The following is a 243,793-nucleotide window of genomic DNA, read 5'->3' as shown; positions in this document are numbered from 1 at the left end:
TGCTCTTTTTGGCTGGGATGCTTTCCTTCTCACATTACCCATTTAATTAATATAAATCATTCAAATCTCATCTTCCTCACACTGTCTAACCATTCAATTAAAATTTTGTGCCCCAGTCTTATTTTCTATCAAAACACCCTATTTTTTTCCTGCAGAGCTTATAATTATATACTATAATGAAATTTGCAATTATATGTTGTGTGATTGGTTAATAAGCTGTCTTAGTACACTAAAAACTCCCATTCATTTATATTTGTTAAGCATTCTCAGGAGGTATCATGAAAGTTTGGATTGTATCCATTTTTTTTACCATTGCTTAATGATATGTAGTCAAAGATGCTCAACTTGTTGAGTGAATAAATAAGTGGATAAATGATGAACAAACTAGATGTATAAAATTAGAGGTCAGGAAACACTCACTTTCCCCCTAGTTATTCGGTTACAATTCTATGAAGGCTATCAGCATGGGCCATTTGAGGTTTAATCAAATTAATATTCCTTTGATGCTCTCTTCTGAGATCCTAGAGCTTGATAGATATCCTCTCATTAAGTCTGACACACCCCTGTCATTTTTGTAGCATTGACTTGCCCAGTTTTTAGAAAAACTGGCTATGGGAAGATTAATTAACTTAATTAAGGATACAAAGATGTTATCAAAGACCCAGGAATAGAATTTACCTCTACTTCTCTACCAGCTTTATGTGTCACATACTTGTAGTAGTTAAAGAACATATACTGGGAATAAATGCATGTTAGCAGGTTTGTAAAACTGGGAACTTTCTCAAACGCATTATTGTAAATATTCCTACTTGGCACAGAGCACATTTGATGAGATTCACCTTTAGGCCAAGAACTCTTTTCTTCATAATCATTAATCTTTCTCAATTTCCTTATGAGAAAATGATGCTCACAAAGGTTAAATAACTCAGCCACTGTTGTGGAATGAATTCATGTCAAAGCTCATTCTGGAGTTTCTAGTTGACTTGTATAAATGCGCATCCTCATTTGAACAACATTTTTGTATACTTAGTATTAAAAACTCCTAATTCGGCTGATTACTAAGATTTAAACATATCAAAGAAAGATTAACAGGAACTAGGACACTTTGTATTCTTCTAGAGAAATATTTTTGTAATGTTTTATTTAACTTTTTATATCATTTATAATATGCTTACTACTCAAAATGGTTTTAAAGCCTGAAGTCTTTTCAATTGGATTTAATCAGAGATTTCCTCTTACTAGTCTGAGAATGTAGGTATTCCTCCAAATAAAAAAAAATTATATCAGGCCTGAAATAATGCAAATAAAAGTTGGATCATATTTCTGCTGGTTGATTCAAAGTGAGGTATGATATTCTGAAGTGTAACACATCAGATATGTAAAAGAATGTTTTTCATATTTAATCTTGAAATTACAATATTTTGGACATGTTCCTTGTATCTACTGAGAAAACGTTAATTTTTACAACTCTTAAATGAATCAAGTGTTTAATACCTCTATCCCTACCCCCTCCATACTAAGTCTAAGTCAGGTGATCTGGCAAGGCGTCTAATCCTATTGGTATTGTGGTATGACCCGTCTCCTGGACTTTGAAGCCATTTCTTTTCTTCAGAGGTGATAAGGTAAAGTGTCTTATCTTAGGTCTGGAAGGGCCAAGGAGCCCGTATCAAGGTAGTGGAGTTTATTTTCCTAGACATAGCACAAGGTTTCAAGCTTGAAGAAAAAGATTAATCTGCTAAAACAAAGGACTTTGTTAACTTGGGCCTGGACATGGCAATCCCGTTTCCAGTCATCCTTTGTATAAACTTTAATAGTGAAAAGTTAGTTGGCCTTTATTTTGATGTGGCTCCTCTTTTCTTAGCTGCTCCGATTCAAGATTTGGAAAAGAAGGAACAGTGGTGAGCTGAGTAATTCCTTGGATTCTGTGAAGTGTTCTTGAGAATTATTTGCAAGTCTTAAAACTTTTAGAACTTTAATACATTTTTGGTATGAGCTTTTACTTCTGTCTCTGATTTACTAACTATATTGTGTTCGTGTTGGGTATAATTGTTGCTGCAGATGTATCATTTCATAAGTGTTTAGAGTTTTATTTATTTGAAAACTTGCAATTTTTATTTTATACTTATATACATATTTATGTGTTAATGCACTTTATAAGCTTATTTTATACTTCTGTACTTCTATATTTTATATGTTAAGTGTACTCAGTATTAATCCAAATATATTTGAAATGTCTTTAATCATGAATTTACCTTGTGTATGTTTTCAGTAAGCATTTTGTTCTTTTTAAAACATATTTATGTGAGATTTCTTGATTTGAACCTTGTCTCTGTAGTCATAAGTATAGTGGATATTTACAATTCTGTTCCAGTTAATTTATTCACTGTTGATCACCAGATCTTTTAGCCAAAATTGAAAAGTGTGATTCTTTTTCTTTTGAGAAATTGTTGGATGGGAAAGGAATCCTCGGGTGTGGGTCAACTATTTTAGGATATAAAAGATGACATTGGTGGCTCTGTTTTGTAAAGTGCATTAACAGGTAATCATATTTCATCCTGGAGGAGCTACAAGAGAGGAATATTGATTTGTTCCATTTATACTTGGATCCTTTGGGTCTTGAGTTTCCTAGTTTTCAGTTCTATTTGTTTTTCTTTATGTTCAGTTTTGAGAATAGAAAGTATGTTTGTGTCTGTTTCTCAAAAGAAAGCTGAAAAGCTATTCTAGAGTGAACTTTTGATGGGGCAAGACTGCATTCCAGTCTTGTTTTTAATTCTCTGGCTTTAGTGAATGTTTGGCACATAAATGTTAAAGAAAGGAATTTGAGAATTAATAATCACTTATGGCCTATGAGAGGAAGTTGTTGCTACTATTTCCAACTTGTTGATATTAAACAGAGACAATAAAGAGGCTAACTCAGGATCATACAATAAGACAGAATGCACATATTGCATTTTTAGTTCTGCACTATAGCCAATAAGCAGTGGGGAATTGTCTACTGATTTTAATCAGGAGACTTTTAGTTATGAAATAAGAGGTGCTAGTATAGCATATTAACTGTGTGGTTCACATGCCTTAGAAGGGTACATAGACTATAGACAAATTGAGAAATTAATGTTAAATATTCAACAGCTTCAAATTTTTCAGCAGATAAAATATTGAATCATTTTTATGCTGGTTAAGTGAGTCACAATCTATGTACTTATTATTTAATTCCTATAAAATTTTTATTTATTTGAGGAAAGAGAGAGAGAGAAAGAGAGAGACTGACTTCCCAAATGCCCACAATGGCCAGGGCTTGGCCAGTCTGATATAGGGAGCCAAGAATTCAATCCAGGTCTCCCATGTGGGTGGCAGGAACCCAATTAGTGCAGCCATCAACCTCTGTCTCCCAGGGTCTGCCTTGGCAGGAAGCTGAAATCAGAGGTTAGAGCCAGGTATTGAACCCAGGTATTTTGATACAGGTTGCGGATATCTTAACAGTTCTGTTCATATTTTTATTAATTATTTCTTGTAGCTATCCTTTGTCAACCCCATTTTATAGACAAAACTTCACTCAACAAAAGTGTGTTTGACATTGTTGACTACAGGTCAAGCTGAAGTGCTTTGGATACATATTCTAGATGTCGTCTTTTATGATCCCACATTCCTTCTTTTTATTCCTCTCGTATGTATACCTCTTAGATCATGCCCTACATATTTTCTTTGCTGAACTTTGTGTGGCAGGATGAGGAAAAGAAGATAAAAAAAAGTAGTCAGAGTTGGGGAGTCCTAAGACATGTTGGATTCCAGCCAGCTCCCACAGTGGAAGGGCGGTTAGACTCCTCCCTACCAGCAGTCAGGCTGTTTGACCCTGTCTTCGGGAGCCATCTCAGCTTGTCACCAGCCCTGCCCCACATCATTGTGCTTGTAGAGAAGCTGAGCCAAAGATTCTATTTAGAAACTTCAAGGACTAAAAGTAATAAATTATAAAAAAAGCTGATACTAATGGACATATTTGCTGGTTTTTTATCCGTTATTATAGGATAGTTTTCATATAAATGCAAACATTATTTTAAAAAGCACTTCCTCTTGAAAAGTCTGATTTCCATTGAAATTGATTCTGGCCGCCAAGCAGAGTTAGCTACACCAGTACTTTGTAAGTATAGAGAATTCAGGGCTTAATTTGGGGTTGTTAAACGTTTATGCCCACATTTGAGTTCTGTTGTCTCATTTCACTGCAATATTTTAATTTGCTTTTAAATATTAACAAGATAAGTATTGAGGAATTAAGTATCTCATTTTTCTTCCTGTGTAAAATTAAATAATATATGGTCTACTGTATAGCAATTCTTTTTGTTTACAGAATGATAATTAAGGAGCTCTGTTTTGCATGTGAATAAAAACTACAGGTCCTGAAAGACCCTCAATAGGAGGCATCAGTAACTTTCATTGAGTTTTAAGTCCTCCAACCTCATCAATGAATAAGCTTATAAGAAGAAAATTATGACCTAATAAACGACCTTTTACTTAAAGTACTTTTTGTCTTTTATTTAAAGGATCACCAATCAAACAATTTTTCTAAAAAACGTGCAATTCTATGTGTGGATTTAGAGAAGAACTAGACATAATGTTGAGAGAATGCTTGGTTTCAGTTGGGAGTGGCAGAATTTTATAACTGGGCCTTTGCGTTCCTGCTTTGCAACACTCGTCCCTGAAAGCCCTGCTTCTATCTTTCCAATAGTATTGAATAATCCTCCTGGACAAAATTCTTCTGAAAATGGAAGGCCACGGAAGAAATCAGATATAATATGACAAATGTACTATAAAAGAGAGTGGAGTAGGAATGTGCGTAGATGATCTGTTAATAAAAAAGAAAAAAGTACGTCATTCCAGTGTAAACCGCTTGCCTTACTTCATGATGTCGGTAACTTGAAGACACATTGCACAACATGCTTCTCTGGAATCATCAAATATGTTTAATTTACAGAGGATCCAATATTGTCCTGGCATATGACCTGGAGTATCATGGATAACCCCTCCTCATGGCCAGGCTAGGATCGCTCTTTAGATTCTTGCAAAATCAGTTGTATTTACTCTCAAGAAAAGAAAACAAGTCCCTCAGAGCAGCTCGTTCTGTTCATCTTGTCAGAAGCCAGCTTGATCTCATTGTGCAAAAAAGGCTACTGACGAATTTTTAAAACTTTTTCCTAGAAATATTTTACTATTAGAATGAAACATTGTCTAATAATTTAGTCATCCTATTTTGTGACAATTATGTTGTAGGTATGTTTACAGCAATTTTAAGAAAATGGTTTGACTTTTCTTTGATTTTTGTTAGTTTCTTTGCTAATTGTGCCATCATTTACAAAATTATTTCTATTTAAAATGTAGTAATTGTTCATAACTTATGTTTCTATACTGATCTCTACTATAAGCTTTAGATGTAGTTTTAAATAATTCAAAAATAATGAGATGACCTTGGCTTATTTAAATGTCTGTTATTAATAACATAATATAAAGGAATTAGAAAACTGATTTTGAAGATTTCGTGCAGCTATATAAAACTGTCTGTCTTTATGATTTTTATATCTTTTGTCTGATAGGAATATAGGCAATAATTTAAAAGATTCAATTTCCTATAGCATCTTTCAGCAGAAAATAATCCCATTTCTTGACCTATAACACCTGATATGAAGAAACTACTTGATAAACACTTTCTGAATTGATTATTCTTTTTGTAATTCTAGATTTCATTCCTGAACAATCATGAAAATTTAAAGGCATTAAATTATTCAGATTCCACAATGCTGGAATATGTAACTTCAAGCAATAGGATATAGCATAGATGTATTTTGCTATTTTAGACAAGTCTAGCCAAATCAGTTAGTTATGTAGAAGTGTGGCTACGAGGTCACTTAGTTCTACTTGATGGATTACTTCAAAAAATGGTGGATTTTTTTTCCTATATTACCTCCCTTAAGTTTTTTTTATTTTAAACATAACAGTAAATTACAGAATTTATAACTTTATTCTCTGATTTTTACTTTTGCACATATATATATGAATATAATGAATATATACGTATTTCCAGGCAATGTCATAAATACTTCTGAACATCGGAACCTCTACACCCTACATTCTTCTTGTCTTAACCAGCCCACATTTCCCAAGTCATTCCATGTGGTTATCCCTGTTTTCTCAGGATATAATTAACATACTGGACATCAGATGGACTTTGGTTAAAATTTTCGTTCTCATTTTGGCTTTGCAATTTATTACCTATGTGATCTTGGACAAGACACCTAATTCTATGGAAATCACCACCATTTTTTATGAAATAGGTATATACGCATTAGCTACCTTCAGGTTTTCTTTAAATATTAGGAGATAAGGCATTCCAGGGCCTAGCTGAGCATATCAACAAATGGCAAGTATTTCAATTTTCAGGCAGGGTATTAATTATTATTGGGGCCATTAAAATGGATTTTTAAATATCTATTTGCATTTACTGGTATTCTGTCAAGCAGAGTATATATATATATTTCTCTATTCAGATATAGATAATATGCTAATATATTGTTATTACAAATTTTAATGCTTTAGCTTCTGTTGTAGAATTGATCTGATTTATTACTCAAGAATTTAATTTTTTTTTAACTTTCAGGAAGATTGGAAGACTTGGATTAGGAATCCTGCATAACAGGATTTTAAGTGTAATTGTCATCTCATTATCAAAATTCACTTATGGAATTTTAATTTATTTAATAATTAGCTTTCTTATAAACTTTGAGTTCCTTTTTCTCAAATTTCACTCTAACTTCTGCCTTCTCTCTTTAGGTTTATAATTACATCTTACTATGAGTAGTTTTGGGACTCCTGCTATTCTTTATCATTGTTACATGTTTTTTGCCTCCTTTCCATTTAATCCATCCTTCATGACCTTTATCTGCAGCATTTCTTCTTCTTTTTGGAACAGCTTATACTTGCTTAACTTTGATTGTTTTATTGTGTTTGTATTTCACTATTTTCAGTTTTCCAAGGTCACTGTGAATTCTGAATCAACTTTCTTAGGCATTATTCACTCTCCCCATCTTGCAAATACACCACAAGCTTGACTACACTGACATTCATTTTGTCTTCTGATATTCGCAATAATTCACTTATGAATAATATCTTGTAAACATGTACTTACGTATTATCAGTCTGGAATATACACTCAATGCTCTTGAGTTAAGGTAGATTGCATCTAACATTTCTATTTGGTCCAGTAGTCAGGTCTTTTTTAAAGAAGTTACTATTGCAAGATTTACGTTTTATAAGCACATGTTGCTTATAAGGAAAGGTCTGTTCTTTTTAAGGCATTTTCAAACTGAGTCTTATAAATGATACCTTTTTAATTATCTTCGGATATAAATCACATGCACCTTGGATTTTAATGTGTGAAATCAATTTTACAAGATCTCTTTTACAGCTTCATTTTTATCTTCTTTTGCATCACTCTAACTTTTATGCTATCCAATGTTAGATTGATAAGCATATTCATCATAATTGGTTCTTCACTTCCTATCCCTCAAAATACCAATTGGATCTAAAGAACATGTCTAATGAATATGCTCTACTTGTCCAAAGAGAGTAGTTATTTTAAAACTCCAATATCTAACAACCTAATATCTGTCTGATATCTTATCAATCTTTGACACATTGGTAAGATGTTCAAGCAATTTATGAACTTCCTCATGACCAAACTTTGAGGGATCCGTCTACCAGTTTGTTCTAGTCTGTGATATGAGGAGAAAAACCATGTACCTTTATGTGGTTACAATCCATACCACATTCCTGCAAAGAGTAATCTTCTTTCTGAATCTTTATTTGTTAAAGTGTTCTTTGTTATATGAATTAGGCTAATAGAAATCATAGAAGTGAATCTAAACAGTTATATCTCTATATTCTTTTTTCATAAGCCTTCACTCAAACACAAAATTTTAGAATTTCAGGGAGCTGTTGTCTCTCCTAAGCTGAATTTATTTGCTCTCCAGTCATACTTTGCTTCTTGCTTTAAATCCATCTCTTCAAAATAGACATTTATGGAATTATTGACAGTCTTCTTTTCCACTTCCTTAGGGTCTTTATTTTCTCTTATATTCACCTGACATTTTATTTGTTCCTGCTTAACTAAACATTACTGATGAGTCAGGAATTCAGTACACAGAAATCCATTCATTCAGTCAGTCATTTTTTTTCAGAAGCATCTCTTACTTGCTTGCGGTATTAAACATTTATTGACAGACGCATCACTTGTTTAGAGTGGTTTCTGATTCATTACCTGGCAAGACACATTTCATGGGTGGTTGGCAGTTTCTGTACTTTTGAAGAACAAATTACTAACACTATTATTTTCCCTTCATTCTAGAATCTGAGTCTTTAATCTGTAGGATGAGCTGCTCTCAATTTTTCCAATTAGTAGCAGGCCTTCCCTCTCTTATGTCAATACACTGTCCAAATGAAAAGGATTCTTGCAATTGGTATATATAGGAATACAGGCTGTTAATCATTGTTGGTTTATGTTTCCTTTAAAGATGACTTTTATCATTAATATGAATGATTTGGTGGACATAAAAAGATGTTAACAGCAGTTGAAAAATAATAATAGTACTAATAAAAAGTACATAGACATATTCAATCTAACCAATAATTAAAAAATTCAATGAAAGTAAAATATGAGTTTTTTTCCCCAAAGCAAATAAATGGTAATACCTAATGGTGATGAGGATGTATTGAAAGGAACAGTATTGTATGAGAGAACTTAAACATTTTGTGGAAAAGTGGAATTAAAAATTGTTTATTCTATTATAAAAATTTATAAATCCATGAATAATTTTTTCATACAATACCTTTTCCATGGAATTTTGAAGACATGCAGTATTGAAGTTTGTTTATAGATAGACACACTGTCTTTGGAAAGAAATGTGTCAGTGTTGATAAAAAATGGTAACATTGATATACAATAGCAGCAATAGAGGCAATGAAAATGCAAGGTTTTGCAGTCATTTCAAGTAAGGCTTTAAAAGAGCTTTTAACAACATTTAAATACTTTCAGTACAATATTACAAAGCAAGAAGATAATTTACATTGGTCACAGTTTTCAAAACTGTGACCTTTGGAAAAACATAGATACTAAAAGAAAATACTCTAAAATATAACTGAGGTTATGGGTTATGTTTGTGGGGTAGGCTATTGTCTATTTTTTATTTTTCAAATTTCTATAAAAATCAAATGAAAATAAAGTAATTTTATATTACCATTTTTCAATACCAGAAACAACAAATCTGTAAATGTAAGTGCTCTGGTGATTTAGAAGACTGAATGTTTCCACTTCTTTCAAGAAATTATACATAATTACAATAATTAGGAATGTTTTTCTCTATATCTAGATACAGTTATGGAGAAAGAGTGAGAGGAATAAAAGAGGGGAAGAGAGATCCTATACATAGATATACACTTCAAGTCATTTTTAATTTATGGAATAAATAAAAAACTTTCTTAGCATTAAATAAAAGGACACTAGAATTTTTTTACTCCATCAAATTTGAGAAGTGTTTAGTTTTAAATTTTCTACATAAAACTCTACAGAGGAAAACCACCCAGATCTGTAAACGATGATAGCTAAGGTAAATGTATCAATAGAAAAGTGAGATGAACCTGTGTAAAATAGTTTGCTTTTTCTGAATGAATCACTTATAAATGTTAAGGATTTCTAATGACGTGGCTCACAAAGAATACATCCTCAAACACACAGGTTCCCACTACCCTCTGAGTATGCATGCCTGTATGCTTGTCATCCAGCCTAGTTGCTTGCAGGCAGCTTATATGAGGAGAGGATTCTATGCATGTGGTCAGCTAAATAACCGTTTCACAATGAAAACCACTTTATTTTAAGTGCATTGATGAAATATATTTGATAGAAGTATAATGCTTCTGCTAATTTTTTTTTACCTTTGACTTCAATATTCCCTATAAGTCACCTCTCAGAGCTTCACCCCTTTGACTTATTTTACTATAAACTGCCTTACTCAAGGAATAACTCAGTGTAGTTGCAGATTTCAGTGTATCTTGAACACTCACATAAGAAACTATTAACTCTTATTATAGACCTTTCCATCTCCAAGATTATTATGGAATTACAATGAATGAATGTTCCACGTCTCAATTCAGAATATTTAATCAAATTTTTCAAGCCCCCTACCCAATTCCCCTTCATTCTGGTGACTAGAAGCATGGACCATAACTTGCATCCAGGACTTTTACTGATTAAAATGAAAGCCATTACAACTCTCAGGCCTACACATCTCTTTATTTTCTAGAATTGCCGAATTCTATCCTAGAGTTTTTGATATCCATTTGGAAAACCATATTTAGTCTATCATGCTTTTTGGCAACTGTTATAAATGGTGATGTTTTCTTTACAGCTAAACTTTGGACTTCTCAGTACCTCAATTGTTATATTTAATTAAAAAACAAGGAATAAAGAAAGAAATACAGGGGCCAGTATTGTGCCATAGTTCCTTAAGCTGCTGCCTGCAGCACCAGCATCCCATGTGGGTGCTGGTTCAAGTCCTGGCTGCTCCACTTCTTATCCAGCTCCTAATAATGTGCCTAGGGAAGCAGCAGAAGATGGCTCAGTTTGTTGGACCCCTTTACCTGTGCTGGAAACCTGGAGGACGCTCTTGGTTCCTGTCTTTGGTCTGGTCCAGGCTTGACCATTGCAGCCATTTGAAGAGTGTGCCAGCAGGTGGAGGATCTCTCTGTCTCTCTATTTCTCCCTCAGTCTCGAAGAAAGAGAAGGAGAAGAAAATAAACTGCAGTGTTCACTGCATAGATAATTTTTGGGTAATGGGACTACAGTGGATTTTCCATGATGAGTATATGTCATTTTTTAGACAGACAAGTTTCCTTCCCACACCAATGCACACAAATAAAAAACTAAGAGATGAGAGCAAGGCCTAAGCTAGAATTGGCTTAAGCCAATGGGCATTGGTTCCAAGTCCTCAGTTCTCTAAATTTAGAGTTACTCTTTTTTTTTCAGTTTCATCTACCTCCACTTTAGTTTCTAAGCTCTTTCTTTAATAAAGATTGCACATGTGTTTCTTATTCAAAACAGTTCCATGACTACCAATAACACTATTTATGGATTAAAGCCAACAATTTTAATGCACATAGCATCTTCCATGATGTTGTGCCTGCCTGCTCATTTCCCCATCCTGCACCCAGTATCTGGGTCTTATCAGACTCAATTTTTAAAACATATACCATATGACTGAATGTCTTTATGCTGTTGTTCATGCCATTCCTTCTGTTGTTTGCCCCCCTACTATGTTTACTTGATATGCTTGTTTCCATCTATATAATCTCATAATTTAAAATTTACTGGATGTGCACAGAACTTGATATTTTCTTACATCTTTTTTCCCTTCTTATTTTCCCATTACACATGGGCATATTTTCATGACATTAATAATTTTATCAGTTACTTATGTACACTAATCTAAGGTGACTTTGTTCAATTTTTTATTTCCAGGAACCATGAAGTTGCCTGACCTCATTAAGTAAGACAAAAGGTTTAGCTTAAACATTGTTACCAACCCCATTCCTGGCTCCATGTCAGTGAAATTTACAATCTCTATGCCATTCTTTATCAGCTTTTCTGTTAAAGGAAGCCCTAAAAATGTATCGTTATTATCTTTATTTCTTGGACTTTTTTGGAAAAAAATCAAAGGACAATGCTAGAGTTCTTTTTGTTCTTCCATGAGCCAACAAGACTGCTTGATTACATAATTAACCATATGATTTGAAGGTAAAGGGAATCAATTGGACTCAGGTTGAAAAATGAATGCTCAAGGTTTCAAACTTTCAATATTGTATTTCAGTAACCAAAATAGTATCTTTAAAAATTTATAAATTAATATAAAAAGAATGGATTTCATGTATTTTGAAGATACGATTGTAAGGAACATAAGGATACTTCCATCTCTCCCTCCCTCCCTCTCTTCTCCTTCCTTTCTTTGTTTCAAGTTTTGCAGTGACATACTTTCAATTTATTTTATAAGCAAAGGTTTAATTTACCACTAAATATAGTGTTCCACAAGTTAAAAACAGAAAGACCACTGTTCCACAGAAATATAGTCAAGGGCTACAAACAATCATCAAATCATATAATGTCAATCTTACTCTTATACATTCAGATTTTTCTGGGAAGGTGTATTAGCTACCACAAATTAAAGAAAGCATATGATATTTGTCTTTTTGGATCTGGCATATTTCACTAAACATAATGGTCTCCAGTTGATCCATTTTATTGTACAAGACTTGATTTCATTCTTTTTAATGGCTGAGTAGTATTCCATTATACATTTATACCACATTTTCGCTATGCAATCATCAGTTGATGGACATCTGGGTTGATTCCATATTCTAGCTATTGTGAATTGAGCTGCTGTAAACATGGGGGTACGGATCTTTAAGTAGCAATAGTACATACATTAAAACCAATGTTTTCCAATAGTCCTTATGTTGAATCCAACGTTTGCAAGGGTTATTTAGTAGGTTTCTTTGTTCCAATTGTGTTTTGATATTACTGTTTTCTCAGAGATTTTGAACACAGAACAATGCAAAAGTAACAATATACTACCTTGCTGGATGAACTAAAAAATGCAGATATGTTTTTGAAGAAAAAGCTATTTGTATGTCATTTTTACTGTATTTGGCTTCCATTATCTTTTTCCAACCAGAAAATAGCAAGGTTGCAGGTTTCCTTAGGGATCCAGTTTTTCTCAAGACAAAATAAGCATCACATGTAACATAAGTAAAGCCTCTGATCTTTAGCATTATTAGAAAGTTGTTACTAGTTAAGAGTGATATTCCTAAAGTTTTCCATTGTGTCTGGGCTGTGCTATTCAGCTGCATAAGCAATTCCTTGATGCTGACTGATTTTTGACAGCATTAGCATTATTTCAGCAAGAGAAAGTAGTACTTGATGTGTTGCAATTTGTATTACATGTCCATAGAACATATCAGGACATCACCTTGGGAGGAGGGGTTAAGAGAAGGAGGAGCTGTGGCTGAAGACATTTAATGGCAGAATGAATGGAAATCAGAGATCACTGTGTGGTCTGGTCTAAACACTGACTGCACTGCATCCCTACCTTGTTCTCACATTAATTCAAACAATCTCATACAATATATGTACTTCATTTAATTTTAGTCACAAATCATCTTCAAAATGACGAGGATTTTGACAGCTTGCAAAGTCGTGAAGACACTGAAGAGTAGTTTTGGCTTTTCCAATGCGGCTTCACAGCAGCAATGGAGATTTTCAAGACCTGGCATCAGGCTCCTTTCTGTCAAGGTAATACATTTATTCATTGTTTCTGATAAAGTCGTGTGGGGTACAGGTTAGCAGTGAAGCAAAGATGTCTTTTGCAGAGCTAAATATGTAGTTCTGAATGCCAATTTATTAATCCTTGCTTTACTATAGAAACTACTAATTTCATAAATGCTCATTCTTACCCCCTCTAAGAAAAATTACAGTAAATTTTGTCCATCATAAAGAATGTTCACAATTCCAGGAAACATGTATAATATAAGTATGCTGCTTAGAAAGCAAACTTTGCAGAAAGCTATAAGAGCTCTATAAGTGCCTAGACACTATTGCTCATAGTTTGGGCTCAATAAATGGAGTTGCTTTTTTGTGCGAGAGCCATTTTACAATATAAGGTGTTTAACCCATATTCTCTAATGGCTCTCTGAAATACTGTTTAAAAATTTAGAAGGAAAATGACAACATAATTTTTATGTATTTGTAGGTCATCATGTAGACACTACCTTTTAACTTTTCCTTGCCAGCCCTTTTTCTAGAAGTCCACATTTGTTATTTTCACATTGCAGATTAAGGCATTGAGACAAATTGCAGTGGATAATTCTATGCTTCCAAGTGTATCTATAACCGAGGGCACAAGTCCAGGAAAGGAACATTAATGGCCTTCGCCCCCTCCCCACTGGATTATGAAACTGCCGTAGGAACCTCTGCCCCTTCTTATAACTATATGAAGACATTTATTATCAGAAAAGTCCGAAATTACTCCATGGGAATTTGGCCAAAAAAATTCTCTCAAGTGAACATAAAGTTTAAGCAGTCATAGTAGCTTTAAATACAGTATTTCTTTAATGGCAAGAGCAAAACAGCAAATAGGAAAAAGTATCTGTTGATGTAAAAATAGGTTCTCGGCCCGTGCCGTGGCTCACTAGGCTAATCCTCCGCCTTGCGGCGCCGGCACACTGGGTTCTAGTCCCGGTCGGGGCACCGGATTCTGTCCCAGTTGCCCCCCTTCCAGGCCAGCTCTCTGCTGTGGCCAGGGAGTGCAGTGGAGGATGGCCCAAGTGCTTGGGCCCTGCACCCCATGGGAGACCAGGAGAAGTACCTGGCTCCTGCCATCGGATCAGCGTGGTGTGCCGGCTGCAGCGCGCTGGCCGCGGCGGCCATTGGAGGGTGAACCAACGGCAAAATGAAGACCTTTCTCTCTGTCTCTCTCTCTCACTGTCCACTCTGCCTGTCAAAAAAAAAAAAAAATAGGTTCTCAAGGTTTTGGGTGTTTATCTTATACTTGGGATGTTTACTGGGTTGGCTAAAACATCTTTCAGATGCATCCGTAGGTTCTATTACATAGGTGGCTTAAATCAGGGTTCAGGGAGTAGTTTCCTGACACCTGCAGGGTGAAGCCATGCCATAAATCTTCTGGCCTTTGGGACAGGAGTGGGAAAGGAATAGACGTAAAATGGAAGGGAAAGAGAGGGAGAAGGTGAGGGAGAGGGAAAGTAAATGAGAGAAACTAGTTAAAGATTTCAGGAGAAAGGAGAATACATATGGTAGCCTCAGTGGCAAATTAACATTTTCAGCCTTCCACAGTAGTATAAGTTACCATTTTAAATGAATAAAACCAGGGGAAAAACATTTGTTTTGCAATCAGTTAAATTGCAAGAGAGCTGAAAAGAATAATATTCTAATCTATTATCAAAGATAGAGTAACTAGATATAAACTGAGAGAGACAATATTTGGATTCAGTTTAGTATTATTAATGTCCCAGGCATACTCTTTTATGTAATCTTATTTCATCTCAGAGACAATAAATAGCAATGAAAAATAGTATCACCTGTGATTATACATAGTCTCCAAAATGTCAGGTTTCAGTCACTTGGAATATCCTTTGCTTCTCATAGAAGTAGGTGAGTAAAGATAGATGTGTTTCCCCCAAACACTAAAAATGGACACTGAATGACTACTTAAAAGGGTTTAGAAGTGACTGAGATTAGATGCCAATTTCTCAGGATCACAGTAAGTGCTCCATAAAAAAACAACCACAACCAGAACAAAAAGTTCTAATTATGTGCATGGACTACTGTGAAAACAGTTCTAGCTCATGGTGGCAGATCTGTTTCAAAGGTCTGCCACAGTGCACAGCTAAGAATGACAAAGCTCTATGAGGAATAAGCCATCATTTCACAGTCTAAAAGCCATTACTCACACTCAATCATTACTGGCCAGAGTTTTGGAGGAATGCCCAGGCATGAAAAATAGAAGTTTTTGAACTTCACAATCATGAATTAAAATTCCATACAGTAATCCAAGACAATTTGTGCAATTATTCACTCATTTTAAAAATATTCTTCTACCTACTTTTCTTCTGGTCTTCACTTGGAAAGCTCAACTCTCTTAGAAAGATTTACCTCAATTTTTTTAAGTGGACCTCATTTTTTAAAGAGAGTTAAAATCTTTCTGGTAGCATTGCATAACGGTAAGTGAAGGGAAGTGAAAAAAGTCATGAAAGGTTAGGAACATTGCAGGTAGTTGTAGATAGTGAATGGATTGTGAAAGACAGGCTGCAACACATCTGTTAGCATTGCCCTGTAAACTGGGTTGCTTTTTTAATGGCTTTGGAGGTCACTTTTCCTCTCCCTTAGGTGATAACAGAGAGGGCAGAGGGTGGGTCAGATGACAGAGGTGACACACTGTATTTTTATGTGTTCTTTCCTTGTCTGTTTGTTTGTGGCCAATTTTAAGAGTGTGCCTGGCTAATAGATGCCATTATATTTCACTTATGGGAAAAAGGAAAGAATTTCCAAGTGCTCTGTTTTTCAAAAGTAGTTGTTATCAATGATATAAATGATCAATAACCATAAAATATGAATGTTTTAGAGACTATAATCTTCTTCTACTAATATTGAATTGTTCAGTGCTCATTGTTATACTCATCCAGTTGCAACAATACAGTAAAAAAATACTCTGGATGGGGAAGAAAAAGACTGTGTTTTAACCCCATTATGCGTTTATTACAATTTTGACCTTGTTCACACTACACATTCTCTGAACTAAAGTTTTTCATGTGTAGTGTTGAAAAGTTCTTGATTTCCTAAACTATTTGTTTGATTGTAACAATGTTTTGTTTTCAATGTTGAAAAACTTATAAAGCACTTTAAAGCAAAAATTTGCCAAAAAAGTTCTATTCTATATATGCTACTAGAAGGGCTTAGTAGAAGATTAGATCAGAGTGTCCTAATGTCCTACAAATTATTATGACAAAATACTTGACAAGAATTTTCAAATATTTAGAATGACAAACTCTTTAACCTTTGTTCTATATTAAACCTATTTCTAAGAAGATATTTCTTATAATGAATCATACTCAAAGATGATGAGGCAAATAATTTTTTTTTCAACTATGGTGAATTCAATTTTAAAAGGCAGGATGTATGTTATAATATCATAGTTCTTCCATTCATTCATCTATTCCTCTTTTATTTAACATATACCAAACTTCTATAATGGGAGCATATAGGAAGAATAATAACAAGAAATAAGTCAATAGTAAATGGATTGTCTCTGACTTCAGGAAACTCAGATTTAAAAATTCTGAGTTCACACCTCTTGGAAAGTCACCAGAACAAAATAGTTTCATTTTTACTTGCAAATGAATTTGGAAATCAAAGGTATTAAACTGAAAAGGTTAAGTTCCCTCTGAATACAAAATGGTTCAATAAGTACTGCTTCTAACATTAATCCATTCATTAAAAAAAAAAGGTGACCTGTGTTACAATTAAGCCAGGAACCTAACAGTCCAAGTGTCCTCTCTGATACTTCAGATATAATTTAGTCTCAGGAGTCATTATCCCCTTTGAAAGGCTTTCATTTTACAAGATTTTGTATTCTGTTCCCAACATGGAAGTATCTATTTAGCTCAGTCTTGAGGAGCTATTGTCATTTGATTAGAAATTGGCAACTACAAAAACTCCTACGATTAGAATAATTTAGTTATATTGTAGTAGCTTTAAAAACACTCACAAAAAGTAGAATTCATTATTATATTGAAACGTTTTTATACATATTTCAAGTAGGTGGGTAGGTAGTCTATTTTATTAGACTTTAACTGCATATAGATACATTTAAGACTGGATTTCATCGTGGAAATCCACATTTTTGAAATGATAACTTACGTTCCAGTGCCAAATCAGTTGCTGCACAATTGGTTTGGATGATGGACCACTTCACATAATTTTGGTGTATATTATTTCTTTAATTGCAAAGTAGCCTCTCTTTTGAATATTTTTTGTTTGTTTCACATTTTTTCTATCTTCTTCATTCTATAATATAGACTCAGTCGTTTGTCATCAACAGTGCCTTGATATTTTGAGCTTCTTGACATAAAACTTAAAAAAAAACCCTATTGGTCTTACTGCCTAGACTAGCTATGGCAGCATGAGTGAGGCACCTTATAAGTAAAATTAAAGAAGACTTCCTTCAATGTTATGCCTAAGGCACCTCACTTGCCCCACCCTATTCCCAGTCCTAGCTCAGAAGCTAAGAATTATATGCCTAAAACACTAGCACTAGTCTTGACTTATGCTTTCCTTACCTTTTCCCTCAAATCCCAACTTGCCTAATACCATCAGACTTATTGAGTATCTGCATGTGAAATTAGGTCCTATGGTTATGGAAATGGAGACCATTCCTCAATTCTTCATATTTCCAACCTGTTCCAGTGGCTGAGGGATATAGTGGAGAGTTTTTGATGTCTCTGATGCAATGATCATGCTAGAGCTCACTTCAGTGAGCTTTAGAGGAGTTTGTGACACAAGATTGACTTGCCTTGATATGACAAGTATTTCCCAGGGTCTTTGCAATGATTGAGGCATGAAGAAAGCTGCATGGCCCAGGGTCAGACTCTGTATTGGACTTCTCAGCCATAAAGATCTATAGGTGTACTTGATTTTTTCATGTGGTCTAAACAATTTTAAATCATAAAAATATTTTCAAGGCTGTCATGTTTTCAACGTAGTAAATGTCACATATTGTTCCCTTAAACTTCATAGGGAAAATATTGGCTAATGTAAAGTTCCCCAAATGAATCAAGAAGATTGTTGCATCATTATAGAATTTTATTGAATAACTGTCTTTTATGATCTAGAACTAAATTAAGACCATAATAATTTACTACCATAAGGTAGAAGTTAGAGCTTAGAGCATTATAGATCCCTCCTGTATTCAGAATAATTTTCCATATAGCAAATGCTCAGTAAGTATCCATTAATAAACCTATACTTTATGAGCATATTTTATAATTAAAGTTTTATAAATACTGTTTTATCATGAGAAATATAACTAGAATGAAACTTAGTGAATTTTTTTGTAAATGTCCAGACCACAGAAAAATTCAAATAAATTAAATTTGTTTTTACCTCTAACATTGGCTTATGTTTAGCTAAAACCAGATGGCTTAGGGTTTTGTAAAGTTTTTAACTTAGGATGTTGTAAGGCTTATTGATTAGTGCTGTTACAGTACTTTCAAATCCTGAAGTGTTAGGCATTGTAAATGCAGAGAAGTCCTATTAAATATTTTAAAGATATAAATTGTTCAATATTTCACTTACCAAAAAAGAACATTTCATGATTCCATCATTTTACTATGTTATCTACACAATAGTTATCTGAAATAAATTCTAGCTTTATGCTTCCTATATTTCGAAGCTTAGTTCAGTTATCTATCTTTCTTTTTAAGATTTATTTATTTAAAAGTCAGATTTACAGTAACAGAAGGAGACAAAGATCTTCCATCCATCCTCTGGCTCATTCCCAGATGGCCAAAACAGCCAGGGCTGGGCCAGGCTGAAGCCAGGAGCCAGGAGGTTCTTCCAGGTCTCCCACATGGGTGCAGGGCCCAAAGAACTTGGGCCGTCTTCTGCTGCTTTTCTCAGGCCATCAGCAGGAAGCTGGATCTGAAGTGGAGCAGCTGGGACACAAACTGGTGCCCACGTGGGATGTTGGCATTGCAGAGGACAGCTTTACCTGCTAGGCCACAGCACCAGCTCCCAGATTTAATTAATAGAATGAGTACTGAGATGAACTAATAGCTAAGAATCATTAGGTAAGCCAGAAATCAAAAATATGTTATATAGCTTTCAGCTTTGGTGAAAATGGAAATAAAGACAAGAGGCCTTTACTTTTGCTGATATGCAAATAATTTACATAGCTAAATAACTCGAGAGCAATGCAGTCATAGTTCCAGAGTAAATCATTATAATTTCCACTTCTAGCTAAAAGGGATTATAATTTCTGTGATGCTTTATATTGAATGTTGAACTGTTTGCTAATTAACTTAAAGCTTTTCATCCAGAACATTTTATTGGTTTGCTCTCACGTCCAGAAGAAATAGTACTATGCTTCCCATTTCACAGATGTGTACGTGCAGTAATTAACATAAAGACACATGGACGTCTGTTTTAGTGCGTAAAGTGAAATATACACCAGCAAATCTGGTTAGAATCTTAATTAGGCCCTCAATACAAGCTAGATCTTTTTAATTTGACATTTTGTTACTGAATTTATATATTTGAAGCCATAGTTATTTAACCTGGCTTCAGAGAGTTCTAAATTATTTCTTCTGCTGTAGTTTTATTGCTTACTAAAGAGCCCATTATATATTGAACTTTATCTCAGTGCAACATTAAATTCAATTTTTCATTTCCATTTTCTTTTTTTGGCTATTTTTGAGAACAGTTGTTTAAATCAAAGTATCACTAAGTATTCCTACTTTAAATGACCAATAACAGTTCCATAATAGAATTTTTAGGTCAATGCTATTTAAAATTGACACATTTCTTCAACCAAAATATTATCATGATGTGTTCGGAACAATACATGCTATTTTCAGTTTTTTATTTGTCTCTTTCTCATATTGTTGTGAATTTCAAATACATAAAAGTCTAATGCAATTTTAGACTGCAAGAAACTTCCCATTTTGACTTCTTTCCAGTGTCTTAAGGAAAAGATCCAATGAAAAATTGGGTGAAAGTAAAGGATCTATTTTTTTAAGTTCATTCAGAATGGTGCTGATATGTGGAGTAATGGTTGAATAACAAGCATGTGTTTTTTAGTAACATAATACTGAGTTCAAAGAAAACCCTAGTCATAAACAAAGGGTTGTTTCAAAAACTCTTATGAGTTAAATTATAAATTATGTTTTAACTTTGCTTTGTAAGACTAAGTTCTTTAATTCAATTTGGCATAGCATCAGGGACATATTTTCAATACTTTTTGAAAGAGAATTTAGCTGTGTGACTCCCACTAATAGTTGTTGCATTATTCTTATCCTAAAAAATTCTTTGAAATATCTACCCATTTATATTTGATCTCAGACTGAGAGTTTTGGTGCATAACTTTAATGTGTAAAATTCTGGTCATTTATTTGTGTTTCATAAAGCTAATCAATCATCTTAGAGGAAATGCAAATCTAGTGTAGATTTACAATTAATTTTAATTTTGAGGAAAAATTAAAAGTCATAAGGAGATGAGGTGTTTGAGAGAAATGTCATAATTGCCTGAAGTACCACATTTTGTAAAACATAAAATAATTTATGATATATTAAAACACCAATGTCTACAGCATACAAACTAATAAACAAAGAGAATTTATTGGGATTTCTACTTGTATGAAAGCCTCTGACACAAAAATGTATTTCCATCAAAAATTATTTATAATTTGTGAAAGAACCCAAGGTTTTATAAATATTAGAAAATGCAACATTAAAGGTAGTATAGAATACCAATTTTATTATTTTATTTTTTAAATATGTATTTATTTATTTGAAAGGCAAAGTTACAGAGAGACAGATCAAAGAATAGAGAGAGAAAGAAAGAGAGAGATTGAGAGAGAGAGAGAGATCTTCTATCCACTGGTTCATTCCCCAAATGGTTGCAATAGCTAGGGCTGGGCCAGGCAGTAGCCAGGAGGCAGGAACTCCATCTGGGTCTCCCACATGGTGACAAGGACCCAAGTACTTGGTCAATACTCATCTTCTTTCCCTGGTGCATTAGTACACAGTTGGATTAGAAGCTCAGCATCTGGGACTTGAACTGGGAGTCATATGGGATGTCTGTTGCAAGCCGTAACATTGGTCCCTAGAATATCAATGCTAGAAGTGATACAAGAGGGCAGTGTTGTGGCATAATGGGTAAAGCCACCACCTATGATGCCAATATCCCATATGGGCACTGATTTGAATCCTGGCTGCTCTACTTCTGATCCAGCTCCCTATTAATGTGACTGAGAAAGCAGCAGAAAATGGCCCAAGTGCTTGAGTTCCTGCCACCCTTACGGGAGACCCAGAAGAAGCTCCGGGCTCCTGGCTTCGGCCCAGGAGCTTCGGCCCTGGCTTCGGCAGTCATCTGAGAAGAGAACTCTCTTTCTGTGTAACTCTGAGTTTCAAATAAATAAATACATTTTAAATAAATAAATAAATAAAAGTGATACAGGAATGAGAGGGTCCCATAGATATTTATGTAACTCAGTTTACTTGGTAGAAAAGAGTATTAAATAAAATTATAAAGCAAGGTATTAAAAATGAAGTAATTGCATATACATAGGAAATTCAGTTTTAGTTCATTTAAATATTTTGTGTTAAAAAATACAATCCTATGGGTGTTTTTCCTATAAATTTGCAGATGAAAGTAACATCTGGTATTATTAGGGCATGGAGCCTTTTAATTTCAATCTTCAACTTTTAAATTTATATAAAGTGTTGGAGACATTCAGTCTTATGGTTAAGACACCTGCATTCCAGACTGTAGTGCTTGTATGTGATTCTCTACTCTGGCTCTCGAGTCCAGCTTTCTGCCACTGTGAACCTGGGAGGCAATGGTGATGCCTCAAGAGATTGTATTCCTGGCAGTCACGTGGGAGACCTGGATTGAGTTTCTGGCTCCTGTGTTCCACTCCAGCCCAGCCCAGCCCAAACCACTGCAGGCATATGGAGCATTCCCCAGCAGATGGGAGCTCTGTCTGTCTGTCTGTCTGTCTCATTTGCTTTGCCTCTCAAATAAATTATTTAAAAAATTAAAAAATATATAAGGAAACAAGAAAGCATAATTTTTGTTTCTTTATTTTATAACTTGATTAACTACCAGGCTAAAAGAAGTCAAACTGTGAGTGTACACTAGCTTTAATGCACTTTCCTTGATTTCCATGTTGACAACAATCCTTGGACTACTTTTTTTTTGTAGCTTGTTTGTATGTTTTGCAAATATAATTACACAGATGGACGAAGACAGATATGGTGCTAAAGAGTTGGAGATAATATTAATAATTACAAATATAATTTAAACACTGGTTTAAAGTCGAATTGTGAGATTTTTAGAAAGTATAGAAATCTGTGTGTGTATGTGTGAGTGAATTTTATGGTAGACAGTTTCATGCTGAACTTGTGTTTAGTGGCCCAAATACACTGAATGTTCACATGTGGGCTCCCTTCTTGAACACTGGACAATTTGAGAATAACATTAACTTTGACTGATTATTCAGTTGAAGCACCTATCATGAATTGAGTTCTCTAGAAATAGATGCTGAGATGTTGTGAAAGGAGCCTGCTGTTCATTAGGGATCACATTTTGTAAAGAGAAGCTCCGGGAAGTGGGTCTGGGTACAGACATAAATTGTGATGCAGGTTAACAAAGTCTTGATGTATTAGTTTGTTTTTCCATCACTATGTGAAATACCTAAGGTAGATTAAGTTTATAAATAAAATAAGTTTATCTATCTCACAGTTCATATGGGTCAAGGGCATGGTACTAGCATTGGCCCTGCTCTGCTGAGAGCCTTCTTTGCTGTGTCATATCATGGAAGATTGCATCATGGCTGGAGCATGTGAAAGGGAGAGACAACATTGCAAAACAGAAAGCCAGAGTGAAATTGGGGCCTCACAATTCCTTCTGAGGACAAAATTCCAATTGACCTAAGAACCTCCCAGAGGACTCCACCTCTTATAGGTCCCAGCTCCTAATTTCTCACAAGCAAGACTAAGATCTCAACACAAGAAACTGGGGGGACAAACTCAAATGTATCAGGCTGTCTGTTAGGATGCTCCTGTCCCCAAGATGCCCTGCACTGGGCCTGGGTCTTCTTGTCGCTGCCTGGCACCTCTTTGCTGCTGAGATAAGACCTTGAAGAAACTGACAGCAAAAATTGATCAGCTGAATCACTCCTCCCAATAGAGCAGTAAATCCTTCCCAGAGGGTGGCTGAAATGGGCTGAAATGTGGATCTTCTTGTCAACTACAGTGTCTATAGTCTATAGTTCTAACAGTCTTGACTTGACTTGAAAACTCAGGGCCTTGAATTGGTGTTAATAGTTTTGCTGTTTCCCTCAGATTGTAAGACAGGGTGCATAATTTAACTTTTTTATTTTTAAAAAGATTTATTTATTTACTTGAAAGAATTATAGAGAAAGAAGGAGAGGCAGAGAGAGAGAGGGAGAGAGGTTTTCTATCCCATGGTTTACTCCACAGTTGGCTGCAACAACCAGAGCTGTGCTGATCTAGCCAGGAGCCAGGAGCTTCTTCCCGGTCTCCCACATGGGTGCAGGGGCCCAAGGACTTGGGCCATCTTCTACTGTTTTCCCAGGCCATAGCAGAGAGCTGGATTGGAAGTGGAGTAGCCAAGACCTGAACCGGTGCCCATATGGGATGCCAGCACTGCAGGCAGCAGCTTTAATTCTGACAATTTATAGATAGGTAATTCTTGGTTAACCTGAGCCTCTTGTGCTTGTCCATAAAGTTTTATTTATTTTCACTTTATTTTAAAGGGACAGAGAGAGAGAGAAAAAAAAAAATCTTCCCTCTGCTGGTTCACTTCTCAAATGCTTGCATTAGCAAGGGTTCAGCTAGGCTGAGACCAGGTCTAGAACTCAACCTGGGTCTCCCGTGTGGGTGGCAGGGACCCAGATATATGGACCATTACCTGCTGCTTTCCAGGGTATATAGAGCAGGAAGCTGGACTGGAATTGGAGTAGCTGAGTTGTGAACACAGGCACTTACGGTGAGTGTCTCAAATGGTGTATTAACTGCTGTACCAAATGACTATCCCTAAATTAAAGTCCTTATAAACAAATTTAAGTAGAGTTTGTGATAGAATTGCTTTCTAGATTCACTTAAAAATTGCAAAGTAGATATAGAAGCTTAGAAAAAGAAAAACAAAGGAGTAATAAATCATAAACTTCAGTTAAGAAATAGCTGTTCTTTCAATTAGTAGTGGAAAGATCTTTGCTTTGCTAAGGCACAGCTAGCTCAAATGCAAAACAGAGATCTTGATATTACCTATCTCATTGTCTTTTGTGAGGTTTAGATGAGAAAACCTGTTAACAGCTTTAGAGGCAGTGCCAAGCACATTCCTGTTAACTATTATGAGACAGGGATAACAGGGAGATAAGGAGGGGAGGAGGGTGGGATTCTATAGTGACAATGAGTTGCCAAATCCTATTTAATCCTGTTTTTCTGACATAGCTTCACAACTCTATATGAAATAGAATGTTTCCCCAAAAGAGGAGAAATTAATTATTCAAAAAGAAATACTCTATTTATGCAACTGATATACACTATAATGGACCTTGATAATAGCAGATTCTCATTAAAGTAATGTCAAAGAGTGGAAATAGAATAATGACAGTTTAGTTAGCTCCTACAAGAATTTCTTTAAGAAATTTTAATGTTTTACTTTTTTCAAATGTAAATATTATTCCAGATATTTTCTTTAAAAAGGTGCCTTAACATATGAATACCAGATAGATAAATGTTGAATATACATTATATTTTGTTACTATTTTCAAAATTAGTTATTTTTTAGTGCCATGGATATATTAGCCTTACACATAAATCTGAACAACAGAAATAAAAATACAACAGCCTCAGTTTTTGGTGGGGGGGAGCAAAAATAAACTATTATTTATAAAATTTTTGGAAATTTGGTGTAGAATATCACATTATATGTATAGGACCACTCCAGCTACTTAAAACAAATTTAATGTTGATGTAGGTAAAATTTGGAAAGAATTTTAGATGAAAAATAAAGGAAGAAAAGAGAGCACTCAGTTATATATACTGAGTGCTTCATCTTCCTCAATGATAGATTACCTTTCTAATAACATAGATAATTATTAATATGAATTATTAAAAAATCATGAGGAAATCTAAAGAATGAAATTTAGATATAATTCTGGTCTCTTTGGTAGGTGTTGCCAATATAACACCTGGCTGATATAGAAAGCCTTTGGGTATCTATTGGGTGCTAGTTCCTCCTCAATCTCAACTCATTTTCTACTTTCTTCTCTTACGTTTCAATATTAATCACACCTGTGTAGAATAACTATCCTTACTTTAAAGAGAAGGTAAAAATTTGTAGAAATAACAAGAAATTGGTGGATATCAAATAATAATTTTGAAACACTGTGGTGTCAGCATTGTGATGTGCTAACATCACACAGTGGCCTGAATGTCTATGCATTCACCAATTATGTAGTGACCACAATACTGTCTGAACAACAGTGGGCTATTTCCGTGGGGATACATTGATGAATTAGGCATTACAATTTCTGTGACAAAAGTCACAATCTAGTAGAGTATAAAAATACTTTAAGCAATTAAAACACAAACAGTCTACACCTATGCAATGGTAACATGAAAGAAACTAATTTTAACTTGAGGGATCTTCGAGGTCCTATCATGGGCACTAGGAAGGATGATTAGGGGGTAAACAGGAAACAAGAAAGATGTTTAGCACAATGGACTGGGGGAGCCTAGGTATTACGTATAGGCAATGGGTCAGATGAAGGGGCTGGTATACTGATTGAGGAATTCTTTTGTTGTTGTTGTTGTTGTTAAAGATTTTATTTATTTATTTATTTGAAAGTCAGAGTTACAAAGAGGCAGAAGCAGATGCAGAGGGAGAAAGAGAGAGGTCTCCCAAACGGCCGCAGCAGCCAGAGCTGGCCCAGGCAGAAGCCAGGAGCCAGTATCTCCATTCAGGTCTCCCACTTGGGTGCAGAGGCCCAGCAGTTGCACCATCCTCTGCTGGCTTCCCAGGTGCATCAGCAGGGAACTGGATCTGAAGTGGAGCAGCCTGGACTCAAACTGACACCCATAGGGGATGCCAGTGCTGCAGGTGGATTCTTAACCTGCCGTGTCCCAGCACCAGCCCCTAACTGAGGAATTGGAGAATAATGTTCAAGAAAGAAGCTTGGGGGCCTGAGTTTTGACTTAGCAGGTAAAGCCACTGCCTGCAATGGCGGCATCAGATAAAGGTGCTGGTTTGTGTCCCCATTGCTCCACTTCTGATTCATTTCCCTGCTAATGCATCTAGGAAAAGCAGAAGAAGATGGCCCAAGTGTTTGGGTCCCTGCCATCAATGTGGAAGACCTGGAAAAGGCTCCTGGCTTCCGCCTGCCCCAGCCCTGGAGTTTGCTGCCACCTGGGGAGTGAGGCAGCTGATGGAAGATTTCTCCCTCTCTCTGTCTCTCCCTCTCTCTCTGTAACCTAAATGTCAGATAAAAACAAATCTTTTAAAGGATGGAAAGGAGGGAGGGAGAAGGGGGGAGGGGGAGGGAGAGAGAGAGAGAGAGAGAGAAGAAGAAGGAGGAGGAGGAAGGAAGGAAGGAGAAAGAAAGAAAGAAAAAGGAAGGAAGGAAAGAAGGAAGGAAGGAGAAGGAAGGAAGCAAGGAGAAGGAAGGAAGGAAGGAGAAAGAAGGAAGGAAGGATGGAAGGAAGGAAGGAAGGAAGGAAGGAAGGAAGGAAGGAAGGAAGGAAGGAACCTTAACTTCACAGGCTGGAATGAGTAGAAATAGGGAAATATTTGAGGGAAGCATAATTTGGAGGCAAAGTAAATGGAGATAGGAGATTTTCTCTTGGGTGGTGGCAAAATTTCCTACCATGTGGAGTTCATTCTAAAAGCAAGTAGTTGAGTATCAGTTGTCATAGTCATTAGTATAAATTATTAAATACTTTGTGATGAAGTAGAACTGTTTTTATTTAGAATATTATTCAAATAACTTAATTATAAGACCTAACTACACTGAGTTGAAAGTTGCTACTTCCAAGAGATGTTAGGAAAATATGCCAAGTGCAGAGACTAAAACTCCTTGGAATCTTAGGTTGTTGAGTTTAAAATATTTGTAAGACTAACCACTACTGGAAAATATTGAATTATGTTTGTGTGTGTGCATTGTGTGTATAAAGAACAATTTAACAAAAAAAGAGAAAAATGAATTAAAAATTTGCAATGTGGCTAAAAGTAAAAATTATATCAAACATGGAAAAATAAATGTTCAATATTTCTAATATCAAAAGAAATTATGGGGAAATTGAGTATGGAGTAGAAGAAAATATGCTTACATACCTCTCAAATTTTCCTCTTTTACTAAATTCATTGTTTAAGTGTTTTGTTATACAACTGGTCAAGTATTTGCTGAAAGTAATTTCACAAGATTTGAGCACAGCTTATCCAATTGCCTACTCTGTGCCAGGCACTGAAGTAGGCTAGAGACACATTAGTGAACAACTGGAGCCTACACTCTGCTCACATTAAGTTCACTGCCTGATGAGATAAACTGTGTAAGGCATGAGACGCTAGATGGTATGTTGGAAGGTAATGAATTCTGAGAAGAAAGAGGGATAGCGTGTTTGAGTTACATCATAATTCTAAGTAAAGGAGACCATGTACAGCCACACCAAGAAAATAACATTCAAACAAAGACTTGAAGAAATCTTTAAATTTTCAACCTTAAACTCAAAATTTGTCCAGAGTTGCTTTATCAACGTTTTCATTTTCATTACTTAAAGCATGAGTGGAAAGTAAATGGTAAATTATTTTTTTTTTAAAAAGATTTATTTATTTGAAAGGCAGAGTGATAGAGAGAAGAAATGGTGGGGGTTGGGGAGAAAATCTTTCATCTGCTCTCCCAAAGGAAAGGATGCTCTTTCATTTATCCTTGTATTCCCAAGTGGTTCAGTTATGCATCAGTGACATTCTTCTCAAGATTTCCTTTATTTCACAATTCACTCACATATCTTGTTCTTTTACTACATGGGAGTGCAGGGGAGGTTCTTTCATTTATCTCCAGAGCCTCTCAAGGTTCTTAGAACCTGGTGGGTTCTCAGCGGTCTTTGCGAGTTGAATGTCTAAATGGCCTTTTGGCGTGTACATGTTTATAAAACACATAGGGACCATGTCATGGTAAGCTCCTTTATTTTGTAGAATGAATTTTTGATGATTTTTTTCTGACATTCTGCAAGTGTATGTATTTCTCTTCATTAAGATTTCCTTTGAATTTTCATCTTTCAAACTACCAAAGTGCTCTGGCATTTGTAGGCAGCTAAATTATAATTTAATGTTATAATCTAATTCCTGTATTATGGACCACTCTCCACTAGGACTGAGACTACTAAAACATCTTGCAATGGTAACAAGGTGATTTCTTTTGGACTCATTGGAATGACATAGCATTTGGGGAACTGTTAGCTAGAAGCAGAGATTCCAAATAATATCTCTTTGTTCAGAGCACCCCTTTTCAATCATTTCATGGATAAGGCAATTGGCCCTCATCATTTTAAATTCACTGGAGGGCAATGTAGTTAAGAGGAATATAAAGGGTACTATAGTCAATAAACAGACGCCTTGTAGTGATATAATATGTTGTGAGAAAGCAGATTGGAAGACCTACAAAAACTGCCAAAAGGAACAAAAATATGATTAAAGGAGCAAAAAGGTTGAATACAATCTCAGGAACTAGTTCAGACAACAGTAAATGTCTCCTCAAATATATCTTTACAAGACAGAAAACAATGTGGAAAACCATTTCTGTGGAGACAGGATGAAAAATATTAAATAGGATTGTAGGAACAGGTTAACAAGAGTTGGATTTGTTAATGTTAATTTTTACCTTTCTTTAAAATGATTAGATAGTGTCTAACAGAGATAAGAGGATTTGAGGTAGATGCTTACGCTAGAGAATAGAAGAAAGCAAAATGAAAACATAAACACAGATATTTTAGGAGGCATGACTCAGAGTAGGACAGATAAACTGATAAGTGAAAACAACTGAAATTTGTAGTTCACACTTAAGTTTTGTGAACTAAGTAATTTTTTAATCAAAGTTGCATATTTTCTTTTTTTACTAAAACATATCCTTCCTTCCTTCCATTTTTTTGTAAAGGCATCCCAGTTACAGATAATGTCCTCAAGAACAGTAACATTACCCATAGGGAAAAAAAAATTATACAGGTTTCCATGACTTAAACCAAAGTGCATCGCCTAGTGAAACATGTCACAGTTGCCTGTGGAGTTGTCCCAAAGAACCTGCCCCTGTGGGGACCCAACACAAGAGTCATTGCAATAGCATATAATAATCCTCAGAAATACATTGAACACTATCATTCTTATTTCCTGAAGTTACCAATTTCTGTCTTGAATTATAATTAGACAAAATAATCAGCAAATTAAAACAAAATATAGAATAAGAATAACATGTAATTAAAAGTGACATTCAAAGCTGATTTTCTGGATACACAAGCAGAATTCAGACTTGCATGTTAATCTGATCTTTGTCAAAGAAGTCATGTCATCATTCTTTGTAATTAACTGATTATTGAGGTCACCTTAGTACTGAGTAATTCTGAAATCTTTTTTAGTTTATTGGCTGTGAAGACAACTACAACTATTAAATGTCATGCTTGAGACCGCAAGCATTGGTTCCAAGGCTATAGTTAAAACTCTACTGCAAAGATATTTTGAGAAGCCAATAAAAGAACAAAATTCTTTAGTTAAACCTGTCGCTGGACATACATACACACTCATTCTCTCACACGCAAACGTATATTAAATACACAGTATGACATTTTGTTTAATCATTCTCAGAAACATAAATTTGAAATCCATGTGTTTTACCTCTGATAAACTAATTACTAAGATTATCTGTAGAAATGAAGATCTCAAACATATCCTATCAATTTTAATAGAGAACACCAATATTGTTTTCTATGTAAATATAAACTAATGTATATGCATTCTCACACACAAGCAAGATTTAAAAAAGTAATATATTGGTTTAAAGATAATCAAAATGGGATTTTTACCTTGAAGAATAAACATTCTAATGTCAACAGACTTGAGTACTTTGGATCTAAGAGGCATCTTATTTTTCAGAGATTATTTTAGAAGGTTTTTATTTTAAATATTTTATTTTACTTTATTTTAAAGGTTTTTCCCTTTTTAACGATGGAAAAGCTGAGTGCAAATTATAAGGCTAGAGGAATATAGAGGCAAAAGTCCAGAAGTCATGTGTTGAGCTCCTGTTGCTTGTGGAAGCTGGGACCTCTAAGTGTATGTGTGAGGCGTGGTGGGAGGGTGGGAGCAGAGGTGGACAAGATATGAACTGATTACATAACTCCTAAAACTCTAGTGGAGAGAGTAGAAAATTTGTACATTTCTGTCTTTAATGACTGCACTTAAACCTTTCAGAAAGAATTACACATAAGCTCAACTCACAGCCAAATTTGTTTCATCATCCGCTACCTGACCCCAGAAAATTTCCGATATCTAATCCTTCAACCTCCAGTATATACCTTTTATTTTATTTATTTATTTATTTTTTTGACAGGCAGAGTGGACAGTAAGAGAGAGACAAGGAGAAAGGTCTTCCTTTTGCCGTTGGTTCACCCTCCAATGGACGCTGCGGCCGGCGTGCAGCACTGATCCTGCAGGAGCCAGGTGCTTCTCCTGGTCTCCCATGGGGTGCAGGGCTCAAACACTTGGGCCATCCTCCACTGCACTCCTGGGCTACAGCAGAGAGCTGGCCTGGAAGAGGGGCAACCGGGACAGAATCTGGCGCCGCGACCGGGACTACAACCCGGTGTGCCGGCGCTGCAGGCAGAGGATTAGCCTATTGGCTGTGGCACCGGCCTCACTATATACCTTTTTTTTTTTTTTTTTTTTTTTTTTTTTTTTTTGACAGGCAGAGTGGACAGTGAGAGAGAGAGAGACAGAGAGAAAGGTCTTCCTTTTGCCGTTAGTTTACCCTCCAATGGCCGCTGTGGCCGGCGCACCACGCTGATCCGATGGCAGGAGCCAGGAGCCAGGTGATTTTCCTGGTCTCTCATGGGGTGCAGGGCCCAAGCACCTGGGCCATCCTCCACTGCACTCCCTGGCCACAGCAGAGGGCTGGCCTGGAAGAGGGGCAACCGGGACAGAATCCAGCGCCCCGACTGGGACTAGAACCCGGTGTGCCGGCGCCGCTAGGTGGAGGATTAGCCTAGTGAGCCGCGGCGCCGGCCTCACTATATACCTTTTCAAAGATACTTTTCTTAAAAGTTTGTTTTTAAAACCATGTTCCAATTAATTTTTCCTAGTTTGAGAGAGATTTTGCCTCTCAAGTTGTAGTTTAACATGCTTAATTTCCTCTGAGTTTTATGGAAATTGGAAATTAAATTTAAATTGTTTCAACAACAGAATTTGGAGTCCTTATGAATGGATGATGTCTGCCTCCTGGATAAGTTTCTCTAATTGTCTTTCATCTTAACCAGGGATTTTACAGAAGCTAGTTCAAAGGTTTATACAATAGAATAACCAAATTCAGAATGCCAACAGTCTAAAGAGGGATCCAGACATGAATATAATTAGCTGCAATAAAAAGCAAAATATTATATACTTTTTTTGAGCAACCCACAGTGCTTGTTTTTTTTTTTATCAGTATTAATAGAGTGATAAAGTTTCAGCTTCTTCACAGCCACAAAGCTTCATAGAGACTGCAGCCCTAAGGATAACTCCATCAAACACGGGAGCCCTGTGGAACTCAATTTGATAGATAATCGTGAAGATTCCTACTAGCTCTAAACCTGACAGTGATGTTGAGCTATGTGATACAATTCACAATGTTTTTGCGAACTCATAAACTTCCCTTAAAGCTATACTTAAGCAAAGCTAGGGGAACATTAAGGGAGATAAGATAGACACATAGCATTTCTGCTAAATTGAAGTATTTCTGGCTTGTCAACAACAAGTAGTCTTAGAATAGGCAATGTATCAGCATGCTTCAGTCCCCTTTTCAAGGAAAATAAACGAAATACCTTCCAGTGACAAGAGCCATGTATTTGGAGAAATGGGACAAGTAACAGAAGGGCAACTCCAAATCTGGGAAGTATGCTTGCATTAACTATTCTGTGTATTTACTTAATGTGTTTGTGTATTTTGTCTTTAGAGTGTGTGTGTGTGTGTGCACACGCACACTCGTACTTTGTATTTTGTATACTGCTAAGATTCCTGCAACTGTTCTTTAGGCACAGACAGCACACATTGTCTTGGAAGATGGAACAAAGATGAAAGGTTACTCCTTCGGCCATCCATCCTCTGTTGCTGGTGAAGTGGTTTTTAACACTGGCCTGGGAGGGTAAGTATGCTTCCATTGCAATACTTTATTCCTCCTCTGTGTAGAGGAATATTGGATGATTTTACTCATGGTGGGAAGTTGAAATTATTGCATCAAAATAAGACTAAGCATTGTCCTGAAGTTGCACCATATCTTAGGCATGGCCTACTGCACCCTTTGCTGAAAAGGCATATTGGCACAGACTTCTTTCTACTTTAAATGAAAGAGAATGTGGACACTCTGGTAGTCATCTGGAAAAAGGAACCAAATTAACTATATAAACTTATGCTGTATGTACACAACATGATTTGTGAAGACACTGATTATATGAAATTATGCAGTGGTTTCTTCAAGGGGTGGTATGGATCTGATTAAGGTGAAAATTGGAACAAAAAGGATAGTTAACATAATTTAGTGATATTGTGCTAGTAAAGAATCAACTATGTAATCTAATATGAAATACCATTGAGAGATAAGAAAGTCCATGGGACTTATACTTTTACACTCCAATATGAATGGTGAAATAACAGATATGTTTGTTTCCCTAAAAATCAATGAGAGAGCAGTTCATAGATTGAATACTTTCAATAATTATCATTTGTTACCCAACTTAATATTTAAGATCTGGTAATAAAGAAAGAAGAGTTGCCATAGAAATCATTTGACTGGTCTTATCTACTCAAGAAATGTTTGGTCACTTGAGTACTAGGAGGCTGAAATTCTTGTCTCAGTTCTGATGATAACTGATTATATAATATTCAGAACACTACCTCATCTTTCTGATTCCTAGTTTCCCCATATAAAAAGTGAGGAGCCTAGATTAGATAGTAATTTATAGACAGGGATTTTAAAAAATGTGACTCTTAAAAATGACAAAATTATTTCAAAAGGTTTCCTTTAGAGAGCCAATTGACTAAACTTCAATGAAAAATTTAAATAATCTTTAGGTAAATTTAAGTTAGTGTCATAAATACAAGTGGACATTGGGTTAAATAATGCTGAAAAAGTTGATTGACCAAACTGCCATTATATTATTAACGTACATTTTCCTCTAAACTTTTGCCTCTCTGTGTGAAATGAAGAATATTAGATGGGTTTTAAAATAGTTACACTGGTGAGAACATTAAATTACAGTGTATGAAACCTGTTTGCAAAGTTTTGCCTCACCAGGCAATTATTTAAGCTTTTCGACAGCACTAATTACTGGCTGTGTTAATATACCTGCCAACAAACAACTGTTTAATATAGATCAGAATGATGGAGGGCACTAGAGTTTTCTTCTCTGTGATGGATTACGGGTAATAAATCTTGTCACATCACAAAAGTCAAACAGGACCTGATGGATTAATTTGCTTCCAACACTGCAGTTCTCTAGGACAAGCTGTATTTATTCATTTACTGCCGAGTATTGTAAGCATATGTTTAAAAGGAACGGCCAGTTCTTTTATGGAAAGAAAAAAGAGGGAGGTAAAATCAAATTAATTAAAGATTTTTTGAAGTAGAAAAAGGCATTCACTTATAAGATTAGTCCTCAGACCCTATTTTCCCATCGAGAAACGCAGCTTTCATTCATTGCATGGCTCACTCAGTAAGGTGGTTGATAATTAAGGGATTTATTTTGTTTTCATCTTCAAGAAATGCATATATGAGTATATTGTGTGTAAGCCTTGGTTAAAAATTTATTAGTTCCTGACAGGTGAGAGGCATTTGAGAAATTAGCTGATGGAGGCTGTAGATGCATACCACACCACTTGAGTCACTCAGGGATGCAGAACTGAAAGGTTCAGTATTCTGTTAACAAAGTTAGTTCCAGTAGGAGTTAGTCTGGATGGAGCTGAAGAAGTTATGTTGATTACTGCATAAGCTGAACTTCATTAGTTTCGAGGTTATCAATTCTGTCCCCTCATGCCTAAATTCACTTTCAGGAGTAATCCACAAAAATATTTGGATTAACTCGTCTTCAGAGAGTGAACATGTAAGAGGGAAGGAAGAACCCAACTGCAATTGTACTCCAGTGTGTGGAATAAATGTAGATAGTCCCTGGTTTTATGGGATACTGTTATTTCTTACTACGAATAAGAAATATCTACACATTACTAGTACTGAATATGCAATATGTATTATTTTTCCCTACCCACACTATAAAATATAGCCTTCTTGCATTCCTCCTTAAAGCCATATTAGTACTTTAAAGTGGTGATTTGAAATTTTAAAATTTAGAAATCAGAAGTGCTTCAGATCATGTTGTTTTTTTCCTAAGCTCATGTCACTCATCTTTAGTAGTAAGCTGGAATCAAGAGCTGGAGTCAGGCACTCTGATCTGGCATGCAGGGGTCCTTACAGCTACGCCAAAACATCCACTCCCAGACCTAATTTTTTGGGACTGATTTTTTTTTCTCAGCTGTTAATTCCTAAGCTTATATACTTTTTTCTAAAATTAAAATATTTTAAAATGGCTTTATTGAGCTTTTCTTTCATATACAATTACTTATTTTAAATGTTCAATGAATTTTAATAAACATGCACATCCATGCAACTGTCATTGACATAATCAAGATGCCATTCAGTATCCTAAAAATACTTTCAAAATTTGGCAGATAATACCTTGCTGACATTGGTAGCTTTCAATAGTAAACATCAGTTTGGACTTACTGGTAGCATAGAGAATCATCAAGATATCTGTAAACTTGAAATATAGCAGTCATGTTTTGGAAATTAAGATGATACAAGGAATTTTTAAAAGGAATTAAAAATTTTAAGGACTTGAAAACATGAAAATTATATGAAAATATTAATACTTAAGAGGCAGTGTTTCTTTCCATATAGTATGAGATAAATTTCCATATCTGTTTTAAGATTTCTCTAGGTTTGCTAAAATTTAGAGATTTTAAACTCTTATCTTTAATTTTTAAGTATTCAATTGTTCAGAGCATTATGCAGATTGTAGTTTTGTAGTTACTTACTTTTTTTGTTGATAATGTTTTTATGTGTTTACCCAGGTACCCAGAAGCTCTTACTGACCCTGCCTACAAGGGACAAATTCTCACCATGGCCAGCCCTATTATTGGGAATGGTGGAGCCCCGGATACTGCTGCATTGGATGAACTAGGACTTAGCAAATATCTGGAGTCTGACGGAATCAAGGTAGTATAAGTGATAACTATTTAAACTGTCTCAATCAATTTGAGGGGGGTAGCTGACTTACTGTTAAGAATCAAGGATGGGAAGTGTTTATCCCTTAATACTGTAGTACAAATGAAATTCATGTACCCAACCTGATTTCTAGGCATATGAGAATAATCTTTAACTTCATAGTATTTCAACTTCATTTCTTGGGGATTTTAGATTTAATGTCTTGATTGAATCAGCACCAAGTCTAAATGACAACTCTGCTTTTAGAATTGGGAAGGAGTTAATTTTTGAAAGAAGTCTGATAATTTACTCTGTAACTCCATATCAGTTACTTGCCTTTCTATTTTATCTTCTTTAGAATATGAATAAAAGATAGTTTATATGCCAATCTAATAGTTAACACATTAAACTTTCCTAGTCAAGGAAACTTGGATAATATCTTAGTAATAGTGACCATATAAAATACAGATATTTGCACCCTAAATTTACCGGCTTTTTTTTTTTTACTATTCTGAATAACTTGGACTGATCATTTATCTTTCACTATTTTAAAAATTCTTCATGTACATTAAAAATTAATTGAATTTAAGCTATTTTTAAATGTTATAGAGAAAATATACATTGTGCAAAAAAATTAGACCTCGTTTAGTCTCTGGATTCAGTAAACTTGATTATCCTGCTTTCCCACAATGTAGTTAAGATAACACTCATATTTTAAAAGAAAATTGTTGATACTCTCTTTTCCTTTATATCTTCAAAATGTTCAGTCTCAAATCAATGTACATAAGATAGCATTTTAAATATTTTATTTCAGAGTAGCTTTAAATTTATAAAATAATAATTATGAAATAGTAATATAAACAGTTTCATGTATCCCTCACCCTGGTTCCCCTATTGTTAGTATCTCATATGAATATATTTGTCACAATTAATGAACAATAGCTAGCTTCCTCTATCTTATCTATTATCTATTTATCTATCATGTTTATCTATATATATTTGGATATAATAAAGCTTTTGTAGAAATGCAAACTGATCCCTTCAGATGAATCACAAAGGTTGTGTAACATTTTGTGCTCGGAAATTTGAAATAACTACCTGTTTTCTAGGTTGCAGGTTTGCTGGTGCTGAATTACAGCAATGACTACAATCACTGGCTGGCCACCAAGAGTCTGGGGCAGTGGCTACAGGAAGAAAAGGTGAGAATTACGAGATATCTCCAGCAACATCTTGGGATGGTTGGTGGGGGAGTCAGTGAAAGTTGAGAGGGTGTATGTGGATTCAAAGGACCAAAATGTCTGGAGTCACCCTCTTTTAAATGCTGAGGACCATGTGTCCTTAAGTTGTCCACTAGGTGGCACTCATATATGCTCCGTAGCATTTTTCTTTTGGGAAATGGGGTAGAGAAAATTTTAGATGTTTGCTTCCTTTTGAATAGCCTAAGTCTTACCCACCCTTCATTGGGTCCTCGTAGCTAGGATCTATTTATGTGACTTGTTTCATGGGTTCTAGAACCAGCTCTGCCCTAAACTATCTACTGTGCCAACTTTATGCAGGTCACAGTCAAATACAGTAGTTTCATTCTCTTTAATTCTTATGAGTATGAAGCTTACCATGAACTCTTTTACAGTTTCAATATTATTATTTATATTAAAACACAACTATATATTATATATAGTTATATATTTGATTATATAAATCTCTTTTGAAATATATAGTAAAAAAGTTATATAAAGGTTATCTTATCCTTTCTATATTTTGAACATTAATTCCTTATCAAATAAGAGGATTTTCTTGTTTGAATATTAGAAGTGCTTAATATTAACAGACCTGCTATATTTGGCTTTATGTCCGGTGTTGCTGTGGCTGCTTTTTGATCAACTGTTGCTTGCCCTGAATATAATTCTAAAAAATCTCTGCCTCTCCAATGAGTATCTCCCTGTTGGGACTAACAGATGTTGCCTCTTTCTGACGAATCAGAAGTCTTGATCTTGGTTTCCTACGTCCCATTATTTATAAGTCTTAAAATAGAGAAGAGGCATCTGTATTATGTCCTCAGGCATACCTATTTTTCTTGACCATTTTCTGAATTTGTCTTTGTCATCCGCACAGCTAATTTTTGTAATGGTCATTCCAGAGACCTCTTCTGTTTCCTCCACTCCCTTCCTCCTCCTCATTCTTAATGATTCTTTTGTGTTATTTAAGACCTTTGGTTTTATAGTTTCTCCACGTCAGAAGTAATAGTTTTAGTACAAGCATCATCCAAGCCTTTGCTAGTTTGTTTTTAAAATGTGTTTTTAATCTTCCTTCCTGATCACAAACAGGTAGAGTAGAAAAAGGTCTAAGATAATAACTAGTCACCTCTATGAGTATTTTCAATGAGGAAACAGCTTGCCTAAACATTTCTCAAAAAACTGGTGAAAATAAAGAAATTAGAACTTATTTTCCTGATTGTTAGCTCACTGCTCTTTGATTATACTATGCCTGTCTCTATCCAACAAAGTCTAAGAAACTAAAACAAATGTGGTGTTGCCTGACCTGATGGGCAAGTCTAGTACAGCATGACTACTAAATAGGGTCTTTTAGAAAGTGTGTTGAGGGCCTACCACATGCCAGTGATACTTGGTTCAAAACATACAAAAACCATAGGCATGCAAATTACGGTATTATTGGTTATGAACTCCCATCAACTCTATTATTTTAGGGTATTTTATATATATTTTTACTTACAAAATGTAAGCAAACTATACACATGTATTTCAAAAGATAAATATACATGTGCTCCTTTATATATATTTTTATATATGTAATGCTATATATTATATAAATATATTACATATTTAGCATCCTGGGTTAAAGTCACCAAAACTGTGGCAGAAGATTGATGATTGAAATTTCTCATTTTTTATTCTGAGGAAGGGCCTGTGTATTAAGAGTCCCATGCCCAACTGGAGCAGCAATTTACTGTGTTCTGACAACACAGTCACCCTGGGTCAGAGGAAAGAAGAAGTGGGGAAATTATTTACTGCTCAAGAAGATAGATGAGGCTAAGTTTGTAACTTGAAAACAATATGCTGTATCTAATTTCCTCCAATTTCACTGTCACTATGATTTTTTCTTATAGGTTCCTGCAATTTATGGAGTGGATACAAGAATGCTGACTAAAATAATTCGAGATAAGGTATGAACATCATCTTTTGCCAAATCTGTGTTTCCTCAATTTTTTTCTCACTACCTGATGCAGCCATTAATATGTAAAAGAATGAACCTGGCCAGCTTCTGCTATTGGGATCTCTGTCATTTTCCTTTATTATTTCCGATGTGATTTTCAAGACTGATACTTAAATGGTTGTAATTGGGTGGATTCAAGATTAATTCACCTGGCAGGAGTTAATTGCATGCCCACTATATGTCCAGTATGCCAACAAATTGAGGCATTCATAATTCCACCTCAGTGACAGAACTTCAGTGAAACAGGTGGAGAAAGTAACTAAGGCATACCAATTTTGCTTAAATTGTTCAGCTACATACTAAGAATGCAAACCAGAAAGTGTGGTGCATTTGGTGGTTTGGTTAGACTTCCTAGGGGGGCTGTTTGTGAAGGTAGTGAGTTATATACCATTAGTGTGCCAAAAGAGCCTCGTAAGGATTACCTCAATCATGTCGAATTTCTTGAGGATGTATCAATGGCTAAGTCAATAAAAGGAAAGGGTACTTAGCTTTCATATCTGGTTGCTGCAGCATCTGATCCTTCCTCTGAGAACCTCGTCACCATCTCCTTCTTGTTGTGAAAGGCTGACTTTTTTTTTCTAGATGATACCATAATATCCAAAATCAGGAGAAAAAAACCCTTTTCATCACCATTATTAAGTAAATTTTCCAAGTTCATCTAATGATTTCTTATTGGATATTATTACATAAAAAGCTAAAATTTGAAAATACCTATGTGAAATAAAGTTTTCAGGAAAACCTGTTGTAGAGTCTTTGTTAAGTCAGCCCTCTGTATCTGTGAGTTCTGCAGTATGAGCTTCAACCAGTCATGGATTGAAAATATTCAGAAAGGGGCTGGTGCTGTAGTGTAACAGGTAAATCTACCACCTTTGACACCAGCATCCCGTATAGGTGGTGGTTATTGTCCTAGCTGCTCCACTTCTGATCCAGCTCCCTGCTAATGGTCTGAGAAAAGCAGCAGGAGATAATGCAGGTGCTTGTCCCTGCCACCCATGTGGGAGACCCGGATGAAGCTCCTGGCTCCTGCTTCAGCCTAGCCCAGCTCTGGCTGTTGCAGACATCTGGGGAGTGATCCAGCAGTTGGAAGATCTCTCTCTCTCTCTCTCTCTCTCTTTTTCTCTCTCTCTTTCTGTTTCCCCCTTTCTCTCTGCAACTCTGACTTTCAAATAAATAAATAAAAACAACCCTTCCTATAAAAAAGTCAGAAAAAGAAATTGCTTCTGTACCAAGCATGTGTGGACTTTTTCCCTTTTCATTATTCTCTGAATGGTATAGTATAGCAATTATTTACAAAGCATCTGTATTGCATTAAGTATCATAAGTAATACAGAGATGATTTTAAGTATGCAGGAGGTTATGTGTATTTGTTTTTCAAATATTATGCCATTTTGTACAGGGAACTTAGTATCTGCAAGTTTTGGCATTGTGAGTGGTCCTGGAATGAGCGCCCCATGGATACTGAGCATCTTCTATATATTAATTCAGGGCGTCTGTAAACAAAAAGCAAAGTGTTTTGAAAATAAAAATAAGACAATGCAACCATGACCAGTGAGAGTTTTCATATTCATTCTATACCACCTCTGATTTTATTATTTCCATCATGATTTTCCTGAGAGTAGATGTTAGTGAGATTACACATGACAAGTAGATTGTTGTATTTTCTTAGCCTAATGGTGTGTGGGAGCGGTAAACAGTGAGGAGACTACCAAAATGAGAAGGAAAATTGGGAAATTCAGTTAAGGTTGTAGAATTGGCAGGTTCGATAGAAGGTTATTAGGTTAATGATTTGGGAAAAGTCTTTACAAGACTGTACTGGTTTTTTCATGTGATTTGTTAAATGAGAATGAGCTCTTATTTTGTCACAGACAGGTTTTCAAAATTCCACTGAATAGATTAACAAAGCAAATTAGTAATATTCCCTATTTCTATTTGTGTATGAGTGATGCTGTTCCATATTTAAAGTACATATTGGGAGTGGGTGTTTAGCCTAGCAGGTAAGATGCCCACATCCTGTGTTGGAATACCTGGTTTCAATTTTTGGCTCCCACTCTTGACTCTAGTTTCCTGCCAAAGCAGACTGTAGGAGGCAGTGATGATGTTTCAGATAATTGGGTTCTTGCCATCCCTAGGGGAGACCTGGATTGCATTCCTGACTCCCAGTTTCATCCTTGGCCCAGTCCTGACTATTGCAGGCTTTTGGGTCAGTAAATCAGTGAGTGGATGGGAGTTCTCTGTTTCTCTGCCTTCCAAATGAACACATACATACACACACATACAAATATTTATATATTATCTTGTTTCTGCTAATCTTGAATTGAAAAGTAAGATTGTACTTCATTCAGTATGCTCTAAGAAAAAGGAAAATTGGGGGCTGGTGTTGTGGCTCACTTGGTTAATCCTCTGCCTGCAGCGCCGGCCTCCCATTTGGGCACTGGGTTCTAGTCTCAGTTGCTCCTCTTCCAGTACAGCTCTCTGCTGTGGCCCAGGAAGGCAGTGGAGGATGGCCCAAGTGCTTGGGCCCCTGCACCTGCATGGGAAACCAGGAGGAAGCACCTGGCTCCTGGCTTCGGATCAGCGCAGCGTTGGCCGTAGTGGCCATTTGGGGAGTGAACCAACGGAAGGAAGACCTTTCTCTCTGTCTCTCTGTCTGAATCTATAACTCTACCTATCAAATAAAAAAAATTAGGGACCCATAAATGTAGTTGAAAGATTATGTGACTTGTATTCTTAAAGTTAAGACCACCCTGAAATCTAGCAAGCCAATTTAGAATTGAAAAAGATTTTATTTTTTGCTTAATATTCCCAGACTTTGTGATAGCACTCTGGTTTAATTTTTAATTTCGATTTACTTATATGAAAGCCAGAGTGTATGTGGGGGGAGAGAGAGAGAGAGAGAGAGAGAGAGAGAGAAACAAGAGAGATCTCCTACCCACTGGTATACTTCCTAAATGTTAGTAATGACTGGAGCTAGGTCAAACTGAAGCTGGGAGCTGGCAACTGGGAAATCCATCCATGTTTCCCACATTGAGTAAAAAGAACCCAACTACTTGAGTCATCACCTACTGTGCCCCCACAGTGGGAATTACCAGGAAGTTGGAATCAGAGGCAGAGGACTCAGACTAGGGCATTCTGATACAGGATGAGACATCCAAGCAATGTCTTAACCACCATGCCAAATGCCTTCCCAGCAGCCTGGTTTTGGTACTTGAACTGAAATAAATATCTTGTCTGCATGATGCACTGGTCCTTTCTACCCACACTCACTCCCAAGTGACTTTTCCCCCAAAGAATACATTTGAAAGGGAAATAAAACTTCTGTTTTCTTTAATAAAATAATTACTTCAGGAAAGGTTCATGGATCAATTATTTTGGCTTTTTCCCCTTAATAATATCTTGATAACTAAATATAGCATGCCATCTTTTCAAGTAGTTCAAAGTAGACTTACTAACAAATATGTAAATCTCGAGATACATCTCATAAAAAGAAGAAAACATTGTGAAAACTTCACAGAGAGTGGAACCTCATTTTAAGTTCAGACCTTTAGAGACTCCTGGACATTAATATGTCTAAGACAGTGAATATTTTCTTTCAACTTTAAGAGATTTAAGACTTATTTTGCATGTCCCCTTTTTTTTGTGAGTTAATTTTACCTTCAAAGCATGTAATGGATTTTCATTTTAGTTTTCTGCAGTAGTTAGATTTCTTAATTTCTTCTCAATAGATTGTTTTGTCTTCCTCTGCCATGAAGTGTCTTTGGATCATACACACAGAGCAGCATAAATACACAGAATATTCCTCCAATCTGTACCAGGCTGCAACCTGGAGACCTGAATTCTGATGCCCTCTTTTGTGGCCTACACCAGGCAATGGGTTTACCACTTAAAGAACGCATTGTATTTCCCAGAGTGTTTCCCAAAATATTTGTGCAAATTATCTCATCTTTCCAGTTTGATAAGGTGAAGATCTTCTGCTGATGTTATGAGTGGCTATTAAGACATCTAAGCCTGGAAACAGCTGTTTAAAGTCCCTGTGCATTTATCCTGTCAGCACCTTCATCATTGCTCCCTTTTGATTGTCTAATTTTTTAATTTTTCACAGGGCACCATGCTTGGGAAGATTGAATTTGAAGGCCAATCTGTGGATTTTATGGATCCAAATAAGGAGAATCTGATTGCTCAGGTTTCAACCAAGGTGAGAGTGTTTCCTTCATATTTTGTAGCTTTACGTTATTCCCTTTAGACTTACCTTTCTTATAATATCAAAATCTTCATTTAGGCAAAGGTCATCTTTCAGAAGTACCAGAGTTAAGGCAAAAGGCAGTCCCATAATAATGAAACTATATACTACAATATCCGTGCATTTAACATTAGGCACGTTTACTTAAACGGTACTACACAAATCTTTGTGCCCTGATTTGAGGCTGCTTACTAATATTCCAGTGAGTCTCTTTCTAATTTCTCATCTTAAGGCTTTACTAGAAACAAATAAAGGGAGCACTGAACAGCCAATGGGAAGGGTAACAATTACCAGGAGTCAGAGGTATTACTTGCCAGAGAGCTGAGAGAGAGCTTTATAAGAATTAGAGCAATCCATGTGGGGTCAATTTGTATAAGGAAGATATTTCATCACGCCTAGAGATTTTAGTATTATAGCTTAATTCAGGAGTTAATGTCCATGATGTGCTACCCCAAAGTGAAATATGTTTACTGTACATTTACAAGAAGGTATAGAATATATTTTAGAAAGACATTCATTGGTCTTGATACAAAATCTATTAATGTAGGAGTGGGTGGGTCTGTTGAGCTACAGTCTTTGTCCTTGGGGAGCATGGAGCCTGCTGGGACAAGGAGCAGGTAAATCATCGTGTATAAAATCAGGAGACACATTCGGTCCTTGGAGTGTGGCCAGGGTGTCGTGGGAGCTCTAAGGGGAAGCACTGACGTGGAATAGATGTGTCAGAGAAGGCTCTGCAGGAGAGATAGGCCTGTTTTGAGACACACAGAGCAGGTAGTAGTACTTAGGTTGGTGGAGAACTAGGAATCCTGTGTTTCAGGCAGAAGGGATGGCATGTGTTGAGAGGCGTTGAGGTGTGAGACAGTAAGTATATTTGAAGAACTATGCATAGTGTGATATGGTTGAACCAAAGGCTTCACACGCAATGATTTGCACTTTGGCCACTGTTGAGTAGAAATAGAGTGTGGCTAGGTCAAGAGGCCTTCAACAATACTGGAAATTATGGGGAACTCATTTAGTGTCATTTTGGAACAACGTATAATTGGACATGAGAGGAAATCACCAGAGTGGACTGTGACTGATAAGGACAAAACTTAAGAGAGCCTGAACTGAGCAGCACCAGGGAAAAGCGAAGTGAGGAGGCTTGGAGAAATGGGACAAGGAGGAGCTGGACACAGCCAGGTGAAAGACTACCCTGCTTCTTTGGGGGGATTTCAACTGATTTGGGTTAGCACAGTGATTATTTCACTAGGAATCTAAGAAATCTGTAGGATATTGTTATGAAGTCCTTTTTTTTTTTTTTTTTTTTTAGAAAATATTGATATACTTTGAAATTTAAAGAGTGAATTTTTACCTTGTTTTTACTACATAAAATATTTTTCTTTTCCTAGTACTATGTATTTGATAACCATTGCACTTTAAATATGGAGAATTCAGTCAATGCAAACGCCATTTAGAGCCATTGCTATTGGCTGGCTCCCCCTTGGGATTTTGCATATAGGAGCTATGGCAACAAACTCCTCTTTCATCACCAGTGTGGCAGTGAAGTCTCTCAGAGGAGCTCTCTATTGTGCAAATAGAAAGTGACTGTTGGTTTCTACAAAGGTGATTGAGATTCTTAGGAAGGAAGCATCAGAAAGGATTTGATTTCATTCCTACAGACAACAAGCATATACAATTTCTTTACTAAGAGAGTCCGTGGTTGTAGCTGTTGATTTTCTGTTACTTTAACTAACATATAGGAGATGAACTTCTTGGGAAGAATAGTTTCTTTTAGCTTGCAGTTTAGAGATTCCCAGCTCAAGATCAAGCAGCCTCATTAGTCGGGCAATGGCAAGTGGCAGCTGAGGAGCAGCCAGTGGGTGAGTAGGGAAGCAGAGAGAGAGAAGCTATGCTGAGCTCAGCTTAAATCAACTCAGGAGCACTTCCTTCTGAGGGAAGCCCCCAGTGACCTAAAATCTCCCACCTGGCGCACAGCTCAGACACCATGACTACATCAGTCTTCCTCCCTTACTCCATCAACCCATTAACATAAGACTTCAGAATTTAAACATCTGTATGAGTTTGGGGAGCCAAATTCTGTTCAAGCCATAACAGGTATTAAACTCCTATCAAAGTGGCAGCTCTGGTCTGACTCCAAGGAAAATAATAGTAACCAATCTATTCAGTTAATTCTCAAAGAAACTTCATTTCACAGCTGAGGAAACTGAGGCTTTGCCAGTTAATCTATTTATAAATTGAATGGAACTTGCTCAAAGTTTGGTCAATTTGAACTTAATTTGGAACCTGTGTAGCTAGCCCCAGGCTATTTTGCATTCTAGTCTGCTGGTGGTTTGACAGAAAAGCTTCCAGAAGCTTCTAGGACTCTACATTGAAAAAACCTTTTAGATTGGTTCACTCTTCCTCTTCTATTTGTAAACCAGAGATTTGAAAATTTCTAAGTGGGAGCAGTAAAATATATAATGAGATAGTGGGTGAATGAACTAGAAAACTGACTCTGGTTATTTTGAGTATTCTATCCCTAAAGGGACAAACCCTCTCATTGAGATGCAAGATAGTTCCAATCAGAGTAAGTATGAAGAACATTTCCAAAGGAAGAGTTCTAGCCATGTGAGCTTTTAATAAAGGCATTCTAAAAAAAGGACAAGTTGTTACAAGAATAAAAAAATAGTCTGCTCAGTAGCCTGTAAGAGTCAGAGAAAACACAAGTAGACGCTATGTGACATTCCAGCTTAGACATATGGAAATGGAGATAAGGGCTTCTGGGTGCCTGAGAATTAGTATTGAATTGTAATGTCAATGCTGGGCAGAAAGATGCATTAAGCATACTCTGAAGCATAAGAAAATATGTTACTAATAAAAGTCCTAAATTATTTACATATTTATATATTTGGAATTTGATCATGCTATGTACAACACTCAACTCTGATTTTCAGTTCTAAAATTTGTCTGTTCAAGTGGTGTAACTCCCTTGTTATTACACAGTTCCCTGGGAGATGATTTAGTATGAGAGGCAGCGTGGTAGAGGAGTCTCTTCCCTTTTTGAGTGACAGCATTTTAGAGTCGAGAACTATCTTGGTGATCTGTCCAGCATTTCCCAAATGTGAGGAACACTGGCCTGAAGAAACTTACCTTGAAAATTCTGAGGTCAAACAAGGTTGAGAAACGCTTCACAGCATATTCCTCTATTTTGGAAAGTCAAAATGCAAATTCATATATTCATGTGTCCATGATGTCTTACTTAATTTTCATCATTCTGTGTGGAGAGTATACACAATAAATCCTCCATACCTGTGGATTTCATATCTGTGAATTGAATCAAACATGGATAAAAATGTTTAAAAAATTGCATTTTGATAGACATTTATAGACTTTTATTCCCTAAACAACACAGCATGAAACTATATATCATTTACTTTGTATTAGGTATTTTAAGTAATCTTGAGATGACGACTTAAATTATACAAGAGTGTGCATAGGTCATACACAAATATTATACTATTTCATATAAGGGACTTGAGCGTCCACAGCTTTTGATATCTGTGGGGGTCCTGGAGCTAATCCCTTCTGGTTATGGTGGGACAGTTGTGATCTCTATAGATACCAGAAAAAATGTGCATACCTCTATTTTTATATATACCAAACCAAGAAGAAGTGAAGCATGCTGATACATTGCTGGCTTTGTTTCTGAATGCCGGTGCAATTATACAATTTCATTATGACTATAATAAAATGTGTCTTTGTGTCAAAATATTACATATTTTTGTGAGTTTTGTTTGGTTACATGCCTTAGGAATGTTGATAATTCATTGTCTTGTAATTGCAATTTGATGCAGCTTTGACTAGATGGTAATATAGCTTTATTTTATAGCATACACCTAAGGTTGAGAATATATATGCATTTACTAAATACCTGTAGCATAAAACATGGATAAATTCAACAATAATTCCTCCAGATTATAGGAGGACTTGGGTATTTTTTCTCCAGAGTAGTTGATAGCAGGAAAAATATAATGAAATCTTTTTTTATATTTTATCTCAAGTATAGTCTAAGGATTATGATTTCACATTCTGTTTAGTAGTGGAGTTGCGAAGAGGAAGCATTTCAATTAAAGTAAAATGCTTTTCGGTATCTAAATTGCACCTTGTATCAAAAACCTTTTGCAAACGATGAAGTCATCCTAAGTTCAGAATGTGCCTGCTGACTCCTGAGCAGGAACCGGGTGGGTGCCCAGCCCTCTAGGCTTTCTCTGTCTCCATTTCTGTTCTTTCCCCTTTTATGACTTTGGAGAACTGCTTCTTGGGTAAATGTCTGTGAAAATGGATCTGCCTCCAAGCTGTGCTTAAGACATAGATAATGATTATGATATGCTCTGGGATCCTTTTATGAAATCTACCATTTAAATGCAAACGATTGCACAGTAACCTAAAGGGACCAGTGGTCTACACTGTCTTAGCAATTCCTGTGACTCTCACACTGATTTTATCCATTAGGTTACATTGCATACCTAAGGTACAGTAATTCAGCTCTGCCCCAGCTGATCTTTTTTGAAAGTTGAGGATCAAGTGATATTTAAAGCATGGTATATCTATTACCACATCTGTCTAGTGCTGAATCAGGCAATAATATTTGAAAATTCCATTGTTACTGGTTGTTAATGAGGTAAAACATGGAAATGATGATTGTTAACTGTGGAAGCAATCAGTTTTTTAGAGATTATTGTTATTACTGTAATCAACAGTTTATATAAAGCAGCAATGTACTTTTTCTCTCATAAAAAAAATAGTCTGTGGCACTTGCTGTGCCTCTTTTACAAACTGATTGTTAATTGCCAGTCACTCCGTAATAGCTAACAGTCAATCTGTTACCAATCTATGTGCACAGCCTCCTCAGATGTATTTATAATACTGGCCTGTTGTTTACAGCTAGGGTTTTCTTCTCACTCTCTATTTTTTAAAAATGGCAGGACGTCAAGGTGTATGGCAAAGGAAATCCCACGAAAGTGGTAGCTGTAGACTGTGGGATAAAAAACAACGTCATCCGCCTACTAGTAAAGGTAAGTAATTTGTTCCTTCTCGAGGGTGAAGGTTCATAATATCGATTGCTAGTGTCCAGCCTGTTCCCTTTGTTTCAGAGAAATCTTGCCTACTCTTTCAGAGTGTCAGGAACCCATCTCTCTCTCTCTCGCCTTTGATCTACAAAATAACACATTTATCCTTGTTCACATTACAGATATAGACTGCTATGTTTTTACAAAAATTCTTGAAAGGCTATTGAAACAGAAGAAAATAATGGTACTGTTCTTACCACTTATTGACTGATATTCTGAGATGGTGCCACATTCATTTCAGTGCAGTTTATTTATTTTGTTTTATAAATACTTTAATTTGTTTACTTATTTATTTGAAAGTCAGAGTTACAGAGAGACAGAGAGAGAGAGAGGAAGCTACAGAGAAAGAGACCTCTTCCATCTGTTGGTTCACTCACCAGAGGGCCACAAGGCCAGTGCTGGGCCAGCCTGAAGCCAGGAGGCAGGAGCTTCATCATGGTCACCAAGGCACTTGGCAAGGACCTGAGCATTTGGACCATCTTCTGTTGCTTTCCCCAGGCCATTAGCAGGGAGCTGGATTAGAAGTGGAACAGCTGGGACAGATCTGGTGTCTGTAGGGAACGCTGACATCACAAGTGGCAGCTGTACCCATACACCACAGCATTGGCCCCAATTCTGTGGGATTTAGATGTGACAAACAAGCTGGAGTCATTCTGACAGCTTCTCCACTGGCCTCCAGTTATGATGCACCACAAGCTTGCAGGGATCCTGCTCTGAAAGAGTACAAACTGTCAGTGCTTTTTATCAACTCTTAGACAACCAGTCAAAATTAAACCTGACAAATTCTCAAGAAGAATTTAAACATTGTAACAATGCTGGTATTGTGGGGCTGGCGCAGCCTGTGATGCCAGCATCCCAGATGGGCACAGGTTCAAGTCTCAGTTGCTCCACTTCTGATTTAGCTCCCTGCTAATGGCCTGAGAAAGCAGCAGAAGATAGCCCATGTGCTTGGGCCTCTGCGCCGGCATGGGAGACCTGGAAGAACTTCTGGGCTCCTGGCTTCAGTCTGACACAGCCCCAGCCATTGTGGCCATTTGGGGACCAAACCAGAAGATGGAGATTCTCTCTCTTTCTCTCTCACTCTCTCTCTCTCTGTCCCTCTCTGGAACTCTCTGCCTTTCAAAGAAATAAAAATAAATCTTTAAAAATATATATCTTGTAAGGATTGCTCCTTATTCTTTTTCTCTTCCTTCCTGTCTCCGTCTGTCTCTCCAAATCACTTTCTTTCCCCTTCCGCACAGACATTTATGAAACACCAGATTCGAGTGGTATAAGAAAAGTCTCCATTTCAACTTCTCTTCGAGAATATCAGCAATATCCAAATCATGATTTCAAGCTATTGTCAATGTTATTAACAATATTTTGTACAGCCTGTTCTGTAGCAGGTGCTATGAAAGGCCTATCCAAACTCCACTCTCATTTTATCATTGTATTTCAGGTTTCCCATTTCCATTTGTAAGGATGTACATGTCTTTGCCTAATGGCTTTTGTTTCATTTGATTATTGCTTGCCAGTATACAAGAAATGCCGTACAATTAATAATCCTGGAGTAAACCCAGTCAATGACCAGATACTCAATGTATAGCTCCATTGCCTCTCATTGGGCTGTCTCAGAGACTAAGTATTCTACTGGCTCTCAGAGTTCTCCAGTGAGCTTAAGCTCCAGCAGTCCATAGTGGTAACTGCTTGATAACATACACTTTATTGAATGTCTTACAATGTCACTTGCTCTCCATTCTATTGACTTTTCTTGTAATGCCTTCCAAATAAGCTTCTTTCTCTCAAATCCTTGTCTCAGGAATTGTTTCCAGGGAAACCTTCACAGATTCTAAGAACCTTTTATATGGAAAAGTCAATTTTTTTCCTCAGAATACAAATATAATAGATAATATGGGAAAACAAGGTTGATTGCAATTGGTTCACTCTGGGCCAAGTGTTGTGGTAAAGCAAGTTAAGCTGCCACTTGCAACGCTGACGTACCATATTGGAGTGCCATGGTTTCCAGTACTCTGCTTTCTATCCAGCTCGCTGTTTATGTACCTGGAAGAGCAGTCTAAGACAGACCAAGTACTTGGGCTTTTGCCACCTCTGTGAGAAATTCTAATGGAATTCCTGGCTCCTGGCTTCTGTGCTTTGCCCAGCATTGCTGTTGGGGCCATTTGGGGAGTGAACTCATGGATGGAAGAGCTCTCTCTCTCTCCATCTCTTCCTTGCTGTCTGTGACTACCTTTCAAATAGATAAATAAATATGTCTGAAAAGAAATTAGGTGAAACTTGAGAAGGTGAGAGGTGGACCAACTTAAATTTTGCAGATGTATGTTTATCTCTTTTTCCCCAGCTCTGACTCAGAGCAAGTGGACTACACTCCTGCAAGTCTAGTCCTGAAGCCTTTGGACACTAAAACCTCTACTGAAGTGCAGGATATTCCATTATCTGCTTTTTCAGGGTCCCACATTCAATGGTACTTTCTCCCCTCCACTTTGTGTTGATGATTGGCTCTGTTTACAGGACATAAAATACAATCAGCCACAAACAGAATTGTTTTCCTTAATATTCATTATTGGAATTATTGTTGGTTTTTGCTTTTTCCTTTCTTTTAAAGAGTGGTTAGTCCAGAGAAAGTCCAGAAAAGTTCACTTTGACAGAGCAAAATGATACTAAATTCCTTATGCTGTGTTTCTGTTACAGCGAGGAGCTGAAGTGCATTTAGTTCCCTGGAATCATGATTTTACCAAGATGGAGTATGATGGGCTTTTGATTGCTGGAGGACCTGGAAACCCAGCTCTTGCACAGCCACTGATTCAGAATGTCAAAAAGGTATGTTGAACCTGGGGGGAGAGTGGGCCTATGTATGAAGTAGAGAGAGAATGTCTGCTGCGTGCTCTGAAGGGCTGCGATACACTTCATTTACCTGGGTATTTGGGGTATTTGTAATTATGAACTCTGAAGTGATGTCACTCGGCACAGCAGTTAGGACCCCTGTATCCCATGTGTAAGCCTAGCTATTCTCCAGGGAAACCAATGAGGAGTGAATACTGGAGGGAACAGAACTTTTTTTTCAGGGTATGCAACTTTGTGATTGTGTCCTCCAGCGAAAAATGCTGGAATCCATTCTCCAAATGTGTCATTCCTCACAGCTGTAAAATGACTGCATACTCCTCACCATGACCCTGGGACCTAGATGAACTTCACGAGTCTAGAAAATATTAAGTTAGAGTTAGTTTAGTCTTAACATCAAACCCATCTCATTGAATTCTATTAGTACAAATTTCTCAATCAAGCCCTTATTTATATCTAATTTTTAATTGTTATTATTATTTTTATCTTGTTAATTATGATAAAACAATGACTCATGTTTTATTCCTTCAGCAACAGCCTATTTTGGGGGAATTGTACTACCAGGCTAATAAGAATTCTCCCTGATTTAGGTTTTGGAGAGTGATCGCAAAGAGCCATTATTTGGAATCAGTACTGGCAATTTAATAACAGGATTGGCTGCTGGTGCCAAATCCTATAAAATGCCCATGGCCAACAGGTAAGGCTGTTATGCTTTTGTTTATCATCAAATCAACTCTGAAATATTAGTGACTAAACACAAAAGGCAGAAAGAGCTTACATGCCATTTCTTCAGAATAAATAGATAACCATACTATTACACGGTTCACAGTTATATAACTACCTGATACCACTTTACTGCATGTCTGAAAGGCAGCCTTCTCTAACGATAACTTAGCTATAGTTTAAACTTATCTTCCTTCGCTTGGCATAAATTGAGGTTATAATACTCAATCAAATGGTATTCCAAGGGAAATTGTTCTGATTTTAAGCTTGATTTCAGTGCATTGATAATGCTTTAAGAAGCTAGTGTGACTTAAGAAGCGAGAAATCTTCAGATCCCCTTGGTTTCACTTCTTTGCCTCAAATGATGTTAATTTATTCAACATTGTGTGCTCCTCCACAGCCCACCCTCCTCAGGAAGTATAATTCAGAATCATTCAGTCTGAGCAGCCACATCTTCATCACCTCCCAAGAACTCTCCTCTGGCTTTAGAATTACTGTAGCTTCCTTAAAATAAGTCACTTATGTTTGTCTGTTTCTGCTAAGCTAGTGAACTTCTTTCTGTTATTGGTGCAAGCCCCTTTCTAAAACCGATTTTTAGAGTTTAACAAGCCTGATATTTAACACACAACAAAGCTTCCTGAATTGATTTTTGTTGCTAAAATTATCAGGATTAACAATCTGTGACATTCTCAAAGGGTAATTTTCACTAGGCAGTTGTAACTTTTGAATTTTAATAGACTTTTCTTGTTCCTTACTTTACAGCTAATGCACTTACATTCTTCTCTTCACTTTTCCTTTTCCTGTTCTTTATCTCTTTTTCTTTCCAGAGGGCAGAATCAGCCAGTTTTGAATATCACAAACAGACAGGCTTTCATTACTGCTCAGAATCATGGCTATGCTCTGGACAACACCCTTCCTGCTGGCTGGAAGCCACTCTTTGTGAATGTCAATGATCAAACAAATGAGGTAAGTGCTCTCAATAAACCTGTTCGGTTGGTGATGAGACATGAAGGATTTTTCACAAGCTCTGATGTAGACACCTTTCCTTCCTTTCTATGGAAATTTTTGAGGCGCATGAGTATGGAAGGACTCTGTAAGGTTGTGTACTGTATTTCTCTATGTTATGAAAAAGACGCTTCTCTCTGTCTTGATGTCTCATCACTTGACTCACTAAGATCCATTATTTGAGTCCTCCATCAAGGACAGTGCTACACATTCTTTGTTAATGAAAGGTTGGTCTATATCTGTTGGGGACCAGTCTGCATGTGTTTCTGGGACTCAGCACTAGAGGAAGACCCGAGAAGATCCTTGGAGAAGGAATCTAGGAGATGGAGATAATGTGAGGATTTGAGCTTATTCTGAACAGACCCCACAGGGACTCAAGAGTTACAGACCAACTCTAGTTTTTCTTAAGAGAACCACATCCTGTTGAGTCTCTGTTGTCCCATTTTCTATTCTTATAAGAGTCAGGTCTGTCAATTCCTAAGCTCTCCATTCATGTCCTGTAATAATTACTATGTAGAATGTAATCAGATATTCAAATTCAGTTTTTACTTGAACGATATTATTTACAGAATAGCACATAGTCATACTTGATTGTTATACAAGGACTTTCTTTCTGTTTCTTATTCCTTCAGGGGATAATGCATGAGAGTAAACCATTCTTTGGTGTGCAGTTCCACCCAGAGGTCAGCCCAGGGCCAACAGACACTGAGGTATGTCAGAAAGATGACGCCTATCACATATTAAAAAATAACGGGACATGTATCTGTGTGAAAACCTGGAAATCAAAGTTATCTCCCCTGATAATCCTGGTACAGAACCTTCTTAAGAGGAGTGCTTGTTCATACATTTGGTATTAAAATTTCTCCATCCATATTGCAGAGAAATTTTGATCTTTTAAAAATAAGTGGGAAAGCCCTTAAGAAACCTGAAGCAATTCTATGATGCTATTTTTATTTCAACCCATTATCATTCTAATATATTTAGTTCTGAAATTTACAATTGTTGTACTATGCAAATGAATTCCCTCTTGCTCTCTCTTGTTCTCATAACTGAAATGAAAATTTAATCCTCCATCTGTGACTTCACAAAAATCCCTATGGCAACTGGTTGTGTTGCCACAAAGAGGGGAATAAATAGCAGCAAGAGAAAAGAGAGGGTCAAGAAGGAGAGGGGAAGACAAGGCATGGGCTGAAGGAAAGCGCGTCAGGAATGCTTCGAGGAGTTTTGGTTTTCATCTAAATATGTTTACTTTGTGTGTGAGCTCTTGGTGTAGTGTTCAAGCACATTTTTCCAAACAAGAGTTCTCTGGGACACCCAGGAAAATCTGGGAAGTCTGGTGTGACTCTCCATCTCCCACTAGGGCATCTGGTGGCAGTGCTGACAGCCTTTATAGTCAGCAGATTTGTTTTCTCGGCAAAGATGTCTAGGGGAAAGGAGAACAGGACTTTTTCATGTGTAAACTCTGCTCTTTCATATATGAATTGCCATTTCAGATATTTGGATTTTGTTGTTTTAAAATATTAGTAGGAAATTAGTATTTAACACTATTAGGAAATACAGGTTCTCATTAGCCAAAGTCAGTTAATGTGACCTACCCGTGATGAAACTCAGGTATAAAATTTATTTACATATATCATCTAACACATGCTTATATTCCTTTTTTTAAAGATTTATTTATTTATTTGAGAGACAGAGTTAGAGAGAGAGGGAGAGACAGAGAGACTGATCTTCCATCTGCTGGTTCAGTCCCCAAATGGCCAAAATGGCCAGGCCTGAGCCAATCCAAAGCCAGGAGCCAGGAACCAGGAGCCAGGAGCCAGGATTTTCTTCCAGGTCTCCCACATGAGTGCAGGGGCCCAAGCACATAGATCATCTTCCACTGCTATCCCAGGCCATCAGCAGGGAGCTGGATTGGAATTGGAGCAACTGGGACTTGAACTGGAGTCCATATGGGATGCTGGCACTGCAGGCAGAGGCTTAACCTACTATGCTACAGTGTTGACCCCAGAGTACATATTCTTTGATTAAAAATTTGAATTGTTGGTCTTTTTTGGTATGACTGATCAAAAACATTGCAACTCAGATATGTAAATAAAATCTGCTATCAATCATTTTTAAAACCCTGCTTAATAGTTGCAAAATGAATACCCTTTCCTGAAATTTGCCATGTTTAGTAAAACAACAGAAGGAAATTCATTGGTAAAGTTTATAACTTTTGAGGCCTGTGCAATGGCATAGCAGGTGGGGCCACTGCTTTCAGTACCAGCATCCTGTGTGAGTGCCAGTTCGGGTCCTGGCTGCTCTACTTCCAATCCAGCTCTCTGCTATGGCCTGGGAAAGCACTAGAAGATGGCCCAAGTCCTTGGGCCCCTGCACCCACCTGGGAGACCCAGAGGAAGCTCTTGGCTCCTGGCTATGGATTGGCACAGCTCCGGCCATTGCGTCCATCTGGAGAATGAACCCGCGGATGGAAGACCTCTCTCTCCCTCTCTGCCTCTCTGTGTCTCTGCCTCTCTTTAACTCTGCCTTTCAAATAAATAAATAAAATCTTTTAAAAAAAGTTTATAACTTCTTTTTTTAAGAGCTGGTGGAAATTTTTGGAAGGCAATATTTCTTATTTTAGGATGCATAAATGATATGTCTTCCACGTTTTTTCTAATTAGAATCTGATTTAGAAGAAGAATATGATATACAATAAGGGACTGAAAAGCTGACATTATCAGAAGGCATTACTGAAATGTTTATTTTCTGTTGAAATTTTCCTCTTATAGCATTTGAAGTGATCAGTTGGATGTATTATGTAATCTAATTCATTTAGTAATAGATATTTTGTTGTTGACAAAGAAAAAAATCCAAATATTGCACAGGAATACTTAAACTGAAGAATTGTTGCTTACCTGCACTTCAGATTTAACTGGCCCTCCTGCATTTTATCTGGCTGCTTATGAGTTTTGAATTTTCTAATCAGCTTATATGTATTTTTTTCTAGTATCTCTTTGATTCCTTTTTTTCACTGATAAAGAAGGGAAAAGGTACCACCATTACCTCAGTTCTACCAAAGCCAGCCCTTGTCGCATCCCGAGTTGAGGTCAGTATGTGTGGGCCTTATATTGGGTGTGCATTTTAGACTTTCCCTATCAGGGAATGGTGCTTTTAAAAGAATCGCATAAACCACACAAATGTCTGTGCAAGATGATTGCTGTAACTGTGATTATTTACCGCTTTGTAACTAGTTATGTGGTTCTGGTAATGATCCTTAGAATTTTCATTTTTTGACTTAAAATTATATCTTTTAAAGTTTACTTTGAGTTTGATCCTTTGCCAAACATAATTTGGCAAAGGATTGTGTTTAATTTAGTTTTGATTTTCATATGTCTTCCATTGTCCCAAAAGCCATAGCCTGTAATCTTGAGATACAATCAGACAACAAAATCATTATAGATGATAGAACTCCTTTTGTTTCAACTAGAGTTATTGTTCCACAACACTAAGTGAATAATTTTATTCTGTGTCTAAAAGCTAAATGAATAAAGATTAATACAGCATAATACTTGAATCCTTGATTATTTGAATAGGCATGTTAATGTGATAAGATTTCTACCCATTTCCTTCATAAACTAGACAATATCTACACCACTATTATATAAAATTTAGAAGAGTGTATATGCAGTTCAAATATGTATGCATATATACACATAGATTTATAGATGCAAGTATATTTACACATATTTAGATATTTATATCTGTTTAAATAAAATACAAAGCTCTTCTAAAATTTTTTATTAAATGACAAAAAAAGTAGTGAATTTTGGAGAGTGCTTTGAAATTAGAATTGTTTAAATTGTCTTTCCTCTCATGTAGCACACAGTTTTCAAAACATTATATTTTAAGTTTCTGCATAAACTGAAGTAATATAATTTGTCTTCTCCATGCTTGAAAATATCTTATTTTAACCTCATTATAAATAACAGAAATGTCTTTTTCTATTGCTCATAGGTTTCCAAGGTCCTTATCCTGGGATCAGGAGGTCTGTCCATTGGTCAGGCAGGTGAATTTGATTACTCTGGATCTCAAGCTGTGAAAGCCATGAAGGTGAGAGAACATGATTTTTGCGAGAATTAATATACTCTGTAGTGAGTCTAATTAGTATTTTATAATTTAGATTTATGACACTACCTCTTTTCAAAGCCACTGTAATTATTTTCTTTAACTATTTCTTATATATTACAGAAAGCATGATTACAAACAACATTGTTAACTTTCTCAATTGTGTATGCCTGAAAAGGTTGTATTGATCTCCAATTATTTATTTTATTGCCTACTTACATTGAAAATATATAAACCACATTTTCAGATACTGCATATTTCTTTTGAGGCAGTGAGCTTTTCAAATATACTTGTCTTTTATGTGAAAGAGAGGGTTTCGGCATTCTTGGTGCTTTAAAGTATTTCAAATACTCTACAAGGTGCTTCAGGCATCTCTATGTTCGAAATGGAAAACTGTAGTTGGGAGAGCAAGGGCAGCATTGCATTTTGTTCCAACTTTAGAAGTTATTACTTATCACTAGGGAACCAAATGCTTTCATTAGTGATTTGGAAAACAGGATAGTATGGCTGATTCTTCAAGTGGAAAAGAGGATTTGATATTCAAATTGGGAAGGACACCCTCTGTTTCTTCAAACCCTCTTGAGATCTCTCAGACCCTCTCATAGTAGTAAAGTATACCGTTAGAAAAATTCCACTGTATATTTAAGATATTTCTATTGAAGAGCTAACGTGGCCTCTCTTTGGTGTCCTTGTTCCTGATGTAGTCCTCACCTTGGTACTGATCAGGCCATCCAGAGGCAATGGAAGTTCTCCAGATCTTGCCTCTGGCTTTGCAATGTAGTTGTTCACCAGAGACCTCAGCAAGAGATGGGAGCTGCCGCAGTGGAGAAACAGCTGGCCAGAGTTTTCTTTTTTTTTTTTTTTCTCCAGAATTTTACAAATATTTTCACTTGAAAGATGTCTATTGAAGATAGATAGACATTGTTCTGATTACGTTACTCTTTTTCCCATTTCTTCTTATTTTTTTTTATTTTTTTTTCTTTAGTAAATATAAATTTCCAAAGTACAGTTTATGGATTACATTGGCTCCTCCCCCCATAATTTCCCTCCCACTCACACCCCTCTCATCTCCTGCTCCCTCTCCCATTCCATTCACATCAAGATTCTTTTTCAGTTCTCTTTATATACAGAAGATCAATTCAGTATATATTAAGTAAAGATTTCATCAGTTTGCACCCACATAGAAACACAGAGTGTAAAAATACTGTTTCAGTACTAGTTATAGCATTACTTCACATTGGACAGCACATTAAGGACAGATCCCACATGAGAAGTAAGTACACAGTGACTCATGTTGTTGACTTAACAATTTGACACTCTTGCTTATGGCGTCAGTAATCTCCCTAGGCTCTAGCCATGAGTTGCCAAGGCTATGGAAGCCTTTTGGGTTAGCTGACTTCGATCTTATTCTGACAGGGTCATAGTCAAAGTGGAAGTTCTCTCCTCCCTTCAGAGAAAGGAACCTCCTTCTTTGATGGCCCCATTCTTTCCACTGGGATCTCACTCACAGAGATCTTTCATTTAGGTCTTTTTTTTTTCCCCAGAGTGTCTTGGCTTTCCATGCCTAAAATACTCTCATGGGCTCTTCAGCCATATCCAAATGCCTTAAGGGCTGATTCTGAGGCCAGAATGCTATTTAGGACATCTGCCATTCTGTGAGTCTGCTGTGTATCCAGCTTCCCATGTTGGATCATTCTCTCCCTTTTTGATTTTATCAGTTAGTATTAGCAGACACTAGTCTTGTTTGTGTGATCCCTTTGACTCTTAGACCTGTCAGTGTGATCAATTGTGAACTGAAATTGATCATTGGGACTAGTGAGATGGCATTGGTACATGCCACCTTGATGGGATTGTATTGGAATCCCCTGGCACGTTTCTAACTCCACCATTTGGGGCAAGTCCCATTGAGCATGTCCCAAATTGTACATCTCCTCCCTCTCTTATTCCCACTCTTATATTTAACAGGGATCACTTTTTAGTTAAAATTTAAACACCTAAGAATAATTGTGTGTTAATTATAGAGTTCAACGAATAGTACTAGAACAAAAAAATACTAAAATGGGTAAAGTATTACGTTGTACATCAACAGTCAGGACAAGAGCTGATCAAGTCACTGTTTCTCATAGTGTCCATTTCACTTCAACAGGTTTCCCCTTTGGTGCTCAGTTAGTTGTCACCGATCAGGGAGAACATATGATATTTGTCCCTTTGGGACTGGCTTAATTCATTCAGCATAATGTTTTCCAGATTCCTCCATCTTGTTGCAAATGACCGGGTTTCATTGTTTTTGACTGCTGTATAGTATTCTATAGAGTACATGTCCCATAATTTCTTTATCCAGCCTACTGTTGATGGGCATTTGGGTTGGTTCCAGGTCTTAGCTATTGAGAATTGAGCTGCAATAAACACTGAGGTGCAGACAGCTTTTTTGTTTGCCAATTTAATTTCCTTTGGATAAATTCCAAGGAGTGGGAAAGCTGGGTTGTATGGTAGGGTTATATTCAGAAACAGATGGATAGACAAATGGAACAGAATAGAAACACCAGAAATCAATCCAGAAATGTACAGCCAACTTATATTTGATCAAGGATCCAAAAGCAATCCCTGGAGTAAGGACAGTCCATTTCTTCTTATTTTAAAAATACTCTTCTCTATGAGTACATGGGTATAGGTGTATATGCACATATGTTTCTGTACATATTTCTTTAAATTTTTTTCTATTTATTGATTTGAGAGGTAGAGTTACACACACCCACCCCCCCCCACACACACACACACAGAGAGAGAGAGAGAGAGAGGGAGAAACACGTTTCATCCACTGATTCACAACTGAGATGGTTGCAACGGCCAGTACAGGGCCAGGCCCAAGCCAGGAGTCAAGAGCTTCCTCTAGGTCTCTCATGTGGGTACAGGGTCCCAAGAACTTGGGCCTTCCTCTGCTGCTTTTCAGGTGCATTAGCAGGGAGCTGGATTGGAAGTGGAGCATCCAGGACTTGTATATGGCACATATGAGATGCCAGTCCCTCAAGCAGTGGCTTTACCTGCTACACCACAGCATCGTCACCTCTTCCCTGTTTTGTGATTTATTTTTTTCCAATGGTTTAGAATCTAAGTGTGTTTAGTGTTTAAAATATATTTAATCATTATATAATTTTTATAGTATTTGGAAATTTTTAAAGGAGGTCATATTTTCATATTTTGTGTTTTTATGTGTTTTATAACCATGGGATAAAGATAAACATTTTAATTGAAAAACAGAAATTGTTAACTGTAATACTATGATGATTTACGAAATTAATAGAGATTCATTCATGAACTAAAAAAGTTAAAAATTATGATGTGTACTTTATTACCAAAATTAGATGAAAGTTTTAAAATAAATGAACACTCATCACAAGAATATACAAAATATTTGCCTGTGTCATTTAATTTATAAAAATAGCTATATTCATTGAATAGCACCTTCAGAAAAATACTTCAATAAATATGTTTTTTACTACTTTTCTTTACTAATGAAACTTTTATAACTTCTGTTTATGTATGTGCTCAGTTTGGATAGAATTATTTACCTTCTAACCCATATTCTAAATGCATTCCTTATCTATGTTTCTGACATTTTGTTAATAATAATAATTGTATTCTGAACGTTTTCTTAAAACACTGAGAGATGATTGATATTGAGAAAAGAGATGATTGATATTGACTAAAATCCTAATATTGCAACTTATCAGCTATATGACCTTTTGTGAGATATTTAATCTTATTGAGCTTCAGTTTCTTTATCTGAAATGTGAAAATCTTTCTCATGGTCTTAGTATAAAAATCATATAAATTAATAAAAAAGTGCATTCCATACAATAAGGCACTGTTGGAATTTAAAGTAATATGAAATATGTTTAATTTTTCATTTGGCTCTTCCCCTGAAGATATTTAGGACTCTCATGGATGATTCCTATACTTTTATCTGAATATTTTGTTGACTTTTGGAGGGAATTTATAATTGGCATGCTAATCTGTGAAATAATAAGAACCATCTGGTCATGTTTCATAATAATGTTTTTTGCTAAGTGTCACCCTCATCTTGGTTTATAAAACTATTATCCTTAGTAGCTGACATGAAGAATTATTTAGAAGATCTCTCCAGATGTAAGAAATGAGACAGGGCTATAAATGTCTTTATATATATAGACTGATATGCATACACAATATTTTTTCTGCCTTATGTGTCATTTTTGTTTTATTAAATATATATTAACAGTTGTTTAATGCCTTTTGCTAAAGCATTGCTAAGTGTTGAAATATCACATGGTATGCTGTAAACATGTATACTTTTTTATCTGTTAACACTGTTTTCAATAAAAATATTTTTTAAAAAGAAATATAGCACAAATAAAAATCTAGAAAACAATGGAAAATAGCAGAAGGCTCTCAGTGCTTCCAGCAAGAAGAAAACACATTAACCTATACGTTAAAGCTGCACTCAATGTTCTCAGATGACTAATAGAAGGGGAAGCAACATTGTTGCTGCCTCTCGTTCCATTTCCTGTTTACTCATTTTAAGAGTATGAGAAGATTGTTCCTTCAAGGGTGGTATCAAGTTCTGTAGTGTATTTGTGGATCTCTAGACAAATTTTCTAGAAATTGTCTCAGCTTTGGTTGATATCTCTCATGACCAGGGATTCACGGCTATCCTCAGGAGGCAGCTGGTCCTTTTTTGGTAGTTTTATTTGCAAGCAGTTTCTTCCTTCCTTTGACCAAATGTTTGTCTCCTTTGAATGGTGATTCGTCATCTTACTACTGATTTCTGCAGCCCACAGAATGCCCTAAAAGATTTGTTAGCCAATAACCCTTCATTTGAATGTCATCGTTCCGACTTTAGACAACATATTCAGATACTGGATTCTTTTGTTACTTTCAGGAAGAAAATGTCAAAACTGTCCTGATGAACCCTAACATTGCATCAGTCCAGACCAACGAAGTGGGCTTAAAGCAAGCAGATACCGTCTACTTTCTTCCCATCACCCCGCAGTTTGTGACAGAGGTCATCAAGGCAGAGCGGCCAGATGGGTTAATTCTAGGCATGGGTGGCCAGACAGCTTTGAACTGTGGTGGGTTCTTTTAATTGTACTTATGTGTAATATATTTTGTTTGATCTCATCTAACAATTGTGTTCTCTGTGCTTATATAATATTTCCTTTAATGTGTGAGGAAGCATTTAGCAAACAGCCACCTAATAGATTTTTTTTAAAAGGTGGAAATGATTTGCTGATGGTGGTAATATAAGCAATAGTTGCAATCATAGCATATTTTGTTAGATTGTCTTCAGAATTATGTTTATTTCAATTTTTTCCCTAAGTAAGTACAGGATTCTTAGATTTAATTTTAAGATTAAAGTAAAGCCGCATTCAGGTATCTTTTGAAGATGACACAAGCATTTGAGATTTGAAAAATGGAAATATTTGTTTTTTCTGTAGGAGTGGAGCTATTCAAGCGAGGTGTGCTCAAGGAGTATGGCGTGAAAGTCCTGGGAACTTCAGTTGAATCCATTATGGCTACAGAAGACAGGCAGCTGTTCTCAGACAAACTAAATGAAATCAATGAAAAGATTGCTCCAAGTTTTGCTGTGGAATCAGTAAGGCGTCTGTTCTGGAAAAATAAGGGGACTCCTTGTCATGGGTTGTAGAAAAACTGATTTACCATGCTTTATAATAGTTAAAATTATTATACTCGCATACATTTTATTCAAGAAATATGTTAGTACCTCAGAAACTTTGTATATACATTGTGGAAGTCAATGCTGAAAGGTTAGAGATAGGTGCTAATATTTTATGAATAGGGAAATATAATTCTAGAGTTGAAGTGAGAGATGAATTGTTTTATCAATGGCTGAAGTATCCATGAATCTCGAATCTCCTGGACTGAAGTAAAGAACCAGGCCAAATTGCAATACCATAGTCGTTTTTGCATTCTTCTCAGAATCAGTCATACATCTTGTGTTCTGCAACAAGATTCAATTTAAAATTTAAAAGAAAAAATTGAATAAGCATTTTAGAATGAAGTGCATCAGTAAGATTTATGAGAAAGAAAGCTATGGCTTAGGTTTTTTAAAAGGATGGATTGTTTTGCTTCCCAATTATTCATTTTCCATCATGTTCTATGCCTGTCCATAGGCTATCATCAGTCACCAGGAAAAAGTTAGCTTGCTGTGCATCTGTTGTTGCCTCTGACCTTATTTTTGATTTCAGGTATATACCTGGGGAGGTAGGGGTGCTAGAGGCAGTTTTAAATGCAACTTGCTCATTGTTGCTATAGGTAAATTCATGGAGGATAAGGCAAATACTACTGGGACAACTGAGGATGGGTTATGTGTGTTTTAGAAAAGAATGCTCTACCAACTACATTCCATGTTACAAAGATGCCAGTCAAGAATAATCCCAAGATAGCTCTGTAGAATGCTTTGGGAAGCTCCTGCCATACATTTATTCTTCCATTGCCAGATTTAATTATGTCCTTGCATTCCCAGGATGAGAAACAGACATATGGGAAAGGTGTAATTACATTCCCATTGGTAGTGTAATAATATTCCATGACAGAAAAATATAGCCACCATATGTTGTATTCTGTAAGTTAAAAAAAATTCCAAGCTTCTGGGATTATTCTTGATCTGAGCTTGAAAAATGAAAAATCTCTTTCTATACAATATTTTTAATGGCTTTTGATAGTAGCACCAAGTTAGCTTCATGAAAACCTTGTTTCATTAACAGATAGATTCCTAAAATATAAACTATATTTTAAAATTCAGTAACTTAATGTTTCCCATTCTCAAATGAATGATGATTATTTCTGCTTTGGCTATAATTTTATTTTTAGAGAACAATATAAAATTTACCAGAAAATAATAAAAGTAAGCAGCATACACACATATATAAACTCCCATTTTTATAAAAACACATTTTTCAGAAGGTGAAGGAAAAATAGAACATTTCCATAGCTACTTTCCCCAAATAAATTGATTTACTTGAATTGTCAGACTCTTCATGTTGTGTTTTTCTGCTAGTGTGGTCAGTTTTTAAAATCTGAGGTCCTTGTTCTTGTTGACAGATTGAGGATGCACTGAAGGCAGCAGACAAAATTGGCTACCCTGTGATGATCCGGTCTGCCTATGCCCTGGGTGGGTTGGGCTCAGGCATCTGTCCAAATAGGGAGACATTAATGGACCTCAGCACAAAGGTATGTAGTCTCACTGACTCTGAACCAGAAGGAACTGGCTTGATATTGCTATGTATTGGGAAACGATCTTTTCTGTATTTCTTAAATCACCTACGTTCTCTAAAAGTGTTGTGTAGTAGGTGGTACTTTAGATAGGAAAATGAAGTGCAACTGTCTATGCTGGGAAACCTGCATAAATAAGCTACATGTTTCTAAGTCAGTAAGTAATTGCTCTACCTAAAGGTCCACCTTTATTTCACTCTACTGACTTTGATGATATGAACTTAATCCAACAACATTTTCCTCTTGCACAGTTTACTCCAAAATACTTACAATGCCAAAATATGTTTAGTGCTTAAAAATGCAGATTATCATGCTTCATTTCCATTAGTTTTTGAAATAATGAGTTATGGATGATATTCCAATAAGTCAAACAAAGTACTTTGCATAGTTTGTCCTCAAAATGTAAGTGTTTAAAATATGACTGTATAAACCCCTTAGTATAATCGATGAGTGAACTCTGTCAATGTCCAGACACATGTAAAAAGTGAGATTTAAATGATTGTTATTTATTTTCTATAAAATCACTTTATAATATTGATGAATATTTCTTTTTTTGAGTATTAAAGGAAAAATCTTGAGGAAATACAGATACACTTCAAAAAGTTATTTAGAGATTAGTACAGAAAACATTGCCTCAGAACCTTTTGTGCTGACTGTATTTTCACAGAATAGAACAGTTCCTGGCAATACTGGTGCCCCAGAATTGCCTTGCATGAATAAATGCATACACAGCCAAGATGCCTGTGTAACTTACATGGCAGTCATGGAGATGAATCTGACAGAATCATAGTGAGAGCTGTTATGTTGAGTGCTTAGTAAATAGCTCAAGCATTGCTTTCCCATTACTTTCTTTTACGACTGCATCAATATAAGATTCTTGAATTGTTGACATAGGATTTTGAGAGCAGATAAATACAATTAAATAAACTTAAATAACTATAACGATTGAATTACATGTCAACAACTCAGATTTAATCTTTCTAAAGTTGCTAAAATGACAAAGGGAAGGAAAACATGTCTAATATAAATATTTTTATTCCATTATGGACTTTGGAATCGCATATTTAAAATAAAAACTTATTAATAAGGATATAAAATTCTGTTTCCTCTAGATGTTCCAAGTTATTTTGATATTAGCAGTCTCATTATTTCTGCTAATAGTGTCAAAGCATATTTATTCTCTACTAAAAACAGCTTCCATGTATGAAAATACATTGTGAATACTGAATTTTTCTTGTAAACATTTTACATTGAAGATGATTTTGGAATGAGATAATTTTTCATTGTTTAGATTCTTTTTATTTATTTATTTATTTATTTATTTTTTTTGGCAGGCAGAGTGGACAGTGAGAGAGAGAGACAGAGAGAAAGGTCTTCCTTTTGCCATTGGTTCACCCTCCAATGGCCGCCATGGCTGGCGCACCGCGCTGATCCGATGGCAGGAGCCAGGTACTTATCCTGGTCTCCCATGGGGTGCAGGGCCCAAGCACTTGGGCCATCCTCCACTGCACTCCCTGGCCACAGCAGAGAGCTGGCCTGGAAGAGCGGCAACCGGGACAGAATCCGGCACCCTGACCGGGACTAGAACCCGGTGTGCCGGCGCCGCAAGGCGGAGGATTAGCCTAGTGAACCGCAGCGCTGGCCTCATTGTTTAGATTCTACAAAAACAATTAATAGGCCTTTGCATGACTTTATTGTTGTTGAGAAACCTAGCTTTTCCCTTGGGAAGATTTAGTCCCATCGTGTCCTAGGCTACTTCCTTAAGCTCTTGAAGTTATAATTAGCACCAGAGGGAGGTGTGTTGACTCATCCAGGTCCCTACATTACATTTTGTATAAAATCTGTGATTTGAAAGTAATAGAGTGTAGGAAAAAGGGGAAGACAACCTCAATCTCTCTTTTTCCTAAATATCCATCTACTTCATTAGAAAACAACAACTTCTCTCAACTCATACCCTTTGTTTCCTGGATTTATTCTTTCAGGAGCAACCAATATGCAAATTAATCATTATTAAATTGTTAACAGAGTTTTCTAACCACTCTGAGAGCTTCACTGTGGACAGCTGTGGGGACAAATGTGTCTCATTTTCTGTACCATGTGCTGGAGCCTGTAGTGATGTCTGAGTTTAAAAAACTAGTGTTGAGACAATTATGGAAAAACTCACCCTGAATTATTGCATCATTAAAATGACTGCTAATAATTTGAAGCCATTCAAACTACTTCTGTTATCACTGTCTCAAATTAAAAGTATTATGAGGCAAAAGGACATATTTGTCTTGGATTATCACTCACTGTATATATCCCAAGGTTAGAGGTTGCCTCTTTTGTATTTTGGGTTCAGTATTCTATCCACTCTGGGTGTGCAGTAAATAAGAAATGATAATTGCACTAATTCATTTCTGTCTAATCAGGCATACATGATATACGACTCAGAGTATTTAAGCACTTAGTCAGTGATTAACTATAATAATAGTTGCATATGATTCTTCTAATTCCCAAGTTTCATATGCCATCTTGGCTAACTGTTTACAATCATCATCATCTCTTTTCTCCTCCTCATCAACATCAACTAACTTTTATTGTGTGTTCGTTGTATAAAGCACCCTCAGCTATTTTTGAGAAAGCCAGAGTCTTTAGACTTATTTTTCCAAATTTATTCTCACTTATCACATTTTCTGGTTTCACAGAAGCCTCGCTGCTGAAATAATTTCATTTCCCTCTGCCTGATTGCTCAATTATTTTCTCTTTTTCCTAAATTAGTTTGATTTAATGTCATATCAGCACTTTGAATGGCAAGCCTCAATGATGTAAATCAAGCATATTCACTGCGGGATGCTATTCCTGATCTCACTGATTTTCTGACACATTGTGCCTTCTGGAGTGCTGGGAGGATGGAGACTGGATTTAAAACTGCAGGGCTGACCACGATTTCGGCCATGCCATTTCCCCAAATATTCTTGTTTAAGCTCATGACTTTTCTTACTCTTTGATATCTTTCATTACCGATTTCCAGGCCTTTGCAATGACCAATCAGATTCTGGTGGAGAAGTCAGTGACAGGTTGGAAAGAAATAGAATATGAAGTAGTGCGAGATGCTGATGACAACTGTGTCACTGTCTGTAACATGGAAAACGTTGATGCCATGGGTGTTCATACAGGTAGGCAAAGATTCTTCAAGAACTACATTAATGCCCTAAAATCATGTCTTTGATGGCATTGCAGTCTTTATGAAGTTTGTTTCTATTTTTAGCTTAGTAGCCTAGTAACAACATCTTGCACATGTATAGTATTTTACAATATTAAAAATATTCCCACGGTTAATTTGATTTTCACAAAACCCTATGAAGTATGAAGTATGGCAGATATTAAGAACATAGTTTATTTGAGGAAAGAGTTAAATATAAGCAATGCTTTGAATGTAAAATCTACAAGATTTCATGCTGAGAGAGGTTGAGAGGCAAAAAACAGACTGAAGTATTAGTCACCAAGTGAATTAGAAAATATCCAGAAGTAATAGGAGTAGGTTTCTCAGAAAGCTAAGTTAGTTAGGTGATGATATTTATTTTAGAAATGCTAAGCTTGAGGTGTGGGCAGAACTTTCAAGAAGGCAGTTGAAAATGTGGAAGAGGAATTCAAGAAAAGAGGATACAATTAATGAAGTTGAGTAAGTCACTAGAAATCACTTATATAAAGAAAATAATCAAAGCTGGAGGCAGACAAACTGTTCAAGTACACAAGTATAATAAGAGGAGAGACTAAGGTAGAACACTGATTGATGAGAGACATAGATTTACAGGGCAGGAGGAAGAGGAAGAATTAGTGTTGAAGATGAAGAATGGAGGAATACAGCGGAAGAAAACTAGAGTAGTACAGTACCAAGTAAGCCAATATAAGAGCATATTCTATAAAAGGCATTTGTTTTTGGTGGTATAAGTGCTATGGCAAGGTTAAAAATGAGGTCTTAATTTGGCATTTAAATATCCAAGATTTTGAGACATCTAATTTCAATGCAGTGTTAGTTCTGTCATCTTTATTGAAAGGAATTTCATGGTAATTAGGGCTAAGCAGAGAGGACAAAGTTTCAAGAAGTTTTGTCATGCAAAGAATGGGAGAGAAGGTTTGTATGATTGGCCATGTTGAGAGCGGGAATTCTTGAGGTAGTAGTGATCTGAGACTCTTTGTAGTCAGAAGGGATAAAAACTATGGGTGATGAGATTGAAGATGAAAAGAGGCAAAGAATAAAGAGAGAATGTAAAAAATGACATGCAGAAAAAAAGATGGATGAACCAATGTGGGTAAGGTGAAAATAATATTCTATGGAAGGAAGAAATTAATACCACTCCAATAAGTAAATGATTGAATCCTTGATGGCAGCATGAGTTTGGGAAAGCTTAGAGGGGCTTCCATAAGTCATAAGTTAGAATAATAAGCATTTTACCTTAGGATAACTAATTTCCCTACAAGTCCTTAGTTTGTTCTGTGTCATGATTCATTCAAGAAGATTAAGTCACTGAAGTTAGTTATTTAAATATGCCAGCAAATAACAAGTGCTGTTTGAACGTACAGGTGATTCAGTTGTTGTGGCCCCTGCCCAGACACTTTCAAATGCGGAGTTTCAGATGTTGAGACAATCTTCAATCAATGTTGTTCGCCATTTGGGCATTGTGGGTGAATGCAACATACAATTTGCTCTTCATCCAACCTCAATGGAATATTGCATCATTGAAGTGAATGCCAGACTGTCCCGAAGCTCTGCTCTGGCCTCAAAGGCCACTGGGTAAGACCAGAATAATTGACCATGAGTTTGCAGATCTATCCCAGATAGAAATGGAAAAGTAACAGCTAATGAACGACTGTTCTGCCTTTAGAAGCTATAGCCTCCATTTATGTCCGCAAGCTCCAAGTCATTTTTGGGACCCTAAGGACACACTTATTAATGAGCTTGCTGCCAGGATGAGACAAATGGTATTACTAGCTGACTTTGCTTGCTGGCTAATCATAAACTACTCAAAATCTGGGGGGCCAAAGCAGGCTGTGAAAAATCTGTTTCTTAATTGCACTTTGCAGATGCTGTTAAAAAGTTTAAATTAATCGTCAGTTTTAGTCCTCAGTTGGCTTCTGCAAGTATATAGCTCCATAGCAAGCAGTTGATAAAAAATAAAGTTCACTCAACTCAAGTATTTAATGCACATTATTTTTGCTTTAACCGTGCTGTATGTAATAAAATATACAATATGTTCTGTAAATTAAAAGAACAAATTAAAACATCCTAACACCATATCCATTTAACAATTGTTAGCAAGCACAGAGACAATATATTGAAATCTTTTTGTTTTTATTACTGCACTTAGCATCTGGAGTTTAAATGAGCAAAATATTTGCTTATATAGATTTCTTACTAGCTATGGGGTGGTAGAAGGAATGTTGCCCTACATGGGAGTCGTAAGACCTGGTTCCTTATTTAATTCCTCACTGTCACTGTGACTTTGGATTCATTATATATTATCTCTATCAGTTTCTCTATTGGATGGAACATTGTACTAAAGAACTCATAATTAATTATATAATCCTATGAATTATTTTCTTAAATAAAGTTTCAAACATAGTCATGTTCTCAGAGTGTTAGTTTAAAAATTTATTTATTTATATTTATTTGAAAGGCAGAGAGAGAGAGTTTACATTTGTCAGTTTACTACCCCCTACCCCCACCTAAATGCTCACAACGAGATGCTGGGCCAGGCTGAAACTCAGGGCCTGGAGCTCAATTGGGTCTCTCCGATAGGTGGCAAGAGCCTAAGTGCTTGAGTTATTATCACTGCTTTGCAAGGTGTGCATTAGAAGGAAGCTAGAATCAGAAGTAAAGTCAGCACTCAGACCCAGGCACTCCAATGTGGGATGTAGCCATTCCAAGCATGTCTTAAATGCCGTGCTACACACCTGCCCATGGAGTGTTAGTTCAAAAATAATTTGGAGACAAAACAAGAACACAAACTCACAATGCCCACATTTTCTGTCCATTACAGTACTCGCTAACACCAGCTAACTCCAGTGTATTCCTAGGTACAGACATATCTAAATGTTTTCAATAGAATATTTTGCAGATTTTCATCTCAGGGGGTGTTAAATACAAGTTGAAGTTAAACCTTATTTATCAAGGAAACTTGATTTTGTGTCAAAGAGGTGAAGATTGGGAGTTGTAGCAATGCATGTAAAAGCATACAGAGTGAATTCTATGCCTCATGCTTTATCATGACACACATTATTTTATAAATGGCTATAAATCTGCTTAGAGATAAGAGAATCTGATGTATTATATTCTGAAGTGGAATGATACCAGAATTTCTAAGAAGGACCAATTTATGTTTTGGAGTGTTTTCAATATTGCTGCTCAAACAAAAATAACCAAAAAATGAATTTGTCTCCCTCCCTATAGTTATCCATTGGCATTCATTGCTGCAAAGATTGCCTTAGGAATTCCACTCCCGGAAATCAAGAATGTTGTATCAGGGAAGACATCTGCCTGCTTTGAACCAAGTCTGGATTACATGGTTACAAAGATTCCTCGCTGGGACCTTGACCGTTTTCATGGAACATCCAGCCGAATTGGTAGCTCTATGAAAAGCGTAGGAGAGGTGAGTTCTTAGTTTATTCCTCTGTTTTGTCCCTCTTCTCAATTATTTTGTCAAATCCTTAGCACCACTGGAAGTCTTAAGGTTGGTTGGAAATGGAGTTCTTGATTGGAGAGTATAACAGAGTTGCACTGTGTTTCATAACCAAATCAAGAAAGTAAAATAATATAAAACACAACATGTTATACCAAAAATGCCACTGAACTGAGGTTAAGAATTACACTTTGTGGGTGAGTGTTTGGCTCAGTGGTCAGGATGCCAATTAAAGTGCCCACATCCCTTACAAAAGTGCCTGGGTTTGAGTCCCAGCTCAATTCTTAATTCCAGTTTCTTGCTAATGCTCACCCTGGGAGAGAGCAGGTGATGGCTGGAGTGCGTCAGTCTATCACCCACAGGGGAACTTTGAATTGAATTCTTGTTTCTGTCTTTGGCTTGGAACGGTTGCAGGCATTTGGAGAGTGCACCAGCAGATGGTAACTGTATCTCTGTCTCTTTGCCTCTCAAATAAATGAATAAATAGAATTCAACTTTAGTTTATTCATGCAAAGTGTGGCTGTAACTTCTTTGGGCTTCACTTTCCAAATCTGTAAGAGAAAGGGCTAGATTAGATGATCTCTCATGGTCCTACTAGCTATATATTTCTAAATTGAGAAGAGCACAGTGGAACATTAAGCTCCATTTTTTTATGCTGAGAAGTTCTAAGCCATTAGCACCTATAGACTATTTTTCATAAAGTTTTATGTTATATTATTTGAAATTAAAGTTAGCTTTTGATTATTCCATCTTCAAGGACACAATGCTCCTCTGTATAGAAGAAAATAGAAGAATTCAGGTCATTGCTTCTGAGATTCAAATCCCTACTTCTCCTAATCAAGACTTTTATCTCTTTTTGTATTCAGAAGTTTGGCATAGTGGAGGGAGCAAGAGCTTTGGAATTAGATGCACTTGGGGGTTGTTGTTGGCATTTCCACTTATTAGAAAAGAATCTCATGCAAGACACTACATCTGAGGATCTGTGGAAGCAGAGATGATAATATCCAATACTTACAGGGTTCTTACAAGGATTAGGATTAGTACATGTAAACAGTTTAGTAATGTCTTTTAAAGTAAGTCCATAGTATACTCCCACTCAGTATAATCTAGTATTACTATTGTTATAAAATTAATATGCAAAAGTATATAGAGGCAGAGTTGAGTAAAAGAAACATCCATGAATCAATCAATCGATCTCATCAATCTACCTGCCTAGTTCTCATCTATATTTGTGTCTATCTTACTATATCTCTATATCATCTCTGTTTCTGTTGTGGCCTTGATGAGAGTACTAAATCTACATCTAAATATCTAAGCTGGTTATACTGCAGAGAAAAAATATTATTTAGGATGCATTAGCTCATACTGGCCTTCATTTGTCCATGATGCAACTGACAGCCTAAACTCAGATTAGTGATTTCAGAAGTACATATCACACTGATAATAGGGAATACAGCTTGAATTTACCCACTGATTCAGAAAGAAAGAAAAATGGAATTTTATTGGTACATCATATTCACATATGAAAGAATTATTACTAGTTAGGCTTCTTAATTTCCAAGATATTAGTGTACAACTTTAAAGTAATGACAGATAAGGAACAATATGACCTTTTAATGAAAATATCTTACTAGCTGTTATAAAATACCAAGGTATCTTCCTCCTCCATCATAGTTTTAAACCTTGTTTTTCCTATCTTGCTTTTCAGGGCATAATAGAATTAAGCGCAAATGCCTTAAAAAGCTGCATTGGTGGTGTTTCTGCCAAGTAAACAACTATAATATTGTTTGTACATTCCAGGGTTTATTCTTTCTCATAATGTCATAGTACCATGTGCAGGTCAAAGAATTTGAGAATTTGAGACAGTTTTGAGATGTTTTCATCTGAGGCTCATTATCTGAGAAATTTTTGTTGTCAGTGAATATTTAGCACGTTATATTTAGTTCAACTCAAGCAAGTAAACATTTCTTGAGTTTTTACTAGACAGAGGGAGAATAAAACAGTGAACAAGCTGGAGATAATTGTAATACATTATCTGCAATTAGTGAGTTCAACATGTATAAACAATATCCTATATGATATGAATTAATGTGTGGTATAAGTTTAAATACAGTGTTAACATATAGGTATTGGGAGAATACAGCAGAGTACTGCCACATAAAACCAGGATGGTTATTCTGTTGAAACATGGTGAAACCTTCACACATCAAAAATGTATTTTAATAATATAAAACATTGAAAAGCACAGATTCCAAGCACACACTTAGTTATGCAGCCCTTTATTGCTACATAGGTATGCTTTCTTTGGCTTTATTAATGGACCTCATATACTATCATGTGATAGGAAGCTTCAGAGTAATAAAATGTATAAGGTGTTAATTATAGAACTGGTTAGTTTATGGCAAAATTATAAATATGGAATACTTCAATTTTCATTAACTATCCCCAAGATATTTTATTTATTTTATTTCATCATAAAATATCTGATTTCTGTCAGTCTTCTCCATGCCTTGGCTAAATAATCAATAAACATAATGTCTAACACTTCAAGGTAGCACTGTGACTTGTAAATTGCATATCTGAATTGGACTAACATTTGGTTTATTCCTGCTCTTGTGAATCTTTCCTTATTTCTAATTAAATTTGGAAGAATGTGAAAAGGTTATCTGTTTGGCTTTAGTGATCTTTGAATATGTATCTTGTCACACAATTGACGTGAAGATTCCTAAACTGACATTAATGGGAATTTGAGTCTATTTGGGGAAATCACAGATTACTGAAGGCAGCATTATAACTGTTATTGTTTTAAATTGAAGGCAAAAAATGCATGGCAATCTATTATTCTGTGGAAATGTTCAAAGACAATGTTTATCCAATGAAAATAACTGGGTAGAATGCAGGGTCAATTTAAGTTTCTGTCTGACTTGTAAGTTGTTCAAAATAAATCACCACATGGGCTTTTCCAATTTATTAGTGTAGAATCGGCTGCAAAGATTGAAGGGAAGAAGACACATTGAATTTGTTGTGGGGAATTTAGTCTCTGCCTACATTCAAAATTCTAATATATCAGTATTTGTTGTGATTCTCAAGGTCCTATTAACAATGCTTAGCAATAAAGAAAGCCAATCTGTCTTGGATCTTCACTGAAGGTCCTTTAAAATAAGTTCTTTTTGGTGACTATATATATATACATATATAAAGTTTTTTCCTTATTTTCCTTCTTTTTTAAAGAATATTTGCATGAGAAAGACATTAAGGCTGAATCTATATGCTCCATTCAAATATTCGTTTTTTTTAGTATGACTGTGGTCCAGAGTAGATAGAGCCAATTTCCTCTTAAGTTTCAGCAAATACAGCTGAAACAAGTATAACTGGTAAATGCCTAACCTAATGTTAATGTCTCATTCTGCTAAAACCACAAAGAAAGGGAGAGAGGAACACCAGCAACCTAAATACCCAACATCTAAAACTTGAGTTTTATTCTGGTTTCTATTGTATTTCAGGTCATGGCTATTGGTCGCACATTTGAGGAGAGCTTCCAGAAGGCTTTACGAATGTGCCATCCTTCTGTAGATGGTTTCACGTCCCGTCTCCCAATGAACAAAGAATGGCCATCAAACCTGGATCTCCGGACAGAGCTGGCTGAGCCAACCAGCACCCGCATCTATGCCATTGCCAAGGTAACCTGACAAGGGACCCAGAGCCACAGACCCCCCCCCCCCACTCCCCAAATATAGGTACAGGTAGCCTGGATTTTATAGTAAAACTGAATTACAAAGTGTTATTGAATTCAGGAATTTGGGGGAAAATTTTAATCCTCTTCAACAAAGACTTCTATAGAAGATTCGAGACATCCATGTATATCATTAGGTATTTATAATTAATGAAAATTATTCTTTTTTATTTAGCTTTGAGCCTGGACTTAAGAGCACTTTGCAATTCTAAAAGATTATCGTTTAGATAAAATGCCTCTTCCTTGTAGTATGTGTAGTATTAATTCTCCTGAGTAGATTAGACAATATTGACTTGTCCTTTCCTATAACCTTCATTACTTGTTCTTTAAAAATGTGTAAAGTTGTATTTTAGAGAAGAGGATTCATAAAATGCTACTACTGCATATGTGCCACCTCTGATCCTAGAATTATCTTCATTTATTTGCTTCCCTTTCTGTGTTTAAACAACAACAGATTCTGCTGAAAGTCCATGAACAAAAAGCATCACACTTCTCACTCCCACCCACTGGTCACTTTTCATGCAAATTAAATGCCATATTAATCTCCTTTCATATTTACTGTGCTTAGGGTTTTGAAGTTTGAGCTCATTTGATTTTATAAAAGGTGACTTGGGCTGCTGGATTCTGTCCGGTCAGAAATCCCTGGCTGGCTTTTTGATATTTAAGGAAGCTCAGGCATTAATCCTTCAACAGTATCAATTCACATTTTGGTCCTGCAAAGCCCTGCTGACCATTTTATGTGTACATGTTGGATGCATGGATGAAATATGAGTTTTACCATTAAATGCTGTTGATGGTTTAGAATTCATCATAACTGTGTGCATATACTGAACATTCTGAAGAGAGGGGAAGGGGATGAAAGAATATTTCCTTCATTGCACCTAATCAATACTCTTCATTTTTATGTTTTCTAAGCACAGAATATGTTAATCCCATTGAAATTCTGAGAGGTACTTTTATCTTTTGATACGCATTTTTCAATGTTCAGTTTCAAGGCAATTAGAATGTTCCCATGAGGGTTATTGCAGGTACTAGCATTGAGAGGCTGTTCTCCTAAGCCGTCTCATCTTTGTTTATTGCTCTTATGTTGGTCTTCTGTTTGAAAGCAATTCTTGGCATTCATATTTGTGTGTGTGTACATGTGTGGAGGCATTATATGTGTGTGTGTGTATTATTTTCAGGCAAAGTGCAACAAATGGATCTTTTCCTTAAGTCTAGCAATCATGTTCTTGCTATTTTGAGGCAGATGAAAAAGGGAAGCATTTCCAAGTTCCCAGCTAGGCTTTTAAACTCAAGCAAGTCTCTCATTCCTTTCTAACAGCCTTTTAAAGGATGAGAATTCAGGGAAAATGTGTGGAGCTTCTTTCTTGCACAGAATGCCCTGTGTACAAGCAAGAAGTCTAGCGTCTGAGATATAAATTATTGTTGGCCAGAGTCCATGAGAAGAAACTGATTTCTGTTTGTTAGAGGTCATCATTACTGCTCATTTCCACAGCAACGGGAACTTGATGATTTTGACAAACAGTGTAAGGACCCTGTAGGGCTGAAGCGAAAGAGAGTGAAGGGAGTGTGTAAATCTTCACCAGCTCTCATGATTCTTAGAAAGGGCAACTTGCTCTGAGGTCTGATTCCCGCAGCAGTCTTATTTCAGGATGACTGGATCATCACCTCTTTTGATGCATGGCTTTATTTTTGATTTAAGGACAATAAAGAACATCAAACTGGTGTGGGGTTGTTATGGACTTCATGACAGCAGTGTAACACAGCAAAGCTGCAGCGCTTGAGATGCAGTTTCAAGACTGGCAGGATTCTTGCCTTCTGTTAGAATTTTCTGGGTGTGCCTGTTCTTGGTCTTTCTTACAGTGAACGGACTACAAGATTCCAGACTGATCTTCACTATGTGTGACTGTGTGAAAATCTCATTTAATCAGTCAAAAATATCAACATAAGATTGTATCCACCTCACTGTGTTGATAACTGATTGCTAATTGTGCCTTTAATTTCACAGAAAGTAAGACAGAATACTAAGTCCCTGAAAATCAGACTGTGCTGACAGGAAGAATTAGACAAAAGAAACATAAATGGATTTAGGAAATGAACATGGCTTTGCGTATTCCCATTAGATATTGAATCATGCTATATCTCAACTCTTATATCGTGGTCTGGTCTCTCTGATCCAACAAATAAGTAAAAGCATTAAGAACACTGAGCTCCCTGGGTTGAAAGTAACAGTAGAGTTATGAATTATCTATATTTCTTAATGGGACTTAAAATATAAAGTATTATTCTAAAATATGTTATCCTGTAATATTCTCTGATTATTTTTTACTGGATATATATATATATATATATACACACACATATAGTCTTCTTACATATGGGCCAAAATTCTGCCTCAATGATATAAATAGTGCCAACACTGGAAAATAGGAGCTGTAGCCAGGAGACACATAGCAGTTTTTGAAATGCTTATCTTTGAAAGGTATTTATTAATATTTTAATCATCTTTTATTGCCTGCATTACCATAAAACATACAGACATATAACACATTCATATATACAGATATGTATAAAACAATAATTGACATTTTTTTTATTTGTAAGTTTAGGTTTTGAGAGTTTATCTCTTTCAGTTTATTTTCTATTCAGCTTAATGATCCACAGTTAAATTTTTATTTTTGAGAAACTTCTAAAGTAAGCTTTGAGTTCAGAAGAGCTACGTGTCAGAAAATAAGGTACTACAACATTGTTTTGGAATATATCAGAATTTTATAAAATACCTGTCTTGGCACAAAATCTATAGTGATTTTCTGTTTGAAGTCTTCTGTGAGAAACCATTCTAGAGAAGTAGTGTCAAGTCAAATTTAACCCAAAAATTCTCACTGTCTATTATATGTTTGTGTGAAATGTAAAATGAGGTGATAAGAATATGCTATTTGTTAAAGGATAGCTGTCAAAAATACAAACTAAGTGGTCATTATATTGATTCTAGGTTTCCTCACCAATTTATCTTAACTGTAGTTTCAAGAGATTCTCTTTAGTTCCAAAGAGATATACTAAATTCAGGATATATTTTATTGGTAACACGGTCAAATAAAGAGAAGGGAGACAGAAACGGTTAAAGCACCAGTCCCCCCACCATTCCCAGATCACTCAAGACAGGCACTTCTTCTGTAAGCCATTCTTGGCTATAGCTGGCAGCACCTTTAGGTTTCTTGGCAAGAACATCAGCGATGTCAGTTTCATGTTTAATATTTCGGTCAATAACCGCAGGCTCTCTAACATGGGTGTTACTGGTTTTCCACCAAAGATGTTTATAAATGTTTGCTAAACGAAGCCTCTCTTCTCCTTTTGACAGGCCTTAGAAGACAACATGTCCCTTGATGAAATTGTGAAGCTCACATCCATTGATAAGTGGTTTTTGTATAAAATGCGAGACATTTTAAACATGGAAAAGACATTGAAAGGGCTCAGCAGGTAAGGTAACCTTGCTCTGATTCACTGTAAGGATCTGTTGGGCGATTTTTTGAGTGGTCTTCTTGCTCTGAAGCCTTGGGCTAAGATTTGGCCTCTGAAGTGAATGGGGCCAATTGCAAAACAGGAGCCGTAACCAGAAGATGCATGGTGGTTTTGAATTGTGTATTTTTTTTTTTTTTGACAGGCAGAGTGGACAGTGAGAGAGAGAGAGAGACAGAGAGAAAGGTCTTCCTTTGCCGTTGGTTCACCCTCCAATGGCCGCCGCGGCCAGCGTGCTGCGGCCGGCGGACCACACTGATCGGATGGCAGGAGCCAGGTACTTATCCTGGTCTCCCATGGGGTGCAGGGCCCAAGCACTTGGGCCATCCTCCACTGCACTCCCTGGCCACAGCAGAGAGCTGGCCTGGAAGAGGGGCAACTGGGACAGAATCCGGCACCCCGACCGGGACTAGAACCCGGTGTGCCGGCGCCGCAAGGCGGAGGATTAGCCCAGTGAGCCGCGGTGCCGGCGAGTTGTGTATCTTTTAAAAGATGTCTATTAATACTGCCACCCTTCCCATAAAACATCGTGATGATGTCATTAGGTCTCTTGAATTTATGAAAATTGGTGTGCATTAATGGATTCATATGTTATTTAATCATAAAATATTACCTAGATTTAAATTTTATTAGTCAACAATTAAATGAAGAATGTTTCTGTTGTCTATGAAATTGAAATTCTGAAGCCTATTTTTCCCTTTTAACATAAACCTACACATTGCCATATAGTGATAAGAAAATGCATTCCTCTTTCATTCTACTGATATTTTTAACATTGAGACTTTTCATTCAGCATACAAATAAGCCACATTCAAGTTTCTGTTAATAGACTCTTTACCTCTCACTAATTTACATTTTTATCTCCTTCATGGCCAATTATATTTAAATTTCATTTCATGTTGAGAATATTCTGATAATGTCAGTGTGTTAAAATCTACTTTTTAATTTTTCACTGGAAGGCCATTTAGTGGGGTCCCTCAGGTTTATGAAATCATGGATGGGTTTTAAACATGTTATCTTTGAAGATGTGATTGGGTTGCTATATTTGGCTAAACTAGATATGCATAAACTGGGTAATAAAGCCACCTACTTTTCTTTTTGAGAAAAATAGGTTCTTTTTCCTCTATTTAATAATTGCACATGTCGAGTACCTAGTTTTGAACACTGGGATTCCTTCCTGACAAGTATGAAATTAACTACAGTTGCTAATAAATCATCCTTTCTAAAGATCACATAAAATGAACACTAGATAGCAAATAAGTTAGGAACTGAACCTATACATTTGTCTTAGAATTTTGCTGACTTAAGCTTTTCTTTCTTGGTTTATGATGCCAGCAGAACTCCCATGTTGAATTATAGCAGGTTCCACTGTTTTCAATTTCAGGCAACTGATTTCAAATGCCAATGAAACCACTCCAATTAAACCACATGAGGGTGCTAGAAACTTACACTACACCAAATATAGCAGTGGAAGAGAACTGGGGTAGAAAATACCAGATGTTACCGTGATTTAAATTTTCACTAGATCTACTTTCTGGTATTGGGATAAATTTTAATGTTTTAATTGAGTAATTCTGTTGTAGCCAGAAGGCAGGTTGAGATTGTAAGTAAGTAGAAATAAGTCTATATTGATAGTGAAAAAGGTCTTTGGAGAATTAGAACCAATTACTTTAATAGACTATATATAGTGTTTTTCTGACTTCCACATTCTGTTGTATGTATTTGTTGATAATTTGACATTTTCAGGCACACAGCTAAATAAAGATATTTTCTGTTCATAATGATCCACATTAAAAACACTTTAAATAAACTAAATAATTAATAAGATTCTAAAAGTTTGCCCCTCCTGTGTATAGGTTTCTTGTGATTCAGGTGTGCTAAAGTGTCCATTATAGAGTGAAAGGTAAAGCAAACCTGGAGTGGGACTTGAGAGATGATCCATGGCATTAGTAAACTTAAACCTGAACACATTATCTGAGACATTTCATCCCTTTTTGGAGTGTCACGGGGGCACACAGAGCAATTTGGTTGTTCCCATTATTTAGAAGTGTTAGATAAAGACATAGAAGGGATGGTCACCACAGCTATCTGTCTCAATCTTTCTGTGGCACACAGGGGTCTGATGCTCAAGGGGCAGCAAAGGTGTTGGGATGTAAGTGTGAAAGACCTGAGTTTCCTTTTCCTGTTTTGATTAACCTCACCATTAGGCTGGACCATGAAACCTGCTTTTTGTCAGCCTGTAAATATCCAGAGAGGCTTAGTCATTATTGTTGCACCAGTCCAACAGTAATAGGAGCTCTCTATGAATACTTTGCACTATATAGCTGACTTAGGTATTGCTTGTTTGGAGAAGGGTTGAGAAGATCACTTCTTTGTTTTTTTGTACTTATATGTGGTTCACTCTGTTTCAAGATCTCAGTTACTTATTTACTGGAAATTCTGGCTTTAGAAGGAGGCCCAGGACGTAGGTATTTGGTGTTTATTAAGAAGATCACCACATTATCCTGGTTCAGCATAACTCTAGATCCAATGTGCCCCAGTCCTTCTGCACTTTTCATAAATGTCCTTCAGGAAATAGGCAAAGGGAAACTGACTTGGGAGGAGAAGAAACTTAATGAGAGGATGAAGTACAGAATGCTAGAGGTGGGTTCTGTTTCAGGATATTCCTTCCTTGTGCATTGGAATAGGCACAGGCTGTGCAAGCAGATAGATTGCCATGTAGTGCTATCCACTGTGGACCTTCTTCACTTGTCTAGCCTCAGATGTTTCCTGCTGATGTGCACTTCATAGTTTTGTGGTGAACTTAAATGATATAACCATAAGTGACATCTGGCATATGATGAGTGTCCAGGAAGGTTTTTTCCTCTTTTCCCCTGCAATCAAAGTGTTACTTATCATAATAAAAAAGTATTTCATGATTTTTAGATATATGCATGCAAAGGTTCATATTCAAAACCACAGTTTGCATTTGCTTCTGTATTTTATAATATATCATTTTAAAATTTTTCTTATTATTTTTCATCACATTTTTGGACATCAAATCTATTTGTAAGGAAAACAATGATATTATCAATAGCACTCCATTATGCTAATGAAGAGACATTCATAGTCTATAGTTGTTAACAATGTTAAAGTTCTTTGAAAACCCAGTAAAAACAATCAGTAACACATAATGGGAGTATCACTGAAACTGATGACCATTCTGTGGCTTGTATTTATATATAACATCAGAAACAAAGTCCAAAATTGATTGACAAATGCAATACCTATTTACTATACATATGTGGATATTCACAGACTGGAATAAGGGAAAACAATGATTATAATATGCCAGGAATTATGGGAATAACTGATGAGTTTTCTAAGCCTGTGTGAAAGTGAAAATTATAGTGAAAAATCTTTTTCCTTGAAAGGTAAATAGAAACAAGTATCCTGAAATCCATCCTGTTGCAGGAGAGAGTCACAGTGAATGGGACAGGTGTCAGAATAATTGACTCTGTCCAAACTCTGGGTGCTTGACCAATTTGAATTCAGTTTGCAGTCTCAAACACACAAACTTAGTGATGAAAACTCTCACAAAGAGTCCAGAGAAATACCTGTTCTTACCAACTTGGGTGATAAACATTATTCACCCAACTTCAGCAAAAATTTTCTTTTCCACTTCAATTTAACGACTTCTCCCCTTTCCTCTTAAATTGTTTATTGCTGCTCTAGGGCATGCTAGGGAAGCTAACCATTCTAGGCAGTTCCCCGAATTTATAAAGGTGGTAAAGTGGCATTAATTGACTCAGGGTGGTAACATATTTACAGTAGACTTCTTTAGGGTTTGTGAATTTTATCTTTTTTCAATGTAACATGGGTTGTACTTTGTAGGGTTCCAATTTCTGCTACACAAATGTGTTGAAATTTAGATGTTTAATGATCAACAATGATCTATTAACTTCGTATTATGAGATTACCCTGCAAGGAGTTTAAGAAAGGTGAAACATGTCTGAATTTTTAGTGGACCTCAAATATGTGTGCAAACTCTATCCATTGGTCTTTGCTGCTGAGCTGTGCAGACTTTGTATAGTTTTCTCATCTTACTTATTCTACTGACTAATATACTTCTCCTGGATAACACTTTATAAAATACTCAGGAAAGGAAGAATCAGCTTATGCTTATCTTTTAGAAATTTGCAAAATCTCATCTATAGCGTTTTCTCTTGTTATTATGTAGATTCAGTTTTGGTCATGAAAAGGATTCCAGCCTGGGGAGTAAACATACCAAATATCTTCATCAATTATATTCTTTTTTTTTTTTTTTTTTTGACAGGCAGAGTGGACAGTGAGAGAGAGAGACAGAGAGAAAGGTCTTCCTTTGCCGTTGGTTCACCCTCCAATGGCCGCCGCGGTCGGCGCACTACGGCCGGCACACCGCACTGATCCGATGGCAGGAGCCAGGTGCTTCTCCTGGTCTCCCATGGGGTGCAGGGCCCAAGCACTTGGGCCATCCTCCACTGCACTCCCTGGCCACAGCAGAGAGCTGGTCTGGAAGAGGGGCAACCGGGACAGAATCCGGTGCCCCGAGCAGGACTACAACCCGGTGTGCCAGCGCCGCAAGGTGGAGGATTAGCCTAGTGAGCCGCTGCGCCGGCCCAACTATATTCTCTTGAGGTAGCCAATTGCCTAGAGTTAAAAATAGGGAAAAGAATGCACTTGGAACTCTGTTAATGCAGAAATTTAAATTTTGATTCAATTCGGTAATTCTGAAAGTCTTTTCAGTGTAGGACAATAATCACTAAAATGTACGACTACATGTTGGTGCTCTTCTAAGAACATTATTTATTTAATCCTTACCACAAATGAAGGATGCAGTAACTGCCCTCATTGTATATCAGTAGTGAGCTGGAGGTGGAGAGATTCAGCAGCTTCCTCCATATTACATGCTAATAAATGGCAGAACTGAGGAGAACCCGAGGAGATCGCCACAGCCTAGAATATTTGCCATTTAATTGCTTATATTCAATATGTAATATATAAGCATTTGGTTATATAAAAGGGCCCTTCAAAGAATTTATGGAAAGCAGAATTAGAAAATAAATTTATTTTAGGGGCAAAAATTATGCAATACATGCATAGTTTTTTAAATCTATATAATACAAATTCCCAAACTTTTAGGACTTCTCAAATGCATGATCCAAAGGCTACTTTAAAATGTTCATGGAAAAATTAATTAAAACATTTTAATGATTTTTTTCATAATGCATGGAAAATGTTTATTAAGGAAAAGTATGCATGAATTTTAAAATTGTTTTTGCAACCAAAGATACACTCATACTATTAATTCTATTTTTCCATAAACTTTTGAAGTACATTTTTATACACATACAGAAATTTATATATGTTTGGAGGAGGGAATTTGAATTAGTTAACATCTGGAGAAAACAAAAACTACATATAGTAGACATTTTCAGTATAAACGTGGTAGTCCTGTCAATGTGGAGCCAGATTGTATGATAAAAGGCTACAAATTTAAAACTAATTAGTAGGTACACAGATCCTGTATTTAGGCCCTGATCGCTGTAATTTGGATAGGAGGTCAAATATAATAGAGTTTGTTTGTGAGTAGAAGCATTTTGGGGCTTCTCATATGGGATATTTTATTTAAAATTCAAATTGGATTAACAATTTTATATTGAAAGATAACCCTGATATTTAAAAAAATAGAAAAAAAAACATGGACAGACATAAAAAATGGTGAGAGCACTAATTGCCAGTGGGAAATATCTGCTTCCTTGTCTGTGAGTTATTTCAATTTTTAAGTTTTAAAATTTTGGTTATTGAGCTTTTTGGCTATTTCCAACTGACATACCTAGCTCAAGGATTTTATTATACTTGCCGAAGTTTTATTATTTTGCTCCTTATTAATAATAATTAAATTGAATTAAATTTTAAATTTGTGCTTCAAATGATTAGCTTAAAGAAAACAGCCAGCTCCTGGTCATGTTATGTCATGTTAAATTACAAATTGAAAGGTTTTCCATAATTTATGATAATTTTTTTGCATTCCTTTCAATTTGGGAAATTTTCCTGAAATGGACCATTGTACTCTCTGGATTTTATGTACAAGACATATTTGTGTAAGCAAAGTGTAGATGATGGTTTAAAAAGAATTTGTTTTATCCATTTTAGATGTTCAAAAGTAGGAGATATAATTATTGAGGCATAGTTTATAGTCTAATCCTTGGAAGCTAATATTTGGTTTCATTTCTCTATTAATAATTGACATAAGCTTAATTTACTGCGTATTTCTATACAAATTATCCAGAAATCATTTTTGTCCAAGATCCTATTTCCTTTTTTAGCTATCAAATTCCAATAATAATGTTATATTCTCTTCCCCCTTCACTTCCACTTACTGCTGTAGTCAGGCAGTGAAGAAGAGTACAGCACAGTTCTGAAGGGCCCGATTTCCAGCTGAACATCTCTGTGTTCAGTGTGATAAACTACACCCACTGGCGAGTGCTGAAAAGTCATAGGCATGCCTATTGCTTAGGAAAACAATCTAAGGAAAGCCTGAGTTCCACTTGAGCATTCAAGTGCTAAATTGAGCTCAGTAAAGTTAGTCATTTCCCTGCAGCCACAAACTTCTGGCAGATGTAATAATGCAGGTGTCACCTTAGCTGGAACACTCCCTTTGAATGTCCTCTCCTACACATGCTAGTTTCTATTGACTTTTTATTTAACTTGCTCATAAGGCATGGCAAAACCAGACAGGATGTTTTGTACTAAGATTTGATTGAAGCTTCCAGGGGAAAAGTATCACCCAAGAGTTGTTAGAGCTTAAGATGTAAAAAGAGAATGGTCAGTACTTTTACCTTCTGATGATAATTTATACTTCGTGGCAGAAAACGTTAAAAGCTTCAGCCTCAAAATATTAAACATAGAAGTAATATAGGGCAAGAAATATATATACATATAATATATATTTAATATATAAAATATATAATACATAATTGCATGCTCTATTTTTTATCATACGTTACTATGACAGGTGTTTTTGATTTATTGTTTGGATATAGAAATGGGAATGAAGATGACTAGTTATTTTAGTGGAACACACTGATTTGATTAGTAGTAATGGTCTGTGTCATTTTAAATCACAACCAACTCACACCATATTGCTAAGTCTTAGTTTCACCATAATTTAAAAAAAATCCCATTCTTATTTTACTAGGCAACCATGCAGCTAGTTGACTATTTGAGAGTATTTTTAAAAGTTCATGGAAAATGGAATTAAACAGTAAGTATATCTTGTTGCAAAATAATTTTGAAATCCAATCCTATGAAAGGTCTTCAGAAAGTTCATGAAATTGCATATAATGAAAAAATGATGCATAGAATTCAAAGTGATTTGCAATAAATGAATCAATGTTTTAATTCCATTTTCTACAAACTTTTGAAGTTCTGTCATATAGCATACTACATGTGAAGTAATTAACTTTAGAGGAAAACAACTTTACCAGTTACTACATATTACCATTCAATGGTTTTCATCTCTATCAACCACACATATAATTAAAATAATCAAAGATACAAAAAATTGGGGCTTATATAAGCAAGAAATTTTTCCCTGTGGGAAATTCTCTATTTCTGTTAACTCATGATGAAAATACATTTTATATTTAATTTACTTCTATATTCTATGTGATAAGATATTTCAGGTGATATAATAGATTGATAGGCCTCTTATTTTTCAAGTTATAGATTTATTGCATTAGATATAACATAGTTTTACAATAGATATTTATGATTCTGAGAACTCTTGTTTATTGGTTAGTGTTTCCATGGTTTTTACAAATAATAGTGAATTTTTTTAAAGATTTATTTATTTATTTGAAAGGCAGAGTCACAGAGAAGCACAGGCAGAGAGAGAGAAAACAAAAGAGAGAGAGAGAGAGAGAGAGGTCTTTCATCCACTGGTTTGCTCCTTAGATGGCTACAATGGCTGGAGTTGAGCCAATCTGAAGCCAGGAGCCAGGAGCTTCTTCTGGGTCTCCCATGCAGGTGCAGGGGCCCAACCACTTGGGCCATCTTCTATTGCTTTCCCAGGCCATATTAGAGAGCTGGATAGGAAGTGGAGCATCTGGCACTTGAACCAGCATCCATATTGGATGCCAGCATGGCAAATGGCAGCTTTACCTGTTACGCCACATTGCCACCCCAAGTGAATTTTTATTAGTGTTGGAGAGTACTTAAGAATCTGGGATAGGCAAGAGGACTGTTTCACATAAATGGCTTTCAGAGTGATATTCAGGTTGTCCATAAAGTACATTTTATATAATTTTCCTTTATTTTTATGCTGAATAGTTCCAAAAATCTTTTTTACTTAAAATAGCATATACTCAGGATGTTTCTATGTGTCAACCAATAGGAAATGATTAATAGATTATATCATGTAAATATCTCTGATGTCAATGCTTGATAGGCTATGTATGCGTTTGAAGGCATTTCTCTTTATTAAATGCTTTTATGAGACCAAATGTTCATCTATTCAATCAATAATATTTATTAAAGACTCACTATATGCAGGCCATTCTACTAGATCCAACAGCATTTGCTGATGAATAATTGTTAGCCATTAACATGCCTTCGATGCGTTTATATTCTATACAGCCAGCTGTACATAGAGTGGATGCACTAATGGACATATGAAAAGCAGGAACATGAATTCCTGAAAGGTCACTGGGGGTTAAAAGCAAAAGCTTTAAGACTTTTGCACATGTAATCTCATATAAATCTCAGCGTGATTACTTGGAAAGTATATATTCCTACATCATATTTATAGAAGAAACCATGGCTTAGAATGCTTAAATTAAGTCTCCAAGGTTTCACTGGTACTAGATGTTGGAGCTAGTATTTAAGTTCAGGATTTGTTCAACCCAAGAACAGAATTCTTTCCTTTGATATATCCCGGTGTCATGGAAACTGAAGGAAGAGAGAATGTAAAACAAAGTCAGTAAAATAGGGAGCCAATTTCAATAGTATTGCATGTTTTAGATAGAGAAGAGGGGAAGAGAATTGAGCAAGCCCACTAAATGTGGTGATAGGCGGGTAGGAGTAGATGCTGCACTACCATGACAGTGAGAAACAGGAAGTAGATTCTACCCAGGAACTGATCAGTTGTTTTTGTTCTTGTTACATTTATGCTGCTTCATAAAAGTGAGAATTTTACTATGAAAAAATTATAACAGCTTAATCACATAAATTAAAGTGGATATTATTTACTTATTTGGTCATTGTATGTAGTAGTAGAAATCACATAGCTTCATTCCTATAATTATTACCTACACGCTGGTATCATTTGCCAATTAAATAGCTAATTCCTTTAGGATAGATGTCAAATACCATAATGTCTTAATATACTTTTATTGTAAATCTTAGTAGGAACTTTTTGTTGGATTGTATGAGTTCAGAATACAATTTACCTTCCTAAGAACATCATTAGTTCTGAAACAGAAAAAAAATGAACTCCAATTCACTTACCCGATCTTTTCTTAGGAAATAGCATTTGGTATATTGCACAGAATAAACACTGAACAATATTTACATGATAATACATTGATTACATAAGGAAATAAATGTTATTGGAAGAAAGGCAAAAGGGAACAATCGGAATTTCTGTCATAACAAAGGATGGAGAATTGTAGTGCAGGAAAATGCATTATAATTCTTGATTGGTCAAAAGGACCCACAAAATTATTAACTGGAATACATACAATTGTCCAAGATATAATTGGACTCTGTTGTAAGACATCGTTAATCAGCATCTCTAGGTTTAAATTTTTTTTCCAAGTGGCTATAAATTTACTAATTAGCTAAGAAGTTTCAGAATAGACAGTTTTCTAATAAAAAGAGATTTTATTAGTTTTTATACTGTCAAATAATGACTATATATATAAAGGTATTATAAATTATATCACCTGTTGAAAACAAGATAGCACTAGTCCATTTGATAAAAAGTCTTCAAATTTGTATATTTTCTGAAAAGTTTTCAAGAGAAATATTCTTTTTTTAACTTTTATTTAATAAATACAAATTTCTAAAGTACAGCTTTTGGATTACAGTGGCTTTTTTCCCACCATAACTTCCCTCCCACCTGCAACGCTCCCATCTCCCACTTTTCTCCCATTCCATTCACATCAAGATTCATTTTCAATCATCTTTATATATAGAAGATCAATTTAGTATATAATAAGTAAAGATTTCAACAGTTTGCCCCCACACAGAAACACAAAGTGTAAAGTACTATTTGAGTACCAGTTATAGCATTAATTTACATTGTACAACACATTAAGGACAGAGATCCTACATGGAGAGTAACTGCACAGTGACTCCTGTTGTTGACTTAACAATTGACACTCTTGTTTATGGTGTCAGTAATCACCCTAGGCTCTTGTCATGAGCTGCCAAGTCTATGGAAGACTTCTGAGTTAGCCAACTCTGATCTTATTTAGACAAGGTCATAATCTCTCCTTCCTTCAGAGAAAGGTACCTCCTTCTTTGATGGCCCATTCTTTCAGCTGGGATCCCACTCACAGAGATCTTTCATTTAGGTCTTTTTTTTCCCCCCAGAGTGTCTTGGCTTTCCATGCCTGAGAAACTCTCATCGGACTTTTAGCCAGATCCAAATGCCTTAAGGGCTGATTCTGAGGCCAGAGTGCTATTTAGGACATCTGCCATTCTACAAGTCTGCTGTGTATCCCGCTTCTCATGTTGGATCATTCTCTCCTTTTTAATTCTTTCAGTTAGTATTAGCAGACACTAGTCTTGTTTATGTGATCCCTTTGACTCTTAGACCTATCAGTGTGATCAGTTGTGAACTGAAACTGATCATTGGGACTAGTGAGATGGCATTGGTACATGCCACCTTGATGGGATTGTATTGGAATCCCCTGGCATGTTTCTAACTCTACCATTTGGGGCAAATCCGATTGAGCATGTTCCAAATTGTACATCTCCTCTCTCTCTTATTCCCACTCTTAGCTTTAACAGGGATCACTTTTCAGTTAAAATTTAAACACCTAAGAATAATTGTGTGCTAATTAAAGAGTTCAACCAATCATATTAAGTAGAACAAAAAAATACTAAAAGGAATAAAATAGTAAGTTGTTCCTTGACAGTCAGGACAAGGGCTGATCAAGTCATTGTTTCTCATAGTGTTCATTTCACTTCAACAGGTTTCCTTTTAGGTGCTCAGTTAGTTGTCGCCATTCAGGGAGAACATATGATATTTGTCCCTTTGGGACTGGCTTATTTCACTCAGCATATTTTCCAGATTCCTTCATTTTGTTGCAAATGACATGATTTCATTATTTTTTTTTTTACTGCTGTATAGTATTCTATAGAGTACATGTCCCATAATTTCTTTATCCAGTCTACTGTTGATGGGCATTTAGGTTGATTCCAGGTCTTAGCTATTGTGAATTGAGCTGCAATAAACACTGAGGTGCAGACAACTCTTTTATTTGCCAATTTAATTTCCTTTGGGTAATGCCAAGGAGTGGGATGGCTGGGTTGTATGGTAGGGTTATATTCAGGTTTCTGAGGAATCTCCAGACTGACTTCCATAGTGGCTTTACCAGTTTGCATTCCCACCAACAGTAGGTTAGTGTCCCTTTTTCTCCCACATCCACGCCAGCATCTGTTGTTGGTAGATTTCTGCATGTGAGCCATTCTAACCGGGGTGAGGTGAAACCTCATTGTGGTTTTGATTTGCATTTCCCTGATGGCTAGTGATCCTGAATATTTTTTCATGTGTCTGTTGGCCATTTGGATTTCCTCTTTTGAAAAATGTCTATTGAGGTCCTTGGCCCATTTCTTATATGGGTTGTTTGTTTTGTTGTTGTGGAGTTTCTTGATCTATTTGTAGATTTTGTATATTAATCCTTTATCTGTTGCATAGTTTGCAAATAGTTTTTTCCCTTTTTTTTGGTTGCCTCTTCACTTTCCTGACTGTTTCTTTTGCAGTACAGAAACTTCATGAGAAATATTCTTAAATACTTGTAAAAGAGATGATTTAATTACAGAGGAAGGAAAGTTAATGCAAAGAAACATGTACTTGAGAATTTTTATAATAGAAAAATCTAGAGCCGGCGCCGTGGCTCAATAGGCTAATCCTCCACCTTGCGGCGCCGGCACACCGGGTTCTAGTCCCGGTTGGGGTGCCGGATTCTGTCCCGGTTGCCCCTCTTCCAGGCCAGCTCTCTGCTATGGCCAGGGAGTGCAGTGGAGGATGGCCCAAGTGCTTGGGCCCTGCACCCCATGGGAGACCAGGAAAAGCACCTGGCTCCTGGCTCCTGCCAGGATCAGCGCGGTGCGCCGGCTGCAGCGGCGGCCATTGGAGGGTGAACCAACGGCAAAGGAAGACCTTTCTCTCTCTGTCTCTCTCTCTCACTGTCCACTCTGCCTGTCAAAAAAAAAAAAAAAAAGAAAAAAAAAAAAGAAAAATCTATACTCGTATGTCTCTGGTGACCTTAAGGTGCATTTCTATTATGATACAGGTGGAAAACGCCACTGTTCTATTTTTATGGATGGTGAAACTGAGTCAGACTGAGGTGTGTGTCATCCGTTATGTCACACCAGTCAGAGGAAATCAGGGAATCTAGCCCAAGGCTTCTTTCTGCCTCAGTTCTAGTCACTACCCCTTTTCAAAAGCTTCTTTTTACAGATATGACTTTTAAATCAGACAGCTGGATATCAGCTCTTCCTTAGCTGTCAGGTTGTGAGCTGCATGTTTTCCTGCTGAGTTGTTGACCCTATTTAGGGTAGGGGCAGTGTGAGGACTGTGCCCTTTTCAAGAACACTTGTGGAGAAAACTTTGGGGGCCTGGCAGCGAAAAGGCCCCTGTAAGTCACCTGTGAAGTGTGAGAACAATTTTCAAGAGTACAGACATCTTAGGATTTTCTCTTTAAATTTTGCTTCATGTATAATAAAACACTATTTATAAGTATACACACATATATTTTTATTTCTTTATGCACATATATCTTTCTCTAAGATATATACATACCTTCTGTGTTCATGCAGGTATGAGCAAATAACTCCTGAGTGTGGAATGGAAATTAAATTTAGGCAAGCAGGATGTCGGAGCTATAGTTACAGAAGCTAGATCATCAATTTCTGACCCACAGAACTTTTTCACCTGCTAGTTCTTGTCTGCAATGCCTTTATGGAAGCATAAAGCCTCCATGTGTGACCTTGGAGATGAAATGTGTGATTCCATCCCAAGGAGCAAAATGCAGCCACCATACAGTGGGGTGCAGGCTCGTGAGCACATGCTCTTCAGATCAACTCTATTTGCAAGGAATAAAGTGTGTGTTGGCCCTCCCATCTCAAGGTGTGGGTGCATGAATGCTCTGCAGGAAGGGGACTAGCTATGCTGCCAGGCAAAACACAGGTGATCTGTCAGTGCCTTCTGCTGAACTCCTGCTCCTTCTCTTCCCCTCTCTTCCCCCTTAGTCCTTTTCCTTCCGTCCTTTTCCTCCATCATTTGTGTTGATGAAGCACTGTTTACCTCCTTGACATTGTGCTAAACGCTTTACACATTTATCATTTCATCTGAGTGATGCATATTATTTTAAGGATAGTTGGAGCCTGACACTAAAATATGGCCAGTTTCTAGAAATCAAAGAAAGTTATGTAAAGAAAGTTATGCATTTGAGTTTTTTTGTTGGTCATGAATAGTTTATGCATTTAATTTTTTTGAGGTTCATTTCTTTCCTCTGTTACTACACAAAATATTCTGTTTCTTTGATAAAAAAATCATGCAAAACATCTCTTTATGTTGTGTCATAAAAATCCATGGACATTTAAAATAATCTTTTTTAATTTCTTTGTCATACATTTAAGGTTACAGTTCTTTTTTTGTACATTTTTCTAAATTTTTCCATTATCATTAGAAAACTTTAATGTATGCATTCTTTAAATTGAAAATGGTTTGAGGATATATCAAAATTAAATTCCAAAAGACTCATTTAGTTCATAGCCAAAATAAAATATTTGTATGAGCTTTCAAACTTCTTGATCTCTCTTGTTAAGTAAGGTCACTCTTTTATTTTTCTTTTTCTAAAAATTTTTTGTTATATAGGTTTCATGTATTTCACATATGTAGATTAAGAAACATAGTGATACTTCCCACCCAATCCTCCCTCCTGCCCAAGCTCTAACCATTTGTTGCTTTGGACAACAAATCCAATGTTTGGAAAATTGCTGTTTGGAAATGACTTAATTTTTAAAACATAATATATGTGCTATTTTTTGAACAAATTTAATTTTTTTATTTCATTTCATTTGAAGCACACATACATACACACACACACTCACACACACAGAGATTTTTCACCTGGTGGTTTACCCCCCAAATGCCAGAAACAGCCAAGGTTGGGTCAGGCTAAAACCTGGAGCCTAGAACTCAATCCAGTGTGGACAAGATGTAGGTAACTGAGTCATCACCTACTGCCTCCCAGTGCGCATATTAGCAGGAAGGTGTATTCAAGCAGAGTAGCCAGATCTTGAACCAGGCACTCCTATATAGATGCAGGTGTCCCTAGGAGAAAATTCTGTTATTTCAAATGCCTGCCTCAGACTGAATTTAAACAACAATGATACAGATCTCTAAATATAGGAGAGTTTTCAAATGAACTTATTTGTGAAGTGGATTTTAATACAAAAAAGAATGCTTATTCAATCTCAGTTCTACTGAAGCTTTATAATGTTTCTACCTGTGAGATTTAAATTCTGAATTTATATTCATGAGAAAACCTTGCATTTCCTTACTGACTATGTCTTTATTTGGGGAGATTTGATGGATTTAAAATTGTAAATAAGCATATTAATCAGGAATAACAGAAGCAATATTCCATAGTAAGGACTTTACCTTTTTCTCAGTCTAATTAAGTGAAACTTACGTAATTAGAAATTTCTTTTTCTAATGTAATAATAACAAAACTTTTTTTTATTTTATGATTTATTTATTTATTTGGAAAGCAGAGTTAGAGAGAGAGAGAGAGAGAGAGAGAGAGAGAGAATATTTCATCTGTTGATTCATTCTCCAAATGGCCACAACAGCCAGTCTTGTTATAAAGCCAGGAGTCTGGAACTCCATCCAGGTCTCCCATGACAAAACATTTTCTTCTACACTGATATGATTTATTACTTTGATCAAGTGGTTTGCCTTTGTTTTTCATCTTTGCTATATCAACAGAAGTGAAAGAAAGAGTCCTAGTATTTTCAATAAAAAAAAAAGCTATAATAAACTGTGATCTGTTGAGGCTTAAGTATTATAAATAATTAGGCTATTTGTCCATTGTTAGTCAATTCTAATACTATATTCAATAGTAAATGAATAATAATGAATTGAAAGTAAGATCATAATATTTATGAATTATTATAGTCCTTAAAGATTGATAAAAATGAATTTAATATTCAGGAAATTAAAATTACATCTTTTAAAATATCTACAATATACATTTATTATTACATTTTATTTTTACTCTTGTTAATATCCTTTTAAATAGAATATGTTTTAAGTATCTCATCTCTTGAAAACCAATACTTGACACATTACAGCATTTTGGTGACAGTGCTGTGGTGATAGAGCATAGATCCTGATTCTGTTAGATAATTTTTATGATGCCATACTTTTCCCTGAAGTTTGAGCTAGTTATTGCTCATCTTGTACATAAAAGAGAAATATCAAAGTCTTCCTTAATTTCTTCAAAGACCTCTTTGCTATTTAGAAATAAATCATGGAGCTCTCAAAAATTAAGTGAAATTTCTAAGCATTTACCCAATTGCCTAGACTTTTTAATTTGACTTTTTTTTTTTTAATTTTATTCATTTATTTATTTGAAAGAGTTACAATGAGAGAAGGAGAGACAGAGAGAGAGATCTTCCATTCACTGGTTCACTCCCCAAATGGCTGCAACCACCAGGGCTGGGCCAAGGCAAAGCCAGGAGCCAGGTGCTTCATCTAGGTCTCCCACGTGGGTGCAGGCATGCAAACACTTGGGCTATCTTCCACTGCTTTTCCCAGGTGCATTAGCAGGGAGCTGGATCAGAAATGGAGCTGCCAGACTGGTGCCTATATGGGATAACGGCACTGCAGATGGTGGCTTAACCAGCTGCGCCACAGAGCCAGCCCCATTTGCCTTGATTTTTATTCTTTTGCTTGTCTAAATACCTCTGCTGTTTTTGAAAATATCTTGTTCATTTCTTTAAGGGAATAGGTAACAACCTTTCTTTTTATGATAAAAATGAGAAGACAAATAACTTCTCTACAGATGGCATTATTGTGACTGTGGCATGGTCCGTGAAATGCCAAAAATAATCAGTGAAGCCCTGTAAAACTCAGAGGAGGGCGTGGTGAGGTGTTGCGAGGCAGAGAACATGTATCTTCATTCTTTTTCCTTTTTAATAAAGCAAGAATCACTTCTGAGTATCAGGTGTAGCAGCTTTTTCTGCTTCTGTTTTTTGGGGGATTTTTTTTTAAAGAGGATAATAATAAAATTGCAAGCCCATTCCATAATTGTAGGCCAAGTGGAGTGCTCATTTTCACATTAGAGCTTGTGCAATCTGGAGGGAAATTTGTTTAGTATTACTTGTGAGTTGGTGGATCAGATAAAAGCCAGTCAAGTGGAAGAGAGGACTGTGTGAAGTGCGCCGGCTCCCTTGGTAATTGCAATGCTGCAGGCGTTCCTCCAGTCAGTTAATAGATTTCCCCAGCTCCTCTGTGCCAGGTGAAAATTTCCTCATTAAGGGGAATTTATTCCATTTCCTTTTATCATTTATTATTGAAGCCTAAGTGTGAGTGGAGAAAGTTTCAGAGAAGACGTAGAATGCTAAACAACAAAAATCTACATTGGAAGTTGAAGAGGGGAGAAGAGAAAGGCTTGTGTTGTTTATCAACCGGCGAACACACAGGAGACTTCTCGCTGTGGAAGCTGAGCCATGATATCTAACCATTAAATGATTATGGCAGAGTGTGCAAAAGTCTGATTGTCTGATTTTAAGATCTTTATTCTTCCTCTAAAATTTCAGAATGTCATTTTATCCTGCTAAGTAGAAAGAAACAAGATTATGAAAAGGCTAGTTGATGTGTCTTTATTTGATTGTTTAGATTCTGTTAAGCAATGGTGAAGTCTACCATTTTATGAGTTTGTCCTTGAACTCTGAAAGCAAAGAAAGCTGGTAGGAGAAAGAAAAATTGCATATATAGCATATTTTAGCGGACACACTTCTAAGTGTGGGTTTCATATGTATATATTTTAAAAGTAAAAATAAATAGAATGCCAGTACACAAAAAGACATACCGAACAACAGAAGGGTAATTTATTATACATATTTCAAAATTGTGGGGTTTTGTGCAATATGTTCTATTCAGCTGAACACATTTCTTGCCTGGTATAATGCTCCCTTGACGGATGATATAATATAAATGGAGCATTCCCTATTGAGTTTTCAAAAAGCAGTTTTGAATTATGAATTCAGCATTTATATTTCTTATAGTGATTATTGTGCTTTAAGTTTGCTTCAAATTAAGGTATGTATTTTCCTTTGGAAAAATAAAAATATTAGAGCCCTGTTCTTAAAATAAGCTTTTACATAGCTTGACTTAAAAAAAAATTTCCAACTTACTCTGATGGAAATTCTTTTTTAGCAAACAAAATGGAGGGTAGCCTAATATGGGCAGATAAAAATGAGGAGCATGTATCTGAGTCTTCACGTTGTTAAATGAGCTTTGTGTTCACTTAAGATTATTCATCTTGTATTTGACTCTGAAGAGGTTTAACCTTATCTAAATCACTGGTCCAGAGCTAATGAATCGTGTCTTCAAACTGTCTCTTCTTTTATATTATTATAATGGGACACAAAATAAAATTTTGTATCTGAACAAGTTGGGAACAAAGTCAATTTTTCTTCTGTGTGTAATGACATGCCAGCCAGCCTTGTATTATGCAGAAGCCAAGAGAAATGCTGAGCAAGTCAGCCTAGCTCTCTGTCTTGGAGTTAGGAGTGCCCTGCAGAACTGGAGAGCATTCAGTGTGGAAACTGTTCTGACTTACCTGTGTCTTTGGACTGCCACAGTGCGTCAGGACCAGCTTTGTACCTTAGTGAGGAGGATTGCAAAATGCTTTGCACAATTTCATGAGCATTTCTAAAGAGTGGAAATTAATAACCAAAGGGACAGAAAATACATTACTTTGAGCTTTTTGGGAGCTCACCTACCCACTATTTGTATTTAAGTTAAGGTAGATGAACATGAATATACTAATATGCCATTCAATTTAATACACTCTAATTTCCAATGTATTTAACAAGATCTAGATTTTTGGACATTGTGTAAAAGGTAAAGCCATTTCTCACTCACCAGGAAAATGTCCTAAGAATCAGGTAATGAGTTCAAAATATGTGTTGTGGAGGTGTAGTTCAATGTGCCTGCTTCAAAATTCTCACCTGGTATGATTTGATGGGACACCTGTTTAGAAAAAGTTTTCATTTCCATTTTGAATTAGCATTCACAATCATTATTTTATGCTACTGTTGCTCTTCTCAGAAATCTTTAAATAATCAGTTTTCTAGGGTGTAAGATATTATGGGGGAACAGCAACAATTGAGGTCATCTTTATGATTGTTAACTCTTTTTCTTGCCTCAAAAGCTGGGCACATATTAACTAACTTCACATTTTTACACAGTTGGCCAATTCTGTCAATCATTCTTTCTAGTCTAGTGAAAGTGATCAGTTTCAGCTCATAATTGATCATAATGATAGGATTAAGTGTCAAAGAGATCACATAAACAAGACTAGTGTCTGCTAATACTAACTGATAGAATTAAAAAGGAGAGAATGATCCAACATGGAAAGTGGGATACACAGCAGACTCATAGAATGGCAGATGTCCTAAACAGCACTCTGGCCTCAGAATCTGCCCTCAAGGCATTTGGATCTGGTTGAAGCACCCATGAGCAATAGATTTAATTCAATTATATTCCTCTAATAGAATTTCATGAAAATGTTTTATTTAGTACAAGTTAAATCTTCTAACACCACATTGTTATATATTTTAATTTCATTGTATTGACTATCAGACTAATATAATTGAATTTTATTATGTTGAATATTGCTTGAAATAGCATGCCCACAGGTATTTGTTTAGAGATGTTTTGCAGGATTATTTTATTCTGTTCTTAGCTCTTTAAAATTTATTTTTGTATGCATTTTGAAATCCAGTTATAAATCTATTTCAATCACTACTTCACCTTTTCTATAAAATAAAATAATTAGAATGCTGAAGATTCTTTAATTCAATTAATAAATATTTATAGAATGACATCTGTGGGTGAGATAATATGCTAGGCTTTGAAATAATCTGGCAAATGAGTCAAATATATTCTGTGCCTATATGGAATTTAAGTCCTGCAGAAAAAACTTCAGTGGTGGGTAAAAGTTAAGAAACGTTAAATATATCAGGTCATGAGGATATATTAAACTGTATGGCTCTTCCTATGCCCAAAGTTCCAAGTAAAAGATACAGGAGCCAAGAAAGGTCAGTGCAGGTGAGGGCAAGATGGGAGGCTACACAGATAAGACTTTGGTTTAGTTGAGCTTTGAAGGTGACTGGGAGTTGGGGCAAAGTTGAACAGGTAAAAGGTATATCAAAGGCAATATAAGGGAGGGGAACAGAACAAATAAAATCTATACTCCAGAAATGCACATGGGGGAAGTGAAGAAATGAATCCAGTTTGAATGGGGCATAATCACAGAACCACAAAATAATCTGATATTGGTAAGTGGAGGCAATTTATAGAGATTAAGTCTATTATGATGGTTGGGATACCCAAGTGAAAAAAGGTTCTCAAAATTCATACACATAAAGACCCAGATCAGAAGTTACACAATAGACAAGAGGCAACAGATTTTAGATTTATCAACCAACGATGCTACTTGAGCCAATGACGGTGGCTAAATTTATGGAGGAATAGAAGGTAGCCAGACTAAAACAGGTAACAGTAGGTAGAGCCGTGGGGAAACAGAACAGTGAATGGTTATTTTGAGTAATAAAGTAGGTGACAAGCAGCTTAGTAAAAGCCAGAGGGGATATCTTTCTAAAAAATGAAATATTAAAAAGGTCATATAATGACAGTCTGAAGAAAATTAAAATTAAGAAAATGTTTCTGTGTGTATAGAAACTCTATGATTATTGTTGAATAAGCATACTCGTTAGGATGGTAAATGCCAAAGCCATTTTTAGAAAATAAACATGGAAGGTGGTCCACAGACTGTCAAAGTAGGAGGTTACAGAAAGTGTTAGCATTATCCCAATCAAGATACCAAAGACATTCTTCGCAGATCTAGAAAAAATGATGCTGAAATTCATATGGAGGCACAAGAGACCTCGAATAGCTAAAGCAATCTTGTACAACAAAAACAAAGCCGGAGGCATCACAATACCAGACTTCAGGACATACCACAGGGCAGTTGTAATCAAAACAGCATGGTACTGGTACAGAAACAGATGGATAGACCAATGGAACAGAATTGAAACACCAGAAATCAACCCAAACATCTACAGCCAACTTATATTTGATCAAGGATCTAAAACTAATTCCTGGAGCAAGGACAGTCTATTCAATAAATGGTGCTGGGAAAACTGGATTTCCACGTGCAGAAGCATGAAGCAAGACCCCTACCTTACACCTTACACAAAAATCCACTCAACGTGGATTAAAGACCTAAATCTACGTCCTGACACCATTAAGTTATTAGAGAACATTGGAGAAACCCTTCAAGATATTGGCACAGGCAAAGAATTTCTGGAAAAGACCCGGGAGGCACAGACAGTCAAAGCCAAAATCAACTATTGGGATTGCATCAAATTGAGAAGTTTCTTTACTGCAAAAGAAACAGTCAGGAGAGTGAAGAGACAACCGACAGAATGGGAAAAAATATTTGCAAACTATGCAACAGATAAAGGGTTAATAACCAGAATCTACAAAGAGATCAAGAAACTCCACAAAAACAAAACCAACAACCCACTTAAGAGATGGGCCAAGGACTTCAATAGACATTTTTCAAAAGAGGAAATCCAAATGGCCAACAGGCACATGAAAAAATGTTCAAGGTCACTAGCAATCAGGGAAATGCAAATCAAAAGCACAATGAGGTTTCACCTCACCCCGGTTAGAATGGCTCACATACAGAAATCTACCAACAACAGATGCTGGCGAGGATGTGGGGAAAAAGGGACACTAACCCACTGTTGGTGGGAATGCAAACTGGTTAAGCCACTATGGAAATCAGTCTGGAGATTCCTCAGAAACCTGAATATAACCCTACCGTTCGACCCAGCCATCCCACTCCTTGGAATTTACCCAAAGGAGTTTAAATTGATAAAGAAAAAAGCGGTCTGCACCCTAATGTTTATTGCAGCACAATTCACAATAGCCAAGACCTGGAACCAACCTAAATGCCCATCAACGGTAGACTGGATAAAGAAATTATGGGATATGTATTCTTTAGAATACTATACCGCAGTAAGAAACAACGAAATCCAGTCATTTGCAACAAAATGGAGGAATCTGGAACACATCATGCTGAGTGAAGTAAGCCAGTCCCAAAGGGACAAATACCATATGTTCTCCCTGATCGGTGACAACTGACTGAACACCAAAAAGGAAACCTCCTGAAGTGAAATGGACACTATGAGAAATGGTGACTTGATCAGCATAGCCCTGACTGCTAATGGACAACTTAATACATTATCCCTCATAGTATTTTTTTTTTGTCTGTTCTACTTAATATGACTGGTTTAATTCTGTAATTATCACACAGTTATTCTTAAGTGTTGAAAATTAACTGAAATGTGATCCCTGTTAAACATAAAAGTGGGAATAAGAGAGGGAAGAGATGTATAATTTGGGGCATGCTCGGGCTGACTTGCCCCAATTGGTAGAGTTGGAAACATACTAGGGGATTCCAATTCAATCCCATCAAGGTGGCATGTGCCAATGCCATCTCACTATTCCAAGTGATCAATTTCAGTTCACAATTGATCATAATGAAAGGACTAAGAGTCAAAGGGAGCACATAAACAAGTCTAGTATCTGCTAACACTAACCGATAGAATAAATAAAGGGGAGAGTGATCCAACATGGGAAGTGAGATACTCAGCAGACTCATAGAATGGCAGATGTCCTAAATAGCACTCTGGCCTCAGAATCAGCCCTAAAGGCACTCGGATCTGGCTGAAAAGCCCATGAGAGTATTTCAGGCATGGAAAGCCAAGACACTCTGGCAAAAAGATCTCTGTGAGTGAGATCCCAGTGGAAAGAACAGGTCTTCAAAGAGGGAGGTGCCTTTCTCTGAAGGGAGGAGAGAACCTCCACTTTGACTATGACCTTGTCTAAACAAGATAAGAGTCGGAGAACTCAAGGGGCTTCCATAGCCTTGGAAACTCATGACTGGTGCATAGGGAGATTACTGATGCCATAAACAGGAGTGTCAATTTGTAAAGTCAACAACAGGAGTCACTGTGCACTTACTCCTCATGTAGGATCTCTGTCCTTAATGTGCTGTACACTGAGGCTTAATGCTATAACGAGTACTCAAACAGTATATTTCACTTTGTGTTTCTATGGGGGTGCAAACTGTTGAAATCTTTACTTAATGTACACTAAACTGATCTTCTGTTAAAAAAAAAAAAAAAAAAAAGAAAAGAAACTATCAATTCCCAACTTGACTCTCACTGGGATTAAACATGACAATAGGTCTGATCTGATTTCATCATCATTTAAAAAAAAATCATCTATTATTTTTCACTTTATGTTTCTGTGTGGGAACAAACTGTTGAAATCCTTACTTAAGGTATACTAAGCTGATCTTCTGTATACTAAGATAATCGAAAATGAATCTTGATGTGAATGGAAGGGGAGAGGGAGTGGGAAAGGGGAGGGTGGTGGGTGGGAGGGACGGTATGGGGGGGAAAGCCATTGTAACCCATGAGACGTACTTTGGAAATTTATATTCATTAAATAAAAGATAAAAAAAAAAATAACATAGGACATTAGAAAAAAAAAAAAAAGAAAGTGTTAGCATTGCAAATATAGACTTCATAGCAGTTAGAAGATTTAGTGGGCTATTTATTTGTGTACTTTTAAAAGATAAGGAGGCCCAAATGTATTCTAAGGTAGAAAATAAGGAGCTTTGGGTGTTTTTGAAATTGAACAGTTCACTGCTTCTTACTGTGTTTGATACAGACTTGAATCTCTCTTTTCCATTAAATTCTAGTGATTCCATTACAGAAGAAACACTGAGAAAGGCAAAGGAGATTGGGTTCTCTGACAAGCAAATTTCAAAATGCCTTGGACTGACTGAAGCCCAGACAAGGGAGCTGAGGTTAAAGAAAAACATCCACCCTTGGGTTAAACAGGTAAAGGAATATCCTTTTTACTATAGAATTTCTGTGATGAAATATAGGTAGCCACTCAAAAAGCCATGGTTAATAAAAAGAAGGCTGGAACTAGAAAGTGACTCTACTTGTCCACTTGATGCCCCAGGTGTCAACAATTTTACTCAACACAAATTTATTTATGCTTAAAGTAGAGAAAATGAAGGAAAAGCTTGGATCTAAACATAAGAAAATTTACCTGATTTTCTTGTTTTTTTTTTTTTATTTTATTTATTTATTTATTTATTTTTTGACAGGCAGAGTGGACAGTGACAGAGAGAGACAGAGAGAAAGGTCTTCCTTTTGCCATTGGTTCACCCTCCAATGGCCGCCGTGGCCGGCGCGCTGCGGCCAGCGCACCGCGCTGATCCGATGGCAGGAGCCAGGAGCCAGGTGCTTTTCCTGGTCTCCCATGGGGTGCAGGGCCCAAGCACTTGGGCCATCCTCCACTGCACTCCCTGGCCACAGCAGAGAGCTGGCCTGGAAGAGGGGCAACTGGGACAGAATCCGGCGCCCCAACCGGGACTAGAACCCAGTGTGCCGGCGCCGCTAGGCAGAGGATTAGCCTAGTGAGCCGCAGCGCCGGCCGGTTTTCTTGGTTTTAAATGAGGAAAAAAAAAAAAAAAAAAAAAAAAAAAAAAAAAAAAAACCAGCAACAGGCCAAAAATGTCCTCTCCTCTGCTTTTTGACTTGTGTTCAGATATCTTTCCTGTGTGCTTTGAGAGAAATCCTAAATGTAATAAAAGGACTTGCAATACCATAGGAGCTGACCCTCTTGAAAAGGATGGTTATCTCCTTCAGCTCTAACATTTTACGGAGTAATACTTTATTTTAAGTGCTCTATCATTATGGTTCATTTAGTATTCATTGTGATAGGGCTGGGCATAATGAGCTAATCTAGTATTCATTACAATCACACATGAACATTCATAGGTGTGCCACTGTGATCTTCTTTTTTCTCTCCTGCCTTTAATGGAGGGGATGTCTTGGTGTAAAGTACCACCAGCTGGTTTTTGTCCTTTAAAATCATTGACTTTTCTCTGTGTGCTCAGGGGGCAAATGCATACCCTTAGGTCTCAAGTTTAATGCTAAATATTTTCTATTCAGCAATTATTATCTTTCTTCCTTTTCACCTATTTTATACCAGCTTGCACTGTCTGCCCTTCATTCTTGCTCACTAAGCTGAGATACTGGCCCTGGAGAGATGAATCGATTTACTTTTTCTAAATATGTTCCATGAGATCCTGTTCTCTCACCCTTGCTCATGCTCTATGGTATTTTTGTCATCCCATTTTCTGTGCCATAGGTCGCTTAAATCCTATATATGAGTTTACAAACCAAAGACACCCTTACATATAGGTCATTTTGCTCTGATTTCAGAATGCACACACAGCTGCTTTAGACAGCAGGCTGCGTAAGTCTTCCTGGTAACTGGTTGACCACATGACCACTTTTTCTGTTTTGGATAGGTTATTACTACATTGATGGTTTAATGATGTCTGGGTATGTGTGTGACCACTTATTACTCAAGCGTTAACTATATCATCACCATTTTATTCTCTCATTTTCAGAATTTGAAAGCAATTAGACTGTAGATATATATGTCTGTATTTGATGGTAACACATTAAAAGAATATCAATACAATATCAAAATGCAGTTTTGAAAACAATATGATACAAGGTAGACATATTTATTTATTTTTCTCTTGCAGATTGATACACTGGCTGCAGAATACCCATCTGTAACAAATTACCTCTATGTTACCTACAATGGTCAGGTAAGAACTATCAAACTGTTGTACTTAGAGAGTTCTAGATTTAGTAGATGATCCACATTAGGAAATATATAATTTTTTGCATTTTTTGATTGTTCAGTGATCTCAGAGTAAAAATGGAACCACGTGGATTAGGTATAATGATGTGGTTCTGTATTCAGTCTTTTGAGAAATGCCTTAGATATTGAAGTCAAACAAGTGAAAAGGTGAGGACAATGCTTATATGAGCATATAACTATGCTCTTCTCATGACTATTTAATTTTATATTAGTGAGCTGGACCTATTTTTTTTACAAACAAGTAGAGTTTATGTAATACTTTATGAGTTCCCAGAGACCAGTAGAGAATGCACATGAACAAGAATTAAAAAGACACACTTAAAGACACAACAGATAGTAAAATTAAATGGGAGAATAAATAATAATTACTTCAACTTCTGTGTTTTTTATTTTCCTTTAGGAACATGATATCCAGTTTGATGATCATGGAATGATGGTGCTGGGCTGTGGCCCATATCACATTGGTAAAGTGATGAATGATGTTTACATTGAACTTTAAAATTTTAGATAGCTATTCTCCCACACTGAGATAAAATGATTTAAACAGCTATTTAGTGCCATAAGCTAGACTCAAACACAGATCTCAATGAGAAATTCCATTTCCTTTCATTCACTGATCTCACTTGTTTATCATTTTCATCCTCATAAATGGATTCACTGGGGTTGGAGAATGGATTGACTTTCACTATTTTCTGCTAACGTAGTTTTTGAAAATAAGGACCTGCATTTACTCAGGGACATTATACATCGTTCTGAAATTGAATTGCAGGTACAATCTGCCGAATATATGAATTTTGTTTATATCAATGCAGAGGTTATCTCATTGGTAAATCTATAGAGCATTATATCATCTAGTTAAAACATACTCATTGGGGTCATTGCTGTGTTTTAGTGAGTTAAGGAACCACCTGCAGAGCCAGCATCCCATATGGACACTGGTCCACGACCAGGTTGCTCTACTTCCTATCCAACTCTCTGTTGATGTGCCTGGTAAAGCAACGAAGAATAGCCCAAGTGCTTGGGATCCTGCACACACATGGGAGACCTGGAGGAAGCTCTTGGCTCCTAATTTCAGCTTGTGCCAGCCCCAACCTTTGAGGCCATTTAGGGAGTGAACTAATGGATGGACGACCTCTCTCTCTCCCTCTCTCTCTAGCTCTCTCTCTCCCTGTCTCTCTCTCTCTCTCTGTAACTCTGCCTTTCAAATAAATGAAATAAATCTTAAAAAAATACCCTTCAGAGATTGTGACAATTCCCTAGTCAATGAAAATTTGTATATAGTATGATATATTATAGTTGCAAGATACATGTTTAAATGTGGTGATATTGAGAAATGTACTTAATATTTAATCCCTACAAAGCATTCTGTTATGGAGAGATAAAATATATGATTTAAATGTATTTAGTCTTACTGTGTTACTTCAAGCACAGTTTTTTTAGTATTTACAATGAAGTAACTATTCCTAGAAGTACTTGAAGTAGGCCAAAAGTGTTATATATTCACCACTTTAGTCATTATCTTGGTCTATTCGTGATATTTTAACAAAATATCTGAGCACATATAAGTTATAAAGAATAGAACTTTCGTTTCCCTCAGAGCCCTGGAAGCTGGAGAATGTGATCTCAAAATGCTATGGAGTTCTGTTGTCTGTTGGGGATTAGTTCTCTGCTTCCAAGATGGTGCCTTGAAACAGTCATCCTACAGCTTAACATGGCAGAAGGCAGAAGGGAACAAGGGGCCCTGTGTTAAGGTGTTTTATAACAGCATTAATCAGTTAATGAGGACTCCAGCTAAACACTTTCCCAAAGAACCCTCCTCTTTCTACTGCGTCAGGGATTCGGTTTCCCACATGTGAATCTGAATTTTGACACTTTCAGACCATAGCAATTTTCTTATGGCCAAAGGGCCTTAGCATTCACCAACCTCTATCCTTCTCTTCCTTCTGGTCATTTTTGCCATCCTCTTCAAATGTAACCTAATTTATGTAATAATTCTGTATTACATTAGGGTCAAGGAAGGACTAACTTAGCGGATAATCAAGTGTGTACTTTTTAGAGTGAGAATTAACGTGCTACTGTATTTGGGTTACAGATTTTGACAGGAATTTTTAGGAGATGATGTACTAATGTAAAAAATTAATATTAAATCTCTGGACTTGGAGTTGTATGGCATCCCAGTAGAGGTGATATTTTGAGGCATTTAGGCCATTATTATACTCCAGATTAGCTCATTGAAGGTCACTCACTCTTCATGGGATGGTCTTGCCAATTTTAGAAGGATCTGAATAGAAAGAGCAGGATTTTCCATCGGTGAAGATATGACAGAACTCCTGGGTTCCTTGGGGCTCACCGGGGTTAATCCTCAGATGTCAGATGAAGTGGGAGGACTGAACAAAACACTCAAAGTATTTTGATCACAGGCTTACCTATTTTGTGTATTGAAGTCAAGTGTGTTCACTTTGAGTGTCTTCTCAGGAAAGAGAAGGCTATTTTTATCATTAAAATTATCTCCCATTAACATTGAAGATGTGACTGCTTCAAATGTGGAGATTATACACTGTGGCTCTCAGTGTATAGAACAAGCTAATCTTTCTTTATTGTTTAACTAGTCCCTTTTCCCCCTGCTATTAATGTATTGTGTATCAGTGTCTGAAATGTATAGTTGGGAGTTTTAAAAATTGAATTGAAGGAGATTAGTTTCCTTAACCTAGACTATCAGTGCCTTTCAGCTTCTTTTTGTGCTGTAACTGTGCTTTCCTTACCCCTTTTCCCAATCTCATTGTCTCTGCAGGCAGCAGTGTAGAATTTGATTGGTGTGCTGTCTCCAGTATCCGCACACTGCGTCAACTTGGTAAGAAGACGGTGGTGGTGAATTGCAACCCTGAGACTGTGAGCACAGACTTTGATGAGTGTGACAAACTGTACTTTGAAGAGTTGTCTTTGGAGAGAATCCTAGACATCTACCATCAGGAGGTAAAAAAAGAAAAAGAAAAGAAAGAAAATGAATGAAAGAAAAAAATATACGCAGGGCACACTTTGTGTATGTGTATTCATGTATGTAGATTTATATTATAATTTCCCTCAAGAGAAAGTGCTGCCAGTGTCTTCTATTACCTAGTTTTGTGGTTAAACTTGAAAAAAAAATCACTGCAGCTTTTTTTTTTTTTTTGAGGTCCTTGTCACAGAGTGATATGTTCTCTTTCTAATGTGATATGTTTTTCTTTCTAAGTGTTCAAGGTATCTTGAAAACTGTGGTAACTTGTGCCAGCCACAATATATTAACTAGGACAAGGTAGCCACTGATAAATATTTTACAGAATTATTTAAGTGGCCATCTAGATATATAATAAACATTCTCTTTACAGTTCATGTGATGTGGTTTCAGGATGAACAGTTCTCAAAGGAGAAAAGTCAACTGTTCACCAAGGACCAATTAATTCTTTCTTCCATCAGATGAAGCCATGAGCCTTCTATAAGATCAATGAGTTCATTCTGAATGATTCTGATTCTTTCATAGCCTTCTCTTACAGTTGTCCTCTGTGCTTATGCCAATATTATTGAGTGTACCTTCACCATGTATTCTTGGTAGCTAAACAGTAGGTTACTGTAAATCTGTAGAACAAGTTAAGTTTTTTGTAATTAAAACAAACTGCTAGAAAGTTCCAGAATAGTTTCCATAATTGTGCCTTCATCATCATTGTATTTATTTTCTTACCACAGAGAATTATCCTGATCTGCAAAATATGATCAATTAGATATGGAAAAGTGCTGAATTAGAGCCACAATATGAAAATTATACTTCTGACTTGAAAATTCATTGACTTTGCCGGCGCTGCTGCTCACTAGGCTAATCCTCCACCTTGCAGCGCCGGCATACCGGGTTCTAGTCCCGGTTGGGGAGCCGGATTCTGTCCCAGTTGCCCCTCTTCCAGGCCAGCTCTCTGCTGTGGCCAGGGAGTGCCGTGGAGGATGGCCCAAGTACTTGGGCCCTGCACCCCATGGGAGACCAGGATAAGTACCTGGCTCCTGCCATCATCGGATCAGTGCGGTGCGCCGGCTGCAGCGCGCCAGCCGCAGCGGCCATTGGAGGGTGAACCAACAGCAAAGGAGGACCTTTCTCTCTGTCTCTCTCTCTCACTGTCCACTCTGCCTGTCAAAAAAATTCATTGACTTATGCAAATTTCTTAAATTTTTTCTGTTGTATCTTCTTTTTTAATTGATAGGTCCTATGTGTATAAGAAACATGTTACATGCAGGTATTTGAAAATAATATGGAATTATGATTCATGTTACATTGTAAAGTATATCACATACAGTACTACAGCAGCATCATAATTTTATTACTATAAAGAAAAAAAGACACATCAAAACAAACGTGCTTTTACAAATACTTCTTAGCACTTGATAAATTCCAGGTTCAGCCAGATAGATAACTATTTAAACAGGTCGCCATTTTCAAGACATTAACAAATAAAGATCCCCCAAAATACATAAGCAAATCAAATACGTATAAAAATATTATACACAATAGCAACAGGATTATACCCATACTTATTTCCCCCATGAAATGATTTATGGAAAAATCCGCAACTCCTGTGACCTCTTTTGGATGCACTTACAGATGGCTATTAATTTTTTTTTACTATAATTACAATCTGCAAGATAGAAAGAAAGAAGCTATACCTTCTTTGAAGCCAACTGGCATTTGAAATGATACAGTGGACTACTTATTATGACATCATTTAGTTATTTAATTTAAGTTTTTTTTTAAACAAGATTTATTTCTTTACTTGAAAGTCAGAGTTACAGAAGGAGAGGGGGACACAGAGACAGATTGATCTTCCATTTGCTGGTTCACTCCCCAAATGGTTGCATTGGCTAGGGCTACGACAGGCCATAGCCAGGAGCTAGGAGGTTTATCCAGGTCTCCCGTGTGGACAATAGGGGCCCAAACACTTGGGCCACCTGCTACTGCCTTTCCCAGGCCTTTAGCAGGGAGCTGGGTCAGAAGTGTAGCAACTGAGATGTGAACTGGTGCCCATATGAGATGCTGGCATCACAAGCGAAAGCATTATCTGCTATGCCACAATGCTGGCCCCTATTTTGAACTTTTGGTACTAAGACTAAATTTTTAAATACTCTAGTATTTTGATTATAAATAGGCAGCAGGAGTAAAAATACAAGACAGGTGTGTAGATTTCTGATATATCTGTGCAAAGTATGTGAATGCATATAGTACATATCATAGGCAAAGAGAGGTGGAAGGGGGAAAAGAAGACTCACTGAGATCTTGATAAAAATAAATAAATAAAATAAGACTCATATTGTAGGATATTTTGCTACCAATACTTTAGCCAAAATATAGAGTAATCTGGGAGCATGATAATGGCTGGGGTGATGTAACACATCTCAAAGTGTTTGGGAGAGCTGACACAAATCACAGTGTGGTCAGTGCATAGGCTGGCTTAGAGCATGCAGACCTTTTTCCAAAAGGTGAAATACAAAATGTCACATTTACATTAAGAGCTGTATAACCCTAGGATGCCCTTAAAAAGTGACTTGATCCTTATTGTTCTAATATCTAAGTTTTAAATTCAATTTTACAAATAAATACTGTCATGTTGTTATAAGGCAGGCAGATAATTTTTATAATTTTTGTTAGAAACCAGAAAAATAATACTGTATAATTTATTCTATAGCATTTATATATGCACATATATATGTGTGTGTTTCCTTTTGTGAGAATGCTGTGTGTCTCCTCAGAGCAAGCTCCTCAAATGGTGCTCTGTTGTCTCTGATAATGAGCTTGCCTCCACCTGTCCTTATTTTACCAGGGATGCCCTAAGTGGTGCTGAGGACCCCAAACATTCAGTAATAAATTTCTAGAGAATGGGAAAGATGTCTAAATGTATTCAAAAGCACATATTTGAGTCACAAGAGCAATAGGCTTTCCCAGTGACACAAGAGCTAAATTTGATGATGCAAAAATATCATAGATCTCTGTATAGATATCTTGTTGGAGTTCTGGACCATAAGGGCAGATTCTCTAAAGAAACTATCAAGGGGGCAGTCAGAGAAGTAATATGCCATGTAGGTAAAGCAGGCATTTTAGAAGAGGTCTTTGCTAGCAGTTAAGTGAGAAGTGCTGAAATCTCCTCGTCGTATGTTTTAATTTTTATTTATTGATTTGACAGGCAGAGAGACAGAGACAGAAATAGAGGGAGAAAGACAGACAGAGACAGATCTAACATCAATTGGTTTACTCTTCCAATTGCCTGAAATAGCCAGGGCTGGACCAGGATCAAACCAGTAGCCAGGAGATCAATCCAGGTCTCCCATGTGGGTGGCAGAAACCCAACTACTGGAACCGTCAATGCTGCCTCCCAGGGTGTGCACTAGCAGGAACCTGGAATTAGAAGCAGTGTCAGGACTCAGGCATTCTGATATGGGATGTGAGTGTCCCAAGTGGCCTTTTAACTACTGCACCTAATGCTTGCCCTAACACAATAACAGAATGTTAGAATGATATATTCTTTGGTTGTAGATATTTTTTACACTCTTACAAGTGGCCCTTTTAGATTAGTCATCTATTCATTGTGATTGTGTACAAAGGTTTTACTTCCTGTTAAGAGATCTGAATTGTGATTTTATTTGTTTGTTTGGCTTGTGGGGAATTCAAGAAAGAAAGAGGCTGATGTCTGCCACCTATAAGGCTTTGATTAGTGATACTTTCCCCATTTCACAATTTTGCTTAGGACACTTTTTTATTTTTTTGACAGGCAGAGTGGACAGTGAGAGAGAGAGAGAGAGAGAAAGGTCTTCCTTTGCCGTTGGTTCACCCTCCAATGGCCGCCGCGGCCGGCGCGCTGCTGAGCTGATCCTAAGGCAGGAGCCAGGTGCTTATCCTGGTCTCCCATGGGGTGCAGGGCTCAAGCACTTGGGCCATCCTCCACGGCACTCCCTGGCCACAGCTGAGAGCTGGCCTGGAAGAGGGGCAACTGGGACAGAATCCGGCTCCCCGACCGGGACTAGAACCAGGTGTGCCGGCGCCACAAGGCGGAGGATTAGCCTAGTGAGCCACGGCGCAGGCTTAGGACACTTTTTTAAAAAAGATTTTTTATTTTGAAAGGCAGAGTTGCAGAGAGAGAAGGACACACACACACACACACACACAGAGAGAGAGAAAGAGAGAGCAAAACAGCTCGATTTTCCATTTGTCAATTCACTCCTCAAATGGCTGCAATGGCTGGTGCTGGGCCATGCTGAAGCCAGGAGCCTGGAACTCCATGTGGGTCTCCCGTGAGTGTAACAGGAACACAAGCACTTGGCAATCTTCTGGTGCTTTCCAGGCACATTATCAGGAAGCTTGATCAGAAGTGAAGCAGCTAGGATTGCAACCTGTATCCGTAAGGAATGTTGGCATCACAGGCACTGCCCTAACCCATTGAGCCATGGTGTCAGCCCCAAGAGACTTCTTATAAAGGAAAAGTATATTCTTAACTTACACCAAGATATATGAATTGGGCCGGCACCGCGGCACAATAGGCTAATCCTCCACCTACGGCGCCAGCACCCCGGATTCTGTCCCGGTCGCTCTTCTTCCTGTCCAGCTCTCTGCTGTGGCCTGGGAATGCAGTGGAGGATGGCCCAAGTCCTTGGGCCCTGCACCTGCATGGGAGACCAGGAGAAGCACCTGGCTCCTGGCTTTGGATCATTGCAGTGCGCCGGACGCAGCGCGCCGGCCACAGTGGCTACTGGGGGGTAAACCAACGGAAAAGACCTTTCTCTCTGTCTCTCTCACTGTCCACTCTGCCTGTCAAAAAAAAGATATATGAATTGAAAATTACACATCGTTTATACAAGTTGTGACACTTTCATTCTCTTTTATTAGATATATATTTGCTGAGAATAAACTTATTCAGTACTCTTTACAGGCTAACATGAGTAAGAATTTCATTGACCTGGTCCGAACTTAAAATTTTCCCCTTTATCCTTTAGAGAATCATGGTTTGAAATGTTACATAAATAAACAGCATGAATTTTCTTCTGGATTCAGTCCCATTTAGACCTATTTTTCAGTTCTCTTTATGTCAGTTCACTAAAAAATCGGTTCAAAAATATCAGGCAACATAATTGAAACCTTTTAGTGTTCTTGCCTGGCTTGAACCTGCTTGAATTTTTTTTTTTTTTTTTTTGCTTTTACAGTGCATATTTTCCTGACTATATCCCACAAAAATATACTCTGCTTAGTGATTTAAGTACACTGTTTCTAACATTTAACACTAGATAGCATTGCAACACCACTTGAGTTAAATAAATGAATGAATTACAGACATTAGTAATAGGGAAAACCCACTGGGCAATGCATGATGCTAAATAGAGTTGGAGTTCATTTCTAGCATTCAATTTAATCAATTGTTTTAGGTCTAAACATTTTAGAAATCTATTAGAAAGTATGAATTTAAGAATTTTGTTTCAGCTGGCGCCGCGGCTCACTAGGCTAATCCTCCGCCTAGCGGCGCCGGCACACCTGGTTCTAGTCCCGGTCGGGGCACCGGATTCTGTCCTGGTTGCCCCTCTTCCAGGCCAGCTCTCTGCTGTGGCCAGGGAGTGCAGTGGAGGATGGCCCAAGTGCTTGGGCCCTGCACCCCATGGGAGACCAGGATAAATACCTGGCTCCTGCCTTCGGATTAGTGCGGTGCGCTGGCTGTGGCAGCCATTGGAGGGTGAACCAACAGCAAAAAAGAAGACCTTTCTCTCTCTTTCTCTCTCTCACTGTCCACTCTGCCTGTCAAAAAAAAAAAAAAAAGACTTTTATTTCAGTAGATTACTTGAAACTATTGAGACATCAGTAACTAGGATAATGTTGGTAATTTACTTGTGTGGGATACCAGGTTTCTATCTCTATGTCCATAGAAGTCCCTGCTTGAGACTGTGAACAATTTAAAGTTGCATTTGTACAGGAAACTGTCCTATGTAGCTTCAGTCTACGCAATATAGTGAATTCCTTTACTGAATGGGCAAAACCTGCCCTACACCATCACACTGTTACTCTAAAACATCCTGCAGATGTGACTATCTGTAGTTCTGAAGGTCAATGATGAGCATTTGGTTGTACCCTGAACAGGTTTCTATCTGCCACCCTTCCAGTAGACTGTTTTAGAAATAGTTCTCTTCTCTAACGTTAACCATGTCTGAAATCAGCCAAGAAATTTGAGATCCGAGTATTTGCCATTTTATTTAAGCATTGTTACTTTAAAATCTTTAGAGTGGAGTTTGCAGAACTGTCTGTGTTAACCAGACCCATCTAGATTACAGATGTGTGAAATCTCTTAATCTCCAGATGCTCAGTTTCTTGGTCTGTAAAATTGGGATAGTAATAATCACTTCAGAAGGATACTGTGATTGTCAAAAACAGGAAGTCCAGGGTACTCAGAAAAGTCTATATTAAAGAATAGCTGCTATTATCTTATTGCTTGGAAAGTTATTAATTTCTTGAGAAATAGGAATCAGTTTCATAGAGCTTCTTTAAAAAATATTGATGTGTTTATTAGGTAAGGCCTTTTGCCACAACTTTGAGCTCAATTTAGTCTGATTAACTTTTGCTCTAAAAAGCTACTCCTCTCTTAACTTAAAAAAAAATTGTGGAGCCTTTCACATAAATGTCTTTTTTGTATGCATGTAATTGAGAATTTGCTTTAAGTTACTAAAACCTTAACAACACTGGAAATAAAAGAAATTAAAAGGATATTACAGCAAAGAGAATAATTCTTTTTAAAGGTCTCACAAAAATGTATATTGAGCATATTGTTAAATGATGAAACATAGCTTAAATACACTTATAAATATGTGGTTCATTACTTCAGTGTTTCTTATAATGTCTAAGCATTCAAATACAGGATGTTTGTTTAGGTAGTATTACAAATATAATCACTCTCATCAGAGAGAAATTGGCTTCATCCATTATAAAAATATTTCAGAATGATACAAATAACTTCAGCAACTATTATATTAGTAAATATTAAATAAATATTAAATATTAGTAAATAAATATTAAATATTAGTAAATATTTTTAGTGAATCATTAGGTAATCATATCTATGCCAAGCTCAATGCTCTGTCAAATACTATACTCTTTTTGAAATTGATAGACATGTTTGTTTGTCTATATTCTCACAGTGCATAGGATCTTTATTGTTTCAAATGTTTACTAGCTTATTTAATCTACATAGAAACCTTGTGAAGTAAGTAGGTATTATCCTAAAGTTACAGACATGAAGCCTGAACTTGGTATGTGTCAGGAGGGGATGTACAGAGGGATCCAAGATGGGAAGGGACTTCCAAGTGTAAGTGCAGTACACCCGTCCCACATCCTCACTACCACAACACTGGTCTGGAGAAGCTTTTGTGGACTCAATCTTTTTTGTTTTGCAGTTCTGATTTTAAATAAGAATACTTACACTAATCAAACATATGAATTAAGGCTAAAGATCCAGGCACTGTGTGTAAAACAGTGGTAAGAAAATAACAACTAATGTCAGCTAATGGGAACCACAGTCAGTGCCAAGGTAGCAGTAACTGGGATGGTGGCCTGGGTTGTCAGAGTGAGAAGTCAGATGTAGACTGGACTCTAGAGGTGGTTAGAGGTTAAATAAGTGAAAAGAGAGAGCAAAGAAACAATGGACCAGCAATCTTCTGCAGGGATGTTCAGAGTTAGAGATAATGAGTAGTGATCTTCCTGGGACTGCTGTCAGTAGTCAGTAGATGAGACTAGAATGTCTAAGTGTCCTGAGGGTAGAGAGTTTATGCTTTATCCTCTAGGCGGTGAGGACCTTTGGGGAAACCTGAGTATAGTTATGTACCACTTGTTGAAGCAGTTTTACAGAATGCTTAATCTGAATGTGAATGACAAGGTGGAAGGGTATAGAAGTGAGTTTTGGAAGAGAAATCTGTATTCATTTACAGAATCATAACAGTGAGCCAGGTATTAATGCATTTTAGAGTGGAGTACATGGTGCAGTTTCATTAACTTGATTTTCTCTTCTAATTGCTGCATATGTAAGTGTTGCAAAGAATATGAATCTGTAGTTGTGTGGAAGTATTGCATAGATTTTTTACATGTTAAATGCCTAAAAGTCAAAACAAGTCTATTTATCTCTTTGTGGTATAATTTAATGTTGTCCTCTGATAAGAGAGACAAACATATTGCAATCACGTCCAGCACAATTAGTGAGGAAATGAAAACAATATCAGCAGAGTTGCCCATTCGTGATGAACTTACTTCAATGGTAGAAATTGTGGATGTCTTTTCCAGGCATGTGGTGGCTGCATCATATCAGTCGGGGGCCAGATTCCGAACAACCTGGCTGTCCCTCTGTACAAGAATGGTGTCAAGATCATGGGCACAAGCCCCCTGCAGATTGACAGGGCTGAGGATCGCTCCATCTTCTCTGCTGTCCTGGATGAGTTGAAGGTGGCTCAGGCACCATGGAAAGCTGTTAATACTTTGGTAAGAGGAACAAGTGTATGTTTTTAATGTTCTCTTTTGAAGAATTGTATTCTGAATGTTAACTACTGGAGATGTGAACCAGAGGGCAGGTAGAATATACCATGCTTAGTGGATTTACTTCAAAGTTGCTGTGTTTCCATGATTGCAGTTAAACGCTGATTATAAATTGATAGCAGTATTCTCATTAAGATTCATACAATGAATAGAAGTTCAAACTATTTTTGAACTAGATTTGATATTTAGAATTAGAAACTACGAATTTTATGTATTTCAATGTCCAATTTACATTTTAATGGTGTCTTTTGAGAGAGAGAATAAAAAGACTTGGGTTATCACTTGATCTAGCAGTATCGTGCAGCATTTTTATTGCATATTTTAAACTAGTCATATAATTTTTGTTGTTGTTTCTATTAATTAGAATGAAGCACTGGAATTTGCAAAATCTGTGGGCTACCCTTGCTTATTGAGACCGTCTTATGTTTTGAGGTAATACATTATTTTCTAAAACAATGATTTAACAATCAGGAGATACAGAAATACATGCTGTATGCTAGCAGCACTAGGCTTTGATGTGTAGTAATTTGTAAATCCACCCACAATCCCCAAACCCTCACAGCCAGTTTGAGGATGGATCTCCTTCAGCTTAATGCATTTTCTTCATGAGGTGACTGTAGAAAGAGATTACAGTTTTGTATCTTCAGATGTAGCTTAAGATTCCTTGCGAAGCTGAGGGTAGCTTTACTTTAGAGAACAAGACAATTGAAGAAAAAACACAAAAATTGATCTCTTTCCAGCATCTGTTTTCTGATATCCAGAAAGGGCAGCTTGGCTTTGACTATGTCAGTATCTTCTGATAGTGCCTTTGTTTTAACATTTTTAGTTTTTGAGATCTCAGTCGATGAATTGTAATGGTGAGGAATATGGAGAGTGAGGGTATTTTATATTAAACTCTGAGACTGTTCTATCATCAAAAGAGGAGTTGTGAATTATCACTTACTCTCTTCAGATGTTACCACATGTAAGGAACAATTTTTTGAACAGGGGATAATAAGAGAAAGACAATTTGCTGTGCACAATTTGAAAGTGTAAATGGAATTTGAAATGGGATCCTTTAAAATAATGAAAAATTTCAATGACATGGAAAACTTTCCTTTTCATTTAAATGACATTTTATGTAAACCACAGCCTAATAATAATACTACTATGAGGAGTTAATATAAATTAGTTTAAGCAACAGTCATATATTTAAGGAAGAATTGGAAAAAAACAGCTTTGACTATTGTACTTCTCAATCATATTTTTGTTCCAGCTTTCTAGACCTTGAATTTTCAGTACTAGCCCTAGACTTCCTCCTTAAAAAAGATAAAGTATGTGAAAGCTTTATTTGCAGAAATTTGTAGTATAGTAGAGCAGGTAAAATTACTACTTTTAAAAAGGATATAAAAATATTATTTCTCTATTATTTCTTCCCTTTCTCCTATTTCTTCTCCCTTACCTCCCTCCTACCTCATTTTGTAAATGTCAAAATTCAGAATAAATTAATTTCAGGTAGCATTATTTCTTTTTTTTTTTTTTTTTTTTTGACAGGCAGAGTGGACAGTGAGAGAGAGAGACAGAGAGAAAGGTCTTCCTTTGCCGTTGGTTCACCCTCCAATGGCCGCCGCAGCCAGCGCGCTGCGGCCGGCGCATGCACTGATCTGATGGCAGGAGCCAGGAGCCAGGTGCTTTTCCTGGTCTCCCATGGGGTGCAGGGCCCAAGCACCTGGGCCATCCTCCACTGCACTCCCTGGCCACAGCAGAGGGCTGGCCTGGAAGAGGGGCAACCGGGACAGAATCCGGCACCCCGACCGGGACTAGAACCCGGTGTGCCAGTGCTGCTAAGCAGAGGATTAGCCTAGTGAGCCGCGGCGCCGGCCCAGGAAGCATTATTTCTGAAGCATTTAGGAGGAAGAACACAGCTCAGTAAGCTTCAGTCAGATGCTATACGTTGTTTGCAAATGTTACTAAAATTTATTTTCTTTTTGTATTTTGGTTGAGTAAATAGAATAACCTACTTTAAAATCATACTGGTGGCTTAAAACCAGCTGTTGGTAATGAACTCTAAAGAAACAACATTAGAGAAATTATGATCTGGGTGGAATCCCCTTAAGGTTTAAGAATTCCCTGGACCTGGTAAGGCATTAAAACAGTGTATCAAGCATGAGCATTTGGCACAGTGGTTAAGGCACCTCTTGGGTTGTCTGCATCCCATACTGGAGTTCTGGCTCGAGACCAAGCTCTTCTTGGCTTGAGACCAAGCTCTTCAATCCAGCTTCTTGCTAATTCCCACTCCAACAGGCATCAAGTGATGATTCAAGTACTTGGGTCCCTGCCACCCATGTAGCATACCTGGGTTTGAGTTCTAGGCTCCTGCCTTTGTCCTGGCCCAACCCAGTAGATGGAAGACCTCTCTCTTTCTGCCTTTCTAATAAAATGAAAATAAATTCTTAGAAGTTTAAAAAAAAATCATCTATTATTTCTCACTTTATGTTTCTGTGTGAGAGCAAACTGTTGAAATCCTTACTTAATGTATACTAAGCTGATCTTCTGTATATTAAGATAATCGAAAATGAATCTTGATGTGAATGGAAGGGGGGAGGGAGTGGGAAAGGGGAGGGTAGTGGGTGGGAGGGACGGTATGTGGGGGAAGCCATTGTAATCCATAAATCGTACTTTGGAAATTTATATTCATTAAATAAAAGTTAAAAAACAAACAAACAAACAAACAGAAAGGGCAAACTTGGGGGAAAATCTCTAGAGCTACCTGAGTTCCTTCTGGGCATTAATAGAGGTCTCTGTCCTTCCCATCCCTAACTCTGGGGACATTTACTTTGGTTGATTGTCCTAGTGAATAAATGGAGTAAAGTGCCCATTTGAGGAAAAAAAAGGAGCTAGAGGTTGCCTACTCTGATTTGAGAATCAGTGACGCCTAGCACACTTCATGTCTGAAGTGGTGAAAGAAGCTAACCTGATTTTGTTTTCTTCTCCTCTCCTAGTGGGTCCGCCATGAATGTGGTGTTTTCTGAGGATGAGATGAAAAAATTCCTAGAGGAGGCCACTAGAGTCTCTCAGGTAATATCCATTTGTTTTCCCCTGGTGACTTTGAACTCATCTTTTATTGCTACCCTACTTTATATGCTGTATTTTTCATATAATGTTAGAAAGATTTTCCTCCTTCCCACTAGTCTGAACAGGTAAAAATAAAATCACTCAAAAGCATTAAATTGTAACTAGAACTTTAGGGTTAGTTGAAGAAAAGGGAGACCTGTATATAATTAACAGAAATTTACACATTCTTAGGCTCTAGAAGTCTAAAATGATAAGCATGGATGTTGGATGTTGGCTGCTGGATGCTGGACAAGCACCCTTGTTCTTCTAATGATTTAGATGTTGATCTAGTTATTCCTGGGATTCCCATCCTCAAGGGGGGCCCAACCATGCTTACCATTAACCAGTGGTAGCTTTCCTCATTTTAATTCTCACACCCAAGGACTTTGCTCTGGTCAACCATGCAAACTTAAATAGTAAGTCCACTTGCACACCTATCATTTTTATTTTCATTTTACTGCATTCCATTTGTAAGTTAATAGACATGTTTATAATCTTGTGGTAACTCAGACACCTTCCTCCATTGCCCCCAGCTTTTACTTTCTCCTTTGGCCTTTACCTCAGTCTGATACATTTAAAATTTACCCGGTGGAATTATTGATCTGCAGATCTTGTACTGTAGAGGATGAAAATAATGTTTTCCTTGTAAAAGCTTTCAAAAGCTAGTTGGGGTTAAAAAAAAAAAAAAATTCCTGGAGAAGAGTTTGATGCTAGGCAAGTGGAATTCAGAAGGAGCTGGAGAGTGAAATCAGAGGCATCTCAAAAGCAATGGAGAGTGTAGATTGTCCCTGCACACTTGAAACCAGATCCCTATTCTGTATGACAGTTGCAACCCAAGGTTTCTTGAGCAGTGAAGAAAATGGACAAGCAGTAAAAAGCGAGAATAGTAAAGCGTGTTAAAAAAGAAAACCAAGTGAAGATGTGTACAACTTGGAAAACAGGCAGCATTCTCTCTAGTTTTCATTACTGTGCTCTGTAGTGAAGCACCAACTCTCCTCTCCTTGACCTATTCCCTGCCAGGGGTCCTGCCATGCTTCCACTTTGGGAAGCCAGCAGTTATACCCAGCTGGTCTCATGTAGGTCATGATGCAAGTCACCTCTCTTTTCTGCCTGGAACACTGGACCTCTATTCAGTGGAATACTTAGTAGAATTCCTGTGGCATGCAAATAGAACACGAACATGATATTTTATAATAAAGTAGTGCTGATTGAATATTTTCTCATTCAAATGTCCCTATCAAACTACAGCAGAATCTGTGATACTCAAGTCAATATATTTAGTTATTTTTTAAAAAAACCCTTTTAAAGCCAATAAAACTGCATTTACTGGGAGAGTTATGCCAGCCCCTATCAATTATTCATCTATTTATGAATTCATTCATAAATGGCACATACTATCTATTGACATTGTTCTCATTACTAGGAATTACACTCATGAAAAGATACATATAATCTCTGCTCTCACAAATAACTTGGTTAGGAATAATAGACATCCAATTACAATTAAATTTGAGAGGCAAAGAACATTATAATGGAGAAAATGCCATATTTCAAGGGAGAATAGAAAAATCCTGGAGTCAGTCTGTGAGAAAGAGCTTTTAAATTTGTATCTGATGGTTGATTCAGAGTTTCCTGGGTGAATGACTTATATTGTGGGTATGAGGAAAAAGTAAGAAACACCATTAGTAAGGGCCTGAAGGTGAGAAAGAGGGTGGCGTTCCTAGACACTGTTATGGCATTCCTTATATTTCTAGGGCACCAAATATGGTGGGAAGTATTGATTGTAATAATGGTGGAGAATACAATATAGTAGAAAGGTACCAGATAAAAAGGAACTTGTGAACCATTATAACAAATTTGTTATTTTAGTCATATTTTCTGTTTTCAAAAAATCAGACTGTTAACATGTAATGAAAGTGAATTATTACACTCGTGAATTTTGGTCAAGACCAAATTCACAGACAGACATTTGTGGGATGTTGCTTTGACTCAGGGAGAGAAAACATTGCTTTGGATAAGAGTAATGACAGCAAAGATGGAGTGAAATTTGAAGAAGTGTCTGAAAGTGAATGAGTGGAAGTGGAGGGTGAAAGAGGATGACTCAGGAGTCATCCTTGGACAAATGGAAGGATGATGGTGCCATTTATTGAAATAGGGGATTCTTGAGAAGAAGAAAATTTTAAAGGGGAAATCATACATCAGATTTTTCATGTCTGAATGTGCGTTGCCTGTGAGCAATCCCAGTGGAGATAATTTGAAAGCAAAGGACTTTTTAGATTTGGAGTTGAAGACCAAGATCAGTGCTAGAAAGAACCATGAAGAAAACTAAGACGGAAGCATGAAAATTCAGTTTGTAGATGCCAAAGAAGAAAGTGTTACATGGAGCCAGCAATGCACAATGCTGCTGACTGTTGAAAAGTAATGAGCTTTACTTCCTCATCACAGAAAGGATTATTTAATAAATTCGTTCAGTGAGTCAGAGTCGTGGATGCTGCTGCTGTCCTACTCAGAGCCTGCTGTCTGGAGGAGCACTCAGCACTTGGCTGTTGTGGTAACTGGTGACACCTCCTGCCCAAACTCTTCTCTTGAAGAAGAGTTCTGGGCCCAGTGAGCCTTGTCAATCAAGAGACAAAGCCCCTTACCTCACCCCTATCCTCAAAACCCTAGGCAATGTTTGACCTTTGCTTTAAGGTGGACTTAATTCTGCAGTGTAAAGCCTGTTCCAGAGTTTCCTATGATAAGGCTGAATCCATTTCTACTGCGACCACAAATATACTAGCTTTTTCCATTGCTCCATCTTTTCTCACCGCCTCAATAAATCATTGAACAAGAATCTCTAGCTTAACCTTGGCAAGAGAACCTGACAGCTGATTAAATTTATCTTTTTATTTGAAGTTATGTATTATCATCGTGAGATAGGAAAACTACACATCATATGCTGTTTTTTTCATAATACATATTTTCATTAACTTTTTGAAGACCTTTCATGGACATGAATTGCAAATTTCTTTGCTATACAACAACCTTATCTTTTAATTTCATTTTTCATGAACTCTTTGAAGTAGTCTCATAGTATTCAGCAACCCTCAGCTACTAGGATCACTATAGGAATCATGCAATATTTTTTTTTTTGACAGGCAGAGTGGACAGTGAGAGAGAGAGACAAGAGAGAAAGGTCTTCCTTTTGCCGTTGGTTCACCCTCCAGTGGCCACCGCGGCCGGCACGCTGCGGCCGGTGCACTGCGCTGATCCGATGGCAGGAGCCAGGTACTTATCCTGGTCTCCCATGGGGTGCAGGGCCCAAGGACTTGGGCCATCCTCTACTGCACTCCCTGGCCACAGCAGAGAGCTGGCCTGGAAGAGGGGCAACCGGGACAGAATCCGGCGCCCTGGCTGGGACTAGAACCCGGTGTGCCAGCACTGCTAGGTGAATTAGCCTAGTGAGCTGCGGCGCCGGCCATCATGCAATATTTTTAAAAGAGAGAATGGACATTGAGACAATTCTACAGTTTCTTTAATCTAATAAACAGTTGCCTGTTCAATAGTTTTTTTTTTTTTTTTTTTTTTTTTTGACAGACAGAGTGGACAGTGAGAGAGAGAGACAAGAGAGAAAGGTCTTGCTTTTTGCCGTTGGTTCACCCTCCAATGGCCACCGCGGCCGGCGCGCTGCAGCCGGTGCACTGCGCTGATCCGATGGCAGGAGCCAGGTACTTATCCTGGTCTCCCATGGGGTGCAGGGCCCAAGGACTTGGGCCATCCTCTACTGCACTCCCTGGCCACAGCAGAGAGCTGGCCTGGAAGAGAGGCAACCGGGACAGGATTCGGCGCCCTGGCTGGGACTAGAACCCGGTGTGCCGGCGCTGCAAGGTGGATTAGCCTAGTGAGCCGCGGCGCCGGCCTCAATAGGTTTTTGAAGAGAAACAGGCAAATTTACATTTCATAATTTTAATTTATTAATACATTTTAAGAAGAAACATTTATGACAGAAAAATTTGTTTTTCTTTTCCGTGAAATTCAATTCTATTTTAAGTGTTCTATTCAAGGAGATACGATAAACTTCACATGTATACACAAGATACGCAATTCCACCACACGGCCAAAAGGGACCTGTATTTGGAGGAAAAAAGATACGTTGTGAGAATGCCCCAACAAGGAGATAGCGTCTGAAGTTGACTTTTTTTAAAATATTTATTTATTTATTTGAAAGGCAGAGTTACACAAAGAGAGAAGGAGAGGCAGAGAGAGAGAGAGAGAGACAGAGAGAGACAGAGAGAGATAAAGGGAGAGGTCTTCCATCTGCTGGTTCACTAACACAATTGGCCTCAATGGCAAGAGCTGGGCCAATCCAAAGCCAGGAGCCAGGAGCTTCTTCCAGGTCTCCCATGTGGGCGCTGGGGCCTATCTTCTACTGCTTTCCCAGGCCATAGCAGGGAGCTGGATCAAAAGTGAAGCAGACGGGACTCAAATTGGCACCCCTATGGATGCAGGCACTGCAGGCAGCAGCTTTACCCACTATGCCACAGCGCTGGTCACTGAAGTTGTCTTTGAAAGATGAGTTCAGATTTCAGAGATGTAACTGAGTTTACATGTGGCAAAAAAGGCACGGAGAGAGGCAGGGAATAACAAGAACTCCAGGTTTCTAGAGTCTGTGCCATAGAAGAGATGATATCCAGACCCTGCAGATCTTCAGCCAATTTATTCTGGAAAAATCAAGTGCTAGTCAGGTTGTGGAGGCATCTTGAGGGGGAAGCCCTTCAATTATTCTTAGGTGTTTAAATTTTAACTAAAAAGTGATCCCTGTTAAATATAAGAGTGGGAATAAGAGAGGGAGGAGATGTACAATTTGGGACATGCTCAATCGGATTTGCCCCAAATGGTGGAGTTAGAAACATGCCAGGGGATTCCAATACAATCCCATCAAGGTAGCATGTACCAATGCCATCTCACTAGCCCAAGTGATCAATTTCAGTTCACAATTGATCACACTGATAGGTCTAAGAGTCAAAGGGATCACACAAACAAGGCTAGTGTCTGCTAATACTAACTGATAGAATCAAAAAGGGAGAGAACAATCCAGCATGGGAAGCAGGATACACAGCAGACTTGTAGAATGGCAGATGTCCTAAACAGCACTCTGGCCTCAGAATCAGCCCTTAAGGCATGCGGATCTGGCTAAAAATCCGATGAGAGTTTCTCAGGCATGGAAAGCCAAGACACTCTGGCAAAAACAAACAAACAAACAAACAAACAAACAAACCTAAATGAAAGATCTCTGCGAGTGAGATCCCAGTGTAAAGAACGGGGCCATCAAAGAAGGAGGTAGCTTTCTCTGAAAGGAGGAGAGAACTTCCACTTTGACTATGACCCTGTCAGAATAAGATTGAAGTTGACAAACTCAAAAGGCTTCCATAGTCTTGGCAACTCATGACTAGAGCCTAGGGAGATTACTGACGCCATAAACAAGAGTGTCAAATTGTTAACAACAGGAGTTACGGTGTACTTACTTCTCATGTGGGATCTGTCCTTAATGTGTTGTCCAATGTGAAGTAATGCTATAACTAGTACTGAAACAGTATTTTACACTTTATGTTCTGTGTGGGTGTAAACTGATGAAATCTTTACTTAATATATACTAAATCAATCTTCTGTATATAAAGAGAATTGAAAATGAATCTTGATGTGAATGGAATGGGAGAGGGAGCGGGAGATGGGAGAGGTGCAAGCAGGAGGGAAATTATGGGGGGGGGTAAGCCATTGTAATCCATAAACTGTACTTTGGAAATTTATATTTACTAAATAAAAAAATTAAAAAAAGAAATGATAACATTTCGTTAACCTTTAAAAAAAAGAATGATAAGATGCCTAAAACTGCTAAGAAACAATGGATGCTTTATAATCACCATAGAAATATTTTTGATTTTACAGTTGCAAATGTCATCACCTAGAAATATTACAGAGCATATCAATGCTAAGCAAAGGATTTAACTTCACCTAAGAAAGACAAAATGAAATGCTACTATGTCTTTTTACAAGCTCACATAGAGAACTGATTTAGGAAGTTGTGGTGCTTGGAAAAGAAGAGAAGAGAAAGAGAGGGAAAACACTACCTTAACAAATAACATTATATGATTATAGATAGTATAGAGAAATATTTTTCATTATTTCATTAAATATAATATATTTCATTGTTCTGGTCAGTGAAGGAAGACTCATTGTGCTTTCTCCCTAGCTCCCTCTTTAACTGAGATTGGAGACTATTTTAGATCTCAGAACTTAAGTTCAGTGTACTGAGCCTCAAAGTTGAAGAAAGACTCTGCCTCACTATAAGCATGGAATGAACTTGTTACAAAACAGATTGCCTAATGCATTTATGTACATGCTTAGCCTTACAATTTTTTCAAATATCTCCCTGATACTTACTCAAGGTACATAACTCACTAGACACCATGCACATGATTTCAGCTAAAAGTTCTGCTCTTTTGTTTCCTTTGTAACAGGAGCACCCAGTGGTGTTGACGAAATTTATTGAAGGGGCCCGAGAAGTGGAAATGGATGCTGTAGGCAAAGATGGAAGGGTAAGTGCTTTATCCTTATTTCCCCGTTCTTGTCTTCCCGTCATTTATCTTCTTAACAATCTTGAAACGTTTGCAGGTTACGATCATGACTTCTATAAAACAAGTCTCCAATAATATTGGAGAAGCTGTTCAGTCAAAAAAATTAAAATTCACTGTCAATTCAGCCAATATGTCATGGGTATCATATTTCCTGTGTTGAGTACTGTTAGAATTTCTCTTTGATGATATTCAAAATTAATTATTACCCTGCACTCATCATTTTTTCTGAATAGATCCTCTCATTTTCTTTTGTCTGTGGTTTTCCTTTTATGTTTCGGTAGATATAAAAACATCCAATACTTTCCTTTCTGAAGTTTCTAATTGAATTCCTGGTTTGTCTTCTCTCTTCATTTTCCACCATCCCCCCTTTATTGAGCTAATAAAGGCAAAACTAAACAGAATAGGGTGGGTAAGGATAATAACATAAAATTGGCTTACCATATCACATCTTGTATTGTGAATACAATGACAGCCTCTAACTTCAGAGAGAAATGAAATTTGAAGAATGCTCTACTTTAGTTTGCTGGTTGTGTTAATAAAGCTTTTGTGACTTATCTTGAAATACAGGAAGTTATGTTTTAGGAGCCCATGCCATTTTATTTGCTTTAAGCAAAAATTAAAAATTAGCATTTATCTTCTATATTGCAATACCCCAAAACACTACGGTAGATGTTAAATCTTTTTCATTTTTATTTTTCCAGAGTAACAATTCAGCATAGATTTTTTTCTCTTTTTAGGTAGTAATAGTGTTTACTTACCATAAAATCATATAATCTTGAGTATGAAAGTCTTTCAGAAAATTTATTCCAGCCTCCAACCCCTAAGGACAGGGATTTTTCTTTATAGTATACCTTTATAGTATAGCCATCTGTTGGATTTTCTACAGAATACAATATTTAATATTGTAGTTTTTTTCTTTTTTGTCTTGGACAACTTAGGTATTCTTTATATTTTTTTTGAAAAATTATTTATTTACTTGAGAGGCAGAGTTACAGACAGAGAGAGGGAGAGAGAGGAAGAGACAGAGAGGCAAATCTTCCATCCACTGGTTCACTCCCCGAAAGGCCACAATGGCAGGAGCTGGGCAGATCCAAAGCCAGGAGGCAGGAGCTTCTTCCTGGTCTCCCAAGTGGGTACAGAGGCCCAAGCACTTGGGCCATCTTCTATTGCTTTCTCAGGCCATGAGCAGGAGCAGGATAGGAAGTGGAGCAGCCAGGATTCAAACTGGCACCCATATGGGATGCCAGTATCTCAGGTGGATGCTTAACCTACTACGTCACAGCACCAGTCCCGGTATTCTCTATCCAGAACCAAGCATCTCTTCCGTGGGAATCTCAGCTCTGACCTCTAAAGTTTCAGAAAATAAATGTAGTCTTTCCCTTTAAAAAATAATTTAAGTGTTTAAAAATTGTGATATAAAGCAAGAAGAATGTGATTATACTTATATGGGAATGGGGAATATGACTAGTTTCATACCTTTAAAAATAATTTTAAAAGTTATTTATTAGAGAGCTTTTTTCCTCTGATTCATTCCTCAAATGCCACAATGGCCTGGGCCAGGAGCCAAAACTGTGAGCCAAGAACTCAATCCAGATCTCTCATGGGTGGCTGGAACCCAATCATTTGAACATCAGAGACTCTAGAGTCTGCACTAGCAGGAAGCTGGAGTCAGGAACCAGAACTGAGTATGGAACCCAAGTATTCCAATATGGGAGTTGCTTTCTTAACTGCTAGAGATTCATGTCTTTTTTTAAGATTTATTTTATTTATTTGAAAGACAGCATTACAAAGAGAGAAGTAGAGACAGAGAGAAGGTTCTCCATCCGCTGGTTCACTCTCCAGTTGGCTGCAACAGCCAGAGCTGTGCCGATCCAAAGCCAGGAGCCAGGAGCTTCCTCCAGGTTTCCCACATGGGTGTAGGGGCCCAAGGACTTGGGCCATCTTGTACAGCAGAGAGCTGGATCAGAAGAGGAGCAGCTGGGACTAGAACCAGTGCCCATATGGGATGCTGGCGCTTCAGGCCAGGGCTTTATCCCGCTGCGCCACAGCGCCGCCCCCTAGATTCGTGTCTTAACTGCTAGACTTAACCCCTGTCTTAACTGCTAGACTCAAAGCCTATCCTATCATTTGCATGTTTTAAATTACTGTGCTGTAAAGAATGCTGGTCAGTTGGCCTCTTCTGTCTCTGGAATGGCAGTTTATGAACTTGTCCAAGATGTCTCTCACATATTGACCATGGCACATTAGACTCTCCTCCCCTCTTTGGAAATCTGCCAGGTTATTCATGTAATTTTTAAATTGTCATTCTCAGAAATAGGTGCAGTATTTCAAATATATTGTGATTGTGTCAGAACTTAGTAGGACCATTTTGCCCCTTTTGTAGACACCATACCAAAAAATAATCGAGCTCTTATTATGTAACAAGTATCAAACCAGATACTTTATTTGTATTCTCTTTTATCATTGCATTCTATGACACAGGTGGCACAGTTGATCCCATTTTATTAGAAACCAAGACTAAGCAAGTTAATCACCTTGTCCAGGTCACAGAACTCAGAAGTGACAACAGAAAGATGGAGACTTAAATATCACTCAGTATTAAGTAATTTAAAAATTTGATGTGTAAATCTGCTATGCAATTTATCTAAGTCTTTTACAACTTCCCAAGTATTTTTCCCCACTCTCAGTCTCATTGTCTCACAAAGACACACATTTTATTAACATGTGGGAGCCTTCAAAAAATTAATGAAAAATGTATATCTTGAAAAACTATGCATTGATTTCAAAACTTTTGAAAAATAAATATCTTTTATTCCATTTTCCATGAACATGAACTTCCAAAACTACACAGTGATTGAGACCATTGATTGGAATCTAAGAGATAAGTTTTCAAAATCCTAAGTCAGTCACAAAGTAGGTACTTGAACTTGGGTTATTTATTCCTACTTTTCCTAAAGAGGTTAAGAATATTTTCCTTTCTCTATCTGTCTCTCACTCAAACTTCAATTTACAGGATCTGTTGATCAGATTCTCACAGGTAATCTTTGTACTCATGCCCTTTACCTAATGTGATGGTCATTTTTCCCATCTTTTGTAGTGTGTGAAAAAATATAAAGTTATCTGAAGTGCCTTCCAAATTCCTATCCATTCTAATAAGATAATATGAGTTGGTTTGGTTTCCTAATTTTTCCTGTTATTTCTACCCCTGCCAACCAGGTTTAAGAGAGCATTAAGCTCTCACCTGCCCCTGGAGGCATCTGCAATTGTCCAGGGAGGCCTGGAAGTCTGTGTGCAGCTGTTTCTATTGCTCTCATCTGAAACACAGCAAAGGAATTGGTCAATGCTTCAGGCATCTGTTAGAATCAAAGGGATGGGTAAAAGAGTAGCTTCATTCAAGTAGATGCCTGACAACTCCTTCTACAATCTTCTATTGAGCAGGTCATCTCCCATGCCATCTCCGAACACGTGGAAGATGCAGGCGTCCACTCAGGTGATGCTACCCTGATGCTGCCGACACAAACCATCAGCCAAGGAGCTATTGAAAAGGTCATCATTTATAAATGAAAGTGGAAGGGAAACAGCAAAATAGTTTTTTTTTTTTAAAGAAAAGAAAAAACTAGGTTGCAATGTAAGACATGCCCCAGGCTAAATTTAATGATGTGGGGGGACTTCCACGCTCTGAGTCAGCTGAGTGTTTTAAAGATAGCAGTCTCCTTACCTACTCTCTAGAGTTCTCTTTGGTTGTATGCTATCTAGGACAGTGGTTCTCAAACTTCAGTCTGCATGAAAACTACCCAGGGAGCCTCTCAAAATACAGATTGCTGGGTTACACCCCCGTATCTACCCTCCAGTTTCTGATTCCATAGTTCTGAGTAGGACTCTAGAATTTGTATTTATTAAAGTAATTTATTTGAAAGTCAGGGTTGCAGTGAAAGAGATAGAGAGAGAGAAAGTGAGAAAGAGAGAGAGAAAGAAACAGAAAGAGAGAGAAACAAAGGTCTTCCATCCACTGGTTCACTCCTCAGATGGATGCAACAGCCAGGGCTGGACTCGGCTGAAGCCAGGAGCTTCTTCTGGGTATCCCACATGAATGCAGGGACCCAAGCACCCAGAACATACTCCGCTGCTTTCTCAGGCCACTAGCAGGCAGCTGGATTGAAAATGGAGCAACTGCAAAACAAATCAGCACCCTATGGGATGCCATTGTCACGGCTTTACCAGCTAGGCCACAATGCCGCCCCATAGATTCGTACTTTTAACAAATTCCTAGCTTTTGCTGCTGATCTAGGGACCACATTTAGAGGATTATCACAGCAGGTGAGTCTGCATTCAAGAACCATTTTCAGGTAAGCAGCATGGAAACCAGTGCTTCTCAGGAGTGATGAAACAGCTGTGTAGCAGTCACTTGAGACCTTTCTTGAACCTATGCTTTCACTCTGCACTTACCCTCGTCTCAAACCAACACTTTTTGAAATGTCTTCTTCAACCTCTCTTTGAGAGCCACTCCTTAAAATAACGTGCCATAAAATTTGACTTTGCCTCAGTACTCAATACGCAGAGTAAGGTGTCCATCAGAGCCTTTAATTTTAAATAATCTTTGAGAATGTTCTAGTAATCTTCAGGTTTGTGAAACCAAACCAGGTTTTTACAGAAAGCATTTGCAAAGATCCTGTCATTGGATTCCATGCAGGCATGTCTTTCTGGTTGTACACTGGACTGCATTCAGGTCTTGCTTTGTTCCCAAAGGTAGAGGGAACAGGATTTTGTAATACCAGCAGCATAAAAGAAGAAAGATCCCGGATTTCAAATGTCTAGTATTTCAATTTCTCATGTCAGGAGACATGACCTCAAGAACTCAGATTTTTCCAAATCTCTCAGAACTCAGTGTCCTACAGACTCTACTTTGTTTTATACTCAATTAAGCTGCTGAACAACTCTTGTAAGTGTAATGTGTGAGGACCTCTTGCTTCTTGTAATCAGTGCCCCCTCTTGGCATAAAAACCTCCTGGCTTTGGTTGGATACAGGAATTCCTATATGTGGCATGCAGACATTCAGGACCTCTCTGCAGGGAAACGCCATTTCCTTCTGACCATAATAGCAACCCTTGTAGAGTTTAGGGCAACAGAAAAGCGACATAAAGGAAATCTCCCTGGTCTCTTTGCAGTAGCATGTAATTTCAGGGTCTGCACCTCTCAGCAGGTAGGTCATTAGATTGATATAGAGTTTGGATGGCGGTTTCTGGTGCTGTGGCAACTAGACAGAAAGGATTCTATTTTGTCCTCGCAAAAAACACGGGTACATAATTGTAGGTAGGTGTGGGCATTTGGCAGAGAGATAATCTTATGAAATTATTTGTTCTTTCTCCTGTTATCTTGCTGTGATTATTTTCAGTACATGTTATTATTCTGTTACTAGAAGCCTTATGGTGCTTCCTGCTATTATTCTTATTCTTATCCTTATTTTTATTCTTATTAATGTATGTGTAGTTTTATGTAAAGAGAAATGAAAGCAATCTAAATGTAAGGGGCTGTACCTTTCTGTTTGTTTTTTATGCTCTTCAGCTCTATGTTATTGTCCTTTTGCTGTAGGTGAAGGATGCTACCCGCAAGATCGCAAAAGCTTTTGCCATTTCTGGTCCATTCAATGTCCAGTTCCTTGTCAAAGGAAACGATGTCTTGGTAAGAAATGCCAAGGTGCTTGAGAGGACATTGCCACTGTGTTAGGGTATTTTGGTTTGTGTTTCTCTTATAATCTTCTTTGTGAACACCAGCCACAGAACAACTGGGACCCCTGCAGTGGTTCATGTCTGAATGCGTGATGTTGTACAGCATATAAAGCCTGCCTTGTTGAAAGGCACAGCCTCTTAGTGTCACTAATATGTCAGTCACAGCTTTATAAAGCACTCTGATCCACTGGAATGAAGATCGCTGTATGCCATTCACAGTATACTCTAGACGGATCATGCATGTCTTCAACTAAATTCAATGTGTTGTGTCGTCATAAATTCTATGTACCAAAGTTCTGCTTTACCCCCAACCCTGAGAAGAAAGCTGTTTTGGATACCATCTGCAAGAAAAAAAAAATATTTAATTTAAATCAGTAAGATTAGTCTTAATTAATTTAGTCCATTTAACCAATTAGCAACCAATAGTTATGTACCACTTTCAATGCAGTCATATGGTGGCTATGGAGACATATAAAGCACAGTCTGTACTCTGAAAGACCTTTTAATTGAGTGAGGAATAAGAGGAAGAGAAATTTGTAGATAAATATAAGGTATAGTACCTGCTAGATAGGTTGTACAAATGAAATGCTATAGGAGTTATAGAATAAAGAGATTATATTTCCTAATGTGTGCATTCATTTATGTGAATACTTTTTGCAATATCATGTGCCTGGTCTGTAGTGGATCATTAAAGACTTCAAAGAAAATTTGTATGGTAATCTAGACTTTATAGAATTTCTAGGCTTTGACAATTTGAAGAAAGTATTGACAATATAATATACAGAATATTATATTCTAAGTGAGGAACAGCACATTTTAGGAGATGGTGAGATCATTTTTCTAGATAAATAATGGAAAATAAAATTGGAATGTAAGAATGGGGCCAGGAAAGTGACAAGCGAGAACATGTGTTGCGAGAAAGACAAGGAAGAAACGTGTGTTGAGGCAAGAGGATAGAGAACCTACAGGGACTAGACTTAGCTTGATCCCAATGGAAATCCAAGGAAGGCTCTTCAGTAGGAGTGTTATCTGAGCTGTACATTATGCTAAATCTGTTGGCTGTATGTAGGAAGGAGATTAGGGAAAAGGGATGGATCAAAGTCAGTGTTCAAAGATACTGACTTAAAGCCAACCATTTAGAAAAAGTCCAAGCAGTGCAGAGACAAGTGGGATAGCAAAAGCAAGAACTGGTCACCAGTTAATAATAGCCAGTATCCAATGGCAAAGAGACTATTAACATTATTGTTATTGGCTCTCATTATTCTTCTTTTGAATTTTATCTTGTTAGGTGATTGAGTGCAACCTGAGAGCTTCTCGATCCTTCCCCTTTGTTTCCAAGACTCTTGGGGTAGACTTCATTGATGTGGCCACTAAAGTGATGATTGGAGAAAACATTGATGAGAAATATCTTCCAACACTGGAGAATCCCATAATTCCCGCTGACTATGTCGCAATTAAGGTAACATTTTCAAAAATCTGTAAATCATTTTATAAAGGCCAGTGAAATTAAAGGCACAAATTTGATCAAAAATCTTATGTGACTTCTAACTAAAGTGCTAAATTGAGAACTTATATTTCCTTTCAAAATAATACGATGAAATTATCCTTGGGAAACTATAGGAAAACTATGCACATTTCAAAAAATTTAAAAAATCACTTAGAATTGCATGGCTTCAAAACCAATTAAAAAAAGATTTATAAGCAATGGTTGTAAAACTGACACATGATGGTGCTAATTTAGTTGGTAAACAGAAATTCTGGAATATTTTGTTAGGATAAGGCTCGAATTGTGCCAAGTCTTCACAAATATGTAACTCTTGTAAAAGTTGCTGTAATGAGGGTTTGGTAAAATTCCTACCATCTTGGCTGCCTTTGTTTAGCTTATAGTTTCTTCGGTGACACCATTTTTCTATGTGAAAAATGGAGATAGAAGTTTCTTTGTATAGTGGTGCTTTAAGAGATTATCAGTTTGATGACACATTTATCAAATGTAAAGTGACCAGGAAAATGTAAAGATAGTTCACTGATTTCATGTATATATGTATATACAATTAATATTTTAATTAGATTATATATGTTAAATTATATATGTGTGTGTGTGTGTATGTGTGCTTTTTGAAGCTGCTTTTATCTGATTCGCTTGTGCATGGTGAACTTTAACCTCTAATTACTCCACTGGAAAGGCACTGGGATAATGAGATATTATATAGATATATTTGATTTTCTTAGATGAAGCATCCAGTGAAATTGATTTATATTGTGTGATATATTTAGGGAACATATTTCTAATGCCTTCAAAAAGTTCCTGATTCTATGTTTAAGTGACCTCAGCCATAATTGTGCTATCGCTAACTTCTTACTTTCATAGTGGATGTTTTTCCTTGAAGCTGTGAATGAAAAAGGTTATCAATCTTCCTTAAGTTGATAATTTAGGATGCCATAGGTTACAGCACATTGAGATAGAATGTCATGTTTTATGATATGGCTAGGGTGGTATTTTATTCCTAGAGACTATGACACAAACATAAATTGTTAATGCTCTTAATAGGGATATGTAGTATTTTTTGTTTCTTTGAGACCAATAGGTAGTAGACACTGAAAAATAATTGTCTAATGAAGATTTTAGATATGAACTTTAAATTCATCTTTCTTTATTCATAGACAGAAGGATATACACTTCTTAATTTTTCTTCTAAATTGGTATGAAAAAGAGTAATTCGAATCTTTTATGGAAAATAGAATTAAAAGATAGCTTGTTTTGGTGCAAAAAAATTGAAATCTATGCTTAGCTCTGAATAACATGCATTTTCTATTAGCTTTTTAGAGGCACCTCATATGCATTGATTTCAAAAATTTCTTGCACCAAAACAAACTTATCTTTTGAATCTGTTTTCCACAATCTTGATGTACCTTCATACTGACATAATATACCACTGAAAGTGATAGTGATGGGTGGACATACATTTTTTGAAATGCCCTCCATCTTCCAACTTACTTCTTTCCTAGTTATCATTGTATATAAATCTTGAATTTTTAAGGTTATCTTTTTATTATCAATAGCCCTAGTGAAGCAATGGGTATCAACAGATGCAGGGATAGGGAATCTGGAGGCAAGAATATATAATACCTTGACTGAGATGACTCAGTGAAATGAACTTAAGCTAGAATGCCCATGACAACTCTGAGGATTGCCAGAATCAATACAAGAATAGTCTAGACCAGATAAACGGACATATGCAAGAAATAAGAACTTGGTTCTTTGTGAATTGCACTGATAAAATAAATGTAAAAGAGTCACTCCCATGCTTTAGTTCATAGGAAAGCTCTGGGAAAAAGTGTCTCAAACAGAGTGTTTTTCAAAGCTTTAAGAGGTGTCAACAGCAGTTTAATGTCTCAGAAGTCAGCTTACAGACAGCCGTTTCTGGCAAGGTGACTTGTTGCAAGTTCAAATAATCATAATGAAAAGAGGAATGTTCCAAAATACTATCAAAGAAAAAAAATGCGTTTGAACTCTGTATTTGGGGAGTCCAATGCCCAATAGACTTTGTTTGAAATCATTCCAATAAGAATATGTGTAGGGCAGATTAGAAATACTAGTCTAGACTGGTCACAGGGGCCCTATTTACAGAAATAATTTGTGATTATTTAACCCAAGATTTTGGCCAAGAGCTCAGGAATTTCTTGGAACACTATTTTAAAGCTATTTTTCAAATCAAATGCTTGGACCAAAGAGATTTCTTACGTGTCTAACATAGCCTAAATGGATCTTGTGAGAGATGATTCACTAAGGATATTTTTCTTATTTTTTGCCTTTTATACGTTTCTCTCTTGTATTTTTTCTTCCTGTTATTTTTGACAGGCTCCAATGTTTTCCTGGCCCCGGCTGAGGGATGCTGACCCCATTCTGAGATGTGAGATGGCTTCCACTGGAGAGGTAAGTGGGTTAATAATCCATGAATATTTTCATTAAATCTACTTTGAAATCTTTGGTTTTATGATCTTAGTAAAGTAAGTAGACTAGTAAGTAGTAAGGGAACACAAAATTCTATCAGTTAAATCTCAAAGGTCTTAAGAATTTTAAGGCGAAGAAAAAAATCTAAATTTTCATTTATATTTTAACATGGGAATATAATTCATGTATTCCTTTCAAATAAATCCCTAAACATCTACATAAATCTCTTCTTGTCTTTCTTTTTACTTTAAGGTCTTCAAGTCTGTAATAGCACCTCATTCCTCCACCTTGTTACCATGGAAATTAGATCTTTGAATTTTTATTAGCAATGTGTTGAATGGCTGCATTAGAAAAATCATAGGTGTAAATATTGTGGAACCTTCAGATAGAGGCAGGATCACGTAAAGCAATCTTAAACCTCTTGAGGATTATCTAAAAACTATAATGGAACTGGCCACTGGATGTCCCTGTTCACTTGTATTGGTACTGTATCAGCTGAAGGTTTCTTTAAGAATGTGAAATGTGTTTCTGTAGAAAGCTGTCAGATTCTAGAAAGTTCTCTACATGTCAAAGTCAGGACGTTTTATGAATCACCTAGCCCTTGACAGACATGTGCAACCTTCAGATTCTCATCAGTGCACATTGGAGTGGCAACATCAGACCAGGCAGTGTCATGGTTTCCTCTTGGTACTAAGGAAAACCTGAAAGGGGAAAATATTTAATTGCAACAAATACATGATATTTTATATGGTTGCCTGGTTACAAGCAAGATCTGTGATGAGAAGCCAAGCCTGACAAAATGCAGGCAGTGAAGAACAAATCCTGTTTGTATTTGGACTCTTAGGAAGGGGGGCTCTTAGCACTTTTGTTGCTTCTTTTAAATTAATAGGCAAGAAAACCCAACTTTAAAATGAGTATACAACATTTCATTTCCAGGCACTATAAAGTGGCTTTCTTTAGGTTCTTCTTGAACCCATGGTTACTAGTAGCTGGCTGTGTTTTCAGTTGGCCTGGAGTTCAGAATGAGGAGGAAAATATTTCCCCTGATGCCATCTGTTTTCTCTTGTGTGGCAAATTTGTCTTCAGTGCTTACATCCCTTCTACCTCAATAATCCATTACTGGAGTTGTTGAAATATGAAAATATGAAAAATTAGAAATTTAGCTTTCATTTTTTTGTATCTACTTTAAAGTATTAAAGAGGTACTTCTTTTGTTAGATTTATATTCAAGTGTGATGATATAAGGTGTGTTTCATACCTGAAATCAGAATAAGAATTCTCAATTGTGCATCAAAGATACATTTTAAGTCTCAAAGGGGCTTGTGGTAGGATAGCTGAAATCTCTAGCCCCTGATCCTAGTAAGAAACATTTTCTTAGAGGTAAAGTAGGGCTGATAGTCCTAATCTTTAGTGGAAGAGTTGACTACGTTCCATTATTCAGTACAAAATTGCTGAAATCTCTTTTAATGTCACACACTTAGGTTAGGATTGCTCAATTCCTCTCAGTAGACATTGAGACCCATTAAGTTGGTTAATTAACCCATTAACGGGTTAATATTACTTATTAGGTATCCAGAACTTGACTGGTTAAAATTCTCATTGTGGGTTAAAAAGCAGCATGCATCTGTGCTCAACTGAAGGTTGTAGTCCTGAGGAGTTTTCTTGCACTGTAAGGGAGTCATTTGCTTAAAGGACGAATTTAAGCCATGAATGTTGTTTACTATTATGGTGGATCTATAGTTGTTCCAATTGATGATTTGCATTGCAGAGCTGATTCTCATCATGTTCAGATGTGGCCATTGTTCAATAGCTATGGTAGCAACTTCACTTATAGTTTATATTGTATCACAACAATGCTAGATGAAGCCACTATGTTCTCTTACATTGTATGTTAGTTTGGAACTGTTAGTTTGGAATTGGTTTAGAATTGTGTTGTTATATATGGCTGTGGTATTTAGGACTAGTAGTGGGGTATTTTGGTTCATTTTAAGAAAATAATCATAAAAGATTACAGGTTCCTTTGAGATTTTCATGAAATTATTTTATTTTTTAGAAGGCTATAAAACTGTATAAAATGATGCCTAACCAATTGATCAGCAGCTAGTCATTTCTGCTACTGACCTATGAATTAATGTACAGCTGCATACTGTATATGACATATAGTGTTATTTAAGCCTTTTATTTATTTATTTCAACTTGTATTTAATAAATATAAAAGTCTTATTTCAACTTGTATTTAATAAATATAAATTTCCGAAGTACAACTTTTGGATTATAGCTGCTTTTTGCCCCATAACCTCCCTCCCACCTGCAACCATCCCGTCTCCCACTCCCTCTCCCATCACATACTTCATCCAGATTCATTTTCAATATCTTTATATACAGAAGATCAATTTAGTATATACTAAGTAAAGATTTCAACAGTTTGCACCCACACAGACACACAAAGTATAGAGTACTGTTTGAGTAGTAGTTTTACCGTTAATTTTCATAGTACAACACATTAAGGACAGAGATCCTACATGGGAGTTAAGTGCACAGTGAATCCCGTTGTTGATTTAATAATTGACACTCTTACCTATGATGTCAGTAATCACCTGAGGCTCTTGTCATGAGCTGCCAAGGCTATGGAAGCCTCTTGGGTTCACAAACTCTAATCTTATTTAGACAAGGCCATAATCAAAGTGGAAGTTCTCTCCTCCCTTCAGAGAAAGGTACCTCCTTTGATGGCCGGTTCTTTCTGCTGGGATTTCACTCACAGAGATTTTTTTTTTTTTTGTCACAGTGTCTTGGCTTTCCATGCCTGAGAAACTCTTATAAACATGAGTCTTATTAACACTTGGAAACTTACCACATTATGGACCAGAAGCTGTGATTTGTAACAAATAACTCACAGCAGAATCCATTTTGTTGCTCCACTGAGTATTGTTGGTTAGAGAAAGAATTGCTTATTCATTCATTATGCTTAATTAAAAACATAAGATACATCAACCCTGGCCAGCCTTTTAATCCCTGGATTCAGATTGCAAGGTCTTTGAGCAATGTCAATAAAATGTAGAGAAGCAGTCTATGAGTAAAGTACTTTTCATTTATATTTTTGTTTGTGTTGTGACTGGGTTAGAGTGGTTGACTATTATCTGTTTCCTCTATTTTATTTTGTCTTTAAATTCCACATAGGTGGCTTGCTTTGGTGAAGGTATTCACACAGCCTTCCTAAAGGCAATGCTTTCCACCGGATTTAAGATACCCCAGAAAGGCATCCTGATTGGAATCCAGGTAGGTGGGTGTGTCTGTGTGCCTATGATCACATGCTATGAGTGCCTGGGAAAACAGAAGTTTGTTATGCTTAAAAGACAGGAGATTTGTATCACAGTCCACTAAGGGGAATAGTGACTTATAGTAAGAATGGATATTTGATTCCTGTTTGTTCCCAAAGTTTTGCTTTCTGCTATTGCAGCAACCAGTAAAATATAAAATAAAATACAGAAAGAACAATAGGTAGTGAGGGAGTATTTGTTCTGAAAGGGATAGGGATTCAGGGTACCTTAAAAAAAGAATCTTTCCTATTCCTTTATTTTGTGTTTTTATATGTTATGCTATGGATATTCTCTTTCTCTCTCTCTCTCTCTCTCTCTCTCTCTCTCTCTCTCACACACACACACTCTCACTCTCTCTCTCTGTCTCCAACTTAACCATGTCCACAATATCTAATATCCATCAGCCATCCCATAATTCTAGCAATCTGCTGGATACCTCCCTCTAGATGTCTAGAATCCAACATTTCTCAAACTGAAGTCATAACTGTCTTCTCCTGGCCACTGCTTCTTCCTCCCTCCTTCCCTCCATTGAGTCCTTCAGAATGACTACTAAACATCAAGGTTTTAAAGTTGATGAAGACAGAGACAAAGGACCTGAATGGGCATTTTTCAAAAAACGGAATTCAAATGGCCAACACACATGAAAACATGCTCAGCAGCACTAGTCATCAGGGAAATGCAAATCAGAACCACCATGAGGTCTCACCCCTCACAAGTTAGATTGGCTATCATACAGAAATCAGCAAACAAAAAGTGCTGGCGAGGATATGGGGACAAAGGTACTCTAACCCATTGTTGGTGGTTGCAGTCAGTCATTGTGGAAGACAGTATAGAGATACCTCAAAAGTCTGAATGTAGACCTATCAGAAGATCCAGCCATGCCGGCTCCTGGGGATTTATGCAAATGAAATGAAATCAGCATATCAAGGAGTTATCTGTATCCCCATGTTTATTGCAGCTCAATTCAAAATTATTAAGATATGGGATCAACCCATATGCCCATCAGCTCAAGACTGGATAAAGAAATTGTGCTATTATATATATATATGTGTGTGTGTGTGTGTGTGTGTAAAGGAATACTATTCATCCATAAAAAATGAAATCTTGCCTTCTGCAACAAAATGGATGCAACTGGAAATGATTGTGCTTAGTGAAATAAGCCAGTCCAAAAAAAAATCATATGTTTTGCCTTGATCTGTGATAACTAATAGAGTACCTACAATTTAATGTATATGAGTGAAATTGACATTTTGAGATTCAATAATTATTTAGCCCCTGTCTTAACTGTTTAGGAATAGTGGGTTTTTATTTTTTATTATTATTTGTTGAATATGCTACTTAGTGTAGGGTTAATCTTATTGTTACAAAGTAAACTGAAAGTATGTCATTGTAAAAATTAAAAGAAGCAATAAAGAAGAAAGGAGGAGGGAGGGTAGTATCATGAGTAGGAGGGAGGGTACGGTGGGAAGTACTTCCATGCTCCTAAACCAATATATATGAAATACATGAAATTTTTCCCCTTAAAACTGTCAGGAAAAGAGAATACAGAAGCATTATTTTAGAACTTTTCTCACCCTGACATTTCAGAGTGGAAGTTCTTGATAGGCAGTGAATTTGTGGACCTAAGAAAGTCAGATATTATGACAACTTTTTAGAATGTTATTATTTGATAAACTTTCTAGGAGAAAACAGAGAAAGATATTGATAAATAAACAGCTTATACAATGAAAAGAGCATTATTGGCTTATTATTAAAAGGAAAATGTAATACTGGAGTAAAATGGCAGACTGGAAACTTCTATTAGCCCTTGGAGTGAGTTTTGCAAGAATTTACACACGTTCTGTTCTGTTTATAAGTTCCCTGAAAAAGGGCTAGATGCTTCCCCACTGGTCATTCACTTTCATTTGATAATAGGAATTCTGGGGCCCTATAAGAACTATGGATAGTATTATATCACACCTCTGCTGTGCTTTTAATAAACGCACACCCTGTATGCTTACATAAAGATCAATAAAAATATAATTAGTACAGTTCCAGGTATTCTCAAGCTAGTGGGTGATTATTGTAGATACTATCTCTGTAGGGTGTCTTAATACAAGCAAGACAGATACTGGAGACTGTATGAGTACTAGCATTGGAGAAGTTTCTGCGAGCAGCCTCTTGGGATTTTGCTTCATAAAAGTGCTAGAAGGTCAGTGGTGAATAGCCAGAACAGAGACTAACAAGATGACTTGTAATCGTGAAGCTTAATGGCAGTTTAGAGACAAATCACTCCATATGAGAGACTCATCACATTATAAGTGGGTATTAAGTATTATTAAGTCCCAAGTTTGAAACTATGTGCCCAACTTCCAGTTGTGCTTAAAGTTTAATGTGAGACCTGGGGGCATTGAGAGGAGACCATGCCCTTAGTCCTCCTCTTCACAACTAATCATAATAGTGCTAACATTTCAAATACCAGATTGGGAAGGCAGTGATGTATAAAATTGTGCTTTGTTTGGTTCTAGTGCTGCAGGGAAATGTGAGGCAAAAATTAATTTGATCCCTGTGAAGTATTTGTGTGATTTTGGCATCAGTGAACAGAATTTTGCTTTGTAGGAAGAAAGGGTTTTATAGGGAAAAAGAGTTTTCTTAAAGCAAAAAGGATCTGGCTCTTGAAGTTTTACTTCTGAATGCATTCTTATTTTTTTTAAGAAGTCAGTGTTCCAGCAGCTTCATAAGTTGTTGCAAAGAACCACTCACTCTGTACATGAGTGCACAATGTTGAAAATTAAAAATGTATATATTTGAATGACAAGGTCAAAAACTACTTTAAAAATATTTAATAACATCATACTCGACAAAATGCTTATAGCTGTGGCAAAATTAAGGAGCAAGACTCCAAGCCTTTAGGAATAAATAACAATCAGTTTTCAGGCCTATTTTAGACAGGAGGCAAGGGAAACATGCCATCCTTGACAGTTAATGCAGAACTTTTCCATCATTATATAAAAGATGTTCATTCATAGAGATTTTAAAAATGCTTAAATAAATTGAACTGAAATTAAAGCAGAATATACTAACTAGAGAGGTAATTGCTGTAAAATTCACTGGATATCTTCATAGTTAAATAAATCCAAATCTAATCTCAAGTTTTTACAAAGCTTGATAGCATCTGCTGATTAAGTGGTTAGGATTTTATCCTTCAGGATAACATTGTACTTCTATAAAAGCATTTTATTTAACATAATTCTCCTTGGTCAGAAGAACTCACAAACTTGTTCAAGTATGTAAAGCTACAACTAGAAAGGACATAACATAGTATGGCAATCTATGGGTGTATTTCAAGATATTCATGGAAAAATGAAATTCAAAGATAAGCTTATATTGGTGCAAACATTTTTCAAATCAATGCATAGTTTTCCATAATACACATGTTCTGCAAACCTTATGAAGACCTCTCATAAATAGAGATTAGTGCTAGAAATACAGTGGAAGGCATCTAGTTGAGGGTCAATTATGTGATGAAGTTCTGAGAGGAAGTCCTCACTGTATTTTTGATTTCTTAGAGTAGTAATCTATTTATTATGAGGCTATGTGAAAGTCACTGACAGAATGACATTGACAATTAGTACTATTTCAGTTAATTTGCTTTTCTTATTCATGTATGAATGAGGACAGAGATCAATATCTATCCCATTTCTTTGAGTTAAAGGTCTTTTTAAAAAAATTTTAAGACTTATTTATTCATTTGAAAGTCAAGAGTTACAGAGAGGCAGAAGCAGAGGTGGAGAGAGAAAGATCTTCCACGCACTGGTTCACTCCCCAAATGGCTACAACAGCTGGAGCTAAGCAAATCCAAAACCAGGAGCCAGGAGCTTCCATGTAGGTACAGAGACCCAAGTACTTGGGCCATCCTCTGCTGCTTTCTCAGGTGCATTAGCAGGGAGCTGGATCCAAAGTGGAACAGCTAGGACTTGAATCAGGGCCCATACGGGATGCTGGCACTCAGGCGGCAGCTTTATGTGCTATGCCACCATGCTGACCTCACGGTCTTGTTGTTTCTACACTTTCTGACCCTGAACCAGTGTCTGTTAGGAACTGGAGGATTTGATGTGGATACCTTAACTCATTAATTTTGCACAACAGGTTGCAAGAGAAAACTGAAGAAATATGGAGTAATAGGAAAAGAGACTCAGTCAGGCAATATTTGTAATTATTTTTAGAAGCTTAATAAACATTTAAAAAAGTCTTTTACTACTAATAAATGCCAACCAGTTATCAAAATTTAGTAAGCATACTGTGTTTATGCACCAAATTAGTATTTCTCTCTCTTCCTCATCCTAATCATCTTTACATTCAGGCTTTTTTTTTTTTTTTAATGTCCCTCCACCCCTGCCATGTTAAATCCCAAGGGTTAAATTACCTGGGTAATTTGAAAAAATGCATAACATCAATATTAGCTAGGACTTAGGAGACAAAAGGATGGAGGTTTAGATTTTGTCCCAGGATCCTTGTCAACTTAATATGTCTTGTGTTTCTACCAAGAGGCTTTCTGCATATCGAGGCATTTCTATTGTTAATAAGGGCACAAAGCAGGTTTATGTGGCAACACAATCATCCTTGATTTCCTTGCAGTGGTTCCAGCTACCTTTGATTCCATAACAACATATTTTTAGCTGCTATGTGTAGGCAATCTGCCCTGTTTTGAAGTTTTCTGGAACATCGCTAACAATAACGGATTTGCTCTAGAGTAGATCAAGAGCACTCACTGCCTTTTGCCATCTGATTGGGCTATTCAGTGATGCTTGTGGAGTGGCAAGCACCCACCTGACATCTGCGTTTTCAGCCTTGCTCAGAAACACACAGCAAGCATTTTATTTGAAAAGACAACTCCAAGTGACATGAATAACCTTTTGTCTTCAATATGGAATCATTAGGGACAACCATAGAGTTGTCAATCCAGACGTCCCTGTAGATTCCACAGGCATCACAGAGCATTAACTTGGCTTTCTTTTCTGTAGCCAGAACTTGGATTAATGTGAAAAATAATCATTGGAGGAGATATATATATATATTTCATTTTAAACGATTTCCTTCCTTATAAACATTTCTACAAGAATAAATCAGCTTGTACTTTTCACCTTTAGTAACAAATGGTTTCTTATACAGGTATTTTCAATCAGCTTTTAAATCTGAGGCTACTCAGATGCAAGCTGACAGCTGTAATTTCTTTTTGTAGAGAGGCTGTTTTATGTGTCACAAGTGTTCAATACATGTTTGATAGGAGTTTATAATGTGCTTATGGAAGCCAACACCCCAGACCAGAAGGCAGACTAGTTCCCTGGCTGGGAACTGCCAATACTGTCATGTCAGATATTTATCTTTTCCACTTGGGGGACAGCATGAAACAGCTCCATAATGAGGTTCTGCCTGTTATCTACAGGTCTTGGAGGACTTGCTGACTTATTTTACTTTAAAACAATGAAGAAAAAAATATTAAATTCTAGTACTCCTCCCTCAACATTTTTCATTGTGACTTTAGCCAAAGTTAATGCGTTTTGACCTTGAATTACAATGAGTGAAGGATCCATTTGTTACCCTCTATGTCCTCCTATTCTTAATTTTAAGTGTGCATCAGAAGCACCTGTAGGGTTTATGAAGCTATAGATTTCTTGGATCCCCTCCTGCAGTTACTAATTCTTGATCTGGGGTGGGGCCCACATTTTCATATTTTAAACAAATTCACAGGTGACACTGACACTGTTGGCCTGGGGACCACAGTCTGAGAAACACTATGCTTTTTTTTTTTTGACAGACGAAGTTAGACAGTGAAGAGAGAGAGACAGAGAGAAAGGTCTTCCTTTTTCCGTTGGTTCACCCTAGCAATGGCCACTACGGCCGGCGCGTTGCGGTCGGCGCACCGCGCCGATCCGAAGCCAGGAGCCAGGTGCCTCCTCCTGGTCTCTCTTGTGGGTGCAGGGGCCCAAGGACTTGGGCCATCCTCCACTGCACTCCCTGGCCACAGCAGAGAGCTGGACTGGAAGAAGAGCAACCTGGACAGAATCCGGCGCCCCAACCGGGACTAGAACCCGGGGTGCCGGTGCCGCAGGTGGAGGATTAGCCTAGTGAGCCAAGGCACCGGCTACAGTATACTTCTGAAATGACATTTTAGAAACTAGCATAAAAGTCTTGGTGCTACTTATTGTAATCACATATTAGTGACTTCTTTTTCCTTTTTAAATAATTATTCATCCATTTGAAAGAGTTACACAGGAAGAGGGAGGGAGGGAGGTAATAAGGGAGAGAGAGAGAAAGAGAGAGACAGAGAGAGAGAAAATCTTCCATCTGCTGATTCACTCTGGAGGTGGTGGCTGCAATGGCCAGGTCTGGGCCAGGCTGTATCCAGGAGCCAGCAGCCAGGAATGAGGAGTCAGGAGCTTCATCTGAGTCTGCCATATGAGTGGCAGGGCCCCAAACACTTGGGTCATCCTCTACTGTTTTTCTGAGGACACCAGCTGAGAGCTGGATCAGAAATCGAGCCACCTGAACACGAACAGGCACTCATATGGGATGCCAGCATCACAGTGGCAGCTTTACCCACTAGGACACAATGCTGGCCCCTCAGTGACTTTTTATATTTAAGAGATTGAGAATAGATAGTTCAATGCATTATCAATCTATCAATCATATGTAAATCAGTCAATCAGTCAATAAATATTTGTTGGGAACCTTTGTTAAGTCTTATGTGATACAGCATTTATTAAAGTCTGTTCTGTGTTTAGCAAAATGTCATAATGTAACATTCCTAAATAGTGGGACTTAACAGACTAATTAATTTTGCATACTTCATGTATATTGAAGAATTCAAATATGCAATCTAATTCAGTCCCATGCTTTCCAAAAAGGATGCAAACTTGAACATATGATTGTTCTATTCTGCATAACCTATTCTTAAAGAGACTACCACATACCACATTAAATTGTCGGAATATCATTGTTATTTTCTTGTATTTGTACTTTTTTATATTTATGTCTGGCTACGAGCTTCTTTCATCCAAACTCATTTCTTCTTGTTGATCCTAAGTAGAAATGGAAAGCTACTATCCTGGGCATGGTTACAATTCATGTTCTAGCAGACGGTTGTGAATAACCTCTGAGCCTGCCTTAGCTGAGATTCATCCAGTTGCATTTATCTTTTCTATTTGCCAATAGTTTCCTCTCATAAAACTGCAGTTCTGGGATTCAGAGGGCAGAATCTGAAAGAATTTTATATTTGAACATAGTCTTTGGGGCCTTTTCCTGGGATTTAGATCTGTTCTCAGAGAGCCTCTACAAGTCAATATTAGGAGGTTTTCTGCACTGAACATTATCAAAATTGTGCAAGGAGTTTGACATGTTTTGTTATCACAATTCTTAGTTTCTGACTCTGAAATAGGATAATACTCATGATTTGTTTCTACCATCACTAACATGTTTGTAAGCAGATTGCAATATATTTGTTTAAGTAGTCAACTTATGTCATCTATTTAAAAATGTTTACAAAACTAATGAGCAAAAATGCTCCCATTTAAAGAAGAATGGATATGCTTTTGTTTTCATGTGATTTTAAATATTTAATTTAGCTCAATTACATCCTCATATTAATAAAATCAAGGTCAGCATTTGATATTTGTTTTCTTTCAATAACCACGGTCTTGTAAATACTAGATCTTGGTTACAAGAGGTAGAATAGGGGCTGGGAATCTCTGTAGGCAAGTGGAAGGGTCTAGAGAAGCTAGGACCTGTATGCTAGGCAGGTCTAGCTGGGGTGCTAAGGACACAGCAATGAGCTATACCAAAATATCGAGGGATGGCTGTTAAACATATCGCAAGTTAAAATTGCCACTCTGGACACCTGCATCTATCTTGGAGTGTCTGGATTCTAGTCTTGCCTCTGTTTCTGATCCAGCTTCCTGCTAATGCACACCCTGGGAGGCAGCAGATAATGACTCACATGTGTGAGTCCCTGCCACCCAAGTGGGAAATATGGATGGGGTTCCTAGTTCATAGCTGTGTCCTTGCCTGGTCTGGCTGTTTGAGGATGGGCCTCTCTCTCTCTCACTTCCTTTCTATTTCTGTCTTACTCTTTCACTCTACTTTTCAAAGAAGTAAAATTAAGTGAAGAAACATGAAAAAAAAAAAACAAGAGAAAACATCTAAGCAGTAAATCTGCATTTAGGGAAATCTGCACAGAAGTAAAATGCATATATATAGAAGGGAAAGTTGGTTTGGGCTGCATTGGTAACAGTGGGATTTTCTGGGATCAAGTCTCACCTCTGTAGGACTCTTGCCTCCTAGGTTTAGAAACAAAGATGCTGGGGTAGAAGTTAGTTTTTGAGAGGCTGAAAATAATAATTATGTGATAGTTAGCATTTATGAGAACCATTCATGGGCCAGTCGCTGCTAAGTTATAGTGCTAGCACTTTAGTAGTGTTTACTTATAATTAGCTGTTGACCGTTCCCAGCGCTCCTATACCAGACACCGTTACTATCCCCATGTGACAGATGAGGGAACTCCATTGCAGGTTATGTTACTACTGGCAATACAGGTTGGCAAATTGTGGAGAACACTATTGTCATCTCTGATTTAGAAGTGACCTAAAGGCTTTGACTTTTTTCAGCACACACTGCTAATGGTCAGTAAATCCGGGATTTCTAATGCAATTTAGTTACTCCATTTCATTCTTTAATCACAGACATTATTGTCTCAGAGTAAATTCAAAAGATTGAGTTACAGCAGGAACCCATGCATGTGTTCCTAGGACATAGTGGAGTTATTGTAGGGGCAGTGCAAAGGTGGAACTCAGCAGTTAGGGCCAGGTGAAGAGGCCAGTCAGTCAGTAAGATTGACATGGTGGGGAATTCCTAATCTAGGTGTCTTATAAATTCTCCCTGGTCAGGAAAAGAATCCATACAGAACTGAAGTAGATTTAGACCTACAGAGACTAAGTAGACTAAACAGAGAGAGAGAGAGAGAGAGAGAGAGAGAGAGAGAGAAGAGAGAGAGAGAGAATGGAGATTTGGGGCTACAGTAAAAAAGGAAAGAGCATGACAATGTGGAAGGACTTTCATTTATACTAGAAAATAATTGAGAAGTCATACTCACTATAGGAGGATAAAGGGATAAGGCTGCTCAGTAAATATAAGACACCCAGCAACAATGGTATAAGGGAATACCATATAGCATAAGATTGAATAAGGAGCATTGTGTATCCAAAAAGTGATTTTTGTTAAATTCCTTTCAGCAATCATTCCGTCCAAGATTCCTTGGTGTGGCTGAACAATTACACAATGAAGGCTTCAAGGTATGTTATGTTAATTTTTAAGTGGTTTTTTTGGTCAGCATTGAAATCTTTCCACAAAACAAAATATTTCAGACATTTAGGAAAGGAAATAGCTCAAGATATGTCCTTTCATCCTGAAAGGTTTAATTAACTTTGTAATTTCAAAACTCGTATAGACTAAAATAATTAGAATGTCTAGTTTTAAGTTTTAACATTACCACAAAGTGAATAGAAGTTGTCAGTTAAAAACTTAGAAAGTTTAACTTATGTATAATTGGGATAAATCTTCAATGCATTTCCATATATTTTCTCTTTCTCCTTTCCTGTTTCTATGTAAAGTTACATGTATAGGCAAACCTTTGTAGTGAATTCCTGCATGCAATGTCTGGTTTAGCAAACTTGTTGCCAAGATACAGCATGGGTCTATCATGGGGCTTTTTTGACCTGGTAACAGTGAATTCTCAGCTACGAATAATTTTGTATTTTTCCTTTACAAAAGCAGTTATAATTGAGGTGGTTAAATTTTTCCTCAATGCAAATATTTAAAAATATTTAAATAATCCTTGTCTCCAGAAAGTTAGTCCCTGTGTATCCACAGCACCATCTTACTGCTCATGTTCAGTGATTTCTTCTGCTTTATGTTTCAAATGGCATGTGACCCCAGCAAGCTTTCTTGATTCTTGGAAGCCTTCCCAGTGACCCAATAACTGGTCTTTCCATTTTCGATGCAGCTCTTTGCCACTGAAGCCACATCGGACTGGCTCAACGCCAACAATGTTCCTGCCACCCCTGTGGCATGGCCGTCTCAGGAAGGACAGAATCCCAGCCTCTCTTCCATCAGAAAGTAAGGACTGGACAGACTGTTCTCTGAGTTAGTCAAATAGAGGATTAATTTGTACAACTAGTAGGATATGGCTATTTCCCATAATCAAATGCAGGTATTTTCAAAGTCCTCTTAGCTAATTTAAAAGTGAATAAGTTGTTGGAAGATAGTAATGTTTTACTCTTGTGAGATTTACTTTATTACTATAGAACACACACTGTCACATATGTTCATGGTGATAGGTAACGTCTTTCAAAACACTTTTTTTTTAAAAGATTAATTTATTTGAAGGCAGAGTTACAGAGAGGTAGAGGGAGGGAGGGAGAGAGAGAAAGAAAGAGAGAGAGAGGGAGAGGGAGAGAGAAAGTCTTCCATCCTCTGGTTCATTCCCCAGATGGATGAAAGGGCTAGAGCTACGCCAATCCAAAGCCAGGAGCCAGGAGCTTCTTCCGGGTCTCCCACATGGGTGCAGGAACCCAAGCATTTGGGCCATCTTCTACTGCTTTCCCAGGCCACAGCAGAGTGCTAGATCAGAAGCAGAGCAGCCAGGACCCAAACCAGTGCCCATATGGGATGCCAACATTGCAGGAAGCAGCTTTACCTACTAAGCCATAGTGTGGCCCCTCAAAAACACTTCTTAGTAAAGATGCTTTGCCCTGTTGGATATAAAAAGGCATGAAGAATGTAATGCAGCTTTTTATCTTTCATAGCAAATTTGTACTGTGTATGAGGGCACTTTAAAAAGTTCATGGAAATGGAATTTAAAGTGATTTATTTTGGTGCAAACATATTTTAAATCCATATACCTTTTTTATAATACACATTTCCCACAAACTTTTTGATGACTACACACATACACTACATATACACACACTCAGATGGTATAAGATTGATTAGCTACATTACACTGAGGTTGTATATCAGAGGATCAATTTATTGAGCAATTACTACATGCAAGAAACTGTGGCGAGCAGTGTGATAACCTTGTCCACTGGATTACTTACATGGCTCTTTCTTGATCTGGTTTTTATGCCTCAGACAATATCACCATTAAATTTTGTAAGATATAATCTTTTAGCACATTGTGTGAACATTCAGGAAAACTGTTGCATCAACATTTAAGAAGTGAGACATAAGTGCATAGGGAAGCCTTTTCAGTTGTTCCAGGATAAAACAGCTTACTCAATGACTACATCAAACCAAAATCTGTGCCATATACTATTTGTTAGGGTTCATAAGAAGTCAACCTATAAATCATTATCAAATTAGCACTAGAAAGGCATTGTGTTCAGACCTTAGAGGGCTTCCAGGAATCCTATAAGTGCCTTGCTTGTGGCTTTGTAAAACAGTAATTAGCACTACTTCATGCTTTTGACATTTAAATGTCTCATAGTGTTTTTAGGAACCCAGCAACAGAATGTCAAATGACTTGATTCAAAATCAGGTGGTGGCATTTTTATCTCATCTGCTGAGAGGCACGGGAAGCCAGGATGCCTGAAGTAAAGTTAGTGTGGGGGTGGGAGTGTGGAAGTGGAAGCAACTTCAGCACTGGAGTGACCACCTCTTTGTAAAACATTGTCAATTCTTACTAAGGAGCAATAGTATTTTGAAGATAAAATAACTCTGCATTCCATTGATTAGACTTTCATAGAATTCTTTCAAATACACAATGAAAAATTATAATTCCCCGGTGAGTGCAATTTGAATTACTTAGGCATAGAGGAAAGCAGGTGGTAGTCATCACAGGCAACAACACTGACTTGAGTGGCTAAGGCAGTGATTTATGTTAGAATTCTGAAAACTCATCATAAAATACACATTGTCACCTGCAAATTTTTTTTGTTTATTTTGTGTATTCTTTCAGATTGATCAAAGATGGCAGCATCGACCTGGTGATTAACCTCCCCAATAACAACACTAAGTTTGTCCATGATAATTATGTTATTCGGAGAACAGCTGTTGACAGTGGAATTGCTCTCCTCACTAATTTTCAGGTATTTTCTTCACCTTATATATAGACTGCATGTGTGGTTTATTTCTGTGTTTTCCTTACTCATTAACATGCAAGATATCCAGGACTTTTTCTGACAGACTCCAAAATAATGGTGTGAACATGGTTGGTCATGGCTTAAATGGGACAGTTGTTATCAAGTGCTGAAAGTAATCAAAAACCTGTATAGCCATGATTGTCTCATTTTCCATACACTTATATGTTGTATAAGACAACACAGTGTGGCATGGACTAAAAATAAAATCTTTTATTTCATTGTCTTTCAATGAAAGTCACTACATAAAACCAGCAGCTTAATGAAAATTGATGTGATAAAAGCACTTGTCCAACTCACAGGAAATGATTGCATGAAACATGCGTGGTTTCATTTGTGTGTGACCCACCAAATTTATCATAGGGAAATCCAATGCTTTGAAACCCATTAGATTTCTGCCCATCATGTTTTTGTTTCCTGAGTCAATTTTAATCCCTAAGGTTGGGGGCAGATATGCTTGTTCATGGTGAGGTCTCAGATATAAGAGATAGTTCCCATTAAATAAAAAAAATTGTATGCCTTTCATCCCCTGGCCCTTTGAAAATTGGGAGCAGACACATGACTTTTCACTACTGACTCATTAGACACTTTCATCTCATGTGGCTTGCTAACATTCTTACCATTATATTTTCAGGTGACCAAACTTTTTGCTGAAGCTGTGCAGAAATCTCGCAATGTGGACTCCAAGAGTCTTTTCCACTACAGGCAGTATGCTGGAAAAGCAGCATAGAGAAGAAGACATTCACGACCCACTCTTCAATCAACCTGAGCCACTTTTCTATAGGAACTGATTCCCAGCTTTGTTTCCCAGAGATGCATATTGAAACCAAACTTTATTTCAGTTCACTCTGTTATGTCTTAATATCATACATCTTTCACAATTAAATTGTTGTAACTTTTTTTCCCCAAAATGTACTTAGAGTTCTTCCTAAGTTTGTTCTTTATGATATTTCATCCATTTACTAATTCCTTATTTTTGGTGGGCTCAGCTTCCCTATGTGTTTATTTGAAGCCAGCAAGCATTTTATGGTGCTGATTAAAGATGATCAAGGTAGAAAAGTTGCTGCTGTGTTTTTTACATTCTCTTCATACTTTAAATATATTGTCATTATTTTTAAATAGGATCTGCCACACACAAGACACATTGCTAGAGCAGAATAGTATAAAAATTTGGTAAAATAACATACAAATTTAATTTATGAACCCCTTCATCATATTTGTGTATTTCCTTTTTGGATAATTATTCTCACCTGCCTGGCTAATCCATACATTTTATTATCTTTTTCCATGATACTGAATCTGATCAGTGACAGAGTTCTTTAATAGGTTTGTAGTTTTGAAGTATATCAGCAGATGGTAGAAAACACTGAGGTGGCTTTGTTCTTGGTTTTTACATTGAATTTTAATTCAGGCCAAATGAAATCTTCCGATTTGTGCCATTTCATCCTCTCCCCAATTTTTGGAATAACTTAGAAGTTGTGTTCCTTCCATACAAATGATGGATTGTTGACCTACACAGTCACCCTCTGCACCATGATTTCCATACATTTTAAACTCAAGGGCATCATTCATTCTACATTCAAGAAAAGTTCTCCCTCAAATGGCAGCCTTGGTTGCTTTTAAATGTTCTGTGTTATTACAGGTGCTGTAATTGTGAACTTTTAAATAAAACACTATGGAGAGAAAATGCAGTTATAGTCTTGCATTCATTCATTTATTTGTTTTATGTGTGTCTACGGAAGTTGGTTTAATTCCATGATAAAACAGAGTTTGGGGCCAGGATTGCATTGCTGACTTATTTTGTCATTACATACCCCTAAAGGATATGTACGAGTTAATGTTAAAACCAATGAAGTTTTGATAGCTATATTTTTCATTTTTATAAAATCCATTCCTTGATTATAAGTCATTGTAAAATGTATTATGTAGTTATATACCCCTTTGTTTTTTTTTTTTTTTTATTTTTTTGACAGGCAGAATTAGACAGTGAGAGAGAGAGAGACAGAGAAAAAGGTCTTCCTTCCGTTGGTTCGCCCCCAAAATGGCTGCTACAGCTGACGTTGCACTGATCCAAAGCCAGGAGCCAGGTGCCTCCTCCTGGTCTCCCATGTGGGTGCAGGGGCAAGCACTTGGGCCATCCTCCACTGCCTTCCCAGGCCACAGCAGAGAGCTGGACTGGAAGAGGAGCAACTGGGACAGAACCCGGCAACCCGACCAGGACTAGAACCCAGGGTGCCGGTGCCACAGGTGGAGGATTAGCCTAGTGAGCCACAGCGCTGGCCCATGAAAGTTTTTAAAATTTGTTTTCTCCTTTCTTCATCATGTTGAGACTTTCATTACCTCTTCCCTGAACTCTTCTAATCCAGGATTAATCATTCATTCACCTAAAAATATTTAATAAGTTTCTGCAATCTTTGTGCAGGATGTATCATGGTCTCTGCTCCTCCTAGTATCTTGGCACTTTCCTGTGACAATACTTCTTCTCAGAAGTACCAACATCGCCATCACCACCATCACCATCACCATCACCACAATAATAATTAACATTGTGTACCACTTGTTATTTTTTTCAGTCAGTTCTGAATATTTTACATGAATTAGCTCATTTAATCCCCAGAATACCCTTATTAATAGGGGCTGCTATCTCCATATTATAAATAAGGAGTAGTAAGCATACAGAAGTTGAATAGTGAAGTCCATTCAAATTGCATATTTCTTTTTTGGCATCCCATATCCTGATGAAGGTAGACATGTAAAAATAAATCAGTTGGGTTGGTGCTGTGGCGTAGTGAGTAACCTGCAGTGCCAGCATCCCATATGAGCACGGATTTGTGTCCTGGCTTCTCCACTTCTGATCTACCTCTCTGCTATGGCCTGGGAAAGCATTAAAGGATGACCCAAGTCTTTATGCCACTGCGCCTGTGCAGGAGACCCAGAAGAAGCTCCTGGCTTCTGGCTCTTGATCGGTCCAGCTCTGGCATTGGTGGCTATTTGGAGAGTGAACCAGTGGATGGAAGACCTCTCTCTCTCTCTCTCTCTCTCTGTCTCTCAAATAAATCATTAAAAAATAAATTTTCACAAAGAAGAAACTACAAACTTTGAGTGCAGAGATCTGGGAAAGGCATTATGTGCTGATGAATTCATTTACTGTCTTGAGTAACATTTTGTAGTTTTTGAGCAACACAGAGCTAGGACATTCATTTAAGAAAATTTCCAGTAATTTGATATGATTGAAGCTAAAGGTAAATGTGAAGAGAAAGGGCGAGGAGTAAAAACTGATCTTGGGCTTAAGTTGTAAATGTTTAAACCAGATAGAAGTTCAAAAATTTTTATTTGAAAGTAATTTTGAACTTAAAAATTTTCAAGAACGCATTTACCCAGATTTACCTCAATTTTTTTTAATTTATTTATATTGCTAACTAAACACACAGACACATCACGTTTTCAAAACCAGTGAGCAGGATATTAGTGACCAATATAGAAATGTAACTTATAGTTTGAAAGTAACAGAATTGCTGGCTGAAACTACCAAAACTTTGAATACACAGTAATTTTGTACTGTGAAAATCCTACCTTTGCTAATTTTGTGTTAATTTAAACATGCTATTTCTAAAATACAGTAAAATTAGAAAAGTTTTAGTAATTAATCAGACAACATTTTCTAAATAGTTCGTATGTTTTTGTCAGTTTGGTAAAAGATCCTTGGATAACAAGAAGTCCAGATACTCTCTCCATGGTGCTGAAAATTTTGTTGCCTTTCCATTTTATGTTTTTCTAAAGTTTAAAAGTACTTAAATACAAACAAAGCACAGAAGTCCTTTTATTGGAGTATGAAAATGAAAAAAATTGAAACCTATTTATGTTCATGATTTATAAGTCTTTTTGCAGCATTTAAACTGTTATTTAAATAGGTTAACATGTTTTTTAAATGTCTGAATCTGTTATAAATCACAAGTACAGATAAGTAAGGGACTGCATTTTTACAGCTGAATAGTAAATCGAAGTTACTTTTTCCATGTAAGAATGATGGATTCTACTGGATTGGAAGAAAGGAGCTCAGCCAGTTTGTGAAGTGAAGAAGAAGGATAAAGAATGATCCATTTATAGATTTAAAATTTTATAACTGTGGAAAGGTCCACAGAATCTTTCAACTATACTTTTGTCAAACTTTCCTCTTAAACAGCATTCCTCCTGGACACTTAAAAACAGTTATAACATTCATTTATCTCAACAGCTGCAGGTACTTGAACCTCAGCTTCTACAGTGTCCACAGTCTCTTGAACAATGGAAGTGGAAATTATTAGAGAAACAAACCATGACTGAATGCAGTAAAGTGCTCTGTAATTACACACCAGCATTACCATTTGGCTGCTGGTTCGGCTCCCTGTGGGCACAGGTGCCATAAATGCTCACACACACCCAATCAAATCTGCAAAGACCTTTCATTACATATCATTTGAGACACCCTTAGCTAAAGACTAAGTGAGAAAGACTAACTCAACTTTATTTCTTTTCCTTATTTCTCTTACCATTTATGTTTCCTTTGTTATATATAAAAATTTGATTTTTTCTTATGAATATTACTGTGCTACTTTATGAGAAGCTATTCCAGTTGGTGAATGTGAAGGTAATACAGCAGGAGGAAGAATGCCTATCCTCTGAGTGGCTCCCTGGGCTCTGCGAAAGATTGGGAATAATTGCCCCTATTTCTTCTCTTGTGCATAATGTAGGGTGCAAGGTCTCCAGAAAGATTATTTAAGTACCTGCAGCTGTTGAGATCAATGCAGCAACAGGCAAAAAACTCAGTAAGTAAAAATTAGCACCATTTGTGCTTGCTTCTGGTTACTGAAAGATCATTTTTGAGTTTTTACAATTTTCATTTTATAGAGGGCTTGTATCCACAAAGGAAACTATTGGTTGTTGACCAAAACAAAACAAAAATAAATAGGCTTTTTCAGTAGCAGTAAAGGTCCACTTTCTCCTCAACCTACCAGCCTGCCTAATTATTTCTTTAAGGTGTTCCCTAGAAAAAAATACACAAACCATAGACAAGCACTTTTGTTCGTCAAAAGAAGCAACATCAGCAGTTTCACCAAAAGGTCAGGGAGGCTTGTGCCCTAATGGACAATTCCCTACACAAAGGTTAATGCTGTTATGAAGTTGTAATGAAGATGGACAAGACATTGTCAACATGTGGATTTTGCAAATCAAACAAGTTAAACTGTGCTGTTAAAGGAAATAAACAAGTTGAAAATATGTTCTATTTCATTAATAAAGAATAACTCTAAGACTCATTGCCCAGATAACTGCATTTTCATTTCTGAAATTTAAGGGCAAAGAGGTAATCTCTTTAACAGTACTTATTCTTACCTCTCATTGCAAGGTTGAAATATGGCAGGATTTTATGGCTGTTTGCATAACAGAAATATTATGCTAAGTGTTTTCCATAACTCTTTATAAATTTCCTCATAGAATACTGCAAATGAAATTTATATGGAATAATTTAATTAGGCTGTAACATTTACTTAATCTCCTCATTCAAGGGGATTTACAAATGGATCCTTTTTAAAAAAGGTTTTCTAATTAAATTGAGGACATAATGTTGTCTCATTTGCCAGGTTTGTTACAATTCCTTTCCCACTCATAACTGAAATATATAGGAACTGCAAGGATAAACAGTGTTGCTGGTAAATATAAGTAGGAGTTTGTGGAGACTTTTTTTTTTAACGATAAAGTGTACTTCATCTAAATTAGTCTGACATTTTACTTGTTTTTTATTTTTATGACTTTGGATTATTCAGAGATATTTTAGAAGACTATTTATTTATTTGAAAGCAGAGCAACAGAGAAATAAGGAGACACTCACACACATACACATATTTTCCATCTGCTGGTTCACTCTCCAAACAGCTGCAATAGCCAGAGCTGGTCAGGCTGAAGCCAGAAGTCAGGAATTCCATCCAGTGCTTCCATATGGATAGCAAGGGTCAAGCACTTGAGCTATCTTCCACTGCTTTCCTAGGTACATTAGCAGGAAGCAGGATCAGAAGTAGAGAAGCCAGGGCTCCAACCAGCACTCTGATAAGGGATACTGTTCTTGCTCAACCTGCTAAGGCACAATGACAGTCCCACGCCTCACATTTTAATTATGGATCAGATCAAGATAAAACAACATTGAATTGGCTTTATTCACATTGGGGAAGCACCCAGAGCAAAATTCATATGGTGCTAGGTCTATTATTACTTGAATTCAATCATGTTCAAAGTCTTGTTTGCTTCACTAGTATCTAGTCCTGTTGTAATCTGTGGATCTGTGGAGACTCCCATGGACTTAAGAATGAAAACAGTGGAACCTCTCCCAGAATGGTCCTTGGTTTACTTATTGGTTTTAATTTTTGTTTTAATTTCAGAGATGGAGAGGGAGAGAGAGAGAGAGAGGATCACTTTCCTGTTGCCTCTCAGTGTGTACATTAGTCAAGAGTTGCAGCTGGGTATGTGACCCAGCCACTCCAATGTGGGATGCAGGCATGCTGACTAGCTGCTTTGACTCATGTTGATGTAATGGAATTGGTTTTAATTAACGACTATTTACTTTGATGTATTAAGTAGGTCATTCTAAATAATTTTAGATAACCTGAGCATTTTTTTCCTTCAAATCTGGTATCTAGTCTCAGAGATGATCGTGAGTCTCTGATACTTACACCAGTTTATAGAAGGTACAGATATATTTATCTCATTGACTATTGTATTCTCAGATTTTATTTATTTATTTTTTTAAGGGAAAGGGTTTATTGGGGAACACCCAACAGACTGGAGTGAAGGGGCAGTGAAGGGAAAGAGAGAGAAAGAGAGTATAAGAGAAACAGAGAGGAGAGGAGATAGCAAGGAGAGAAGAGAGCAGAGAGGAGCCAAGAGAGAGGAGAGAGCAGAGAGGAGATGAGAGAGAGAGCCAAGAGACCAGAGGAGGAGGCTAGAGAGAGCCATGTGTTCAGGAACAGGCCCTTTTAAAACTTTGCCTGAGGGCGGGCAGGGAAGCTGGAGCAGCAAATCCCATTAGGATGGGGGTGGAGCTTGGCACAGGTAGCTGGGCCATGTGGCCACTTGGCTTCCAGCAATGGAGGCGGGAACTGGGGTATAGATAATGCCATGGATAAAACTGTTCCAGTTTCCTAACATTCCCCCCTTTTGTTTTTTATAAAGCAGGGTTTATATGGGATTACATTAGTCCCAAAAGTCCAGGAGGGGTAGAGGGACAATGATCTGTCTTTAGAGCTACTTCCTGCTGACATGGGGCGATGTCTCAAGCCACTGTCTCCTGGGTGGGGAGCGGAGTATATCCCTGTAGCAGCATTTGGTTGACAGCCTGGTTGCTGAAGGTCTTGGTTCATTCCATTATCACCTGCTGTAAACACTTAAACAGACACAGTAGTATAAAAGACAGGGTAAGAATAGTAACCAATGATCATTAGAGTAGCATTAACCAGTTAATGAGAGGATTTCATAGAGGAGAGGAAATGGGGGGTCTCTGGACCCTTATGGGGACACTTTGATGGATGTGGTTTAAAGTTGATTCCAGCCAAGACTGGGAGAGAGGCCACTTTTGCAGGTAACAGGGTTTGTAGAAAAATTCTGAACAATCATACAACATTAAGTTGAGAGGACTATCAGTACACACAGGTTGGGAGTAGAGACATTGATGTTAGAGTAGAGGCTATGATTACAAAGGAATGAGACCCAAGTGGGCTAGACAGGGTCTAGAACAAAGGACAGAGTCATTATTAGAGGAGCTAAGAAAGGTGCTAAGCTACAAATAAGTTTTCTGATTGAGAGGCCAATAGAAACTGACAGAAGGGGCTTGATAATAATCTGGTGGGCTTTAGGCCTTGTAAATTAAGAGGCGCAGACTTATTTATATCTTCACATAGGGTACATCCTAAGAGAGGTAGGAACCTCCTTGGGGAAGGCACCTTGTTGACTTCCATTACCTACCTGGCCTGGGAGGAGAGCTGGCCAGGTAAAGGCAGGTGGCATCTCTAACAGGAAATTCACAGCTCTGCCTGCAATGTTGCTGACCCTACTTGGCCGTCCCCTCAGCTGCGGTGGTCACTTTGGAAGCTGGGCTGAGTGAGGGGCTTTTCAGCTTACAGCCAATAAGATCTGTGGCTCTGACCTGAAGTCCTTAGACGCCAGGGCAGTTCCACTTCCAGAGATCTAACTCTTGGCTGGCAGAGCTGCCAGGGCTCTTCATAAGCTGACTTCTGCTGAAGCCCAGGCTTACCACATTGCAAGCCACTGCAGTGGACTGGCCTGTTGGGTCTCCCTGATGGCAGATCACTATACAGAGCAGCCTTTAATAGGCCTGCCACCTATCTTTACATTCCTGATGCCTAGCTTTTTTCCTCCTGATTTTTGTTAAAGCAGACCAGAGGATGCAAGTCAAGGGGGTGCTCGAGTCCCATCTCTAATCTTTGTGGCCTAAACTAGAAGTCTATAGTCATAGGCATGTTCTGTAGTAGTTTTTCTGAGGTAGACAATGCCCATGAGGAAAATTAAATTCTCACTTTAAAACTTTCTTTCCCTTTTTTTGGTCTGAAAGGGAGGTTTTCCCTATTTACTTCAATTATGGAGAAGTAAATCTAGCTGTGAAATTATAATTTAAGCTTTCATTTTGGCTATGCCATTATTACAGAAAATGTTAGCCATCCCTTTTATAAGAACTAAAAATCAAATTGTGCGTCTTAGAGTATTCTTAGATTTTAAATTGGAGTTCATATTCAAAACTGTTGAATCCACAAAACTTTGAAACTAAAAAATATCATGGTGAGAAATATTTGATAAGGATGATTTTCTTTCCTTCTTTTATTTGAGTTACAGAGTTTTAGTTCCTTTCTTGGCTACATAGAGCATTTAGGCTGAGCCTCCAGTATCAACCTCAGCTTTCAATATTAAAGAAGCTACAGCAGTTTGTGATAAGAATTAATTGTTCCAAATTTTCTATCTACTTTCTCTTCAAGACTATTATAGATCATTATATGTTATTTCCAATCTTAGCTACTGTTTTGCTCATATAATGGATGCTTGGATATATCTCCACGCCCATGGTATTAAACAAAATGAATGTGTAGATTTATGAAAATGTACTCATACCTTCATTTATAATTCTCAGTTGTAGCTTTCAAACAACCACTTACTAATTCTTCCACTTTTTAGAACTCTCCTGCAAATCTACTCTTTGTTGGAAGGTAGACAATTTAGGGGTATTTAGTTGCATGTTTATATTTCCATAGTTTTCTTAGACACAGTTTTTATTAATTCGTTTTACAAATATTTACTGAGTACTTATTTTAGATAAATTCAAACAGTTTTGCACTTATAAAGTTTATAAGTCTGGTGATTGAATGAGAATGTAAAAAGAAACTTTTATAATATCTCTTGATTAATAAAGTATTGAGGGAATTTAGGAGGTGATATGTATCATATGACAAGAGTAAACCAGGGCAAACTTCCATGAGAATGTAACATTGAGAGATAAATAAGTCTTTGCCAGACAAAGAAATATGGGATGGAGACAATGTGCATGAAGACCCTGAAGCAAGATAAACATACTGCGTTTGATTCGAAGGAGGCTGAGTATGGCTGGACCATTGAGCATACTATATTGATGTTGTGGTGGGGAAATAGCAAGAATTCAGTCACAGGAGCTTTGTAAATCATGGAAGGAGTTTGAACTTTGCTAAGGATGATCAGAGGTGGTGAAAGTGTTAGAAGTGATACAATTTTGCATTTTGGGAAAACTCACTCTGATTGAAGGATGAAGAATGTGTTGAATGAACTGGGGTTGGAGGCAAAGAGACTAGTTATTAGGCTATTACAGTGATTCAAGGGAGACAGAAGTATTGTTTGATTTAGAATAGGAAAGAGAAATCAATACGAGAAATGATTTTTTTGGAGGAAAAACTGTGTTTGGAGGAGAGAAAAGGAGTACTCTGTTTCAGAGTTTTATGTTGTAGTCTAGAAAAATAGTTGAGTGGTTACAAAATTTTTTTGGCTCTACAAAGCCTGGGAGTTAAAAAGGCTTGCAGATGGTAAGTTTTGCTTTAGGTATGTGAATTTCAGGTGTCCAAGAGAAGAAGAATGGAAATTGTACAGTTGGTGATGAAAAGCTGGACACTGGAGTGAGTCTTGTGTTGGAATCCAGGCTCTGATAGTTAAGATCTGAGGTATCTTGATTCAGTTATTTAAATTTCCTGTACCTGAGTTTCATCTGTAAACTGTGAAAAATGATATAAATTCATTATTTTATTGTGACAATCACAACATATACATCCGGTATTTTGCACAGGGCTGAATACACAGTAAATTCTGTGATAAGTGCTAGCCATGATTGATATTGTTGTTATTGTGAAGGAGCATTAAAATGGAGAAGTCAATTAGCAGGTGTCTATTTACTTTTAAAGATCAGAAAGAGATGGTTTATTAGTAAGTATGTATCTTGTTAAATATCTGTTATATTCTGGGGTAAAATGAGTCATAAAAAGGAAAGTCCTGGTAATCACAACAGGGTTTTTGTTTTTTAAAAAGCATTTATTAAAATATAGCATAAATACCAAGAAATGCACATAAGTGTAGAGATAAAGGAGATTTTTTTCATCTGAGGATACTAATAACCAATAAGCAATTTAAGAACAAAGCAGTACTAGTACCCCAAGAGTCTTCACTATTTCCCCCTTTCCATTCCTTTTTTAAAATAATGTGAAATAAAAGTATGTTGTAATTTATATGGTATGATTCAGTGAAACAAAAATTATAATTATATACCAAATGATCTGACATCACAGAATTTTTACCTTTATATATTAATTACAACAAATAAGAGAAAACTTCCACAAAGAAAAGAAAACTACCAAGAAATAAGAAAATACTTGTCTTTTGTGGTCTGGTTTATTTCAGTAAGAATAATCAGCTCTAGCTGCATCCATTTTGTTGCAAATGTCAGGATTTCATTCCTTTTGGTAGCTGAGAAATATTCCATTGTGTATATATACCACATTTTGTTTATGTAGTCATTTGTTCATGAAAATCTAGGTAGATTCCATTTCTTAGCTATTGTGCATTGAGCTGCTATAATCATGGAAGTGTAAGTTAGTTAGTGATTTCATTTCCTTTGGACATATTCCCAGAAGTGGGATAGTGATTCACTTAGATCTATTTTCAATTTTCTGAGGAAACTCCATGTTGTCTTCCATAATGGTTGTACCAGTTTAATTTCCTACCAGCAATTTATTAGGATACCTTTTCCCCCAAGCCTTTATTAGCATCTATTATTTTTTGTTTATAGATAGTAGCCATTCTAACTGGGGTGACATGGTACCTGACTGTGGTCGTTATTTGAATTTCCCTGATGGCTCATGATCCTGAGCACTTTTTGATGTGTCCATTGGCCATTTGTGTTTTCTGTTTTGAAAAATGCCTAACCCTATCCTTTGACCATTTCTTAACTGGATTTTTGTTGTTGTTGTTGTTGAATTTCTTGAGCTCCTTATGTATTCTGGATTTTGATAATATATTGGATGTATTATTTGTAAATACTTTCTTCCATTCTGCAGGTTATCTCTACACTTTGATAATCTATTCCTTTGCTAAGTAGAAGCTTCTTAGCTTGATGCAATCAATTTGTCTATTTTTTTTTTCTTTTATTGCCTGTGCTTCTGGTGTCTTATCCAAGTCTTTGCCAATGTCAGTGTCCTTTAATGATTCCTTGAGGTCTTTCCTTAATAATTTGAAAGTTTCACGTTCTAAGTTTAGCTCCTTAATCCATTATAGGTTGATTTTTGTGTAGTGTACAAGTTAGGGATCATGTTTCAAAGTAGATATCCAATTGCATGTAGACATCCAATTTTCCTGACACCATTTGTTGAAGAGACAGTCCTTTCTCCAGGGAGTGATTTTAGTTCTTTTGTCAAAGATTCATTGGTTGTAGATGCATGGATTAATTTCTGGGGTTTCCATTTTGTTTCTTTGATCCACAGGACTATTTTTGTGCTATTATCAGGTAGTTTTGATTATAACTTTCCTGCAATATGTCTTGAAATTTGGCATGGTGATAACTCTGCTTTGTTTTACTGTTTAATATTGCTTGGTTGTTTCCATATGAATTTTGGAATTGTTTTTTCTAGATATGTGAAGAATGTCCTTTACACATTGAACACGTAAATTGCTTTGGGTAGTATGGATATTTTGATTACATTAATTCTTTTGATCTAAGAACATGGATGATTTCCCCATTTTTTTTTTGTGTGTGTGTTTTCCTATTTCTTTCTCAACGTTTTGTAATTTTCATTGTAGAGGACTTTCACATCCTTGGTTAAATTTATTCCAATGTATTTAATTTTTTGTAGCTTTTGTGAATGGGACTGATCTTACAAGTTCTTTCTCAACCAAAGCATTCTTGGTATATAAGAATGCTATTCATTTTTATGTGTTGAGTTTATATCCTACAACTTTGCCAATTATGATCATGTTGTTTGCAAACAGTGATGATTTGGCTTCTTCCATTTCAATTTACATTACTTTGGTTTCTTTTTCTTGCCTAATGTCTCTGGCTAAAACTTCCAGAACTATAACAAATAGCAGTGATAAAAGTGTACATCCTTTTCTGGTTCCAAATCTTAGTGGAAATGCTTCTACATTTCCTCATTCAATATGATGTTGGCTAAAGGTTTGTCATATATTGTTTTGATTGCATTGAGGTATATTCCTTCTATACCCAATTTGCTTAAGTTTTTTTTTTTTTTAATCATGAAAGGATATTGTATTTAGCCAAAGTCTTTCTCTGCAGCTATTGAGATGACCATACTGTTTTTTTTTTTTTTTTTGAACAGGCAGAGTTAGACAGTGAGAGAGAGAGAGAGAGACAGAGAGGAAAGTCTTCCTTCCATTGGTTTACCCCCCCAAATGGCCTCTATGGCCGGCGCACTGCAGCTGGCGCACCGCGCTGATCGGAAGCCAGGAGCCAGGTGCTTCCTCCTGGTCTCCCATGCAGGTGCAGGGCCCAAGCATTTGGCCCATCCTCAACTGCCTTCCCAGGCCACAGCAGAGGGCTGGAATGGAAGAGAAGCAACCGGTACAGAATCCGGCGCCCCAACCGGGACTAGAACCTGGAGTGCTGGCGCCACAGGCGGAGGATTAGCCTAGTGAGCCATGGCGCTGGCCGAGATAATCATATGGTTTTTATCCTTCATTTTGTTTATGTGATGCATCACATTTATTGACTTGCATATGTTGAATCATCCCTGTTTCCCTTGGATAAACTTGACTTAATCTGGGTGGGTTATCTTTTTGATATATTATTGATTTCAATTTGCTAATATTTCATTGAAGATTTTTACATTTATGTTCATCAGAGTTATCTGTCTATAATTCTGTTTTTGTTATTGTATCTTTTTTCAGTTTTGGAATTAATGCAATGCTGGTCTCAGAAAATGGATTTGGAAATGTTCCCTCACTATCAGTTGTTTTGAGTAGTTTAAGAATTGGGATATGTACCTTAAGGTTTGATAAAATTCAGCAGTGAAGCCATCTGGTCTTGGGCTTTTCTTTGCAGGCTGTTTATTACTGATTTAATTTCAGCCTTGGTTATTGGTTTATTCAGGTTTTCTATGTCCTCATGACTCAATTTTGGTAGACACGTGAGTCTAGAAATCTATACTTTTCTCCTAGATTTTCCAATCCATTGGTATATACCTCTCTGTAATAATTACTATAATTCTTTGTATCCCAGTGTTATCAGTTGTAACATGTTCTTTTCATCTCTGATTTTAATTGAATCTTTTTTTTTGTTAGGTGGGCTGATGGTTTATCAATTTTGTTTATTTTTTCTAAAAAACAGTTCTTCATTTCACTTATTTTTGTAGCTTTCAATTTCTATTTTGTTTATTTCATCACTATTTTTTTTATTTATTTACTTGAGAGGTAGAGCTACAGATAGTGAGAGGGAGAAATAGAGAGAAAGGTCCTCCATCCATTGATTCACTCCCCAATGGCTGCAAAGGCCGAAACTGCGCTGATCCAAAGCCAGGAGCCAGGTACTTCTTCCTGGTCTCCTACGAGGCTACAGGAGCCCAAGCACTTGGGCCATCCTCCACTGCTTTCCCAGGCCACAGCAGAGAGTTGGATTGGAAGAGGAGCAGCCGGGACTAGAACCAGATCCCAAAAGGGATGCTGGCACTGCAGGAAGAGGATTAACCTACTGTGCCACGGCGCTGGCCCCTTCTTCACTAATTTTTATTATTTGTTTCCTCCTACTTATTCAGAGTTTGGTTTATTTTTATTTTTCTAGGTCTTGAGATGCATTGCTATATCATTCATTTGATATTTTTCCAATTTTTTGAAATAGGCACTAATTACTATAAAATTTCCTCTCAACACTGCTTTTATTGTGTCTTATTATTTTGGTATGTTGTGTTTCCATGTTCATTTGTTTAAAGGAATTTTGATTTCCCTTTTGCATTCTTCTTTTACCCACTGTTCATTCAGGAGCTTGTTGTTCATTCTCCATCTGTTTGTGTATTTTCTAGAGTTTCTTTTGTTATTATTTTCCAGATTTATTCCATTGTGATCAGAAAAAGATACATGGTTTGATTTCAATGTTTTGTTTTTATTTATTTATTTATTTATTTATTTATTTTAATTTTTTGACAGGCAGAGTGGACAGTGAGAGAGAGAGAGAGACAGAGAGAAAGGTCTTCCTTTGCTGTTGGTTCACCCTCCAATGGCCACTGTGGCCAGTGCGCTGTGGCCGGCACACTGCGCTGATCCGATGGCAGGAGCCAGGTACTTATCCTGGTCTCCCATGGGGTGCAGGGCCCAAGGACTTGGGCCATCCTCCACTGCACTCCCTGGCCACAGCAGAGAGCTGGCCTGGAAGAGGGGCAACAGGGACAGAATCCGGCGCCCCGACCGGGATTAGAACCCGGTGTGCCGGCTCCGCTAGGCGGAGGATTAGCCTATTGAGCCGCGGCGCCGGCCTGAGCTTGTTTTTTGACCTAGCATATGGTCTATGCCAGAGAATGCTCTATGTGTTGATGAAAAAAATGTGTATTCTGTACCTGTGGGGTGAAATGTTCTCCAGATATCTATTAAGTCCATCTAATCTATAGTATAGATTAGCTCTGTTGCTCCTTTGTTGATTTTTTTGTCTGGTTTATATGCTCATTGATGAAAGTGAAGTGTTGAAGTATGTCATTATTATTGTCATGGAGTTTATGCTTCCCTTTAGATCCATTTACATTTGTTTTATAAAACTGTGTGCCCTGGATTTGGATGCATATACATTTGTTATAGTCACATATTTTTGTTGAATTGATCCCTTAATCCTTACATAGTGACATTCTTTGTCTCTTTTAACAGTTTTAGTCTTAAATTTTGTTTTGCCTACTATGGGTATAGCTACTCCTACTTGTTTTTGATTTCCATTTGCATGGACTACCTTTTCCCATACTTCCACTTTCAGACTGTATGTATGTTTGTTGGTGAGTGAGTTTCTTGTAGGCAGCACATAGTTGGTTTTGTTTTTTAATCCATTCAGCCCATCTGTATTTTTTAAATGGAGAATTCAGTCCATTTGTATTCAAGGTTACTGTTGATAAGTAATGACTTGGTCCTGTCATTTTCCCATAAATATTCCTGTTCTCTATTTTGAATCTTCTTTGATCTTTTCTAGGGAATTTCCATCTTCACATTCTTGCATAATGATGACTATCTTTCTGTGTTTCTGTGTGTAATACAGTGCTAATTATCTTTTATAATAATTTCTAGATGGTGAAAAATTCTTTTAATTTTTGCTTGTTTTGAAGGTCTTCATTTAACCTTCATTTATGATTGAGAATTGCACTGGATAAGGTATTCTGTGTTGGCAGTTTTTTTTTTTTTCTTTTAGGATTTGGACCATATCTCCTTTCTCTCCTGGCCTTTAGGGCTTCTATTGAGAAATCTGCTGTCAATCAAATTGAAATCCCTTTAAAGGTGATCTGACCTTTGTCTCTTACAAATCTGAGAATATTGTTTATGTTTTACTGTTGAATGTTCGTCTATAATATGTTTTGATGAGGATCTTTTCTTTTTTTCTTATTCTTTTTTTCTCTTTTTTTGGACAGGCAGAATTAGACAGTGAAAGAGAGAGACAGAGAGAAAGGTCTTCTTTCTGTTGGTTCACCCCCCAAATGGATTTGGGTTTCTATGCACTTCCTGTATTTGGAATTCCATATCTTTCTCCAAATTGTGGACATTTTTGGGTACTATTTTACTGAATAAGAAATTTAAGCCATTTTTTTTTCATACCTTCGGAAACTCTTAAGACTCTTATATCTGGTCATTTGATATCACACAGATCTCAAACACTGTTTTTGCTCTTCCTAATTTTCTTCTTTTTCCTTTTGTCTGACTGAGATATTTCAAAAGACCTGCCTTCTAAATCAGATATTCTTTCTTCTGCATCACCAATTTTGTTGTTAAGTTTTTCCACTGTATTGTTTGTTTGACTTACTGAATATTTCATTTCTGATATTTCTGTTTGATGTTTCTTCAGTATCTCAAACTGCCGAATTCTTGTTATGTCTTGTATGAATTTCCTTACTTTACTTTACTGTTTCTCTGTGTCTTTGATTGACCTTACAAGAATTCTTTTGGTTTCCTTTTCAGACATTTTGTCAATCTCCCCTTCTTCACATACCATTATTAATGGATCATTATGTTCCTTTTGGGGAATCATACTGCCTTCCTTGTTCATATTTATTGCTTTTCTACACTGATTATGCATCTGGGGGAATCACTTGTTACTATTTCTTCTGGAGGTTTTTTTTTTTTTTTTTTTTTTTTTTTTTTTTGGTTGAAGGCTTTGTTCTAGAAAATGTGCCTCTGTGGCTTGGTGAATTACCTGAGGCTTACACTAGAGTTCTGAGGGTGTTGCTGTGTGCTCATAGTGCCAGGCAGCTCTGGTCAACATTTGTGTGTGGGACAAGTGACCAGGTGACACCCAAATTGGATGTTGTGAAGAAACTCTAGCTGCAGCCAGGAGAAGGGGGTGATGCTGGAGCTGGCTAATGTGTTCACAGTTCCAGCCCTTATCTGTGTTAAGGTGAGAACCAGCTGATTCACCTCCTAGAGTGAACTTACATTGCCTGTCTTCCCCGTACACCTAGTCATACACACTATGCATATCACCAGCTTATTCTGTTGTATGTCCCTGAAGCCATCTTTGAGATCTGTTGCCAACATGTAGAAAGCTCTGAGTTTCTCAGTCAGACTGGGTGGGTGCACAGGAACCCAGTCACAACTCATGTCATTCTCAGCTCTGTGGCGTATATGCAGAACTCCCTAAGTCACAAGGTACAGCTTGTCCACTCTTTACCCTTTAAGCTTCCCCTTCCCCATGTGAGCTGCCTGCTATTCTCTGAGTCAGGATAGATTCAGGTGAAGCTTCACCTCAGAAAATTGAGTCTGGCTCTTTGGTGGGGGTTGGATGATTGGGAAGCAATGTGGTCTCACTTCATGGAGCAAAGTAGTTGCCCATCCCTGCTAGGTCTGCAGGCTGTAGTCAATGCCTGTGAAGGATTTATCCCTCACTCAAAGCTGCCAGTGGTGAGGGCCACGGGTGACTCCCCTCACCTTGCCCTGGGATGATGGCGCTTCCCAGGTGGGCATTGGCTATGTATATACAGCAGTTGCTAGTGGGTACCCAATGCTGAGTATCTGTCCTCTCTCCTTGCTTCTCCATGGAACCTCTGCTCTGTTCTGGCCATTGTCCACTGAACAGTTCTCTCAATCAGACCCTAAGAACATGGTTCTTCCTTTTTTTTCTGGTATCATTTGGTGACTGAGCTCTGTGCAGGTTATCACTATTAAGCAGTCTTCAATCTTTCCACTGCTAATTTCTTATCATGCAAAAGTAAAATTTACATTATGTTAAAATAATTAGAGATTCAAGAAGGTACAAATTATGTGTAAAAAATATATTTCAGTACCAAATTATACTATTAGATTAAAATAGTGAGTTTTAGGGGCCGGCGCTGTGGAGCAGCGGGTTAACGCCCTAGCCAGAAGCACCAGCATCTCATATGGGCGCCAGTTTGAGACCTGGCTGCTCCACTTCTGATCCAGCTCTCTGCTATGGCCTGGGAAAGAAGTACAAGAAGGCCCAGGCCCTTGGGCCCCTGCACCCACATGGGAGATTTGCAAGAAACTCCTGGCTCCTGGCTTCAGATTGGCACAGCTCCAGCCATTGCGGCTAATTGGGGAGTGAACCATGGGATGGAAAATCTCTCCCCGCCCGCTCTTCCTCTCCTCTCTCCGTGTAACTCTGACTTTCAAATAAATAAAAAATATAAAAAAAATAGTGAGCTTTAATAGTCTAGAAGATCAGGTTAACCCTATTTTTTAAAAGATTTTATTGTTAATTTTGAGAGGTAGAGTTACAGTGAAAGGGAGAGACAGAGAGAAATGTCTTCCTTCCATTGGAAGCCATGGCTGGAGCTGTGCCAATCCAAAGCCAGGAGCCAGGAGCTTCTTCCTGGTCTCCCATGTGGGTTCGGGAGCCCAAGGACTTAGGCCATCTTCTACTGCTTTCTCAGGCGATAGCAGAGAGCTGGACTGGAAGTGGAGCAGCCAGGACTAGAACCAGCACCCTGATGGGATGCCGACACTGCAGGCAGAGGATTAACCTATTGTGCCATGGCGCCGGCCCCAGATTAACCCTATTTAAAATAAGATATATCTAAATAACATAAGATAACTTTGTGGCACAGCAGGTTAAGCCCCTGCTTGGGATGCCTACATTCCATGTTACAGTGTAAGTTCTAGTCCCAGCTTCTCTGCTTCCTGCTAATGCACCCCAGGAGGTGGCAGATGGTGACTTAAATGCCTGGGCACAAATCAGAGATCTGGATGTACTTCCAGACTCCTGGCTTTGACCTGGCTTAGCTTTGGTTATTGCAGACCTGAATCAATGGATGGAACATTTCTCTCCCCCACTCCCAGAAATGATTTTATTGAATAAAGTAATATATTTACAAAGAGTAATTCATTTATCACAGATGTAGATTCATGGAATGGCTTCAGTGAGACCTTGGCAACAGTTTCTCTGTATGACGAGGTTGACAATACACTTCTTCATGTTGACATAAGTCTCTGAGCACCGTGATAACTTATACTAGAATGTATTGATTTTGGTGGGAGTGGTTCTGAATGAGCACAAAGAAAATTCAGATGTTTATGGGAAGGTGTGATAGTCTATTGCAATTGGTGGTTAGGTACTTGTTGACATGAATTAGCTGATAGACCATGATACTTAATTCTGAAGGATGACAGTAGTGTATTTATATTGGTGAAGAAATTTTGAGCACTTAATTTATCATCTAATGTGTGATCTCATCTTAATGCTTATAGCATCCTCAATTCACAGATATGAAGCTGAGGCTTAGAGACATAAAGTGACTGCTCAAGGTCATGTAGAGGTGACTGGAGGAAACACAGGGAAGCAATGGAGCAGAGAGGGAGATAGAATAGCAGAGAAAAGAATAAACAAGAGAAGGGATCAGAATAGCTGAGAGAGAAGATCAAGAGAGATGGACAGACAAACGAAGGAAGAGATGAATGTTGTCTGAATATTCATTCAATCCTATGAGTGATTTTTGTGTTCTTGTGAAGATGTTAATGAAAACGTGAGTTACACTCAGAAGCCGTTTATTGGATGTTTTCCAGTGGGTTCAAAGGATATAGAATACTTTGGGGAAAGTAGCCAGTTTGCATGGACTCATTCCTGAATTCAGTAGAGACAAAATCCAGGGGTCAAGTTTTGTGGGGGCATGTGGAGAGTGTAAGAATTCCATGCTCATTTAGATGGATCCCAAGTGGAAGTGACATCTGGTTATAAATGTGACATGACCAATTTAAGGTATGGAGACTTTGAGACTGATGATTGAATCAGAATATCAGCTTTGATTTCATTGTAGAAGAGCCATTTATTACATTCTGTTGTTACCAATTGTTGCCTAACAACCTACCTCAAAATATAGTATCTTAAAATAAGCATTTTATTTCACCTTATCATTAGGTAGTTTAGAAATTGAGATCAGATTTGTCTGTATGATTCTCCTGCTCTTGTTGCATTGGCTGAGGTAATTTTTAGTACTCATCTGGTAATCCGACTGATCTTGAAGGTCCAGGAGAGCTTCACTCACACGTATAGTGCCTTGGAAAGGAGAACTGGAAGCATGGACTCAGCTGAGGCTTTGATCTAAGTGTCCTCACTTGGCCTCTCCAATACGTCAACCCCAGACAACTGAACTCCTTATAGGCAGCACTTAGCTGCTTGTAGGATGAGAATTTCGAAATACTTAAGTAGCAGTGACATGTCTTCAAATACCTAGTCTTAAGACTTCCAGAATGTCACTTTCTCTGCATTTGATTGGTCAAACACACTGCTAAGGTCAACTCTGATTCAAGGAAGAGAAACTGAACTCCATCTCTCCATGGGAGGAGTAAAAAAGAATTTACAGCTATTTTTCATTACTCACAAATCCCTAACTCCAATTAGACAACTTAAAAATAATTTGAGGCTGGTGCTGCGGCTCACTAGGCTAACCCTCTGCCTTGCAGTGCCGGCACACCGGGTTCTAGTCCCGGTCGGGGCGGTGGATTCTGTCCCGGTTGCCCCTCTTCCAGGCCAGTTCTCTGCTGTGGCCAGGGAAGGCAGTGGAGAATGGCCCAGGTCCTTGGGCCCTGCACCCCATGGGAGACCAGGATAAGCACCTGGCTCCTGCCATCGGATCAGGGCAGTGTACCGCCCGCGGCAGCCATTGGAGGGTGAACCAACGGCAAAGGAAGACCTTTCTCTCTGTCTCTCTCTCTCACTGTCCACTCTGCCTGTCAAAAAAAAAAAAAAGAAAGAAAAAAAAAGAAAAAAAGAAAAAAAGAAAAAGAAAAAGAAAAAGAAAAATAATTTGAATGGGGGCTGGAGCTGTGGTGTAGTGGGTAAAGCCGCTGCCTGCTGTGCCAGCATCCCATATGGATGCTGGTTCGAGTCCCTGCTTCTCCACTTCTGATCCCTGTCCCTGATAATATACCTGGGAAAATAGAAGGTGGCTCAAGTCCTTGGGCCCCTGCACCCATGTGAGAAATCGGAAAAAGCCCCTGCTCCTGGCTTCAGCCAGGCCCAGCTCTAGTTGTTGCAGATGGAAGACCCCACCCACCCACCCACCCACCCAACCTCTCTCTCTCTGCCTCTCTATAAGTTGCCTTTCAAATAACTAAATAAATCTTTAAAAATAATCATTTGAATTGATTCATGAGTCTGACGTTCTCTGTACAGAGGTTTATAAACACTATTTACAAGTAAACTTCACACAAGCAGTTTATTAACAGTTTTTCTTCTTATTTGAAGAAGCACCTAGCTCTCCTAGAGCACAAAGTAATATTTTGCTGCTGAGGGCTAGGTAATACTTTAAAGCCAATTGTGGTCAAAATTTGTTGTGATAGTAATTCTGATGGACTCAAAAGCAAAACAGCATCATTGCTGGAAGGATCTGTTTGGATGAGACCTAGAGGAAAGACAGGCAGGAAATTCTGGAGTAGTTGCATGGATACATAGACTATAACTAAGGCTCAAACTATCACCTTGGACATGCTCTTCTAAAGAGGCACTTACACAAAGTGTGCACACATGTAAGAGTTCTTGGTGTCAATCACAGTGGCTTGAACCAGTCAGCCCAAGATATGCTTTAAAAAAATGAGTACACATGTTATTGTGCACACAATCTTTACCATCTATAAAGTGAGACTACTGGAAGATAATTATTAAAATCCAGGCTTTTTGAATTTAAATTCTGTCTATACCACTGCCATATTGTACAACTTTGGGTATGCTATTAAAATCCCTTGTGGTTCAGTTTCTTCAGCAGTGAGGTGGGAGTAATAGTAGCTAGGCTACAGAACTGTAGTGTAAGTGAATAAGACAATCAGTGCAGGTTGTTATAGAAAAATACTTGAAACATAGCAAAAACTCAAGAAATATTAATTCTTAAAATTACGTTTTAAAAATAAACTACTGATTTCTGAGGAGAGCTTAATCATTTGTGGATAGAGGGGTCAATAAATCCATAACATCCTTGTTAATACACATTCTAGGGATTAAACAACAATTGACCCACCATAAGAGCTGACAAAATCAGAATGAACTTTGAAATATCTTGTCATGTTTGCACTCTCAAATACAAAGCTATGTAAAAATCAATGTAGAGACAGATATCCAGCTGTTCAGAAATGAGAGCAAAATACTTTTCTTAATAATACAGATGGAAGGTCTCTAAGATGCAGAAAATGCCAATTATATAAAAGCATAGGAACTCAGCTGAAGTTAGTGGAGTATTTGGTCCACTGTTACAAAGCATTGCTATACCAAAGCTTCTTAACTAAAAATATGGTGATTTTTTGGGGGGGTTTGGAATTAACTATTGTAAAAATATCCCCAACAAATTTGACTCACTAGCTACAATCAAGGAATAGCCTATTATCAATAATTGGTGGGTTCTTAGAAACTAAGAACCCATAATTAAATTTTATTGTCTTGTAAGTGATTTGGATTAATTACATCCATAATAGACTGATGCTTATTCGCCACTTTAAGAAGGGGATGGCAGTTTCACAGAATCCAGTCATTTACTGCAATCCTGAAGCATTTTGTTTCCTGCCAAGACAAATTTCCTACAAAGCCTCGTTTCTCTTAGGATTTACTGAAAAGTGACAGGTGTTGATTTGCTGGTATCTCTCTCAACAGATCCAGATGAGCTAAACAAAATGACTTCTCTACCCATTTAGGCAGAAAAATAAATGGGGGCACCAGTTAATGAGGGAACGTAGAGTTAGCCAGACTCAAAGCATTCTAAGTTGTTGGCAGCTGGAATCAAAAGAGGAATCATGCAGACAGTTGCTCATGTTTATTGCTGAACATGAAATTAGAAAGATGCTTCATCTTCTCCACAGGTGCAGGAGCATATAGTTATTAATTACAGCAAAACACATTTATTGACAACCTCACGCCTACAAATCCCACACTCAGCAAATGGCTTTCAAAGTTCATCCAAAAAGCACTTTAGAATCAATATAAAGCGAGGCATAGTTGAAGATTCTGTGCCTAGCAAAATTCTGCATCCTGAAAGCATGGCATAGACTGTCTCTTAGTATTTATGTAACTGAAAACCATCAATGCTTTCTTTGTTGCAAAAAAAAAAAAAATGTTAGACAAAAAGAAATCCCTAATTTCCCATTGCTTTGATGGGTATAATTCCAGAGCATTAAATGAATTGAACTGGTTTCACTCTTCTCTAGAAGTTTTAAAAGCAAGTTTCTACTTCTTCATTGGGACACATGTCACATTAGACCATTTGTCTATTTTTTACTTTATCAGAGATCTATTGAATGTTAGTTATATGGCAACTGCTAGTATAGATGGTGGGGAGAACAGTATAAATACATAAGGACTTAAAGATTTTTGAGATTTGCATCATGAAATAATTAGAATATGCTGTAAGGGAGTATTTGACTAAATGCTGAATTGTAACAAGTGAACTTTGAGAGTCACCTTAGCTGTGAGGGAGATGGACACCTGTAGGATTCACAAAGAGAGGATCCTGATCAAAGCTGCCTATGGGTATTAAATGGAAATACATATTTTAAGTAGTTATTTTTTCAAACTTGTCTTATACCACATAGAATGTCATATCACTTACAGATATGTCTACAATACATCAAGATAAAGCAAAATAAAAAAGAAAAAGATAAACAATTACTATGCAGTTACTCTAGAGGCAAGTTTAGTACTCCATACATGTACCATAAATGCCTGGATGGCTTTTGGGGGTGGTATTCAAATTTGTGCCAGAGTCTCTAGGAAGCCATTAATACAAGCAAAATTGGGAACCAAACTATAAAGATTATATATGACAAACCAATGGCCAAATTATGTGGAAAAGGGAAAAGCTGAAAGCATTTTCCCTCAGAACTGGAACAAGACAAGGATGTCCACTTTTATCCCTTTTATTCAATATACTATTGGACATATTAGCAAGAACACTTAGGGAGGAGAAAGAAATAAAAGACATTAAACATGGAAAGTAGGAAGTAAAAATATCCATGTTTGCAGAGGACATGATGTTGTATATGGGAGAACCTAAATACTCCACCAAAAAGCTGTTTGAACTGATAAACCAATTCAGTAAACTTGCAGGTTACAAAATGAATACACAAAAAACATTTTATATGCTAATGAAGAACTCCCTGAAAGAAAAATCAAAAAAGAAATGACATTCACAATAACCAAAAAAATCAAATATTTAGGAATGAATAAATAATAAATAAATAAACTGAAAGATCACTACAATGAAAAATAAAACATTGATGAAAGAAATCATGAAGTTCACAAAGAAGTAGAAAGACATTCCTTATTCATGGATTGGAAGAATTAATATCATTAAAATGTCTACATTACCTAAAGTAATCTACAGATTCAATCGAATTCCTATCAAATATCAATGACATTCATCAAAGAATTAGAAAAAAAAAAACTAAAATTCATATGGAATCACAAAAGACCAAGAAAAGCCAGAGCAATCCTGAGGGAAAAAAAAAACAAAAAAACAAACAAAAAAAAAAAAACAAGGAGGAATCACAGTATCTGACTTCAAAACATACTACAAAGCTATTGTAATTAAAACAATATGGTCCTCTTTTTCATTTTTTATTTTATATTTATTTTAGTTTTTAAAGATTTATTTATTTATTTGAAAGGCAGAGAGGCAGAGGCAGAGCTAGAGAGAGTCATCTTCCATCTGTTGGTTCATTCCCCAAATGGCTGCCAAGACCAGAGCCAGGCCAATCTGAAGCTGGGGACTCAGAGCTTCTTCTGGGTCTTCCACATGGGTGCAGGGGCCCAAGTAGGATCTTCTTCCATTGCTTTCCCAGGCACATTATCAGGGAGCTGGATCAGAAGTTTAGCAGCAGGGACTCAAACTGACACCCATATGGGATGCCGGCACTCTAGGCAATAGCTTTACCCACTATGCTACAGTGCCAGAACCGTATGTTTTCTATTATATGTAGGAGATAAAATTAAATAACAAAAACAAAACATGAAAAAATGCCTGTGTGTCTCAATATTGCTGTCAAAACATAGTTTTGTCAAGCTCTATTTTATATCTCTGATCAACCAATAGTTAAGGATTATATACTACAATGTTAATTGACCTGTGATTATGTTAAAAATTACTGTATATGAGTAAAATCGGCATCTTTTCATTTGATTATTGTTTATAGTGATTGCTCATATTCCTGCTGAACTACAGTCTTTTTACTTTTTACTTGTTGAACTCATTATTTAGTGTAGCATTAAGCTTTTGATTATAACATAAATTAAAATATGTTATCTCAAAAATTAAAAAGAAGGAAAGAAAGAAAAAAAAAGAAAGAAAATGGGAGGGAGGGTGCAAGGAAGGGTAACAGAGAGTGAGGGAGGAATTGAAGTATCATTCTTAGAATTTTTATCTATGAACTATATTGACTCTTTTCTTTGTGTTAATATCATTAACATGAGAATTTTGTTGTAATAATTATTATGCATTTGTTGTGGCCCTAAGAATCCAAAATATTAATAAATTCCTTAAAATAAATTAAAAAATTGAATAGCCATTATAAAAAAAAAAGGTTGGGTATAAGAAACCTATGATCCCAGATCAAAAGATATATGGTGCCACGGCTCACTAGGCTAATCCTCTGCCTGCGGCGCCGGCACACCGGGTTCTAGTCCGGGTCGGGGCGCTGGATACTGTCCCGGCTGCCCCTCTTCCAGGCCAGCTCTCTGCTGTGGCCCGGGAGTGCAGTGGAGGATGGCCCAAGTGCTTGGGTCCTGCACCCCCTGGGAGGCCAGGATAAGCACCTGGCTCCTGCCTTTGGATCAGCATGGTGGGCCGGCCGCAGCGTGCTGGCCTTGGCAGCCATTGAGGGTGAACCAACGGCAAAGAAGACCTTTCTCTCTGTCTCTCTCTCACTGTCCACTTTGCCTGTCAAAAAAAAAAAAAAAAAAAAAGAAGAAGAAGAAGATATATGGTGCTAGTGGTCTTGTATATGAATACCTGAGATAAATATCTCATATAAATAATTATAAAATCTTCTAAGTAGTTTGCATAATAAAAAACTAAACTTTATGGCTCTTGTTCCTCCACTACTCTTATAATCTAGCTTCACTTATCTATTGTTATGAAATATTTATTGAAAACCTTCTTTGTACTGAACACCCTTCCAGGCACTGGGCATAAACTGGTGAGAAAGATAGCTAAGGTGTCAGAGGTGACATCTCTGAGGAAGATAGATGATAAACAAATAAATGTAAATAATAAATAAACCTAAATAATGAAGATGGTAACAAGAGTTATGCTACTGATGGTAGTTAGGAGGATGAGCAGGACTTCTCTGAAAGATTATTCTGGAGGGTCATAAAAAGAATGAAAAGGAATTAGTTATGGTAAGATTAGGAGGAAAGACTTATAGGCACAGAGCAGTTACTTTGCAAGGTGTGTGGATGAAGCAGTCTTGTTGTGTTGGAGACAAAAGGAACCTGGAATATGGTTAGTGAAAGGGAGCAGAGTTAATACGAGGAGAGAAGGGACAGTAACCCATGGTAAGATGCACAGGTTTTACACTAAGGATGATGGGATGCAGTTACCTGATTTAGGACATCTAGAGAGCTGAGTAATGGCATCCTCTTTGAGTTTTATCTTTTGTCAGATCATTTATAATAAAAATTAACATCAGATAATTTGAAAATAATGTCTCCAGAAAAGCATGCACTAAGAAAATCATTTAAGTCAGTTCTGTCCCTCACCACTAATTGCTATCTGAATTTGGGTAGAATATTTGAAAAGCCAGTGATTGAAAATCAGTTTTTAGCCTCAAGTTCATTTCAACAGGTTAATCAAAATGTACTCAAGTTCCCAAAATTCCAGAGAGTGGAATTTGGCACAAAATTTATATAACATGATCAGAACAATTTTATTCTGTAGATAAACAGTAAAGTGGTTTACCTGATTGTTAAGGCAACAACAGAATGCCTAATATTAATCAAAGATATTTCCCGATACATCTCCAGGATAAACTGGTTATGAAAATATACCCCTAGGTAACTAAATGAATTGTCCTATGATAAAACGTTGTTAACTAAAAACCAATTGGGCTTTGGGGGCCTTGCCAACATGATCGCTAGAGCTTTGGAGTGGGTGCTATTAGGCCACACTTTTTTTAACAGTAACTAGCGGACAGATTCAGTTGTCTACTGATGCCATTCTTACTTGATGGCAATGAAGCATGTGATCAGCATATTCAGCCACCCCACCCCATTCTTTGTTATTTTCCTTAGGGTGAAGAGAAGAATGACTTTCTCACCAGTCAAGTCAGCCAGTCGAAATGTCTGCTGCCTACAACCTGGATTCTTGAGCCTTCTGGAAGAGAGCTGCTTAGAGTGAGTTTGATAATTATTTCAGTTTAGTAAAGATATTCAACAAATGAGAGGACTTACGCTGCTTGACATCCTTACCAAGCCAGTTGAGAGGATGGAAAATTTTAGCCATGTAGGTCCACAGTGACAAGATAGGACAGTCTAGATTAGTCCAGATTTGGTATTTGTGTTTTGTGAAGATCCAGCCATATTTCTGGGTTTCCTCTTGTAGTAAAAATGGGAGCTATTTGTTGCTAGATGGATTTTTAGTTACTGCTGGTTATGTTTCTGGACGGTGTTCTTTGGATCAGGGTTACTAACATGGCTTTTGGTGAATTTTTGTGTTAATTATGTTGAACATTTATCTGGAAGGAGAATTGCTGAATCTGAGAGTGTATATACACAGCTAGTTTTAGTAGGTGTCACCAGATTTTCAAAGTTGTTGTGTCAATGTATACTTGCACTAGTGATAAATTTAATTGTTTCACAACTTTATCTACACTGGTCTGTTTTCTGTTGTGGTGTTTTAGCTATTGTAGTGGCTGTGTCATGATATTTCAGTATGTTTTAAATTGGTATTTCTGTGAAGGCTAAAGAAGCTGAAGAGCTTTTCAAATGCTTCTTGGTTATTTGGACAGCATCTAGTGTGAAATGCTCAATTAAGTCTTTTACCCCATCCCCTCTAGCTCATCTGTTTATTTTCTTACTGATTTTAGGTGGGTTTCATATATGTTCTGGATTTGAGCCCTTTATTGAATATAGCTGAATATATGTATGCCTGTGTATGTATTGCAAATTTCTTCTATTTAAAGTTTGCTATTTTTAAAAGAATTGGAACAATGTATTTTGATAGATAAATTTACATGTGAACTATCAGATTTAACAATATTTTACTTTTTGGTTGGCATGGTTTTTATACCACTTCAGAAATTTTTGCCTGCCCACCCAAATATCATGATGTGGAGGCCTGCTTTTTATTTAAGAACTTTAATATTTCCTCTTACACATTCACATTTGAAATCCATGCAGCATTTGCATTTACATGTGGTGTGAAGTTAAGAGGTAAGATTTATTGCTTTTCAGGTCAGATCATTGAAAATGACAATCCTTTTTACACTGTACTGATTTTTGTTTAACTTTTGAGGTTACTTTAAATTAATGTATTTATTTTAAGATTTATTTACTTATTTGAAAGGTTGTGAGAGAGAGAGAAAGAGAGAAAGAGAGAAAGAGAGAAAATGAGAATGAGAATGACAGAGATTCTTTCAATGGCTGGTTTACTATCCAAATGGCCGCCATGCTTAGGGCTGGGCCAGTCCTAAGACATTGTCCTGAAACTCCATCCAGGTTTCTCATGTGGGTGCTGCTTTCCCAGGTCCAATAGCAGGGGATCGGATAAGAAATTAAGTAGCTGGGACTTAAACCAGCACACATATGGGATGCTGTTGTCTTCATAGGCAGCAAATTAGCCCACTGTGCCACACACGAGCCCTGGCTACTTAAAATGTACATAGTAACATGGAGCTTTGACTTTGAAGAACTGGATTCCTGTTTTTATTTATTCTAGTCTTTGGCTTTTTCAATAACATTTTAGTCTTTTCCACATAAAGATCTTGTACCTTTCCTATATTTATTCCTACTTATGTAATTTTTTCCAAAATTACCTTTACAAATGACAGATTTTCCTCCATTATCTCCTCTAATAGGCTTTTATTTGTGCATATTGAGGCTATTACTTTTGTATATTGATTTTGTACTCAGCCATTTTACTGAAGCCTTTTATGGATTGTTGCTATCAGTTATTCCTGTTGGGTTTTCTAAGATTTAATCTGCAAATAATTATTTTTGCTTTCTGTTGAAGTTTTTACTTCCTCTTTTATTCACTGATCTTTTTTTGTGCTAGTTCTTCTGAAAGAATTACAAATAGTGGTGGTGGTAGCTTATCTATTTGCCATGTTTCTGATCTTACAGGGATGCTTCTAGGCTTTTTCTTTTAAGTATAGTCATGTTAAGAAAATGACCGTCAGTTTCTTATTGCATTTAGACGATCATAACTATATTTATAAATGAGATAAGTCTATTTTATTCTTTTCTGTTAACTTTAGTCTGCTTTAGTATCTATGGTATGTGACAGGTTTAAAAATTATGACATGATAGTGATCCCTTATGAAGTTGTACAGACCTGATGATTTTCATTGAAAAGGAAATGACTCAAAAACCATTTAATATAAAATAACTGGTCTGTTTAGATTTTTTTCTCTTTTTGTGTTAGTTTAAGATATTTGTTTTTCTAGAAAAATTAGTCTAATTTAGGCTTTAAAATAAATTTGTATGGAGGTAAGCAAATTACCTACATGCTTGTTAATATCATACATTGTTTGATCTTCAACCATATTTTTATTTTGTATATTTTCATTTTTAATATTTGTGCTGTCCTCCCCATTCTTTTTTTTTCTTCATTAGGTAAGTTATAGTTTATTTATTTGGTGGATTGTTTTTGTATATTTCCTTTATTTTTCTTATAGACTTTGTGGTTGGAAATGGAATACTATATTCAGTACAATGATATAACATTAGCTTATTTATTTTATAGTGTACCCTTTATCATTAAAAGTGCCTTACATTGCTTTGCAAATTTTGTCTCTATATTCATCTTGTTTATAATCAAATGCTGATTTTCTTCCTTTCGTGTTTTTTTTTTTTTTTTTTTTTTTATTTGACAGGTAGAGTTATAGACAGTGAGAGAAAGAGACAGAGAGAAAGGTCTTCCTTCCATTCTTCCATTGGTTCACTCCCCAAATGGCTGCTAAGGCCGGAGCTACGCTGATCTGAAGCCAGGAGCCAGGTGCTTCCTCCTGGTCTCCCATGTGGGTGCAGGCACCCAAGCACTTGGGCCATCCTCCACTGCCTTCCTGGGCCACAGCAGAGAGTGGGACAGGAAGAGGAGCAACCGGGACAGAGTCCGGCACCCATATGGGATGCCGGTGCCACAGGCGGAGGATTAACCAAGTGAGCCATAGCACCGGCCCCCCTTCCTTTCATTTACTTATTGTTTTTCAATTTTTGTGTGTTCAGTAATTTTACTTATCTTTTCAACTATCAAAGTCAAATGTGTTTACATTCATGGACATTTCTTTCACAGAGCTCACATTTGGTTTTAGTTTTATGATCCAGTTTGTGAGTCTGTCAAATGTGCCTATTTTTACATCAACTTTTTATTTTATGACTCTTTCAGGTTTGCAGAAAAATAATGAAGGTAGTAAAGGCAGTTCCCATACAACCTGTAATATTTCCCCAATTCTGTTTCACATGTGTGCAGTACGTTTGTTACAGTTAATAAGTCTATCTTGATGCTCTATTCATACTTTCCTAGTTTCACCTAATGCTCTTTTCCTTTCCAGGATCCCATTTGGGTGGCTACACAGTACTTTTAGTCGTCTTGGTTCCTTTGGGAATTTTTGGCCATGGAAGTTCCTTAGACTGTCCTAGTTTTTGAGGACTTAGTCATTTTTTTGAGGAATACTGGTCAAGTACTTCACAGAGTCTTTCAACTTGGATTTATCTGGAATTTCCCTCATGATTAGATTGAAGTTACATGCAAAGCAGAGGAGGACCTAAAGGTTAAGTGTCACCTTCATCACATCCCCACTATAAAATTACTCTACTTATATAAATGATTTCAGAGTTATTTTGTATAAAAATAGACATATTTTAATTAAAATTTTCTACAAACTCTTTGAAGTCGCTAATTTCTTCTACTTCATGCTGGGCTCTTTGGAAGAAAAGCACTGTGTGTAACCCACAGTTAAGGAGTGAAGGGCCAAGCCCCTCATCGTTGAGAACAAAGGATCTACATATTGTTTGGATTTCTGCACTGAACATTCATCTCTTCTCCAAAGTTTATTTACTAATGTAGTCAGTCATTCATTACATCAATCTAGCTTCATAGGTGACAGACATTCCAAGAGGCAATTTAACAGCTGTGACAAGACATCTATCCTCCACCTCTGCTGCTTTTATTTGGAAGTCAGAGAGACAGAGAGATAGGCAGAAGCAGAGACAAAGATCTTCCATACATTGGTTCAGTCTTCTGTGTGTCACAACTGGGGCTGGGCCAGGCAAAAACTGGGACCTGATGAATCAATTTGTGTTCCCAGTATTGGTGACAGGGATCCAAGTACTTGAGCTATGATCTGTTGCATCCTACAGTGCATGTTAGCAAAGAGGCTGGTGTGGCAAATGGAGGCACTCTGATGTGAAAGGTGGACCTTCAGAGGCATATTTTCTTTAAATATTTTGAATATTGCATTCTTTGCCTGAATTATTTCACAGGAAAAGTTGTAATTTTCATCTCTCTGTTGGCAAGGTATTTTTAAGTCTTATTTCAAGATTTTCTTTTTGTGTTCTTGTTTCTGCAGTTTGAATATGACATAATTAAGTACAGATTTATTTTGGTATTTTCCTGCTTGATATTCTCTGAGTTTACTAGATCTGTGATTTGTTGTCTAACATTAATTTTGGAAAATTCTAGGGAAAATTAGGTTTTCAAATATATTATCCTTTTTTGTTTCCTTCTGTTATTCTTATTATACATGTATTATGGTTTTGAAGTTGTTTGACAATTTTTGAATGTTTCATTCTCTTCTGTGTTATTTTTGCTTCTTTATCTTTTCATTTGAAAAATTTCCATTGGTTGTGCATCCCCAGTTTTCTAGTTTTTTAAAAAATAATATATCTGTCTTCACATCATATATTTATAGATATATTGTGAAACATAGATACATTGGTATCATGTAGCCATATATTTAATTATACTCTACTTCTTTAGTCTTATGCATTCACCTTTCAGAATGAGCAGTAACGAAATGGGTGTGTATTTCCTTCTTTGTACTGCTTTCTGGTTATGAAATGATTTTCATGGATTTCATTATTTTCTCAGGTTTTTTTTATTGTTTACTTCTTATATCCCTTACTTGACTTATTTGAATATATTTAGATGTAATATTTGATATTTTGTATATGAAATTTGAAGCTATCAGTGTTATATACATCTCTCACTTCTTACCGTGTTAATTTCAACTATTTCCAATTCAGTTTGTTTTCCCCAAACCACCTCTTCATATATATTACTCTGCTTTTAGTAGTATTGACTTCTTTTTGTGGCTTCCCTGATAGATTTCACTTTTGTAACTCTTTTTCATTTCTTCCTGAGCTATTTAAGATTATGTTTCATCTCCCTCTGTTGTCTCACTGTATTTTTTTCCCTAGTTCTTTGAACTGTTTGATTAATTCACTTGGTTATTTTGAATTCATGGCAATGTTTCTGGCCAAGATTATCAGCTTGGTGGCAATATTTTTTCTAGTTATTATTGTTCTTGGTCTACAATTCCTTTTCCCTGTTCCTTTCTTTCTAAAGTATTTTTAAATGATTCTTGACTGAGGTGACTAATCACATTTGAGTCAGCTATTTGCACAAAGCCTAGGCAAGGCAGTACCTGCACAATATAATTGGCAGAGGTTTATTTGTATGTGAGTTATTTAATCTATTTGTCATCATGTCCCACACCAACCACTCACTTTTCAGCAGCCAAAATTGTCTGTAAATGCATCCTTCCTAGATTCAACTATAGACTACTTTCTGCAAAGGTGATGTATCTATGTTTTCTCACTCTGTGGAACCAAATTTATCCTAAGGAAAGTTCAATTCCCAGTCCTTTCACCCTGTTCGTATCATTTTAAGCAATACACATCAATCAGAATCAGAGTAGAAAGACAGCAGTCCATTTATATTGCATAACTGAGGAGAACTTAACAGTTTGTAAGGATATAGTCATACACAAATGTAATTACTAAGAAATAATGAAGTATTGGTGGCATAGTGGGCTAAGCTCCTATGGCTCTGGCATCCTGGATGGGCCCTTGTTTGAGTCCCATCCACTCCTCTTCTGATCCAGCTCTCCTGCTAAGGCTTGGGATAGCTGTAGAGGATGGCCCAAGTGCTTGGACCCCTGAACCTACATGGGAGATCCAGAAGAAGCTCCTGGCTCCTGGCTTTGGATTGGCTCAGCTCTGGCCATTGCTGATATTTTGGGAGTGAACCAGAGGATAGAAGACCTTTCTCTCTGTCTCTCCCTCTCTCTGTAACTCTACCTCTCAAATAAACAAATAAAATCTTTTAAAATAGCAGTAATGAAATCTCATTAAGTAAAGAAAACAGGGAGGCTGAACCTCCAAAGGACAAAGTATAGGAGATAGAGTTGTTATGAAAAGCAAGCTTTAGTGTGAGACTGAAAGTGAGAGAGAGAGTGAGAGAGAACAAGAGAGAGAGAGAGCGCAAATGAGAAGCAGAGAGAGAAACCAACTATAGGAGTAAGAGTTGACCTTCCAACAGGATCTGTGTCTTTTAGTAAAAGAATAGCATTCTATTTTTAGTAAAATAATAGCATTCAGTAGAAAAGAGCTGGGGAAAAAATGTTTCAATCATACTTTCAACCTATTCTACAATTTCCTGAGGTGATTCACATTGGTCAAATGCATTTAGAAGCTGAAAGTAAACACACATGGTTAACGTAGTACTTTATTTACTAGAAAGGCTTAGTTACAGAGAGAGAAGGTGAGAATGAGAGGAAGGTACAGGGGTGGGGGCAGACAGTAAGAGAAATCTCCCAGACAGTAAGAGTTCACTCCCCAAATGGCTGAGATAGTCAGGGCTGGTCCAGGCCAAAGCCAGTGAAAGGAACTCCACCCTAAGCTCCCACATGTGTAGCTGGGGCCCAAGTACTTGGGCCATTTTCTGCAGCTTTTTCAAGGCATATTAGCATGGAACTGGGTCAGAAGTGGAGCAGTCAGTACTCAAATTGGCACTCATATGGGATGTAGCATAACTAGCTAAGCCACAGAGCTGGCCCCAAGCAACAACTCCTAAAGTATCATTAACACTCTTCTAAACATAATTTGATAAGGAAGTAGCTCAAGAAGATTAAGCCTTTAAAGTCAGATATGCCTAAAAACTGTATTTTTTCTTCTAGATTATGTTGGTGGAATCTTCCTTCATGTTCTCTACTTTGTAATCTAAAATTTCCTCTTGTCTCAATATAACAGTGGAAATGAGAGAAATAAAGAATGACTTAACCATGCCAGAAGATGTCTTATAAGGGAATAAAGCTTAAAGAGAGATGATGCCTCTGAGAGAGGATAGGGAGATATTCTCTCTACGAGTGATGAAGGAGTGTGAGCTCATTGGTCACCTCTAAACATCATATGCGTAATGAAATTTACTGTGCTAATAAGACTAGATATTACATTCCTCATACCCTCCTTGACCTGAAGCTAGGCACTTAACTGGGATTCGAGATTTTGTGTATCTGGATGCATTGAGGAGTTTTGCATGTGCATGTGATTTAGAAAAATCTATGCAAGAGGATAGACCATACTTCATAAACTGCACCTCCCACCCCTTTGTCAACAATAGGTGTAGGTAAGATATATGTAATTTCCTGTGGACTCACATTAGTTATCTAGGAAGAATGTTTTGTTATCCTGGTGTGTCCTGACTTCCTCATGTAAGATATAAGATATAATGCTCAGGTTACACAGAAAACATTTATGAGAAGCAGGATTTGGATGAAAGTTTCGGCAGTATTGAGTTTCAGGTAATATGAGTTATCTAAAGTGTAGACTTCAGTTAAGTTTTGGAACAGATAATCTTGGCTCAGAAGGGAGGTATGAGGTGGAGATGTAATTTGGGGTATTACTGTCATATAGAAGGTAATTAAAGCTGTAAAAATGGGTGAGATGGGCTAGGAATAGAGTTCAAAATGGAAGAGAAGTACTTTGGATAACCAGGGATTACTTCTCCCACCACTGCCCACACACTAACTACATTTAAAGGGTGTTAGAAAAGAATGATATTGGGGTTGGCACTGTGGCATAGCAGGTAAAGCCTCTGCCTGCAGTGCTGGCTTCCTATATGAGTGCCGGTTCAAGTTCTGGCTGCTCCACTTCCTATGTAGCTTTGTGCTATGCCTGGAAAAGCAGTAGAAGATGGCCCAAGTCCTTGGGCTTCTGCAACTGGTTGGGAGACCCAGAAGAAGCTCCTGGCTCCTGGCTTTGAATTGGCCCAGCTCTGGCAGTTGTGGCCAATTGGGAAATGAACCAGTGGATGGAAGGTGTCTCTCTCTTTCTCTCTCTCTCTCTTTTTGTGATTCTGGATTTAAAATAATAAATAAATAAATATTTTATTGTATTTTATTTTTTTAATTTTTTTGACAGGCTGAGTGGACAGTGAGAGAGAGAGAGACAGAGAGAAAGGTTTTCCTTTGCCGTTGGTTCACCCTCCAATGGCTGCCGTGGCCAGCACGCTGCGGCCAGTGCACCGTGCTGATCCAAAGCCAGGAGCCGGGTGCTTCTCCTGGTCTCCCATGGGGTGCAGGGCCCAAGAACTTGGGCCATCCTCCACTGCACTCCCGGGCCACAGCAGAGAGCTGGCCTGGAAGAGGGGCAACCGGGACAGAATCCGGTGCCCCAACCGGGACTAGAACCCGGTGTGCCGGCGCCGCAAGGCGGAGGATTAGCCTAGTGAGCCGCGGCGCCGGCCAATAAATAAATATTTTTTAAAAAGAAAAGAATGGGATTCATTCTTATCATTGGAGAGTGAGAAGAAAACTAGGAGAATACAGTGTCACAGAATCCGAGGAAAATGTATCTTAAAAGGTACAGAAAAACCAAGTATGCCGAATATTGTTACACATTTCTGTAAAAGAAACAAACAAAACTTTCTTTGAGCCACAAATATTACTGCTTTATTGGTGTTTGTTTTCATGGACACATACAGGAATGAATTAGATAAGCAACAGCAAGTAGACAGTTAAGATGGAGAACTGTTTACAAGAGACAAAGGGAGAGAAGAGATGGAAGAATAGCTTAGGACACCATGAGTTTCAAGGACTCTTATTTTTAAGGGAATGATTACATTACATTTAAGTGCTAATAGAATCTGGCGGAGGAAAAGATTCAGTATTGAGGTGGAGGAAGACAAACTCTGGACATGGGATCTTGAGAAGGTGACAGGTGAGAGACACATTTGGCCTTTTTAGGGATGCTTCCTCCATTTTCAAAGTTGAGAAAGAGACTAATTTGAGTGCCTTTGAGTGTAGACATGTGTAGTTGATGATAGACCTCATAAAATTTCTTATGATTGTCCTAATTTATAAACAGAAATAGAGAGGATCAATCCCTCACAGGATTAAGAGGCATCAGTAGAATACAGCAGGCTTGACATGGTCATTGTCAAGAGTTGGAGAGCAAGCCTGAAAATCTTGAGAGTCCTGGCGAGTTGGGGGAAATATGAGTCTGTCCCCTGTATTCTTCTGGAAATTCTGGAAAACTGGAGCCATCCGTAAAGAAAAAATCAAAGTTATAACCCAGGCCTCTCTGCCTGGCAGAAGACTGTTTCTGAGTTTTCTCTCTAGTGTACTGAACATGTGACCACAGGCAAACCAGCCTTATCTCTGCATTCCATCCCAACTGTCTCTGTTATTTCACAGCAGAATCTTTCCTGGTAGATACTCCATGTCAGGCAATTCTATTCTCATCAAAGAATCTCCCTGGCAACAATGATTTGAAAGGGCAATAGGTCGATTTTGAAGTAAGGGCTTAATGTCTACTTTCTATAATTATACAGCCATTTGAATGCAAATTTCTTTAAAAACTAAAAATATGACTACATTTATGGGAAATGCAATATATAAACAAAAAACACAAAATAAGGATTCCACTTCAGAAAAATTACAATGTCCTCAGCTTAGTTTGAAGAGGCAATTTTCTTACTATGTTAACTCTTCAGTATTTTCATATGTATAAATCTGGTGTCAGTGAAAATTTACTCTGACAGATTTTACTTAAGAATTTCTTGCTTTGCTGCTATTCTAATAGCATTTCTCTTTCAAAGAAAGAGCCAATGCCTTCATATATCTAGACCAAGAAAAATTGAAGAATGTAGTTAAAGGCATTGATATACAGAGAAGTTTTAAAAAAATTGAAGAAGAAATTCTATTTTCCAAAATTGGATTTTTTCTTATCTTTATTAGAACTTGAACTCCTTTAACTTTCTCTATCTCTCCACCAATGTTGAGGAATGTCACAAAGGTTAAGAGGCACTTAAAAGCTGAACTTCCAAGATGGCTGAATAGAGTGTAGCCGCACTCACTTTAGCTGCTCTGAAATACAAAACGAACCAAGGAAGGACTATGTTTCCAGGGTTCCGACTGACAGAAATCTTTGGTAAAGATGTGAAATCACAATGCAGACTCTATGAAAAGAGAAGACAGAGACACTGTTGCATTCTGCCATGTGGCACAGCCAGCTGCTGGCTGTGAGCCTCGATCTTACCACGTCAACGTAGTGAGAAATTGCTGTGTGCCCTGCCAACAGTTTTAGCTGAGAGGAAATTCCATGGCCACACACTAGCTTTCATGTCAGCCTGAAGAACTGACTGGAGTCCCAGCAACTGCCAGGTTTGGAGCAGGAGAGCTCCCTTGCTATCTTCTCCTCCCCTACTCCCACAGATACCATACTCAGCAGTGCAAAGTTAGGAAGTGAGCTTTTATTCCACTTCTACCACCATCAGCATCAGCATTAGGATAAAACAAAATCTCCTTGGAGAGAACTGAGAGAAGTTTCTGCACCCTGTGTCACTGCTAATATTGCCTTGCAATCCACACTGACTTTGCATCTAGCTAGTGGGCGGCAGGGTGCTCTACCAACCCTCCAAAGGGAAAGGACATTGCCTGCTTCCCAACCCCCTACCACAGCTCTGGGTTACTAGCAGGGAGGAGGCTGCATCTTGATAAGGTGAGTGCATCCCTGGCTCATGCACTAGTGAATAGGGAATTTTATCTGAAGGATAAATCCATAGTCCCTATTGCCTTTGAGTCTGGCTTCAAGGGGTTGTTAGGGGCAGGGTACCCACTTAAGCCTGTGGCAGGTGTTCCTTGCCTCATTCTATAGTGGGAGACTGTACTCAAACTGCTCTGTGAATGTCTCAGCTTTCTCCATGGGCAGAGTAAGCTCACAGGAGCCAGGTACTTATCCTGGTCTCCCATGGGGTGCAGGGCCCAAGAACTTGGGCCATCCTCCACTGTACTCCCTGGCCACAGCAGAGAGCTGGCCTGGAAGAGGGGCAACGGGGACAGAATCTGGAGCCCCGACCGGGACTAGAACCCGGTTTGCCGGCGCCGCAAGGTGGAGGATTAGCCTAGTGAGCCACGGCGCCGGCTGACACATCAATATTAGAATGTGAAAATAAAGATATTGATAAAATGTCTGAAAAGGAATTTAAAAAATTGATGATTACTCAGATAGATTGAGAAGCAAATTTATGAGTTAAATAAATCCATACATGATATGGTTGTAAAATCTTGCTGAGATTTAGAGATGTTGAAATCAATCAATATTGGAAATGAAAAATTCACTATGTCAAATAAAAACTACAGTGGAAAGCCTTAACAACAGACTTGGTGAGATAGAAGAAAGAATATCTGAGTGAGACGATAAATGTTTGTAAATATTTTAGACAAAGAAGAATATAAAAAAGAATTAAGGAGAAGGAGGAGGAACAGGAAGAAGAGGATGAATTAGTAAAAATGAAAACCGTTTGAGATTTATGGAACACTAATTAATGGCCTAGCATATGGATTTTAGGTGTTCCTGAAGATGTGGAAAGGGAGAATGGATTGGAAGGCATATTCACTGAAATAATAGCAGAAAAATGCCAGAATACCTTCAAAGGATCTTCGATTAGACTGGCAGCTGGTTTCTCATGAGAAATCCTTTAGGATAGGAGAGAATGGAGAAACATAGTCCAACTCCTAATGTACCCTGCAAAACTCATTAATAAATGAAGATGAAATAAAGACTTTCCAAAACAAATAGAAATTGAAAGAATTTGTCATCACTTGTCCAGACTTACAAGAAATACTTAAAGATGTTTTATTCACAGAAACATAGAAAAATAGCCATCATTATGAAAGAATGTGAAGGCAGAAAATCTCCTAGTAAAAGTACAAAGGAAATCAAAACAAACAATAGGAATATTTATGGAAAAATGACATGACCAAGCCATCACTTATCAATAACGAACTTGAATGTAAATGGGCTAAATTCTCCCATTGAAAGATACAGATAGATTGAATGGATTAAAAAACATTACCAATTTAATTTCTGTCTGCAAGAAAACACACCTCATAAACAGATATACACAGACTGAATGTGAAAGGATAGAAAAAGATATTTCATGCTAATGGAAAGTAAAAAAGATTAGAAGTAGCCAACCTAATTTTAGATAATATAGATTATAACACAAAATCTGTTAAAAGAGACAAAGGAGGACATGTAGTGATTAAGGGATCCATTCAACAGGAAGATATGACTATAGTATATGTATATGTACCCAATGCCAGGAAACCTAGCTATTTAAAACAAATATTAATGGATCAGAAGGGAGACATACACTTCAATAGAATAATATTGTAGAACATCAATATCAAACTTTCATCAATGGACAGATCAATCAGAAAGAAAATCAACAAAGAAACAATAGAGTTAATCTACACTATGGACCAAATGAACTTAATTTGATATCTACAAAACATTTCATCCTACAGTTGAAGTAAACATATTCTTTTCATCAGTGCATGGAACTTTCTCCAGTTCAGACCATATGCTAGGCCAAAAAAGTAAGTCTCAACAAATAAAAAAAATGAAATCCCACCATGTAGCTTTTCTGACTTTAATGAAATGAAGGTGGACATTAACAATGTAAGGAACTGTAGAAAATATGCAAACACTTAAAGATTGAGCAATATGCTTTTTAATGAACAGTGGGTTGTAGAAGAACTCAAAAGGAAAATCAAAAAAATTATGAAACAAATTAAGGTGACAATACAACATATCAAAACCTATGGGATACAGCAAAAACAATGTAAAAATGGAAGTTTATAGCAATTTGTGAGTTTGGAAAGGCTGAAATAAATTATCTAAAATGCATCTCAAGGCTCAACAAATAAAAGAATAAACCAATTCCAAAATTAGTAGGAGGAAAGAAATAATTAAAGTTAGAGAACTAAACAAATTTGAAACAAAGAATACAAAATATCAGTGAAATGAAAAGCTGCTTTTTTTGAAAAAACAAACAAACAAAATTGATATAACTTTCTCAACTAACCAAATAAAATAAGTGACAAGACCCAAATTAATAAAATCAGAGATGAAAAAGGAAATGTTGCAATGGCTACCACAGAAATAAAAAAAAAAAAAAACAAGAATTACTATAAGGAGTTGTATGCCAACAAATTGGAAAATTAGAAAATTGGATAGATTTCTGGACACATACAATCTAATGAAATTGAATAAATCATGAATACATAGAAAACCTAAATGTACCAATAACCAAGGTGGAGAATTAATCAGTAATAAAGACCCTCCTGACAAAGACAAGCCTAGGATCAGATGGCTTCACTACTGAAATCTACCAGGCTTTTAAATAATTAATTCCAATTCTTGAACTATTCAAGACAATTGAAATGGAGGGATTCCCCCCAAACTCCTTCTATGAGGCCAACATTACCTTAATTCCAAAACCAGCAAAAGATACAAAAAGAAATAGAAATATAGACCAATATCTGTGATAAGCATAGATGCAAAAATCATCAACAAAATACTGGATAATCTAATGCAACAATACATTAGAAAAATCATTCACCTGGACAAAATTGTGGTTTATCCCTAATATACAGCAGTGGTTCAACAGATGCAAATCAGTCAATGTGATATACCACATTAATACATTGAAGAACAAAAATAATGATTATCTCCACAGATGCAGAGAAAACATTTGATATAATACAACATCCTTTCATGATGAAAACCTTAAGCAAATTGGGTATAGAAGTAATATTCCTCAGCACAATTATGGTAATTTATGACAAACCCACAGCCAGCATCTTATTGAATGGAGAGAAATTGGAAGCATTTCCACTAAGATACCCATTCTAATCATTGCTATTTAATATATTCTTGGAAGTTCTAGCCAGAATCATTAGGCAAGAAAAAGAATTCAATGGGATACAAATTGGAAAGGATGAAGTCAAATTATCCATTTTGCCATTGACATGATCCTATATATATATATATAGGGAAACCAAAAGACTCTACTAAGAGATCATTGGAACTCATAAGAAAATTTGGTATAGATGCAGGATACAAAACAATACACGAAAATCAATAGCCTTTTGTATACATAGACAATGCCATGGCAAAGGAAGAACTTGTATGATAAGTACTATTCATAATAGGCACAAAAAACTTAAATACCTTGGGATAAATTTAACCAAGGATGTGAAAGATCTGTACAATGAAAATTACAGAACATTAAAGAAAGAAATAGAAGAAGGAAAAATTGGAAAAATATTTCATGTTTGTGGATTAAAAGAATTAATATCATTAAAATATCCATATGAACAAAACAATTTACAGAGGAAATGCAAATCCAATCAAAATACCAAGAATATTCTTCTTAGATCTAGAGAAAACAGTACTGAAATTCATATGGAGGACAAGTGATGCTGAATAGGTAAAGCAATCTTAGGCAACAAAAACAAAGCTGGAGGCATCACAACACCAGATTTCAGGACATACTAATGGGCAGTTATAATCAAAACAGCCTGTTACTGGCACAAAAATAGGCATTTAAACCAATGGAACAGATTAGAAACCTGAGAAGTTAATCCACACATCTAAAACCAACTAATCATTGACAAAGAAGCTAAAATCAGTCCCTGGAAAAGGACAATCTGTTCAACAAATTGTACTGGAAAAACTGGATCTTCATGCGCAGAAGCATGAAACAAGACCCCTACTTACACTTACTACAAAAAACAACTAAAAATGTATCAAAGAACTAAATCTATGACCTGATCCCTCCAAATTATTAGGTGAAAACATTGGAGAAACTCTGCAAGACATTGGCATAGTCAAAGATGTCTTAGAAAAGACCCCTGAAACATAGACAATAAAAGCAAAAATAGACAAATGGGATCACATCAAGCTAATACGTTTCCGCACTGCAGAAAGAACATTCAACGTTGTGAAGAGGCAACTGACAGAATGGGCAAAAATGTTTGCAAACTATGTAACTGATAAGGGATTAATATCCAGATATAAAGAGCTCAAGATACTAAATAATAACAATGCTAACAATCCAGTTAAAAGATGGGCAAGGACATGAACACACAGTTTTCAAAGGATGAAATTCAAATGGCCAACAGACATGAAAAAATGCTCAGGATCACTAGCCATTAGGGAAATCCAAGCCAAAACGACAATGAGATTTCATCTCACCCTAGTTAGAATGGCTTTCAGCTAAAAATCAAAAAACAATGAATGTTGGCAAGGATGTGAGGAAAAGGTACCCTAGCACACTGTTACTGGGAATGTAAACTAATGCAACCATTATGAAAGATAGTGTGGAGATTCCTCAGAATCTGAAAGTAGATCTATCATATGACCCAGCCATCTCTCTCCTGTAAAACCACCAAAAGGAAATGAAATCTGCATATGAAGGAGTTATCTATATCCCCATCTTTATTGCAGCTCAATTCACAATAACCAAGTTATGGAATCAACCCATATGTCCATCAATCGATGACTGGGTAAAGAAAATGTTGTATACCCTATGGAATACTACTCAGTCATAAAAAAGAATGAAATCCTGTATTTTGCAACAAATTGATGCAGTGGAAACCATTATGCTTAGTGAAATAACCCAATCCCCAAAAGACAAATGTGGTGTTTTCCTTGATTTGCTGTAGCTAGTATACAGAGTACAAAAAAATGTAATGTATATCAGTGAAATTCATTTTGAAATTTTATTAGTGTAAACAGCCCTGTTTATACTCTTGAGGAGCAGTAGTTTTTCTACCTGCTACTTGCTGAATTATTTATTTAGTTAGGGTTAAGGTTGTGATTATAAAATATACTGAAAGTATGCCACTCTAAAATTTAAAGGAAAAGTAAGAGGAGGAAAGATGGTAGCTGCATGGGTTGGGGTGGAGAGTAGAGTGGGAAGTGTCATTATGCTCTGAAATCTGTATAAATGAATTACATGAAGTTTGTTCACCTTATATAAATAAAAAATTTAAAAAATAAAATAATTTTTTAAAAAAGAAGAAAAGATGTTTAAAATAATGTTCTCATGAGGTGGTGTAATGGATGCAATTGTGGAATGTGTTGGAGAGTGGATAGGAAAAAAATAGTTATCAGATACATCTTTCCAGGAGGTAAGAAAGTTAGGTCCTTTACTGAGGCTTAAGTACTGGTGTGCATGGAAATTTTACTTTGTATATACAAATTGAAAATACACAGAATGAAATGAAGCCTGTCATTTTCTGCTGCTCTAGGTGACCTGTTCAGAATTACTGTGAACAAGAGACACTGTAAACCTTTTTTTGTGAAAGACGTGTTTTTCTGAAAAGCACAGGTGGGTAACTTTCATTTAAGACTGAAATATTTTGGCAAATTAAAACTTCAACTAGAACCACTGTGAGCACATTTATGTCCATACACTGAGATATAAAATGGCATTAATCACATATTTCAGCTGTCTAAAATCCTGCTGGAGTAGATTAATGAAAAAAGAACAAGGAATCAAATATCTGACAAGGGGACGAATGGTTATAAATATAACAAATTTTATCTGTAGATTCAAATGTTTTCCCTTAACATGCCAAGAAAGAGTAACTAACAATTTCTATAAGAGGATTTGGAAAGTCAAAGTAAACATGAAAAAGGCACATCATGCAAATGACAATCAAAAAGTGGGGTAAGACTCCAATCATTATTATCTAAGGTCTTGTAATTTCATTGAATTTGAATGTAATTCTAACTTGGAGACGTTAGGAAACCTGAGCTCAGAATTGTTTCTCCTATTGATATTCAGCTGGAAGGGTAAGCCATACATTATTTAAATAAAGAATAATAAATCCATTTGAAAGGGCTAGATCAAACTCATAGGGGTATGTATTATTCTCCCAGAACTTCACAGACTCCAAAGGCAAGTAGGAGACCCCTAGAGATTGTGCAGTTCATTTCCCTGTACTTAGAGCACTCCAGGAAGACAGCTTTGTTTCTTATTGATTTTGCAGGAAGGCAGTTCCCACACTGTTGGTCCAGTTTCTCCCATTAAATTTTGGTTCAATGATTTCTGCTCTACCATTTTCAATGTATTACTGATTCAACAATCAGCAAACATCCATTATATATCAGATATATGACTAATCACTGACAGAACCAAAGTAAACAAGAGGTCCACTTTTCTCTAGGAAACAGAGTACTAAGTGGTATCATCAAAGTGCTCTGAGAGTTTGTTGAAGAGGAGACACACAGAGAGGGATCTTCCATCTGCTGCTTCACTCCATAGATGGTTGCAATAGTTGGGGCTGGGCCAGGACAAAGCTAAGAGCTAGGAACTCAGGAGCTTCTTCCAGGTCTCTCACTTGGGTAGCAGGAGCTCAAATACTTAAGCCATCTTCCACTTCTTTTTCCTAGACTATCAGCAGACAGTTGGATAGAAAATGGAGCAGTAGGGACACAAATGGACCCCCATTTGGAATGGGATGCTAGCGTCACATACGGTGGCTTTACCTGCTATGATACAATGCCAGCCTGGGAAACGATTTTTAAAGCAGGAAATCAGGGAATGAACATGATTGGATTGTCATTCTCTCTTTCTCTCTCCTTCTGTCTCTCTCTCTCTGGCAGCTTTGTAGGAGCCGTCTTTGTCTGCATCAGAGGTTCCAGACAGCAGTGAAATGGAAACAGAAAGACTGGAAGCTGGCATTAGATTTCCGAACATGGTGCAACACAGAACTGAAGCAGCAGAAACGGAATGAAGAAGAGAGTATATGCAACAGCAATGCAGATAATACAGAGAAGGAATATGATGTGAGTCCCTAATAAAGATGAGGGCCTCCAAAGGCTCTGGGAAGGTTTGCCGGGGCGGACAGGCATGGGAAGAAGAAGTGGAACAAGGAAGCTTGCAGTGACGTTGGAACAGCAGTCTAGGGCAAGGAAGGAAAGGCAGAGTAGATATTGTTAGCAATGCCTCAGGAAGACAAAACTGAGGGACATGACTAGAGCTTCTTTTCTCTGACTACTTACTTGGAGCTCTAAGGAGGTATTATCCAAGACAATGTGATGCTCCAAATTGTGGCCCAGTCAGGTTTTGTCCCTTGAAAACATTAGTCAAAATGTTCTATGCTATAGCTCTTTCCCAAGAGGTATGGTTAACTATACACTCCTTCCTCCATGGACAGGTGACAAGCACAGTATAATAGCTTTCCTCAAGGACATTTTAAAGCTTCAAGGAATTTTGGTTGGTGCTCTCAGCTGTTTCCTCTTCTGATGTTCCTTGCACTCTGTGATAATAATCAAATCTTTGCTTCTCCCACCGTTCCCTGTAATTATCATGCTTACTTCAACTCAGGATGAGGGATGACCATTTTGCTTTTCCTTTTGTCTAATATCTAGCACTGTAGCTTTAATGTGTGGTCATATCCTTGCAGGCATCTAGATGTGGTATTGGTAGCTGAGCATTTTTGGTAGTATGGCAAATCATCCTGGTTTTCCTGAGACTGAAGAGTTTCTGGGACACAAGATTTTCTGCACTAAAACTAGGACTATACCGAGAAAACTGGGAGATTTAGTCAACCCACATTGCTCTGTCTGGCTAATTTACCATCCACCACCACAATGCCTGCCAAATAGTAACACTTAAATATTTTAACTCAATACTAGTTATATAATTAATTTAAATGAATACTACTTTTTAATTATAATAATTATTTAGGAAATACATGAATATTTTATGTTGATCGATAATTCATTTCATGTGTGAGAAACTTGAAATGCAAAAGGGCATTTTCTGGCCAGGACTAAATATCCAGTAGGTGCCAGATTCATGATTTGAACCCAGATCTGTCTGATTTCAAACTTGTATTTTTTTCCAGAATACAGCAATGGCTGTATAACTTCCTGTTATCCACCTGCTCAAGCTTTTACATTAGTGCTGAGCTTGGGGAGCTGTCAGAGACAGGCTCCAAAGGAATGAGAAATGTTAATAGAGGCTAGCACTTTGTAAACTCTCAGTACTAGCAACCACCCTTTTCTCTCCAGGGTCCCTTTCCCCAGGGAAGCTTGTTATCTACAAGAAACATGAAGCCACGAGAAAGAGAAAACTCCCAGCTATCAGCATGAGCTAGAAATTGGGCATTTATGGTTACTTTTATCTTCATGAACATGTCATAAAATATATTGCTTTAATAACCCTAAACCTTCATGTACTCTTTAAATAGCAGCATTTATAGCTGATATGAAGATGCTATAGATAAAAGGCAGGATTTCGTTCCTGTGTTTACTTACAGGAATCTTCACAGTGGAATTGGTGCCCTATCCATTTTCAATTGATCGTCTCATGACATTAGTTAACCTGTGGCATATTCCACTATAGAACAGAATAACTCTCCAATCACACTAAATCCTCTTAGTAGGTTAGATATATAAGGCAGTGTTGAATTCTCTTAATAGAATATTATAGTTGGTTTTGTTACTGATGTGGGAGCTATTATTTTAGTGTAATAAACAAATGCAGCTCATAATTATCAGATTGTATTTTCATTAATGCATGTGCCACCCTTGCATAGCAGTCACAGATGTATTCTTTGCTTATCAAATTTAAAAGATTTAAGAAGTAATTATAGTAGGACATCTAGGTATGAAACTGTAACTGGTGCTCAAGGTCAGTGCTTTCTTTTGCTGCATATGACTAGTTGGTGTAGTCAGTGGTCATAGTGAACTGAAATGCACACATAGTCACAAGTTAATCATAACTTGAAGAAGTGGGCATAGAAAATATGCCCCCACCTCTCTTGAAAAAAAGCAATGGAAAAAACAAACTGAATCATGAATTTGCATTCAATGTTTTGCCTAATATAGTTTTAAAACTCTTTCCCAACACTTCGGCCTTCTTTTCCTTCTATGTGATGTGTAGCTAACTATGCAGATGAGTTGATTTAGCAGGCCAAACTTTAAAAAAATGTATGTATATCACAATTGTTATATACTCACTAATAAAATGGCAGCCTGGAGGCTGATACTGTGGCATAGTGTGGAAAGCTGCCACCTGCAGTGCTGGCATCCCAAATGGGTGCCAGTTCCAGTACCGGCTGCTCCACTTCCAATTCAGCTCTTTGCGATGGCCTGGGAAATCAAGAGAAGATGGCCCAAGTCCTTGGGCCCCTGCACCCACATGGAAGACCCAAAAGAAGCTCCTGGCTTCAGATCAGTGCAGCTCTGGCCATTGTGGCCAACTGGGGAGTGAACCATTGGAGGGAAGACCTCTCTCTCTCTCTCTCTCTTTCTCTCTCTCTCTCTGCCTCTCCTCTCTCTGTGTAAACCTGACTTTCAAATAAACAAATAAACCTTAAAAAATAAATGAAATGACAGCCTAATGCATTAAGAGTTATTTCCATGAAAAATTTAAGTCAGTATTTTATAATGTCAAGTCACAATAAATATAAACTTTGACATTAGAAATTTAGCCTTGTTAAGGTTTTCATTTTTGAAGAAGTAATAATCTTACTTCTACTGCTAAGCACAGTAAAGATTTGGACAACCAATGTAAGCACTGGGATTAATGAACCCAGTGTATGATATCTCAAGACCAATATCATGGTCATCACCTAAAAGAGATTCAACTGCTTCTTTGGGTATGCGTATTACATCTTATCCCCCCCCCCCTTTTTTTTTTGCTTTAGTTATCTGTATTTATTTAGTTCCCTCTTATCCAACTAATATTAAAGTACCTGAATGAAAAAAGACATTTTGTGCAATGTTGTATCACACAAACATCCAGTTAAATAACCCATATCTTTTTAAATTTTAGAAGTATATATTGATTGCTTAATCTGTGATATTGGAATATATATGTTAAGGATATGGAAAGATTATTATTGGGGTCTGAAAAACAAATAGATGTGACATATCTCATAGTAAAGAGATTAATCAGCTACATTTCATTTGTTAGAAGGAATTATATCCAACCAATTAGCTGAATTTAATGATCCATCCATGCCATTATTTTGTTGCTGCTGCCACCAGTTAAGAGATTGCCTAATTTCTGAATGTGGTTGGCTAAACACAGACATCTGACAAATTCCAAAAATGAGGATCAGCACTGTCCCGGTGCCCCTCTTCCAGGCCAGCTCTCTGCTGTGGCCAGGGAATGCAGTGGAGGATGGCCCAAGTCCGTGGGCCCTGCACCCCATGGGAGACCAGGATAAGTACCTGGCTCCTGCCATCGGATCAGCGCGGTGCGCCGGCCGCAGCGCGCCAGCTGTGGCGGCCACTGGAGGGTGAACCAACGGCAAAGGAAGACCTTCCTCTCTGTCTCTCTCACTGTCCACTCTGCCTGTCAAAAAAAAAAAAAAAGTATTATTTTCAGCACAGGTGTTTGACATAGTAGTTAAGATGACACCTGGGTTACCTGTAGTTCATACTGGAGTACCTGGATTTGAGTCTCAATTCCACTTCCAATTCCAGCTTCCTGCTAATGTATACCCTGGGAAGCAGTAGGTAATGGCTGTAGTCATTGGTTCCTGCCGTCTGTATGGGAGAACTCAATTGAATTCTTGGCTTCTGATTTTGGCCTAACCCAGACCTGGCTGTGTCAGGGATCTAGGGAATAAGAAGCACTGGGCAGGAGATTTCTCTGTCTCTCTCTCTCAAATAATTTTTTAATTGTCTTTTTTTTTTTTCAAAAAATTTACAAACACTTAGAGTCTATGGGTGCTATGAGTATTTTAATCACGTTTTTGATGGAAGTGACCTTAAGTTATTTTAAAATGTAAAAATACAAACATTAATTAGGTAAAATCTGACTCCATCTAAAGCTTCAAGTAACTGCTGGGAGGGAAGAGTTAAAAAAATAAAGAAAAAGAAAGGATAGCACCTCTGTTTGTAAAAGCAGAATCTCTGAATTGCTTTGACAAAGGTGTGGGATATAAGGTAAGATGTAGAGGTTTATCATGTCTATACATTGCAGGAAAGGATATACAAGTTCTGAACACAAGTAAGAAACAAAACTTTCCCCACTGCTGATTAACATGGATTATCGGAAAGACTGGCTGTGGCAGAGAAGTTAGTAGACTCTTGGATATTCCCACCCATCCTCCCCCCAGTATTGAAGGCTGTTAAGAGTAAACTTCTAAAGAGTATCTTTACACAAAAGCTGAGATTTGATTGTTAAGGTGTGTTAAAAGAAAAATTCTGAAGTTGCTAGAAATTGATATGTTAGAAATTTAATCCTCATCATATATTAATGATATTTGGATGTAGGGTCTTTGAATGGTGATCAGGATTGGGTGAGATAATGAGAGGAGCCCTTGTGATGCATTGATGGCTTTTTTACAAAAAGGAAGAGAGACCTGAACTAGCACATTTGGACCATCTCACTATGTGATACCCTCTGCCATGTTATGATGCAGCAAGAAGCCCTCGCCAGATGACAAGCAGTTGCTGGTCCACGCTCCTGGATTTCCCAGTTTCTTGAACTATAAGAGAATACTTTCTATTCTTCATAAACTACCTGGTCACAGGAATTAATTTATAGCAACAGAAAATGGACTTTTTTTAAAAAAAAATCATTTAAGGTATACAAATTTCAAGTATTTCATACATATAGATTTATGAATATAGTGATATTTCCTACCCTATCCTCCCTCCTGGCCAGGGTCTCATCCTCCTTTTTGTCCCTCTCCTATTCTTTCTCTTAATTTTTACAAATATCTATTTTTAGTTTACTTCATACTTGTAAGATTAACCCTGCACTAAGTAAACAGTTCAAAAAATATTATGAAGAGAAAAAAACAAAAAAACATTTTTCCTCAACATAAAAGGTAAGGATTGTAAATGATCATCAATCTCAAAATATCAATTCTACTCCAATACATTAAATTTTACAATTTTACATACTATTTTTGTTACCACAGATCAGGGAAAATATGTTATGTGTCTTTTTGGGACTGGCTTATTTTTTTTTTTTGTGGGAGGACTGGCTTATTTCACAAAGTATAATGGCTTCCAATTTCAACCATTTTGTTAAAAAAGACAGGATTTTATTTTTTATTTACTGCTGAGTAGTATTTCATAGTGTATATATACCATAATTTCTTTAATCATCAGTTGATGGATATCAAGGTTAAGTCCATATCTTAATTATTGTGAATTGAGCTGCAATGAACACTGGGGACAGATAGCTCTTTCATCTGCTAATTTAATCTTGTTTGGGTAAATTCCCAGGAGTTGGATTGCTGGGTGTTATGGTATATCTATTTTCAAGTTCAGAGGTATTTTTGTATTGTCTTCCACAATAGCTGCACCAGTTTACATGCTGACCAAAAATGTACTAGGGTATGTTTTCCCCAACATTCCCGCCAGCATTTGTTGTTTGTTGATTTTATTTTATTTTATTTTTTAAAAAATTTTTCAAAGATTTATTTATTTATTTTGCTTTCCATTAGTATGGAATATCTTTTTTAATCCTTTCACTTTTAGTCTGTATGTATCTTTGTTGGTGAGATGTTTCTTGTTTGCAACAGATAGATAGGTCTTGTTTTTTAATCCATTCAGCCAGCCTGTATCTTTGAATTGGAGAGTTGAGGCCATTTACATTCAAGATGAGTATTGATAAGTAATGACTCGACCCTGCCATTTTTCCATAAATATTCCAATTGTTTGCTTTGGATTTACTTTGTACTTTTACTGTGAGATTTTCTGCCTTCACATTCATTCATAATGATGTCTGTCTTTCTGAGTTTCTGTGTGTTGCACATCCTTAAGCATCTTTTTTAAGCCTGAATGAGTGGTGTCACATTATTTCAATTTCTCTTTGTTATGGAAGGTCTTTATTTCACCTTCATTCATAAGTGAGAGCTATGCAGCACACAGTATTATGTGTAGAAAGCTATTTTAAGACTTGGACTAATATCTCTGCATCCTAACCTGCAGGGTTTATGATGAGAAATCAACTGTGAATCTAAATGGAGACCCTCTGAATGTAATCTGGAGTTTCTCTCATGCACATTTTAGAATTTTTTTTTATGTTCTATTGTTCAAAGTTTGACTAAAATGTGTTGTGGTGAAAATCTTTCCTGGTCATGCCTATAAAGAGTTTTATGTGCCTCCTGTACTTGGATGTCTCTTTCTTTCTCTGAGCTAGGGAAGTTTTCTGTTATTATTTCACTGAATAGGCCTTCTAGTCCATTATGTTTCCATACTTCAGAACTCCTTAAGGTCCATATGTTGGATCATCTGATAGTATCTCATAAATTTCCCACACTGTTTTAATTTTTATAATTTCCTTTTTTTCTTGGTCTGACTGAAAAATGTTCAGATTTCTCTTCCAGCTCAGATATTCTTTCTTCTGTCTCACTAAGTCTGTCATTAAGTCTTTCCACTATATTTTTATGTGACATATTAAATTCTGCATTTCTAATATTTCATTTTGATGTCTCTTCAAAATCTCAATTTCATGGGAAAATTTTTCATTCATGTCATGTATTTATTTCTTTAATTTGTGAATTTGCTTCTCACTGCTTCTGAGTAATCATACAATAAATCTTTTGAATTGCATTTTAGGCATTTCATCAATATTGTCATTTTCAAATTTAATATGGAAGTACTGTCATGTTCCTTTGGGGTGTCCTGTTGCCTTCCGTATTCTTGTTTCTTGAATTTCTGCATTTATTTTTAGGCATTCATGGAACCACTTGTTGGTTTTTCCCTATGATGGCTTTCATCTTTGAACTATTCCTCTGTGGCTTAGTGGAGTATCTGCTCTTTCGGTGAATACCCAGAGGTGTGTGCTGAGTATGGCCAAGGAGCTCTGGTCAGTTCTCCAGGGTGGGATGAGTATCCAGGTGTCACCCAATTTGAATGTGGTAGTTCTCTTTTAGCAGAAAGGAGGTTATGATCACCTCTAGTGGCATAATCATACCCTCATCTCCTCTCTTCCAAGGAGATAAGTGCCCAGGTGTTAGCCCACAGTGGGTACAGTAGTCATCTGCCCTGCCATATGAACTGCACAAAGATTCTGTGTAGTTCTTAGTTTGAGCATGGATCCTTTGCATTGACCCATCCCAGGCAATCAGAGAGCTCTGAGTGTGTGGATCCACTCACATTGATTGCCCATAGACCTAGCTATACCCTGTGCCCTTTTGTGCTGTCACAGATTTCCCACAGTCAGCACACAAAGCTCCAACAGTCATGGGGTGCAGAGGATCAGCTCCATTCCGCTAGCCTGTGCTGTTCGCAGAGAAGCAGAGACGTTCTCAGGGCCGGCTGCCTCTGCGTGCTCCACGGCGGCAGTTTTAGCCCTGGTGCCTGTGATATGTTGAGAGGCTGGGGACACCTCACAGTTCTACATGGGTGTTCAGCCCCCATCTATCCTCCCAGACTCAAAAGTCAGTGGGGAATGAGGGTTTTTCCCTCTGATGGAGTCTCTGGATCACACACATTAACAAGAGCCTCCTGCTGCCGCTCCAGTTCATTTCACAATGTCAGCTTCTCCCTGGTGGTTGAAGGGCACATACACCTGAGCTCTTGCCTCCACTACTACTGACAAGGTGGCATCTTGCCCTGACCAGTTGTTAGGCATGCACATGAAAGCGCCTGCAGCTGCTGCTTATATGCAACATGGTGTCTGCCCTCTCTCATTCAGTTGTCGGGTGCCATTGTGGGTATGATGTGGAGAAGGAAACATGCCCCACTTTTGGGGGAGTCAGCTAGTAACCTATTCCCTTTGGGGCTCCAGGCCAGACTCATGCCAAGCTCTCCCTGTGGCTTTACCACCAGCAGCATGGGTTGCTGCAGTCTGATTTCACCTTGCTCTGGAAAGCTGGAGTCTTCTCTGGCTCCTGGCTGCTGGGGTCCTGTGTTGTGTCTGAGCTTGTGCTGGACATCTGCACCTTCCACTCTGACCCTGAGCGCTCCTCTTCATTCTATAGAATTCTCACTGCAGTTTTCTCTCTAACTTTCCCTAAGAATGGGCTTCTTCTATTTTTTTTTTTTTTTTTTTTTTTGCTATTTACCCCAGCCTAGAGCAGTATACCCTTCCCTATTCTGCCATCTTGGACTAACACACAGGTTTTTACTAAGAAATGAATTATAAATCAATATTTTTAAAAAATTTTCCTCTAAAGGAATTACATTTTCTTGATTGTTACGTATAATCACTTGCTTAAATAAAGTCATCTTTAAACTCCAAAATATTCATTCAGTTTTTTTCTGAAATATAAAAATGACTAAAGTCTATAAAAAAAAATTTTGGTATCGTGATCCAAAATTGCAGGTCCAGAGTTTTTGGTGTGGTGAATACGACTGATTTGAGAGATTCCCTCTCAAGCTAAAAATGCAGTTGAGAAGCACATTGTATGCCTGAAAAGAATCACTAATGATGCATTAAACAAACGATTGATTTGGGAGCAGAATGACAACTTGAGTTTTACTCGGTATGCCTCAGAAACTTTTTGTGGAAATCCATATATTATTGAGCAATACTGAACCTCTTACTTCCTGGCTGTGGATACATTTTTAGCACTGTACCTTTATTATTAAATAAAATCTGTAAAAGGACTAAGTAAAAATTCTTCCCACTCTAACATAACTAAAGGAATGTTCTAAAAATTCTCAGGCTAACATGAAAATTTAGATTTAATCTTGATAAAGTAAATATATTAGTTCAATTAGGAACTTTAATAATTAGATTGCAGTTTTTCATAAAACAGTTTTATTGAGACCTAATTTAACTACCATATAACTCACTGATTTTAATATGTTCATAGAGTTGTACAACTATCAGCACAATCAATTTTAGAATATTTTTATGACCCCAAAAAGAATCCATATAGTCATTAGCAGTCACTTCCATTTATTTCCCCTACGTTTCAGCTTTATGTAACTACCTATTTGTCCCTTTGGATAATATTTTTTTATGACAGGCTTCTTTCTTTTGGCATAATATTTTCAAGATTCATTCATATTTTAGCATGGATCCATACTTTGCTTTTTTAATTGCCAAATAATATTCTTTTATATGAATATGCCACATTTTGCTTATGCATTCAACAGTTGATAGACATAATTGGTTGTACTTTTTGGTTATTATTAATTATGCTCTTAAGACTTGAGAACAAGTTTTATTTTCTTTTATTTACTTATTTTAATTTTATTTGAAAGGCAGAGAGGAAAAGAAAATGAGATATTCCGTCCTTTAATTCATTCCTCAAATGCCTGCAATAGTTAGGCTGGGCCTGGTTGAAGCTGGGAGCCAGGAACTTGATCTGTGATTCCCACATGAGTAGCAGGCGCTCAACTACTTGAACCATCACCTGCTGCCTCCCAGCGTTTGCCTTAGCAAGAAGCTTGGGATTAGAAGCAGAGCTGAGACTGAAATGCAGGAACTGCAATATGAGATGTGGGCATCCCAGGTAATGTCTTAACTGCTGTGCCAAAGGCTCACTTGTGAACCAAGTTTGTATGGGGATTTGTTTTCTTTTAGGGGAGATACCTGTGCAGGTGTAAAGTCTCTAAGCCACATGACAACTCTACTCCTATGTCTGATATTTTGAGAAACTGCCAGATTGTTTTCCCAAGCAGCTGCACCCTTTTGCATTCCCAGCGGCCACCTGTGTCAGTTCCAACTCTGAATCCCGATACTCATCCCCCTACAGGGCTTCTGTAGTTGATATTTCTTCTCCCTTCTGGGCCTGTTGCGGTTGTTGATATTTGTTTATATTTTTAGCTGCTTGGCTGGACTGTTTTCAGTGAAATTTGTTTCTCCCTCCAGTGTGCTGCCTCAGAGGGTGCAGCCCTTGGCATTGCTCAGTCACCCTGGTATGCCAATGATTTGATCAGGGCTCTTCTTGTCTTTTCCCCTGATCTCGGCCAAACTATGGCTCTGAATGCATCACACCCAGCTCCCAGCCTCCTCTAATTTCTGGTCTTTGTATTGTCTTCAGCAATGTCCTGGGGCATAAATTTCTCCACAGTCTGATCCAATAAAACTTCAGTCTCTTTGCATGGGTGCTCTTTGAAGCTATCTTTTGAAGTTTGTTCCCACCCCAGAAGGGATCTTCTTAGCCGTCTCTTTCCCTGGTTTTGTTAAATTTATATCTGGTCTGTGATTTAGCTGTTGCTTTTATAAAGCTACTAGTTCTCTATTAAGTGCTTACCACTGCTGCTCCAGAGCCATGAGCAAGGGCATTGACTTATTTTTCTCAAAGCAGCACATCTCCACAACTGGGGCACTTCCTGTTTTCTTGGCCTGTCTCTTCAGACATGGATGCTTTTCCCTACTCATAAGCAAAGTGGGACAAGGGCAATTGGGAACCACTCTTTCTGGTTTGATGCACCTGGAGGAGAACCTCTAGCACTTGGAAAAGGATTGAATGGAGGAAATGAGCCCCAGAGCATTCATCTACTCCTGCCTGGAATAGAACATTGGCAACCCAGAGAACTGGTGTAAGAAGTACTGATAGCTTGCCTTGCCATAGGAGATACTGTTGCCCTTGGCTGGAGCTGGGGGAAAGATATCCTTGTGTTTCTGGCTGCACTTGCCTGAGGTAGAACTTTGATCACATTGAGCTAGGAGAAAGCTAATGGCTCAAAATGCCATAGCCTCTCATTGTACTTACTAGGACTTCATAAATTTTCTTAAATATATTTCCATTTACTATGCCCCCTTAGAACAATATCTAGATCATTTATTTTTCAATTTTTTTCATCAATTATGGTTGTTTCACTGGTGATAAAGTCCACTAAGCTCTTCATGTTGTCATTCCAAAGAGTTTCTACTGGTGCTTTCTGAAGAAAAATCTGCAATTTGAATATATGTGTTTGGATAAGACAAAAAATTCTAACAACTACAAAAGAGCAAGGGCATTGTACCTACAAAAGATCAAAATTCATCTCATGATTTTTTTTCCAGAAATCAAGTGGCAAGAAGATAATGTAATATTACTAAAGTATTAAAAAAAAAAGAAAAATAAAGTCAGCAATTTATTGTCGAACTGAGACTGTGAGACAGGATCACAACCCCAGCTTGGCTGAAGTGTCTGTCTAAGGTCTGATTGTACTATCTAGAAGTTAGCCAAACTGTATTTTCATCAGAGCCTGGTCTGGGAAAGTTCTGCTTCCATACTCTCTTCAGTTTTGATGGGATTAATTTCCTTGCAGTTGTAGAACTGAAGTCCCATTTTAATGCTTGTTTTTGGCAGAAGCCTCTGTCTGCTCCTGGAAGTCTGCCTTAGTTCCTTGCTATGTGAGCTTCTCTCTAGGGTCTCTCGCAACACGTCACTTTAGGTTATGGCCAGCAGGAGAATTTCTCTCTCTGGTTTACTAAGTCAGAGCCCTATCTAATACAACATAATGGTGAGAGTTACATTGCATCACCTCTGCCATGTAAAGTAACCTGGCGCAGGACAGGACAGCCCATCACTTTGCCAGCATCTATTTCATAGAAACAGGTACAAGTGCTACCTGCACTGAAGAGGACATTATCTGAGAAAAAAACTCACTGGGGGTCACCTTTAATGTGTCCACCAAATACTTCTGCACTAAGAAAAGTTTAAAAGGATATTTAATAAATGACAGTATACTTGATTTCAGATTGATAATGTGTCAGGAGGCAGTGAGTGGTGGAACAATTAGTTCAGGGAGAAGAGACTGCTGAGCATTTTCCTTCCAAACCTCCCTGACACAGAGTCTGTTTTCTCAGGGCACCGCCCCAGCCTTTTGTTGTTTGTTCTGTAATCTCTGATGGGAATCAGAGCATCAAATTATGATATACATTATTTATTTTTCATTTCTATTTTACATGCTATGGCTTCTTCCCCTGAGGTTTGGCGTATATCCTTGAGGATTTTTAGTTCCAAACTCAATGTTGAAAAAGATAGAATAGGAACTTTGGGAGAGGAAAGGTGTGAAGAAGAAGCATGGGTAAGCCACGGGGAAGAGGGTTAGGGGACAGATGCATGCACAAGATAACGGAGGTGGGCAGAAATAACAAGGGAATGAAAGGGTTGACTTCTTGTTATACTTCAGTAGAAAATCAAAAGAGAAATGAAATCAGCTTAGTTGCTTACACACCTTTTTTGATCTTCAACTAATCAGTTAATGAAAAGTTAAAAAAAAAGTGTTTAGAAGCTGTGAGGAACATTCAAAGCTAAGGCATTATTCAAGATTAGCACAAAAAGTTTCCCTCTATACTCAGCAGTGACTCCAGCTAAAAATTATTTAGGCAGTCCGTGACTTATCAATGTGCCACAGACAGGCTATTTCTATACACTGATTATTTTTAAAAAATTCTTCTATCTGTCTTTCCACATGGTTCTAGTACTCAGTGTATTGTGAGTATATTTCAGCACAGAAGCTGCTGTTGGCTTTGATTTCCAGAAGCTGATTGATGATAGCCTTCCTAAGTAAGCAGAAGTTACCAATAAAATTGACTCTAATGGGTGCTTGGGGTGATGTTATTACACAGCTGCAGACAATAAGCCAAGAGAGAAACAGCTGATGTACATCTTGAGATTGAGCTAAGAGGAGGTGCTTGGAGCTATAGTTTAATAGAAATTTCAAAGTATGTATAGTGCTTATTGTATTTGTGGTGCATTAGTGGAATCGGCAAAAGCATAATATTAAGAGAGCCATGGATTTAATGCTCAGAAGAATGTTGAGAGGAGGGTGAAACTCTTAATTCCAGTTACTCTTCTATGCTAGTCCTGGTACCAATCACTGATGTGGGAACAGATCACAAACTGGAGAATCTGCTCAGATCACTCATCTGTTTAACCTATAGGTTGAATTTTTCCCTTTGCTTTTATGATGAATTCCCGAAGCTTCACCTGACCTATAAGGTATCCCATTACTTTGTCCTTGTCTGCCTTTCCAGCCCTTGCCTTTGGTATTCAATCCTTCCTGGATGTCATGATTTTCCTTGAAAGTATAGGATTCATTGTTGCTTGAAGTTTCTCAAATGCTTGGCTCCCTCCACTACTATACTATTCCTTTCTCTTTCTCTTATTGACTGTACTCATTGTTCATGCCTCAAGTTAAATGTTCCTTCCTGAAAGAGGCATTTCCTTGTCTTCACAATAAGTTAGTCTCCTCATTATGTACTCGTAGAGCTCCTTGTGGTCCACAGCACCCATAATATGGAACAGGATATGCTCACTTTCCCCCTTTTCTGCTGCACTGAAAACTCCATGTTTTCATTTCATAGCTGCATCCACAGCACCTTTTCAGTATTTCTACTACTTGTGCCAAGGGAGGAAGGCGGCATTTTGGAGTCAATACCAGCAATCACTGATAGAACACAGAGCGTGACTGTGGGTAAGTCATTTAACCTCAGCGGACTTATTTTCCTTCCATGTAAAAGGGAGAGGTGTCTTTCTTGCAGTTTTCTGAGAACTAAGTGATGTCATGTGCACACATTTTTAGGAACAGCATATAAACTGTAAATGATGAAACACAGGATGTGGCCTCTGCCTGATTTCGTAGGTTGCATATAGTTTGTCTCCTTAAAAGTCATGTTGGATTTTAATGTCCATTTGGAGGTATTAACAGGGTAGTGATATAATACAACTGAAATGTTTTTTTTTTTTTGGGGGGGGGTGCATGGTAGATGATTAGGATTAGATAAGGTCTCCAGAGTGGGACTCTTATGACTGAATCCTGATAACTTTTATATTTCTTAAGTTTCATCTGTTTGAAAGACTGAGAAGGAGTGGGAGAGGGAGAGATAGAGATAGACACACACACACACACACACACACACACACAGAAAGAGAGAGAGAGAGAGAGAACAAGAGAGAGAGAATCTCGTTTGCTGATTCTATTAACAATGCCCAGATGCCCAAATGCCATAACAGCCAGGGTTGGGCCAAGCTGAAGCCCAGAACCTAGAACTACATCTCGCTCTCCAATGTGAGTGGCAAGGGTCCAAGTACTTGAGACATAATCTGCTATCCTCTGGGATGCATTAGCAGGAAGCTGCATCAGAAAAATGTAGCCTTGACTTAAACTGGCACTCTGATATGGGATGTAGACATATCAAGTGGCAGGTTATTCTGCTGTACCACAATGCCAACTGCAAATACTGGTGGCTTTATATGAAGAAAGAACAGAGGATACAAATTTATGATTTGTGTTTGTGACCTCGTGGTGCCCTGCACTACTACCTTGATACTCTGCCAGCAGGAGGGCCTATACCAGATAGAACCTCTCAACCTTGGGTTTCCAGTACTTTGAGATGAAATAAATATCTTTTTTAAAATTTACACATATTATTGGATTTATTATTTTTATTTGTATTTTATCTCTTCATGGTATATTCTGCATTTGCCCCAGAGTAATGAGACACATAATTCATTTTTCACTGTATACAACTATTTTTGTTAATTTTTGACTGTTTTAGCTTATGTCTCAGAGACGATTTTCATTTTTCTTTTTTTTTGTGTGTGGTTCATCAAACCTTATGATGAGTAATTGGAGGTCACAGGATCTACAGTTGCTTCCTTTCTCCTGTGGTCATATTTGGACATTCCTGCCATGTGGTCAGCATTTCATAAAGCTTAGATCCTTGCTTTCTCCTTGTTATATCCTTGATGTCCTTGAGCAATGGAAGATTCTTTTGATTTTTCCTTCCTTCCTTCCTTCCTTCCTTCCTTCCTTCCTTCCTTCCTTCCTTCCTTCCTTCCTTCCTTCCTTCTTTCCTTCTTTTTTCTTTCTTTCTCTTTCTTAGAAATGAAGAATTTAATAGAGCAAATAAAAATGCAATGGAAAACCTTAACAGCAGACTTAGCGAGGCAGAAGAAAGAGTATCTGAACTCTCTCTGTCTCTTCTCTGTCTCCTTGTAGTTCTTTCAAATGAAAACAATTGAAAAAAAGGAATAAATTCATATCTACTAATGTAGGTGAGAGTTTGTCTTTAAAAAATACCATTTCTTCGCATCAACCCCCTGAGATTCTGATTTAGTATCCTGGGTTAGGTTAAGAAATCTTTATTTTTCATGTGATTATAATTCAGGCGTTTGAGATCATTTTTAAAAATTTTTTTATTTGACAGGTAGAGTTAGTGAGAGAGACAGAAAGGTCTTCCTTCCGTTGGTTCACCCCTCCAAATGGCCGCTACAGCCAGCGCTGCGCCGATCCGAAGCCAGGAGCCAGGTGCTTCCTCCTGGTCCCCCATGTGGGTTCAGGGGCCCAAGCACTTGGGCCATCCTCCACTGCCTTCCCAGGCCACAGTAGAGAGCTGGACTGGAAGAGGAGCAACCGGGACTAGAACCCGGTACCCATATGAGATGTTGCCGCAGGTGGAGGATTAGCCAAGTGAGCCACGGCGCTGACCCCTTATTGATCATTTTAAGAAGCATATCCCATATATCTTTGAAGAAAATTCAAGTACTCTTTTTTACTTCCAAATGTAAAATGTAAGACTGAAATTATGAAGTGATTTTCTAGGTACAAATCATTTCTATGTGTAAAACCATGTTTGTTTTGATGCAATCAAAATTATATTGAGTAGTCAGATTAGTTATTACTTCATTCATGATAAGGAGTTCCAGAATAAATGATTACTGTGAGAGTGTAATACTGGTAATATTGCCCTCAAATTCTAGGAATCAATGGTCTTTATTCATGGTATATTATGATTTGAGTCCCTCAGAAAATTGACCCTCTGCCATGTGTTTGATTCATTCAACATGGGCTTCCTGATGTCTTCTGGGTTGCAAGCAAGAAAGAACTTGCAAAGAAAAACAGAAAATATATCTTGTTAATTTGGGTTAGGAAATCAAACGCCTTCCATAAAATAAGCCTGTTACCTGAATTACTCCAATAACTCCCATTGCCCCATTCTGAGAAAATGTGATGGATCTGAAATGACTTGTTTGTGGTTGATTGTGCTATACGCAAGAACACTGTTTCCTCTTTTAACCTCATTTTTGTATTTCTTACTAACAATTACATCTCTCGTCAGGTAGAGATACAGTAGCTTTCCTGACATCAGGCTTCTCTTTGCCAAGTTGCACTTGGTGAATCGTGATCAGATTCTCCTGAGGCCAATCAAACAGGGTAATCAGCCTGCCCAGATTGACCCAATTAAGTTTAATTAGTTGTTTTTTTAATCTTTAAATTTCCTAACCAGGTGGATTTTATGGTTTTTATTAAATAGCGAAGAAGAACTGAATCTTTGGGATTAGTTGGCCTCTCAGGTGCTTTCTGGAGGTAATAAAACTGCAGGAAATCTTCAACTCTCTGTAAGGAAGTCAAATGAGAGTAAAAACATTAATTTCTGCTTCTTTTAGGCTCTCTTTTTTTGCATGGGGTGTTTTTTTGTCCTGGCTTGAACAAATATCAATCTCATTCATTATGCGTGGTCATGCTTATGTTAAACTACAGTACTTTACAAGGAGGAAGTGCAGGTCTCACCACTCCTTGGTTGATATGGTCTCCAATTTTTTTTTGATTAGTTGGCATTCAGCTGGATAAGTTCAAATACAGGCTCTGAAGGGGACTTCAAAGAATTCCTGGATGAAAGCAAAATGAAAGTGCGGCAAGAGGTGAAACAAATAGAGAATAAAACTAACAGAAAATGTGACAATACTTTTTTTTTAATGCAGTGAAAGAGGAATAGTTAAAGTAGCTGTGTTGAGATAACTCAATGTTCTACTTCTGGGCAATAATATTTTTAAGATTTATTTATTTATTTGAAAGGTGGTGTTACAAAGAGAGAAGGAGGGACAGAAAAGAGAAAGGTCTCTATCCACTGGTTCACCCCTCACATAGCTGCAAAAGCTGGGGCTGGCAAGACTGAAGCATGAACCTGGAACTCTACCTGGGTCTCCCATGTGGATGGCAGGGGCTCAAGCACTTGGGCTGGATCTTAAGCGGACCAGCCAAGACTTGAATGAGTGCTGATATGGGATGCCAGTGTCACAGAGGCAGTTTAACCTGCTGTGACACAATACCAGATGGCCGCAATGGCCAGAGCTGTGCTGATCTGAAGCCAGGAGCAGGAGCTATTTCCAGGCTTCCCATGCGGGTGCAGGGGCCCAAACACTTTGCCATCTTTCTACTGCTTTCCCAGGCCATAGCAAAGAGCTGGATTTTCTGTTTTTTTTAATCACATCCCTTGCTTGCCAACCTTCTCTCCCTCCTTCTGTGTCTTCCACATTTTCCCTACCCCAGGTCTTCTACTTGTTCCTCCATCTCCCCTTTCTCTCTGCTTCCTCCTGTCATCTTCCTTCTCTTGCTCTTGATTTTTGTTTTTGTCCTCCTTCTTTCCTATACTTTAACTCAGGGCTTCTCAAAATTTCCTGTACATCATATTCATCTTGAGATGTTAGAGAACAAACTTCTGGCCTCTGGGGCACTCCCAGAGTATCTCAGTCAGGAGGTCTGAGGTGTTGCTTGGGTCTTTTCTACCAAGTTTCCAGGTAATGACACTTCTGCTGGTCTAAAGATCATACTTTCAGAACCACTCTCTTAATGGTTGGAGTATCCTGGTCTCTGCTTCTGATGTAAAATCAACAAACTTTGATCAATCTTATAATATTAGAAAAAAATAAAATAAATTTAGAATAATCATACATCTGGAAAATTGCCTACACTGTCCAGGCAATTTTTATTGTTATTCCATGTAATGAAAATCGGTGTTACAAATGCCTAAAAATGAATATTTGATAACTTTTCTGATGCGATATTATAATATTAATACTATCAATCAGAATTACTTTCAAAATGAGAAAAACTGAAGCTCCCAAATTGGCGTGAGCCCTGAGCTGTATGTGATGCTGCTGCAGTGAGTTGTGCAGGCAGGAAAATTAGAAAAGCCTAAAGGCTTGCAAAATTTTTCACCTAATTTAAGCAACTTCTATTTTATGACCAAGGTAATTGCTTTCCAAGTTGGTTTTTCTTTTCTGCCATCTCTTGCACTATTAAGTCATTGCCCCCTGATACACAGTAAACATGATTTAGTTATCATTCTTTGGGAAGGATTGCTAATAATAAAAGGATGCTTTCCCAGTGGCTGGAAGAGAAACAGTGGTTGTCAGGGGTCAGGACTATATTTGAAATGGACACACTGTAGATGTTAGGGCCAGAAGAACACTTTAGCAATGATAGAGATGAATTGTAAGGAACCCATCTCTGCCCTAAATTTGAAAATAAAATGCTCTGCAGATGTGATTTCTCCATCCACCTGGAAACAATTCTTGCTTGCCTTTGAGATACCATCTTTTCTGATACACCTGTGATCTCATTGGCAGCTCTTCCTTCTCATTCTGCTTTGCTGGACCCTCTTCCCTAATCTCTGACTGTTAAGATGCACCAGCACTTGGTACTCAAGTCTATTTTCTATTTGTACTCAGTCTTTTAATGGCCTTACCCAACTTCATGTCTTGAAACAACACACACACAAACTAGCACATTTCACCTTTATATCTTTGGTTCTGACCACTCCTCTAAATTCCAGATTCCCATATCTGATTGCCTATATGATATTTATGTCTAAATATCTAATCATCATCTATATCTTACCATGTTCATGAATGATATTCTCCTTTTCCACTATAAACTTGTTCTTTTCCAATATTTTCCATCCCAATAACTTGTATTTCCATTTTCCAAGTTGCTCAGGCAAAAAAAAAGAATGTTGGTGTCATTTGAGTTGCATCTCCTTAAACCTGTATTCCATTAATCATCCCTGACAGTTGGATCTTCACAATATTTTTTGCCACATCTACCCTTGTCCAGGCTATGCTGTTTACTGTCTGGACTCCTGTACAGCTTCTTGACCTTGATGCATTGGTTGTATGCTTTCTTGTCATCTTTCCTCACAGAGCATTGCAGGTGGTCTCTTACCACATAGATTTTAAGTCACACTTTGTTCAAAATCTTTTAATAATGCTCCTTCACATGCTAGAGCTGTGTTATTCTCCTTTCATTTAGCATACAGGCCTAAATTCTTGCTTTTTAGAACCAATGTTACTTTTTGACCAACTCAGGACTGTTTTGTTTCCTGCACACATAATGCTGTTCCTTGACTCTCTATTCCCTAGAGTAGATTCTTCTGCTTGGAATATTGTTTATTCCAATTTCCTTAAGTCCTACTACTAACTCCTACCTTTGAGATGTCTCTCTCTAATTAGGTCTTCCTAGGTACCCCTCCTCATTCCTTCCATCTTCCCTTGCTTCTTGATTAGATAAATAGGCTTATATTCATAAGTTTTCTATGAAGAACACCTATTAGTCCATCTTGCAGATTGTGCTCATTGCTGAGTCAACTACGTTGGGACAAACAACTACTGAAATGGAGTGGTCTGCATCACATAGCCCTTTGCTGGAGAGAGGGTGGTAGTTACATAGTTAGGTTTATATTTGTAAGTGGCAGAGATTCCAAATACAACAGTGTCTTAAACAAGGAGAAGTCCAGGAGGAACTCTACTCCATGAAAATTTTAAGGATTCATGCTTTACGTCTTGTTCCTGTGATGTGCGAAGGCTCCATTCTCAGGATCACCTCGCAGTCCAACACTGATGTTCCAATTCCAGCCTTCACACTGATAGAGCAGCTAGAAAGAAAGGAATTCCGTGGGGATAAAAAAGGAAAGGGCATTTGTGAAAGTCTCTTCAAGAAAATTCCAGAAGCTGTCTCATGAATTTTGATCTCATCTGCCAAAATTTAGATACATGTTATTTTCATTTGGTGGAAGGGGGAGAGAGAGAGACGAAGAGACAGAGAGAAAAGACCTGAGAGAGAGAGAAAGACCTTCTATCTGCCATTTTACTCCCTAAATGTCTACAGTAACTGCGCCTAGGTGTGACTGAAGCCAGGAAGCTGGACTTCAGGTTGGGTCCCCATGTGATTGGCAGGGACTTAAGCACTCATGCCATCCTGTGTTGCTTCCTAGGGTGTTCATTATCAGGAAACTGGAGTTTGAAACAAAGCCAAGACTAGTACCTAGACACTTCATTATAGGATGTGGACATCCCAAATTATATCTTAACCACGGTGCCAAATGATCACCCTGTGGTTTGATTTTATTATACTGTATTCTTATGCAGAGAGAGGAAAACAAATCTTGGGGAACAATTAACAGTTCATGCTACTGTAGCATACTATAATTGATATTTCTACCACCTCTGGAGAAGATAACAGAAACCTGCCACAAATGGAATTCCAGTTAAAGCCTGAAGAACACTAGAAAATCCTTCTCAGTGATTAATATTGTGGTATTAATAGCTTTTCATTTCTCAGTATCACAGTGATAAAATATATTTATTTACCACATAACTCATTGATCTACATAGGAAATATTTATATATAAGACTTGTGCTCATCAGTGATAGAAATTTGAAGTTAAAGTGGTATATGTGGTTTTTGGGTCATTTTAAAACCAGATTTTTCCAGCCTTTTCTTACATTTTAGGAGTCTTATGAAAGATTTTTAAATGTTTACACATTTTTGTTAATTTGATCACAGCTGGTTTTATTGTACCCAAGCAATGATATATTCATTGCTGGGCTATATTGCAGCACTTTATCTGTCTACCAAACTCTGGAGAAGAACCCCTGTGCTGAATTTGTAGATATAGCCTGAGCCCAGAAATTGTGTGTTTTTCTCTTCTACTGTAATATTTTCTTGCTGTTCATTGTGAAATTTTCTAGATAGTAATAAGGAGAAGAATGTATCATTACAAGTTCCTTATAACAATTTTTAAGCGATGTTTGTCTAATCTCCACAACATTCTGTTTGGAGTTTCACTATTAGTTCTATCTCCTTTTTTTTATTTTCTAGTTTAATTATGATATAAAAGGAATAATATGTTAGTATTGTAAAATATCATGAGAAATGCTTCATGGGTTAGCTTCTCAGGCTCAAATGATTCAGTAATGAAGCAGTTTGCATTCTCTAACCTAATTAAATTTAATTCATGAGTGCTTTGTTTTCATTTTTTCTTATTCAGGTATATTTTGAAAGTAAAAGCACTGCCTGTGTGTTAACTACTTTGAATGCATCTTTACTACAGCCAATATGTGATTGTAAAATAGGACACAAAAGCTAATATAAGTCCTTGGGTGGCCATTACAATAAAGAAAGGTTCATTTTTGGATTTTCTGAAGTAAAAGCCATCTGTCAATAAGTAATATTTGTGTGGGGAATATGGAAACTTAGCACTGCATAGAAGTTGAGGAAGCTACTTAAGAGAAACATAAAACTGTGGTATTTATCCTCATGGAAACTTGCAGTCTCATTAAAGGGAGTAAGAATTGAGTGTTCTTGTACATTGACCACATTCCCATCTCCCTTGAAATGAAAGAGGGCTCAGACAAATTTAGTTAGACACTTTGACTTGGATTTTTCTTTTTCTCCCTCTTCCCTTTCCCCTTCCTACCTGCCTGCCTGGCTTCCTTCCTTACTTTCTTACCTGAGCTTTTGATTTTTTGTTGTTACTTCTTTCTTTCTATTTATTTTAACAGTTTATTGACAATGATTGGCTTGAGAGCTTATTTATTTTATCTTCTCTCCATGACATCCTCCTTGGAGCTGTATATAACAGAGCTCATAGACCTAAATGACATACCGAATCTTAGAAGGATTTACTGCATTTGGGATACATGTTGACATCATGGGGAATGAGACAACATACTCAGCCATAAAAAGAATGAAATCCTTTCTTTTGCAACAAAATGTATGCAACTGGGGACCATTATGCTTAGTGAAATAAGCCAGTCCTAAAAAGACAGACATCATATTTTCTCTCATATCTGGAGGTTAACATAGAATACAAAAATGTATAAGAATGAGACTTAATTTTAATGATTTTATTGTTGTTTTTAGCCCTTGTCTATATTCCTGTGGAACAGTGGTCTATGCTTTTCTTGATGAACATTATGGTTAGTGGTGCATTAAACCTGTAATTATAAAGTGGATTGAAAGTATGTCTTCAGCTCACTAGGCTAATCCTCCGCCTGCGGTGCCAGCACCCTGGGTTCTAGTCCCGGTTGGGGTGCCGGATTCTGTCCCAGTTGCTCTTCTTCCAGTCCAGCTCTCTGCTGTGGCCCGGGAGTGCAGTGGAGGATGGCCCAGGTCCTTGGGCCCTGCACCTGCATCGGAGACCAGGAGGAGGCACCTGGCTCTTGGCTTCAGATCGGCGCAGCGCTCTGGCCGTAGCAGCCATTTGGGGGTGAACCAATGGAAGGAAGACCTTTTTTTCTGTCTCTCTCTCTCTCACTGTCTAACTCAGCCTATCCAAAAAAAAGTATGTTATTATAAAAATTAAGGGGAAAAAGAAAAAAAGGACAGAAGGGAGATTTAGGGAAGGAGAGATAGAAGAAAGCATGGTTATCTTATTAGCGTTGTATGTCTGAAATACATGAAATCTATTCTCTTTATATTAATAAAAAGACAAAAAATAAAGTATAACGCAAAGGAGTAAATATTCCCAAGTTTATTTATGCTATATTTTCCCAAATACTGTGTAAGATCATTTATAATAATCTGTTCATGGCTTAATTCCCTCTGATCATTCTAACAGCAATCTTTCCAAATGAGTTAACGCGAGAATTGGCATCACCCCACTAGCATCTTCTGTGGCTGGAAGCTGATGGGGAAAGGCCATCTTCCTGCTCAAGGTGAGAGAAGACTACTGCAGCCTGCACCAGCAGTGGTTTTGACTAAATGAGAACTCCATGGTCTCCATTGTCTTTGAGTCTGGCCTGAGGAGCTGGTGGGCAATAGGGCTTCAACTTAGCTCCATGAAGGGAGGCAAAATTGTTTCTTTCCCCTCCCCCACCAAAGTGCCAGACCAGTTTGCTGTGGCAGAACTATAAATAACCTCTGCCATGACTTGAGAAATGGCAGGTGGCACACTTTAGGAATGAGCTGGCTGTCAGGATGGAGCACAGATCCCCTTGCACCCTGTGACTATGGGAGTCCTGCAGCCTGTAACTGTGGGAATGCTGTGACTATGGAAGTGCTACATAAGCTGCAGAACTGACAAGGGCATGGGGTGTGGCTGGGTTCCTGGGACTTAGCTTTGTTCAACTACAGAAGGTCAGAGATCTCTGAGTGCTGGAGACTGATCTCCAGAGGGCTCAGTGGTCACACAATGCAGAGTGTTAGGGCTCCGTGTGATTTGTATGCCTGAGTGGGTATGGTGTGCAGGCACTGTGTACTCACTCTAGGCAGTGAATCGGCTGGTTTCCATTGGCACATAGGAGGGCTGAGGCCCTGAAAATGCCAGCCAGCATCAACATTTTCTCCGTCTACTGATCCACCATGCCCAACATGAGTGTCTCTCTGGACTCTTGGCCCACCCATGGTGGCCAGCGTTCCCTGGCCTCACACAGCACATACCTTTGGATCTATGGCATAAGTCACTGGCAATTCCCTAGTCAAAGAAGCCCAATTCCAAGAGCATTAGGAAAATCACTGTAGAAAAGCAAAAAAAAAAAAAAAAAAGTAATATCACTATGTTCCTAAATCTGTATATATGAAATACATGAAACTTGTGTAACTTAAATAAAATTTAAAAACGGAAACAAAGAAGAAACATGAACAAGGAAGGCAGTATGACTACCCCAAAGGAACACAATAATACATTCATAATGGGCTGTGAAGAAGGGGAGACTGACAAAATGAATGGTTGTAAGATTACTCAAAAACACAAAGAAGCAGTTACGTCAAATAAGAAAATCTGTACATGACACGGATGAGAAATTCTGCAAAGTGATACAGATATTGAAGAAAAATCATACAGAAGTATTAGAAATAACTCAATATGTCAAATAAAAATAGAGTGGGAAGACTTAACAACAGATTTGTGAGGCATAAGAAAACATATCTGAACTAGAAGACAAGTCCTTTGAATTAGCTCAGTTGGACAAAAAATGAAAGAAACAATTAGAAAAATCAAAACCACTATTTGGAACATATAGAACGTTGCTGAGCAACCAAACATGTAAGTCTTAGGAGTCCTAAAGTCATGGGGGAAAAAAAAGAGTGTCTTAGAAAGCTTATTCAGTGAAATAATTATAGAAAATTTCCCCACTTTGGAGAAAGATATGGATTTCCAAATACAGGAAGCACAAATAGGCACAATCAGAAAAGATCCTCACCATGACATATTATAGTCAAACTTCCAAATGTAAAACCAATAAATACTCAGGTGTAAAAAACAAAATGAAATCCTGTCTTTTCCAACAAGATGTTCACAACTTTTATACTTTATACCATTATACTTAGTGAAATAAGCCAGTCTCCAAAAGACAGATATCATATGCTTTCCCTGGTCTGAGGTAACTGATAGAATACCTAAAATGTAATGTGTTGGAGTGAAATGGACATTTTGAGATTCCATGATTTCTTACAGCCCTTGTCTCTTCCATTGTGGAATACTGTTTTGGTTTCTGTTGTTTGTTTGTTTGTTTTTTCATACTATTTGTTGAAATCTTTTACATAGTGTAGGGTTAACTATACAATCATTATGTAAACTGAAAATAGATCTTTGTAAAAATTAAGAGTGGGAATGTGAGAAGGAGGAGGAGTAAGGGTTGGAGCATGGGAAGGAGGAGGGGTGTGGGGAGCAAGTATCACTATGTTCCTAAATCTGTATATATGAAATGCATGCAATTTGTATAACTTAAATACAATTTTAAAAAAATAAGAAAAGAATAAAGAAAATATCCTAACAAGTACAAGAGAGAAAAGCTAGGTTACCTATTAGGGATCTCCAATTAGACTGATATCAAATTTCTTAACCGAAATCTTACAGGGCAGATGGATGTAGAGATACACTCCAAGTCCTAAAAGAAAAAAAAAATTCTGTCAACCCATAATACTTTACCCAGTATAGCTCTCATTTATAAATAAAGGTGCGATAAAGACCTTCCAAGTCAAGTAAAAGTTGAAAGAATTGGTCACCATGGGCCAGCCTTACAAATGATGCTTATGGATGTGCTACACACAGAAATAGAGAAAGATAATCAGTATTATGAAAGAAAGTGAAAGCAAAAACCTACCTCCTTGTAAAAGGACACAGGAAATTCAAAACCAACAATAGGAATATTTATGTGGAAAAAGTCAGGACCAAGTTGTTACTTATCAATATTAATCATGAATGTTAATGGCCTAATTTTTTTTTTTTTTGACAGGCAGAGTTAGACAGTGAGAGAGAGACAGAGAGAAAGGTCTTCCTTTTTCCTTTTTCATCCCCCAAATGGCCGCTACTGCCAGCGCACTGTGCCAATCCGAAGCCAGGAGCCAGGTGCTTCCTCCTGGAGGACCTGGGCCATCCTCCACTGCACTCCCGGGCCACCACAGAGAGCTGGACTGGAAGAGGAGCAACTGGGACAGAATCCGGTGCCCCAACCAGGACTAGAACCTGGAGTGCCGGCACCCCAGGCGTAGGACTAGCCAAGTGAGCCATGGTGCCAGCCAATGGGCTAAAATCTTAAATTAAAAGGTACACATGGATGAACTGATTTTTTAAAAAATCAACATGCTGCAAATAAAAAACATAACCGACCAATAAAAATAGACACTGAAAGTGAAAGTATCAAAAAAGATATTCCATGCAAACAGAAATTAAAAACTAGCAGAAGTAGCAATACACATATCAGACACAACAGACTTTAAGACAAAAACTTTAAAGGAGACAAAGAATGCCATTATATAATTCTTAAGAGATCAGTTTAACAGGAAGATGTGACTATAGTAAATATGTACCTAATGCTAGTATACATTTAAAAACACTATTTAATATGCTATTTAAAACAAATGTTAATGGATATAAAGGGAGGTGTAAGCTCCAATACAATATTGGGGGACTCAAATACTCCAGTTTCATCAAAGGACAGATCAAACAGACAAAAAAAAAAAAATCAACAAAGAAATAGCAGTTAATTTACGCTGTTGACCAAATGGGTCTAATTGATATCTCTAGAACATTTTATCAAATAGCTGCAGAATACACATTCTTTTTCTCAGTGTATGGAACATTCTGTAGGCTAGTACATATACTAGGCCTTAAAAGGAGTCTCAACAAATTCAAAAACATTAAAATCATATCAAGTAACATTCTGACCAGAATGGAATGAAGCTGGAAATTAAAAATATAAAACACTTTAAAAAATATACAAAGACTTGGAGACTGAACAATATGCTCATGAGTGAACAGTAAGTCATAGAAGAAATCAAAAGGGAAAGCCAAAATTCCTTGCAAGTAATAAAAATTGAAATACAACTTATCAAAACATGGGCTAAAGCACAAGCAGTGTTAAGAGGAAAGTTTATAACTACTAGTGCCTTCATCAAAAAATTTGGAAAGATATCAAATGAATTATCTAATAGGTCATCTCAATGACTTAAAAAAAAAACAAACTCAAAGTTAGAAAGAGGAAAGAAATAATTAAAATTAGGGAAGAAATAAGCAAAGTGGAAATTTTAAAGCTACAACAGATTAGTGAAAGAGCTTATTTTTTGAAAAAAATTAATTATTATATAATTAATATAATTATTAATATTTATCATATAATTATATAATTATACTAATCAGATAATATCATTATAACAATACATAATTAATATAGTAATATAGTAATAATTATATAGTAATATTATTATATAATAATAATTAATATAGTAATATAGTAATATAAAATATTACGCGTCGGGAGACCCGCGGACCTGTGTCTTGCTTCAACAGTGTTTGAACGGAACAGGCCCGGGGACTCTCTCACAGGCTTTGACGGTCCTCCGACCTCCTCTCCAGTCAGAAGCTCCGGGACCACCTCTCGGCCACCTCCTGCTCCTGGGACCAGCCCACCGCGGTTCTGTGGTCATCTCACCGCCGCCAACCATGACCTCCCAGATCCGTCAGAATTACTCCCCCGAGGTGGAGGCTGCCGTCAACCACCTGGTCAATCTGCATCTGCGGGCCTCCTACACCTACCTCTCTCTGGGCTTCTATTTCGACCGCGACGATGTGGCTCTGGAGGGCGTGAGCCACTTCTTCGAGTTGGCGGAGGAGAAGCGCTAGGCCACTGAGCGGCTCCTGAAGATGCAAAACCAGAGCGGAGGCCGCGCACTCTTCCAGGACGTGCAGAAGCCGTCCCAGGATGAGTGGGGCAAGACCCTCAACGCCATGGAAGCCGCCTTGGCCCTGGAGAAGACCCTGAACCAGGCGCTCCTGGACCTTCATGCCTTGGGCTCCGCCCACACGGACCCTCACCTCTGTGACTTCCTGGAGAACCACTTCCTGGACGAGGAGGTGAAGCTCCTGAAGAAGATGGGCGACCACCTGACCAACATCCGCCGCCTGAGCGGCCCCCAAGCCTCGCTGGGCGAGTATCTCTTCGAGAGGCTCACGCTCAAGCACGACTAGGGGCGCCCGGAGCCAGTGGCGCAGCGCGTCTGCCCACTGCTCTCCTGCCAGCCCCTAGGCAGCTTGTTTACAGCCCTAAACCCTCTCCCAAACCTGGGACCAAATGGAAATAAAGTTTCTTGCTGCAAAAAAAAAATATATATATATATTAATAATTTGAAATAATAATAATATAATAATAAAAAATCATTGCCCCAACTAGCCAAAAAAAACTGAGGGTGAAGGCCCAAATTAACAAAATCAGAGAATAAAAGGTGATGTTACAATTGATACCATGGGGAAAAAAAAGAATCATCAGGAATATTTACAAACAGCTTTATGACCAAAAAAACCCCTGAAAAATGTAGAAGTGGAAATATTTGTGGACATATAACATTTTTTTCAAAATTGAGGTACCAAGATATAGAAAACTTCAACAGATCAATTACCAAGACTGAGATTTAATCAGTAACAAAAAGACTCCCAATAAGGAAAAACCCAGGACTGAAAGGTTTCATTGATACATTCTAGCAAGAATTTAAAGAAGAACTAATATCAATTCTTCTTAAATTATTCAAAACAATTAAAGGGGAGGAATCCTCCCAAACTCCCGAGTCCAGCCTTACCTTAATTCCAAATCCAGAAAAATATACAACAAAAAGAGAAGTATAGAACAATCTCTCTGATGACCATAGATACAAAAATCCTCAACAAAATAATAGTTAATCAAATTCAACAACACATTAAAAAGATCATCAATCTGGCCAGTGGGATATACCCCAGGGAGGCAGGGATGATGTCTAAACATATACAAAGAAATATATTTGATACATCACATTAACAAATTGAAGAATAAAACCATCTGATTATCTCAATAGATGTAGAGAAATCATTTGATAAAATACAATACACTTTCATATTAAAAACCTCAAAAATTGGGTATAGAAGGAACATACCTCAACATAATCAAGGCAATATGTGACTTACCCACAGCCATGGTAATACTGAATTGGAGAAATCTGAAAGCATTTCCATGAAGATACAGAATCAATCAAAGATGACCACTTTAACCATTACTATTCAATATAATTCTGAAATTTTAACCAGAACCCAAGAAAGCAAAATCAAAGGAGGGGGGTACAAATTAGAAAGGAGAATGTCAAATTATCACTTTTTGAATATGACATAATTCTATATATAAGGGAACCAAAAGACTCCACTGAGACTATTGGAACTCATAAGAGAGTTCAGCAATTTGCATATAATTCAATCAATACATAAAAATTAATAGCATTCATATATACTAAGAAAGTGCCAGCTGAGAATGAACTTGTAAAATCAGTCACATTCACTATAGCTACAAAACATTTTGAATACTTTGGGATAAATTTATCCAAAGGTGTGGAAATTTTCTGTAATGAAAATAACAAGATTGCTTTAGCTATTCGAGGTCTCCTGTGTCTCCATATGAATTTCAGCATCATTTTTTCCAGATCTGAGAAGAAGGTCTTCGGTATCTTGATTGGTATTGCATTGAATCTATAAATTGCTTTTGGGAGAATGGACATTTTGATGATATTGATTCTTCCAATCCATGAGCATGGAAGATTTTTCCATTTCTTGGTATCCTCTTCTATTTCTTTCTTTAAGGTTTTGTAATTTTCATCGTAGAGATCCTTAACATCCTTGGTTAAGTTTATTCCAAGGTATTTGATTGTTTTTGTAGCTATTGTGAATGGGATTGATCTTAGAAGTTCTTCCTCAGCCATGGCATTGCCTGTGTATACAAAGGCTGTTGATTTTTGTGCATTGATTTTATACCCTGCTACTTTGCCAAACTCTTCTATGAGTTCCGGTAGTCTCTTAGTAGAGTTCTTTGGGTCCCCTAAATAAAGAATCATGTCATCTGCAAAGAGGGATAGTTTGAGTTCTTCCTTCCCAATTTGTATCCCTTTAATTTCTTTTTTCTTGCCTAATAGCTCTGGCTAGAACCTCCAGAACTATATTGAATAGCAGTGGTGAGAGTGGGCATCCCTGTCTGGTACCAGATCTCAGTGGAAATGCTTCCAACTTTTCCCCATTCAATAGGATGTTGGCTGTGGGTTTTTCATAGATTGCTTTGATTGTATTGAGGAATGTTCCTTCCAAACCCAGTTTGCTTAGAGTTTTCATCATGAAAGGGTGTTGTATTTTATCAAATGCTTTCTCAGCATCTATTGAGATAATCATATGGTTTTTCTTCTGCAGTCTGTTAATGTGGTGTTTCACATTGATTGTTTTGCGTGCATTAAACCATCCCTGCATACCAGAGATAAATCCCGCTTTGTCTAGGTGGATGATCTTTCTGATGTGTTGTTGCATTTTATTGGCGAGAATTTTATTGAGGATTTTTGCATCTATGTTCATCAGGGATATTGGTCTGTAATTCTCTTTCAATGCTGCATCTTTTTCCGGCTTAGGAATTAAGGTGATGCTGGCTTCATAAAAAGAATTTGGGAGGATTCCCTCTTCTTCGATTGATGCTGGAGAGGATGTGGGGAAAAAGGGACACTAACCCACTGTTGGTGGGAATGCAAATTGGTTAAGGCACTGTGGAAGTCAGTTTGGAGAATCCTCAGAAACCTGAATATAATCCTACCATTCAACCCAGCTATACCACTCCTTGGAATTTACCCAAAGGAGTTTAAATTGGCAAACAAACAAGCTGTCTGCACATTAATCTGCAGCTCAATTCACAATAGCTAGACCTGGAACCAACCCAAATGCCCATCAACAGTAGACTGGATAAAGAAATTATGACATGTACTCTACAGAATACTATACAGCAGTCAAAAACAACGAAACCCGATCATTTGCAATAAGATGGAGAAATTTGGAAAACATCATGCTGAGTGAATTAAGCCAGTCCCAAAGGGACAAATATCATATGTTCTCCCTGATCGGCAACAACTAACTGAGCACCAAAGGGGAAACTTGTTGAAGTGAAATGGACACTATGAGAAACAGTGACTTGATCAGCTCTTGTCCTGACGGTTGATGTACAATGTAATACTTTATCCATTTTAGTATTTTTTTGTTCTAGTACCATTGGTTGAACTCTGTAATTAAAACGCAATTATTCTTAGGTGTTTAAATTTTAACTGAAAAGTGATCCCTGTTAGGAATTTGGAAAAAATTATGCTGAGTGAAATAAGCCAATCCCAAAGGGACAAATACCACTTGTTCTCCTTGATAGGTGACAACTAACTGAGCACCAAAAAGGAAACCTGTTAAAGTGAAATGAACACTAGGAGAAACGGTGACTTGATCAGCCCTCACCCTGACTGTTGATGAGCAACTTGATATGTTATCCCTCTTAGTATTTTTTTTGTTTGTTCTACTTAATACTTTTGGTTGAATACTGTAATCAATACACAACTGTTCTTAAGTGCTGAAACTTAACTGAAAAGTGATCACTGTTAAATATAAGAGTAGGAATAAGAGAGAGAAGAGATGTGCAATTCGGGACATGCTCAAGCTGACTTACCTCAAACGGTAGAGTTAGAAACATACCAGGGTATTCCAATTCAATCCCATCAAGGTGGCATGTACCAATGCCATCTCACTAGTCCCAGTGATCAATTTCTGTTCACAATTGATCATAATGATAGGACTAAGAACCAAAGGGATCACATAAAGAAGAATAGTGTCTGAAATACTAGCTGATAGAATCAAAAAGGGAGAGAACGATCCAACATGGAAAGTGAGATACACAGCAGACCAATAGAATGGCAGATGTCCTAACAGCACTCTGCCCTCAGAATCAGCCTTAGTGCATGCAGATCCGGCTGAAAAGCCCATGAGAGCATTTCAGGCATGGAAAGCCAAGACATTCTGGGGGAAAAAAAAAAAACCTAAATGAAAGATCTCTGCAAGTGAGATCCCAGTGGAAAGAACAGGTCATCAAAGAAGGAGGTACCTTTCTCTGAAGGGAGGAGAGAACTTCCACTTTGACCATGGCCTTGTCTAAAAATGATCAGAGTCAATGAACTCAGGGGGCTTCCATAGCCTTGGCAGCTCATGACAAGAGCCTAGGTTGATTACTGATGCCATAAACAAGAGTGTCAATTTGTCAAGTCAACAACAGGAGTCACTGTGCACTTACTCCTCATGTAGGATCTTTGTCCTTAATGTGCTGTACATTGAGATTTAATGCTATAACTAGTACTCAAACAGTATTTTTCACTTTATGTTTCTGTGTGGGAGCAAACTGTTGAAATCTTTACTTAATGTATGCTAAACTGATCTTCTGTATATAAAGAGAATCGAAAATGAATCTTGATGTGAATGGAAGGGGAGAGGGAGTAGGAAAGGGGAGGGTTGTGGGTGGGAGGGACGTTATGGGGGGGAAGCCATTGTAGTCCATAAGCTGTACTTTGGAAATTTATATTCATTAAATAAAAGTTAAAAAAAAAAGAAAATAACAACACATTACAAAAGAATTAGAAGAAACAAAAAGAAAAAAAAGGAAAAATCTATGTTCATGGATTGGAAGAATTAGTATCATCGAAACATCCATTCTACCCAAAGCAATTTACAGATTCAATGCTACCCAAATCAAATATGAAGGACAGTGTTTTCATATCTAGAAAAAAATGATGCAAAAATTGATATGGAAGCACAAGAGACCCCGAGTAGCCAAAGCAACTTAAATAATAAAAAGACAGCCAGAGACACCACAATATCAGATTTTTAAGACACACTACAGGTCTGTTATATTCAAAACAGCCTGGTATGGGCAGGAAAATAGACATGTGGCCAATGAATGGAACAGAATCGAAAGCCCAAAAATTAATCCATGCATGTCCAGCAACAAATCTTTGACAAATAAGCTGAAATCACTCCCTGGAGAAAGTACAGTCTCTTCGGATAATCATAGTGGCAAAATTAGATATCTGCTTGCAGAAATATAAAACAAGATATTTACTTTATATCCTATATAAAATAAAATCATAATGGATCAAGGATATAAATCTAAGACCAAACCCATTAAATTACTAGAGGGAAATGTAGGGGACACACTGCAAAACATTGTCATAGGTAAAGATTTCTTGGATAGATCCCAAAAGTACAGATGATAAAAACAAAAGAGACAAATGGAATTACATCAAGGTCAAAAGCTTAAGCATGGCAAAAGAATCACTCAACAAAGTGAAGAGGCAACCAACAGAATAAAAGAAAATATATGCAGATAATGCACCTGATAAAGAATAATATCCATAATCTATAAGGAACTCAAGAAACTCAACAACAACAAACTGAACAATTCAGTTAAGAAATTTTCATGAATAGGCATTTTTCAAAGGATGAAATACAAATGATCATTAGTCACATAAAAAATGGTCAGGATCATTAGACATCAGGAAAGTGCAAATGAAAAAAATGAAATAATATTTCACTCCAGTAGGATCACTGTAATCCCAAAATAAAAAAAAAAATGCTGGGAAAAAAAATGTGTAGGGAAAAAGTACCCTAATACACTGTTTGGTGAGAGTGTAAACTGGTACAACCATTATGGAAGACAGCATGGAAATTCCTCAGAAAGCTAAATATAGATCAACCATATGACTAAGCTATCCCACTGCTGGGAATATGTCCAAAGCAAATGAAATCAGCATATGAAAGAGTTGTCTGTACTCCCATGTTTACAGCAGCTGAATTCACATTAGCTAAGATATGTAATCAGCTGTTATCCCCATCAACTGAAGACTGGGTAAAGAAAATGTGGTATATATATACATGATTGAATACTTATCAGACATAAAAAGAATGAAATGCTGACATTTGCAACAAAGTGGATGCAGCTGGAGATCATTATACTTAGTGAAGCAACCCAGACTCAAAAAGACAAATATCATGGTTACTCTGATTAGTGGTAGACAATACATAGAGCATACGCAAGAATTTAATGTATATGAGTGAAATTGACATCTTGAGATCTGATTATTGTTTATGGCTCTTGCCTATATCTCTCTGAACAGTGATCTCTTTTATTTGTTGAGAACTTTATTTAGTGGGGTATTAATCCTTTGACCCTAAAGTAAATTTAAAATTTCATTGCAAAGTTAAAGAAGAAAGAAACAAACAAAAAAGGGAAGGAAATATCATTATGTTATAGTAATTGTATCTTTGAGCCACATGAAATCTATTTATATTAATCAGGAAATGAATAAAATAAATATGATAAGTCAACAAAAAATCAGCAATTAAAACTTCGTCTTCATTCAGAGCAGACATATTATCTTCCCATTCTGCGCCCTTCAAATTTGATGGAGCACAGCCTACCAGGACTTGACAGTTTCATGTTGATTAAGGTATCCCTGCCAAGATGCTGTTCAGAGGAATGCTGTCCTACCTAATGACCAGAAGCATTTGATAGGGTATATCAAAAAGAGCATAGAGCAAAAATTATTACTCTATATGAGTTATCTTATCAGATACCTTTCTAGAAATCTCAACTTAAATCAGCTGATGTTACAAGGTAATATATTGTTGCATGTATCCAGAAGTATTTTGGTTGCCATAAATATTAGTCTAGGAAATTTATGTTACCATCCATGATTTCAAGGATTGTATCTTGGAGGAGAGAGAACTTTTCTGGACCAAACCATTAAGTAAGTTCCTGAGGTTCACTATATTAGATTAATTCATTTTTATATATTGCACCTAAAATAATGAGTATGACAATGGTTATTTGCTCCCCTTTCTGGAGCTTGGGTGGCATCTATTGGCATGGATATTTCCTAACTATGTAGATAGGGTGGATGCTAGGGAAGAACTCCAATAACAGTAGCATTTAGGTTACATCAATATTATATTAAATTGTCCCAAATAAAATATAGTAATAGGCCAATTATAAAACAGATAAAAGGCCCAGGATAAAATATTAGCAAGGTGAATTATCCATAGGAAAAGAAAGATAATCAGCCATAGCAGTGATGATCTTTAGGATTAGTGGATTAAGTCTCTTCCTCCTTTGTTTTTCTAATACAATTCTGTAGTCCCTGCCCACCTGTTAAAGATTATACTTCCTAGACTTTTTGTCAATAGTCCTGTGACAGATGCAATAAAAGTTTTAGGTGAGGGATGGGGTGAAGTGGGGTACAGATGGAAATAATGTGTTTAATTTATTTTCACTTCTTTTTAAAATAGCAGGCCTCCCTCCTTTCACTCCTTTTAACCTTCTGCCAATAGCTGGCAAATGATAGCAATAAAATGAACTGCGATGGACTCAGAGTTGAAAGCCAATATTGAGGGTGGCAGAGCCACCTTCCATGCTTAGACTGCTTTCATATGGACAATTAGTATGGAATAAAACCAAATTCTGTTTTTGTTGTGTTGAATTTTTGGCTCTGGTTGTGACAGTACTTAACATGAACCCTAACTAATACACAAATCAAAAAGGTAAGGTAGAAGAAAACATTTGTTGCTTTCATTTGTCTTCTGAAAGGTGACTGGTATAGCAACACAGCTCTGTTTGAGTTGAGTTATTTCAAATTCCTCAGCGTATGAACTCTTAATTATTGGAAGCATACATTCCTTATTTCTTGGAACAATAAAGAAAATTAAGGCATGCCATTGAACAACTGTTTTCTAAACTATACTAGATAGATCCACTTTACTCCTGGGAATTAGGGATTTTGAGAAGAGAAAGGCAGTGGCTAGGAATAGCTGGTAGCTGGTAGCTGGTAGCTGGTAGCTGAATCATGTTGCTGGCAGTGGACCCATGAAGATTCTAGAACTCTCCTCCTAAGGTGTCCAGAGGTCTACTCCAAGTTTCCCTTCAAGTCTGCTGGTTCAAATGTGTTCTGAGTCTTGTGGAGGAAACTCCTGTATCCTGAGATTCACAGATTCACAGATTTTTTTAATGACTTAAATAATTCGAGATAACATTTTTAAAAGTTACACTATTTTTATTTTGAAATTCAGATTTGCAGAGAGAGAGGGAGAGACAGAGTGAGACAGAGAGAAAGAGAGAGAGAGAGAGAGAATCATCCATCCACTGCTCCACTCCCCAGGTGGATACAAACAGTGAGGGTTGCTCCAGGGTGAAGCCAGGAGCCAGGAGCTTCCTCTGGGTCTTCCATGTGAATGGCAGGAACCCAAAAGCTTGGGTCATCTCCTGCTGCTTCACCTTGGCCTTTAGCAGGGAGCTAGAGCCGAAGTGGAGCAGCCAGACATGAACTGGTGCCCGCATGGAATGCAAACATCGCATGTGGCAGTTTCACCTGCTACGCCACAATGCTGGTCCCTTAAAGTTACATTATAATCAAAGACTTAGTGCTACATCAAATAAAGAGTTCAACAAATAAAAAATAAAAAGACCATAGTTGAACGGGAAAATAGGCAATTGGTATAAATAATAATTCAACTTCACTCATCTAAGTAAATTTTAAAATAGTCATGAATCATGAAAATTATAGTAATATATAATTCCTGACAATTTGATAAATATTTAAAGCAAAGTTTGAAAAAATACCATTTGCATCAAAAGTGATACACATAGGCTTTTTTTTTTTTTTTTTTAGTTTAGCTTCACATATAAAGGAGACCATGTTGTAATCATCTTTCTGTACCTGAGTTATTTTACTCAGCATGGTGGTCCAAGTCCAACCATTTTGGTGCAAATCATAGAATGATGCAATTGCACCCTGCTTAGATAAATAATATTCCATTTTATGTATACACATACTCAGCTATATATTATATACAAACATATATATCATAATATATAAATAAATGTATCATACCTTCTTTATCCATTCACATCTTGGTTGATGGACAATTTGGTTAATTCCATATTTTGGCTATTGTGATCTGTGCTGCTATAAACATTGTGGTGCAGTTATCTCTTTGATACAATATGCCATATACTTTGAGTATATATACAGTAGCGGGATTGCTGGATCATCTGGCAAATCTATTTCTGATTTTTAAAGTGGTCTCCATACTGTTTTCCACAGTGATTGTAGATTGTATTAATTTACATTTCCACCAACAATGTGTAAAGTTCCTCTTTGTCTTCATCCTTGCCTGCGTTTGTTGTTCACTGTCCTTTGGGGAATAAGCATCCTGACAGTGGTGAGGTGATATATCATTTTGGTTTTGATTTCCATTTCCCTGATGACAAATGATATTGATCAGATTTTCATATACTTGTTGGCCATTTATACTTCTTTTGAGAAATATCTATTGAAATACTTTTCCCATTTCTTAACAGGATTGGTTGTTTTTTGTTGTTGTTGCTGAGCTTTTTGAGTTGCTGATATATTCTGGATATTAATCTTTTGTCAGACAGCAACTTGAGAATATTTTCCTGTTGGATGTCTCTTCACTCCACTGATTGTTTCCTTCGGTATGCAGGACCTTCTGATTTTGATGTTTGATATAATCCCATTTGTCTAGTTTTGTTTTTATTACCTGTGCTTGTGGATTACGCAAGCAGTCATCATCTACACCAATGTCTTGAATTGTTACCCCTACATCTTTTTAGAAATACTTTTTATTTTACAGTATTTTTAGATTTACAAAAATTTACAAAAGGAAAGCACAGAAAGTTCTCAAATACCTTATATTGTTTCTCCCACTTTTAAAAAGTAAGACATTGGGAGCTGGCACTGTGGCACAGTGGGTTAACGCCCTGGCCTGAAGTGCCAGCATCCCATATGGACGCTGGTTCAAGTCCTGGCTGCTCCACTTCCAATCCAACTCTCTGCTATGGCCTGGGAAAGCTGTACAAGATGGCTCAAGTTCTTGGGCCCCTGCATCCATGTGAGAGACCCCGAAGAAACTCCTGGCTCCTACCTTCGGATTGGCGCAGTTCTGGGCATTGTGGCCAACTGGGGAGTGAACCAGCAGATGGAAGACCTCTCTCTCTCTCTCTGCTTCTCCTCTCTCTGTGTAACTCTGACTTTTAAATAAATAAATAAATATTTTTAAAAAAGTAAGACATTGGAGCCGGCACTGTGGCATAACTGGTAAAGCTGCCGCCTGCAGTGCCAGCATCCCATATGGGCACCGGTTCCAGTCTCAGCTGCTCCACTTCCAATCCAGCTCTCTGCTATGGCCTAGGAGAGCAGTAGAAGATGGCCCAAGTACTTGGGTCCCTGTACCTCTGTAAGAGAGAAGACGCTCAAGGCTCCTGGTTTCAGATCATTGCAGCTCCGACCATTGCGGCCATTTAGGGAGTGAATTACTGGATGGAAGACCAACTCTCTCTCTCTCTCTATCTCTCTCTCCCTCTCCCTCTCCCTCTCTCTCTCTCTGTGTAACTCTGAATTTCAAATAAATAAATAAATCTTTAAAAAAAGTAAGACATTACAAGCAACTGAGATTAAGCTGCCTTTAAGAAGAAAAATTATTCACAAGACCGAAAAACCTAGAGAGAGACAGAGAGAGACCTTCTATCCCCTGGTTCACTTCCAAAATGCCTACAATAGCCAGGGTTGGGCCAGGCTGAAACCAGGAGCTAGAAACCAAATCTGTGTCTCCCGTGTCAGGGTCAGGGACTAGAGTATATGATCTATCGCCTGATCTCTCTCTGTGTGTGTATTAGCAGGAAACTGGAAACTGAGGAACAGCTGAGACTTGAACCCTGGCACTTGGTTATGGGAAGAGGGAGTTTCAAGTGAAATCTTAACCACTGTCACAAATGTTTACACAGTTATTCCAATTATTAATATTTCCAATTAGCATGTTTCTTTACTAAAAATGGTCAATATTAGTATATTATTATGAATGAAGATCAGTGTTTTCCCAAATTTTAGTTTAATTCTCATGTGCTTTTTCTCTTTCAGGACCCTATCCAGGATGTCATGTTGCATTTGACCATCAATTATGTCTCTTTAGGCTACTCTTGACAGTGACAATTTCTCAGATGATCCTTCTTTTTGATAACATTGGAAATGTTGAGGAGTATGAAGTGTTTTATAGATTATATCACGATTTTGAAATTTCCAAATGGATTTGTTTGAGGGAGGGATGGAGACAGAGACACAGAGACAGACAGACTGAAACACACACACACACACACACACACACATATACACGGGAAAGAGGGAGAGAGAGAGAGAGAGGGAGAGAGAGAGAGAGATTGAGTCCCATCTACTGATTCACTCCTCAAAATGACTGAAATGGTGATGGCTGTGCCAGACAGTTAGCCAGAAGCTGGAAACTCAACCCACGTAGATGACAATAAATCAATTATTTTAGCTATCATCACTACTTCCCAGGCTGCATATTAGCAGGTAGCTTGAATAGGATGTGTGGCTGAAACTGAAACCTAAATACACCAGTATGGGATAAAGAAGTCCCAAGGGGGTCTTTATTGCTACCCCAAAACCCAGAGCCCCAAATTTTGTTGTTATTAATACTAAGAATATAAAATCATGTATTTGACTCTTGTCTCAGTTATTTCTCCAACATGCATGTACACACAGAGTCCTTCTTTTTTTTAAATTTTATTTAAGTTGCATAAATTTCATGTAACTCATTTATACAGATTTAGGAAAATAGCGATCCTTCTCACACTACCCTCTCTCCTGTCCATGCTCCCAACCTTCTTCCTCCTGCCTCTCCTGTACCCACTATTAATTTTTTCAAAGACCTATTTTCAGTTTACTTTATACTCATAAGATTAACCCTACCAAAAGTAGAGCTCTACAAAAAGTATGGAGAAAAAACAAACACTGTTCCTTAAGTAGGGACAAAGGCTATAAACCATCACTGAATTTCAAAATGTCAATTTCACTCCAATACATTACATTTTAGGTACTCTATTAGTTATCACAGATCAGGAAAAACATACATGTTTATATTTTTGGGAATGGCTTGTTTCACAAAATATAATGGTTTCCAGTTTCACCCAATTTGTTACAAAATATAGCATTTCATTTTCTTTAACTACTGAGAAGTATTTAATACTGTCCATATGCCATAATTTCCTTATCCAGTCACCAGCTAATGGACGTCTGTGTTGATTCCATATCTTATCTATTGATAACTGAGCTGCAATGATCATGAGAGTACAGATAACTCTTTCATATGATAATTTCATTATGTTGGGGTAAATTCCCAAGTGGGATTGCTGGGTCATATGGTATACTTGCTTTCAGATTTCTGAGCTATCTCTATACTGTCTTCCACAATGGTTGCACCACTTTACATTCCCACAAACAGTAAATTTGAGTACCTTTTTCGCTACATCCTTGCCAACATTTGTTGTTTGCTGATTTGTGTATGAAAGCTATTCTAACTAGGGTGAAATGAAACTTCATTTTGGTTTTGACTTGCATTTCCCTGATGACTAGGGATCCTGGGCATTTTTCATGTGTCTGTTGGCCATTTGAATTTCCTCTCTTGAAAGATGCCTATTCAAATTCTTTGGCCATTTCTTAACTGGATTGTTTGCTTTGTTGTTGTTGAGTAACTTGAGGTCTTTATAGATTCTGGATATTAATCCATTATCAGTTTCATAGTTTGAAAATATTTTCTCCCATTCTGTCAGTTATCTCTTTACTTTCCTGGGTGTTTCTTTTACAGTGCAGAAGCTTCTCATCTTTGTGTAATCCCATTTGTCAATTTTGGCTTTGATTGCCTGTGCATCTGGGCTCTTTTCCAAGAATTCTTTGACTGTGTCACTGTCTTGCAGAGTTTCCACAATGTACTTTAGTAATTTGATGGAATTGGGTCATAGATTTAGGTTCTTGATACATTTTGAGTGGAATTTTGTAAGGTGTATGATAGGGGTCTTGTTTCATACTTCTGCACACAGAGATCCAGTTTTCCCAGAACCATTTGTTGAAGGGATTGTCCTTGCTCCAGGGATAGATTTTAGCTCCTTTGTCCAAGATAACTTCATTTTAGATGCATGGATTGATTTCTGAAGGTTCTATTTTTTTTCTATTTCTTTCTTTAATATTTTGTAATTTTCATCATACATATCTTTGACTGCCTTGGTTAACATTATCCCAAGGCATTTAATTTTTTGTAGCTATTGTGAATGGGATTGATCTTAGAAGTTCTTTTTCAGCTATGGCATTGTCTACATATAGAAAAGCTATTGATTTTTATATAATATAATGTTTCCTGCCACTTTACCAAACTCTTTATGAGTTCCAATAGCCTCTTAAAGGAGATATTTTATTCCCTTATACATAGAATCTTATCATCTGCAAATAGTGATAGTTTGACTTCCTCCTTTCAACTTTGTGTCTATTTTATGTCTTTTTTCTTGCCTAATGGCTCTGGCTAAATAGTCCAGGATTACATTGAATAGCAATGGTGACAGTGGGCATCCTTGTCAAAATTTTCCCCATTCAATAAGATGCTGGCTGTGACTTTGTCATAAATTGCCTTGATTGTATTGAAGAATATTCCTTCTATCCCCAATTTGCTTAAGGTTTTCATCATTAAAGGTATTATATTCCATCAAATGCTCAACTTCATTTCTTCCTTTCAACGCTATAGTACTTAGTATTTGCCATACATATATTAAATTGGTGTTTATTTATCATTTAAATACCATTTTGAGAACCTGTAGAGGCTAAATGATTCTCAGCACAATGCATATAAATTAATTAGTTTAATTAGTTTACTGTGTTTGTGGTAGGAGTAAGGTTTTTGAACTTCCTGATTAAACACTTTTTTTTTTACTTCTGCCATAAATTTTTTTTTTGCTTTCAAACTTTTATTTAATGAATATAAATTTCCAAAGTACAGCTTATGGACTACAATGGCTTCCCCCCCATAACGTACCTCCAACCCGCAACCCTCCCTTTCCTGCTCCCTCTCCCCTTCCATTCACATCAAGATTCATTTTCAATTCTCTTTATATACAGAAGATCAGTTTAGCATACATTAAGTAAAGATTTCAACACTTTGCTCCCACACAGAAACATAAAGGGAAAAATACTGTTTGAGTACTAATTATAGCATTAAATCTCAATGTACAGCACACTAAGGACAAAGATCCTACATGAGGAGTAAGTGCACAGTGACTCCTGTTGTTGACTTAACAAATTGACACTGTTGTTTATGGCATCAGTAATCACCCTAGGCTCTTATGAGCTGCCAAGGTTATGGAAGCCCCCTGAGTTCACTGACTCTGATCATTTTTAGACAAGGCCATGGTCAAAGTGGAAGTTCTCTCCTCCCTTCAGAGAAAGGTAACTCCTTCTTTGATGACCCATTCTTTCCACTGGGATCTCGCTCACAGAGATCTTTCATTTAGTTTTTTTTCCCCCAGAGTGTCTTGGCTTTCCATGCCTGAAATAGTCTCATGGGCTTTTCAGCCGGATCCGCATGCCTTAAGGGCTGATTCTGAGGCCAGAGTGCTGTTTAGGACATCTGCCATTCTATGGGTCTGCTGTGTATCTCACTTCCCATGTTGGATCATTCTCTCCATAACATAACAACAGACACCACAGAAATAAAAAGAATCATCAGAAACTACTACAAGGACTTGTATTCCAGCAAACAAGGAAATCTATCAAAAATGGATAGATTCCTGGACACATGCAACCTACCTAAATTGAACCAGGAAGACATCGAAAACATAAACAGACCCATAACTGAGACAGAAATTGAAACAGTAATAAAGGCCCTCCCAACAGAGAAAAGCCCAGGACCAGATGGATTCACTGCTGAATTCTACCAGACATTTAAAGATGAACTAACTCCAATTCTTCTCAAACTATTCAGAGCAATCGAAAAAGATGGAATCCTCCCAAATTCTTTCTATGAAACCAGCATGACCTTAATTCCTAAGCCAGAAAAAGATGCAGCATTGAAAGAGAATTACAGACCAATATGCCTGATGAACATAGATGCAAAAATCCTCAATAAAATTCTTACCAATAGAATGCAACAACACATCAGAAAGATCATCCACCCAGACCAAGTGGGATTTATCCCTGGTATGCAGGGATGGTTTAATGTGCGCAAGACAATCAATGTGATACACCACATTAACAGACTGCAGAAGAAAAACCATATGATTATCTCAATAGACGCCAAGAAAGCATTTGATAAAATATAACACCCTTTCTTGATGAAAACTCTAAGCAAACTGGGTTTGGAAGGAACATTCCTCAATACAATCAAAGCAATCTATGAAAAACCCACAGCTAACATCCTATTGAATGGGGAAAAGTTGGAAGCATTTCCACTGAGATCTGGTACCAGACAGGGATGCCCACTCTCACCACTGCTATTCAATATAGTTCTGGAAGTTTTAGCCAGAGCTATTAGGCAAGAAAAAAGAAATTAAAGGGAAACAAATTGGGAAGGAAGAACTCAAACTATCCCTCTTTGCAGACGATATGATTCTTTATTTAGAGGACCCAAAGAACTCTACTAAGAGACTGTTGGAACTCATAGAAGAGTTGATCAGCTCTTGTCCTGATGGTTGATGTACAATGTAATACTTTATCAATTTTAGTATTTTTTTTTTTTGTTCTAGTACCATTGGTTGAACTTTGTAATTAACACACAATTATTCTTAGGTGTTTAAATTTTAACTGAAAAGTGATCCCTGTTAGGAATTTGGAAAACATTATGCTGAGTGAAATAAGCCAGTCCCAAAGGGACAAATACCACTTGTTCTCCTTGATAGGTGACTACTCACTGAGCACCAAAAAGGAAACTTGTTAAAGTGAAATGAACACTCTGAGAAACGGTGACTTGATGAGCCCTCACCCTGACTGTTGATGAGCAACTTATCCCTCTTAGTATTTTTTTTGTTTGTTCTACTTAATACTTTTGGTTGAATATTGTAATCAATACACAATTCTTCTTAAGTGCTGAAACTTAACTGAAAATTGATCGCTGTTAAATGTAAGAGTGGGAATAAGAGAGGGAAGAGATGTGCAATTCGGGACATGCTCAAGCTGACCTACCTCAAACTGTAGAGTCAGAAACTACCAGGGGATTCCAATTCAATCCCATCAAGGTGGCATGTACCAATGCCATCTCACTAGTCCCAGTGATCAATTTCTGTTCACAATTGATCATAATGATAGTACTAAGAACCAAAGGGATCACATAAACAAGAATAGTGTCTGCAAATACTAGCTGATAGATTAAACACTTTTTATGAAAGGGCCAATCCAAATTTATTTTGGAGTTATTTTTCACTCTTCCTAAATTGAAAATGGTGAGATGAATGCTTGCATACACCTGATGTATCTCAGCAGAGCAGCAATCTTTATAATTTATTTTTAATTTTAATCACACATACTAATTTTAGATAGTTGCATAATACATGTTTTCAATGTATAATGATTGGCTTCTTTATCACCTCAGACATGTATCATTTCTTTGTGTTGGGAACATTTAACATCGTCTGTATTAGACATTTTGAAATATTCAATTCATTTTCAACCATAGTTCTCATACTCAGCTTTAGAACACTAGAAGTTATTCCTCCTACCCAACTGCACCCCTGTCCCATTATTCCTTTCTCTATGCCTCTCTCATCAATACCATTTTCAGGCTATAGTACCCGGAACAATGATTACAGTTCACGGTGGTTAGTAAGACCAATAACAGTGGTTAATACTGGATACAATTTTCTACTTTCCCTGTTAGTTTCTACCTTGATATGTCAAACAGTGATTCTTGGATTCTTGTCATTGAGAGTCTAAAAATTCACACATCATGAAAATGAAAGGATAAAATCCTGTGATTTTATTAATATTTCTGTAAAACTTTGAATATTTTATTAACAAATGCAGACTTTCTTCTCATGTTCTTCCCTTTCTCCCAGATTTCCTCTCATTCCATCATCTCTAATTTTTTCTCTGGATACTTGCCTTGTTCAGACTACAGTTTGTTCATCTGAGCACTTTGTTCTTTAACAAGACAACCAGCAGCCACACAGGGACAGGTGCTCTTGTGGACATCTGTCAGGAATGCAGACAGCTCCTTCTCAACCCAAGAAGTCAGCGGAAGAGTCTCCACACCCCCTGTATTTACACGCACAGTACTTTGTGACCTTCCCTGAAAAAGCCTCTATAAACATCACAACAAATTGCCAGTTTGCTTGGCCTTTTGACATCCGGACCACTTGACCCTGTGTTGATTTACTCCCCTTCCTGTTAGTTTGTGTTGAATCATTAATCATTTGCAATTGGCACTCACAAGAAGCAGATACTGCTTTCTTTCAGTAAACCCAGAGAGGTTCTTGACTCCTTTTGTAAAATCTTTTGTAGTTAGTGTCAAACTGGACATTGAATGATTTATTTTGGTTCAGGAAAAGATAAGCTTTGTTTCTTAGCTTGGATTGTGATAAAGAAGTGCTTCCCAGCCCCATCAGTGAGGGTGGTAGTAGTAGGTATGTTCTTCTTTCGTTGAGTTTGAAACTATTTTGGAGAGATCCATTTAAATGAAATGAACAGAGTTCTTAGTATCCATTCTTATCAGACAGAGTGGGTAAAGCTTTAAAACAACTACTTTTTTTTTTTTAGGCAATATGCTTTTGAATTAGTCTTATGGATTTTCCAGGCATTCATTAGACAGAAAGTAGTCAAGCTTAAATTTTACCCCTGATGTTAAGTGCTGATTTTCATAGTCTGAAAGGTAATAAAACAAATCCCATATAGATAGATCATCAGGAATACTGTGTGAAAATGAAAAAAACTTTAATACTTGGAGAATAATACTTTCCCAACATCTAGTTGCTTTTATTGATTATTCTTCCTCAAATACAATATGTGATTTGGGATTTTGATGAGATTTCTATTTATGAATTGAAACATCGATTTAAAAATCTCTGTTGGATTATTTCATTCTATTTCTTGGTTTATGTAATTCAAACACCATAGCTTATGTATGCCAAATATAGAAAATTAATTTGTTGAGAAAGAAATTACAATTGATTATAAATAATGTTTTTCCAGGCTCAGTATGTGGTTTTCCATATTGATTTTAGTACATGCAAAATTAAGTTATACTGAATTACTGTTGTAATTATTAATGATAATGGCATAATTCTAAAAACTTTCACCAAGAAAATCAAAGCATTCTAATGCTTTCTGCTATTAATTAAATACATGGAATGTTAAGTAGCTGGTAAGTCCAGAAGGATAAGGGAACAACTAAAAGTGTGGTTATTTATTAAGCTTTTAAAAAGTAATTCATTTCTTTTTTTAAAGATTTATTTATTTATTTGAAAGTCAGAGTTACACTGGGAGAGAAGGAGCAGCAGAAAGAGAGAGAGAGAGAAAGAGAAAGAGAGAGAGAGCGAGAGGTCTTCCATCCACTGGTTTACTCCCCAATTGGCCTCAATGGCCAGAGCTACGCTGATCTGAAGCCAGGAGCCAGGAGCTTCCTCCAGGTCTCCCACATGGGTGCAGGAGCCCAAGGACTTGGGCCATCCTCTACTGCTTTCCCAGGCCATAGCAGAGAGTTGGATTGGAAGTGGAGCAGCTGGGACTCAAACTGGCTGCTGGCTCCCATATAAGATGCTGGCACTGTAGGGGGCAGCTTTACCCGCTACGCCACAGTGTTGGTTCCAAAGTAATTCATTTCTTGGAGAGTCTACAAACTAAATGCTTGTAGAAAATTATTTTGAAACATGTTTTTGGAAAAGATAAATTTACCCAATATGTAAGCAAAAGTCCCAAATATTCTAAAGAGAACCAATCCATTGCTAAGAACTATTTCAGATCTTCTAATAAGGCAAATGGATGGGAATTAACCCCATTTTTGGTCCTGCCAGATCTTTTTTGTTGAGAAAAATGCATGATTTTATAGCTGACATACTGAACAGTATGTGGGTTGTTTGCGCATTTGAATCTTTGAAAGAGAAGAATGTTTTGATGGAAATTTCCTTACATCAGGCAATCCCCCCAGTTAACAGGTATGTATAGAATTCTCTGTGTTCCCAGCTTTGTTAGTTGGCATGCAAATATAATCCAATAAGGCTTGTCTACAATTTTGAAATCCCAAAAGTCAGAAAACTAAAAATGTTGTTTTATGTCATTTAGTGGCAAAAATCTGACCTCGACTGAGCTGAGATGTCTTATTATATTTTAAAAGCTACATTCCATTTAATTATTTATGCATTTCAGTACAGAATACTAATGGGTTTGATTATTGAGTGTTGCCTTAGACGCCACTGGAGGTATAAAATGTATAGCCTTTCCTGTGTATTATCCTTCTTAATTTGAATAGTTCTGAATTCTGAAATGCATTTAGCCCAAGAACTGTAGGGAGAAATTGTGGGCTAATACCATTGTAAGTCAATTTGGAAAATATTTCATAAGTCAGACCTCCTGTACTTATTTTTTGTAGCATACGGATTTCATATTATCATTGATTATTTGTTTGGCAAAGCAATTTTTTGAAAGTGAAATATACTTTGTGGAATATCTTTTTATTAAATATTAACCATGCACATGGTTCAACAAAGTGTTTTTTTGTACATGAAAATCTTAAAAAATTCATGGAACATGCTGATTATCTTTTCATTTAATTTTTCTATGAACTTTTTGAAGTCTGTTGTATTATATATTATGCAAAATAGAAGACTGAGGTTAACTATTGTGTCCAAGATCATATAGATAATATCACAGTGAGAATTTAAAGAAAAGTGTTTCTAACTCTAGAGTCTTGTACTCTCAACCAATATATTATATTACCCCTGTTATATTATTTTTTCTGTTCCTGTTTTTGTTCTATTATTGCCTCTGTGGCTAAAAATTAAAAAGAAATCTGAATTAATCCCAAAACAGTTACATGGGGCCTAACTCATAATACACAATGACCCCACGAGATAGTTTTCCCATTATGCTGATGAAGAAATTGAGCGTAAGTGACATCATAGAACTAGCCCAAGGACTACAGGACTAATTAGTGATTGAGACAGATTTTGAAAACAGGCAGTCTGACATTTTGTTCTTAACTATTGTCTAAAATGTAAACTCTTTAGATTTGCTTCTGAATTGACCAACAAAGTACTCGATTTTTTGTTCTCTATTTTATAAAATATAAGTTAAATCCTTACCTGTACCTAGGCCTTAGTACTAGCACATCATTGCACTATTATCTATGTAGATGATTCCTGACAGTAAAAATGTACTGGGTAAAGTTACATAAAGGACTATGAGGAAACATTATATATGACCACTAGTCCCAGGGTGATGTCTCAAGCACATATACAAATACTTTTTAAAAAATATTTAGTCATTATTATTTGAAAGGCAGAGTTACAGAGAGGCAGAGGCAGAGGCCAGAGCTGTGTCTATCTGAATCCAGCAGTCAGGAGCCTATCTACCACGTTGGTACAGGGGCCTAGGGCTTGGGCCATCTTCTATTGCTTTTCCAGGTCATAGCAGAGAGCTGGATCAGAAATGGGGCAGCTGGGACTAGAACCGGTGCTCAAATAGATGCTGGCACTGAAGGCGGCAGCTTTACCTGCTATGCCACATGCCGGATCCATATAAACAAATACTTCTAATTTGAGAATTTCAGTCATTTTTTATTGAACTATATAACAGGTAGAATTGACTTTTAGTTTTTTCTTTCAAATTAACTTTTCAAGATTTTTATTTCTTCTTTTTTTAAATTTTATTTGAAAGGCAGAATGAGGTTGAGAGAG

General features: G+C 37.2%; 1 protein-coding gene, 1 long non-coding RNA gene and 1 pseudogene across 4 annotated transcripts; all 3 read left to right on the top strand.

The window, feature by feature from the left end:
• The first annotated feature begins 1,882 nt into the window (after nucleotides 1-1,882).
• On the top strand, nucleotides 1,883-151,779 carry CPS1 (carbamoyl-phosphate synthase 1). Of its 2 annotated transcripts, XM_089329898.1 has the most exons (39): nucleotides 1,883-1,898; nucleotides 13,238-13,381; nucleotides 32,675-32,784; nucleotides 35,763-35,907; nucleotides 37,005-37,094; nucleotides 39,020-39,076; nucleotides 43,226-43,318; nucleotides 48,328-48,417; nucleotides 51,160-51,288; nucleotides 51,900-52,006; nucleotides 52,860-52,998; nucleotides 53,670-53,747; nucleotides 56,027-56,125; nucleotides 57,034-57,129; nucleotides 62,063-62,252; nucleotides 62,619-62,776; nucleotides 64,246-64,374; nucleotides 67,430-67,574; nucleotides 68,983-69,193; nucleotides 70,850-71,048; nucleotides 74,582-74,758; nucleotides 78,170-78,288; nucleotides 101,658-101,799; nucleotides 103,530-103,595; nucleotides 104,052-104,115; nucleotides 106,443-106,624; nucleotides 114,966-115,160; nucleotides 115,579-115,646; nucleotides 118,196-118,271; nucleotides 124,805-124,882; nucleotides 128,360-128,467; nucleotides 130,511-130,600; nucleotides 131,936-132,106; nucleotides 134,507-134,581; nucleotides 137,776-137,874; nucleotides 147,182-147,241; nucleotides 147,952-148,064; nucleotides 149,908-150,037; nucleotides 150,723-151,779. In XM_089329898.1, exons 2-39 carry the CDS (start codon nucleotides 13,256-13,258, stop codon nucleotides 150,816-150,818), a joined length of 4,500 nt encoding a protein of 1,499 aa, XP_089186024.1. In that variant the 5' UTR covers nucleotides 1,883-1,898; nucleotides 13,238-13,255; the 3' UTR covers nucleotides 150,819-151,779. The 2 variants fall into 2 exon arrangements, with proteins under 2 accessions (XP_089186024.1, XP_002712501.2); XM_002712455.6 differs by lacking the exon at nucleotides 1,883-1,898 and having other exon boundaries at nucleotides 13,132-13,381.
• A 53,310-nt stretch (nucleotides 151,780-205,089) lies between these two features.
• Nucleotides 205,090-219,183, top strand: LOC149127295 (uncharacterized). The gene is made up of 3 exons (XR_016231175.1): nucleotides 205,090-205,219; nucleotides 209,011-209,120; nucleotides 218,329-219,183. It is a non-coding gene; the product is annotated as an uncharacterized LOC149127295 (long non-coding RNA).
• A 3,272-nt stretch (nucleotides 219,184-222,455) lies between these two features.
• Nucleotides 222,456-223,312, top strand: LOC149127294 (ferritin light chain pseudogene; annotated as a pseudogene). The gene has a single exon (XR_016231457.1). The product of XR_016231457.1 is annotated as a ferritin light chain pseudogene (transcript).
• Nucleotides 223,313-243,793: the final 20,481 nt, after the last annotated feature.

Source organism: Oryctolagus cuniculus, chromosome 3 (assembly GCF_051225735.1).
Source record: "Oryctolagus cuniculus isolate XC-2025 breed Fujian yellow rabbit chromosome 3, ASM5122573v1, whole genome shotgun sequence".
Taxonomy (NCBI): domain Eukaryota; kingdom Metazoa; phylum Chordata; class Mammalia; order Lagomorpha; family Leporidae; genus Oryctolagus; species Oryctolagus cuniculus.
The sequence above is the reverse complement of the archived record's forward strand: the minus strand, read 5'-3'. Positions and strand labels throughout refer to the sequence as shown.

Coding starts and splice junctions, on each gene's coding strand:
- CPS1 (XM_089329898.1), top strand. CDS start 13,256: ATGACGAGGATTTTGACAGCTTGCAAAGTCGTGAAGACACTGAAGAGT. Junction 118,272..124,804: donor AGGCCACTAGAGTCTCTCAG/GTAATATCCATT, acceptor CCTTTGTAACAG/GAGCACCCAGTGGTGTTGAC. Junction 130,601..131,935: donor TCAAAGGAAACGATGTCTTG/GTAAGAAATGCC, acceptor TTATCTTGTTAG/GTGATTGAGTGCAACCTGAG.